At 41.5% G+C, this 288,358-nt stretch overlaps 4 protein-coding genes and 1 pseudogene across 9 annotated transcripts; all 5 read right to left on the bottom strand.

Moving 5' to 3' along the window:
• Window positions 1-55,651: 55,651 nt before the first annotated feature.
• CYP26A1 (cytochrome P450 family 26 subfamily A member 1) lies at window positions 55,652-59,351 on the bottom strand. 2 transcript variants are annotated; one of them, XM_079793001.1, is made up of 7 exons: window positions 58,924-59,351; window positions 58,521-58,745; window positions 57,985-58,275; window positions 57,740-57,898; window positions 57,112-57,246; window positions 56,387-56,539; window positions 55,652-56,121 (listed from the first exon to the last, which is right to left on the bottom strand). In XM_079793001.1, the coding sequence occupies exons 1-7, from the start codon at window positions 59,110-59,112 to the stop codon at window positions 55,780-55,782; spliced, it is 1,494 nt and encodes a 497-aa protein (XP_079649127.1). In that variant the 5' UTR covers window positions 59,113-59,351; the 3' UTR covers window positions 55,652-55,779. The 2 variants fall into 2 exon arrangements, with proteins under 2 accessions (XP_079649127.1, XP_079649128.1); XM_079793002.1 differs by having other exon boundaries at window positions 57,985-58,149.
• Window positions 59,352-64,087: 4,736 nt separating this feature from the next.
• Window positions 64,088-71,718, bottom strand: CYP26C1 (cytochrome P450 family 26 subfamily C member 1; the record flags this gene model as incomplete). The annotated part of the gene is made up of 6 exons (XM_079792985.1): window positions 64,088-64,465; window positions 66,522-66,851; window positions 68,501-68,656; window positions 70,007-70,282; window positions 70,782-71,006; window positions 71,515-71,718. 6 exons carry the CDS (start codon window positions 71,716-71,718, stop codon window positions 64,088-64,090), a joined length of 1,569 nt encoding a protein of 522 aa, XP_079649111.1.
• A 1,653-nt stretch (window positions 71,719-73,371) lies between these two features.
• On the bottom strand, window positions 73,372-207,302 carry EXOC6 (exocyst complex component 6). 4 transcript variants are annotated; one of them, XM_079793461.1, is made up of 22 exons: window positions 207,159-207,302; window positions 180,788-180,959; window positions 179,264-179,311; window positions 179,087-179,177; window positions 175,854-175,899; window positions 173,202-173,406; window positions 167,928-168,080; window positions 161,987-162,055; window positions 161,777-161,860; window positions 159,921-159,967; window positions 159,679-159,799; window positions 157,799-157,870; window positions 150,945-151,042; window positions 149,171-149,276; window positions 145,610-145,719; window positions 140,481-140,592; window positions 138,647-138,781; window positions 133,117-133,296; window positions 119,501-119,642; window positions 105,571-105,644; window positions 75,832-75,944; window positions 73,372-74,733 (listed from the first exon to the last, which is right to left on the bottom strand). In XM_079793461.1, the coding sequence occupies exons 1-22, from the start codon at window positions 207,257-207,259 to the stop codon at window positions 74,601-74,603; spliced, it is 2,412 nt and encodes an 803-aa protein (XP_079649587.1). In that variant the 5' UTR covers window positions 207,260-207,302; the 3' UTR covers window positions 73,372-74,600. The 4 variants fall into 4 exon arrangements, with proteins under 4 accessions (XP_079649587.1, XP_079649588.1, XP_079649590.1 ...); XM_079793462.1 differs by having other exon boundaries at window positions 145,610-145,716; XM_079793464.1 differs by lacking the exon at window positions 207,159-207,302 and adding an exon at window positions 182,142-182,789.
• On the bottom strand, window positions 144,157-145,599 carry LOC307112649 (COMM domain-containing protein 8-like; annotated as a pseudogene). Its single transcript has one exon. The product of its transcript is annotated as a COMM domain-containing protein 8-like (transcript).
• Window positions 207,303-239,820: 32,518 nt separating the features above from the next.
• On the bottom strand, window positions 239,821-277,067 carry LOC307112910 (large ribosomal subunit protein eL39-like). Its single transcript, XM_079794029.1, has 3 exons — window positions 276,974-277,067; window positions 260,389-260,480; window positions 239,821-240,095 (listed from the first exon to the last, which is right to left on the bottom strand). Exon 3 carries the CDS (start codon window positions 240,067-240,069, stop codon window positions 239,914-239,916), a length of 156 nt encoding a protein of 51 aa, XP_079650155.1. The 5' UTR covers window positions 240,070-240,095; window positions 260,389-260,480; window positions 276,974-277,067; the 3' UTR covers window positions 239,821-239,913.
• Between the last annotated feature and the right edge of the window lie 11,291 nt (window positions 277,068-288,358).

The following is a 288,358-nucleotide window of genomic DNA, read 5'->3' as shown; positions in this document are numbered from 1 at the left end:
TCACGGTCAGGGTTCAATTCACAGTCAGGGCACATGCCCGGATTGTGGGCTCCGTCCCCAGTAGAGGGTATGCAGGAGGCAGCTGATCAATGATTCTCTCTCATCATTGATGTTCCTATCTCTCTCCCTCTCCCTTCCTCCCTGAAATCAATAAAATACACATATTTTTTTTAAAGTAGAAGTTTAAAAAAAGAAGAAAAATTAGTAGAATCTCCACAGGAAGGGGACATCAGCAGGTGGGGAGGGAGACCAGCTGCCGTCATGGAGAAGTGAGGAGAGTAATCTTTCCGCTACTAGAACAGTTTGCAGGAAACCAAGCAAGGTTCATCCTAACATTTACTCCTGCACCAGATGCAAAGCACAGAGAAAGGTCAGGCTTTTTAGGAACACTGTTTCTGTCACCCCAGAACAAGCCCACAGCAGAGCCATCAGTCTGATACAGACAAATCGACCCTGTGTTTCATACACACCAGTGTCTTCTCTGGGCCCAGCCCCAGGATCAGAGGCCACGGGGAGCAAAGGGCTGGTGGGAGAGCTGGTGCGGAAGCAGGTCCTGTGTGCACATTGCTCGGATGCCCTTGCTGTAACCTTCCAGCGAGCCCAGTGGGTCACATTTATGGCCACACTCCAGACTGCCCAGTCTTTCCCCAGGCTTTCACTCCCAACCATTCCCTCCAGGAGTTCCACCCAGGAGACTGCTCTCCAACAAGAATGGCTAACAGTCACGGAGTGAGCATCTACTGTGTGCCAGGCACTGTGCCAAGCTCTCCACAATCTAGGTACTTTATGGAGAGGTGCAAACTCAGCTTTCATGAATCTAGCCTCTCACTCAGGGCTGTGTTGCCTCACTGCCCTGTGATTGCTGTGGCTGCTATTGTCCCAGCTCCCACAGGGCAGTGCCCGGGCTGCCACTGTGCTCCCCTGATCACCTGCCTCCAGGATCTTCTCCTGTTCCCTGGGGTCCCCACTGCAGAGATGTTGGGCTCAAGGGACAGTTCTCACCTTAGCACGCAGCCTTTATAGAGCACCCTTTGGAGAGACAGTGGGGGAGGGAGCCAATGCATACCTGGGACCCCTCCTTCCTCTTAGCCCCGCTGCTTAATCTGACTGCCTCTGCCAAACATCTTCGCTCCAGGTGACTTTCTCGCTGGGGACTCCATGGTCCTCCCTCAAGCCCGACCCCCTTTGGAGACTCCCCTCCCCGGGCTGTCAGACAGAACTTAACCTGTCCAAACGGTGAATGGTGAGCCAAGTTCAAGTCTCCCCTCCAGGTCCCAATCAATAAGCTGAACTTGGGCCTCTAGTTTAGTGTTCCTAAATGGCCCATGAAAGAAAACTTTCCATTACAGTCTATGATAAGAGACCTTTGTGCTGTGCGTCGCTGAAGGTTGCCCAGGACCAAACCAGAGACGGTCGGACCTGCATCACCACCATTTGTCCACCATCCAGAACTGAAATATCATTACTGACATGTACACATAAGAAACTGTTTGACATTGAAATTGGGACTCAAAAGAACTGTCGGGCCGAAACCGGTTTGGCTCAGTGGATAGAGCGTCGGCCTGCGGACTGAAGGGTCCTGGGTTCAATTCCGGTCAAGGGCACGTACATTGGTTGCGGGCACATCCCCAGTGGGGGGTGTGCAGGAGGCAGCTGGTCGATGTTTCTCTCTCATCGATGTTTCTGGCTCTCTATTCCTCTCCCTTCCTCTCTGTAAAAAATCAATTTTATATATATATATATATATATATATATATATATATATATATATATATATATATAAAAGAACTGTTGGCCCAGAAAGAAACTCACTACAGAATGATTCATTTGCCTCTCAGCATAACCATTATGGCTTGTCTCATTTTCGGTTCTTATAAGTGTATTTCTTGTATCACATGATCTCATGCATCTAGGGGAAATAATGAACAACATAGACTGATGAACAAAAACAGACCTGGAGACAAGGAAGCATCGATCAGACTGTCAAACCTCAGAGGGAAGGCAGGGGAAGGTGGGAGAAGGGGGAGAGATCAACCAAAGGACTTGTATGCATGCATATAAGCCTAACCAGTAGTCACGGACAACAGGGGGGTGGGGGCATATGTGGGGAGGGGTTTGGGATGGGAATGGAGGGATGAAGACAATTATGTGATACCATAATCAATAAAGAAATTTTAAAAAACTATCCAGATTATGTCAAAGGTCTAAGATACTTTTATCCCTATTCAATAATCCAAATAAAAAAGAAAAAGAAAAAAAAGAGAGAGACCTTTGTGCCCGGAGCATACAGAAGCCCTTTGGAGATGGTTTTCTCCACCCCAGTCCCAAACACCCTACTCCCTTGTGGAAATCGCCACAGACCTCTTATTCGGAAGTCTCCCTAGAGGCCTCAGTCTGTGCTGCCGTCTCTGGCAGGGGACAAAGTAAGCCCTGCCTCATTCCAGAGCAGAGCCTGTACCTCCTGCCGTCACCTATGCACGCACACCCAGGAGGCAGCTTTCACTCTGGAGCCTGGGCAAGGTGGCCCCGTGTGACCAGGAATTACTAACACATAAACACTAAACCAGTATGTTTGCTGATGCGTGCATGATGATTTAAAACTTAATATAATAATATCTGCCATTTATGTGGGGAGCACTTCCCAGGCCAAGCAGTTTATAGAATCTAACCCATGAATTCTCCCAATAACAATAAAAGTGGGTGCAATTATTCTATCCGTTTTTCAATCAGAAAATGAGGACGTTAGAGAGGAGAACGTTGCACAAGTAACATGTGGCATAACCAGAATTTAAACACGTGCCACTGACTCCGAGCTGGGTTCTTGTTCCGCATGCTCTAGACTCTGTCTTAACAGACCTGAAATGTACGGGCCTGGGTTTCCTCATGAGCTTCAGGCCTCCGTGGTAAATCCCGGGGCATGATTCCTAGTGAAACAACTCAATGTTTTATTTGTGTTTTCCTGGGTGTCACCCCACATGAGTGATAACATGTGCTTTTCTTCCCTGGGCCACACCCTCCAATGTCCATGTTCTCTGGTGACCTCCCAGCACCCCTCTCAGGCCCCCTCCCTTCCGGACTGCTTGGCACCACAGGCAACCTAGAAGATGCACACGCCTGCAGTGTTCTTCCTCCTTGGCTTACGAGATAGTGAAGAGCTCCTAATCCTTGTTCTCATTGTTATTATTGAATAAATTCAAGTTCTAGTTATTGTTTTAGTCCCATTTCCTGCTTCCTTTTCTTCTTTCACCCTAACTGGGTGGATGCTCCTTGCCTGTTCCAGGCTGGAGACATCTATTCTTCCCTAAGCCCGAGGTGTCAAGCCAGAAAGCCAATAGCTGGCAGGGTCTGAACAAGGGCCCAGGACAGTCTAACTCAGTGGTCGGCAAACTCATTAGTCAACAGAGCCAAATATCAACAGCACAACGATTGAAATTTCTTTTGAGAGCCACATTTTTTAAACTTAAGCTTCTTCTAACACCACTTCTTCAAAATAGACTCGCCCAGGCCGTGGTATTTTGTGGAAGAGTCCCACTCAAGGAGCCAAAGAGCTGCATGTGGCTCGTGAGCCACGGTTTACCGACCTAGGGTCTAACTCAAAGCCTGCAACCAAAGAAGAAGGCATCTTCTCCACAAGAAACCCTTCAGGAAAGACCATTCCGCTCTCCCTACGGAGACCAGGCGAAGCTTTGGGCCCATTGCAGTCCGCTCACCCACTCTGTGGAAAGGAGGCAGGCAGCAGGGCTAGGGACAGTGAGGGCTGCGTTTCAGGAACCCTCCACCCAGGTCAGCAGTCAGCCTGCAGACCCAAAATTCAGCCGTGGAAGTTCAAAGAGCTTCACAGGGCCCACCCATGTCAGCTTAGCCAAAGCCACTGAACTAGAGCGAAATGTTAACCTATAGCTGAAGTAACAGTTTGGGGGAAAGGCTCAGGAAAGAATGACATGACCAGCCTTTAGTAAAGTGTTATCTGAAATTGAACAGTAGGAGTGTGGCCTATTCCCATGGTGGCCACAGTGCCCTGGCCAGGGGACCTGCAAAAGCTTCTCCAATCACCCCCTTCCCAAACCCTCGAGATGCCAGCCCTCCAGTGATGGGGACTGAAAGAAAATGCTGAGGTCCCTCTCTGGATTCCCTTGCTTCCTCTCCAGTCTCCTTTCTTCCTCCCCCCTCATGAACACCTGGGTCTTTCCTACCACCTTGGTCCTCCCTCAGGGTATTAGTTCCATTTGGAAGAATAAAGCAGATTCTTGAGGTCCTCCATCCCCTATGGGTACCAGATCTTTTATTCTCTCCACAGTTGAAAACAGACAACTGCTTATGTTGGTGATAACTCTAATGTATTGTCCTCCTCACAAAGTCTCCTTTTCTATGCTGGAAATGGTGTAAGGGAAAGTAAAGAAGGAGATAAAGGGGGAAGAACAATCCAGTGTAGCATTCACTCATCACCCTAGTAACTACATAAAAGTGTCTCATCCTCCCAGAAAATGTACCTAACATGGAGCCTGACACGTAATAAACACTCAATGAATGTGTTGAATTGAATTAAAATTTATGCATTAAACATCTACGTTTAAAGCTCCCAGAACCTAAGAAGTGCCAACAAAGCAAGCACTCTGAATGCCCAGCTATCCATCTACACTAGGAACGTACATAGCAAGTGAACCACATGAACCATCGTGACAAGTCCATGTAATGGCCCAGAAACAAAGGTGGTAGATTTTCAAGAAAACAGCAAAGCTCATCATAATGGGCCTCTCTTGCAGCTCACTGTGATAGCTGGATTCCTGAGGATTTAACTCCAGCGTCAAAGTCAGATGCAAGTGGCTTTCCTTTCAGGAAAGCTCTTCTGGTTTGATTATATTCCAAGAACAAGCCTATGGTGGGACCTAGAAACAGACCCAAACCCAAAATATCTAGGGTGGGAAAGAGAGAGAGAGAAACACACACTAAACACAGCGAAGCTAGACTAGAACAGTGTGAATTTAAGTCTATGTTTTCGCACATACATATACAAACACTCACATAGACCGCACACACTTTTTGTAATGGCAGAGGGTGAGTGAATCCCAGCAATCTGAAAGTTCCCTCAAACAACCATAAGAAATAAAGAGATAGAAATGAAAATTGGTTGGGGGAAAAAGAAGACATATGTAAAACTTTAGACAATAAAAAAAAGAGAGAAAGAAAATTGGTATCCCAGTTAGTCTTCATTACTGATAAACCAGACATGGAAAGTTAAATGAAGCAAGAATTAAAAGATAATAGCACTTACTGAACACTTATGGGATGCCAGCCACTGCATTATCCCCTTTGCATACAACAACCATGTGAAGTAGACATTACTATTACTCAGCTTTACAGATGAGGGGACAGAGGCTGAGAGAGGCTAAAGAACTTACTCAAGGTCATGTGACTAGTAAATGGTAGAGCTGGAATTTGGACCTACATCTATCTGACACCAGAGCAGCAAATTCATTTTCTTCTTCTTTTGTGGCTCAAAGGTAGCTGTGTTGTTGTTGTTGTTTGGGGGTTTTTTTTTGGTGTGTGTGGTTTTTTTTCATTGTCTAAAGTTTTACATATGTCTCCTTCCCCCCCACATTGACCCTGCCCCCAGCCATTCCCACCCCTGAGGGCAAGCCCTCACCGCCCCAGTGTCTATGTCCATTGGCTATGCTAATATGCATGCACACAAGTCCTTTGGTTGATCTCTAACACCTCCCCTCACCTCCCCTGCCAGAGCAGCAAATTCTTAACTGCTAAACTGCATTACCTCCCAGGTACCATCATGGTTATTAGAGGCATCTGACAAGTCATATTTTATTTTACTCTAGGATAGTAGCCTCAAGAATGGAATAAGAAATGCATGTTGAAGGAAGTATTCAAATATCACAAAGGATTGTGGTTCCAGCCAATTGATAAAGAGTCTAAAAGGCCTCCTTAGACTAGGTAGGAACTACAGGATGAGGTGCATAGATGGGAATATGGAAGAACCTGGCTGGGGAAAGAAATAAAAGTTCCAGTAAGTAGGCATTTATGACTGGAGCAGAGAAAGTGAGACTTTGGGTCAGAAAGAGAAGGTAGAGCAGACAAACCAAGGAATCTTTCTGTAGACCATGTAGAGCCTTTGAAGGATCATGAGCAGGAACATGGCATAAAGGAAGCTGAGGAGGCACTGAATTGGGGAGGGGTAGGAGGCTGAGGGCAAACAATAACAGGGTGGATGGGACAGGCCAATGCCGGAGTTGGAGAAGGCTCTGAGTTTATAGTCCGGGATGGGGTGAGAAGACCTGAACAGCCTCCACAACACGTTCTACATAGGCTGATTGGATGAGGATGAAGGTCAAAGAGAAGACAGAGATCATTGACTCTAAGTTTAAGTCTGGATCTTGAACCTGGTGTTTCCATTAACAGAAAAAAAGAAGTGAGAAAGGAAAATTGAGTTTGCTAGTTGGGGGTGGTGCATGTTTGTTGGGGTTGGGGTGACAGAAGTAGAGATGAGTTTTATGTTTGGACACTTTACATTTAACATGATAGAACTTAATATTCCATGTAAGCCTGACGCCTCTAGAAGAGATATCAAGGTTGGAGTGTAAATTTGGGCATCACCTACTTCAAGAGGATCAAATTGTTCTCTGGGTCTAAAGCCAAAAAAAGGGGGAGGGGTAATAAAGGAAGAAAATAAAAAAGAAAGAACCTGCAGCCTTTTTGATTTGCCCCTTTTTTCAAAGTGAGATGGACCTCAAAGGGTAGAAGTAATTAGAACACCATCAGTCATTGATTGTCTTGTCCCTTTGACAAGTTTTGAACTTGACACTTTACAAACATTATCTTTTTATCCTCCTCCCCACCGTCCTGTGAAAAAGGGGTATGTACCCATTTTATAAGGCTTGAGGTTCACTCAGTTGTACATGGTCACACAGTTTGTACATAGCAGAACTAGGATTAGAAGTCAGATAGAATTCCAAAATCCAGAGTTGCTTGTTGTTGCAGTCACAGTGCTAGGTCAATGGCATTAGCTCACTGGTTGACTCAAAGGTCAAGGTTAGAATGGTCCTTTCAACCACTAGCCACCAAACACAGACTCACCCTGAAACCCTCTAATGTGGACACCAATTTTCCAGCTTGTAATGCTAGGCCATACATATCCCAAAATCCCTTGGGAAATTCTTCTGTAACAGATATTTGGTCCAGGGAAGATGCCCATGGCTCATTCAGCCCCTCAGATCTGATTACAACAATGTTAGCAGAAATGACTACCTTTGACAGTAATATTAAAGATTTTTTTAAATCCTAAAAAAAAGTTGTGCTCCTTTCAGCAGCACATATTCTAGAATCCTTTAAAAGTTGAATAAAAGTATCATTCAAAACACAAATTAGGCCGAAACCGGTTTGGCTCAGTGGATAGAGCGTCGGCCTTCGGACTGAAGGGTCCCAAGTTCGATTCCAGCCAAGGGCACATGCCTGGGTTGCGGGCTCGATCCCCAGTGGGGGGCATGCAGGAGGCGGCCGACCAATGATTCTCTCTCATCACTGATGTTTCTCTCTCTCTCTCTCTCTCTCTCTCTCTCTCTCTCTCTCTCTCTCTCTCCTTCTCCCTTCCTCTCTGAAATCAATAAAGAAATATTTTTTTAAAAAGACAAATTAATTAGAAAACCCCATTTATAAAAGCAGTGTTTGCAATTGCCCATGGGTCACTGTCCAAGAAGACTGGGTGCCAACGCAGCTCTGGAGGCATTCCCTGACACGTGTGGAGAGAATTCCTCCTTTCTTATACATGCACACAGCTTGTCAGAACCAAGAGTCTTTTATGTTAATTAAAAATGCCAAGTTTGATTCTACAAGACGGACTTCACTCAAAGACACTCACTCAAAGCTGCCAATAATTGGACCCTCCCACAACCTGGCACCCTCCTCTCCCCTTGGGAAGGAGCCGGCTCCTAGAAATGCAGACAGCTTGTCCCCAGACACAGGGAGTCGTCACCAGCCTCTAATAACTGCCTGTCTTGCCAGGAAGATGGGCAAGCCAGGGCAAGCCCACGGCCTGCAGCCTCTGCATCTGATTCACCCTCCTCAATAAGCAAACTCTCTTCCTACCCTCAGCGTGGGGCAGAGATCGGGCTGCACCGAGCACAGGTCCAGCTGGGATGCCACCCTCCAGGCATGAGGCAGAAGAGGTTCTTACTGCAGGAGAACCCTTCACCTCACCCCCTATTTCCTGTAGCCCATGGGTGTCCAAAGCCCACCCTCACACACACACACCCCACCCAGCCAGCCAATTCCCCACCCGCATCAGCTACTCGGTTCCTGCATTAGCTCTTTCAATGGACCTGCCCAGAAATCCTGCTTCCATGGTGGGAACTGGAAAGGAGATCAAAACCTAACTTTGAAGTGAAAAATGACCCTTGACAGTTTTTGAATGAGCTGAGTTATCTTTGGGAGCAGAATTGGATCCCCTTCATTCATGCAACAATGAGCGATGGCTTTCCCCTGCGGTGTCAAGGTATTTGTTGTTCTTGTTGTTTATTTGTGTTGGCTTCTACACTCAAGCGGGACTTAGTTTGGCAAAAGCTAGTTCCCAGCTTCAAGATATTTTAAGGCTGCGATGATTTCATTGCTCAGTGCAACTTCTAGGAAAGTGTCTGGCCCCCTAGTGGGCCAGACAGTAGCCTCCATGCGAGGAACGAGAGCGGAAGACAGCACTGGGACTCACAGGAAGACCGTTGATCTCTGCCAGTGCGAGCCAGGCTGCAGAAACATCAGTCCTAGCGAAATAGAGCCACACGGACTTCTTGGCATTATGGGTTAAGGGTGATTTCGGTGGTTGTTGTTCCTTAGGACATTGTGGAAATCCCTTTTCTGACTCTTTTTCACATGTTCTCAAAGGCAAGGACAGTGTCACTTAAGTGCTTAGTGCTCAGTAGTAGTAACGCCCATTCTACAAGAAGAGGAAACTGAGGCACTGAGCTAGTCTAACAGTTAATAGGCGGCAGTGGCAGGACTCAGATACAGGCCAGTGGTCAGTTCTCACTCATCTGTTTGTTTCCCTGCATCATGTTCCCAAGAATAAAGGCTGTGAGCGCAACCAATCCTACCCGTGCCCCACTGGCTTTATAACAGCCTTTCCTTTTCCATCACTCACCTCCCCACCAGCCATAGACCTTCTCACTTATATGTAAAATGTTGTAGCAAAACTTTGGGGTAGGAGTAAAGGGAGGGGGAAGAGAGATACTTATAAGCAGTTAAGGGTCTGTTTTTACATACAGGCAAATATGTGTGTATATTACCCATTTACCAAGTACCTCCCAGCATTCTAGGATCTGGCATAGAAAAGGTGTTCAATTAATGTTCAGTAAACAACAGTCTGAATGAATTCACAAGCAAGTTTTTTTAAAAAAATATAATAATGAGTTTCTGCATTAATCTCAGAAAGGAAAGTCCCGGGCACTGCCAAGCAGCCTGTGACCTTGAAGGAAATGCTCTTTCTGTCCACCAGTCCACTCATCTGAAAATGAGAAGCTAGTCAAGGAGAGGCTTTTTGTCCCTTCCGATCCAAGCATCATGGGGATCTACTAGTATAATGCTAGCTTGTGAATTTTGTACCAATTCGGAGGGGTGCCCTGTGTTTGCTAGATAGCTCTGCCATCACTTAGCAGTCCTGGGTGCTTGGTAAAAATACATGCCGAATGACTGCCATGTAAGCTAGTGAGAGTACAGAGTGGAAACCATCAAGTTTCCTAGAAAGTAAGTTTCCATGAAGGGAATTCCATTTTTCTCCTGGTTTCCATTGTCAGAAATTAATTGTGCTTGAGCTAGCAAAAAATAACAGCTACACGATGTAATAAAAGCACACTCAGAGTGTCAGCAGTCAGAAGACATGCACACAGGGTTCATCTGCAGTGGCCTGGCTGGCTTGAAACACTATGGCTACAAAGCAAGTTTAAAATGTTAGACAAAAATGTAGAAATCCCACTTTAAATAGAGAGATAAGCTTCCAGGTTTGAAGCAGGAGACCAGAGCTAAGTGACTATTGCCACCACGGCCTACACAGGGCCATCTGTGGATCTTCAGGTACCTCATATTGGGGGACCACCCTGCATAAGGCCAGGCTTCAAGTAGTCTGTGCCCTAAGAAAAAGGTGAACTAAAAGAAAACCCACCCAATTATGGCAGACAACAAAGAAAACCGTCTGTCTTAGCCCTGGCTCTCGGTGGGGCTAACAATTACAAAAATAACCATAAAATTTCCCTGAGATCTTGTAACTCAAATTTGGCTACACACATAGGTTTGGAGCCACAAATTGTATTTACCTGTATTGCCCAAGAAAAAGGCAAGGAAATTTTTATTTAAAATGAAGAGTTTTAGCTGGGGTGGCTCGGTTGGAGCATTGTCCATGCACTGAAGGGTCTCGGGTTTGATTCCTGGTCAGAGCACATGCCCAGGTTGCCGGTTCAAACCCCGGTCAGGGTGTGTACGGAGGTAGCCAATCCACTTTTCTCTCTCACACTGGTATTTCTTTCTTTCTCCATTTCCCTCATCTCTCCCTGAAATCAATTTTTAAAATAATAAAAATATAAAGTCAAATGAAGAGTTTCAGCAAATGAGTTCATAATAAAAAAAAAATTATATGACATAAAAGGAAACAAGCCCCCAAGTGTGAAAGTTAGCAGAAACAGCTAACAGAACCCGATTCATCAAGACTTTGGGATTAAAATTGCTGGATACAAAACACAAAATAAGAATGTCTAATATGTTGTTAAGAAATAAAATAATCAAGACCACAAATAAAAAACAGATCTGAAAATGAACCAACTATCACTTCTAGATATTAAAATTTAAAATTCAATAGAAGAGTTAAGATTCAATAGAAGAGTTAAGCCACAGGTAGGAAAAGATCACAACTAAAGAAATCAAATAAATGTGAAGAAATTACACAGGAGACAACACAGAAAGAAAATATGAAAGAGCGGGTAAGTAAACAAGAGGATAGTGAGAAGGTCCCATAGACAACTAGCTAATGATCCAGAAAAGGTAAAAGAGAATGCTGAGAATTTTCCCAAATTGATGTGACTCTAAACCTTTATTCAGAAATTCCAATGAAGTCAAAGCAGGATAAATTCTAGAAAAAGAAAAGATGTTCAAAGTATCCAGAAATCCTTCAAAGGCATGAAAATTAAGCTGACAGAAGACTTTTCTACAATGATTGAAGTCAGTAGACAGTTGAATAAAATCTCTGAAGTGCTGAGAGAAAATAACTTTCAGCCTGAAATTATCCACTTAGAGGAATATCTGAGATGCAAGAAGGGGACTGAAGCACATGGCATACATGTGAGTAACTCTAAATAGTTCTGACTGTATAAGTCACCACTGGCAATGTCAACAAAACGCACCTCCCTTCCTGAAAAATATAGCAAGGCTCCATGCTAAAATTTCTCTGAGTAACATTCATTCTTAAAAGAAATCGAAGAGAACAGACATCTCTAACAAATATTTTTACCACTCTTCACTCAAGCCTCCCTTCCTTCACTTTCTCTACCTTTTGGTACATAAAGTTAAAAGGTAAATTGGCCAAACCTTTCTGAAAGATGGAAGAAGTCATTGTAGTGTCAAACACCATAAAAAGATCAACTTGAAAGTGTGTGGTGGCCTGCGTAAGAGCACTTCGGGTGACTTGCCAGAGTTGGAAGCGAGATGGCAGCAAGAAGCGAGGGAGAGGTGAGGAATGAGTGAGCTATGACATGTGGGGTCAGTTCACCAGAGGATGTGGGCAGGGGCACCAGGACAGGCACAGAGACCCAAGAGCGCCTTGTGTGTCTGCAAAGAGCTCGTGTATGATGCCACTCGAAGTTTGGAGGTGATCATTCCCCCAGTAAACTGGGATTTACTTAGAAATTCAAACTTCAGATGTACATGAATTGTTTGTAATTCCAGAGAGCTAATATTCTTCTCTTTTAAGACTTATTTCTTCAAGGTTTGTTGTAAGCTTATATTAACTGAGTGCTGATGCTATACCAGTCATAGAGCACTTTATATAGACTACTGTTTAATCCTCCAATAAACTGTACAGTGTGATTACTCTCTTTATTCTCCCAAGGAAACCAAAGCTTAGAGAAGTTAATTTGCTCAAGGTCATGGAGCTAGCAGAGAATCAAGTCAGGACTTGAGCCCAAGTTAGTATGACTTCAAAGCTTATGCTCTCAATTACTACACTTTTTGCTTCCCTTAACTCTTTCTACTATAGGACCCTATTTACATTTTTTAAAATGTAGACCACTATATGATAGTAAAACAACTGTGTGTGTGTATCTTTATAGTTTACATAATATATTAATTAAAAAGTTATATTATGTCATATATGTATATATTATTTAATTTATATTATTTAATTTAATACAAGGTAATGACTTGAGGGTTTTCATTGATTCTGTGACCCACAGCCTGGCCCACTATTTGAAAACACTGCTTATGTTTTACTCATCATTGCCTTCCTTATATTCAGCACACAGCAGGTGCTCATCATATGCTTGTTGAAAAAAGTTCTATGAGTTTTCCAAAAGCCTATAAACACTTTAATGCTTTGGGGTGAAGATTGTTTAGAGATGTTTAATAGGTGTTAGGGTATGCCAGTAAGGTAAGGATTTTAAAAACACCAACACATGGTCCAAAAAGCCCTGATAGAGTCAGGAAAAATGGATTCCAACTCCAGTTCTGTCATAAACTACTTAGCTATTTCATTTCTCTACAGTGGTATAAATATTTAACAATGGTAAAACATGGCCCTAATTTGTATTACTTGCTTATTTCCATGGTGTAAATACTTCCACTGCAGCTGATTTCTAGGTAACATGACATCACTCTATCATCAATATCTGTGTTAACCTCATGTTGAACACAAACCTGGTAAGACGCATGTGATAACCCATCATTTGCTAGTATTCCCACCATACACATGCAATAGATACTAATAACCTCAAGAGCTTCAATAATAGTAAAATAATTGAGAAGCGATGAATTTTGAGTATTTGTGACATTTGTTTACTTACTAAATAGACAATTTATTTATAATTTAGTTATGTGCATGTAATTTTATTTTTAATAATGGCTGTGTTTAACAACCAGATTACAAAATTCTTGAAATTTTAGCAATCCACTCTCAGAAGCCAGTGGCCCCAGCACAACACTGCTGCTCTGGATCTCATTCTTCTCATCTACAAAATTTTAGGAATATCTGAGATGCAAGGGACTGAAAGCAGTACTTTTCCATCTGTGGTTGGGAATCCGCAGTTGGGAATGCAAAAATACAGTTGTAGATGCCTAGTTGGTAGAATCCTCAGATTGGAAGCCTGCCAATATGCTGGGTCAACTGCATTTTTTTTTAAAAAATCATCTATAAGTGGGCCCACGCACTTCAAACCTGGTTGGTTCAAGAGCCAGTTATCCTTGTTATAGTGCATGCTCTAATTAACTATTAGGTACAGCAAAGAAATAGGAATGATAAGAGAGAGTTCTTGTTTCTTTGAATCGCCTTTCAAAGTATTGGAAAGATTCAAGATGGAAAAAAACTTTCAAGTTTGTTGTGAGAGAAACAACTCAAAAGATAAGGAAATCAAATAATAATAAAAAGATTTTTTTAAATTAAAAAAATTTTAAAGATAAGAGAAATTATAGATATAAGACACTGTGTACTCAAGGTACAGACATATACAAAAAAATTTATTTGTTGTTTATCTGAAATTTAACCGAGTGTCCTGTAGTTCACTGGCCCCTCTACTGGTGACTCTTCATCCTAAGTAACCCCAAATACCAGCTGTATCACAGGAAGGTGTTTTATCCTTACAGTAACTTAGTGTCCCTGCAGAGGACTGACAGCAGAAAGAAAAGGCCTGCAATGGACCCTTCTCTAAAAGGTGGCTTGAGCAGCTGGCTCTGTGGGAGCCAGAGGTCCCCAGGAAATCCATGATGCTCATAAATGCTTGGGAGCAGTGAAAGGCAAGGTGTGGCCCAGAAGACGACCCTCACTTACTTGACACGTTTGCCCGGGACGAGCCTAGGTCTTAACTAGGGCTGGGAAGCCAACCCAAATTTCCCACGAGCCCTCCCACGCTCTCCTGAGCCATATCTCTTTATTGAGTAGCTCATCTCACACATCCAAATCTCTTTGAAATCCCCACTCCTGGATTAAACAACCTGTCTTCAACTTCAAATGAAGTCATGTCTATATCCTTCAAATGAGTCCAGATCCCAGTCAAACAGGAAAAGGCCTGACCCAGTCAATTCTGCCCAAGAATAGAAGGTGAGGCATTGTCTAAAGGCGCTAGAGCGTTGCACAGAACACACGTGTGTGAACTTTCCCCTTGTCTTAGGGACCTCCTATTTGGATGATGCATTTTGGCACCCCCATGAAAGAGGGGGTTGCTGCTGCAGTGAGGAAATTGCCCGTGATTAGGGGAAAAGGTGAGAGGGTGGGAAAGCCCCTTTGGAGCACCTCACACAAGTAATAGCTGTCGTGAAAATGACCCCAATTTTGCCTGGTCTCTCTGGGGAATGAGAGAGGAATTTAACTTCCCAACCTTTTGAAGGGGCATCCTTGGCGCTATTTGGGGATTTAGGGGATTTCCAACTTTCAGAAAAACCTAAAGGTTTAGGCAGAGGTGAAATGAAGGCCCATAGCTGGAAACCGCATCGTGGAATTCGGTGATTTGCAGTTTAACAATGATGTTATTCCATAGTGGGGAAATTAGAAAGGGTCTGAGTGTCCATAATAGCATTGCAAAAATAAATGAGGTGCCCCGTAGATAGAATTCTGTGTTGCCATTACACATGATATTGAAGACTAGTTAATGGTGTGAAAGACATTTGATATATAATTAGGTGAAAAGTCACAAAACATGTGTAATAATAATTCTCCCAAATGTGGACAGTGGTAATCTCTGATAGAATTACCCATCATGTTCATCTTTTACACTAATATTCATTTACTTTTTTTAAAAAACAAACGCAAATTGCTTTTGTAAAAAAGCAGAAAAGTTATTTCATACAACTACAAATCTTTAAGCACTCCAGAACCTAGAACTATGCTTTTAATGCAGGCAAAAAAGCAAGGAACCAGAGATCTGAAACCAAACCATTCCCTAGAAATAATATTTTTGAAACTTAGAGATGTACAGACTCTCCATGAAACCAATGAGAGCATGGGTGAGCTATAGAGATCACAGTGATACCACGATGAACAGGAAACATCTCCAGAACTCCAACTCCTCCTTACTCTGCGCCAGACTCCAGGCTGAGCCCTGGATGATCTCATTTAATCCTGTAACAAGTAAGATACTATCAATTAGTATTCCCAGGTGAGAAAACTGGAGCTTGGAGACTATAGTGACTTGCCTAAGGATGCACAACCAGCACAGACACAGCCCTGACCCCAAGTCCTGCAAATATGCAAATTCCCTCATTTGACTTCTCTGAGTGCCACACCCTAGACGGCTCCAAGAAATAGTGGTTCTCATAACAAGGCAACATTTTATTCTGAAAAAAACAAACAAACAAAAAAATAGTGGCTCTCATTCATGTTAGGGGGGAGTCCTGGCTTCCCTGTCAAAATCAAGCCCTTTTTATCTCTACTTTAATTATCAGAAATGAAAACCCTAAAAGCACCAAGAATCTGCGCGCTTCCTGCACCTAGAGTCACGTGCACCAGAACCAACACCAGCAAGCCTCAGAAGAGGTTGCGATGGGTCAACCAGCTGATTATTTGTAGAATAACCAGTTGGCTCACTGACTTAACCAGATTGCATTTTTTAATGTTATGATTGGTTGTTCGACTTCAGTTCCCCCTTTCTCCTGCACCCTCCCCTCCACCCTACACACACACACACACACACACACACACACACACACACACAGCCAGGGAGGAAGAAAATCAACGTGGGTATATAATAAATTCAGTCTGAACAACAGGCCAGGGAACCCAGCCCAACAACCAGGTGTCTCTCAATGTGACAAACAACCTTTTGATATTTGTTTTGGTTTTTAGCTGCTGCTCTGTCTTATTGAATGAAGTTGAGCCTTTTTGGGTATCTTGTCCTTGAAAAATATGTCAACATAGAAATACACCAGCGCACTCCCCTGGGGTCTGTGATTTCTCTTCCCCTTTACCTAGAAAGTAACGCAGACTCAACCTCTAAAAAGGAAGGGATTTACCACCAAGACTATCAAACACGCTACCTGTGATTTCTGATTCCTGGAGTGATCCCAGCCCAGATCTCACTGGCAACGCGACAGTGTGCTCTGTTTAGAAGGAGAATAAACAAGCTGAAGGCACGAGGCAGCTAGTGTCTCCTCCACGTTCATCAGGGAAAGGACATGTTTTAGGAAGCCAGCTTAAAGGGAATAAGAAGACCCAAGGCTTCATTCTATAATTCTCATTCGCTACTAAAGCCATGAGGCCAGGATGTGTGTTTAAAGCCTCTTTAATTCAAAGACCTGTTATCTTTACTTGACCTTATTTCCTGTCATTGGCAAGAATCAAGCTGCTCCCATTCCCCCTAATAGCCATATAGTATAACTCTTGCTGAGAACAGCCGCTGTGTGTGCCTTCCTTTGTGGCAGGCCGCAGTCTTGGGCAGTAATATGTCTGTTTTGAAAAGACTCCTTTACAGCCTGCTGTTTGACCTAAGGGATCCAGGAGCCCACCCTCTTCTGGCCTCACACACTGTATTTCCGTCCTGGGTTTTTCGCAGGTTTAATGCAGCGCAGGTGGCGGTGAGTTTCCAAACCAGGTGTCTGAGGCTAAAGACATTCGCTCAAATATTTGGCTTCGTATTTTTCTTCTGGGCTGGAATGTAGCACCAAGAACTACAGAGCCCTGGTGATGACTTCATTTTTTTATGAAGTCCTTTAGACAGCTTTTCCTCCCTGCAGTTTAACACTCTCTAGAGATGCTATAAAATCCCCAGAGTTTACTGACCAACACTTTTCAATGTCGCGTTGATGCCACACACACACACACACACACACACACACACACACACACACACGAACACACACACACACACACACACAATCTGGCTGCTCTTCAATTGATTGGCTGTGAGGCTGGGGCTGCAGCTACCTGATCCGGTCACAGAAGGGCTGGCCACAGAGGAGAAACACCTGGACAGGTGTGGGCTAGAGACAGAGCAGGTCACTGTGCCGGTCACATTGTCTAGAGATCCTCCTACACATATCACCATAAAGCATCCAAAGTCCAGATTTTTAAATATATATTTTTATTAATTTCAGAGAGAAAGGGAGAGGGAAAGAGAGATGGGAACATCAGTGATGAGAGAGAATCATTGATCCGCTGCCTTCTGCACGCCCAACACTGGGGACCAGGCATGAGGCCTGACCGGGAATCGAACCGTGACCCCCTGGTTCATAGGTCAACGCTCAACCACTGAGCCATGCCAACCCAGCTAGTTTCATCTTTTGAAGCTATTTCCCATCCTTCTGGTAACAGCACCTCAATGTTTCTTGAGGAATCCTCCTGCCCCATACAATTTAAGAAGCTCAAGGTGGCCAATCAATATTCTGAATTCTCCTGATTCAAAGCTGAGCATGAGGCCTACACTGGCCAATGAGGGTAGAAGGAGGTGGCCCTCTTTTCCCAGGAAGGTTTCTGGGCTGGTAGAGTGTAAGCCTAGAGTTGTTGGTGGCCACACCATGAGGAACGTGTGCCAGACAAGGAAGCAGCACAGACAATAGAACTGAGAAGTGGCAAGCATCCTCATAGTACTGCCTGGACCCCTGGCCTGAAGCCAGATATGTGCAGGGACTGCTTAGTTAAAGGTACCAATAATTTCCCTGTTTGCACAAGCTAGTTTGACTTGAGTTCTGTCACTTGCCACTGAAGGAGGGCTGACTACAAAGAAGTGGTTGGATTAGAGCATTTCAGCGCTGGCATGTCAGGCTCCCCTGGAGAAGTAAATTCACACATGCACACACGCACACACACAGAATTACATATTGCTCCAGCCCCGCTGAGGAAACCCAGGCATTGCTCACCCAGGTCTCCCATGGTTTGGCAATGCTTAGAAGAACATCAACCATTACCCAATCCAGTGGTTTCCTGACTGCTGCATGGAGACCTGGGTTCTAAAGATGTGTCTCAGTGTATGTCCTCAGCGGTGAGAGGGCAGGCATGGAAGTTAGGGATAGACAATGAGATGGGGGCAGGATCAACAGCTGCCCCCTGATTCACCCAGGGCAACTCCACCATTACCTGGCTTACATCGTAGAATTCGGCATGAGAGAGCATGTAAGGGACATAAAAGAATTCCGTTGCTCTAAGAAGATTTAAAAAGTACTTATTTCATCAAAGCCTATCATTTTAAAGATACCAGAGTCCAGAGATAGTAATGGACAGTCCCCCACCCTCCCATCTTTATCCCCCCCCCCTTTCCCCTTCAAGCCCACCCCCACACATGGTCACATATAATTGGTATGCTAGGGAAGACCTGAAGCTTGTCTGGTTCTCTTTGACATTGCAAATGGTTTCTTTGGTTTAATAGAAAACCTTTTACTTCACAATGTTATGAAGACCAAATAGAGTTGTATTTGTATCATAAGCAATACATACTTATATGTTATGTAAATATAATATAAGTAAAATTTCCTACGTGTTTGTTTGCTTGCTTAGTGTCTGGGCCCCTCACTAGATTCTAAGCTTGATATGTGATAGAAGCAGGTGGATGAGAACCCAGCCCCTTAAACACAGTAGAAGCTCTTAAAATGTTGTGTGTTTTTTTAAAGTAAATAACCACTTTACATATGCTAAAGAGCTGTGGGGAAGAAATAATCAAAATCCAGATTGCAGGAAATTCTACAGAAAAAAATATTAGTTTTTTTTTCAACAAATAAATCTCAAGAAAAAAAATGAAGAAGAAATTTACAGAATAAGAGAGATCCGAGGAATATACAAATCAGATGCAATGTGCAGATTTGATTCAAACCAACCAAATGTTAAAATTTTGAGACACTCGGGAAAATTGCAAAGACTGTATGAATGTTGATTCATTTTGTTGTTATCTTGTTTTAGGTGTAAGAGGGACTTATGTAAACACAACCACAATATCACTGTCTTTTATAAATACACACCAACATGTTTGTAGCTGAGATGATACAACACCAGGAATTTTGTGCAAATGATCTGCAGGTGGAGGGATGATTGGAGGTAGAGATGAAATAAGATTGGCCTCAAGTTGATTTTTTTCCCAAGTTGATTCTTTTTTGAAATTAAGAAAACCTATCTGGGGGGTTCATGAAAAAATAAATACACACACACACACACACACACACACACACACACACATATACTAGAGGCCCAGTGCATGAAATTTGTGCACTGCGGGGGGGTGGGGTTGTCCCTCAGCCAAGCCTGTGCCCTCTTGCAATCTGGGAGCCCTCAGGGGATGTCTGACTGATGACTTAGGCCTGCTCCCCGCAGTTGGACATTCTTAGCGCTGCCACAGAGACGGGAGAGGCTCTAGCCACTACCGCTGCACTCACCAGCCATGAGCCCAGCTTCTGGCTGAGCGGCGCTCCCCCTGTGAGCACACTAACCACCAGGGGGCAGCTCCTGCGTTGAGCATCTGCCCCCTGGTGGTCAGTGTGTGTTATAGCGACTGGTCGTTCTGCTGTTTGGTCAATTTGCATATTAGCCTTTTATTATATAGGATTTGAGATTTTTGTATAATAATTTCAAAAGAAGAAAGCAAAAGGAAAGGAAAGGAGAAAGAGTCTAGCCTTTGCAGTCAAACTGGGGTTCAAATCTTGGCTCTTCCACTTTCCAGCTGTGAGACTCAAGGTTACTACTTATCATAAGTTTCTTTATCTATGATGGGACTAAAAATAGCATTTGTCTTCTAGTGTGAGTTGTAAAAATCAAATAAAACCACATATGTAAAGTGTGTCTAATAAATGGTATGTAATAAATGGTAACTGTTAGTATGAGCAAATGTTAAACATGTTATCCAAGTATAATTGGTGCTAAAAAATTAAACTTTAATAACAATAATAACTAAAATTGCAGAGTACTGGTCTATATGCTTTACATGTAAAAACTCATTTAATTATCATACTTAAAGTGAATCCTCCTCTTTAAACATGATTTAAAAGTTCCTAGTAAATAATGACATAATAAAGAGTCACCAAAACTGATTTTAAAAATGAAACTATGGCCCTAGCTGGTTGGCTCAGTTGGTAGAGCAACAGCCTGTGAATTCAAGGGTCCTGAATTCGATTCCAGTCAGGGGCACATGCCTGGCTTGCGGACTCCATCCCCAGTAGGGAGTGTGCAGGAGGCAAGCTGATCAATGATTCTCTCTCATCATTGATGTTTCTATCTCTCTCCCCCTCTCCCTTCCTCTCTCAAATCAAACTAAAAGAAATGAAACTATGAACCACATTTGGAAAATAATGTGTGCTCGAATTCATAGAGCAAACAACAAATGACTAAGTTTCAGGGGGTTGGGTGCATTTTTCTGACAACACGACGTGATAGAATAGTAGTAATATCCCTCACATTTTATTTTGCAGCATAATCACTAAAAATAGTCATTCTCATCCAGCCAGTGTGGCTCAGTGGTTGAGCATTGACCCATGCCCCAAGAGATGGCCAGTTTGATTCTTGGTTAGGGTACATGCTGGGGTTGTGGGCTCAGTCCCCAGTAGGGGACATGCAGGAGGTAGCCCATCAATGTTTCTATCTCTCTATTCCTCTCCCTCCCTCTAAAATCAGTTTTAAACAATTAGACACAACCAAGCTGCATTGTGCCAGTGCTGCCAACTGGTGACGGGTATGAAGAACTGGTCCTCTCTTTCCCCTGCAGGGGCTCAAACCCACACAGCAATCTCCCCCTTTTTCCTGTAACCGTTTCTCCTTCTATTGCTGGGAATAGGCCTTGTCTTTCACATGAAACCTCTCACTTCTCTTTCCATTCTTTTATTCAGAAACCTCTGAAAACTCTTCCTCTTACCTCCCCCATCACTCTCCATCTGTGTTCCATCTTGGTGCCAAAACCAACCTCAATAGAGGCTGATGAGCATAAGGGTAACTCTAGGGGCTCTCCTAGCTGCAGCACAGAACAGAAAATCCATCTGTTCCAAAGTGAAATTGGAATAAAACACATTGCTATCAACCTGGGAAGTCTTGAAGGTGCCCAGAAGTTCTCTTCAGAATCGCTCCAGAAACTTTCTTAACCTTTAAGAAAAACTTTCTCAAATACCAACACTCATGATCAGTCACAAGCAATTTCTTTTTTCATTTTTTATTGCTGCTCTTGGAGAGAAAAAACCCTTGTCCAGGCTCACACTGGAATCCTTGAAGCCCACATATGGGAAGGTAGTGCTCTTTCCCCTCCTGCAAATTGCTTCTTGGCACCCCGTTGTGGTGCTCTCTTCACAGTGGAGAGAACCCTGCGGTTACTGGTTACTGGCCCCTTGCTCATACCCACATTGGGTTTCTCCCTTTTTTGTCTTTCTTTTCTCTCCTCCCAGTTATTGCTTTTCCTGCTCCCCAACTTAGCACCATCAGATGTGGATCGGAATTCTGACAGTACCACTAGGTGTGTGATGTGGGGCACACTACCCTTTTGGGTCTTGGTATCCTCATCTTTAAAATGGGAGTCAAGACAGTACCAACTTCATAAGATCACTGTGAGGATTAGATGCATCAACAAATTCAGGAGACGGGGGTGGGTGGTACACAACACCGTGGCCAGTACAGAGGAACACTCAATGTTAGCATTGCTTTTTCAGTCCCTTTGCGTCTTTCCCCTACGCTAGTGAGGGCTGGCCAGCAGGCCTGGGGGCATACTCCTTGGCTCTTCCGTGCAGACTCTCCCACTGCTGCCAGAAGATGTGTGAGTAGCAGCAGAGAAGGGAGGAACAAGCCTTCGTGGGGTTCAGAGCCTGCAGGATTTTTCCTGAGGGAGATTCACTTTTCCTCTTTCCTATTTTCCAAGCCTCAACAACTTCAGGTGAGGAACTAGCAGAGCAGTATAACCAGTGAACACACTTTTTAAAAAAACAACAACCCTAAAACCAGGAGAGAAACCAAGATGGCGGCATAGGTAAACACCTAAACTGATGCCTCGCACAACAATTTCAAAACTACAACTAAAAGACAGAACGGACATCATCCAGAACCACAGGAAAGCTGGCTGAGTGGAAATTCTACAACTAGAAGGAAAGAGGAAAGCACACTGAGACTCAGAGGAGCTGCAAAGGACTGAGGTACGGACACACGCATGCAGAGAGGAAGGGTGGCTGAGTGCCTGGCTGGCTTTCTCTGGCAGGAGAGGGAAGGAAGCCCTCGACTGCACTGAACCCCAGTTCCGGGCGAAACCCCGTGGACCCAGGCTCATACGGGGGGAGTCTGGACTGTCAAGTAGAGAGAAAGGCACACGGAGACTCGAGGAAGCCGCAGCGGGCAGGGGTCTGGAGGCGCGCACGCACAGAGAAGACTGACTGCGGAGGTTGCCGCTAGCTCTCCCTAGCGGAAGGGAGTCAGAAGCTCCTGAATGCACTGAACCCCAGTTCCGACTGCACTGAACCCCAGTTCCTGACGAGCCTGGGGGAATCTGGACTGTCAGGCAGAAACTCAGGGGAGCCACGGAAGGCAGAGGTCTGGAGGCGCGCACGCAAGGGCAGGGCTGACGGGAAGCCAAGACTGTCTGCTCGGCCCTGAGACTCCGCCCCATCCAAGCTGAGCACAGAGGCTTTTGCAATTTTGCAAGTCTGGTCCTATAAGGCTGTCTCCAGCACAGGTAGACACAGCTGATACACATAGCCAATAGGCCTGGAGGTCAATTTCTCCCAGTGATACCAACAACAATCAAGACTTAATTACAACAAGGCTGTACACACAGACCACAAAGGGGTGCACCAAGAGTGTCCACCTCAGGTGACTGGGGAGGCTGACCCACTAGGCCATATAGGAAACCTAGCACACAAAGCTACCCTACCAACTCAGGGAAGCAGCAAAAATGCGGAGACAAAGTAACAGATCACAAACGAAAGAAATGGAGGAAAACAAACGTCTGGATATAGAATTCAAAACCACGGTTATAAGGTTTTTCAAGAATTTCCTAGAAAAGGCCGATAAATTTAGCCAGACCCTTGAGAATATGAAAAAGGACCAACTAGAAATTAAACATACACTGACTGAAATAAAAAATATTATACAGAGACCCAACAGCAGACTAGAGGAACACAAGAATCAAGTCAAAGATTTGAAATTCAAAGAAGCAAAAAACACTCAACAGGAAAAGCAAAAAAAAAAAAAAGAATCCAAAAAGTTGAAGATAGTGTAAGAAGCCTCTGGGACAACTTCAAGCGTACCAGCATCAGAATTATGGGGGTGCCAGAAGAAGAGAGAGAGCAAGATATTGAAAACCTATTTGAAGAAATAATGACTGAAAACGTCCCCCACCTGGTGAAAGAAATAGACTTACAAGTCCAGGAAGTGCACAGAACCCCAAACAAAAGGAATCCAAAGAGGACCACACCAAGACACATCATAATTAAAATGCCAAGAGCAAAAGACAAAGAGAGAATATTAAAAGCAGCAAGAGAAAAACAGTTAATTACCTACAAGGGAGCACCCATACGATTGTCAGCTGATTTCTCAACAGAAACTATGCAGGCCAGACGGGAGTGGCAAGAAATATTCAAAGTGATGAATAGCAAGAACCTACAACCAAGATTACTCTACCCAGCAAAGTTATCATTCAGAATGGAAGGTCAGATAAAGAGCTTCACAGATAAGAAAAAGCTAAAGGAGTTCATCACCACCAAACCAGTATTATATGAAATGCTGAAAGGTATTCTTTAAGAAGAAGAAGAAGAGCTGAAACCGGTTTGGCTCAGTGGATAGAGCGTCGGCCTGCGGACTCAAGGGTCCCAGGTTCGATTCCGGTCAAGGGCATGTACCTTGGTTGCGGGCACATCCCCAGTAGGGGGTGTGCAAGAGGCAGCTGATCAATGTTTCTCTCTCATCGATGTTTCTAACTCTCTATCCCTCTCTCTTCCTCTCTGTAAAAAATCAATAAAATATATTTTTAAAAAGAAGAAGAAGAAGAAGAAGAAGAAGAAGAAAAAGGTAAAGATAAAAATTATGAACAACAAATACATATCTGTCAACAAGTGAACCCCAAAATCAAGTGAATTAAAAATCTGAGGAACAGAATAAACTGGTGAATATAATAGAATCAGGGGCATAGAAAGGGAGTGGGCTGATAATTCTCAGGGAGAAGGGGGTATGGGGGTGCAGGAAGAGACTGGACAAAAATTGTACACCTATGGATGAGGACAGTGCGTGGGGAGGTAAGGGCAGAGGGTGGGGTGGGAACCAGGTGGAGGGGAGAGCTATGGGGGGAAAAGGAGAAACAATTGTAATAATCTGAACAATAAAGATTTATTAAATTTAAAAAAAAGCAAATATAAATAAATAAATAAAACCTAAAACCAGGTTTTAAGTGTCTTTCTTCTAATTATAAATGAGGCATGACTATTAAGGATAATTTGGAAAAACACAAAAATGTTTAAAGAAGATGAAAATCACCTGACTCCCTCCTCCCAGAGAGAACCACTAATAACATTTGATCTTTTCCATAGGCATAGATCCCTGTTTGTTAAAAATACCATTTTTATTATTTTTATTATATTTTAATGTTTTGCTTTTGTAATTTAACTTATATAGTGAACATTTACCAGGATTCGATATACATAAAAAATGTACCATAGCCCACCAGCAAGCTCAGTGGTTGAGCGTTGACCTATGAACCAGGAGGTCACAGTTCAATTCCTGGTGAGGGCACATGACCAGCTTGCGGGATCGATGCCCAGTAGGGGGCGTGCAGGAGGCAGCCAATCAATGATTTTCTCTCATCATGGAGGTTTCTATCTCTCGCTCCCTCTCCCTTCCTCTATGAAATCAATAAAAATATTTGTATATTTTTAAATGTGCCACAATCCATCATGAAAATATACCATAATTGTTTACATAGCCCCCATTGTTTCCAATTTTATATCATTTAAACAATTCTGAAGTGAACATTTTTATCAGAAATCTTTTGTCCTCAATTCTGAGTTCTTGGGGGCATTATTATCCAGAGGGAGATTGCTGGGTTCAGAAAGGATTGCCCTTAGACTCCTGGTAGATATTGGGAAACTTTAGCAAAAAGGTTGCACCACTTTACAATCCCATCAGCAAAATCTGAGGCACCAAAGAGGCCCATTTGTATCTCAGGGTTCTGGTGAAACCACCCCTTTGGTTTCGCAGTAGAGGCTGTGAAGGGGTACTTACCAGAGCGCTGGAGGGATCAACACTGCTTCCTGCTGGTTACTTTCTTCAAGAGAAGCTCCAGTGTATTCAAGAGGCATCCTGCTTCAAATAATGCCTGTCCCCTGACACCACTCCGCCTTTCTCCATCTTGTTAGTAAAATCCCAAAGCCACAAGCACTGCAACTGGAGCAACAACCTGAAATCCACCATCACCACCCTCTTAGCTAACTGAGCTCTTCATGTGTTGCCTTTATAACTCTAATCACAAGTAACGACTCTTTGCTCACGTGTTTCTAGTTTGTGTCCTCCACAATAATGTAAGCTCCAAGAGGGACCATTCTGTCTTCTTCATCATTGTAAGCCTAGCCCCTGGCCCTCTGCCTGGCACAGAGAGGGTGCAATAAATACTTTTGAATGACTGAATGATTTGTGTTTGTCCTTCAAAGAGCTTTCCAGACTACACCTGTCCATAAACAGATATAAATTTTTAATAGTGGTTTACCATATAGCCACTTATATCACCAAGGAGGATGGAGTTTCTTGACTGATATAGCCAGCTTTGTCAACAAAGTCCACTGTTATTCACAACGTGACCAGTTTAGAAAGTCCCTCAGAGTGCCAACAGCATGGGGTGATAGCTTTATCGCTGCTTCCCTGGGCTGGAGTTCAATGCTGGCTTACAACGCTCATATTGGGCTAGGGGTCACCTCTGGGATTCCAACTCCTGTGGGATGTTTTGGCCCAAGCATGTCAAACCCACAGCAATGCTGGCCCAGGGGCCATTGGAGTGATTTACTCTGGACCACATGGGAAAGAGGGCAGAGCCTGAAACAGTCTTTCATGCTCGTTTTGTAAATTCAGATCATGGCTTCAAAGATGGTGCCGAAATGTTGGTCCCCCAAAGTCAAGGGGCCTAGGTTTTGTTTTCCAGGGCAAAGGGACACCATCAATGATGGGAGAGTTCTGTGGAGGTGACCCAAGGATGGGTTCCCAGCCATCTCTTCCCTTGTGTCCGTTGGCCTAGACTCTAGGCCCGTGGTCGGCAAACTGCGGCTCATGAGCCACATGTGGCTCTTTGGCCCCTTGAGTGTGGCTCTTCCACAAAATACCACGGCCTGGGCGAGTCTATTTTGAAGAAGTGGCGTTAGAAGAAGTTTAAGTTTAAAAAATTTGGCTCTCAAAAGAAATTTCAGTCGTTGTACCGTTGATATTTGACTCTGTTGACTAATGAGTTTGCCAACCACTGGCCTAGAGTACGGAACATAAAAGGTGTCAGTGGCGCCCTAACCGGTTTGGTTCAGTGGATAGAGCGTCGGCCTGCGGACTGAAGGGTCCCAGGTTCGATTCCGGTCAAGGGCATGTACCTTGGTTGTGGGCACATCCCCAGTAGGGAGTGTGCAGGAGGCAGCTGATCAATGTTTCTAACTCTCTATCCCTCTCCCGTCCTCTCTGTAAAAAAAATCAATAAAATATATTTAAAAAAAAAAAAAGAAAAGGTGTCAGTGGCCCCAATCACTGGGTGAAACCAGCTTGTCTGGGTGACTGCCTTCAGGGACACTTTCTCCTGGAGGCCAAGCCCAGCAGGCCCCACACTCAGTGCCCCATTGATGGGTCTCTAGGGGTGTGAGATCTGCTGGCCTGCTCAGTCACCAGAGGGGACCTTTTCCAGGGTGAGAAAGTGGTGACGGAGGAAGAGTCCTCATTCCCCCAAAGAAATGGCCTCAACTATCTCTTTGGGTGGAAACTGTGGTTGATAGAGCTCTTTTAAAAAAAAAAAAACACCACATGCTGATGCTGACAATTTAATAATCTCCAGTGCTTCCTGAGCTCAGGCTTTATGCCAGGAATAGTGCTACGAGGAAGGAAAGGAAAGGGAAGGGAAGGGAAGGGAAGGGAAGGGAAGGGAAGGGAAGGGAAGGGAAGGGAAGGGAAGGAAAGGGAAGGAAAGGAAGGAAGGAGAGAAAAGAGAGAGAGAGAGAGAAAGAAAGAAAGAAAGAAAGAAAGAAAGAAAGAAAGAAAGAAAGAAAGAAAGAAGAAAGAAAGAAAGAAAGAAAGAAAGAAAGAAAGAAAGAAAGAAGAAAGAAAGAAAGAAAGAAGAAAGAAAGAAGAAAGAAAGAAAGAAAGAAAGAAAGAAAGAAAGAAAGAAAGAAAGAAAGAAAGAAAGAAAGAAAGAAAGAAAGGGGAAAGAGAGAAAGAAAAGAGGAAGGAAGGAAGGAAGGAAGGAAGGAAGGAAGGAAGGAAGGAAGGAAGGAAGGAAGGAAGAAAACACTTATTTCAGATTCAAAAAGACCAATGGGGAGTGGAGGGGAGTGGAGACTGGATTTGAAACAAGCATTATAGTCATTCATCAACATCTCCCATCTATTAAGGGAATACTTGGTCCCATTATTTACATTGTGAGGTAAATATGATTAGAATTGCCATTTTACAGGAAAGCAAAGTCCAAAAATTCACCCACAATCTTACAACTAGCTGCACTTAGAGGTGTGCATACTCTTATATTACACTGCCACATTAGCTTATATTTTTATAAACTTAGAATCGGGGGTAGTGCATTTACACTGAGTGATCAGGCATTTTGAGCAAAAAGAACAAGTGTTTTAACCATTTTTATACATTTAAAGAAATAAATGTCTTTCTCTTTATTTTATTGGATGTAGTAGAGAAAAAAAGGTTGCCGTGACCTTCATCTTAAGCTAGGTACTTATTAAATGGGCAAAGTTACAAACCAGCTGGTGACTCCAGGAGGCCCAGGGGTGCAGGAGGCCTGGGGTCATGTCCCTGCTGGGTGACCTTAGTCAAGTCCCTTCCCCTTTCTGCAGGGATCTTCAGGTTCGTCTTCCTAAGGTGAGGAGGCTTCTCTCTCAGGCTCCCCTCACCCCAGCTCCAAAGTTTGAGTTTTCACTGGTGCACTGGGGAGGGTAGCCTGCCATGTGGACACCTCAACCAAGAGGGCAAAGTTGTCCGGGACCCTTTATGCTTTATCTTGCCTCACTGCCTGTGGAGCTAGGTTTGCGCTATATTGAGACCATAGAACAGCCTTAAGTTTTATGTAGCAGAAGCTTTGGTCGCCTACATGGCCCTAACGCTCCAGTCCAGGGATGCCACGTAGATTTTATTTTGTTTGCATTATACCCATCAGGCTCCAGTTCGGGGACGGAAATCATACCAGCTATTTTAATTGACAGAATTTCATATAAAGAATTGCTAACCGCCCGGCGGGTGTGGCTCAGTGGTTGAGTGTTGACTCATGAACCAGGAGGTTACCAGTTCGATTCCTGGTCTGGGCACATGCCCAGGTTGTGGGCTCGATCCCCAGTGTAGGGCATGCAGGAGGCAGCCAATCAATTATTCTCTCTCATCATTGATGTTTCTATCTCTCTCTCTCCTTCCCTCTCGAAAATCAATAAAATATATACTTTTAAAAAAGAATTGCTAACCAGGTAACCAAAAAGGTTAAAAAAAAAAAAAAAAAAAAGGACTCTAAGCTATCATGTAGGTAACAACTGCAGGAAGCAGCTACCTCTCCGACAGCCAGGGCCCAAAGGGAATGATTAAAACATGAAAGCTTAGTCAAGGGGCCCACGGAGGCAAGTCTCCGCCTATGTCTGAGCAAGGGGCTGGCAGGCTGGTGTCCTGTCTCTTAAGGGGCACGAAGATGCTGGGGTTACAGTGTGTTGGAAAAACTACAAACTGTGTTCAGCTTTTGCTACAGGAAGAAACAGCTGCTGCCCAAGTGAAGGCAGCTTTCCTGGGATGCTCACAACACAAGCAGCAGGAAGGAGCAAGTCCCTTCCTTGTCCTCCAGCCTGGCAGCCTCCCTCTGGCTCCCCCTGGTGGGCAGAGTCTCAGCCCCAGCATCACAAAGCGGGTGTGGAAGGGTGAGGCTGGAGGTGAGACAGGCATTTGAGCTTATTAAGTGGCCCCCATCACCTTCAATAAATTCAGTAATTGCTTCCTGGAAAGCAACATTGAGGTTTATGAGGCCTATTCTGGGCTCAGTAGAAAAAAAATCTTCTGATTAATTGGTGATATCAGCCATATGCCTACAGAAGAGAAATGGTGGCATGAATGCCACATATTTGGCCTTTCCCTGGCGATTAAATTACCTGCACAGTGACCATGAGAAGTGAGTGCTGCTTCCCAGTTTCCAAAAGCAAGGACAGCTGGGCAGGCAAAATGAGCTGCAGAGACAAGATGAGGACCCACAGAACCCCACCCACCCCCCTAGCCAGCAATCACTTACCTAATGTTCATAAATTAGGTGGTTGTGCCCAGAATCTGAAATGTTGATTAGAGCAAAGAGTGGGATGGTTGGAAAGGATGCCCGTCTGCTGCCTTACACCCAGCCAAGGATATTCTTCTCATAGAACCATGGAAGGGCAAGAGTGGGAGATGGGAGTAGAATCTCAGACAGCACAGGCCAAGCACCCCCACCCCCACCACCACCCACCCAGTGCCTCAGCCTAGAGAATAGAGTCCATCAGAAGGCTAGCAAAGCCAGGTAACCCTGGGTTCAAATCCCAGGTCAGACGTTTTCTTGGTGTTTAGATTAAGTAACAGATACAACTTTGTCCATAAATCAGGTGGGCAAGAAAAATAAATTAGAATGTGTTTTGAAGCACAATTTCTGGTCTTTCCAAGGGGATTTCAGGGGTGTATCAGAACCAGCTCAAAGGATGCACACAGATCCTCCCAACGCCGCCTTTGGTGAGGTGACCTCACCTTGCTTGCTTGAAAGCAGCCCAATGGGTGTAATTACACCACAGGGTCAGCAAGTGCTATGAATCAGGGCTTCTTTTTTCCTTTTCCTTTTTATTTTTTGCAGGCCACCTCAGCAGACACCACTGTTCCCTCTCCCTTCCCAGGGCCCATGTTGGAAGGAGAAGGAGATGGAAGGCAAATGTGGGAATGGAGTTGGGCCCATTAGTCTCAGTCGTGGCTCCACCCAGATCACCGGCTAATCCTTATTCTTGTCCACAAGATTATCTGCAGAATGCCTCCCCCTCCCCCTCCTGGGCCACCTTTGGAGCAGGGACCCGCAGCAAAGCCCTTGCTTTGTAGCTCTGGTGGGAAAGAGGGCACTCTGCTCCTCACCTGCTACTTCTAACCTTGGGAAGTTTGGTTCCCTTGTAGGGTTTGTTGTAGTTGTTTCTTTGTTTTTTGTTGAGGGTGTTTTTGGTTTATTTGTTTTTTTTGTGTGTTTTGTTTTGCTTTTTTGTTTGTTTGGTTTTTAGTATGAATAAAATCCTTCCTTCCTCAAATACTGTTCTTACTGTTTTCAAGCTTTCATAAACAAAAAACCAGAAAGCTCTGTCTCAAATCTACCTTAACCTCAGAAGCACACGGAAGAAAGAAGGAGGCAGAAATGCTAAAAAGGAGGTGGGTGGGGAAAGTTAATACAGCAAAGAATTTAGGCCACAAGCACATTCCCTTAGATTAATTTCATGTCCTCTCTGATGTACTTCTTGTAGGCTTCTTTCCTGTCCATGATGGCTCGTGACAACATCAACATCAGTGATGACTGTGATCTCACCCTGTGGGCCTTCAGTGGAGGCATTTTCACCAATGAGTCAGCAAGGCTACCCTCTGTCCTACTGACCATCTTCCCCTCTACCTCCAGAAATAGCCCATCTGCGATCTCCCGGATCTTGTAGATATCAGAGAACATCTCATCGTTGCTGATGAGGTCCTTGTAGATGACCACGATGGCGGCTAGAAGGAGACAGCCGCAGCCGCAGGAGCCTGGAGCCAGAAGCCAGCGTAGTGCAGCCCAGTGGCACTTGGGGGAAGAGAGGAACAGGCGGGAAAAGCTTTTATTTCTTAATAAATGGCTTAAAATCAAAATCCCAAAAAGCAAAACCTTTGGTCCCCTTCAGAATACGGTCTAAGATGACTTTAGGTCTCTAACGATGTCCGTTCTCCTCAGATTGATCTTCAGATTCAGCACAATCCCCCTCAAAATCTCAGTAGACTTCCTCAGAAATTGAGAAGTTAATTCTAAAAGACATATAGAAACACAAAGGGCTTAAAATAATCAAAGCAACTTTGAAAAATAAAAACAATATTAGAGTACTACACTACCTGATTTCAAGACTTATTCTAAAACTCCACCTATTAAGATAGTGTGGTATTGGTGTAAAAACAGACAAATCGATTAATGGAACAGAATAGAGAATCCAGAAATAGACTCACACATATATGGACAACTGATTTTTTTTTTTTTACAAAGGTGCAAAGGCAATTCAGGAAAGAAAAATGAAATTTGCCCCACACGTCATATCACAACCAGACATTAATTAAATGTAGAACCTAACACTACAAAAAAAAAAAACTAGAAGAAAATATAAAGAACACCTTATGACGAAGGGTTAAGCAAAGTTTGCATAGATAATGCACCAAAAGCATGATCCATTCAAGAAAAAAATTTATAATGTGGATGCCAACCAAATTAAAACTCCTCTCTTGCTCTTGTGCACCTGCTCTCTCTTGCTCTGTGATCCGCATGTGCCCATGTGTGTGTGCCTTCTCTCTCGATAGCCATATGGGTTTAAGCAGACCATGGCCCTGTGGACCACACACGCAAAGGACTACAGCTGGAAACACAATGAACTGGACTGGACTTTACTATGGAACAAAAATTCTGGGAAGTGGCCTTAATTCTGGCCCTGCTGAAGACAAGACTGGACTTCTTCCATGGCGAGATGGACAGACATGGGCCCTTGGAGGGAAACTCCCTTAATTTTACATCAATAAACCTTTCCACGAAACCCCATCCTCCCATGGGGACCTCAGGAAATTATTTTCTTCAAATCACCCCCAAGAACTCCACTTCCACTGATAACAATACCCCTGCACATCTATTAGAATGTCTAAAATCAAAAACAGTGACCATACCAAGTGTTGGAGAGGATGTGGAGCAAGTGGAATTCTCTCATACTTGCTGGTGGGAATGTAAAATGGAACACCACTTTGGAAGGTTTTCTTTTTTTTTTTTTAAGTTAAACATATGCTCGCTATATTAACACAGGAGAGGGGCATGAGAACTATATAAATTAACTAAAATCAAAGACAGGGGCCTGCTCCGTGCTGCCTGACAGGGAACCCAGCTGTCCAGAAATGCAAACAGACCACGAAGAGCCTCTGGACAAAGAAAATTCCTGCACAGATTGATCAGTAGCTGCTCAACCGCCCCTTATCATTTACCCACATCATAAAGGGAAATCACAGGGCCACAGAATATACCTTGTACATTTCCTGTAGAGGTTAAAGTTAATCTCAACCTTCTCCCACTCTCTATTTCCCCATACCAGCGATTTTCCATAGAAATTACAAACAGATATACGCTCAACTCTAGAGATGATTGGGATCTCTCTTCCTTTTCTTGAGTCTGCTACTCTGTCTGTGGAGTGGCTTTTCTTGCTTGTCCCCTCTGCTCAATGAAACCTGCTTTTCCACTTTAACCTCTTGTCTGGCTCAAATCTTGAATTCTTTTCCTGCCTCGGGGACTCACCCCTCGGGCATCAATATGACCCAGCTATTCCACTGAAGGGACCAAAAAGTTTTGCCTTTTGGGATATTGATTTTAAGTTGGTTATTAAGAAACAAAGACTCAGAAAGAACCTTTAATTCCTCTCCACCCCACCCCCCTTCCTGCCCAAGAGATGCAGATAGAAAAACAAGCTTCAGAAAGGAAATCTTAGGATGTTCCCCTTAGCCTAATTTGAATTAAGTATGGTAAACAAGAGGCTTCAGACTGGGCCATTAGCTGGATACCCCAAGTTCCATTGTTTCTGAGTCACCTAGCAAGAATTTGCCTGACATGATTCCCTCTTCCTCAACTACCTGTCAATCACCCATTCTCACTTCTGAAATCTAATATCCCCGTCCTCCACTTTCCCCTTGGTCTAAAATGTCTTATATAACCAGTTACCTCAATGGCTTTGGAATTTTTCATGCTTATGTGAATTCCCCATGTGCCTGCATTAAAACTTTTATTTTCTCCTATTAATCTTTCTCTGTTAATTGGATTATTAGTCCAGCCAGAATTTAGAAAGTGGGAGGAAAGGTATTAATTATTTTTAGCACCCACAGTATTTATCCAAGATATATGAAAGCATATGTTCATACAAAGACTTATACATGAATGTTCATAGCATTTTTATTTATAATGGCCCAAAACTGGAACCTAAATATCCATCAACAGATGATTAAGTAAACAAATGGTGGTATGTCCATATAATGGAGCACTACTCAGCAATAAAAAGGAACAAGCTATTACATAATAACACGACTGATCTCAAAATAATCATTAGACTGAAAGAAGCCAACAATAGAGAGCGTATACTGCATGATTCTATTTATAGAAAATTCTAGACAATGCAAAGTAATCTACAGTGACAGACTGGTGACCCCTGGGAATGAGAAGAACAAGGAGGAACAGAGACTGCAAAGGGTACAGGCAAACTTCTGTGGGTGACAGATCTGTTGTTCCCTCTCATGACTGTGGTGATGGTTTCCTGGGCGTATAAAAATTGCAGATTTTATGAAATCGTATATTTTAAATAGGTGCCATTTATTGTATGTGAATTATCCTTAAAGTGTCAAAATAGTCAATATATACATAATCTATTTCCAAAATCTGCCCAGAATCAGCATTTTTCCCTCAGAATTTCCTGCGGCACTGTTTCTGGGCACTTCCGCTCCCTGCTGCAGAGAGACTGGGACACAGCTGGAGCGGCTGTGGTCAGCAGCTAACCAGGCTCCACCCCAACCCCTGTCCCTTACCAATCCAGGCTCCAGCCCAATGCAGGCTCCGGGGCCTTTTCAGGTTCCTCCCCCACAGCCTGCCAGCAGATTCACGGGAAAGGAAAAGCTGGCCCCTCATCTCTACTTCTGCCCCTGCCCTCCTGCCCTTCTCAGTGTGTGGCTCCAACTGCCCTCCCCAGCTTATCAGCTGTCCCCAGCCAACCGCTGGAGGGCCTGCAGTGGGGACCCACCCGCTTCACCTACTCAAGGCCCTTCTCTCACCTTTCTATCTGAGGACAGCACCTCCAGGACCCTCTCTGTTCCCTCAAAGCCCCAACCCAGCCCCCTCTGTCAGTCACTTCTGGGCAAGTCCCCCGCGGTCACTCCAAAGAGGTTGAAACGCTTTGGTTCTGCTTAAAGCTTCTGTTTGCCTTGAGGAGTTTGTCACACATGCTAATGAATAATCAGGCTGCAGGAGCAGACACAAGGGCAGAAAAGGGGTGGGGTGGCCTGTAATGGCTTCTTCCTGGCTGCCAGGCTGATAAGATGCAGACAAACAAATGACTGGGGCCTCTCCTGTCTCCTGGATTTGGGTCAGTTGACTTCCCTGAGCAGCTAAGCTCCCAGGCCTGTGCCCGTCTGGGGCCCTCCTAGGGAGGATGGTTGGACCCTGCAAGTGTGGCCAGTGGGTGGGTCTGGGGGGCTGGCAGGGCCCAACTCCTGCCCATTCTCCCTACCCTGCCCAGTCTCAGGTGCTCCTCAGTCGAGACAGAGGAGTAACTAAGCAACTTATCTGAGGGCTTCAACAATCCAAAACAACTCTCTTCTCTCTCCCTTGTTCTCAATGACCTTTTTCCTATGAATTATAGAGCATTCTGAAAATAAGGAAAAAAGAAGAAAATTAAACCACGTGTGAACCCATCATACAGAGATAACCACTTTCATTTTGCTTTCATTTCTTCCTTGCCTTTCCAATGCATATTGTGGGGGCTAAAAAAAAAAAAAAAAAAAGGAATACTTTTCCTCCCACCTTCTAAATTCTTCTGGCTGGGCTAATAATCCAATTGACAGATTAACGGGAGAAAAATCAAATTTTAATACATGTGCATGGGCAATTCACATTAGCATGAAAATTCCAAAGACAGTGAGACAGCATTGGATAGAGAAGACATTTTGGACAAAGGTGTAAAGGGAGGGCGGGAATGGAATCTTAGATTTCGGAAGTGAGAATGGGCAATTGACAGGTAGTTGAGGAAGAAGAAACGCGTAGGGCAGGCAAATTCTTGCTAGGCAACTCAGAAACAATGGGACACAGGGGGCATCTAGCCAACAGGCCCTTCCTAAAGCCCTCCTGTTTACCATTCTTTATGCAAATTAGGCTAAGGCAACACCCTAAGATTCCCTTCCCAGAGGAAGTCTTTCCATCTGAGTTTTAGGCAGGAAGGGAAAGGGTCAAGGATTCTAAGTCTTTGGTTTTTTTAATCAACAGCTTCAAGTCAATATCCCAAAAGGCAGCTCCAGGTTAGCAAAACTTTGGTCCCTTCAATATGTCTTTAAAAGCAAAAGTGGTGTCAAAATAATAATAATGTTTAGTGAGCACGTGCTTACTCTTGTTCGGATCCACAGAGTGGCCCCAAGATGTATCTGTGTGGTACTAGGCAGTGCTAAGCTTCATGTGGATTATCTCATGTCATTTCCACAATAACTCCGAGAGATGATGTAACTACTATCCCCATTTAAGAAGTTAAGTAGCTCATCCAATGTCATCCAGCAAATGAACCAGTGGGGCTGGGATTCCAGCCCAGGAGATCTGATTCCAGAACCAACATTCTCCCAGCTTTGAAACTAAATGTCCTGTAAATATCTTTCCGAGCTTTTCACCTTCAGTGTCATTTTTAATTATCAGAGTGATTAAAGTACTCCATTGTTCGGAACTACCATCATTTCCTCATTCCCTATCAGGGGACATTAGGTTATTTTCAATGTTTTCTATAAGTCATTCTCCAATGAACATTCTTTTTTTTTTTTTAATATATATTTTATTGATCTTTTACAGAGAGGAAGGGAGAGGGATAGAGAGTTAGAAACATCGATGAGAGAGAAACATCGATCAGCTGCCTCCTGCACACCTCCTACCGGGCATGTGCCCACAACCAACGTACGTGCCCTTGACTGGAATAGAACCTGGGACCCTTCAGTCCGCAGGCCGACGCTCTATCCACTGAGCCAAACCGGTTTCGACTCCAATGAACATTCTTATAGTTAAATAGCTCAGAAACTAAAATTAAAACTCCTGGGTCAAGCATATTTCTAATTTAAGGCTTTTGATACATGTGGCCAAGATTATCCTCCAAAAATAATGGACCATATTATACTTCCTACATCCTTATCCACACCAGCCTACAAAGCATCCTTCATCCAAGTGACTAGATGCAGCTCAAGTTCTACCACATGAATAAAATTTAGATTAATTAGGGGCTCAGATTAGCCCAATCTTTTCCAGTGGAAATTCCATCCTCTCTTTAGCAGAAGAACAGCACCAGACATTGGACAAAAAAGAGCCTGAGGCAGAGGCGGAAGACCAACTTCTGATTGATTGAATCAGCTCACTAATTCTCCGTTTCTCAGAAACGCCTTGCTTTAATGATTGTCACGGAGTGGTCACTGTCAATGACCAAGAGACAGGACAGTACGTGCAAGGCCTCTAAGTCCTGTCGGCCGGGGAAACAGTCCCCTTACCCCTCTCAGTGCTTCTGGCTGGTCGAATAATCCAAACATCATACAGCAGGTTAACAGGACAAAATAAAAAAATTAATACGTGCACACAGGGAATTCACATAAGCATAAAAATTCCAAAGACAGTGAGGGAACATTGGGTATATCAGACATTTGGGGACAAAGGAGGTAAGTGGAGGTGGCGTTTTAGATTTCAGATGTGAGGATGGGCAATTTACAGGGAGTCAAGGAAGAGGGAACACACATGGCAGGCAAATTCTTGTTGGACAACTCAGAAACAGTGGGACCCCCAGGGGTGGGGGAGTCTAGCCCGGTGCTTGGAGTCTTCCCTACTAGCTAGGGTGTAAATTCTTAAGGTGATGACGCCCTGGTTCCCTTCTGAGAGTAGGTTTTTTATCTGAATCTCTTTTTTTAAAAGGAGGAAGTAAACAAACAAACAAGCCCTGACCAGTTTGGCTCAGTGGATAGAGCGTAGGCCTTCGGACTCAAGGGTCCTGGGTTCGATTCCGGTCAAGGGCATGTACCAACAAACAAAAAAACCTCTTCCTGAGTTGGTTGGGCTCCAATTGCTTTCAGTTGGAAATAACCTGCATGCCAGGGTGGCACATACTGGGGATGCTTGCTCCCGACCCCCACAGTCCCACCCCCACAGTCTCACCCTCACAGTCCCATGGCTACTGAGTCCAGCTGATGGCAGCTTGGAGCAGGGAGAGGCCAGAGACCAGGGCGTCAGGATTCACATTCTCGTCCTGGCCCTGGCATTCTTATAAGCACCAACAAGACACACCAAGCCTCATTTTCTTCATCTGCTGAGACTGAGGGTGGAATAAGGACCTGGGATTCCCACCCACTCCGATTCCGTATGTCCCAGAAGAGGATATTAATAAATACCAGCTAACCTTGTGCTCCTACTAGATACCAGGCACAAACTAAGCACTTGGCTGACGTTTTCCCATTTAATCCCCACCACCCCCACCCCAAGTCTTTGTAGAATATTTTGAAGCACAACTTTCCCCCTTGCTTGGCAGATGAGAAAACCGAAGCACAGGAAGCTTAAATCATTTGCCTAAGGTTGGACTGGGGGCAAAAGGCAGAGCCAGGATTTGAACCCAAGACAATCTGACTCCTGTCCAGTGGGCCTGCACTTCACACTGTGGGCACAGAAAACAAGCTCCCGGGCGGGGGGGGGGGGGCGGGGGGAGAGCCGCGCCTGCGCTGTCATCTGTCCCGGCTCCAAGCCCCATTCCACGGTGAGCAGTGAGGACTTGGGAGTGTATCCGTTGCCTATAGCTGCATAACAAATGATCAAAAACGTAGGGACTTGAAACAGCTCCCACATACTAGTTCACAGAAGTCCAGATGCAGTGAAGGGACCGAAGTTCTGCCACCCTAAAGCTACAGATACCGATTTTAAGCTGTTCCTTAAGAAACAAGACTCAAAGGGAGCCTTTGACCCTCCCCCCTTTGCAGAGATTCAGATGGAGAAACCTGCTTTAGAACCCAGGGGATCTTAGGAGGTCGCCTTAGCCTTAGCGTAGAGGAGGGTGAATAGAGGGCTTCAGGCAGGGGTCTGTTTACCAGATGACCCGCAGTGTCCCATTGTTTCTGAGTCACTCGGCAAGAATTTGCCTGACCTGTGCCTTCCCCTCTTCCTCAACTACCTGTAAATTACCCATTCTCACTTCTGAAATCTAATACCCACTCCCCCTCTTTTCTCCTTTGTCCAAAATGTCTTGTAGACCCAAGGTAGCCTCACTGGCTTTGGCGTTTTTCATGCCTGTGTGAATTCCCCATGGGCATGGGTTTTCTCCTGTTAATGGGTCCCTGTTAACTTGATTATTAGCCCAGCCGGAAGAACTTAGAAGGCGGGAGAAAAGTATTAATAGTTTTTAGCCGCCACAGCAGCATCACTAGGCGCTCTGCTCAGTATCTCACGAGGCTGAACTCGGGGTTCAGCTGGGCTGTGTGCTCATCTGGAGCTCAGGATCCTCATTCAGGATCACTCAGACTATTGACCGAACTCAGTTTCTTGCTCTAGTGTGACTGAGGTTCCCATCTTCTTACTGTCGACCAGAGCCCGCTCTCAGCTCCCAAGGGCTGCCCTCAAGTCCTCCCCAGGTGGCCCCCTCCATGTGCCCTCTCACACTGTCATCCACAACTCTCTTGTTGCAGGAAGGGTCCGGTCCCATGTAAGGGCCTGCCTGATCAGGCCAGACCCACCCAGGATAATCTTTCTTTTAATTAAATCGAAGTCGGCCATATAATGTAATATAATTGCAAGAGTGATGGCTCATCATAATCACAAGTCCCTGTCACATTTGTGCATGAAAAGGGGGCCACGTACTAAACCTGACAAGCTCAGAGGAGGCCTACATGATGGCCTCACAAACTCAGAGACCTAAAGTAACCACATAAAATGGTCTGAGATTAAGACCTCCTAACCAAAAGCAGTTCATAGCGGGTAGTCACGTCCTAGGAAAGTATTGTTCCCTAACGAAGGTCCATCTTCACCTTACTGGAGCCTGTCCATTGTCTTTCCCTACCCGATAACATACCTTTGGAAAATCCAAGTAATTTTCTCAGTCCGTTGAGATTTTGCTACCCAGCAACTTGTCGTCAGTTTGGCTCAAATAAACCCATAAAAATTCTTACAGGATTGGGTGTTTCTCACGTTGACACATTCAGAGGGTGGGGATTATAGAAAATGTGCACAACAAAAGTAGGAATCCTGGAACCTTTTTAGAATTCTGTTCACAAAATGGATGAGAAAATAAATGCTAAATGAATTAATGCATAAATAAATAAATGCATAATGAACGAAGTGCTCACCTGTGCAGAGGGAAGTGGAGAGTGGGATATACCCTAGACATCTTTGACAGGTCCCAGGCTCACTTCACTCTTTAAGAAGCAGGAACATACCTGGCCAGTGTGGCTCAGTGGTTGAGCATCAACCTAGGAACCAGGAGGTCATGGTTCCATTCCTGGTCAGGGCACATGCCAGGTTTGCAGGCTTGATCCCCAGTGCGGGGCATGCAGGAGGCAGCAGATTAATGACTCTCTCTCATCATGAATGTTCCTATCCCTCTTTTCCTCTCCCTTCCTCTCTCTCTCTGAAATCAAGAAAAATATTTTTTTAAAAAGAAAAAGGATAAGTTTATATAGAAGTTGAATGTATGAACTGTTCTCTGGAGCTTGGAGGAGGGATAAAAAATAATAATCCAGAAAACAGTAAAGACCAACAGGCCCTGCTTTCCCATTGGAGCAACAAACTTTCATTCCATTTCCCCTTCGCTTCCCATCTCTCACCTGTGGATGTTTACACCCTCCCCTCTGAAGCCCCCTCCTCACAGAGACCACTCAGCCTGCTCACCTGCTCTGAGAAGGTGGCCTGGGAAAGCTGAATACATTCACGAGTTATTAGTCTATCCAGGCAGCTGCCACCGCCGTGCCCCACATGAGCTGGGTCCATGAAGAAGGGCATGGACCTCAGCTCCATTTTCCCTGGTCTCCTCTTTCTAGCCCATAACATCCCCCTAATTCATGACCACATTACTCTTGAGTATCATAACGGCCCAGCGAGTTGAAGAGGGGCTGAGCTCTTCCCAGGGAAGAGAGACTAAGGCCATCTCCATCTTTCAGCCTGAATTGGTGAACTCTAAGTCCTCCAGGGTCTGGGGGTGACCATCTCAGGTTCCCCAGTATATATATATAACTCAGGACACTTTCTTCATCTGGGGGAGGAGGTAGATGGCCATCCGGCCTGCAACTGGCAAAAACTCCACCTCGCTGCCACTTTAAGCATCCTACCAGAGGCAAAGGACTTCTGCCTGTTTCTGGGGTGCCTTTTGGCTGAAATGCAGACTCATTCATTCATTCATTCAACAATGTTTTGAAGGCCTATAATGACGAGGGACTCTGTTCCAGGTGCCAAGGGTGCAGTGATATATTAAAAAATTCTTATCCTTAAGGATCTTACATTCAGTGAGGAAGATAGAGTGTATACAAGATAAATAAATAAATGATTTATTATGTTAGATGGTGAGAACGTGCTCTGGGGAAAAACAAGGCCAGGAAAGGAAGGCGGGAAGGCCCAGGGAGGAAGGAAGCAATGTTAGATAGGGTGGGTGGGAAAACCCACTGAGAAGGTGGCATGTGAACCTAATTAAGAGTTAGTTGTGATAAAGGGGTGGGTCAGCTGGGTATTTGAGAAGTTGCAAGTGCAAAAGCCTGGGGGCAGTCGTGTGACTCGTGTGTTTGTAGAACAGCAAGGGGGCCATGCAGAGAAGGAGCCAGAGGAAAAGAAATAGGAGATGAGGACCGAGGAGCAAGGAGGGCAGGGGCTGAGAATCATTCCAGCCGCCGTGTGGAGATGAAACTGTGGAGGTACATAGGGGTTGGCTGCCTCACTGGGCCAGAAACATCGAGTCAGGCCCAAGGGGCCTTGGATATAAAACACTGGCCTTCAACAAACATCTCTTGAGTAAGTGAATTGAATGTCTGGGACTCAGGCCAGCTGACGGTCTCTGAAAAGATAAGGCAGAACGGGGACAAGGGGACATGGTCCTCAGGAGTTGGGACTGCGGCTAATAGATCAGCCAGGTAGAAGGAAGAAGCGGGTGGGGTCGGGAATCTAGCTGGCGAGCAAGCCAGCAAAAACCATGCAGGCGCCTGCCTTCAGGCAGATGGTGTTTGCCCTCCTCCCAAACACTTTCCACTCACCAAATCCTTACTGAGCTCCTGTTGTGTAGCAGGGGCCTTGAACACAGGACAGCAAACAAGACAATCAAGAGCCTGCCACTTAGTGGAGCAGATGGTCAAGCAATTATATAAATAAGAAATAAAATAATCATGGGTTATGTAAGTGCTGTGAAGGGGAGTGTTAATATAAAATAATTGGAGCCCTGGCCGTTGTGGCTCAGTTGGTTGGATCGTCGTCTTGTATACGGAAAGGTCGTGGGTTTGAACTGAAAGGTCATGGGCTTGATTCCAGGTCAGGGCACATACTTAGGTTTTGGGTTCAGTCCCCAGTTGGGGCACATATGAGACATGAGAGGCAATGGATCAGTGTTTCTCTCTCTCTCTCTCTCCCTTCTCTCTCTCTCTCTCTCTCTCAAAAAAAAAAAATCAATGAACATATTCTCAGATGAGGAAAGGGAAAAATAAAAATTGATCGATTGATTGGAAAGGTCTCTAAGGAGATGATAGTTCAGGTGAACCTGACCAAAGATCCAACCACCTCAAAGCATGGCGGGAAGAGGAGTATTTCAGGCAGAGGAGGCAGCATGTGCAAAGGCCCAGAGTGGGGAAATCCACAGTGGGTCTAAGAACCAGAGGGAGAACCCCATGGGTTAGAAAGCTCATCAGGGACCTTAGCCTTCCTGCCCTGGTGGTCCAACTGTGAAGGAAGGAGCGGGAGTGCAGCTGCCAGGATGCTGTGCGTAGCAGCTACAGGTGGGTCCTGAGCTCAGGGGATGCTCACTCCCCAGAGAGACCCCAGGTAACCTGTGAGCACCAGTGGTTCCTGGACTCACTCATAACTTCAAAGAGCACCCATAAACATTGTTAAGCATTTAAATAAAGTTTATACCTGAAAATGTGATAGGAAGGCGGAGGGGCTTGCTCACTGTGTTAGTTCTTTATTCTGTGATAATTTCATTTCAGCTTAAATACAGAAAGAGAGAATAAAAATACTGTATTCCTTCCAGGTATCTCCCCCCAAAATAAAGAATGCTATGCCGCCGAAACCGGTTTGGCTCAGTGGATAGAGCGTTGGCCTGCGGACTCAAGGGTCCCAGGTTCGATTCCGGTCAAGGGCATATACCTTGGTTGCGGGCACATCCCCAGTAGGGGGTGTGCAGGACTGGGGGTGTGCAGGAGGCAGCTGATTGATGTTTCTCTCTCATCGATGTTTCTAACTCTCTATCCCTCTTCCTTCCTCTCTGTAAAAAAATCAATAAAATATATTTTTAAAAAAAGAATGCTATGCCCATATACCCATATTTTTAGCTCAATTCTTGGGTTAAAGTAGAAAGGAGAAAAACAAAATCCATGGAAATGCCAATTAAAAGTTGCTTTGCCATACATTTTTTTTAAAATTACACAACATGCCAGTTCAATTCCAGCTAGTATGAAAAATGTATAATTAAATTTATAATATCCCACTAAGGGAAAGATCCTACTTTTTCTTCTCAAAAATAATAGGAAAAACATGGTAGAACTCTTGTAGATAATAAACGCAGGCAATAAGGAAAATCAAATCCTCTCTTAAGTAATTCTGAAGTAACATCGGCAGTATCTGCCCAACTCCCAATACTTCTGGGGTTTCTCCTCTGGAAATCCCAGAAGCCCCACTCCTACCCTGTCTACAGGGGACACCTGACCCCAGCTGGACCAATGAAACTCTCACCCAGGAATCTGGATTTCAACTGACAGTTTATGAGTCTTGGTGGTGGGTGGAATGAGGGCTAGATCTACCCAGTAGCTCCCACGCAGCCATGTCCTGCCATATGCCCCTCAGTGTCTGTTGCTTTAATCACCTCGTCTGTGGTGTTTTGTTATAGCAGCCACGTTGACTAGAACACCACCTCTTCCTCAACACTGAGCAGAGGGGGCTCTTACATGATGCCAGGGCCCAGTAGCACCCCCTGAAAGCCTCCTGAACACACACAGCATACTGCAGAGGACAGTAGCCACCAGCATCGAAGAGGTATGAGCCGGAAGATTCTTTGGGACCTAAAACCTGACCAGCCCTCAACCCTCAGCCACCTCACTACCAGGATCCAGAAGCTGATGGAATTCATGCCAGTCACTCTGGGCATCCAGCCAGCCTCCTCTGGTGCATTCCTGCTGCTTTCTTGCTGGCCAGAGGAAGCCCCATTTGGCAAAAGGACAGCCTTGAATGCAGGAGGCACAGCCCAAGACTGAGAGGCCAAGGACAACTGGCCCCTCCTGACTTGTCCCCCAACGCTTTCCTGCTGGGATATGAGGAAAGTGCCAGACAGGCCCCCATGGGTTGTTGGGGACTGATGACCCCAGCCCCTTCCTCCAACCGGGCTGCAATCACCCAGGATAACACAGAGACTCCTCTCCTCTCTCTTCTCTTACTTCATCTCAGTTGACCCATTGCCTCCCTGAAGCTCACAAAATTCCATTGTGTTTCCATTCGTGCAGGAAGACCGCCATGATCACTAAGATGGAAGATAGAGACAGCAAAGCACGTTTTCATCTTGTTTGCTTGTTTTAATAATGAAAGCTTAGTTCCTCAAAATCCGATTTTTATGTCTTTTTAAAATAAAATTTTTAAATTGATTTCAGAGAGGAAGGGAAAAGGCAAAAGAGATAGAAACATCAATGGTGAGAGAGAATCATTGGTCAGCTGCCTCCTGCACACTGGGAATGGAGCCTGCAACCTGGGCATGTGCCCTGACCAAGAATCGAACCATGATCTCCTGGTTCATAGGTTGACACTCAACCACTGAGCCATGCCAGCTGGGCATATATATTTTTTAATGTCTGAACTTCCCTTTATAGTTCTCTCTCTCTCTTAAAAATACATTATGCTCTGTGCCCTCTGGAGTTACCTCCTGAAGAGCCTTTAAGAAACAACAACAAAAAAACACCCTGGCTGGTTTGCTCAGTGGTTAGAGAGTTGGTCCATGGATCAAGGGTTGCAGGTTTGGTTTCCAGAAAAGGGCATGTACCTCAGTTGCAGGTTTGGTCCCTGGCCTTGGTTGGGCATGTACGGGAGGCAACCAATCAATGTGTCTCTCTCACGTCGATGTCTCTCTCTCTCTCTCTCTCTCTCTCTCTCTCTCTCAACCTCTCACTCTCTCCAGTCTTCCTTTTATTCTCTCTAAAAATCAATGGAAAAAATATCCTCAGATGAGGATTGAAACACACACACACACACACAATCCTCTCTCTCTCCTCCTTGGCCTCCTAATTCCCTGGCCAGTCCATCTCTGACTCATCCCCCTCCTCCCAAATCCTTACCACCCTCCCATCCTACCCTCTGTGCCCAACTGACACCATTTTCTCTCTTCGCAAGCCAATCTCTCCTGAGAAGCAGATCTGGGACCAGCCTGGGGTCTCCACACCACAGACCCAACCATCCCTTGCCCAAACCAGTGCCTGCTCCTGGTCTCCTTCCCTCTCAGGAACCTCACATGTGGCTCCCAAGCTTGAGCTCTTCCTGCTCATCCCTCCTTGACGGAGAGCATCACTGAGCCCTATCACACCCACCTCCCCAATGTCTCTGGCTTCTGTCCCCTCCTTGACACACCCAATCATGTCTTCACTTCCTCTTGTCTGAACGTTTACATTAACCTTACAACTAATTACCAGCTGGGGAACTTGGGCCAAGTCACTTTACTTTCTTGAGCTTTAGTTATTCTCCCTGCAAAATGGGTATAATGATGCTCACTGCTATGGGAGGATGAACTGTAGAAACATATTTACATATTTATAAATCACTTAGCACACTCCTCAGCATGGACCAAATAAATTTGAATTCATCCCTCCTTCCCCCACTTCTTCAGCCCTGTTCTCCATCGTGTGGTTTATCCTCTCGAGACAAATCTGATTTCTAGAGCCATAGTTTGCCAAACACACCCTGCAATTTTCTGCTTCCAATCATCCAGCTGCAAGAGTATTGAGTGTCTTTGTTTCCATCTTAAACCAAGTTGATATTGTATAAAATTATCTGGTTATTTTGATTTATCTAAAATATGCCGATCAGGAGGATACCTGAATTTTTTAAAATAATTATGATTTCTTAAGGCTTGTCTCAGGAAGTTTTTATAAAACAAAGTAGAAAGAACTCATTCCCTTTAGGCATTTTCCTTCCTTCCCACTTTGCTTTTGCAAGGATTTGCAATTCAGATTGAGGATAAACTGTATTTTCACTTAGAAAAACACATTTCCTCTAGCAATAAAATTCTCCTTTGAATAAATTGCCCACAAAAGAGCTATATCTTTATACTTTATATGTGCAACAATTTAACAAGAAAATGCTATTGATCTCTTTTCCCTTTCTTATTATTTCCCATCATTTCTCTAGTGATGGGAATTAAGAACTGCACAATTACACACACACACACACACACACACACACACACACACACACACTCCTCCTTTGTCTTTTCAGACTTTCCCCCAACAAATCCTCACAAATGACAGTGGTCAGCTTTAATTTAAATTATTTTAGCTGACATCAGCTTGGGGCCAGATTCTCAGCATCAAGATGAAATGAAAAACTGAAATAAAACCCATGACTTCAGCTGAATTATCCTGAAGTTCTATATCCCCCAAGAGAACTGCTTTCAGATCAATCTAGAAGAAAAAGTGTGTTGGTGTGTTGATAAGTAGAAGGGACAGATGGTTCTGGAGTGTGGAGTTGAGTGTGTGGGCTCTGGAGACAGGCCCTCTGGGCTGGGACCCTGACTGGGCCCCTTCCCAGCTGAGGGACCCCGGGTGAACTGCTGATATCTCTGAGTTTCAGTTTTCTCATCTGGTGTTGTGAGAATTAAATCAATTATAGAAGTGTAGAAGTTAGGACAGTGCCTGGCACATACTAAGTGATCAGTGACAGTAGGTATCATTCTTATTCCAGATAAAATCAGTGCCACTTCCAGGTACTAAAATCCTGGAGGCAGTATGATGTAATGATCAGAACCTTTTACACAGCCAGCCTGGGTTCCAATCCTGACTCTACAGCTTGCCAGCTGTGTGACTCGGGGCAAGTCACATAACCATTCTGTTCCTCAGTGTCTCCATTTATAAAGCGGGTATTAGAACTTGTACCTGCCTCATAGAAATGTTGTCAGAATGAAAGAAACGATGCGAAGTACTTAGCACGTACAGTAAATGCTCAGTGAGCTTTGGCTGTTACTTTTCCTTGCACCCCACAAAAATACATGTAGTTAATCAACTCAGAACCGCTTCCCCAATCACTGGGAGGTTTTCAAAAGGCTGTAAGATTTTTCCACTTCAGTTGTTGATTAGGAGCTAAGTTGCATTACAACACACCTCCTATAAGGGGGCTTTCCCAGTAAGGTGGGTGGAAAGGCCCCTTAGACCAGTGGTCGGCAAACTCATTAATTAGTCAACAGAGCCAAATATCAACAGTACAACGACTGAAATTTCTTTTGAGAGCCGAAAACCGACTACTGCACATGGGCCACGAAGTTTCAATCGCACTGTACATGCGCGCCCGCACGTGGTATTTTGTGGAAGAGCCACACTCAAGGGGCCAAAGAGCCGCATGTGGCTCGCGAGCCACAGTTTGCCGACCACTGCCTTAGACCAAAGGAGATCAGATTTACCCTCTCCTTGAAATTGGCAGCCAGAGCACCGGCAACTGACCTGAGCTCAGCCAAACAGATGCTCACACTGGCAAGGGGGCCATTGTTTCCGAAGGCAGAGAAGGGGGAGGTTGGAGGTGGGAAGGGTTGGAAGAAAGGGGAGAGTGACCTGTGGGGGTCTCATTCACTTCAGCCACAGCACCTTCACTTTTTCCCTAAAATTCCTAATTACAAAATCAACACATCGTTTTAGAACTAGAAGAAGCATCCATAACTGCACTCAGAAAGTGGGATGAATCTCTGCAAAATATTCCCCTCAGTTCTCCTCCCCAATCAGCTAAGTCCTTCTGCAACTCATTCTCCCTGCTTAACAGTATACCAGAGCTATTTTCCAAGGTCGATGAATGTCTATTGCAGTCACACCATTATGGCTCCATCATTTGCCATAGTATAAATGCACTACTATTTCTTTTTCCCAAACACTCCTCTTTGGACAGACACCTTTTTGGATATCCATTACAATTTTAAATGCACATCCTTGCTGACGCAGCAACCTCACTTTTGAGAATCAATACAACAGAAATAAAGCACTCGTTTGTACGTATGGCTGCACATATGAGGATACGTGCTTAGCACACATTGCTTGGGGTATCTTGCAACTGGAAATAACCTAAATGCCCAGCAGTCCCCCCTGATTTGTGCTGTTTATAGCCTTTTGTTTGGGGAGTGGGAAAATTTCAACCGCAAAAGCGGTTTCTAGAAACCACCACTCAAGCCCAGGTGAGAATGGGACTTTTAGGTTCCTTCCAACAATGAAATTAGATAGGTGCATTTTATTTGGGGAATCGGGGGAGGCAGGGAGAAAAAAATAAGATGTGCATATCAAGGTCAGATTGCTGCAATAGAAGTGAGTAATTGTTACCCACATGGACAGCAAATCTGAAGCTTCAGCAAGCCCACGTTGAGGTTTTGCTCCAATCCAGAGACTCTCAGACCGCAATGTAGGTAAGGCTCACTTGGGACTCTCGTTAGACTGCAGGTTGATTCAGGTGGCCTGGGGTGGAGCCTGAGCTGTTGCATCTCTAACAGGTGATGCAGTTGCTGCTGGTTCATGGACCACACTTGGAGTTCTAAGGATCTCATCAATGCATATCTGCTGTCTGAACTGAATTCTCCTCATTTGTCAAATACTGTGGTTAATGAGGGTGACTGGGCATCTGAGTTTTCTCAGGACTGTCCCAGTTTTTCCACTGAAACCCCTGAGTCCCAGGGAGCCAGGACAGTTGGATTAGATTGGGGTCAGATACCTCAGAGGCCTGAAAAGTAATATAAATGGGTGAAGTGGGCTGGTTGGAGACTTGGGCAAACAGGAGAGTTTAAATACCCAGTCTATCCGGCTCCACCCAAACTTCTCCAACTTACAACCTTGGTCCAGATGACCCCTCAGACTCTATCCAGCCAAGAAATTCTGTAATAGATTTTTCTGATGGCAGCTGTAAATGCCCATAGGTGATAGGTCACAATGAAAATACTAGAAATTAGAAATTATTAATTTATTAGATAATATTATCTGATTATATTGTTACTAGAGGCCCCATGCATGAAATTCATGTAAGAGTAGGCCTTAATTCCCCTGGCTGCTGGCACCGGCTTCCTCTGGCACCCAGGACTGGGGCTTCCCTCGCAGCCCTGGCTTCATCCGGAGGATTGTCTGGAAGGACTCCTGGAAGGATGTCCCGTCTAATTAGCATATTATGCTTTTATTATCCTATATAATAAAAGGTTAATATGCAAATTGTCCCCTCAACCAGGAGTTTTATGGGGGGGAGGGGCGGCCAGCCAACTGCCTGCAGCTCCTCCCCCCAGCCAGCTCGGCCAGATGGTGGAGGGCCAGCAGGACCCCTCCTGTGCACGAATTCATGCACCGGGCCTCTAGTTATAGATATAATGTTAGATAATATCAAATTTATTACATGATATTAGATATACTTATTAGGTAATATTAGAAAATATTACACTGCCCAGAAAAGAGATAAAAATGTTTAAAGAGGGGGCAGGAAAAAAGTCTACTCATGTACTCAAGAACTGATGTGGCAGCCAGCCTCTGAGATAAGCCCAAATAATTCTTGCCTTCCAAGAATTCGCATCCTCATGTGGCTCTTCTTTACACTAGATAGTGTAACCTGTGTAATCAATGGGATATTGTGGGAATGATGGAGAACAACTTCCAAGGCCAGGTCATAAAAGAAATTGAGGCCCTGGCTGGTGTGGTTCAGTTGGTTGAGCGCTGTCCCATGCACCAAGAGGTCAGGGTTCAATTCCCAGTCAGGCCACATGCCTGGGTTGCAGGCTCCATCTCCAGTAAGGGGTGTGCAGGGGGCAGCCAATCGATGTTTCTCTCTCTCATCGATGTCCCCCCCCCCTCAAATCAATAAAAGCATGTTTTTTTAAAGGGAAGAAAATAAATTAAGGCCTCTGTCTTACTGGTTTTGCAGATCACCTGCTCTAGGGGAAGCCAGTTGCCACGTTGTGAGGACACCCAAGCAGTCCTAAGAAGAGATCTGTATAGCAAGGTCCTGAGGCTCCAGCCAACAGCTGGGTGAGGGAGCCAACCTGGAAGTGGATCCTCTAGCTTCAGTCAAGCCTTCAGATGATGCAGCCCCAGCCACCATCCTGACTGCAACTTGATGAGAGACTCGGAGAAGGAACCACCCAGCGAAGCCACCCTCAGTCAAGCACTCTGGAAACTCCCCAATGATCAAAGACCCAAGAAGTTGACAGCCAGCAGGCCACAAACAAGTGTGGGTGTTTTGTTTTGTTTTGTTTTTGTTTTGGCTGGGTAGTTTTTAAAAATGTGAATTAGTTTCCAACATCCAGAAAACAGGATATTTCCATGCAAATCTGAATTTCCAGCATCTTCTAAACATTGGTAGGGCTTTCATTCTACAGGACAAAGATAGGCAGGGGCCAACCAGCACCTGCCCCTTCAGATAGGCAGGGGCTGGTACGCCCTGCATCAGCACACCCAGCACCTCCAGACGTCTCTCTCCCTGGCGCAGGTCCCTTGTAACATTACCTGCTGGCCCTCCTGAGTCTGTGATCCTTGACTCAGAGATGGGAAGCCTTTCCACCCGCGGTCCTCACTATGGTCTCAGGACCAGCAGCATTAGCATCAGCATCACCTGGCAACGTGGTCTATCCAAAAACTCTGGAGTGGAACCCAGAGGATTCTGATACATATTAAAGTTTGAGAATCACTGTTTCTCACAAATAAGATTCCTTGCCTTTGGGAACTGTACTAGTTTCCTGTGGCTGCCATAAAAAAGTACCATAAACTGGGAACCAACAACAGAAATGTATTGTCTCACAGTTCTGAGAGGTTCTGGGGGCTAGAACAATCGAGGTGTTGGTTCCCTCTAAAACGTATAGTGGCATCTTCCTTGACTCTTCCTGGTTTCCAGTGGTTTGTGGGGAATCTTGGCCCTCCTTGAATTGTAAATACAGCCCTTCAGCCCTCCATCTTCACATGGCGTTCTTCTTGTACCATCTTATCATCTTCCCTCTGTGCTTGTCTGTCCCTGTGTCCAATTTCCTGTCAGATTGGATTAGGGCCCACCCTAAGAACTCATTTTGACTTGATTACCTCTGTGAAGACCCTATTTCAAAATAAGGTCACATTCTGATGTGCTGAGGGTTAGGACTTCAACATATTTAGAGGGGGGGGGTGGTGGTGAGGGAATACAATTGAACCCATAACAGAAATCATTTTTTCTGATGTTCAGCAGAAGGAGCTCAAAATGCCCAAGGGTCCAGCTCTACCAACATGCAGACCCAGCCCCAACCCCACCAGAAATGCCATCCGTCTGTACCTCTGTCAGGCTTTGTATCAAATCCTGTGGCGGCCACACAACTCACAGGCACAGCGGGGAGCAAGAACCTGGAAGCAATCTGGTCTCAAATAATCTGCTCATCTGCCCATATTCTCCTGACACACATATAAGTAAACAATATAGTGGGTTGTTGTTGTTGTTGTTGTTGTTTTAATTAAGGGCTAATCCTACAATGTATTGGACACCAGACAGCCAGTCCCGATGATTCTCCGTTGTGACCTTATATTTCTCTGAGCCTCAGATTTCTCAGGTGTAAACTACAGGGCATCGGCGATCTCTCTTCTAGTTCTAAAAGTCTGTGATTAATTGACATTAAACAAACTTTCCATTTCAGACTACGGAATCCCTCCTCTATCATTAAATCAGTCACTGTTACATTGGACTGGACTTAATGAATCAGTCAATGTGTTTAGTCAAATATCTATTATAAGCAAAACACCTTGTCCTCTTTTGAAATGTCTTTGAGTTAAGTGACCCCATTCGTGTCTTCAGGTAAAAATCTTGAAGCATCTATGGTCAGAAATGAGAATAGATTTCTAACCTCTCCATGGAGCAGGGAGGGGGTGGGCAGTGGTGAGAAATCGTGCAGTGTGGCTCAGCTCCTGTGTTGTGGGTAGGTGGTTATGAATATTGCAACACGATAACTCTCACCCAGAAAACCCACCGCGTAACGCAGGGCTAAGTTTCCACCCTGTCCCAGGGTTCTAACTCAAGTTGACTCTACTTCAAACGAAGGAAAGCTTGTTTGGCCAAATACCCATGGAGCGTTGGTTTCAGGAATGTGACATGCTGTTAAACCACAGCCGTGTAAGCTTGCGGCCACTGAGATTTTCCAAGGGTGAAAGTTTCACTTTTCAAAGAAAAATATGGCACCGCGAAGCTGGAGACACATTAGCTGAATGTGTGGCTCGGCCCAGGACTCTTTCTCTCTCAAAGAACACCTACTATGTGCAAGCCTGTCTGGGGAAAAGGCAGGGGGGCGTGTGAGAATAGGCTGTTACAAGATTCCAGTGATGAGATACAGTTCCTGCCTTTGAGTCTTTTCAGGAGGCGGAGAGAAAGGACAGTCGGGATAAGTCCAATGTCAATGCGTGGCATCTCAGAGACCAGGGAGCAGGAGCACTGGGAATGTTGCCAGGTGTTACCCCAGAAGCCAGGTCAAGTGGATGGTCAGTATGGCACAGCTGCGGGGGGGTGCAGAGGGGTGCTGGAGCAGATGCTGAAGCTGGAAGCCCCAGGGCACCAGGCAGGGAGAGGTTCCGGAGCAATTAACACAGGGACTCAGCGTCTGAGGTCATGGGTCAGGCCGCTGGGCTCTCACCACACATCGCCTGGGAGGTTCGGCAGAATGATCACCAAGGACTGCTGAACGCTGCCCAAAGAGGATGTGGGGATGTCCTGTCTCCCTAGATTGGAGTTCATTAGCATTTCAACGTAAAGGAGGTATGTGAGGAACCGAATTCATACAGAATCAGTTCCCAGAGAATCACTCTAATCATCCTAACCCAGCTCTCCCTCAGTGTCAGAGTCCTGCGGCGGCTCAGTTATCCAGCTCCAGTTCGGATGCCTCCAGTGACTGGGAGCTTGCTCTCTCACAGGCAGCCGTGTCATCACCGAAGGGCTCCAGTTGTCTCTAAATGCTTTCCTTACGTGGTGCTCACATCTCCTTCTCACTGACCCTCCTAAGTGCATGCTCTGTCCTTCAGAACAGGCCCGAACCCAGATTTTCTGCAACAGCCCTTTATTTGAAGGTCAGGCCATCAAAATATCTCTAAACACCCCTGATTCTTCACACCATGCTTTGGGGGATGACTCCTCTACCTGGTTAAGGTCAACTGAACACTGACTAGTGTGCTCATGTCCTCTGAAAAACATGCTTCCTGCTTCCCCCACACCGAGAGCTGTTTTCCAAGGGTAGTGAGAGCCACACAGGTCAGAGCATGGGCAGAGTGTGGGCAACCCTGGGAACAGGAGCCAGCTGACTTGGAGCCCCAGTGGACGGGGCTGAATGATGATCCAGATCGACCCAGCCTAGGGTGACCCTCCCGGAGAGGCCAGGCAGCCTTGAGCAGACCTGAGGCTGAGTATTCGCTAAGCCCTAAGTGGTCTGTAGCCTCTCACTGTCTGGGGTGAACGCAGGCCCCTGGGCCAGAATCTGTGGAAGTCGGATTTCGCGGACACTGGTGGGGAAAACCACTGGGACCTGTGCTTGGCATAGAAGGGAGAAGCCCGCCCCCTTGTGGACCTCTGGGGGGTGGCAAGGTGTGAAAAGCACCCTGAAACCTCTCAGGAGATTAGAGATCTGGGGGAGTAGCCACTCCCTGTCACTGCTCCCATTTCACCAGTTGTCTCTGAGGGCCTGTAAGAGAATTGATCTAGGCTGTCACAGGGCAGGGGCCCGGTGGCAGGGGATCGGAAGGGAAGTTAGGGGGTGGAGACCCCTGGGTGTAGATGTCCGCAGCAGAGAGCTGGAGAGAAATTAGGCAGGTGTTGTTAGCCGTTGAGAAAAAGAAAGGGTGGATGGGTGGGAAGCAGCAGGAGGCCTGTCCTTGCTCTGCCACTCCCTGGTGGCCCCAGGCAAATCACAGTCCCGCTCTGGGCCTCCAAGGGCTCAGTGAGGTGAAGACTACAATCCCTCTGAGTGCAAATTACAGACCCAGCTGAAGGCTTTCACGTGCCAGCCTGGACAATGGCCTGTCCCTGGTGGCACCACACCCCTGATTGAAGATCAGGGGATGAGAGGTGGCCAATGCAAAGGGCATGTGTGAAGGGGAGGCAGAGGGCATCAACCTCACCAGCTTGGCCGATCCACCCGTCCCTGCCATGTGCCCTTCCATCGTGTGCCATGCCCCTGGGAGCTCCTAAGAGTCCTTTTCCACAGTGGTCTCCCCGCCTTCCGCGACTTTGGGCAAGTCTAACTCTAGCACCATGGCCTCCTCCCAGAACACTTCTCCATGGGGCGGAGGTGCCTGTGCCATAAAACATGCTTGCCCCAGATAGCTGCGACCCAGGCCCATTTAATACACAATACGACAGCCCATGAGCATTGATTCTGCCTCACACGCTCAACTGCCTTGACTCAGCACTAAGCACATTAACAAAGATTCTATTTTTAACGTATTTTCAGGTGAATTCTGCAACGCTCTGTAATCAATGAGTGTAATTGGGCTTAATGTAGCCCTGAGAAATGCAAGCCAGAGCACTTTCCTCAAAGCTCTCCAGATAAAAAATAAAGCTGGATTTTAAAAATTGAATTATATGCTAAAATGGTTCAAATTTCTTTCTACTCTCTGCTTTTAAGAGACAGGCGGTCATGGAGTCACCAGAAACGTTTTGAAAGGCTGTTTTCTAGCAAACTAAAAAGTACTGAAACCCTTAACAACTGGCCTTGTATAAATTATCTGAGATAATGTCCTCCAGCCAGTGTGCTCCTGGCTGGAATGACCCATGGCGACTGCTATCGGGGGAGGGGTCACCTCTGCACAGCACCGTCTCTGCTTTTAAAATAAAGGTATTTTAAGGTTATTATGGGCACTATACGTTCTGTAAACACCCCTTAAAAATCAAAGGATTCCAACAGTAAATACAATAGAAGTTCTACCTAAAACACTAAAGTCAGGTAGAACATGTAACTCTAATTGTAGACAGACCCTTTTCAAACACCTATTTAGACCACCCAGTTTCTGCAGCATTGCCAAATCCTAAAATTGCAATGAAAACTTTAAAGTCCAAAACCTACAAGCCATCAGAGGTTCAGTAAGCAGAATGTGCCATTTCAAAACCGAAAATGTGCTTGCATAAGCAAGTCACCGGGGCTAACCTTTCTGGATGGAGTCTGGCCTTCCGCTCAGAACATGGCTGTGCCAGGGTCAGAAATGTGACAAAACTGTGCTCTGCCGGGGGTTAGCCAAGGTTCACAGGGTCAGGACTGGGCCATTTTATCAGTCATGTCAGGCTCACACCCTATGGCCCAGCACAGATAAAAACTTTATCTGTCAGTTTGCTAAATCTACTCCTCCTGCCTTATTTTCAATAAAGAAAACCTGGACTCACTTATCTGAACCAGAGACTGGCCTTTCCCAATACTTGCTTTTATGGCAACTTCTGAGTAAAGGAGACACACCAGTGATTTTTGGTCTCACTTTAGTCAGTAACTGGAGTGACTGGCTTTGTCTCACCTAAAACCTTGACTTCAGGAAACAGTTGTAGTGATGTGTCATAACATGGAAACGTTATTGAATATAGAATTTATGGCTGAAGGTGTTATATTAGAATATGGTTGTTCTCAAAAGTGTTATCTTTTCCAAGTCATCTTTCTCTAAAGTAAAACAACCCCCCCCCCCAATCTAAAATTATCTTTGATAGATAGGGAAAGTTATCTTTAGACTAACACGCACATCCACATATGTATTTTCTAATAACTGTTAAAAGAAAAAGCAGCTAAAGTGTCTTCCTCACAGAAAGTAGATATGCACAGATGACAAATAAAGCCATGTGTGTAGACATTTAGAAATCTGGTTAAATATAATAAATACAAATATTAAACCAGTGAGTTTTCCCGCACAAGAATCTTAAATACAAGAGCAAGCACCTTCAAATTTTACTTTATTTGGAAACTATACAAAATTCATTATTTTAATATTTAAAGACTGCGGTACTGTAGCAGAGACACATAAATATTATAATATACATTTAGAAATTAAATATAATAGAATCAACATGACACTATGTAAAAACTCATATGTACATTTCCAATGAGTCCGAGGCGTAGGCATTCCCGCCATCAGATTTCCCCCTGGAAACGGGTGAACCTTGCAGGGAGATTGTCCACAGGGTACACGGTGGGACTGGTTTTCATTGTAGGAGGTCCATTTAGAAGCCTCCAGTCACAATGCCTGGCCAGCTCCACTATAAATATTTTGAGAAGAATTTTTGCAAACTCCTTCCCTACACAGCTCCTAAGGCCTCCTCCGAATGGAATGAAGCTAAACCTGGATGCATCCTCGGGGTGTGGCAGCATAAACCGGTCAGGATTAAATTCCTCCTTGTTGGTGAAGATGTCTGCCACATCGTGAGTATCACAGATACTGTAGATAACATTCCAGCCCTTGGGAATCTGGTATCCCTGCAAAAGATGAAGAAGTCCTGAAGGCCGGCAAACTGAAATCTAACTTTCAACAACAAAAAGCTATCACCGATATCTTTGAAAGAGTTATGAGTTAAAAGGAAAGGTGGGAGGGAAGGACAGGCAGACATTCAGGTGGCTGAAATGTGTCCACTTGGGGCAGGACACTGTTATCAAAAGCATGAAGGAATTGAAGCCGATGTGCAGGGAAGCGAGGGGAGATGTAAAACCACAACAAAAGGGGAGGAGAGAACTTGTAACTTACATTTAATTCGAAAGTCTTAAGGGCAACCCGAAACCCCCCTGGAACTGGGGGGTTCAGTCGAAGGGTCTCTTTAATAACACACCCAATGTATTTAAGCTGTTCCAAAGTTTCTATGTCCAACTTGTTGTCTTGATTGCTCTTGCAAAGTAAATCCTATCAAAACAGCCATGCAGAGGTGAACGGTTATTTTGTGCTCCAGTAACATCAGCTCAACAGATGTAAACAGGGCTTAAGTGGAGACCAGACCCAAAGGGCCCCCTGATGGGAGAGGGGAGGGGGAAACACTGAGCAGCTAGTGACCGTGTGCCTCCACCCCTTGGCCCAAATCCACTGTCTATGTACAATTCCAAGAGAATGCGGCTCACCAGTTAGAACCACCAAGCTTCTTCCCCTCCCCCATCACCACCACCACCTGCTGCTACCTACCCAGAAGTCCCCTAATTCGTGCCCTTGAACACACAAATCCAAGAAAAGTGGAACCTATCTGAAAATCTCCAAGGTTCTGCAAGAGGTGGCGATAGGGTAGGAACACAAGGTTCAAACCCTGCCTGAGCGGGATCAGAGCTCAAGATTCCTCCCTTCTTATTCACAAAGAGAATTCTTTCCCCACGGGTTCACCCACCACCCCTGGGACCCACACTTTACAATACACACTTACTTGTTGGGAAGTTAGCTAGGGAGCAGCGGGATGTCTTAAAGTAGTAAGGTCCCCCCAGACCCCCTACCTTACTCTTCAGCTCCTCTCGCACTTTCTGGAGAACATGAGGGTAGAGCCCCAGGTAAGTGATCAGAGAAGTGGCTGCACTGGCGGTGGTTTCGTGTCCCCCAAAGAGGAGTTCCGTGGAAGATTGCTTTAGTGCCTGAACGTGGAGTAAGATGAACGTTTGTACAGGTCTGCGTGTTAATTGTACAGAGGGGCGAATTACTCAGAACCCAACTGAGGGTTCTGGAGGGAAGAGGAGAAGGGCTAAGTTTTGCTGACAGAAAATCAAGGAAAGCAACATTAAAAAAAAAATGCAACGTCCTATTAGTTTAGCTGAAACAGGAAGGCCAGTAAAATCCCACTCTACCGGGAACTCTTGCATTAAAGCCTTAATTGCATTAAGCTCGCCTAAGATTCTTTATTTACATTTGGCAAATTCCAACTTTCCCTTTCACACCTGGAAGAAGGGTTAGGGGATGCTCCCTGTTCCTCTCCTACCCGGCGTCTCAACTTCCCTATCGCGGAGGGGCGGGAAGGCTGCCCACTGCGGGAAGCTGGGCCCCAGGCCAGCGCTTTGGGGGTCCCAGGAGTCGCACTTGGAAAACCAGGAGCCCACACGCCGCAGGGCTCCTTCTGGGGCTGCCACTCACCTGCATGTCCAGCCTCTCTCCCCTCTCCCACGAGTGCTCGATCAACAGCTGCAGCGCATCTTTGTAGCCCGCGCCCGCCTCGGCCGCCCGCAGCCCGCAGATCTTGGCGCGAATGTTCTCCTCGATGCGCGCGTGGATGAGGTTCCGCGCCTTCAGGCCCTGAGCGCAGAGAGCGCACCGCGGTGAGCTAGGCCGGGCGCCCGCACCCCCTTCCCCTAGCTCCGTACCCTGCACGCCGCCATTACCCGGTACAGCCCGCTGAAGGGCACGTCGATGGGCAATGAGAAGAGGTTGCGGGTCATTTCCTCGAAGGCCTCCACGAGCTGCTGCTCGGCGTCCCCGCCGCTGGCCAGACGGGACTCGCAGCCCAGCAGAATGCGCATGGCGATGCGGAACATCAGGCGCTTCACCTGGGGGTAGACCAGGAGGCCCCGCTCGCCGCAGCTCAGCCATTGCTCCAAGCAGTTGCCCACTTCTTCGGCGATCACCGGCACGTAGCACTGGAGCGCCTCACGACTGAAGGCCCGCATAATTACCTGGGCCCCAAGGAGGGGAGAAGGTTAAAACCCGGTCCCATGCCTCTCATCTTCCGGGGACCCCTTCCAGACACCCCAGCTCCGCCAGACTCAAGGCACTTCGGGGCTGTGAAAGCTAAACTGGGCTGGAGAGGGTCCCAGCCGACGCCTCCTGCAGCTAGCGTTCGCCCGGCATCTCTCCGCACGAGCCCCTCCGGCGACTGGGGTCCCCTTTCCGGTCCAGGAGCCTTCACCTCCGCCCTCACCTTCTTGCGCTGCTTGTGCGAGGAGTCGTGTAGGTTGGAAAGGCAGCCGGAGCCCAGGATGGTGCGCACCGACGCGGGCCAGTGGACCGACACCAGCCGGTGCTCCCCCAGCAGGATGCGCCGCACGTTGTCCGCTCCCATCACCCGCACCGTGGGCCGCCCAAACAGATGCGTCTTGTAGATGAAGCCGTATTTCCTGCGCTTCATCTGCAGGAACTTCCTTCGCTGCGAAAAAGGAAAGCGGTGGAGAGGCGGGCGTGAGGGGGCGCCGGGGAGCTCCGCGCCTCGGGCTTGCCCAGGTCCTAGCCGCGGTCACGTCCTCCCGTGGGCGCTTGCCCGGGCTTCGGTGGAAGCCCGGAGCCGAGTCCAGAGAATCGTCCTGTCCCGCCCCAAGCTCCCTTACCTGTAGCACCATCTGCAGTGTTTCCCCAAAGAAGGGAAAGCCCATGGTTCCGGGGGGCAGAGGGAGGGCGCAGCTGCGGTCGCGGCTGCTCACGCAGTACAGGTCCCAGAGCTTGATCGCCGCCAGGAAGAGCAGCAGCGGCAGCACGAAGGTGCAGAGAGCACTAGCCAGGAGCGCCGGGAGCCCCATGGCGCGCCGCGACCGCCCGCGCCACCTGCCGCCGCCGCCAGCACTCCGAACCCAGCCACGCGCCCGCTTTATAGGCGGCCCAGGTTGCTGCCCACGTTACCTTGGTCAGACAAATTAGTTCACCCAAAGTTCATCTTTAATTGCGGATTGGGTCCCTGGCTCCTCCCCCACCGCGAGGCGCTGCCCAAAATCTTTAACCGTTTGTTCCGCGCGGAGGCAGAGGCGGCGCGGTGGCGGCTTCCCCCGGAGCGCGCCTCCTGGGGCGCGGACCTCGGAGCCGCCCGCCTCCCCCATCCAAGGTGTGCGGAGCTCCGAGGTGGCGACGGGCGCCGGCCGGAGCTCGGGGCGCGTGGACTCCAGCCCTGGGCTTCCCGGCAGTCTCTCTGGAATCCCTCCTTTCGGGTCCGACGGGCGGTCCCAGCACTGAGCTGCCTTCCCTGATTTTCCAATTACGGGCGCCGCGTGGGCTCCCCTTCCACCTGCCAGGGAAGCAAAGGGAAGTGCGTGCAGGGGTCGTCAAGCTGCTTCATCCCACTGATGGGGAAACTGAGGTCCAGAAGCCGAGCAAAACGGGGGAGGGGGGGCCTTCCCGACTCTTCGGAGAGATCCGGCCAGGACCCCCTGGGAGAGCCGCGGGGGGAATCAGGCAGGATCCTGGATCCCAGGTACCCAACCCCCTCAAGGGGAGTCATGGAGGTCCAATCGAAGGGTCCAAGCAGCCTCCAGGTCCCTCAGGTGCAAACCTGCACAACTCAGCCCCAACCCTGGAGACCGCAGGGGCGATTCCTCCATGGCCGGCGCCCTGCGACCTGGCCACAGCCGGGCGGATTCCGATAACCCGAGGCGTGCAGCCCCGGCTGGGCAGAGGGGGATGGGGGCTTTAGCTCCAGCAGAATAACGAGACGGGGACAGTGGAAGGAAAGCCCGGGGGTCTGGACCCGAGTCCTGGCTCCATCTCTCGTGGCATCACTTTGGGCAAGTCACCACACGTCCCTGCGCAGGCCCCTCCCCGGTCCTTTGGAAGCGGTCCTTCCCGACCGTTCCACACCTCGGGGTAGCGTGTGAGTTTCCAAGGGGGGCTTTGAGATGCAAATACTGTTTCCAGCTCCAGGCACGCTGGGCTACACCGGATCCCGGAGTGACCGGGGCGACCGTCCCTGGCGCCTTCCTGGGCTCTTCGGGCTCCTACCCTGCCTAAAGCCACCCGCCGCCGGGTGGGCTGGGTGCTCTGCAGGCCGCCAGTGGGGGTGTTGGCATCCCAACTGGGGAGCGAGTCTGCTGGCCTTGGCCCCCAATACATGGGTAACCAGCGCTGCAGACGCCGAGAACGCGGACCCCGCGGGGAGCGCACGTGCGGTCCCCTCTTCCCACGCGGCCCAGCCGCACAGCTTCCCGCCGGGCGGGGCCGCACGCCCCACTGGTTCGGGAGCGGAACGCACCCAGCCGGGCCGAAAACAAAACGGAACAACGTGCGTTTGTTTAAAAACTGGACACCGGCTCTCGCACGAGCCCACCTCACGCCTTGGAAAGCGTCCCGGGCAGATGAGAAACTTTATTCGTGAGGGCTGTTCAATACGCGCCCCGCCCGCGGTGGTCCCCGAGGCCAGTGGGATCGGAAACCACCTGCGGACTGAGGGGCCGCGCAGACCCCGCCACGCTCCAAGCGCACGGGTCGCCGCCACGTGTTTGGGAGAGTCGGGCGTTTCCCCATCACCCTACTGGGCATTTCAGAAGCTCCAGAAAGGCGCCTCTCACACTGTCATTGCTTCTAACGACCTGGCGGCTCTAACTGGGGCGCCAGCTAAGCTCTGGAACTCCTGCAGGAGCCGAGATTTCCAGAGGCGATGCGCAGATACCTCGGGGCCGCCCCTTTCTGAGCAGCGTCTGTGGCCGGGGAGCGACGCTGGCGAGCGGGGGCGTGACCAGGGGCCCAGTCCCAATCCTCAGGCCTGACCCGCCTGTGACCCCTGCAGGCCGGGCCGTGACATCCGAGTGAACCCTGCAGGGCCGCCTCGCCAAGTTCAGCGAGCGCCGGGTCACAAGATGAGCAGAGCCTCCGGGCTGGAAATTGCCACGGGGGTAGGGGAGTGTTTTCATCTATCTGCCCATCGAGAGCCCTGGGGGCGCCAGGCAGGGCGGCCGTCAGGCAGAAAGGACTCAATGGGAGAGTGAAGATCACTAAACAACATCTTGAAGGGGGGTAGGGGGGAGGAAGGGCTCAATAAATTACCAGCCCAATAAGAACTTTGATCTAGAAACCTTGCCAAGATTTCTTGGGTGGCAGCGGGCGGAGAGAGGGAGGGGGGAATGGTTCACTGGAAAACAAAATGTTTCCAAATTGTGTATAAAAGTCTCCCTGTGGCTGGGGGTTGGGGTGGGTGCGGGGAGTAGTTTTTGCTGGGGGAAGGGAGTCCGGTGAGCTAGGGCAGCTGAAGCACCCCTCTTCTCCCTTCAACCCCTGCTTCCCATCGTTGAACATTCTGTCCTGGCTCAGGGTTCTACACCTGCTGTCCCCTCTGCCTGGGGTGCCCTCTTCCAGGCCACCACTGGCTGGTTCCTTGCAAAGTCCAACCGCCTCTCCTGAGAGAAGCCTTCCTGGCCCACCCTGATGAGTGTAGCCCCCAGGCACTCAGCATTACAGGCCTGATTTTCTCGCCAGCACTTATCACCATGGGACATATTCTTGCTCTTTTGTTTGCTAGTTTATTCATGGTCCACTTCCTTCGTGAGCATATCTGTCCAGGAGGCTCAGGGACCATGTCTGCTCCTTCCTCGGGGAAACTGGAGCTACTGACAAAGGAGCTCAGGTATCCCGTGAAATTACTGAAAATAATGGGTCAATGGAAAACTAGAGTAAGAGTGGAGCTGCCCCCTACAGGGGCTTGAAGTTAGTACAGAATCCAGAGCAGGTAAACCAGGTCTCCTGGCACCGGCTACACGGTCAGGGCTCCTGAGAACGCCCTGCTTCATAGTTCTCTTCTCTCCCCAAATCAGAATCAACCCCCAAACCTGGTCCTCCTGCCACCACACCCTGGTGGGGCTTCTCAGGCCCCGCTGTTGTCTCTGCAGCCTCTGAGCGCCCTGAGGGCAGGCCTCAGTCCCTCCACCTTTGCTGGCTCTGGCGCCTGCGGAGCCCACGGCCTGATGCCCTGATGCCGGCCCTGTGGTCAGCAGTGGGTGATGAATTGCCCTGAATGGGGTTATGGTGGTGTCAGCCTGGCTCGGAAAGGCCCGCTGCGCTCTTGAGCTACTGGCCCTGCTCACGCCTGCTGCTTCCCCCTGTCCTCCTGGCCCAGGGATCCACCTTAAGCAGAAGGTCAGGAGGGCACCAGCTTCCTTCTGGTTCACTAAGGGGTCAGCTGGGGCCGCAGAGGCAACTTTCCTGCCTCACCCATCCCGTCCAGGTCCAGCGGCCCCCGCCAGTCTGAAGATGGGTGGCGGATGGAGGCTGCTGGGAATGAAGACACTGGAGGCTCTTGGCTTTGATTTAAACGCTGATAGGAATCTCTGTGTTGGAAAGGTCCAGAGAGAAAGTGCTTACGCCAACTAGGGATCACTATGAAAGGACCGAAGGGCTGAGTTCTACCTACATGGTGGCCTCAGGCTCAGAAGGTAGGAGGGAGAGCTGTGTGTGTGTGTGTGTGTGTGTGTGTGTGTGTGTGTGTGTGTGATGGGGGAAAGGAAAGCACTGGTCCGCAGTCCAGAGCCCATTGCTGGCTTCTTAAGGGGTCTATCACCTCAGTTTCTCCTCTGTAATAAAGGAGGTGGAGGTGGTTTGGCTCAGTGGATAGAGCGTTGGCCTGCGAACTGAAGGGTCTCAGGTTCCATTCTGGTCAAGGGCACATGCCTGGGTTGCAGGCTCCATCCCCAGTAGGATGGAGATTGGATGCAAGAGGCAGCCAATCAATGATTTCTCTCATCATTGATGTTTCTATCTCTCCTTCCCTCTCTGAAATCAATAAAAATATTTAAAAAACAAAAACCAAAAAGGAGGTGGAAGTATTGACCCTGCAGCCATCTATCATGGAGCTAATTGGCAGCCCAGCTCCTGGGGCGATCCTATGCTCTGTCTGCAGTCTTGGCCCCAGGCTGCCCCAGATCCAGGCCCCTCTCTGGGTGTATGCTGGGATGGGTCATTGGGGGGGGGGTCTTTCCTGGGTGTCTCCCACCCTCTACTCCATACCTTTCCACAGGGAGCAGCTAGCTGCCCAGCTAAGCCCTAGCCTCCTCACTCAACTGCTACCAGGAAACTATTTCTTGGCCTTCCTGTTTTGGGTACAAATATCCTAAACCTGAGTATGTCTCAACCTCCCGTGAAAATAATCCGGCCTTAGAGAATAGATGTGCCTATTCTCCCTTATAAATGGGGAGATTAAACAAGTTCTTGAAGAAGGAATTTTTCTTTTAAGAAGTCGCCAGCAGAATCCGGTGATGTTGAGCCGTTTAGAGCCCTGGAAACACCCGCAGCGTGGCCATGGCTGCCTGGGGGCCTGGCCCAACGCCAGGGATGTGCTCCCGGCGTCCCCGCTTCTGCCCCAGGGTCGCAGGTCCAGCCGTGAGCGCCCCGTCTCTGGCACGGTCCACGAGGCGGCCCCACGATCCAATCACCCTCCCAGGTGTGGCACAGAAAGGTGCGACCGCGTAGCTCCAATGGAAATCCGTTCCTTCCATCCCTGTTTCGGGGTCCTGGGAAGGGTTTAAGGAGCTTGGCCCACGACCTGTCCTTCCTAAGGGAGTGAGTGAGGTGGAAAGTGCCCAAGGTCTTGCAGAGATGGAGCGCGCAGGAGGCACCGCCTCACCTGCCCGGGCCTCCTCCGGTGCCGGGGCGGTGGCTCGCGCTCGCCCTCGCTCAGAGTCCCGCACAGAGCCTCATTCGGTGGCCGTTTGTTGAACGAGTCGAGAGCGCACGACCTGGCACCGGGGAAGCGCAGATGGGTGTCGCCAAGCCACTGACCATGTCCCACAGCGCAGCGGATCAGAGGCAGAGCCCATCTGGCGCTGCCGAAGGCGCGAGCGGGTGGAAAAAGAGGCGCAGCCCGTCCACCGGGTGCACGATGGGCACCGTCTGCATGGCGGGGAAGGCAGGCGTGGCCAGTTCCCAGCGCGCCGTGCGCACCAGCTCCACCGCGAGTAGCTGGAGCACCGCCTGCGCCAGCTCCTGGCCCAGGCAGCTGCGCGCACCGCCGCCGAAAGGGATGTAATGGAAGCGGCCCGATGCGCCCCGCGCCTCCTCGCCCGAGGCACCGAAGCGCTCGGGATCAAACCCCTCGGGCGGGCTGCGGTACACCGCGGCCGTCTCGTGCGTGTCCCGGATGCTGTACATCACGCTCCAGCCCTTGGGTATCTGGTAGCCCTGCGGGGAGATGAGACCTGCCTGACCATGAGGCACCAGGAAACCCGGCCTGAACCGCCCCTCCACCCCGGGGCATCACACAGAATTCTCCAAACTACCAGGAACTTGGTTCTAGCCCAGAAGCTAGGAGACCCCTCTGTGTTCCAGTCTCGGGTCCTTCTCCGGTGAGCTGTGACCTTGGGCTAGCTTTTCAATCTCTCTGAGCCTCAATTTCTTAATTGTAAAATAAGAACAAAAATGCCCATTTTGTTGTGAGGGTAAAATAAACGGGTCTGGCATATATGTTAGGGGTCAGTAAAAGTGATCTGTTGTTATGTTTCAATGTTTTGTTTTTGTTTTTTCTTCTGACGTTAGATCAGGAAATCTAAATTCTAGTCCTGTACCTCCCTGGGCTGGAACAATGCAAATGACAGGGACCCCCATTTCTCTGTGATCAGCTCAGTTATAGTGCTCTTCTCTGCACTGAACTACAAAGTGCCTGTCCGTCCTTCCATCCACCAGCTGTGCAATGATAATGTTCAGGTCTGGTAGTTACACTTTAGAAGGGTGCACAGGAGAATTAAACTGGAGAGTCCTTAAAATGTTGGAAACAGCTTTCCCATTCCCTCCGTGCACCTCTGGCCTTTACAACTGTTCCGCTTTCTGACATGCCTTTCTAGCATGGTATGTCCGACTCTCCTGCTTCCCTCGCCCCGGACTGGCTCCAGGTGTCTACGAGGAGGTGCTCAGACAGGCAGGGAGAACACCTTAGCATCATGGAGGGGCGCTCTTTCTCCTCCCTGGGACTGGGGGGATGGCTAAGACCCCTGAGCTCTGCTCACCCGGGGGGGGGGGCCTGTGTTCCTCTCCCCGCTTCCCTGTGGTCTTGTACGGCACCCCAACACCTGCAGAATGAAGTCTGAATTCCAAGATGCAGCATCCAAGATCCTTCTAACCCACCCCCTTTGTGGGGAGCTGTCCTCTCTCTGTGGTGTGCTGTCCCCATCCTAACCCTTTACTTCTCCAGCTCAAATCCCTACCCTCCAAAATGTTTTGCGGTCATCCAGGACTAAAGATCACTCTCTTCCTCACACCACATTTGGGATGGGGTGTCTGTCGGGACAGCTCCCTTTCTCTCCATGATAATCTCCTCCAGGGCAGAATCCCAGTCCCCACGGTGCCCTGGATTCCTGCTTTGCGATGCACCAGGGATGTCCGCAGTTTAAAGTAAGGGTCAGGAAAGGAGGTGCCCATTCTGCCTGCAGCCTCCCAGGGACTGAGCCGGGGAAAGGGGACTGCGGCCACAGCTGGATCCGGCCCGGCAGACACCCCGTTTGGCCAAGGAGGCTCCACTCCTGGATGCTGCCACTGTGCAGCACAGCCCTGCCCACCTGGGGTGTGGGAGCAGGAAGAGATCAAGACAGCTTCCTTCCAGAGAGGAACCGGAAGCCTGGAGTGAGGTGGAAAGTGCCCAAGGTCTTGCAGAGATGGAGCCAGGCCTAGACCTTAAACTTCTTGCCCAGCCCAGGCCAGCCTGATCAGACCATTAGGAGATGCCAACCCATATTTCCACTGTCCTGTTCTTCTGGAATCTGGCCTTAGCAGAGCCCTGGACAGGTAACAATGATGGTTCCTTAATCTTGTGAGGGAGTCAGAGGGGTGAGGTGGGGGACATTGTGGAGTGGGGTATGGGACATTGTGTGTGGGGGGGTGGGGGGGTGGGGAGTCTCTTTGTTCTCCACCCAGATCCACTGGCTAAGGGGGGAAGGGGGCGGGTGCTGAGCGGAGAAAATTTTTTTTTATTGTCAAACTTGGCTCTAATTTAGTTTGCAGACCCACACAGCTGCCAAAAGCAGAGTATATGGGGTCCCTAACCTGTGGCCTCGCCAGGCGCTAGGCTTGCGCCCCTCCAACGTGGATCTGGGGACATGGAACAGAGCTCAGCCCACGTTACAGGTAGGAACGTGGAAGGTCTGAGAGGGGAAGGGTAGACCTAGGCGGCCTAATCTCCCCACCACCCGCCCCAGCACCGAAGCAGCGGCAGGAGGCGGGGGAGGGAGGGAGGGGGCGCACTTACGTCCAGCTCGAAGGTGCGCAGTGCGGTGCGGTAGCCCCCGGACACGGGCGGCAGGAGGCGCAGCACCTCCTTGACCACGCAGTCCACGTAGGGCAGCCCGCCCAGCGCGGCGAGGCTGAGGTCTGGCGCGCAGCCACAGTCTGGCCAGCGCCCCGCGCCATCCCCTGCGGCCCCCGGCCCGCAGCCGCACGCGCGCCCCAGCCCCTGGGCCTCCAGCTCCTGCCGGATCTTGGCGATGGCCGCCGGGTGCTGCAGCAGCAGCAGGACCAGGGAGGTGCTGGCGCTGGCGGTGGTGAAGAAGGCGGCGAAGAGGAGCTCCACGGCCGACTCCTGCAAGACGACAGCCCGGCGGCGCCGAGTCTCCGTCAGCGGGCCCGCCCCGGCCTCGCGGATGAGGTGTGAAGCCCAAACTGGCCTCGGCGCCAAGGCCAGGGAGCTGGGAGGTGCCACTGTGGCCGCTACGTGCGAGGGTCGGGGAGTCGATCCCGTCCACCGCTGGGGCAAGCCACAGTAGCAACTGGCAAAACCAGGATCCATCCACTTGCCTTGGAGGGTTCCCCGAGATAATGCTAGGAACTTATTCCGTGCGCTGTTCTTAGTGCTTTGAGTGTATTAGCTCATCCCATTCTCCCCTCTCCCCCCACCCCCTCCCCACAGCCTGCCCTCGTCTTCCCGGGTTGGAAAGGTCCCTGCAGCCAGTAGTCCCAGTAGTAGGACTCGGAGCCCAGTGCTCTTAGCCGTGTGGGTGCTGCCTGCGGCCCAGCTGGGGCTCCGGCAAGGACTGCAGTGGAACTGGGGGAGGCGCCTGCAGCAGCAGCGCCAGCCCCGCACCAAAGCTGGCTGGCATGGTGGTGTCTTCCTCCCGCTGAGGGGAGCGGTCCCAAGGAGGGACTACCTCTCTTCCCGGTCTGCACTGCCCAGGAAAACAGGAGGGGCCTGCGGTTTCATCCTCCAAGTCTAGCCCTCGCTGCCTGCCTTCCCCTCCCAGCTCCCTGCCTTCCTTCCTGGCAGCACCCACAGAGTGCTGATACACTGATCTGTGTGATCGTAAGATGAAGGTGGACTCCACCCCTCCTGCACCTCAGGGGTCAGGGCTGTGTTTTGATCACTGCTAAATCCCCTGTCCCAGCAAAAGCCCGACACCCACTAGGTACATAATATTTGTGGAATGAATGACTCAGTCCGAGGCTCACTGTCTGCCCTGAACAGGATGGAGAGCCAGGACAGAGACCTTGAAGCCCCAACCTCTTCCCTGGACAGGCCTGGCCTGGCTCACCAGTCCTGAGTCCCAGACCAGAACGGAAGATCCTGGCAGAGGCCGCGGGTTTCTTCCAGAGAAGCTGGGACACTGCCTCCCCATCCCTGTCAAGGCAGTGGGACCATCACTCCTTTCCACACACTCCCCTTCACTGCCAGAACGGCCCCTACCCTCAGGCTCGGTCCCTACCCTCAGGGCTGAGGTGTTTCCATTTCTGTCTCCTGCTCTCCAACCTCCCCACTCTTTTTGGGGGGCTGTCAAGATGTCCTGGGGGCCATTCCCCCCACCTCCACCGCATGCGCTGTATGGGTACAGCCAATTCACACAGAGGCCATACAAAACAGGTAGAAGTGTCAGGTGCCAAGGTGCCTTATGGGAAGAGAGTACTGGTTTTGGGGAGGAGGGGTGCTTCCAGGAGGATGTGGAGTTTGACCCTGAGCCCTTGGGATTTGTAGAGAAAAGGAGTGAAGGGGGTTTCATGGTCAGGAGGACAGCAGAGGTAAAGGCAGGGAGTGACAGAGAAGGGGGAGGGAAGTGGAGCTGGTTGTGTCCAGAAGAGCCTAGGACTCAAGCCTTCAAGGCTCCCACGGAGAGTGGGTCTGGCTGAGCCACGGCCGGAAGCCTGGTCCTTTCCCCCTCGCCCTGAGGAGTAATTGAGGCTTAAAGTGGAGACATACCCTCTAGGACTGCAAGAGGGGAGGAGAGACCGCGCCCCACCTACCTTCAGCTCCTGCACGGAGAGCTCGTGGCCCAGCTCCCTAGTGCTGTGGATAATCATGGCCAGGGCATCGCCCGGCTCCCCGGCCGCGTCTTCATGGAGCTTCTCTGCAATGGCCTCCTCCAGGTGCCGATGTAGCTGGTCCCTTGCCCGGATGCCCTGATGGGCAGGGAGAGAGGGAGGTGGGGCAGGAAGGCTGAGGGGGCCAGGCCTGGGCACCTCCTCCCCACCCCCAAAATCTTCCCAAGGCTGCTCTGGCTCTGCTGAGTTCCTAATGTTAAGTGTCCCAGCTTAGTTTCATGCCTGGCACACAGAAGGTGCTTAATAAATGCTCAAAGTTTGTCCACTTTTCCAATACATCATTCTCTTGTTTATCACAGCTCTCTTTGAGGTAGGCAAACAGTTTCTTTGGTCCTTCTGGGAGGATGTCGAGGCTCAGAGGGGTCAAGCAATCGCCTAGAGTCACACAACGGTCAGTGCCCATTCCTGGCACAAAGTTGTGGTGGTGGAACTAGCCCATTGCCTTTCCCCTGCATGGGTAGGGACAGTGGGCACCAGTACAGAGAGCAAAGGACAGACACTTGATGCACCCAGAAAAGCTCTTGCTTAGAGGACAGGATGGATGTTTTAAGCATTAGCCTCTGTAAGGGGATAGGCAAGAGGGCCAGGGTGTCCCTTCAGAGTTCAGGGCGCAAGTACAGCAAAAGCATTTGAGCGCCTGAGTTTTGTAGTTAGACTAGATCAGGTTCAGATCCTGCCTCTCTGCCCCTCTACTAGCTGTGTGATCTTGGGTAAATTATTCAACCTGTCTGAGCTTCAATTTCTTCATCAGCAAAATGTGAAGAACACTTTGCAGGTTGAGAGGATTAAATCAGGAAATGTATCCAAGCTGATCAGCCAGTAGAATGCCCCTTTATACGTAACTATTATTTTTGTTCAGGTGACTGAAAACCGCTGCACTGGCACGGTAGAAGCCTCAGCTCAGAGAGAAGGGAAAGGCGGGATGGGGCTTCCTAGCTGCTCCCTGGGCCCGGCCCTTCGCTCTGAAGTCGGAAGAGGCCGCGGTTCTCTAATCCGGAAACTAGCGGGCCCGGGGCCGCGGGCGGGGAGCCGGCACCCACCCCTCTCCAACCCGGGCTGGCGCCGGGCTGGGCCAGGGGCGTGTCTGCGGCCCATCCGTTCCGCAGCCGTCGGGGCTTCTAAAGGGGGTTGGAGGCCCGGCCAGGAGGCGCCGCTCTGGGGAGGGGCTGGGCCGACTGGCCCGGCGCCTGCCACCGAGTATCCAAAGGGAGGCCCCGCGGCTGCTGGGACTGGAACACGGCCCATCTGGCATGGCTCAGAGAGGGTGTGTGGCCCGCCGCGGGTCACACAGCGAGTCAGGGCAGACAGAAGGCACCACCACGCCACGCTGCCTCCCCTTCCTGGGCTGTGCCTGTGCCCCTCAACAGAAGTGACCTGGGGGGGCGTCTAGGGAGCCTCAAGAGGAGGTCGGGGGCTGGGTGGCAGTACCTTGCGCAGGCCGCTGAAGGGCACATCCAAGGGCAGCGAGAAGAGGTTCTCCACAAACTGCTCGAAGGTTCGGGACAGCTCCGCGCATTGCGCCTCGTCCAGCCGCAGCCCCAAAAGGATGCGCGCGGCCATGCGGAAGGTGAGGGCTTTGGCAGCATCGTAGACCGCCACGGGCCGGCGGGCGGCGCACCAGGCGCGCACCTCGCGCCGCAGCGCCCCCTGCAGGCGTGGCACGTAGCGCTCCAGCGCCGCGCGGCTGAACACTCGAGCCAGAACCTGGAGGGAGCGCGAGGGGTGAGCCCTGGCCGCGGACCGGCCTCCTCTGCTCGGCAATTGCAGAGGAGCCAAAAGGCCAATTTGGGGACCTTCCTCTTCTAAGTGGCCCGGACCTATACGTGATGGCTTTTGCTCCCCATTCCCTCTAGTTCTTTTCTGATGTACAGTCCCCCCCCCCCTACATGCATCCAGGCTCCCTCCAGCTGCCTCCCCCTCGAGGACGTCGTCCCTAACTTCTCTCCGAGGCTGTTTCCAGCGCTTCTGGTATCTCAGTTACAGGAGATCGGAGACGAAAGGACCTTTAAGTCCCAGTACTGGCCTTAAAAACCGAAGTCGGAGAAGGTAAGGAACGGGTCCGAGGCCACCCACTGGTTGGCCAGGGGTTCCGGCCAGGTCCGTAGTGTACCCCTAACAATTAGTCCGGGCCTCGCCCACAGCAGGTGCCCGAGGAACCGCGGGGTCCGAGGTCCCGACGGCCCCTTCTCTGGTTTTGGCTCACCTTGCGCCGCTGTCGGTGTGGCTCGCCAACCGCGCCGAGCAGCGTGTGCGAGCCCAGGAGGATGTGCGCGCTCTGCGGCCACTGGCTGCGCACGAGGCGGTGCTCGCCCAGCAGGATGGTGCGCACGTTCTCGGCGCCGCTCACGCGGATCACCGGCCTGCCCAGCAGGTGCGTCTTGAAGACCGTCCCGTAGCGCTCCCGGCGGGAGCTGTGGAAGCGCGAGCCCTGCAGCAGGCGCAGCGAAGAGGGCTGGGGCCGCTGGGGACCTGGCCCAGACCTCCCAGCCGCCCCTGGGTAACAAATCCCTGCTCCAGGCTGGTGCGTTACTTTTTAAAAACTCTCAAATGGGCCTCGCGACTACCCTATAGGAGTGTAGATGCCGCTGCTCCCATTGGTGAAATGAGGAAAGAACTTAGACTGGGGACGGTCAACACCAAGGGCTCACGGCTGAGATGCCCCTGACTCCTGATTCTAAGCTTGCAGTCCATAGGTGGCATGTCCTTCCTAGAGCCCTTCTGTTCACCCCCACGATGTGTTGGGACGAGTTTAAGTGGCGTGATGGCAGTCCTTTCGAGGGAGCAGCTGGCCTGGCCGAAGGCGAGGGCGATGTATGCTCAGTGGGCAACGGGAAAGACAGGCTACGAACCCTGGGAGCACTGAGAGCGAGGAGGGTCCGGTGGGAGCCAGGGGAGAAGGGGCCATCTCGGGGTGTGGGGAAACGCCGACTGCTCACCTGAACTAACCAGTGCAGCGTCTCGCCGAAGAAGGGCCAGCCCATAGAGCCCTTGGGCAGGGGCAGGGCGGAGGCCCGGTCCCGGCTCAGCATCCAGCGGAGGGTCCAGAGGTGCTGGGCCAGGCTGAGCAGGAGGCCGGCGCACAGGAGAGCGGTGCCAGCCGCCCCCAGCACCGACAGGCAGCTCAGACCGCAGGGGAACATGGCGAGCATGCAGGGCGCCAGGCCGCTCTGAGCGCAGGGGCGCAAGAGCTGGGGGGCAGGCAGCGCGCAGTGCTCACCAGTTCTGTCCGGAAAGGTGCTGTCGCTTGGGGGCCAAGCCCGAGAGCTATAACCTCGGACAAGGATTTCTCTCAAAGCAGACCGGCAGCGTCAGGCGGCAGTGCCCGCACGCCTTAGGGAACGTGCCTTCCCCAAGGCCCGCACACTGGGGACTTTTCCTCTCGGGATGCTGGCTGCTTCGGACCGCTCACGCCTAGCATCTGCGGGCACCTCCCACCTCCTCCCGGGGCCAGTACTGCCCCCTCTGAGAGAAGCAGCAAGGGCGAGCAAAGAGGGGAGCACTCACCGGTGTTGCCAACCTGGGCTTCAGTCACCAGGGCTGTAGACCCCCGCCCCACCTCTCGCTCCCCCAGTCTGTTAACTCTTCTCCGCCCACCCCGACATTTATATAGACACCGGCTCCCTCCCTACGGACTGATCCAGAAACACCCGACGTGACGCTCTATGCATATTTAAAGCGCTCTACGCAGGGTACTGATTGGAGGCGGTGGGCTGCGGCGGGCTCGCCGAGGGGCACGGAGCAGGGCGTGGCAGCCGCAGCGGCACCGCGGAGGGACCGGCCGAAATACTCGGGCGGGGTCTCCGGGTTCGAGCCAGAACTTGCCGGCGGGAGCTCCGCGGTGGGCAAACCGCGCGCACTGAGCTACGGTGCGAGAGCTCTCTCTCTAGCGTCCGCACCCTCGAGCTTCTAAGAGCCCTGTCCCCTCCCAGTGCCCAAAGCTGAGGTCGGGGGTTTCTCCCATTTGCTGTTTCCCTTTCGGGGGAATTGCGGACTTCGACGCCCACCTAGGCTTCGCAAGCGCCTACAAAGATAGCCGGCGTCGAGATTCTCCGATATCCCCCACTCCTTCTGGTCTCTGATCTACCACTTCAGGAATCCTTCAAACGATGGTCACATTGCCAGGTGGTTAGAGCGCACGCCCGCGCACCCAAGGGTCTCAGGTTAGATTCCTGGTCAAGGGCACGTACCAGGGTTTTTAGGTTCGATCCCCAGCCAGGTCGGGGGCGTGTGGGAGGCAACCAACCGATGTGTCTGTTTGACATCGATGTTTCTCTTTCTCTCCCTTCCTCAATTTTTCGGGTGAGGATAAAAATTTTTTTAAAAAAGATTGTCATGTCATTGTTGCCCGAAGCCAAAGAGAAGCAGATTTCCCACGGCTCCTTTCGGGTCTCAGGGACCACATTCACCACCCCCTTCCCCTTCGGAGGCCCCGCCCCAGTCCACACAGTTGCTTTCTGCTTTGCATGACAGGGCTCCAAATGCCCCCAGCACTCGCGCGTCCCGGTCCCTACAGCAACCAGAGGGCGGAGGTCCAGCGCCGAGCTCCTGTGTTACCGAGAAGAGTGGGGTGAACGCCTCAAGGCCATTCCGGCTGTGCAGGGGCAGCCGCTCTCCGAATTTGGGACACCTCGCCCAAGCCGATGCCCTGGAGGGCTGGATAAGGCACACCAGCGACACCCACATTCCAGTCTTCAAAGAGAGCTGGCTAGCTGTTCACCCTCCTGTAGCAACTTCTAAGAATTACCATGTTTTCCATGCAAAGTTTTAAAAGTGTGAAAAACCTTAGGATAAGAGATGGTCAAAAGAACGTTTATTTTGTTTTAGTGACACCCTATTTCAATAACTAGGGAATAATACCCTTTCCAAACGAAGCATTTGTTTTAAATCAGGAAGCTCTGAATAGATGCTAGAGCAGCTCATTTTCAATAACTTGCTCAACCTCTTTTATATTTCATCACAAAATCAAGAAATGTACATATAATTCTTTACACTTATTTTACAGAGTCAAATAGAAGTTTCTTACAGGCATAAATCCTGAAAATGTAAAAGGAGCATTCGCATAAATACAATGACGAGAACGTAAGGATCAGCTGCTGTTTCCATGTGGACTGCAGTGATGTACACACAGGAAAACGGACGCTCGTTTCAGGTTTTCCAGAGTTCATTTGGTTTGGCTTGTGTCCAGTGAGGGTACGGTAGGGAGACCTGCTATTTGAAGGAAGTAACCTGACCCCTGTGGCACCGTGTGTGCAGGAACACAGCTACCGTCCACAAGCTGCACCTGAAGTGGTTACCCCACTTACTTCCTGTCCTCTCTTTTAACTTGACCCAAACCAAATAAATTCTAGAATGGGGTCAGCTACAAACAATATAGTTAGAAATATTACCCCTGCTGAACAGAAACATTGCATCTTTAGAAAATCCAAACACTTGTCTTCATATTCAGAATGATTATATTAAGCCACCCAAGGAGAACAAATAATTCACATTCTTACGGAGTTAAATCAAGGTTGATTTCAGGGACCTTTAAAGATTTACCTATTTCCCCCTCAGAATCAGCAGAATTAGAAAATTTTTGTCTACTTAAATTATATTTAGGTGAAAGTAAAAGCTGAAAGTCAGAAAATGACAGTGAAATATTCCCATATCAGACATGATTGCATTCCAAAACCAGATACCGATGGAAAAACAAAACAAAACCATCATTCAAGTCTGAATAAAAAAAGATATGTAGAGGCATAAGTTTTTCTAATGTATTTACAATCAGTTTCATATACAATTTTGACCTGATTTACATATATTTTTAAAAGTGAAAAATTAATGTCACATTTTCCATATATAAAATAGTATTCAATTATTTAAAAACCCATACAAATGATATTTATTACTGTGTCTCATTCCAGCTCTCATCAGCGTCTTTTCTTTTGTGTTCTTTAATTCTGCAAACTGCCGCTACCATAGCCAGTTAGAGATAACTATTCAGTCACGAATTTGGTGTCACTGAGTGCATGGGACGTGACGTCTATGTGTGCTGGGACATACCATTCACCAAACTTCGCAGCTGTTTCATGACTGTCTCTATCAACTTCTGTTTGTCTCGATCATTCTTCCTGAACTGAGCAAATATATTGTTCTTTTTGCTAGTATCCTTCATCCTAGGAACATATGTGAATGAAGAAGCTTAGTAAAAGAAATTATAAGCTATGCTGTCACAAGTATCCTCGGGGGCTCTGAATTATCTAACATTAAGCCTATGCTTGAAAAATATGTTTCAAAGAAAATAAGTACCAATAGAATTAGGGAAACAGGTACCACACACAAAAAAATTAGCAGCTTTATTCTATATTCTCTATAAAGGGGTATTTTTGCATTAGTATATAAATCTAAGGTATTTATTTTCTAATATTATACTATTTTCTAATATCATTCCATAAAGTATGCTAAAATACATACCCTCTATTAACTGCAAATTACACTCAGCAAGACAAGGTAAAAGGAAAAATAACATTAGAAAATTTAAAGCAGCAATTTTTTTTTTGGCCTCAGTGGTGTTTCATGGTATTGTAAAATAAATTTACATGTATTTTAAACAGTTCTTTTTCCTCCCAAGTAAAACACACCACAGACATTTTGAAATGTGGGGAAATAATATACACTTTTAATTCAACAATTAAATTTTAATAGTGATACTTAAAATAAAATATGATTGAGTAAAAAAAATATCTGCCACATAATTTGGCAGAAACCAACACCTAAATTTGTATTATTTTTAATTGGACAAGATACACCAGTAAGTGTCCTATTACTTTAGTTTTTACTGTATTACTTTTTAAATCACATGTTTCTCTGCTACAAAGAACCCAGGCCCATAACGGTGGGGTTTGATAGCACTCACTGGTGGCAGACATTCCAACTCCTAGCCACATTTTACAAAATAACTTTTTTCCTATGTTATAGCATAAAAAAATATAGTTCCAGTTCTCCCTGATCTCAAGTAAACACATTTCTAAGGACAATGAAGCCTGCTATTGAGGATACAGTAGGAAAAATGTTTTGTTCATATTAACATAAATAGCAATCTCATACACCAACACTAAAGGGCAAAAAAGAGGCTTATGTTTTGGTCATTAAAATGGACTGAGCCTTTAAGCTCCCTTTAGACATTTCTCTTTTGATGAAAATCTCTAGTTCTTTAATCACTGAATCACAAAATGCTAAAATATTATGTAAAAAAGTTTTCAGAATATACTCACTTCTCCAAAAGAGTAAGGGCTGTGTTTGGATTCACCCGGAGGTACTTAGAAGCTGGCTGTCCATAATCAGCTAGATAAGTAGACCAATCCCAAACCATAAACAGGTCAAGGAGCTGAGAAAGATGGGGAAATGTTAAACCAACTTTTAGCTACTTACCTACAGCTAATACATAAGTATATGCCACTCTAGTTCCACTGTAACATGACCTGCTTCTTAGATAAAAACAGAATAACGAAATTCCTTTTTGAAACTTCATTAACTGCACTTTATAATCAAAATAGTATTTACTATCTTTTTACTTTTGAAGTCATTCAAATTGTCAGGGGTTGCTTTTCAAATAAAATACTTGATTGCATTTTCAAATAAGTATAAAATGAAAACAGTTAATATTAACTATATTAGGTATAGAGATTTTAAACTTTACACATTATTCAGTTCATACTCAAATTTAATGAATAAGGTTTGGTGAAGAATGTTAAAAAACTTAAATTTAACCTTTTCTCTTAGAGGTTAAGTATGTTTACCTTTCTAAGAAGCCATTTGCATCTAGACTTTCCCAAAGTAATTTAAACCAAAAGCTCGGATAATCTCAATTAAGTGCATTAAACAACCTCTGCTGGATTCTCCCTGGTGATAGATCCTCAGTAGTCTTATGAAAGGAGGGCTTCAGGACTCAGCATGTTAACTCTAGGCAATCATTTTGTATAAACAAACAACAACAAAAAAGAAACCCTCTTGTTTTCTGTAATGTTTTAAAATCGACTATTTGCTTTATAATCTCCAGTTAGGACTGTTGTCAAATATGGAAGTAATCTTTTAAAAGCAATGCCATGCCTAAACCAAAGCACCAAACTCCTTATCCAACTTTAAAACCCTAATCCCCTTTAAGCCATTTAAAACCAACTTCCTATCCCCATTTGAATTGTTTCAGAAAGCTAAATGCTTTACTTACTATCTTCCTTCAGTTTTTATATTATTCCTTCTTTTTTGTTTTAACTCAGAAGTATACTGCTTTTGCTTTCAAATGAGTGAAGCATTTGCATTTACTCATATGCTATTCTATTCAAGCCAACCCACTAACTGTGAGAGGAATAAAACTTCTGGGGTGGTTCAAACCTACAGAAAGGTTACAAGAAACCAGCTCTTCCTTTGGTAGATAATGGACTTGTTTGACTCTTTCCCCATCCAACAGACAGCTATAAATAGAGAATTTCTTGTAAAAGGAGGAAAATTCTATCATGAAAATATTAAGTACCAATATTAAAAGCCACTCTATTTTTTTTTCAGACAACATTCTAGGCCATACCAAAATTTAAAACATAGGTACAGAAACTACACTGACACAAAGTTAAAAGAATGTACTATGTAAAAAATAAAAGGAAACTTATTTAAAGTTCTGTGTAATTTTTGACTGTTGCAGCAAGTATTTTTTTTCCTTCCTTTCACAAGGAGGAAAAGTTACTTTCATATTCTCCCATGGTGAAAATGTAAATTTGTGTCACTTTTCTGCAATATGATTTTGTTATATGTTTAAGAACCTTATAAAAATGGTCATTCTCTTTGACTCAGTAATCATACTTATAAGAATTTAACTCCAGAAAATAATAATAAAGATGGACAAAAAAAGTATGAGCAAAGATATTAATCTCAAAAATGTTATCTGTATTATCAAAAAACTGAAGAGAAAAAAATACCTGAAAACAGCCTAGATCTCAATATTAAGATAATGATTAAATAAGAAGATGTATCTATAAGACAATTATGCTGTTATTAAAATTGGTCTATACAGAATTTTAAGCAGCTTGGGAAGATGCTTATAATAAATATTCCTACTGAAATTACATAAAAACCCATCAAAAAAGACTGGAAGAAAATTTGAGAAAATGTTCGAATGGCTGTTATTCATGTGATGGGATTATGGGTAATGTATTGTCTTCTTTATTTTCATAATATTCACAATGGAAATGTATTAACTCTAGAGTTAGAAATAAGGTTTACATATTTATATATTAAATTTTGATAATGACTACTCCTCACAGAGTCGTTAACAAAAGCCTTATTTTGAAGGATTCCTCTTCAGGTTAGGTATGTGTTTGCACAAGTGTGTGTGGGCATGCACACAGTCAGCAGAAAGTAACACTTAATAACTGTATACTGGCTGTAATCTCCCTTTCTTTCCAAAAGGCATTAGCAACATGACCTTTGGGATTTGCAAGAGGAAGAGGCCTTAAAATAAGTCTGTTTTTCTCTTGTGCAGATCTACCCCCAGGTGGGAAAGGAGGAGCCCACTTAATTAAAAACCTACACCAACTCCAACTGTGAATATAGAACTGGTTCTTCTACGGCACCAAAACAGACTTTCCTAGATAAAGAAATATTATGCTTACACTTTTCACATATGGCCAGACAATCCTATGCAAATCTCTTACCCCTAGACATTACAGGAACCACAAAATTTAACCTGCCTGCCCACATGTAGACAAATCTAATCGACATGCTTTCAATTTTACACCAATACTTCATAGAACTACATATAGTACAAAGTTAACTTGAAGTAGCTATGGAAATCTGCATAAATCTGCACATTAATGGTGAAGGAATGCATTGCCAATGTGGATAAAAGGGCTAAGCACCTAGATAACATTCATTTATTCATTCAACCAATATTGACAGCTCACCTATAAGGAGGCAGCGAAGTAGCATCTGTGTTAGGCACCAGGATATAGTACTGAACAAGACAAAGTCCCTGACCTCAAAGAGTTTACATTATATGTGGAAAAGGTGGAGGGGCAGACAGTTAACAAGGAAACAAGTAATATTTTGATGTTAACATGAAGAAATTATTTTTTTTAAAAACTACTCACACAAAACCCTAGTATTCACACATAAGGAAGCTACTATCAATTTAATATTAAGTAAGATAGAAACTACTGATTTATGTAGGAGCCAGTGACTGCTTGCTCATTGTTCTCAGCCCATGAATCAGTGGCTGTAGACTTGAGCACCATTTCAGTGTCTATGTCCTAAAGTTTACATGGACGTGGGTGGAGAGGAGATATGGGGCCAGCAAGCATGCTGATCTCATATTCTGATTTCTCATTTTCATGTGTGTAAGGATTTTTCAAATGCACCACACTGCATCAGTAAGTAAATAGAAACAAACGAGGCAGGAAAACGCATAAGTGTCCAACAGAGTGTAACTACTCAGTAGATATTCAAGAAATAACTGGCTGATTGATGATGCCAGACCACTACACCAAGTTTACTTAGGCTTTTTTCTTAGGCTTCACGAGTACAAAAAATGAGCACCCTCCAGATCCCTTTGGCTATGCTGACAGCTCTCTGAAAAAGGCCGATGTTGGCCTGCAGGCAAACGAGGGCCAGTGAACACAGTCAACTATCTTCCCCCATCTTTCCCAGGATTTGACTGGAGCATTGGTAAAGCCAGATTCCCTCACAAGAAAGCACTGGGTCTAATATTGAATGTGTTAAATGTTCTCCCTAGAGAAAGAAGCACTAATATTTCTGAATGGTCTTCCCGTATCCCTTATCCATAATTATAAGGTCCTTTTTCATTTTTAAAAATTTTAAACTGAAGTGAAAGATGTAACACAAAATGAGAATGTTATGGAACAAACACTATACCAGGCCGATTGATGGACTGAACCCATTTCTGTAGGCTGCTACCCATGCCTGCTTTGACTAAGATGCATGATCTCTGATCTTTGGGATGGTTTAAAAGAGCATGACTGCTCTGGAGCCGGAGTGTGACAGGAGAGGATGAGGAAACTGGGGTGATGACAGGTACAACCACTGACACTCACCTTCACTCCACACAAACAGTCAGTGCCTTGGGACCTGCCTCTCATGTTCCGTCAGGTTTCATGAGATGCACTATGTCCTTAATAGTAAAACCTTACTATGGAAAACCTCATTTCTCTATCTTGAGTTTTGCTTCCTTTAGATGGCAATACACAAACAATTAATCACACCAAATCTCTCTCAGTCTTTTAAATAAACAGTAAGACATAGTCTCAACAGGTGAATTTATTATTTAACATATATACCTAAAATTCAAAGATGTAGATCAAATATGAACAAAAACAAAAATCTCCCCTAGATTATCCAAGAGCAATTTTACAATTACTTATTAAAGGATAAAGTCAGGCATATTATAATGAAAATCGGTATTAAGTTCTATAAATGGGTTTGTTCCAATAGTCAAGTAAAGTAATTCCACCTTAAATCCTTTTGGGAAGTAAGCAAAGTATGGATCATATAAAAATGAACAGCAAAATAATGTGCCTCAGTTCTATCTCCTGATTTATAAGATTACCTAAAATTAGTATCCTAACTTTTTTTTCACCAGGGATTCAAAAATACCCTTCATAACTAATCTGATAACATAAAGTGGATTTATGCCAATATTTGTAAGTGAGTTGTAAGTTTCACTTCCTCAGCGTTCCCTGTGTGTGTCCACCAAACAAAAAGATTCAGCTTACGGAAAGAAATGGTTGCATGGGTGGTCCCATTTATATGCTCAAATAGTTGAATCACTGAAGAATTCGTCTGTGTCATCACATTTAGCTTGCTGACAGTTTCCCATCCTAAGTCTCACCCTATATCTACACCCAAGAAACTTGGGGTCTCAGACCTGTTGAGATCACTTTGTGCAAATGACACAATGAATCTAGGCCGATTTAAAACCATTCTATGGAACTCGAAGTGACTTTTTGCCTTTGTAAAAGTGAACCCAGAGTGCAGGTCATTTTTTCCTTGAATCTGGTTTAGCTTTCTTTGTTTTGGGTCTTTTGGGTTTTGCTTTTGAAGCACCTCAGGGGCAGTGACCCAAGACAGAAGATAAATAAAGTTAAGCCAACCTCAAGAGAAAAGCAATTGGGGATACCAGGTTTGCTTTTGTAAATGTGAACAGTGACCTGGGGGCTCAGGGTCAACCTTAGTCCCCCAAAGTCCCTTTTCCCAAACACCAAATCCACCTGGGACCTCAGAGTTGCTTTGCAGATTCCAAAAGTAAACCAGGAGATCGTTTTTCCTTTGCCTCCAAAAAAGAAAACCAAAGCAAGGGTTCCTAGAGGGCTTCTGAGATTTAAACTACACAAAAATCCTAAACCGTAATACAGCTTTACGGAAGAAATATGAGTAATTGGGCACGGGGGATTCAAGAAAAATGGGTCTTACTAAGTTAGCCACAGTGGGGAAAATACAAGCCCTTTTTCTAAATAGAGGTTGAAATCAAATAATAAGCTATATGACTTTTAACGTACTTGGCTTTACCCACTTTCCAGCTCTCTGAAAACAGCACATTTGGAAAAATCCACATACAGCACGGAAGAGAATTTTAAGTAGCAGACAGAAAGGGCTAGGGCCGTGGTGGACAAACTGCGGCTCGCGAGCCACCTGCGGCTCTTTGGCCCCTTGAGCATGGCTCTTCCACAAAATACCACGGCCTGGGCGAGTCTATTTTGAAGAAGTGGCGTTAGAAGTTTAAGTTTAAAAAATTTGGCTCTCAAAAGAAATTTCAATCGTTGTACTGTTGATATTTGGCTCTGTTGACTAATGAGTTTGCCGACCACTGGGCTAGGGCAACACTAGGAAGAAGCAGTATTGTGCCTCCACCCCCTCACTCTTTGTCCTCCTGATGCCTTTTGGCTCCCTGATGCACCTGAGCCCTCGCCCACGCCGGCCTTTCTCAGCCGGCCTTTCCACTCCCCTCCGCGTGAGGACCAGGAGGAGCTTTGAGCAGAGGTTAAAAGGCACCGGTCTCTTCAAGTCACCTCACCCAGGTGGACTGCACACAGCAGAGGTCGACTGTTCCTAAAGTACTCTTGATGGTAAGCTATGTCGTAGTCCTAGATAACTGCTTTCCATCCCTACTATTACTACTACTGTCCTAGTTCCAATATAGGAATCACCCCCTGAGGCCTCTGGTCTTGCCCATCCCCTTGCCTCTCCCTTCTAATACGCCAGATCCATCAACCTTTACACACTGATGCCAGAGATCCAGCTAAAATACAAATTTGGTCACACCATTCATTTGCTTAAAACTTTCAATGGCTTCCCAAGTCTTACATGATAAAGTTTAAGTTCTTTAACATGACATGAAAAGTTATTTTGCACCTGATCCAGGTCAACCTTACAGCTTCTTCTCCTGACTTGTAACTTAAACTCCTAAACAAGAAATACTCGGAACTCTTATAAACCATGAAATGATAAACCTGTACGTTTATCACTTTCTTCTCTGTGTGGAGTCTCCTTCTCCTCTTCCTCCAGGTAACTTACTTATTCCATAAAGTTTAAGTTGGGATTCACTTCTCTCAGGAAGCCTTCCCAGACCAGGTGGTCTTGGTTGTGTTGGCTGTTCCTCTTTTCTAGCACCCTCCATACATCTCGAGTAGTTTTCACAACATATTGACATCATGGGTTAATTTCTGTCGATTCACTAAAGAATCAAGTATCAATTAATTCCTTTTGTAGTTGGGTGACTCATGGCTACCTCAGCCCTGTCTCTTTCCAATAACCCAATAGTTGAAGTGCCCTGTCTTCTTCCTAAAAATGACCTTTGTAAGTGCCTCAAAGCTGGTGCCTTATTTTGCTTAATATCTGTATCTTCACATTTGGCCCAGTTCCTGGTATAAATTAAATAAATGCATGTTGAGATGAAATTCACAGGTTACCTTTTGACACAGAATTTTAAGTCTACACTGAACCCACATCTTACATACTAAATAAGATGACTATGTTATCTTACGTTACATGTAAACTATTAATAATTAAGATACCTTTGAATTTTTAGTAATATCTTATAATTATTATGAAAGCCACACCAGTCCATTTTATTGACTGATTTATTTTGTTCTATAGAATATACTAAAATATTTTACAACCCAAGTTCTGCTCTTGAGATTACCTTTTGTCAACCAGTGATGACACCATCAAACATGTTAAACAAACATTCTTGGGTCATACATTTAATTTTCTGTCCAGATCCATTACAATATCTGCCACTCTTGTATAGCAGGTAGTTATGGAATGACTTCACCATTGGAGCTCAGACTTCCAATATTAAGGAAATCAAACCCTGAAACTCATGATTAGAGATGTTTACTAGACTTTCAATTTTCCCCAATGAGTCATTTTGCCTCACTGAAGCAATGAAGAAATAAGATCTGCTTGTATGATCTGACTTTGGAAGAATTTGAACAATGAAGGAAGACAATACGGATTAGCCAATGAAAAAAAATTGGATGCCAACGTATCTATACTCAAGGATATATTAGAGAGAGTAGCTGCTTGAATGAAGAAAGACTATCTGGGGTTTCTTTATGTACTCCTTCATAACACACTTGTTAAGAAGAAAAAGGGGGCTCTAGCCAGTTTGGCTCAATGGCCTGTGGACTGAAGAGTCCCAGGTTCAATTCCGAACAAGGGCACATGCCCGGGTTGCAGGCTCAATCCCCAGTAGGGGTCATATAGGAGGCAGCCAATCAATGGTTCTCTCTTATAACTGATGTTTCTATCTCTGTCTCCCTCTCTCTTCTTCCCTCCCTCCCTCCTTTTCACTCTCTCTAAAAATCAATGGAAAAAATATCCTCAGGTGAGGATTAACATCAACAAAACACAAAAAAAGGAATTTAAGGGGTTTTGTATCCTCACTCATTTTATTTCTTTCTAATCTTATAATAGATTTTATAATCTTTACTCGAACAATTTTTCCAGAAATATATTTCGGCCCTAGCAGGTTTGGCTCAGTGGATAGAGCGTTGGCCTGCAGACTGAAGGGTCCCAGATTCAATTCCAGTCAAGGGCATGTGCCCGTGTTGTGGGCTTGGTCTCCAGGGGGGAGTGTGCAGGAGGCAGCCAATCAATGACTCTCTCGCATCATTAATGTTTCTATCTCTCTCTCCCTTTCCCTTCCTCTCTGAAATCAGTAAAAATATATATTTAAAAAAATACATTTCATTTACTTTTCTAGAATCTAAAAGGCACTTCTCTTATGCTAGACAATTTATTAACCCTAGTCATCCAGTTAACTTGCGGACCTGATTGTACATGTAATTACATTTTGTCAGGTATAATAATTTGCTTAATAAACTTGTCAGAACACTTGCTGTATAGTTTGTTTCCATGATAAATTTAGTTTTCCTACAACCTCACGGCATAATTAAATATGAAAAAAGGGCGGTAATCAGACTATACCGAAGCTGATTCACTAAGGCGGGAGGACCTAGCATGCAGCCATGGCTTACTTTGGGGCCTGATGCTTTCCTGAGTGCTTAGTAACAGATTTCTGGGACAAGCTGATAGTGACAACACTGTGACATTCTGGCTATGCAGGTATCCACATGAACTTCAAAATGGGCAATAAACTTGAAGGTGCAGCTTAGCTAAGAAGCAGCTATTGGTAAAGAGCTTCAGCTATAGCTATACACTTTCACTATAGGTTATAACAGCAAAACACAAAAAGTAAAACCAAATAAAAACAACAGAGGAAGGACTTATTTTCTTAGGAAGATAAATGCAGCCTGCAGAATCAAGTGGCTTGTGAGCTAAGCTCTACAATGCTTGCATGATGTGAATCTGCACTACAGGAGTGCCAGGGCAAAAAGAAATCCCTACCTGACCTCTGGGTAACCTGAACAGGAAATGAGGACATTTCTAAGCAAAATAGGCTGTGTCATCCTGCTAAAATAATTGTTTCCATTGACACTTTGCATAAACATCTTACATGAGGTCACCAGAAAAAACTCAAGCCATAGCATCTCTTCTTTGTTTTTTGGTTAATCCTTACCTGAGGATATTTTTCCATTGAGTTTTAGAGAGTGGAAGGGAGGGGGAGAGACAGAGAGAAACATCAGAGACACATTGATTGGTTGCCTCCTACATGTGAGATGGGCCGGGGATTAAGCCAGCAACCAACGAGGTACGTGCCCTTGATTGGAATTGAACCCGGGACCCTTCAGTCCATAGGCTGATACTCTATCCACTGAGCCAAACTGGTTAGGGCAGCATCTCTTCTTTGTAACACATAAACCAGAGCCTGGCCCAGTACCTTCAACACAACTAAGGTAAAGCTTGTTGATAATTAGGAGGACAAAGAAGGGAGAGAGGATAACAGGTAAGAAAGTTGGAAGCATTCTTTAAGATACAGATTAGTTGAAAATCTGATATAATAAAAGCCCAACAACTAAAATGGTGGAACGACCAGAGACCAGAATGACCATGGCCCCTCGCCCTGGCTCGGCCCCACCCTCCAGTAGGGACCCTCACCCCAATCGGGGGCAGGGCCAGCCTACAAACTGCCCGTGGCCCCTCGGCCCGGCTGGCCCCACTCCCCAGTGGGGACTCCCGATCTGCGGGCCCCATCAGGGCAGGCTGGCTGGCTCCCACCCATGCACCAGGCCTCTATCCTATATAATAAAAGGGTAATATGCAAATTGAGTCTAATGGCGGAACGACCAGAATGACCGCTCGACCAGTCACTATGAGGCGCACTGACCACCTCTCTGTCCCTTTCCCTGGCCAGCAGGCTCCGATTGCCCGATGGCGAATGGGGAACTGGGGGTGGGTGGCGGGGGACATGGGTGGCGCCAGGCCAAGGCTCCCGCCCCACCAGTCACCCACAGAGGGCAACCCGCAGTGGGGGCGGGGCTGGTGAGCAGGCGGGATCGGCCTACCTCTCGGTCCCTTCCCCCAGCCATCAGGCTCCGATGGTCCGATGGCGAATGGAGAACCGGGGTGGGTGGCAGTGGGGGCGGGGGGGGGGCACGGCCAGCGAGCGGGCAGAACAGCTGACCTCTCAGTTCCTCCCCTCGGCCAGCAGGCTCCAATCACCCAATGGCGAATGGGGAACCAGGGGTGGGTGGCAGCGGGGGACAGGGCCAGCTGCAGATAGCCAGGGAAGATGGCCCTGATCACAGGCCAGGCCTAGGGACTGTACCTGTGCACGAATTTCGTGCACCAGGCCTCTAGTCAATTAATAAAAGATTTTTTTAAAAAGGAATTTAATTTTTATCAATAATTGAGTAATTAAGAGTAGTCAATCGTTTTGAACTACTCAACAAAAACTACAACTTAAAAATAAGTCACTTTTTTCAGAATAATTAAAAAATATCTGATATTTGGTTACGGTGCTTCAGAATGTTAGAGACTGACACCATTTGGTTGGGAACAATCAAGCTCCTCCAATGTCTCGCCTAATCAATATCCTATGGATATTATTTGTTTTCTAATTATAGTTCTCTTGGATAAAAAGTGCTATTTCATGACACCAATACTATATTTATTCACAGGCCCTATTAAATTCCCTTCCAATTCAGTTTTGAAAAATATCAAACTACTTTCATTTTGTATTAATCATTTAAGGGTGTTGTAAACTTTGGGTCTCAAAGTCCTCTTCTATTTGACATTAGCAATGAAATGATGATGCTAACCCAGTCTTTGGATACAAGTTCATAAGTATAATGAAAGAGATATTCACACAATTATGAACATGCTAATTACAGTGATAGAATTATGTATAGGTTATTATTATTAGAGCGTTCAATGTTATTTGGGGGGTGAAAAGTAAACACAAGACAGCAACTTAGGTAGAACCCAAACTGAGTCTTATAAAGGAGTTAATCAGTGAAGGGTAGTATTTTGAACTGATGGGACAGCATAAGAAAAGGTACAAAGAGGAGAAATAGCTGTGTTTTTGGGGAGTGTTATGTACTTTAGTATTGCTAAACTGAAATATAAGTTAAGGAGTAGTACAAGTCAGGCTGGAGAAGGTCGTGGGGAGCTGGGTCATTAAAGGGCATTTATGCCGGGTTTAGGAACTTGGGGAAGCTTTTAAACAAGGGGAGCTCCCATGGTCAGATTAATCACTTATAATTCCAACAGCTCTGTGCAGAATGGATTTGAGGAGAAGACATTAAAGGCAGGAAAAATAATTAGGAGACCACTGTGATGATCTTGAAATACACTAGGTCAGACAGGTAGTTGGGATAGAGAGAAGAGGATGGATGGATAGGTAGTAGACAAGATTTAGGATGGAAAGAAGAGGATGGGTTTGAAAATATTTAGGAGGAAAAAACTTCCTGGGACATGATGATTGACTGGATGGGGACATCGCAGAGCAATGCCATCAACCAAAATAAAGAACACAGAAAGATGATATGGTTTGAGAATGAGGGAAGATATGTGTTGACAGCTTTGGTCACATAGGATGTGAGACACACATCCCAGTGGAAATGTCTACCAAGCAACTGGTATGTATCTAGGGCATACAGCACTTATGCCAGAGAGAGAGAGATGTGAGTTAGGGGGTAGAAAAGGAATCCACAAAAGAGAAAACAAACGTTAGAGTACAGCTTTGAACAAAAGAGAATTTTAAAGAGGACATGATTAACATGATCAAATGCAGTGGAAAGAAGCAGTAAGATTAGGGCTAAAACAGCTACCAGCCTTCCCTAATGAGCTAAGTGAACAGTGTCTCAGCAGTGCGGCAAAGCAGAGAATAGTGGATGGAGGGATGGATGAGAGATGAGGAAATAAGGTTATAATCAATTATAAATCATTCTTTTAAGGAATCTGGGTACAAAGAAGAAAAGAGATTGAAAATGGCTAGAAGGAGACTAGAGAAGGTATTTCCCCTCCCGTCCACCTGTCCCCCTTCCCTCTCTCTCAGACAGGAAAGATTTGAACATGTTTTTAGGCTAAGGTAGTTAGGAAAATGATAAAGCAGAGGAAAGACAGATGAATAACAAAACAAAGTCCTATGAAAAGACGCAGTCAAGGGCATAGGAAGATGTGAGAGCCTTGACTAAAATGGATACCTGTTATCTGAGTGTGAAGGAAAGGAAATGAGGATGCATGTAAAAATAGATACACTGATTACAAAAGCAATGAGAGATCAATGGTCACTGAGATGAATGAGGAGGCTCAAAGGGGCTGGAGCTTTCACTCAGGTGAAAGAACAATGGTCTAATGATAGAAATTAGAAACTAGGAGAAAACCAAAGTCTCAATCACTCCGTGGAGCATATGAAAGAATGCATGGCTACCACTAGAGAGGGCTACACAGTTAGCAGTATCCTCAGAATTCTGTGACAAGGAGGTGAAGAAAAACATTCTGCCCAATAGTTAAAGCTGTAGGGCCATTTCCATTGGAATGAAGGTGTAAGAGGGTTAGAAGTGAACAGATAGTGTGAACAAACCAAGGAGCGACTAGACAGGAAAAAGGTTGGGAGGTGGGAAGGAATGCAGTAAGAAATACTGAGTGCCCTATCCAGTTTAGCTCAGTGGACAGAGCGTTGGTCTGTGGACTGAAGGGTCCCAGGTTCAATTCGGGTCAAGGGCATATGCCCAGGTTGTGTTTCGGGCTCGATCCCCAGTAGAGGGTGTGCAGGAGGCAGATCAGTGGTTCTCTCTCATCATTGATGTTTCTATCTCTCTCTCCCTCTCCCTTCCTCTCTGAAATCAATGAAAAAATATACATATTTTTTAAAAAGGTAGTGAGAAAAAAGAAAAGAAAGTACTGAGTAGGGAGAAAGCATTTTACTATATTGAGCAATCAAATATTTTAATCTTCTAGAATGAGGGACAGTGCATGAATTTCAGAAGGCTGTCATGAGGTTTTCAAAAGGGCAGAGAAGTCTCTATTTGAATGGGTGATCTCAAGTCATCTAGAGCAGCAGCAAGAGCCCTGGTTAAAGGGAGAGCTTCTAGGAGGTTTGGTTAGATTTTCTGAAGTCCCTTTCAATTCTCAAGTCTTAGGATTTCAGGACTATGAAAATCACGGAGACATAGACGAAGGTAATTGAACGATGATTTGACATTTAAGAAAAAACAAAAGAGGCAAAGGAAAAACAACAACAACTATGAATTGTAAAACACTCCAAGAATTAACCTGTCACTTAACATTAAGTACTAAGTAAGCACTGTAATGTATATCTAAGAAGGAAGTTCAGGCAAAAAATACCATGAATGTTTAATTTTCAAATAAAATAATCCCTTCAGCAATTTCATCCTCTTGATATGTTAGTAAAATTTTTCATAACTATATATCCATTTGGATCTTAACAGGTCATTATTGACCTAAAAGACACTAATCTAAATTTCTTTCAATGTATGGTCAATATGGCAGAATGCACCCCTTCTAAGTGCGAGCTGGATATTCGCAGTGTTTGGTTCTCTGAGCCGCCCAAATTTGAGGAAGGGTGGCTCTGTGGGCCACTGAGAACTTCCAAAAGTTTGGATTCTGTACACATACCTAGTTTATTGGATATGTTTGTTTTCACGTTTCCAACCAAGTTATGGGTCCTTCAAGGGCAGGGTACTAGCTCTTCCTTCTCCCTTAGGGCACTCAATAAAAGCTTGTTGAACGGAACTAAATTATATTACACACAACACTTTGAGAAGCAAAAGTTTAATTGTGTCTTTTCTGTGACAAAACACAGCCACAAAGGAAAAAGAGAGAGATTAATGCACAACAGAAAGCTTTAAATTTATACCACTGGAAAAGCTTTGTATAAATACAGTTTGAGGCTGTGAGTCTTTCTCACATAGATTACCTACAGCGGATCCTGATTAACCCACTGTTAATTTTTCTTTATCTCTATTTCAGATCATTAGTTGTATTTGTGTATAACTTAACTTGCAAAACTCATTCTACTGAAGTACAGGCTTTTCTATACTTTATAAAAGAAGATGAGTTTCAGAAAGATTAAGTGTCTTGTTCAAATTTATATGTAAAGTAGGGTTAGAACCTAACTTCCTCAATCTATAAATTAAGTGCTTGAGCAACTATATTAGGATGGCTAATTTACACAAGATTTCCTTTTATTGGTGTGTATAACCAATCTGCTTTCAAAAGAATGCATGGTAAGGGTTTTTTTGTTAATCGTCACCCGAGGACATTTTTCCATTGGTTTTTAAAGAGAGTGGAAGGGAAAGGAAGAGACAGAGAGAAACATGTATGTGAGTGAGACACATCGATTGGTTGCCTTCTTGCACATACCCGACCAGGGCTGGAGAACCTGTAACCAAAATACATGCCCTTGACCGGAACCGAACCCGGGACCCTTCAGTAAGAGGGCTGACGCTCTACTCACTGAGCCAAACTGGCTAGGGCATGTAAGGTTTTTTAAAACACTATGGTAAAATTCATACTGGATATGATAAATATAACATAGACAGTCTTGGGAATTTTGTTTTATATAGCAAAAAGATCGTAACAGTGAATATGATGCATTTGGTTATAATATTAATATATGAAACAGTGCATTATTGCTATTTTTCAGCCAAAGTATTTAAATATTTAAACTTCTCATAAACTATTCTCCCAATCCAAAATCTGTAATGGAAAAAAAAAAAGAGGAACTTTTGTAGTCAATAAAAAATAATTAGAGAAAAACATTATTTCTTGTAAGCAAATAATAGAAAGTTTGGCAAAAATGCAAATTAATGTTGAGAGGAAGGATAAAGTTACCTATTGGATAGTGCCAATATTGAGATTATATCCAATAATTAATTTAATAGGTGTATGATATTTATCAAAGGCCAGATTATCACTACCCGTTATTGCTGACAGGCTATTCTAAAAATTTTACCCTATCACTCTCAGTGAAAGAAATAGCAAGAATATTAATAATTAAAAACATTTAAGTTTGAGACTGCCTCTCTTTACATTATGCATTGGCTTATAATTCCCAGTCTCTGGAGACAAAGACTTACTCCTTGTGGAGCACATTTGAAAATTCACCTCAAAATTAATCACAGTAAGAAAATGCTTATACTATAAATAAGGAATATTCCATATTTTACTAAATGCACACTTACACGAATATTTTTTCCCATAAATCTGCTAATTTTTTTGTGTCATATAGCTAACTTACGCACTTCTCTTAAAAATAATTCTGGTTGGTTTATTTCTTTAAGCGTTATTTTGGCAATACCCAGTAAACTCTACTTCACAAAAAGCAGAGAGAAATATAATTGCTCAATATATAAGTCTAAGGATATTAACTGCAGCATTATTTAGATGTAGAAACACTGGAGACCCCATAATGTCCAAAAAAAGAGGACTTGTTTAATAAATTATGGTATATTTATTTTCCATAGGAAGAAATGAAAAATAAAGCAGATTCATATTTATGAATATGAAATTCATGCAGTGTTGCATGAAAAATGTAAATTATAGCATAAATGACCCATTTCCTCCCCAAAAGTCAAGACCTCTACATGTGTTCACACAAGCGGGTGCACGTCTGTGTTTAAATGCACCTTATGAAAGGTCTGCAGGGAAACACAGAGATGGCTCCGAGAAGCTGAAGCGGAGAGCTTTGTCTTTATACATTTCTACATGTTTGTTGGTTGGTTTGAAACAGTGAACATGCAATGTCAATTTCCCGATTTAATAATATAGTTATGTAAAAAATGCCATGGGGGAGCTGAGCAAAGTGTACAGAGGACCTCTCAACTATATTTGCAACATCTTGTGAGTCTCTAATTTTTATTACTTAAGAATAAAAAAATTTAAAAACCAGTGAGCATGTGTTATTTTTATGATTATTATGGTGTCTGTTTATCTGGTTTTCAAAAAATCCTTTTAGAAGTAATTTTCTAAACTACAAACCAGCTCTAACCTAACCTTTTTTAAAAAAAAGCCTTCATTTATTCTTTCTCTCATTTTCCTGTCTTTATGTAAATTAATTTTTCTGACCAATCTCATGTTCTTTCTCTCTGAAGAGCTTCTTTTAACATTTACTGGTGATAAATCCTTTCAGTTTTGTTAGTCTGAGCGTTATGGGTTAAATGGTGCCCCCCCGCCCAAATTCATATTTTGAAGCCCTAACTCCCAATGTATCTGTATTTGGAGATAGGGCCTCTCTAACCTGTACTCTTAAATGAATCACAAGAACCTATGAATTCCAAATTTATATCAATAACTGAAGGTTATGAGCATAAGTCACATACGTAGTTAAGCACATAAAGTGTAAAGTACCAGAATTATGACACTGGAACAAAAGAGGACAAAAAGGCTAAAGTCATTTAGGTTCAGACTAATCCTTTATAATCCAAGCTCTCCCAAAGGGCAGCATACTTTTCTAATATCTGGACCTTAAGGTAAACTTTGTGAGATGTCTGGTCTTGCTGTATTCAGGAGTAAACCCACATACATCTTCCTTTAATTCTTTGGCACTTCAAATGAATTGAGGATTGTCTAAGGGAAAAATGGTTGCTGGAGGAGCTGTGTGAACAAGCTTGTTGTCCTGCTACTATATCTAGTCAAGCATTCAGATACTACAACTTTGGCAAATCCCATTAATACTTTAAGAAGTCAAAGACTTTAAAACTTCTAAAGAAAGTTCCTGTGAAATAGTCACTGGGGCAAGTTTAAGCAAGCAGTGTGTGTATACAATATAGTAACAAATATAATGCAAACAAAAGAAGATTTGTTTAATTATAGTGGAAATAATTGTTATTTAAAAGTGCCTTCTTCCTCATCGTAAAAGAATAAACTGGACTAGTGGCAAAAGAATTGTATGTTATGATGCCTTAAGATTAGAAACAGAAGGCAGAAATTTCAAAGTAAAGTCTTGGCAGACGCCCAGTCTCCATAGCAAGAATTATGGCCAAACAATTCCTTCACAACATCCAAGGCTTGTTCATGTCCCTTTAGGTAGAATCCAAAGTTGTTCATTTTGAGTCAAATACAATCAGGCTCTCCTATCTTTTGATGGTGAAGCACATCTGAACTTCTTTCCTAAACTTTATCACCATGTGGGAGTATGGTAGAGAAGGATTATCAGACTGTAAAAAGGGCGGGAGAAGTAGGTGAAGGGTATAATGAGAGCAAGGAGATGGGTGCCAGAGTACTTCCCTCATGAAGCAATGCTTCTGGAAGGAACTATGCTTCTCATAGCTCGCCATGATATAGACCAGGCACACCAGCCTTGCCATCCTGATGAAGTACGGTAAGTACAGGCAGATGGCAGCTGCTGACTTAATTAATGACCTCTTCAATGCAAGCTTCACATAATTCACTAATTTTATTTTTATTTTTTAAATATATATTTTTATTGATTTCAGAGAGGAAAGCAGAGGGAGAGAAAGATAGAAACATCAATGATGAGAGAGAATCATGGATCGGCTGCCTCTTGCACGCCCCTTCCTGGGGATGGAGCCTATAACCCGGGCCTGTACCCTTGACAGGAATTGAACCCGGGACCCTTCAGTCCGCAGGCTGACACTCTACCCACTGAGACAAACCAGCTAGGGCACAATTCACTAATTTCAGTGATGAAGATTAGGCATACCATGGAAAAGACTTCTTCCAGAAATAAACTGTAAGCATTTTCCCTCAAACATTTCATTAAACCATTAATATATAGTTAAAATAGTTCAGGAAACAGTTTCGCAAGGTCGTATAAAAGTTATTGAAAAGCAGGACTTTTCCACCTTCTTTCCTGATTTCCTACACAATAGTGTCTTCCCAACATACCATTTCGATACTTCAGTGGCTTTCTTTTTACACACCTTAATTTCTATCCTTTAGCCAAGATATGTTTCTGAATCTAATAGTCTTTATCTTTATCTTCAGTGATTCTAACTCACTCATGTCTCAAACTGTCTACCTCTTATTTTATTGTCTATTGTTCCATTCTGTGTCCCCAGTGGCTGACTATGGTAGGCACTCAATAAACATTTGTCAAATGAATGAATAAGTGAAGAAACAAATGAAAATCCATTCACACATAATTCTTTTTATTGCAAGCAGCTTTAGGATTCCACTAACAAATGTTTATTTTATTTACACATTGCTAGTTCCAAAGGGATTTTAAAGCAACTTATAAAAATACATGCAAGACAAATTACACCTTCATAACTGAGAAAAGTTAAGGACAAGAAAAAGTAAAGGTGGCAGAGAAGATCTGTATACAAAATGCATGTGATGCTATCCTATACATCGAAGCTTTGTAGCTCCCAAATAAAGAAGACAATATAATTAGTTAGATAACTCACAGTATTCTTGAGATAAAACAACAACAACAACAACTAGTAATTGCTCAGGATAAATTCAACTATTTCTTTTTTAAAATATATATATTTTTATTGATTTCAGAGAGGAAGAGAGAGGGAGAGAGGAAAAGAGGGAGAGAGAATCATTGATCAGCTGCCCTCTGCACACCCCACACTGGGGGATCAAGCCCACAACCCGGGCATGTGCCCTGATTGGGAATTGAACCATGACCTCCTGGCTCATAGGTTGACGCTCAATCACTGAGCCACGCCGGCTGGGCTAAATTCAACTATTTCTAATATTAAAAAATAAACCAGAAACTTCCAAGTCCATACAAAGAAGTCACTGTGAAATGTGGTGAACCACATGATCAGTAATTAATAGTAATCAATCATCTGTAGCTTAGACTACCAAAATAATCACCTAACTGTTCTTCCTGATTATAATTTTGTTCCTTTTCAATCTATTCCCCTTAGAGCGGCCAGAACATTTTAAAAATAAAAATCAGAGCATGATACTAACTTGCTTAAAACCCTGGAATGCTAAACTCCTTAACAAGACCCTACATGATTTGGCTCTGATACTCTCCAATTTCCTCTGCACCTCTCTGCCCCTTGCTCACTGCACTGCAGCCACACTATTATCCATTCTCTTCCTTGATAGCACCTCAGGACTTTGACTTGCTCTTCCCTCAGCCAGGTGTGCTATCTCCCCATATCTTCCCATTTCATTCAGATGTCTGCTCACATGTTGCCTCCTTAAAGAGGTTTTCCTTGACAACCCAATCTGACGTGGTTCACCTCACCCCCAGTCACTATCACACTGACCTGCTATATTTTTCTCATAGGACCTAAAGCTATTTGAAATGATGACTGTTAGTTGTGGATCTCCCTCTAACAAAATGAGATATGACAGCAGGATCTTTGCTATCTTTGCTCACCATTGTATCCCCAGCACTCAAAGCAGTGCTCAGAGCAGGTGCTCAAATACTGGTCGAGTAAAGGAAGAAATATCTGAAAACGGGGCAGATCTGGCTTGCCTGACAGCCTTTAGCTTCCCTAGAACAATGGTGGTTAGAGGACTGCAGTTACGTCATATATGATGCCTCTGAAATCTTTTGAAAATGTTGGAGCCTCTTCTCAGAAAAACACACACACAAGCAAAATTTTGCATAAGTCTCTTAAAACCAACCCAAAGGCCCCCCCCTGCCCCCCAGGTGTAAGGCATGTAAGAACATTTGTGCAATGCAATGCAATCTATGTTATAACCAATTCCAGTCCACAGAGAGTTGAAGGCTCAGGGGGGGTGGGGAGGGGAGAATAAATAAAAAGCTGCAAAATCACTCCTAACAGATTTCTCTACAAAATGTAGAATATAAAAGTGGTCAAATGAGTAATAGCCATGGCTAATGGCTGCTTAGTCTCTTCACATAGCATATTGTATTGAGAAGCCCCGACTTGAAATTTTTCATGAAAGAAAATGGCACATGTGTTGATGGCATGCATGGTAAGAAAACAGATCTGAGAAGTTGCCTCTTTAAAAATGGCATAGCCCAGTGGCCGGCAAACCGCGGCTCGCGAGCCACATGCGGCTCTTCCACAAAATACCACGTGCGGTGCGATTGAAACTTCGTGGCCCATGAGCAGAAGTCGGTTTTCGGCTCTCAAAAGAAATTTCAATCGTTGTACTGTTGATATTTGGCTCTGTTGACTAATGAGTTTGCCGACCACTGGCATAGACTACACTGTACTCTTGTTCTAACTGAATGAGATTGTACGGGACCAGGAGATGAAGAGAGCAAGTCAAGTTCCAGAAATGGATACACACACACACACATACACACACACACACACATACACACACATACACACACACATACACACATACACACACACATACACACACATACACACACACATACACACACACACATACACACACACACACATACACACACACACACACACACTAAAAAAGATTGGCTTAATATTCCAAACAGTCCATGAACTCTCTAGAGGCAGAGAAACTTCCCTGGGTACCATTAATAACAAGATGCATGTGTAGGGTCACAAAATGACTTTCAAAATGTATTTTTTAAGTTATGTCAGATCAAAGAAATGATGGCAGAAAAAAAGAATAGATTCAGGTGTAAAAATCCTCCCTTGCCTGCTAGGGTGGACTTGGTGTCAGCTAAGACACCAACTGAACAAAGTCACTTTTGTTCCCCTTCCCCTTCTCTTTCAGTATCTGCAGGCGCATAGGCTAAGTTAAGGTACAAAGTAAACCACCTGGGCAAAAAAAAAGTCTGCAGGTTCTAAAGGACTTAGAACTTTCTCATCACATTTTTAGTACCACTAAATAGTAAGAGCCACTATTTTCTTTGTGGAAGTTTGGCTTTGTTTTAGGGTTCTTATTTTGGTATTAGATTTTTTTGTCTTAAGGTGCAATTATCTTGAAAAAAGTCACTTCAACTGTATTTCCTTTTTAATAGTAGGAGACCTCTTTACAACACAGAGAAAACATAGAACTTACCTTGATTGTTTTACCAAAATATCTCTCCTTCCAACTTTTCCCATCTCATTTACAGTGTATTAGTAAGGGGGTGGGGGTGGGGGGAGTAGCGAATATATTCTTTCTTTCTTTCAAAGTATGCAGACTGTGGCTCAATAACAAAAGCCTTGATGATTCACTAAGGAATCTGACAACTGTTAGGATCTGAACTCCACATAAGCTGGTATTTTAATTTCCCCCCTTAAGTCTTTTCATTCTTCACAAGCAATCCTGTGTTACTGTTTCATGCTTCTGAAAAACAAGTTATTCTGTATGACTGACTGCCTGGTTCCCTGCATCTAAGCAGCATTAATCTTCTAGTAATTATCATCTTTCACACAATCATCTAAAAAAGGAAGTTCAACAATTTTTTTTTGGAAAACTTAACTACTACTTTTCATCATTTTTGTATTATTTACATTTTAATATTTAAATTACACAGATCTACTGAAAGGCTTATCTATTTGCTGCCATAGTGCTCTGTTTTATCCGGTCCAGCCCTAGGAATCCACACACTAATGTAATGCAACAGTGGTCCAGGTACCTCAGTGTTTTCAAACTGTGTACTATATAACTGCTTTGTAGGATAGCCAGAGCTTTTCATTTGTGAAAAGTATTCAGTAATCAAACAGGTTTTTGGAGAAAGAGATACACCTTTACTCTAGGATTTCTCAGAGCCTTTAATGTGCTGATGAAATTGTAAACTTATAAGAGAGGGACACAATATGCAGGATTTCCTAAACTTATTTGACCACAGTTTACTTTCTTCATGACTCACTGTTTCAAAGAACAGGAAATGCTGCTTGAAGTTCTGCTTTATATCTAGTCATTGTTGATCACTTAAAGTGTATATTGCTTTTGTCTAAATTCCTAAAATGCCCCTGTCCAAAATATTTATTTATTGATAGAATATGAATTGGTTTTGGAGCAATGATAACATTTCTTAGAAATAACTTATAGCACTATTTTAGTATCCATAATGGTGAACAGGATAAATAAAAAAATATTTACATTTGTTACACTTTTTACTTGAGAAGGCAGAGAAATGTGTCATGTATTTTTAGAAATACTTTCATAAAAAATAATTGAAATAGAAAAAAAATTACCGCCTTTAAAGAATGTTTGTTTATATGGAACATAACTTAAGTAGAATATGTCAATACCTAATCAGGTAGTACAAAACAAAACAAACAAAACACAAACAACAGAAAAATAAACCCACAACAAAACACTTTTTAGTATAGCTAAAAAATCTGCATTCACTTATTCAACATTTGATGTTTATTCTGTGCCAGGAACAGTAGTAAGCAATGGATGTACAGCAGGGAACAAATAAAGGAGAGTCCTGTCCTCTTGGGCTTGTAGTTTAGCTTTTATATTGCTGATATTGTCATGAATACTTACTCTAGAATTGCTTTATATGTAAATGTACCTTTGTTGTAGTGAGATATAGTGAGGCTGGAATTTAAAAAACCTCAACCCTACAACTAATTTGTGAATGAGGGATGACATAAACCATAAAATATAAGCATACAGTTAATTGAAAGACATGGAAATAATTTTACTTTTACATTGGAGGCATATATCATTTATGTCTCACAGTTTTGTGTTTTACGATTATTTTACTTTAAAATACTAAGAGATTAAATTATTTTCAATAAATAATGCTGGGTCAACTGGATAACCATATAAAACAATATGAATCTTGAACCTTGCACTCCACACTATGTATAAAAATCAATTTCAGATAGATTATAAACTTAAGTGTGACTGGTAAAACAATAAAACTTTAGAAGAAAACATTGGAAAATATCTTTTAATTTTACGGGTAGGCAAAGACTTCTTAAACAGTACATTAAAAAGAACCATAAAGGGAAAATATGATAACCTGGATTTCATTAAAATTATGAACTTCTGCTCATTAAAAGACATCACTAAGAATGAACAGACAAGCCACAAAGCAGAACATATTTGTAATATATATATAATTGACAAAGGACTCATATTCAGAATATACAAAGAACTTACAAATCAGTAAAAGTAGAAATCCAATAGAAAAAAAATGGCAAAAAAAAACCCAACCCAAAACACACATACAAAAAAAACCCTGAACAGGTTATTCACAAAAGAAAATATTCAAATGGACAATAAATATATGAAACAAATTTCAATTTTATAAGTCATAAAGGAAATGTTGATTAAAACCACAATGTATGCATGCATATAAGCATAACCAATAGACACAGACACCAGGGGGGTGAGGGCATGAAGAAGGGGAGGAAGGTAACGAGGGGATAAGGACACATATGTAATACCTTAATCAATAAAGAAAAGTATTTTTTTTTAAAAAAAAAACACAATGTAAAACTACTATCTACCCACTGGAATGGCTAAAATGGAAGAGACAGATGGTATCAAGTGGTAACAAGGATGTAGAGCAAAAAAATTCTCCTACATTGCTGGCTGAAGTATGAACTAGCACTCTTGCTTTGGAAAACTGCTTCACAGTATCTATCCAAACTGATCACATACATATCACTCCCTGACTCAGCAATCCCACTCCTTGGTAAATACCTCAACAGAAATGTGAGCATATGTTCACCAAGACATGCAAAAGGATGTCATGTTAGCATAATTTGTAACAGTAAAACTAGAATCAACTTATATGTCCATCAATAGTAGAATGTATAAATTATGGTTTATTTGTGTAACAGCAAACTACCCAGCAAAGGGAATGAATGAACTACAACTACATTAACAACATGGATAAATCTCACGCACAAAATATTGAGTAAAAAAAGGCAGAACCAAAACGTTGATACTGCATGGTTTCATGTATACAAAGTTCAAAATCAGCTAAATTTATCAATTGTATTACAAGACATGATAGTGGTTATGCTTTAAGGGGAAGAAGGGTAACTAATGATTGTGAGAAGTGAAGTGAGGGGTGGGGTCTCTTTTGAGGTATCCATCAGTCAAGTTTCCTTTCTTGACCTGGGTGTTAGAGATATATTCAATTGGTGGAAAATCAGCAATAGTAGACCTATAATTTGCCTGAATGTAAGTTATCCTATCTAATAAAAGAGTAATATGCAAATTGACCATCACACCAAGACTAAGGTGACCAGATCGACCCGCTTTTGGCAGGACAAAACCAATTTTTAACAATTTGTCCCGCGTCCCATGGCGTTTTAAAAAAGTCCCTATTTTTGGAAATTCCTTAACCAAGACACAAGATGGCCACCCCCATGTGGTCAAAGATGGCTGCCCCCATGTGGACACAAGATGGCCGCCACAAGATGGCCACCACAAGGTGGCCTGCAGGGGAGGGAAGTTGTGGGAAGTTAGGGGTGACCAGGCCAGCAGAGGAGGGCAGTTGGGGGGGGGGGGAACAAGGCCTGCAGGGGAGGACATTTGGGGGGGACCAGGCCAGCAGGGGAGGGCAGTTGGGGGGGACCAGGCCTGCAGGGGAGGGCAGTTGGGGGAGATCAGACCAGCAGGGAGGGTAGTTAGGGGTGACCGAGCCAGCAGAGGAGGGCAGTTGAGGGAGACCAGGCCAGCAGGGGAGGGCCGTTGGGGGGGACCAGGCCTGCAGGGGAGGGCAGTTGGGGGGGGACCAGGCCAGGAGGGGAGGGCAGTTGGGGGGACCAGGCCTGCAGGGGAGGACAGATGGGAGGGGGCAGGCCTGCAGGGGAGAGCAGTTGGGGGGGACCAGGCCTGCAGGGGAGGGCAGTTGGGGGGGGGGGGGAGACAAGGCCTGCAGGGGAGGACAGTTGTGGGGGACCCAGGCCTGCAGGGGAGGGAAGTTGAGGGGGGGCAGGCCTGCAGGGGAGGGCAGTTGGGAGCCAACAGTCCTGGATTGTGAGAGAGATATCCGACCGCCCATTTAAGCGGTCGGACATCCCTCAAGGGGTCCCAGATTGGAGAGGGTGCAGGCTGGGCTGAGGGCACCCCCCCTCCCCTGTGCATGAATTTCATGCACTGGGCCTCTAGTACTTCAATAAAACATTTATTTGAAAAGTTTTTATGAGATACAGATATATTTTGCAAAATTCAAATTCTTTCTCAAATTGTCTACACATGGTTCAGAGGAATGATCATTCCTTTTTTCCCTAGTTTGCCTAAAATCAAATACCTGAAAACAGGACCTAATCCTGGATGGGGAAAGGAGAATTATAAGAAATTTTTATAACTTAGGATTTTAATAGAAAAAAGAAAATGGTATACTTGACTCATATCTAGTCTAATAAGAACCACTTATGAGTATACCTCTCTAAGGCTTTAGCCAAAATATTCCCAGATTTTTAAAAGGCACTTCTAGGTATCTGAGCCCTCACTAGTCTTGTAATTCTCTCACGTGCTCTCCAGTGTGTGTCCATATCATGCAATACTTGAGACACAGTCTTAGCCCCAAAGTGCAGTGGTCTAACCCAAATACCACACGTTCATTAATGCAATCTAAGAAGCCCCAGCACAATGTTGGTGCATTCAGAGGTTAACTAAAACTACTAGATCTTTTCCATATTATGAGTCAGACTTCTACAGCCTGTCTTTTTTTTAAACTTAATTTTTAAAAGTTAAATACAGCACTTACTATTTCCCTTGATAAATTTTACTTTGTTGGCTTTGGCTTATCACTCAATCGTACTGATGGCATTTTGATTCTTCTATCATCTTAGGTAACTCTCCTAGCTTTATGTAATCTATGCATATAATTCATATTTCTTCTATGTATTTATCCAAGTCACTATTTTAAAAATTTGTTGATCCCAAACTGTCAAAGATAGACATCTAGAGGAGGCTGCCAGAGTCTTGACTTGAAGCAACATTTCACAAAGTAAGTTTCATGTAATACAACCCAAAATGAGTGAGAGAAGTGTTGAGTATGGGAAATGCTGGGTTACTGCAAAATTTCTCAGCCCTTACAATTTGAATGTACATGGTAAGTCTCTAAGACGGAATCAGAGTTTCTTAAACATACCTGACTTGAAACCTTTTTGAAAAAAGAAATATTTTCTCATCTTGAGAAATCAGTATTCCTAGAAAAAACACTTTATGAAACACTGCTCGAGGGTGATAACAGTACATTAACCAACATTCTCTGGGTAAGATATTGTTTTATTAGCTTCAATCCCACCTGCATTATCAATCAACCTACCTAAGCTTTTTCATACTGCCTAAATGATAATCAAGATATTATCAAATGCAGCAATGATATATTACCAGTCTAACTTATCACAAAGTGAAATAGGACCAGGTAAAGAGGATTTAGTATTAAGATTAGTGAGCCATGGGTGCTCAATTTACCGTGAGAATTATGCTCAATAAGAAGCTATGAAGGCAAGAGATATATTTTAAAATTTCCTATTAAACTGGCTACATTTTAAAAGTTTTGGTGGAAAATTAATCTCAGTTATATAGGACACTTCATTTTCTAGTGGTATTTAGTGAAATATTTCTATGTATTAAAAATGAGTTATTAAATTATCACTAAGTACTATATATTATATAAAGTCTTATAATAAAAATAATTTTAAAATGTTAAGGTTCTCATACAATGTCAAAAGAAGTTTACATATTCATCTGCAATTTATTTGAGAGATTGTAGTTAACAAAATAGATGCTCTTTGTTAAAAATCAGACACACATAAGTATATCACAGTCCTTTATCATTTAGTGACTTAATTTCAGAACTGGGTGTAGGAGGATGATAGGTTTTACTTAGAAAAAGTTTACACATACTAATCATGTTCAAGCAGCACGCTGAAAATTGACTGAGGCAGTATATTCACATAAAGCAGTATCAGTACTGCGAATCCTCCCCATTGTCTTTTGGGGCAGTGGGCCTTAAGATATTGTTGAGATAACTGGCTTCCATTAGCAAGCATATGATTGGCAGGATGATAAAGTCTTTTCACTCACAGGTCAGCTATTTCCTTTTCTTGAGAAGAGGGCAATTCTGATGATCCATCTTTTAGCTACAGTCTCTCATTGAGTCCCAATTCTCTTGCCTTCAGCTTTGATATGGTTCTAACTTTCCTCTTGTATCAGCTCATACTTGTCATCAACTCCTCTATTCAGAACAGCAAATATCAGGAGTTTGACCTCAGGGCAAAGTCCGGGTGGGCAGGTAAAATTTGACCACTGGACCTACTTCCTAATCTTTCATACCCAGCAATTCACGAAGCAGTATCAAATTCAAACCAAAAAACAGAAGCATGACCCCTTATAAGTACTATGAAAAGGGCTCTTTTGCCTTTCTAAGTATACTTGAAAAGAACTGTCAGCCACCCTATTAAGACAGAAATGGATCACAGACTAGAAAAAAAAAAAAAAAGGAAAAGTGTAGAAACTCAACTGAAATGTAAATAAAAGTGTTAACACCCTCTTTATGTTTGGTGATAAGCTACTTCATATAAAAGTGTTAAAATAATATGCTATAAAATATCTTTATGAAGTCAGGAATGTAACACTATTGAAACTTGAAGGCATCCTTATTTAAATAATCACTGACATCTGATACAAAAGCTTGTATCCCCTCATATTAATTAGACTTCAGTTTTCAAGACTAATTTTATTTTTGGCCAATTCCCATACTTGACATTTCACCACTTAACTGTTTATAAATTAATTTGAAAAACAAATATAGGTGAAACATAACTTTCCATATCAAGTTATTAAATCCAGACCTCTGAAATCACGAAATTCAAGTTATGTCACAGTGGTCTAGCATCTAAAGACAAGACTTAACTGCATCCTCTTGTTTTAGAATACAAAAGAATAACAACAGAGTATGATTACATTTTAATATTAATAGTCAGGGGAAATAATTTAAGCCCCTTTTAAAAATAGAAAAATCAACACATAAAAAATTAGCTCATCAAAATTTTCTATCCACTAGTCACTTCCACTGCATATTAACTACCAATTATAATTACTAATATAAAATTGTGTTTTATATTAGTTATTTCTATATAAATCTTTTAAAAGTTCTACATGTGTCACAATAGATTCCAGAATTCTAAATGTTTCATAATAGATTTTTAAATTCACTTCAAAGTCTCTTAAAGAAATTACATTGATGAGGAAAAGTCAACCAGGACTTAATGCCTCTAAGTGCACACACTTGAAGAGTAAAATCAGCCAAAAAGACTTGAGATGTTTATTAATATTTATAAGTATGCCTTAATAATAATTCCCTAGGGAGCTATATGCTTGTAAAGAGGCTTTGCTGTCAAGTGATGATTGTCTTTGAAGGAAAAAAGTACCTGGGATCAGAGTTTTAATCTGCATTAAACCAACCACTTATCTGGACAAATCAAGGAACAGAAGCTTTATCAACTAGTTCAATAAATTTGTGGTCCTATTCACAATCTTACAGTGAGATTATAAACTAGTTAACTCCATACAAATTCATATAAAACTGAGAAAATGTCACAAAATAAATGTCAAGTTTCTGTAAACAGATTATTTGTATGTAATAGGAGCTATCTCCAAATCACATACTCTGCACTGGGGGACATTTCATGTTCTTGCAATAGGGAAGCATACCCCAGTAAGTGTCCATAACCTAACCGGGAAATGAATATACAACCAAACCTATTTCCAACTTGCAAAAGGACTTGGTTTCCTATATTAGATCATCAGCTTGTTCAGAGCAATAGGACTATTACAGAGAGAACTCCTTCCACAGAAAATGGATCTAGCTTCAATAGAAAGAACATATTCTGGTAAACTGGTGTGGAAATTCAGAGTTCGCCTTCTTCATTTTCTACTATCTTCCCCTATTAGTAAGGCTAATCACATACAGAGGTAGGTCATCCACAGTACTCTTTGTTTGCCATAATACATAAGCACTGATTGCAAACAGAAATAAATACAAATATATTTTATATGTTCAGGCTTCACAAACACAATAGAGAGACAGGAATTGCTTTTTCACTTTCCTTCTAAACCCTAACTGAAGCTATACCATTTATTTCTATATGATTCACTGTCTTATAAGTATTCCTAACAGTTCGTGGGTGTTTTGCTTCTCCAAAGGATTTTAAAGCTCCATAAGAATGAAACTGTGTCTTATATTACCGTTGTATCTATTTCAACCACATCTCCCCTCTCCAAATAACCAGTACATAATAGTTCATAAATACTTATTGAACACTGGTTTGGAATTAGAGCAAAAACAGCTCTACTCTTAAACACTTCCTTAAATCAGAGCTCCTTAACTGCTCCAATTGGCCCTGCTCTAAACATCACTGGGGTAGCATCTATTCATACCAGTGGTGGAGCCCCATCTCGTCATCTCCATGCCCCAAAGGGGATGGGACCATAAACAGACCAAGAGCACAGCGTCTTTGTTTTAACTGCAGCTCCACTTGGTTCTTCTGGCCAAGGGCAGCAGCCATGCCTGTTGTCAATTCTCCTGAGCCCTCTCACTTGGATCCACCCTCCTCCACACTCTTGTGCCTCCCAGCTTTATTAAGCTCCTTAATCCCAGGATTAAGAAAGAAAAAGAAAAAGGAGGAGGAGGAAAGAAGAAGAAAGGAATAAGAAAAAAAATATGGGGGGAAAGGAAAAAAGAGTAACAGGGAGAAAATAAAGAAAATGACAATAGAGTAGAGGTGTTCAAGAGTAGTAAAATGAATAGATCTAAAAATTGTCATATTTGTTACTACACTTTGAATTATGTACTAGAAAAGAATTATATAAATATATAATTACCTCTTTAATTTTAACCTTCTTTCTGGAGGCATACAGAAAATTTATGAAAATAGCATTCGTTACCACTGACAAAATTTTAAGCAAGAGGCTCCTACATAGAATGTAATAATTTACCTTTAACTTGGGTCCTGACACTCATGTTCTACACACCAATTTTCACATGTGATCATGACACAATTAAGAAATAACTTAAAATCCAAGTGTCACTAAGTCAAAGTATAAAATTGTTCTTTAGACATGTGCTTAGCGGGTAATGATTATGTTACCCGAAGAGAATTCTCCGTGGAGTTGAGACACTGAATAAAAACTGGGCCAAATACATAGTTATCAAAGAAGCACTTTTCTAAAGACAGGTTGTTTCAAGGCAAACACGCATTCCTATAGCATTAAAAAGGGGAAAAAAAAGCAATATTTTTTATGAGAAGGACATTATTACATCTTACTTGTCTGAGGTCAATGAATGCTAGCTGCAGGGTATCCCCCTGGAATCCTGGCACCGGCTCAGAGTTGGCAAACACTATTTAAAAAATAAAAAAAGGAGAAAAACAAGATTGCAAAATATACAAGGGTTTTTAACCGCTAAATTAATTTCTACTCATTATAAATGTATTATAATATTTACACATAGCCATTTCAAATGAAGACTATAACCTTCAATTTCCACTACTGAGAGCACTCGCCACACCCATTACCACAAATATTTTAATAATTTTAAACTTCTAATCTGCCATTTAATCACTATAATCCTTAATTACAATAAATTTAGAAGGGTTATTCTACATGAAGTTCAAGGTAGTAATATACTTCAATCAAGAGAAGTTTTCTGACTCTTTTTAGCCTTAGGTGAACGATTATAGAAGCATTTTGAAACTATACCAATTCCACGGCTGTCAGCATATTTCAAACATCTGCTTTGTTACAGAATATGCTTCATAAAAATCCTACCTCTAACTAACAGCAATAACAGGCAGACATGCAAGAAGTCAGCTTTACATGTAGACAGACGACAGGTAAAATGTTCTAAGGAGCAAAATGGGGATGATGCAGGAATGTTTGTTCTGATCTTTTAATATTTTTCCATAAAGGCATCATACCTTTTTAAGAATTAAAAGATATATTAACAAAAGATTGCAACCATATTTCAAAAGATTTTTTTCGACCTTTTTTTTGGTACTAAAAAAACTGTAATACGTAGCTTGCTTAGTTAAGTTGAAGACAAGCCCAATGCTAGTAATTTTGAAGACAAAAGACTTGGCTCATAAGAAAGACCCTATAGTTTTATACTCAAGCTTCTCGGATAAGAATGAGACTGCTTGCAACCATTCTCCCTACCCATTAATATCTGGGTTTTCTTAGAGAACATTATAGATTTTCCATTTGCGAATTTATCTCAGCCAGTGTTTTAGAAATTATTTAAAATTTCAGCCTCTATCGTTTTTGGAATAACAAAAATAAATCCACAATTAAAAATAATTGATATATATAAAAGCCTGTTCAACCATTAGCTATGTTGAGCACTGACCACCAGGGGGCAGACACTCAATGCACAGGCATGGAAACATGGAACAGACTGATGAATCTCAGAGAGAAAGAGGGGAGGGGGGAGTGAGGAGGGTGGGAAGAGTTTAACCAAAGATCTTATATGCATACTAGAGGCCCCATGCACCAGTGGGGTCCCTCGGCCTGGCCTCCAGGGATCGGGCTGAAACTGGCAGTCTGACATCCCCCAAGGTGCAAGAAGGTGCAGGCCAGGCCAAGAGACCCCACTGGTGCATGAATCTGTGCACCGGGCCTCTAGTAAATATATGAAAGCCTAGCACTGCTTCATTTGTCTGGCATTTTTAAGGCATGAAGAATTCAAAATGTTTTTGTTGCTGTTGTTTTTAAGATAATGATAATTTTTCATTTAAGCATCAAAACTCTTTTTTTAACCTTAAGCATATTTTATAAAATTTTAATCTATAACATAATACTTCCCTTTTTTGAAGTATACTAAATATTATTTGAACTTTTCTTAATTATCTGGATCATCATTAAAAATATTTTTATATAGATGATACAGAGGCAGAGAAGCATCGAACAGACTGTCAAATTACAGCAGGAAGGCTGGGGAGGGGGGAGGGAGGTAAGAGATCAACCGAAGGACTTGTATGCATGCATATAAGCATAACCAATGGACGCAAGACACTGGGTGGTGAGGGCATGTATGGTAGTGGGGTGGGGGGGCAATGGGGGGATATGGACACATGTAATCAATAAAAAAATTAAAAATATTTTTATATATTCAAATATCAAATCATCCTGAAACTAATATAATGTATGTCTAAAGTAAGAGCAAATACAGTCTGGGCAAGGACCCCTCCCACAAGTAAGGTTAATGGGTTTTATATATGCCTTTCAGGATACAATATGTACCTTTTGAGTATAAGTAACCTTTTGATTACTCAGAGGTACACCATTCCCCCCGCCCCCCTGCCATTACTTCTTCTTTTTTTTTTTAATACCGTATTTTCCAGCGTATAAGACGACTGGGTTTTGAGAAGATTTTCCTGAGTTAAAAAGTCGTCTTATACGCCGGAAAAATACGGTATATTTTATTGATTTTTTACAGAGAGGAAGGGAGAGGAATAGAGAGTTAGAAACATCGATCAGCTGCCTCCTGCACACCTCCTACTGGGGATGTGCCTGCAACCAAGGTACATGCCCTTGACCAGAATCAAACCTGGGACCCTTAAGTCCGCAGTCCGATGCTCTATCCACTGAGCCAAACCGGTCAGGGCCCGCCATTACTTCTTGGTTCTCTGCTAGGTTCTAAGGAGTTATGCCCATTAGATAAGTGACTGCACTCACCTTTCTCAGGCCCCCTATTTCCAGAAAATTAAGATTTATTAAGCAAATCTAGCCACACTTTTAATTATTTAGTATAATTTACTCATACCACTGTTTTTTCATACAATGAAAAGTGGCATAATTTCATACTGTGGCAATCCTATTACCCCCTACCATGTCCCAGATAACTGAGTTGCCTTTCTCTAGTACCATCAAATTTTAATGAAAAACAAAACAAAAAAAAATAAGCAAAATTATAACAGCCTATTAAAAGTAAAAGTGTTTTTTTTTAAATTTTAAAAAACCCTTTCTAAGTACCATTCAGCATATTGTTGGCTTTTTTGGCCACACGCCTAGGCTACTATTTCCAAATAATATCTATATATATAAAAGCCTAAGCGACTGAACAACCGGAATGACCAGAATGACCAGAAAGACTGGAACAGCCAGAACGACTGGAACGGCCAGAACGACTGGAATGACCGGTCACTATGATGCGGGCTGACCACCAGGGGGCAGACGCTCAATGCAGGAGCTGCCCCCTGGTGGTCAGTGCGCTCCCACAGTGGGAGCACCACTCAGCTGACAGGCCTGTCCTGGCGGCCCACCAGCCCGGTGGCAGCCACTCCCTCAATAGTCCTGCAGGTCCAATCGCCAGAGAACGGGCCAGGCACCGATGGACCAGCGCCACCAGCACAATCCTGACAGCATTGCCGGCCTCCTGGAAGTCGGCCTCACACATCGCAGAAGAAAGGATATAAAAGTGGCTGCCAGGTGGCTCTCGACAACTGGCACAAATGTCAGCGGGACAGACCCGGGTCCTGGGCCAGCAAGGGCATCCCAACACCCACCCGGAGGTCTGATCGCATCCTGGCTCCCCCACCCCCACCCCCTTGGGACCCTACCCATGCATGAATGCATGCACCGGGCCTCTAGTTTAACTATGAATCCCTAGTGGTTTCCAACCAAGACTGTAAATGTTATCTCAGCCTCTACCGTCACCACATATACATACACATTCACACAAAAATAAGGACTTCCTATAATGCAGGGAGACTTACTTTATCTAGCAGGCATAAAAATCAGCTTAATTTCAATTACATTTGCAATTATTATGTACTTATTCTCCCCAAATTTTTCTACGCTGAAAATAATCTGTCATTTTTCTCCTCCCTCAGTTCCTGTTTAAGATACTATAGTTTAAGCCCCATTGCTTGGCATTAAACCAAAGAGCTTAGTATCCAAATTATAAGTGCCATAAATTTATATAGCACTTTAAGTTTACAAAGCACTTTCTCACTCACAATCTGCTTTGATCATCACGATTACTTATTTTAGTGAACAGGGCATAAGCTCTTGCAGCTAGAAGAGACATCCCCTTTGAAATACCTCCCTCAGTTACCCCCACTAGATGATAGCTTTCAGGCTTTCTCTCTCTCTCTCTCTCTTTTTAGAATGGGAGGCTATTGAGCAGTCTGATAATCATCTAGCACAGAAGACATATGCTATTCAATTTATCAATGGCTTCATATTTTTTCCTTTTCAATGCAGGCAATCAATCTTGTTGCTTCTACCTTAAAAATGTCTTGAGTCTGAATCTGTGTCTACCTTATTCGAACTATCCTCATTTCTTGCTTGGATTATTATAAAACATACTTTGATCTTGTCTCCCTTTTCTTGTGTGCCATTTCTCCATCCATCCACTTTTCCTAGTGTGACTTATGTAAGATGTAAACGTGATTTGTGCCACTTCAGAGCTTAACATCTTTCAGTGGTTCCCCATCATCTTCACAATAAAAGAAGACAATGAAGATCCTTTATACTCTGACCTTTACCTATCCCCCAGCCTCATCTTTTACCACTGCCCTAGGGGCACCTGAAACTCCTTACCAAACTACCTGCATTTCCTTACATATGCCACTGTCTCTTTCCACATTACCTTCAATACTTCTGCTTCTTTTCCATGGAACTTTTACTTATCCTTCCACTCAAGCATCATATTCTAGGGAAGACTTCCAGTACCTTGCAGGATGGGTTAGATCCCTCCACTGTGCCTTCAGTGCAACTTCCTGTGCACTGCCTAACTACACCACCCATTCTGCTATCTTATACTTGTTTATCTATCTGGGGCTAGTACCAGACCATGAACTCACCCAGGGTAGGGAATGTACTTCCACTTTTATATCTCTGCCACCTAGCCCAATGCCTAATAGTAATGGTAGTCAATGAGAATTTCTTAAATGAATAAAGAAAAACTGAATAAACAAATGAATTCTAAGGGGGTGCCATCCTGTCCTGGAAACTGATACACACATCTGGCTTGTTGATTACATGTACAATGACACTGTCCAAGAGAACTTTCTGCAATAATGGTTTTATATCTGTGCTGAACTGAATTTGTAGTTTAATTAATTTAAATTTAATAGGCACATATGGCTATTGGACAGAGTAAATCTAGGACATTCTATGCATATTTAGTATATTTATTTCAAAATAATTGATGGTAGGTGAGAACACTCCTGATGTTTTCTTCAAAGAAAACTAAACTGTCACGCCCGGCTGGCATGGCTCAGTGATTGAGCGTCGACCTAAGAACCAGAAGGTCACAGTTCGATTCCCGGTCAGGGCACATGCCCAGGTTGTGGGCTCGATCCCTAGTTTGGGGCATGTAGGAGGCAGCCGACCGATGATTCTCTCTCATCATTGGTATTTCTATCTCTCTCTCCCTCTCCCTTCCTCTCTGAAATCACTAAAAATATCTTTAAAAAAAAAACAATAAACCTAAACTGTGAGTTCTTCTACTAAACAAGAAGCTTGTGGAAAAATTAGAGATAATTTCTTTTACCTCTATACCCAACCCCTGCTCAGTGTACAGAAAATATTCAATAAATGTGTTGAGCAAATTAATAATAATACAAATAATTCATTTCTAGTAATATTGTCCAATAGACCCAATAATTCTGAAGATAAGTTTCAACTTTCAAAGTTTTAAAAACTTGAATAATAATGTTTTAGAATCACTCTGAGAACTGTCTTCAGATTCCTTCTTGGCTCATTCAGATTCTCGGTTTGTATATTTGTTGTATTTTGGGGTTTCTTTGTTCTCTTCCCTTGATCATCTTTTATTATCATTTAATAAGCCTTCCCTCTTTTGATATCTCTTTGTCACTTAGCCATGCCATTAAGAATATTTTTTTGAAACACATTGATCCTAGTCTTCCAATAAAATATTTTAAAAGTTTCTAGGCTTTCTAAAGTTTGGGAGGTTTATTTGTCTTTTTTTTTTTCTAAGTGCATCTAAATCTTTAGGTTTTTTCTCTTAATGTCTCAAATTTGATAATTTTCTTATAAAAATAGATTAACTTCATAATGTATTCATTTCTTATTTTCTGCTAGAATATGGAACTTAATAACTGATTCTAAGTTTACAAATACTCTAAAAGAAGGACTAGAGAGCAAGATGTCAGATCTTACTGAGAGGTCTTTCATAGCAATAGAGTAAAACTTTGCAATACCAGCCTAACTGAGAAGAAGACAAGTCTGAGTTAATTTAGATGAAAATGAAAAATAACATATATATATGAACTATGATTGTAATGATCAAAAAATGTCTTCCAAACTGGCATTCTAAGAACTTTAAAAGAATAAATAAAGACTATCTGTGGGCAAAAACATGAGTTATTTGAACATATATCAATTACCCCCCTCCCCCTTCATTAAGTAGGAAAATGGGTCCTTTCTGTCCTCAGGAGCTATATACAGATGTACAGGGTAGGGTTTGGTATGAAGGGAACAAGGGAACAAAGATTGCTAAGAAGTCAAACTGTATAAGTACTTATCCTGGCATGAAAATATAAAACTTTCTCAAAATTAAATGCAGAGGGAATAAGTCCTTGGACAATTTATCCTAGGCAGATAGTTATCTTTACTGTAAGCTAAAGAATGTGTATTATTTGGAAAATATCTACACAGGGTGGGAAGAATTGTCAGGGGTGGGGGAAGGGGAAGAAAGAGAGTCCATGAAGTGAAAAAAAGATTGACAAAGGATTGAAAGGGAGGGTGAGATGGCTAGGCTAAAGTCTTAAGACTTCTTGTGGACAACAAGGCAGGAGCATATAAAATGGAATAATTTTGTAACTAAATAAATGACTGAATATAAATGCCAAATAGTCTGCATACTTAACAGATTTCTGATCATTCTTTCTTGCTACATCTTAAGACTTAAAGCTAGTTAGAACTCAGATTTTGGCTAGGCAAGAAAAGTATCTTATGTTTACAGGATGTGTCAGTACAATGGGTGACTAAGAGCACCATCTAGTGGTCTTTCTGGTGATGAAGAACTTATGCTGGGAATTAAGCAAGGGTCTTTGAGTTAGAATTCTTAGCTCTTAGACTTACATTCTGTTACATGTGTTGGCAGCAGTGAGATGAAAGCCTCTCGGACCAACTGCCCCTCTATATTCATCACCCTACTTTCATATAAAGTCGTATCTAGTCCTCTCCTTTCTTGGAGATAAACATGGGCAAAGTAGCCTCAATCTGATACCTTAAATGCCATTAAATTCAGATAGCCAAAAAGTCTAATACTAAAAGTAAGCAGCCAACTTACTTAAAAAAAAAAAAAAGACATTTAGGCACTAGCTGGTTTGGCTCAGTGGATAGAGCATCGGCCTGCGGACTGAAGGATCCAGGTTCAATTCCGGTCAAGGGCACATGCCCAGGTTGTGGGCTCGATCCCCAATAGGGGGCATGCAGGAGGCAGCCAATCAATGATTCTCTCTGATCATTGATGTTTCTAGCTCTTTTTCCCTCTCCCTTCTCTGAAATAAAATTATAATCCTATATAATAAAAGGCTAATATGCAAATTAACCAAATGGTGGAGCGACCGGTCACTGTGACGTGAGCTGCCCCCTGGTGGTCAGTGCACTCCCACAGGGGGAGCACTGCTCAGCAGAAGCTGGGCTCATGGCGAGCGCAGCAGCTATGGCAGGAGCCTCTTCCGCCTCCACGGCAGTACTAAAGATGTCCAACCGAGAGCTTAGGCCGTCCCATATGGAGCGGGCCTAAGCCATCAGTCAGACATCCCCCAAGGGGTCCTGGACTGTGAGAGGGTGCAGGCCGGGCTGAGGACCTCCCCCCCGCCCCCGGAGTGCATGAATTTCGTGCACCGGGCCTCTAGTAATAATAATAAAGAGACATTTAGGCCCAGGCCAGGTAGCTCAGTTGGTTAGAGCACCGTCCTGATACACCAAGGTTGTGGATTTGAACTCCAATCAGGGCACATACTAGAAACAACCAATGAATGCATAAATAAGTGGAGCAACAAGTCAATCGCTCTCTCTCAAATCAATTTTTAAAAGGCATTTAAATTTCTTCTTATGTCATTCACATGACTTTTCCTGAATCCTTTTATTTTGGGGTATGAATCTTTTTCAAGACTAGAATTAGAGGCCCAGTGGCTTACTGTCACACACACAAAATCTATAAACAGACTTCATCTTTTTTTTTTTTTTTGAGGTGGGTTGTCTTTAATCCAAAATGAATAAAGACCAAGGCCTTCACACCTAGAGATTCCTCAATTCCTCAATAACTCACCACTGAAACAAGTGCCTGTACTCTTTAATCTGGAGCTCTTCTAATGCCCATAGATTTAAGATATTAAACTCTTAGGAGCTGATTACCTCACTTAGGTATTTCTGTAGGATGCATGAAAAAGTACATTCTAGACTTATTCTGGATACTTCAAATCTTTCTGATTCCTGATGCTTTGAAAATATTTTGTACTTTATTAATGATGTGCAGCGTCTCTGAGATGCCTTTATAGGGACTTAAGATGACATTTTGATCTTTTATTCTATACCAGGGGGGACTGTCTGGCCCTTGGGCTAAATAAGGCCTGCAAATTCATTTGGTCTGGCCCTGCCAAGGCATTAGGGGTGAGTTAGTTAAATGTTTGACCAAATATAGCAGGCTAATTTTAAGTTGATAATTTTGTATGGCCCCAGAATGATGTTATAAATATCCAAATGGCCCTTGGCAGAAAAAGGTTCCCCACCCTTGCTCTATACAGTTGCATTTGTAAAGAAGGTACCTATATTGTGGCCCAATGCATAACAGGTATTTAATAAATATAAAACAAAACACATACACAGATTTAGAACATTATCTTCATGCCAACCTTTGCAAATGTTCCTCCATCTAGGAAGTGATTTCTCTTGAACTTACACAAAATCTGTAATAGGATCAAACTTTCAGAGTATTTGGAACACATACTTGCAATTCCAAAGTATATGTTCCTTGATGACTTCCTGACTTCTCCAACCATATAATTATAACTGTATCATGTTTATGGTCAAGTTAACCACAAGTATTCATTCATTCATTCATTCATTCATTCATCCATAGGCTCTACCTAATATTTTCAAACTATACAACTTTTTATCTAAATTAGATCTGCTACGTATACTTTCTCACAGTACCATATACTTTTCTTTTATAGACTTAACAATTTACCATTATATTTATTACTGCAATTATTTAATGACTGCCTCCCCACTGGGCTTAAGCCCCAAGAGGGTTAGGACCCTGAACAGCAAAGGTCCTAAGCACCAAACACATAGTATATATGAAGGAATTCATTAATGTATGACTCCACACTCTCCTTTGCCTTAAATTTTGCTGCACCTGAATCTTAGAACAAGGATTTATCTTGAAAATTACCAATTCCAACTACAATATTTCAAGGAAAAATTGAGGCCTCTAGATTGTTGAATGGTTTATCCAAAGCCACTTGCCCCAAATCTAGGCAGAGCCAGGACTGAAACCATGGTCTCAACTTCCTGACATGTGCTCAGACTATGTTAAGACTGATTTGAAAGCACTTTAAAGAAAAGTTCTATATAATTTCATATAATTCTACATTCCTGAACTCAGACATTTTTATCAAGTTTGACCTAGCATGGGTTAAAAAATAACAATTAAAAAAGATCCAAAGGAAAATGACAACTTCAGCCTAGATGTGCTATTTGTTTCTACCTGTGGACTGACATTCTGAGGCCTGAAAAATATATGTACAATGATTTTACAAAGTAAGAGGATGGAAAGATAAATATTCTGCTTTCTGTTCAAACCAAATACAAGGAAATATAACTCAGAATAAAGGTCATTCTTTTTTTAAAATATATTTTTATTGATATCAGAAAGGGAGATATAGAAACATTAATGATGAGAGAGAATCATTGATCAGCTGCCTCCTGCATGCCCCCTACTGGGGATTGAGCCCGCAACCCAGACATGTGCCCTTGACTGGAATTGAACCCAAGATCCTTCAGTCTGCAGGCCAGCACTCTATCCACTGAGCCAAACTGGCTAGGTAGGGCAATGTCATTTTTGATGCTTATATTTCATACTCACCCCATTGCTTAAATTCTTTGATTTAAACCTTTCTGAAGTTGCCCAGGATCTTGGTGGTTCATGGGCTTCAGTTCCTGATCCCTATGCTACCGGACTTCCTTGAACTCTGGATCTCTTGCTAGCGTAAAACAGACTAGTAGGATTTTATGTTAATCCCAAGAACCAGTCACAGACTTTTAAGTAATGGTTTCTAAGCCTCCTGAAAAGAAAGTAATTACTATGAGTCAATATGGATTTATGAAATAGAGTAGTATAATTTTCTTCTTTGAAAGACTAATTATACTGGTACATGAGGAAAATTCAATGGTCATTATTCCTATCTGCCACGAAGGTATCTGACAAAGTTGCTCATAACTAAGCAAAACTATTAGTTATATTCAATTAGGGAATTAGTAACTGGCTGACAAAATCTCAAGATACCCATAAAATTCTGAATAATGGATCTAAGTCAATATGAATGTAATGTGGTTCTCACACGTCATTGTGCATCAGAATTACATATGAAGGTGGGCCTATTCAAAGACAAATTGCTTGGATCCTGTGTCCAGAATTCCCAATTCAGCAGGTGGGGCCCCAGAATTTGCATTTCTTTTTTTTTAAAAAAATATGTTTTTATTGATATTTAGAGAGAGAGGAAAGGAGAGGGATAGCGAGATAGAAACATCAATGATGAAAGAGAGACATTGATTGGCTGCCTCCTACATGGCCCCCTACTGGGGATCCAGCCTGCAACCTAGGCAGTGCCCTGACTGGAAATCGAACAGGTGTTGGTTCCTGGTGATGCTCAGCCACTGAACCACACCGGCCAGGTGAGAATTTGCTTTTCTAACATGTTCCCAGATGATGCTGATGCTGCTCCTGGGGCCATGTTTTGAGGGCCACTCAGGTTCGTTCAACATTTTGCTAATGACCTTAAAGATGTAAAAAGCATGAGCACAAACCTGCAGATTATATTAAATTGTGATATAAAAAGATTTCAATTGGCCAGTTATGGGACAAATCTTAAAATAAAATTTAATAAGGATAATCTTAAAATCCTAAAACAAAAAGCAATATACAAGTATAGGATAAGAAAAACAGAGTTTAACAATAACAAAAGGAGCGAAAGATAAGAGATTTTAGAATGATTTGAGAATATGCTCTGGCAACCAAAAAAGATAACAGTTTGGGCTCTACTAATAAAGTCCAGAATATAGGACAATGTATTTGATAGTCCAATTTCATATTATACTGGTTCCCCCACACCTGAGTATTCATGTATTCAACTTTAGGTATCAGACTTTAAACAGAAGGTAGTCAAACCAATTTGTTCAAAGAGCTTTGTATCTAAAATCATATCACATGAGAACAGTAAGAGGAATTCTTGATTTCCTCTTAGAAGATTTAAAAGGCTATAGGAGATGTTTTCATATAATGGGCTTGTGATGAAGATTTGTGTTTTTCTGTATGACTCTAAACAGAACTGCCACAGATAGTTGTCAGACTGATTACTACACATGGTTGCCCAGCTACGGAGAAGAGAGGGAGAGGGAAGACTGAAATCCAGCTCACATTTCATTTGATAAGCCATGTGTCTTGGTTGGGCAAAAGGGTAAACTTTTTCTAATTCATATAAAGGGGAAAACTCTAGAGATTTTTTTCCTTTTCTAATTTGCACAAAGGCAAAATGTGGACTCACGGTGACTCTAGCCCTAAAGTAGAACTAGTTCCATCAATAGTTTAGAGAAAGTGATTTCGGCTCAATGTAAGAAATAATAAGAGTGATGTAGTATATGGAAACTCATTTTCTGAAAGTAGTTAACTCCTCAAATTGGATGTTCAAGAATATCTGAAGAAAAAAAAAAGAAAAAGTATCTGGACAACTACTTGGTAGGGCTATTTTAGAGAGGATTTCAAGGTAGGTAGAGGAGTGTGTGTGTGTGTGTGTGTGTGAGAGAGAGAGAGAGAGAGAGAGAGAGAGAGAGAGAGAGAGAGAGAGAGAGAAGAGAGAGAGAGAGAGAGAGAGAGAGAGAGAGAGAGAGAGAGAGAGAGAGAAAGAGAGAGAAAGAGAGAGAGAGAGAGAGAGAGAGAGAGAGAGAGAGAGAGAGAGAGAGAGATTAGTCCTTTAAGAAAACATAAGCATTTTAAAAGGAGCCCTCAGTAACTCCACCCAAAGTAACAAAAGGTAGAAGCTATCCTATGGCAGGACAGAGGCAAAGATTGATTTTTTATGTGCCTTTCTCTAAACATAGTTAGACTAGCCCTTCACAGAGGGAGATAAGAGAACAGAAAGAAGTTCTAGATAGCTAAAGTTGCCTAGCCAAACAGTAATTTCCATTTTTGGACAAAAACATCTACAGATGGTCCTCAGGTTACGTCAGACTCGACATACGTCGTTTCGTGGTTACGTCGCCATCTCCCATTTATTTATTAAAAAAAAAAAAGTTCCGTCATTTCGACATATGTACATGTGTGCTTTGTTTTTTTATTATTTATTTACCACAAGTAAAGGTCAGGAATTGTTATCTTTTAAATTTTTTTACTGTTTCACTTCATTACTGCTGTGTATGTGCTCCATGTGAGTGATGTAGGTGCTTATGCAGGTGGGTTCCGACTTAGGGCGAAAATTGCGGTACATCGCACCGCAGGAACGGATCTCCGACATAACCAAGGACCTACTATAACTGAGAAGACACAACCAAATGCCAATAAACGGTTCAACCACCTAATTATTCAAATCCACATTAAAGATGTAATAATACAAAATGCCTCAAGCAGTATTTCTATAAGATGTTTATATGAGCAATGTCATACAGGAATGATCTCATGGACAACTTTTAATGAACTTTGGGAAATTAGTTTTAAACCATTTGTAGAATAGAATAATAAAAATGGCTTGGAGCTTGGAAACTTGTCAAAAATGTTTTTTTTGTAAATGCAAAATAAATATCATTTTGTAAATAAGTTTTATTTTGAAAAATAAAGATGATAAAGGTTTTCTAATTACAAAAAATTATGAATGCTTTTTAGGAAAGGAAATGAATCCTCCCTATTCCCTAGTGAAAGACTACCTTTCTTTTGCTTTTTTATAAGGATCTCTCTCTCTCTCTTTTTTAAGAAAATAGGTTTTTAAAATCTTTGAATTTATTTGTGTGTGTATGTGTATGTGACAGATAAACAACTGATCTTGATCAAAGAGCTTACATACTTTTTCTTTTTAATATTATGGCTTTTTCTAGAAGAATGAGCAAATATTTTATATTTGTTTGAAAAAAATCTGTTACCTTTGTTTCAGTTGCAATCTGCTGACATTTAATTTTTTAATGTCTTTCACACAGAATATATTATTGCAAAGCTTGCCTCAGAGAAATAGTTTATAACCCTTCTTGTGCCCCACTGATTTTCAACTTATTAGCAATGGTGCCTGACTGAACCATCAACCAGGGATTTCCATCATTTGATCAGTGTACCATTCATTTGAAAGTGCTGCTTAAACACTGCTCTGTATGCTCATTCCCTGCATTTAATTTAATGTAGGTTTTATCACATCCAGAAGCATATATGTCAATGCTAATAACCAAATAGCACAACTGGTTAGGAAGCCAACTGGCTAATGTCAACATTAGATTATGGAATATGCCAACCTCATTACCTAAAGAAAACAAAGTGGAAAACAATGGCAATGGTAAAGGCTTGAGAAATTCTTTGGGGAAGAGAACAAAACATTCAGAATATAAAAGAAGCTTCATTTGCAACACAGAGTCCTAAAATCATACTTCGAGCAACTATCTAAAAAGTTACTTACAGAGAAAGTAAGAATGGCAAACTTAGAATAATTTTATTCATTTATGACAAACATTTGGAGAGTCCTGGCAAGAATGACCAGAAGAAGGAATAAGGGGGAAACAGAATCATCTATGTAATGATCCCTGTCTGGACTGCCATTCCAGTGCCTCTCTCTCTAGAGGCCCTAAAAGTGAAGCTGGAAGTTTTCTCTTCCTGGAAGGAAGCTGCGTCTAAGGCTGCTGAAGGTTTAGCTCAATCAGGCCTTGTCCCTCCTTTCTGAACTATCCTACTATAGGCCCTTGGTTTCATATAATTTAAATGTAGATTCCTAGAAATGCATGAGATTTAACCAACAAGGTACTTACATTCACATTGTATGACATCTAAGTTAAATTGCTGAATGGCTCCCATGCTTATCTGTTTTAACTCACTGTCCAGTAACATCTGCATTAAGGATGTTGACAGATGCTGGCAGGCTGACATGCAAGCGGTCTGGGCAACTTTCCCCTGTTTAAAACAAATATCCAAACCAAAAAATAAGCAAACAAAGAAACAAACAAATATCACATAAAGTATCAGAAATATTATGTACCTGGCATTCTTTTGTTCCTTTTTTGGGGGTACAAGAGCGACTACTGGTCTTTCTGTTTCTGCATTCGGAGTGGCTATGCCTTTTAGCATTGGAATTAAAATTAATATTCTTGTTCACCTGTCCTTCTCAGGACATAAATATCATTAAAACTCTTATTCCACATAGGAAAATTAAAATACAAGTAAAAAATTATTTCAGATCTCTTGAAATGTCTCAAGTATTTTAAACACATTAAAATATGATACTTATGACATAAAATTAACTTATATTGACAGACATTTTATTTATATCATGCTCTTTAAGCTCTTCTTTACCTAATTAACCATGCCAGAATAAAGGAAATTAATAAACAGTGTAATTTAAGTTATTAACATTTTAACTAAGTTAAAAATATACTTTGTCATAAGTTCTAATCACAACATTAGTTTGGACTATAGTTTCAATTATCGGGACTTCAAAATCATCTACAGATCCACATTTAGGTTTAAAAAGTAAGTTTCTAAATCATCTGATAATTTAGAAATATGTAGTTAAGTAAAACTACAAGTACTTGTGGTTTTCTTTCATTAAATATACAAAGCATTAGGAAAGTTTCTACTAAAATAAGTTGCTAAAACACTACATGAACTTTCATTGATAGCTTTAATTAAGGCTCTATTTTCTCAAAATGATTTTTAAAATGATAATTTTAAATGTTTAGCCTTTAGATTACATAGCTGAATCACAATACAATGTCACTTTTAGTATAAATTGTTTCTTTGAACAGGCTTTATATTTCAACTAGAAGCTTAAAATAATGTAAAGACTCAAAGTTTTCTAGTGTAATACTGCTCCTAAAATGGCTATCTTCAACCTACATTTATGTGATTTGGTGGTGGACCAATTCCCAAAATAAGATTCAAAGACTATAAATATGGTTGGAAATAATGACTTCTGGAAGATGTACCAAGTTTTGCTTCATTTGCATTAACTAATATTTACTCAGTGATATTTAATAATTATTTTTTCCTACTTATCACAAAAACTCTTTAGCTACAAAATATCTCCCAAACATATATGCTACAATATATTTGTACAAAAATATTTACATAGAGTTGATGTGTTAGAAAAGAAATAACATAAATATATCTTTGTGATATTTACTAGAACTACATTTGTTCAAGTTACACATTTAAAATTAGATGAGAAACAAGCAACTTTTATGAATGAGTATTTAGCATTTAGGCATTATGCACAGCGAAAAACTCCGTATCTGAAATGGAATGTCAATTTCTCAATCAAAAACTTTAGGGATTAAAGCCGACGCAAACAATATATTTGACAGATACTGATGAACCGTCAAAAAGGAATGTAACAAACAATGCAAAACCCAGCATGCTTCCAGATCCCTCAAACCCAAGAGGAATTAGTCTGGGAGACATGCAGCTCCATTCCCAAAGCAGAATAATATCAATATGAATGGGGGGTGGGGTGGGGGAGAGTAGAAAAGGAGAAATCAATGCCATGTAATTTAATTACAATGTAATAGGCTCAAGAATACTTAATGGAAATGTCATTTTGACATAATGGAACAACTAGTGCATTTTAGTTTAATGTACTTCTCTATTAAATCAGCTCCATGTCCTACTTATGTTGCTATTATAATATACTAACTACAAAAGCAGATTAATAAATTGCCAAAACAAAATTACTATTATATTCATCTCATAAGCAAACACACTGCACAATGTAAGTGGTATTATTTTAAGGTGATCTTTAAAATTTAACATGAGTTCAGATGCTACAAATGACTATAAAGCAATAGTACTAGAGCCAAAAATGATGGTAAAAGTACAGAAATACAGGCTACTCTATAAATCTAGTGGAAAGAGATAATGAAAACACAAACACACACATGCCCACACACGAATTTAGCCTTTGTTTAAATCACATATGCATTAATAAAATTCTATGTTAAATTTCTTTAATTATGCATATTAACTAGAGACATTGTTCTCAAATGAAATCAATTCATCCTTTGCATAGCTCAAAATGGAAGTTAATATCAAGGGCTCAGATTCTTAATTTTTTAACAGATTATGTATTATTTTTTAAAATAGCTACTTCCTAACTATAAAAGGTAAACAAAATTCTTACATTTCACCTAATACTTATTTTTTAGATATAGATAAGAAATTTTTAATTTTCCAAATATTTTGCACATCCAAAAAATATATTTGGTAATTCATTTCTGATGCCTGTAGCGCTTAGCATACTTTGATATAATCAAAACACCCCTTTCTGAACACTATTGTTGTTATTATTGTTGATGTTCTTACTAATATATCATTCTAGGACAAAAATAATCTAAATAGTCTTACAATTACCTTTAGAAATAGAGATGCTCTGTTTTTGGTTTTTAACATTATAACAAACAAAGCCAAAATAGTTAAGTGAAGTGACTGAGAAAATATAGCACATTTAACAAATTTCAAGTACCTAGAAATTTCTGCTGCCCTCATCTGAAAAATTAATTGCAACTATTACTAACATTTTCCTTCCCTTTAACAACACAAAGTTCAATAAATAAGTAAAAACACCTGCCAACTTTTAAAGGTAACTACTTTTTTTACCCAGCTCTAACATTTTGCTGAAAAACAACTTGCAAAGAGAGAACACCCTTAGACAAACTTCTTATATTTCAAAGGAACTTGTAAAAGAGAATCTGCTGACATATTAGAGCCTTTTTGCATTACCCAAAAGCTTTTCTTTTCAGAACAATTGTGGTAAAGAGACATTTGGCTCCTAGGAAATTCCCAGAGGGTCAACCATATGCATCCTTCCATGGCACCTTCACAGTGCTGCTTTCTAGATCCATGTCTCAAAAGCAGCTTTCATCATTTACTTGTGTGTCAGTCAATATGATTTATGGACTGCATTCAACAAAGTCAAAGCATATAGAATGAGAAATATGACTACAATCTGCTAATTTGTTTTGTATTGAGCCACTTAAGAGTCAAAGACCTGATGTCAGACTGAGACCAGCAACACAATTAACCAGTCGGTGACAGATTCATCCATCCTCCCTGCCAGGCTGTGCCAATCAAAGACAGCATGAGGCGACATTTGGTGAAATCAGTAAGAAAACTCATTCTCTAAGTAACCTATGTGAGACCTTGATTGACACTTTTTGAATTTAGTTTGTGGAACACAGCCACTCTTTACCCAATAGTCCCTCGCTGCAAGCTGTGAAATAAGGCTTTTAATGCCAATCACAGGAACAATAAACCACAAACCACCAACCTTCAGTTTAAAAGGAATCAAGAAAACACATCTGCTTGTATGTCAAGCCAAATTTCCAAAATAATTTACTATTATAGATTAGGCTAAAGATACTGTTTCCTTTGAAATATCATAAAATGACATGATAACAAAAATACAACACATTTTATTAATTATGACTCAACTGTTTTAGTTTCAAAGTAATGTTTTGATAGATCTACTCCAATATAATAGTAGGAGAAATGTAGAATGCTTAAAAACTAATTTGACACACTTAAATTTTCATTGAAGCTTTCATTTCTGTCTCACCATTCTCTTATTTCAAAGATCTAATAAAAAAGGTTTGATTTCAACAGTAATTATTTAAAAGCACTTTTCAATACTGCTTTCATTCTCTCAAGTACCTTTAAGATAAAAACATGCTCTTGAAACCACAAACCATTCTGTATTGTTCTACTTTCCTTAATGATCCCAAGAGAGCCCATTTTCCGTTATATCTCTATAAAAGGTCAACTTCGCACAATAAACTACTTTTTTATTTAAGTAAAAAGGAATATATAGACTTGGAAATATTCTGCTGTATTTATTATTCTTTAAATTGATAGCAGGTTTTGTTTTAAAAGGTTATGTAATTCTTGCCAGAAAATAGTGGGAAAACAAAATTAAATTGTGATCAATTTAAAAATTAAATCTAACGATGGTAAGTGAATTTATTAATTCTGATTTTGTATGGCTGTCTAAAGTTATTTAACTTAAAGCAATAAAATACTATAGTATTCAAACTCACTGCCTCTCAGTTTGCTATATAAATTTTGTTATGAGATTGTGAAATAGTCTTTCAGAAGGAAGGCAAAAGAGGAAGGAAAGTATTTTAACGAATCAGTCTCCTAAAGAGCTACAATTTATGTTCTTTGAAAACACATGGACTGAAAGAGTGAGGACTTTCATCAAATGTGGAGTAAACACTAAAATTAGAAACAAATTCTCAAATGAAATATGAAAAAAGATGCCCATTTAAAAAGTAGACATTAATTTTAAAAATTTATTATTCTTCCTTCTCTTTTATATAAGAACCACTAATCTAAAGTTTTACTGTATTAAACTACATTTTGCTCTAATGGAAAGAATGTTATTAAATCAGGGGGAAAAACATACCTATAAAATTAGTATAAAACATGAAAATTTCCCCATGATGATTTTAAAAATGCACAAAAATTCCTCTATATAGTAAGATAGATTTTAATCTATTTTCTGGCTGAACACTCTGTATAACACTGAAATGTATAACACTGAAATGTCTCAGATTCCCAATAATAGAGAATGGATGAGTTATAAGGTTTAAATATCAAGATGAATTCCTTTAGTGAGTTTTAATAATAACCTTAACACCATCTTGAAGACAGATTTTTGAAATTATGCCAAAAACATTCATAGGATTATCAAAATATACTCACTCTAACACCCCCAAAAATTCTCCAAAATATTTTTTGCACTTCTATTTTCCTCTCATGCTCTCAATTCTGTTCCTATCTAAATAGCTATAGCCCCAAAAGAACTGGTTACCACATGAGTTAACCACAATCCCCACAATTATGAATTCTCTCTTCTTAAGCTTTTCTCCTCCTAACAATTTCTAATCATAAGGACATGGAGACACACACACACACACACACACACACACACACACACACACACAGCTTACACAGAATTCAATTACTATCGTAAAGTTAGGAAATTCCACAAACTGGGAAAATCTCAGGACACCTGTAATTTATGGCATATTTTTATTTCACTCAAAACTTCCTTATCCCAATTAGAAGAGAAACCAAGATGGCAGCATAGGTAAACACCTGAACTTGCTGCCTTGCACAACCACTTCAAAACTACAACTAAAAGACAAAACAGACATCATCCAGAACCACAGGAAGGCTGGCTGAGTGGAAATTCTACAACTAGAAGGAAAGAGAAAAGCACACTGAGATTCTGAGGAGGTGCGGAAGTCAAGTGCGGAGGTTTGGAGGCGCGCGTGGAAAGGGCTGGCAACTGAGGACATGGGTGTCTTTCTCAGTCGGGAGGGAGACACAAGCTCCCAACTGCTCTGAACTCCAGTACCGGGCAAGACTCTGGGGACCCAGACTCATATGGGGGGGAAACTGGACTGTCTGGCATTGGGCCTGAACACGAAGGCGGCTTTTTCCCAGAGGTGCTTGCAGCGATTACCACGGGACACTGAGACCCTGGGGCCTCTTAGGGCAGGGCTGAAGGTCAGCCATTACTATTTGCTCCACTCTGTTGATTCCCTGAGACCCCGCCCCACCCAATTTACAACCGCACCCCAGCTGTGCACAGAGGCTTTTGCATATGAATGGCCTGGCCCTTGGCAATCTAAAATTACCTAACAAACTGCAACTTGGTCAGAGAGCCCCAGTACTTTCAAAAGAAGGTCCAAGGCTCAAAAGCAGCTTGCATTGCTTCAGAGCTGGGCCTCATCTGGGCACCTCTGAACTCCAAACAAAGAAGAGGAATCTGCAGATCTCTCCATAGCTCCTGCTGGGTGGCCTCAGGCAGAGATAAATTTGCACCTCCTTGGAGATCCAAGAGCCAGTGTACCCAGTGGTCAGAGTGAGACCATCCAGATTACAACTCCTCAGATCCATAAGGGACACACTCAGGGGGGCAGACTCAGTGAACACCAAAGCCTCACTAAAGCAAGTCCTGCCCCATAAGGGTGTCTCCAGCACAGAAGTTCTCCCATAGTAGACACAACTGATCCTCACAGCCAACTGGCCTGGAGGTCAATTCCTCCCAGTGATACCAAAAACAATTAAGGCTTAACTACAACAAGACTGTGTACACAGCCCACAAAGGGGTGCACCAAGAGTGTCCACATCAGGTAATTGGGGAGGCTGTGCCACTAGGCCCTATAGGACACCTAGCACACAAAGCCACTCTATCAACACAGGGAAGCAGCCAAAATGCGGAGACAAAGAAACAGGTCACAAATGACAGAAATGGAGGAAAACAAACTACTGGATATAGAGTTCAAAACCACGGTTATAAAGTTTTTCAAGAATTTTCTAGAAACCGCTGATAAATTTAGTGAGTCCCTCGAGGAAATGAAAAAGGACCAACTAGAAATTAAGCATACACTGACTGAAATAAAGAATAATATGCAGAGGTCCAACAGCAGACTAGAGGATCATAAGAATCAAGTCAAAGACTTGAAATACAAAGAAACAAAAAACACCCAACCAGAAAAGAAAAAAGAATCCACAAATATGAAGACAGTGTAAGAAGCCTCTGGGACAACTTCAAGCGTACCAACATCCAAATTGTGGGGGTGCCAGAAGAAGAGAGAGAGCAAGATATTGAAAACCTATTTGAAGAAATAATGACAGAAAACTTTCCCTACCTGGTGAAAGAAATAGACTTACAAGTCCAGGAAGCGCAGAGAACCCCAAACAAAAGGAATCCAAAGAGGACCACACCAAGACACATCATAATTAAAATGCCAAGAGCAAAAGACAAAGAGAATATTAAAAGCAGCAAGAGAAAAACAGTTAGTTACCTACAAGGGAGCACTCATACGATTGTCAGCTGATTTCTCAACAGAAACTATGCAGGCCAGAAGGGAGTGGCAAGAAATATTCAAAGTGATGAATAGCAAGAACCTACCACCAAGATTACTCTACCCAGCCAAGCTGACATTCAGGATTGAAGGTCAGATAAAGAGCTTCACAGATAAGAAAAAGTTAAAGGAGTTCATCACCACCAAACCAGTATTATATGAAATGCTAAAAGGTATTCTTTAAGAAGAGGAAGAAGAAGAAAAAGGTAAAGATAAAAATTATGAACAACAAATACGTATCTATCAACAAGTGAATCTAAAAATCAAGTGAATTAAAAATCTGATGAACAGAATAAACTGGTGAATATAATAGAATCAGGGGCATAGAAAGGGAGTGGACTGACAATTCTCGGGGTGAAGAGGGTGTGGGGGATGCGGGAAGAGACTGGACCTATGGATGAGGACAGTGCGGGAGGGGGGTAAGGGCAGAGGATAGGGTGGGAACCAGGTGGAGGGAAGCTATGGGGGGAAAAAAGAGGAACAACTGTAATAATCTGAACAATAAAGATTTATTTTTAAAAACAACAACAAAACTTCCTTATCCCAACCAAAGGCTCATCAAACTTTGATGGCCTTTTTCTGTTTTGTTTTGTTTTGTTTTAAGCAACCTTTTTAACATGGTCTTAGATGACAAGTTATGCCCAGATTCGTAGCTTTCTGCAAGTATTGTTGGTGTCACAGCAGTCCCATGATAGCATCAAACTAATTTTAATAGGCAGAAAGATAATGCAAGGACAAGCAGAGCAGTAAAAGTCTAGAAGAGGTCAAGGTTTTGAAGAAATGCCTCTGCTTCCAGGCTACTAATACTATCAGAAATGTAGATAGAATGGTGAAAGCTGCATGCACTGTGGCTGAGTAGGAGGAGGAGGAAGCTAGTCTGTGCTGACTGAGAGCTGACAGAGGTTATTCCTAACACTTAAATCTACTTGATTACAGCAAAGTGGAAGTCAGGCATCTGTTTCAGTAGGGAATTGTTAAAAATATGAAGGCCCTATAATTTCTCTCACTTGCAAATGTAAGAAAAGCAAGGGAAGTTAGAGAGGAGATGTAATTTCCCATGTGGTGACTGAGTAGATGGCCAAGCCACAGAATTCAGGTTGAAAAACTGAAACATTCCAGGAACTATTATTAAAGCAGCAGCTTTGTGATATAGCACAGTCATCTTCATTTCTTTACCTAAGAATCCAGCTCAGAGTATCAAGGTTATATCATCATTAAAATGTACTATTTTGCAATCCAAGCATGACTTAAAATTTGCAAATAAGTTCCCAGGTTAGATAATATAAGTGGTTTCCACATGGTTAGTAAAATGGACAAATGTCACCCAAGCCAAATGACTCTATCTTAATACATGTAGGTTTGTAGCTGATAGATTATAAACACAGCCACATATATAAATACTAGAGGCCCGGTGCACAAATTTGTGCACGGGTGGGGTCCCTTGGCCTGGCCAGTGATCGGAGCAAATTGGGCTGTCTTGTCCAGTCCCAGGGGTGGGACCACGGGAGGTTGGCTGGTCGTGGGAGATTGGCTGTGGGAGCGCACTGACCACCAAGGGGCAGCTCCTGCATTGAGTGTCCCCTGAAGGTCAGTGAGCATCATAGCGACCAGTCGACCTGTTGCAATGGTCACTTAGGCTTTTATATATATAAATAGAACAGAGTAGTAGGTCTTTGTCATTCAAGGATTTCAAACTTTTAAGATGACTCCAGAGTCCAGTAGGGCTTCATTTGGTTAGAGGCACACATATGATTAACATGCTCTGTGAAATGGGTATGCAGGGGGAGGCAGAAAATAATTTGGACTGGATGCAGAGTCTATTGTGAAACACAGGTTAAAGGGAAGATACCATTTGTTTTCCTAAAACTGTACTGTTCCTCTCTGCAAAAACTCAAGTAACTTTCTAAACATGAATTCTTTGTCACCATCTGGCCAAAAACTGCCAGATGGTACATTTTTGTTTGCTTTTTAGTACTCAAACTTCCTGTTCAAGATGGTATTTTGCTTGTAAAGCCTGCACTAAAGATCTGGTCTATTTAATCTATAGCTGTTAAAGAGTAAAGTTAAAGGATATTTGTAAGTGTGCGTATGTATGTATGTATGTATGTATGTATGTATGTATGTATCTACATGAATACTATACATATATTTAGTTTATAGGCTCAAAAGATACCATTTATTTTAATTGTTTCCATTTAACCTCCCTGGCATGGTGTGGTGATAATGGAAAGAGAGGCAGGGAAAGTGACATAACTTGTGGAATTCAGTGCAAAGTAAAAATGTGGGGTTTCTTGCTTAAGAATTATTAAGAATTTCAAGACAATAAGAATGAAGCACCAAGTCACCTGCAGGACCTTCCTAAACTGCACAGTAGCACCTCCATGAAGTAGGTCCCAAAGAGAGGAGACCACAATTCTGTGGCTAGCTCCACACTGCTCACCCTAGGCAAAATGCCCCCAAAATTTATATTAAAAATTCCCAGTCGGATTGCTACTCAAGGGAAAGTCTATTAAAAAAAAAAAAAAGAGTACTGCCCCGCTGGTGTGGCTCAATGGTTGAGTGTCGACCTATGAACCAGGAGATCATGGTTCGATTCCTGATCAGGGCACATGCCCGGGTTGTGGGCTCGATCCCCAGTGTGGGGCATGCAGGAGGCAGCTGATTAATGAGTCTCTCTCAGCATTGATGTTTCTATCTCTCTCTCTCTCCCTTCCTCTCTAAAATCAATAAAAATCTATATATTTTTAAAAATAGGGTATTTACACAGTAGCAGAATAAACCCATATAAGCTTTCAAGGACTTCCTTACTAAAAGAGAATGAGCAAAATAAAATTTTCAAAACCTATTTGAGCATAACAGAAATAATTCAAGAAACAGAAAATGTCTTTAAGAAACCTTTAATACTCAAGGATATCTGAAAGATAATATATCTATTTTCAAAAAGAAACAGTAGTCTATGAAAAAAATCCTTAAAAACAGAAGTAATTCCTTGGAAATTAAAAGTATAATTAATAATATAGTCTATAGAAGAACTGAAAAATAAAATTGAGAAAATCTCGCAAAATCTCAATAAAATTGAGAAAATCTCTTCCCTTCATAAGAAGAAGAAAAAATATAAATAAGAAATGAAGGGAAGCCCTGGCTGGTTTGGCTCAGTGGATGGAGTGTCGGCCTGCGAGCTGAAGGGTCCCAGGTTCGATTCCAGTCATGGGCACGTGCCCGGGTTGCAGGCTTGATCCCCAGTGGGGAGCGTGCAGGAGGCAGCCAATCGATGATTCTCTCTCATCATTGATGTTTCTATCTCTTTCTCCTTCTCCCTTCCTCTCTGAAATCAATAAAAAATATTAAAAAAGAAATGAAGGGAAGGATAAAAGACAGAGGACTAATCTGGGAACTTGAACATCTAACTAATGAGAGTTCAGGAAAGAGAGAACAGAAAAATGGAGGGAACAAAATTATCTTAAAAATAATAGAAGGGGATTCTCTGTACTGTATAAAGGATACAAAATTTTTTAAAGAAAGGGACCATTGAGTGAAGAGCTAAGTAAATGAAATAAAAGCTATCTCCCACATGTTCCTATGACACTTCAGAATGTTAAGGATTCAAAAACAGATCTTAAAATGTGGAGGCCAAAGACAATAGAGGAATACAAAGGAAATTACCAGAGTAAAAGCTCTTCAACCTAGAATTATATAACCAGCTAAACTATTTTTTCCCTGTCCACGTACTTATTTATTCATACCTGAGTTAAGTCAAACTATTAGAAATAAAGTGACATTTGTGAAATCTTATGCAGAACATAAAATCAAAGATAAGTGTGCATTGAGCTTTGATTCATACTTACAATATCTTTAAACCAGACAAGACATCATGAGACACATGTGAGCCTAACACCTGCTATCTGCAACATACTAACCAGCTAAAATATTAATCAAACATGAGGGTGTAAGAAGGTATTTTAGGATATGCAAGGACTTAAACAGTGAACTTCACTCTTTGGAGGAAGTTATTGAGGCAGTTCAACAAAACCAACCAGTGAGATAATAAAAACACAAAGAATCCAAGAAACAGTTCTCAACCCAGAGAGTAGAGAAGGAAAGTTCCAGGGTAACAGCTATGCATGATCTAAAATATCCAGAGAGCAACTGGTACACATTAGAGACAAAGGCCTCTGGAGCTGTCAGAAGACAGTAAACGAACAACTGAGAGAGCGTCTGTTTATTCCTGAAGATTGCTTTTGGATAGAAGCATGGAGATTTACACTGACAAAATGAATTCAAATTAATTCAACAATTACTTAATGCATATTTCATGAGGAACACTTTTTAGAAATTAGTTTATATAAAAATTAAATATATATAAAGGTTCCCCTTTTTAACTCAAGGACAGCAGTTAAAAATATGTCATCCCTGAGTAAGCTTCTCTAAGTTCTTTAGCACAGACCCACCATTATAATCTCCTTTAAGATATTCTTTTAGCCTGGCCGGCATGGCTCAGTGGTTGAACATCAACTTATGAACCAGGAGATCATGGTTTGATTCCCGGTCAGGGTACATGCACCTGTTGCAGGCTTGGCCCCCAGTAGGGTCATGCAGGAGGCAGCCAATCAATGATTCTCTTTCATTATTGATATTTCAATCTCTCTTTTTCCCTTCCTCTCTGAAATCAATAAACATATCCTATATAATAAAAGCCTAATATGCTAAGTGTCCAGTCATCCGTTCAAACAATCAAAGCGTAATATGCTAATGATATGCTAAGGACACTCAACCGCTTGCTATGATGTGCACTGACCACCAAGGGGCAGACAGTCGACTAGTCAATCAGTCGCTATGAGGGGTACTGACCACCAGGGGGCAGATGCTCCTACTAGTAGGTTAGCTTGCTGCTGGGGTCCGGCCGATCCAGACTGAGCAAGATGGGCCGGACCCGCCCTGGAGCCCTCCCGTGGCCCCTCCCTGGCTGGCAACCTCCTGCATCCCTCCCTGACCCTGATCGTGCACTGGTGGGGTCCCTCGGGGACCCCTCCAGGGATGTCAGAGAGCCGGTTTCAGCGATCCGGCAGGCCAGGCTGAGGGACCCCACTGGTGCACAAATTCATGCATCGGGTCTCTAGTATATATATATATTTTTAAAAGATATCCTTTAAAAATATTTTTTAGTAACACCTTTCTTAAACTAATCTAATTGGCCCTTGGAGCAACTCCTAATAAGGAAAGAGTAAAAGATGAGGAGAATAACTTTCCCCCCCTCCCCCACATTTTTAAACAAGGGAAACAGTTGGAAGCAGTTAGGTAGGTTTCAAATTAAATACTTTATTTTTGCATTCTGCTATATCTTTTTAAAAAATATATATTTTATTGATTTTTTACAGAGAGGAAGGGAGAGGGATAGAGAGTTAGAAACATCGATGAAAGAGAAACATTGATCAGCTGCCTCCTGCACATCTCCTACTGGGGATGTGCCCACAACCAAGGTACATGCCCTTGACCGGAATCAAACCTGGGACCTTTCAGTCCACAGGCCGACGCTCTATCCACTGAGCCAAACCGGTTAGGGCCATTCTGCTATATCTTATCATGAGATAAAAAGATCAATATAATTTTTTTCTATTTTTTTATTATTTTATTTTTATTCTTTTATTTGTACAAAAACTACTCCATTCACATTTTAACAGTTCTATTACTTTTGAATATACCTAAAGAGAGCATGCTCATTCCACAATAATCTCTGGTCTTTGTATTCCTCATCTGAAGAACCCAATGTTTCAGCTTATTCACATTCAAATGTCCCTGTTATATGTTTTTTTTGGGTTAATGTTTCATCAATAGATTGTTCAAGATTTAGATAAACTATGACTATATATCAGGATAGAGCAATGCTCCTATTTTACTTTTTCTTTATATTTTATTGATTTTCCACAGTGAGGAAGAGAGAGGGACAGAGAGCTAGAAACATCAATGAGAGAGAAACATCGATCAGCTGCCTCTTGCACACCCCCCACTGGGGATGTGCCCGCAACCAAGGTACATGCCCCCGACCGGAATCGAACCTGGGACCCTTGAATCCGCAGGCCGACGCTCTATCCACTGAGCCAAACCGGTTTCGGCTCCTATTTTACTTTTAATCTCTGGCCTAAAAATATCCAATAATTTCTTGGCCTTTTCTAACTGGAAAAGCCATTGATTACACTGACTTTTATGAAAACTACTTCTATTAGAGTTTATTTCTATTTAAGTCTACACTGTCAATTTCTCAGTTTTATTTTGATTTTGATGGGAAGAGAGTTATAGATATTTTGGTTAAAAAGTAAAACAAATTAAAACGTCAAACAATTGGATAAGTTAGGATTCTTCACATATTAATATATAATAATGGAAGAGGAAATATATTCTAGCTGGGAAGTTGATTTAAACAAATAAACATCAAACTAAAATTGAATTCTAAAATATACTTCAGTAAGCAAAATTATAAATTTTTGAAAAAATGTTATACTTACAGGCAAATGAGTAAACACTTGAAAGATGCTTCTCAAAAAATTAATAAGATCCATTAAATAGCCACTAGCTCTTCCATCTGGCTCAGACATTGTCCAGTCATAATCAGCAAGCTGAACAAATTCATCAATTTTTTGATTAAGTTTGGTATATATTTCTCCTTCTGCTGCATGTCGGGCATCCTGACAGGGGACAAAATAACAACAAACAAGAAATATTTGTAGAAGCAAATAATAAGTTTTCTTAAATTCTAAATTTTGTTTTATATTTTTCTTTGGTCTAATATTTTAGTCATTTATTCAGATACTAGAGGCCCAGTGCACGGATTCGTGCACCAGTGTGGTCCCTCGGACTGGCCTGTGGGATCAGGCCAAAACCAGCTCTCCGACATCCCCCGAGGGGTCCTGGATTGCTAGAAGGCGCAGGCCAGGCTGAAGGACCCCACCAGTGCAAAAGGACGCGGGAGGTTGGCCAGCCGGGGAGGGACCACGGGAGGGCTCCAGGGCATGTCCAACCCATCTTGCTCAGTCCCGATCCGCCGGACCCCAGCAGCAAGCTAACCTACCGGTTGGAGCATCTGCCTCCTAGTGGTCAGTGAATGTCATAGCAACTGGTTGACTGGTAGACCGTCTGCCCCCTGGTGGTCAGTGCACATCATAGTGAGCGGTTGAGTGTCCTTAGCACATCATTAGCATATTAGACTTTGGTTGAATGGCCGACTGGTTGACCGGACACTTAGCATATTAGGCTTTTATTATATAGGATTAGACCATTTACTAGTCTAATATTTTAGTCATTTATTCAAAGTACTGCTTGTTGGCTGGCAGTACTCTCTTGTGTTTTTTAACATATTCTTATTGATTTCAGGCATGTGCCCTTGACCAGAACCAAACCTGGGACCCTTCAGTCCGCAGGCCAACGCTCAATCCACTGAGCCAGTTAGGGCAACAAATAATTCTCTTGCAAATATTTTCCCCCAGTCTGTAGTTTGTTCTCTTATTCCCTGATGATGTCTTTTTGAAGAACAAGTTTGTAATTTTAACAAAATCCAACTGATAATTATGTCCCTCACGGATCATGCCTTTGGTGTGGTAGCTAAAAAGTCATTGCCACTCAAGGTCATCCAGATATTCTCTAATGTTAATTTCTTGGAATTTTATAATTTTGCACTTTACATCTAGGTTTATGATCCACTTTGACTTAATTTTTGTGAATGGTATAAGGTCTGTATCTAGATTCATTTCTTTGCATGTGAATACCCAGTTGCTCCAGCACCATTTGTTGAAAAGACTATCTTTGGTCCATTGTACTGCCTTTATTGCTTTGTCAAAGATCAGTTAAATATATTTATTTGGGTCTATTTTTGGGCTCTCTATCCAATCCCATTGATCTATGTGTCTGTTTTTTGGCCAGTACCACACTGTCTTTATAATAAATCTTAAAGTCAGGTAGTATCAGTCTTCCAACTTGGTTCTTCTTCAATACTGTGTTGGCTATTCTGGGGCTTTTGCCTCTCCATATAAACTTTAGAATTACTTTGTTGATATCCACAAAATAACTTGCTGAGATTCTGATGAGGATGCATTGAATCTGTGCTTTTATAAATTATACATGTTCATATGTATATATTACAGTTCAATGAAAAACATTTTTTTAAAGTACAGGTACTATGTCCCTACCTTCATAGGAAGAGAATTTCAAGTCCTTAAAGACAATTTACCACTGTCACTTTAGTCATAATCCTAAAAAAAACTTTGTTAATAGTAATCAATAGGTGTGAAAAAGGCAAACCAGAAAAAGAATCAGAAGCATATGCCTTCTTAGCTCCCACAGTTGTAATCACTGCCAGTACTCAAAGGCAAAGGACTCTTCAGAGTGGCAGGTTGGAAAAGCTCCCTGGAGCAAAGTTAAAGAGCTCTGATGCCAAAAAAGAAGAAGGGTTCATTGCTCTACTACACAGATTAAAAAGTGAATGGTATTTCTGTTCCCCTCCCCTCTATTCTGATGCAAATCTTTTCAGTTAGAAGTCTTATATTAGTCTCGAATAGCTCTCAGTGTGGGTCCAGATTAATTTTAAAAAGCTGCGGTACTGCTTGAGGGCAGAAACTACTTACTTTACCTCTTTTGTATCACTCATAGATTTAGCAACATGAAAAGGCAAATTTACAAGATAATCTATATATTTCATAAGATAAATATGATATAAATCAAGCACTCTGTGTGGGCACGTGTGCTTTTTGGAGGGGAAGCAAAAAGGAGGCAGAGGTAAAAGGATGCTGTAAGTGCTTATTCCCATAATCATTAAGCACCTAAATAAGAATATGTTTGGTAGAGTCACTAGACTGAAAAGCATTTGGCTAAGAGGTTAACTAAGCAATCCATGCTAATGTCTGCAATCAAGACTGTACTTTAATCTTCTCTGTGAATGAGGCAACAGACTGACTATTCACTATGAATGAAAATTCCCCCATCTCCCTCTGCAATTCACTTTAATATTGATTTAACAATTCTTGATGTTGAATTGCTTCCTCATATCATAGGTTATGACAAATTCCTCTTGAAATAGACCAAAGGTAGAACTGAAGAATACTTTCCCTTCATATACTGAGCTTGAAACAGTTCTTGTTCTCACAGAACAGAAAGGTTTCCTGAGTTCTATGAGAAAATAAAACAAACAACAAAAATAACTAGGATGCTCTACTATTTATAAAGGCTCAACTTGATTTCTGGATTTCCAAGAAAACCAAGAAATATTCTATGGCAGTTGTGGTTTCAACCAAATATCTACAACTTAAGAGAACACTGGGATGATGGACCAGAGCTAACATTCCTAAACATTCCCTCCCAATAGGAAGATTCTGAGAAGTATTGTTCCAAGATCCCTCAGTCTAAGATATCATGTTGCAGTATCTTTGGTTCTTTGAGTCATAACTGATAAGGAAATTGCTTGAAGAATCCTAGATACACCAGATGTCAAGGCAATTCATGTTTTAATCAGAGTACAGAGTAAACCTATTAAATTTAATGTTAACAGTTAAATATGCTTACAACTCTAGTCTTTAGTGAATTCTTTCTTGACAGCCTATGAGTAACACGTGGACATAAGGACGGCGATCAATAAAGAAAAAGAAAGATTGTATAAAATCTGATATAAAAGCAAAGAATCAGTTTGTCCTTGGATAAATAAGCATTCAAAACCTTGTGGAGTGTTCTCCTATTTATGGTACTTATCACACCATATTGTTAAGTATCTTTTTATAGTTTACTAGAGGCCCGATGCACGAATTCATGCACCAGTCGGGTCCCTCGGCAATCGGGCCGAAACTGGCTCTCCGACATCCCCCAAGGGGTCCTGGATTGCGAGAGGGCACAGGCCAGGCCAAGGGACCCCACAGGTGCACAATCAGGGCAGAGAGGGATACGGGAGGTTGGCCAGCTGGGAAGGGACCGCGGGAGGGCTCCAGGGAGTGTCCGGCCCATCTCGCTCAGTGCCGATCAGCCAGACCACAGCAGCAAGTTCACCTACCAGTTGGAGCGTCTGCCCCCTGGTGGTCAGTGCACGTCATAGCGACTGGTTGATTGGTCGACTGTCTGCCCTCTGGTGGTCAGTGCACATCATAGCAAGCAGTTGAGCGGCCTTAGCATATATCATTAGCGTATTACGCTTTGATTGGTTGGACGGCTGACAGGTCAGCCAGACACTTAGCATATTAGGCTTTTATTATATAGGCTTCTCCTATGAGCTCCTTGAAGGGCATGGATACATTTTTACATTCTCATTACTTAATAGTATGCTCAGAGCACAGACGATGTACAACAAGTGGAACTGTGCTAAGTAGCCCCTTTAATCCTCATAACAATTGGATGAGGTCGATAATACAGGATGTCCCAAAAAATGTATACACATATTTTAAATAGTTATAAAGGCAGTATTTATCAAAATACATTTCATTTTCAAAATTGAGCTATCAGCTGTTAAAGTATATATACATTTTTGGGTCACTCTGTATACTGTTACTCTAATTTTATAGATAACAAAACTAGGAATCATTAAAATTAAAAAATGTGCCCATGTCATATAGCTGTCTAACTCCAGAATAAAGGCCCTTAATCACTGTACTTATCCTATCTAGATAAATGAATGTCTGTTTTATCCAGCTTCTGTTTCACGTTTAATAACTAATTCTACAAAAGTGCTCACTCAGGTATTATCTGCATTTGTGCTTTCTGGATCAGGATGACAACATGAGCTCAAGAATCACCAAAGGAGGATAGGATTTGGGGGCCATGCAGATAATCTGAGGAACCAAGCATCATTTCTGAACTTTCAAAGTCTGGTTACTGTTAATTAGGTATTTCTAAATACAAGTAGACTGAATTTTCAAAGTGTAAGTGATTATACCATAATTTTAGGAGATAAATTGAGTAATTTATAATATAGCAAGAGTAGAAAGATAAGAGTTTTTTTTAACAGAAAACTTAGAAAGGGCTGTGAGGTTAAACTAGCAAGCACATTTTACAGATAAGGGATCAGTAAGTGGTTTATATTAGTTTAATAAAATACTCAGTGCAAAGAGATTTATATTTCAAGACTACTCCAGTGTCTACTCCATCTATATGACCCCAAACCAATACAATCTAAAACAGTTTGTAAAACAAATTTATGAAAGTATTTAATCTTCCATTCTGTTTAATACAACCATTAATTTATCTTTCAGTATATCCCATGGTATTATACAAACAGAAATCTTTTCATTCATATAAAAGCAGGACTTTAATAATATGTAATATACTTCTTTTTCTTCACATCAGAGCCAATTAAGGATGTAAAATAAATCTTATACCTGACTAATTCATCTTATATTTTTAATTTCTAAACAAATACATATACACATTACATTAAAAAATTATTTATTGGACTGTGAGACATTAATGGAAATCCAGTGAGACTAATATAGCACTACTAAAAGTCTTCAAAACATAAACAAAATCAATATACTTTTCTCCATATTAATAAGACTAGTGGCCCAGTGCACAAAATTCGTGCACTTGTGGGGGGGGGAGTGTCCCCCAGCCTGGCCTGTGCCCTGTCACAGTGTAGGAGCCCTACGATCCATCACCCCAAAGAGGTAGGCCTCTGCAAGCCTCACATCCTCAGGCCTGGCACTGGGGGCAGGGACGCGAGCCTCACATCCCCAGAGCCCAGCGCCAGGGATAGGGATGCAAGCCTCACACAAATCCCCGACACTGCAAGTCCCTGCCCACCCGCGCCTGCTGCGCACGAAGCCTTCTGCTGATCGGTGGTTACGCATGAGGGCGTCACAACCATTTGCATATTAGCTCTTTATTATTTAGATGTTTAAAACGCCAAAAGGGAACTGACATTAATCTGCTCACTGCTGACAATGATTACGTCTAATTTTCAAGTGTTAGGAATATAATCAAGTCATGTATATAATAAAAATTGTCTTTAATTTTTAAAAGTCTGCTTACAGTGATTGAAATAAAAACTCTGGTTAGATTTTCACATACCTTAAAAGTAGAAAGTCCATAAAGTCTTGTGGTATGAACAGTTTCTTGAGAAATATTTGTAATGTTAGTTATAAAGTCCTCAAGGTATTTGCAAGCTTGTTCCAGGTGTGTTGTGTTTATGATGATTTGCACTAGCTAGAAAATACAAAATACATCCGGTAAAATTATGTTACATGTACACAAAGCCATTTGATTTTTTAAACCAGGATTATTGCTTCCAGTAACTATACCATTTATGCATAATTATAGCATTACAGGATACAACTGATTATGTGAGTTCAAGTCTACTACAAATACTGCTTATGAATACTATCATTAAAAAAAAAAAGAGTCTAACTGTGAATTAATCCAAAATAATGTTTCAAAGTACTTTTTCAAACTTTAGGCATTTACCACGTAAAAAAGTATTTTCATTTTTCATGTAAGGTCTGGCAATGGAATCTGCATATACTAGTACATTCCAACATCTTCAACTACAGTAGCCACCCCTTATTTGCAGGGCATATGTTCCAATATCCTAGTGCCGTGGTCGGCAAACTGCGGCTCGCGAGCCACATGCGGCTCTTTGGCCCCTTGAGTGTGGCTCTTCCACAAAATACCACGGCCTGGGCGAGTCTATTTTGAAGAAGTGGCATTAGAAGTTGTTTAAGTTTAAAAAATTTGGCTCTCAAAAGAAATTTCAATCGTTGTACTGTAGATATTTGGCTCTGTTGACTAATGAGTTTGCTGACCACTGCCTTAGTGGATTCCTGAAACCATAAATAGTACTGAACCCTATACATACTATGTTTTTTCCTATACAAATATATATCTGTGATAAAGTTTAATTTATAAATTAGGCACAATAAGATATTAACATCAGTAATAATAAAATAGAACAATTATGCCCTAGCTGATTTGACTCAGTGGAAAGAGCATCGGCCTGCGGACTGAAGGGTCCTGGGTTCGAATGCGGTCAAGGGCATGTACCGCCTTGTAGGCTCGATCCCTGGCCCTGGTTGGGACATGTGCAGAGGCAACCAATCGATGTGTCTCTCTCACATCAATGTTTCTCTCTCTGTGTGTCTCTCTCTCCCTTCCACTCTCTCTAAAAATCAATGGAAAAGTATCTTCAGGTGAGGATTAACAAAATAAAAATAGAAAAATTGTAACAATATACTGTAATAAAAGTTATGTGAATGTGGTCATTCATTTTAGGGGATCCCTTGCTGAAGTCTTCTTATAGGTTCAATATTTTCTGGCACAAACCTTGCTGTAAATTGGAATGTGTTTTCTGTTCATGCTTCCCATCCACAAATTTAATGCCTTGTCTGTCTTAACTTATCAAGCATTGTGGCCTCAACTTTTGCAGTTTAAGGTGCAAAAGCAAAACTAGCACAGATTTCTTTCTCCTTCTTCACAATTTCACAGACAGAAGATTGGTTCTTACCTTAGAGCTTAGCAACCTCAGCATACAATTGTTTTTCTTTCCTCATTAATTCAAGCACTCTCTCCTTTTTATTTAAAGGAAGCACTTTATGGCTTTTCTTTGGCATATCTGAATTGCCAGCATCTCTACTCAAAACAGTGTGCAAAACTTAGGAATTGTTTATAGAGTTATTTTGGGAATTATTTATTTAATATTTTTGAACTGCAGTTGATCATAGGTAACTGAAATCGTGAATATGGAGAGACTACTGTTTCTATTCCCTGTGTAAAAATCCATTTTCTTCAGATTGCTTAAATTACATTGACATTTTTATTTTTAAACAAATCTACTTCATTAATAAATTTAAAATAGAAAGCTAGTTTTACAGGATGTTCCATGTAGTGAAACATTTGGATATAAACCTACCTCTGTCAAACCTATATGAGGTTTCCTAATAAGGTTCAGTAAACAGCTATTCAAAGTTCTGGTCAGCAGCAGATTTGTAGATTTTCTAAGCATATCATCTATTTCTGTTGAGCTAAAAACAAAATTTGATATTATTAAGCTTTCTGACAGGGTACATACAGTTCAGCACTATTGACATTTTAGGCCAGATAATTACTTGTTGTGGGCTGTCTTGTGCATTGCAGAATATTTAGCAGCATCCCTGGCCTTTACTCACTAACAGCATCCTTCCCCCTAGTTGGGACAATCCAAAATGCCTCTACACATTGCTAGATGCCTCCTAGGGAGCAGTTACCCCATTTGAGAACCACTGCCTTAAACATATGCTAACATTTTAGCACTACTTTACTTTTTATTTTATTAAAATATTACTCTTACAAATCTATAAAGCACAAATATTTACATTAGTTTATGTTTATTTTTAAAATGCAAATAGAGCAAGATTTGATAAAGCATAGCTACTTCTCACTACTACTGTAATTTTCTCCATTCTAATGCAAGCACTCTTTTCAATTTCTGCCAACCCAAATTCTGGCAGATCTGAGTATTTTCCTCTAATTCTTTATATCTAAAATCAAAGTGAATGTGCCACCAGAAGAGCTTCACGGTGATTTGGCATCAGACTCTCAGAAAATTCTAATATGTCAATGGTGTCCCTAAACAAGCAATGTACTCACCCTGATAAAAGAGGCGGCTGCCCTTTCCTCACACTCAAATTATACTTAAAGAAATCCCGTGTAACATTCTTCTCAGATAAAATATTTGTAAATGAAAGGGAGAAATAGTTCATCTATCATGATAGATAATGTCTTTCCTTTAATTTCCCTGAACTTCCTTGAATGCTAAGTCAGTGCATGCTTTTTCTTCCGTAAGTAAAAGCAGAGAAAGAAAACCTATCAGTATCTATTGTACTATTTGTGCCAGCAAGATTTACCTGACAATAACCAGTATTTCCCCTATGAGGTTTTTATCCTAATTGACCATTTTTCCCCTTAACCCCTTGTCCTTTGAGCCTATAAATTGTACTCCTCCTAATTTTTAAAGAATACTTCACAATAATGAAATCTTAATATGTAGTAAAACTCCTAAAATATTTTGCAGTTTAACCTTTTATGAAAACGGAAAATTTCTTAAAGATCATATTAGTTCCAGATGTTTCCTCTACAACTATTCATTGTATGTCTATTCATTAAGTCACTTCATTCTCTGGCCTGATTTTATTCATATATAGTACGTATATAGTACATTTGTACTATAAAAGCTCTGAAGTATCTTCTAGTTCTAAAAATCTAACTCCAAAATATGTTTAAACATAGTAAGAAAGCTTTAATCACAGAAAGTGATTTTTCCATAACCCTTTAATGACAAATAAAAAAGCAAACACAAAGCATCTCTAAGCTTTGTTGAATGAATAGCATTTTTATAGAGTTAACTAGACAACTGAATAGTGAATTAACAAAAGTGATTAATATTTTCATCAAAGACAGAAGGAAAAAGTTGACAGTCTTTTCTGTTATAGCATTAGTACACAACATTCACCATTTAGAATGTTAGGAGTTGGTAACAGATGAATGCATGAATCACTGTTTTCAAAGATGACTAACTATAACCAGAATCTATTTGAGAATATATAAGCAAATTCAAGCCTACCCATGTGTAAGTCTAGTTGTTCTCTACCCCTTAATTTCCTCATCTAATTCTTCCCAAGTACTCTAATTTCAAGCTCTTAAAACTTCTTGAATATGTTCCTTCCTCTTCATCATCACTGATCCTAATTATTTCAGGATCCTTTTCTTGAACCACTGCCTTCACTTTTTCAATGTGACTGACTATTGTTTTAATCCCCTCCAATCTATCATCCACATTGAGGCCAGAGTAAACTTTCTACAATAGAACGCTAATCATGTCATTCCTTAGTTAAAAAGTCTTCAACAGTTCCCCCATGCTTATAAAATAAAACACTCGCCCTAGCCGGTTTGGCTCAGTGGATAGAGAGTCGGCCTGTGGACTGAGGGGTCCCGGGTTCAATTCCAGCCAAGGGCAAATGCCCGGGTTGCAGCTTGATCCCCTCTAGGGGGCGTGCAGGAGACCGATCAGTGATTCTCTCTCATCATTGATGTTTCTATCTCTCCCTCTCCCTTCCTCTCTGAAATCAATAAAGAAATATATTTTTAAAAAATTAAAATAAAATAAATAAAACATCCCAAGCACCAGTTTTATATCTAATATTATAGAATCCCATCCTCTCCTAAGTCCAATGTTTCTAGCATGTACCAGGCACTCCACTGAGTGCTTTATACACATACAGTATATTACCCTCTGAATTATTTCCCTCATTTTACAGATGAGGAAACTGCAATTTAAACAGATTAAGTCACTTGCCCAAGGTCCTACTACAACTAGTGGGTATCAGCATCAAGACTCAAACTAAGAGAGATCAACCAAAGGACTTGTATGCATGCATATAAGCATAACCAATGGACACAGACAGTAGGGGGTGAGGACATGTGCTGGGGGGTGGGAGCAGCCAGGGAGAGGTCAATGGGGTAAAAAGGGGACATATGTGATACTTTAAACAATAAAGAATTTAATTTAAAAAAATAATAATAATAAGACTTAAACTAAGGTCTAACTCTGAAGGTTATGTTCTTAACCATTGCATTATACTGTCTCTGTCTCAGATCAGAACTTCATAATGTTAAAGGAAAAATAAGATAGGCATAATCAACTGGTGGCTCTCACAGTTCAAATCCACTATTGAAAACTACCACTGTAATAGCTTGTTATTCCTTTTCAGTTAAGACTCATTTGTGTCCACTATTTTTCAAATGCCAGATTCTACTGTGTGATTCTGCATGTTGTGCTGGATAGAGAATATATTGCCTCTGGTGAGTTTTATGACTGAAAATAAAAACTAATGTCTTTAAAATACATCTTTAGAGACTTTGGAATAAGTGGCTAGGTATGTGATGAAGCTTAAGGCAGTGGTTCTTCAACTTTCAAGTGCATCAGAATCACACTGAGAACTTGGCACAACCAAGGGCCCCACCCTCAGGGTCTCTAATTCAGTATGTCTGAGGCTGCATTTCTAACACTTTCCCATGTGACACTAATGCTATGGGTCTGGGATCCCGCTTTGAGAATCACTGGCTTGTAAGAAACACACAGAACAACATATGCTATGCACTAGGCATTTGTCTTCCTTTCTTCTTCTTTCCCCGCCAACTCATATTATTCAAGAACAAAAATTAAGCAATCCTTTTTTAAAGCCCTAGCCAGTTTTGCTCAGTGGATAGTGTCAGCCTGCAGACTAAATGATCCCAAGTTTGATTCTGGTCAAGGGCACATGCCTGGGTTTCGGTCTCGATGCCCAGTAGGTGTGTGTGCAGGAGGCAGCTGATCAATGATTCTCTCTCTTCATTGATGTTTCTATCTCTCTCTCCCCCTCTCTCTCTCTGAAATATATATATATATATATATATATATATATATATATATATATATATATATATATATGAAAGAAAGAAAGAAAGAAAGAAAGAAAGAAAGAAAGAAAGAAAGAAAGAAAGAAAGAAAGAAAGAAAGAAAGAAAGAAAAGAAATCCTTTAAAGAATCCCTACTTACAGGAAAAAGCAGTGTAAGACCTAAAACCAGATACCCTTTTACCCTGGCAGAATACACATTTTTTTTTTTTTTAGCAAGATTCAAGTTTATTTGTGCTTTGTATGTTAACATTACTTTAGAGCCTATTTTTAGTTTTCAGTAAAACTCGGTATCTATAAAGATCTGTCAAATATTTAATAAATGAAGCAGAACAGTCATTATGAAAATATAAACTGCTACTATAGCTTTTTATCTTTAATTTTTTAATGCATTTCCTGTCAACCATATAATTTCCTGTTCTTTAGGGAACTTGATAAATTTTTATCTTTGTCATCTCAACACGGCTGCTTTCTCAGCGTAGCATAATAGCATATTGCAGGTTTTCTGAGCATACAGTATTCACTGTCATATCAGTTGTAACAGTGGAATCTGATGATGCTGGTATTCATCATTTCCAGTTATTTGAACTGCAGGATGACCTTATTAGCTTCTTCCAAGGAACTTATTAGGTTCTGTAGCTCTTCTTGACTCATTTCGATAGAATATGGTTTGACTTCATTTTCTTTTACGTCTAGATGAAGGTTTAAAGTGGCATTTGTAATGTTAGAATCTTGTCACTGGAAAGTGCAAGCTTTAACTGCCAATTAAAATCCTGTAGCTGTGCAGAGGAAATATCAACTATTTCGTTTAAGAGTCTGCTTAATATCATCTTTTCTACTTTTCAAGCATTTCATGATAGCTTCTTGATGAGATGAATTCAACTGATTCAATTGCTGAGATATCTCTTTATCAGATAATTTTTTGCCCACTACAGCTTTGAAAAATTTGGTAATATCTTCCAGAACATGCATCCATTCTGTGGAATCCCAAACACTTTGATAATCCTGCGGGCCCCGCTCGACTGGAAGCTTCTGCAGCCGCCACAGCAGCGTCCCTTCTTCCGACTCCATCCCTGGGCAAGCTGGAGTCCGGGTCATGTGACAAGGCCAGGTCCTACACATTTCTTTTTTCCATTTATTTATATGTTGTTTAAATCCAAAACAATAATAATTACAATAAGAGACACAGGAACAACAAATTATAATTTTAAAACTGTCATTATTCTCACTGTTTCAACTTGAAAAATAAATAATTCATATCTGAACTGCCTTTATGGCTTTTTCTGACTTAAAATTCAAAAGCATTTAACACTGAAGGGTATTTCCTGCTATTCAGTATACAAATTCAAAAGAATGGATTTCAGAGAGGGAGACATTATGAAAGCCAGCATCACCACGCTCTCCTCCAGAGAGTATTCACGTTAGAAATATATCATATGTTCATTCCTTTTATGTCAGAAATTTTCACTGATATATCAGATTTATAACAACTTAATCCCATGTGTCAATGAGATAATAATCCACTAAAGAGTCATGGCCTGGAAATCAAGTGTTCATGTTTCACATAAGTAGCTATGATAAGGATACATTTCTTACTAGTAAACTTACCTCCGGTGCAGTGACTCTGAAAATTTAAGGCTGGCATAAATAAATTCTTTAACTTGAATGTAAATATGAGGCACTGACTGAGACATGGGGAATTTCTTTGGGAAAGACTGCTGTAGAAAGAAAAAATTAATGCTGTTTTCAAAATTTTAGAAAAAGGCATCTTAATCACCTAAAAACGCAAAAATTAAATTGACTGCACATTTGAATTAACAGTAAATACCTGCATCTTAGTCTACTGTTATATTTTTACATTACTTTTGACATTTTAAAGAAAACCAAACTATTTCTGAAGAAAACAATGTAGCAATTTACCTGTTTCTCAAATCATATTATCAGACTTCTATCAATCCCTCTCTGTTCTGATAAATATCCTGCAGAAGACGCCTACCTGTCAGCTGTCTGCTTCTCTACATCCATAATAAAGTACAAATAGTCAAGTTGGTCTTGAAAGTTACGGGCCAGCTTCCTGGCTCAGAGTCATCCAACAATTCTCAGACCCCTTCACACACCAATGCAGGAAGAAATCCACTTCATTCCCTAACTCCTAGAATACCTTCAACAGCTTTCTAGCTATTATTCCATCCAACACTGGTATGCAGCCAATGGTTTACAGTGTGCTTCTTGGCCAAACTGCTTTATCAGCCAACATCCATTAGCAAATTCTTAGTTTACAAAAGGTAAATCCTCTCCAAGATTTTTAACAAAAGCCACTTATCTATCTTCAAGAAGTCTAATCTACACTTCTGCCTCTATGTTCATTGCAACCTAGTTATATCAGTGAAAGTACCCTCACCATGGTCACTAATGACCTTGTGAATGTTAAATCCAATCCACGTTTCCAGCTCTCATGTTACTTGATTTATCTGAAGTATCTGACACAGTTGGCTCCCTCCAGCTTCTTAAATGATCTCTCCTTCCTTGGTATCCACTTCCTCTTATTTCTCTATCTTCTCTATATCTCTTCCTCTAGCCATCCCTTAATTATTGCTATGCCTTAGGGTCTATCCTACATCTTCTCCTTTTTCCATACATACGTCCTTAGATGATATTGTCTACTCTCATGACTTCAATCACCATGCAAGTGCCAATATCTCCCAAACCTATAAATTCAGGTCAAATCTTTCTCCTGAAGTCCAAATCCATATATCAAACCACCACTTGGACACTTACATTTGGCTGCAACACTTAAAATTTAACAGCTGTGTTTGATGTTATTTGAGACATACTCATAGATCCAAAAATGTAATTATCGTCCACTCATTCTAAATCTGCTCCTCTTGTGTTTCCTATCTTGGTCAATGTTACCACCATCCAAGGCAGAAACTTGGTTATCATACTTGACCCCTCTATCTTCATCATCTCTCATATGCAAACAATCACCAACTCCTATTGTTTCTACCCCCTAAACATCTCTAAATTCCATGGCCATTACTCTCACTCAAGTCACCGATTTCTTATCAATATTCCCTGCAATGAACCTCTTGCTGACCTCCCTGCCACCAGTCTAAGGCCTTCTCCAATCCATTCTCCATGCATTAGCCAGAGAGATCTATTTGGAAGGTATTTCAGCTTTAAGAATTTATTTTAATGACATTAAAGACAGAATATAAATATGTCCTTATGTTAGCCAAAGGGTTCTAATCAAATTATCAAAAGACTGATTTGTGCACATATGTTCAGTCTTACTCTTTTCTCACTCATAATTTACACTGAAAATAACTCAAGTCATTTGAGAGAGTTCACATCTTTCCTAATAGTTTTGATTAAAAAATATTTAAATTAGGAAAAGAATTAAATATATATATACACACAACCAAGAGATTATTACTAAATAATTTATGGGATTTCTTTATAAGCTGTCAAATTTAATTTTTCCACGTTTCCTTTACCTTAACAGTTCAACTTCTTTTTAATGATAATATATGGGCCAATAAATACAACTACTAACAAATTTAATCCTACTATATATTTTGGAAGCACCCAACAAGCTGTCAGAGATCCTTTTAACTAGAAACCTATTTAGAATACTTTAGTTTAATTAGAAGGAATATTAGAGATTATTTAGTTTAACCTCCTCACTTCACAGATGAGCCACAAATAGGGTAAGTCACTTGCCCATAATAAGCCACAGACAGAGCTGGTATATGAACCCAGACCATGGAGATACTACAGCCTGAATAAACTTTATTACCAATAACCAAAACTAAACAAAACCAAGCCATGAGATGGAGAATATTTTGTTCATTGTAAAGGGATAACATTGTAAAGAAACAACTTTGATTGGGACTTTAAAAATATCGATTGAGCCTGGCTGGCATGATCGTTGAGCTATGAACCAAGAGGTCACGGTTTGATTCTGGTCAGGGCACATGCCCAGGTTGTGGGCTCGATACCCAGTGTGGGGTGCAGGAAGCAGCCGACCAGTGATTCTCTCTCATCACTGAGGTTTCTATCTCTCTCTCCCTCTCCTTTCCTCTCTTGAAATCAATAAAAATGTTAAAAATAATAATAATAAAATAAAAATCAAATCTAAAAAATATATCGACTGAGAATAATTATTCTGGTCTTTTGTGTGCATTAGAATCTAGCTATTAGGCTTATGCAATGGCAGTGTTAGCTGTAATTTAAAGGCTATGCATTTAATTACTTGGTCCTATATTTAGTGACTATTACACATAATATGCTTAGTTTATATATATAAAAATATGACATAAAATTTACAATCACCATTCACACAGTTTACTCAGAATTCACATCTGTTCATTGTAAAGGGATAAGAACACAGAAAATAACTAAATTATAAAGAGCTGAAAAAAATAATAAAGAATGGTAAGGAGAAAAAAACAAGAATAAAGGGAATAAAAAGGTGACAATTATAGAAAATATGATACCCTTTTCCCATGGGTTCTGATCCTACCTAGAAATACTAGATAGGTACAAGTATGTGTGTTCATGTGTGTACACACACATGTGCAATAATATGTACAGTAGTCCCAGAATACTCTACATGCTGGTGTATTTCCTTTCTGTATCATCTTTTATTCACACATTTGATTACAAAAATACATATTCCTACTTAAGGAAAGAAATCGACATGTGGCTACTGCCTTCACTCTTACTAAACCAAGATAAATTTTTTGTAGAAGTACATTTCTAGAAGAAAAGCCACAAAAGATCTTCAACAGTGATAGACATTTCAAAGAAATACTCCTCTTTTTCCCTGGAATATACTTATTCCTATAATTTACTCAACATTTAGTATATCTAATTTGGAATCCACTCAACATTAGCAACACCTGCCCAGAGAAACCACCTAACATTTGGGACAACTGTTGCTAGTATCCCCAGTTAAGTCCCTTCTTAACTTCACCAAAACAGTAACAGTCATAGTAGTAACATAACATAACAAAACATAATTAATTTTTTAAATAGCACAACAACAAAAAAGCCTAAAAAAAAAACAAAAACATTCTCACTTACAGTGTCAAATTAATATTATGTAGCAATAAATACCCTAAGTTTATTTTCAAGAAAATTCTTGAATTAAAAACTAGCTTGTACCTTTTCAAGGTCTGGATCTTGAAAGGGAAATTTACTGATGACTATTTTATATTCTTCTTCATTCGTAATAGGGATGGGGCTATAATTATCTTCTTCAAAAATGTCCCTGTTAAGAAAGAAGAGGGAATTGAACTATCATTAGAGTGCTGAAGGACAATATTTTTTTTAATTCACAACTATTACCAAAGCATTTTTAAAATTGATTTCAGAGAGAGGAAAGGAGAAGGGGAGAGAGAGAAAAACATCAATGATGAGAGAGAATAATCAATCGGCTGCCTCCTGCATGACCTCTATTTCTAAAATACTAAATATAAAAAATTGTTGATACTTATACCTGATTCATCAAGCCTGTCATATCCATTTGGGACAACATTGTTCCAATATTGCTCCTAAGAAATGTTATTACTAAAAGCTTAAATGAGGGGTTTTTAGTGAGTGTTAATAGAAGTGCATCACCTTGTTCACTTAGATATTATAGAAGGAAAGACTTCTATCATAGTATTCATAAGGTCTGCCGTCTAGTTTTAAAAATTGATGGGGTAAATGCCAAGCTGGGGTAAATAGCTTAACATATTTTCTAGTTTAATTTCATCAAATATTATTGACACATAACTTCTATCATATTACGGATGACATAGATCTAAGATCTCATGATTGACTTTTTTTTCCAAATGAAGGAAGACAGAAAAGGAAGGAAGGAGAGAGGGAGAAAGGGTGGAGGGAAGTTTTTAGAATTTAAAAAGAAGGGAGATTTCTTTTTTTCATGGCAATAGAAAATTATATAGATATTAAAATAATTTGTCTATACCCTATAGGCAAGTGGTTAAAGCAAAAATAATTTTCCTTATTAGATGCTTTAAGATTTTAATCTAATTATGTTGTTTGTAAAAATGGCACTTTTCTCCCAAACAAAATTTAAAAGCATAAATTTCTAATACTAAATACCTTTGAATACCTACAGCCTTTTACCTAATCATTTACTGGGAAAACAAACTATAGAGATTAAAACTAAAAGTAGTACATTTAAAAATTAATTATAAGTGTTTCAGCTACTATGAAAAATAATATGGCAATTCCTCAAAATATTAAACATATATTTATATATAATTCAGCAATTCCATTTCTGGGTATATACCCAAAAGAAGTGAAAACCAGGATTCAAACAGATATTTGTACAACAATGTTCATAGCTTCATTATCCACAATAGCCAAAAGGTGGAAACAATTGAAATATCCAGAGATGGATCAATTGTAAATAAAATGTGGTATATACATACAGTAGAATATTATTCAGCCTTTTAAAAAATGAAATTTTGAAAGACACTGCAACATGGATGAACCTTAAAGACATTATTCCAAGTGAAATAATCCAGACACAAAAAAGTACAAATATGTATTTAAATATGTATTTAAATATGTATGATATCACATTTATGAAGTACTAAGAGTAGTCAAATTCATAGAGACAAATTAGAATGGTGATCGCCAGGGGCTAAAAGAAGGGAATGGGAGTTCTTGTTTAATTGGTATAGAGTTTAAGTTTGGGAAGATGAGAAAGTTCTGGAGAAAGATAGTGGTGATGGTTACAATGTAAATGTACTTTATGCCACTAAACTGTACATTTCTAAAAGGTTAAAATGGTAAATCTTATGTTATGTATATTTTACTACAATAAAAAATTATTATAAGCATTTTTATTGCTAAACACAAAATCAATTACTTTAGCATTTGATAAACTTTTTCACCACATTAAGGCACCGTGGCTCAGACTAACCTGAAAACTGTAGCCCATTTCTTAAGCAGTGTTTCATTGTATTGATCTCTTATTTCAAATAAAAGGTCAAAAAGTCGGTTCACTGGAAAACCATAACCCTAAAACACACACATAAAAAACAGATAAACATCCATTTTTAAAATGTTCATTTTTAAATGAAACTATTCATTTTTTTTAACTATTCATTTTTTTAAATATATTTTATTGATTTTCCACAGAGAGGAAGGGAGAGGGACAGAGAGCTAGAAACATCGATGAGAGAGAAACATCGACCAGCTGCCTCCTGCACACCCCCTATTGGGGATGTGCCCGCAACCAAGGTACATGCCCCTGACCAGAATCGAACCTGGGACCTTTCAGTCCGCAGACCGACGCTCTATCCATTGAGCCAAACTGGTTTCGGCGAAACTATTCATTTTTAAAATGTTGGAAATACTGGAGAATTATTTGAAAGTAACCATTTACTGTATCACATTATATGCCATTCCAACAGTATGAAAAAATATATATATATTCTTTTGACTTTCTATTAGGTTGCATTAAGTAAGAAAGAATCTAGACAGAGTTTTATGAAGCTGGAATAATTTTGCCATTTCTTCTCTTTCTCTCTTTACTCTGGATTTCTTGGTTAGCCTTAAAAAGTATCAGAAGTCAGACTGGTGAAAAAGTTCAAGATTATCTAAATAACTGTGTCTTGAGAAGTGGTCCCTAAATAGGATACAAGAAAAGGGAATATATGCTGTCTAAAACATGCTAGCTTCCTTTTGTACCTTCAATGTTAGAGTGACTTTGTTGCATAGGGAAATTTTATATCTTTTCCTCAAACATACACTCTCCAAAACTATTTCTTTCCAACTTCAAATTCATTAAAATCTTACCTATATCAGGATCAAACATTTGCACTCATCTCACAGAGCTGTCAAGATTTACCTCTTCATCTTAGTTCTTGATCCTATCTCATCCTTTCATTTGTAATGCTAACAGCTAGACACCCATGAAAAACACACATGGTGTCAAAACAAGCCAAAGGAAAAACGTTTGGGCAAAAAATGAAAAAGGATCCCAAGTCAAATTTATAGAAAGGATTCCTTTATTAACTTTTGGTCGAGAATATGTTTGTATATTTTCAGAAAACAACTCCAAGACCATGTGGATTCCTGCAACAGAGAGGAATTGACAGGACTGCTCCAGCCATGAAGACAGAAGAGAAACAGTCCAGAGATGGAAGATGCTGACGACGCCTTGCCATACTAGCAGTCAGCAGCAGTGCGTCACTGCAGGTTGCCCAGGACCAAACCAGAGAGGGTCAGACCTATATTACCACCATTTGTCCACCATCCAGAACTGAAATATCATTGCTGACATGTACACATAAGGAACTGTTTGACATTGAAATTGGGACTCAAAAGACCTATTGCCCCAGAAAGAAACTCACTACAGACTGATTCATTTGCCTCTCAGCATAACCATTATTGCTTGTCTCATTTTCGGTTCTTATAAGTGTATTTCTAGTATCATATGATCTCACTCATCTAGGGGAAATAATGAACAACATAAACTGATGAACAAAAACAGACCGGGAGACAGGGAAGCATCAATCAGATTGTCAAACCTCAGAGGGAAGGTAGAGGAGGGTGGGAGTAAGGGGGAGAGATAACCAAAGGACTTGTATGCATGCATATAGGCCTAACCAGTGGTCACGGACAACAGGGGGGTGGGGGCATGCGTGGGAGGGGTTTGGGATGGGAATGGGGGGATGAGGACAAATATGTGATACCTTAATCAATAAAGAAATTAAAGTGAAAAAAAAAAGAACCACGGATTATCTATTCACTCTATTATGTCTTTAACTTCCACAAGCAAGTAGTGCTCCTTTCTCTTGGCTAAATAAATATGCTAAATCACCTCTCATCTTTAAATCAAGAACAGAAGAAAAAAAGCCCTCCCTCAATTTTCTGTGCCCAGCCAGCTGCCTCCCTGTTACTCCTTTCATAGCCAAACCCTACAATAATCTAATTCCCATTCCCATTTCTGTATTAAAACTGCTCTCAACAATGACACAGATTACCTCCCAAATATAAAATTAAATTATTTCATTCTACCTTACCTCTTTTTCTTGAAACGCTGCTTTGATTCTACAATTCTCTCTCTCCTCGTTTTCTTAGCTATAAATAATGTAACCAGTTTCCTTTTTTTCTCCTATCTGCATTCCTCAATCTTTTCTTCTAACTTTCTAGGGCAATCTCAAGTCTACTGACTTCAAACACTAGTTTATTATTCTAAATCTGTATCTTTAGCTATACCTCTGTAAATTCTAATTATTTAATTCTAACACTTATTAGAAATCTCCAGTCAGTCTGCCAGAAAGTACATTAAAGTTAACGTATCTCCTCCCATTCCAACTAAACCAAGTGTTTTTCTTATTTCCTATCTCTGTTAATAATTCTATTATCAGTCCAGTTTATCAGGGGGGGAAAACTTGAAAAGAAACATTTCATCAGTCACCAAATTCTTTTGTTTTCACCTCCTTTACGAATCTCTTTCAAATCTATCATTCTTCTCCATCATTTATTACCTTTCTTTCATCCAGAAATATTCCCAGTGCCACTGCTTTATTTCATTTAACATCTCTTGCCTAGACCATTGTAAGAGCTTCCTAAACTGAAATTCCAACCTTGTGTCTCAACTCAATCTATTGCCCAAACTCTCCAAGTTATCATTTAAAAGTGTAAATCTGATCATGCCATTCCCCTGGTTAAAAACTATAGAAGGCTTACTGAAGTCCCACAAGATGTGCCACAGTCTGGGTCAAACTACTTTATCAGTTTCAGGACCACTATTTTGCCCTTCTTTGCTCATACCCATATGCTATATATAGTTTCTGACACCATCAAGCTGTTCAACCCACCTCATGCTTACCATATCATACCTCTATCTATAGCTTACACGTGCTATTTTCTCTGCCACTAATGCTCCTTCCTTCAAATCTACTTGTTGAACTCATCCTTCAAAATCCAGCCCACATATCAACATTCTGTATATAGCCTTTCCCAATTCATGAAATCAAAGTTAGTTATTCCATCTTCTGTGAGTCCAAAACTCTGTAATATATTGCTATAATAGTATATTATATTATACATATTTTTTTACAACTAAATTTCTTGAATCCAGGGATTTTTAAGTCCATACTATCTTACTAATTTTTATGTCTCTCTCATTATATGCACCATCTAGCTGCCAGCATTTAATGAGTGCTCAAAATGTTAGTGAATAAACCAGTAAATGTTTACTTTTGATCTGCTTAATAGGCAGAACTATTAATATGCTGGTATTACATTTTTACTTTATTGTTCAGTCAGCTTTGTTTTAAGTGATAAAATAATGACATTAAAAATAATGACATTTAAAAATTGCATAATAAACCAAATAATATACAATATTCTTTAATCAGTTTTTATGAAAAGACCCTCCCCAATTCTTCAACTAATGGATATAACTTGAAAAGCCAGTGTTTACTAATTCAGTAAAAGACCCACCTAATGCTCAGCTTGTCAATTTTCAATGAAATTAAAATACTGCAAGATTTCTGAATAAGTAAGGACTGGTGTGTCTTCCTCAATCTTATTTCAAAGCTGTAAGATTAGAAAGGTATACTTACGAGGGTTTATACACCCAGCACTGTGACTTTTTAGTGCCTCTATTACTTGAATGTTATCAATTACTCTTCTTTGATTCTCTGAAGAGTTCCTTGGAACCACATCAAATACTCTCTAGATTCAGCTGTACTCAAAGTGCCAGTCTAAGATCAGTTTGTTATGGTTTACAAAGAGATAAGGAGCTTGCACGAGCACATAAATCAATAGGGGAATGCAATGAGCTATCACCTCATGTCTGTAAAAATAGCAATTATAAAAAACACAAGATATAATAAATGCTGGAGTGGATGTGAAGAAAAGGGAACCCTTGTACACTGTTGATGGGATTGTAATTTGGTACAGCCACTATGGAAAACAGCATGGAGGTTCCTCAAAAAAACTAAAAATAGAACTACCATATGATCCAGCAATTCCACTGCCAGGAAATGAAAACACTTGAAAAGATATCTGCACCCCTGTGTTCATAGCAGCAGCATTTACAATAGCCAAAAAATGGAAACAACCTAAATGTCCATCAATGGATGAATGGATAATGAAGTTATGGTATACATATATACAATGGAATATTATTGAGCCATAAAATAATGATGAAATCCTACCATTTGCAACAAGATGGATCGACCTGAAAGTATTATGCTAAGTGAAATAAGATAGACAAAGACAAATACTGTATGACCTAACTTGTATGTGAATCTAAAAAACCACACACCACAAAATAAAACTCATAGAAAAAGAGATCAGACTTGTGGTTACCAGAAATGGAGGGTAGGATGAGGAGAAACTGGAGGAAGGTAGTCAAAAGTTACAAACTTCCAGTTATAAGTACAACATGATGACTATAACTAACAGTGCTGTATGATTTACAGATAAGAGAGTAAATCCTAGGAGTTCTCATCGCAAAAAAGAAAATATTTTCCTTTTTACTTTACTTTTTATTGTTTCTACATGAGAAGATGATGTTAGCTGGACCAACTGTTGTAATCATTTCACAACATATATGTAAATCCTATCATCATGGCTCTATTCCTTAACCTTTTGCACTCGGATGTCGAGTGTGACTCAACACGGTTAGCATAAAGGAATCGAGAAAAAAGCAAGCGAGTGCAAAGGGTTAAAATTATATAGTGATGTATGTCAATAATTTCTCAATAAAACTGGAAAAAATATAAATCAATGCTGCTACTACCTACATCAAGAAAGTCCTGCTACAAAAAATGCCAATTGAGCTGAACTTTGTACTTAGTGATGTGGTTGTATTTATATTCAGACTAAAAGTTCCTTTTTATTATGGATCCATAACAATTTGCAGTCTAGTAATGGTTTGCAGGTTGTGATCCCCTGACTAGACTTTGAATTGCAGAGCTTTAAGCATTAGGATAGTAAAACTCCCTGACGTTACTTAGAGATAGGCCTAAAAAATTAAGGCAGTCTCCAATAAAACTTACCAAAAGTTTTTTGTTTTTCCTCCCAGAGAGATCAGTATTACAGATATATTTGTCACAAAATTTATGAAAACAAAACCCCCCACATTATTTTGGCCTTTATTATTTATAAGCCATACAAATAATAAAGATATAAGGCAAATAAAATAATTTATTAAAGGAGCTTGTAGAATCTTCTTCTTAGGTTTAAGAATAAATGAGACAATTATAATTCTAGAATGGAAAGACTCTTGTGATAAAGCTAACTGTTTAAATTAGGATTTCCCAAATTATCCTATATAATAAAAGCCTAATATGCAAATTGTCCCCTGGACCGGGAGTTCAACTGGGAGTTCGACCAGGGGGCAGGGCCAGGCAGCCAACCACCTGCAGCTCCTCCCCCTGGCCAGCCTTGCTCCCAATCAACCCCCCACCCCCATCCCAATCGGCGCAGGCCGGCCAGACCCCACCGGTGCATGAATTCATGCACAGGGCCTCTAGTATTTTATAAAGCTCTAAACCTAATAGATGTTATAAGGGGAAAAAAGATTCAATGGTCAAATATATTGGGAAAATGCTGCATAATCACCTTCCTTTTGGAAATGCATGGTATAAATTTGCTGAGAAAAGCTTTTAATGTAAAAGTCTGTTTTATTTTACTTAGCATTTCCCAAACATTTTTGACCAGAGAAATCTTATCTAGGTAACATCTATTATCACACTTTGGAAAATGCTAGTCTATATTTCATAAAACATTATTTCAACCATTAAAAAGTCACATAAGGTTAAAGCCTGAAAACAACATGCAATAAATTCTTTATGATCAGTGACAAAGGAGGAGGGATGAGCTTAAAACTTTGATTTTTCAGATCAGTTTTAATCTTAGTTTTAAAAAAAGACTTAAAGAAGTAAAGTGATTTGCTCACAGTCATAGCGCATCTGAAATTAGGAAGGAAATGAGTGAATACAACTGTCAAACTATGCGTTTTCATAATTATCACATTTAAAACTCAAAACAATTCTGAAAACTAGTAATAAATCTATTTTCACAAATGAGGATATAAAGTTTAGAAAACTTGTAGATACACAATTATTCAACATCAGAGGCAGAAAATTAACTCAGTGTTTGGGTGACTTCCAGGGCCCATGATCACTGTCCTAAGGCAGAACTTGCATCTCCTAATTTCTAGTACAGAGTTCTTTCTACTGCACCATGTTTTTTTGTTTGTTTGTTTGTTTAGAAATAAAGTTGCTAGGTTGTTTTATTTTTTAAAGATTTTTAAGAGTGATTTTGAGAGAGAGAGGGAGGGAGAGGAAGGGAGGGAGAGAGAGAGAGAGAAACATCACTGTGAGAGCAAAACATTGATGGGCTGCCTCCAGTATGCCCCCTACTGGGGATCAAGCCTGCAACCCAGGCATGTGTCCTGACTGGGAATCGAACAGGTAAATTTTGCGTGCATGGGATGGCGCCCAACGAACTGAGACACACTGGCCAGGGCTGTACCATGTATTTTTTTTAACTACAAAAATAATTTTTCTATTCTAACTGACCAATATTTAAAAAGATGGTAATATTCCATGAGTTTTGTCCAACATTCATAATAAGGAAGGAAGCGGTATGAAAAGTCCTAGGTAAATACTAACATATAAGTAAACATTTGGTTACTACTATTTTGCTACCATTAATCCACAATAAATTAAATGAGCATGGCCTATTACTTTGTAAATCTTTAATTGCTTAAAATGGCCATTAATTGAATGTTAGAGTATCACCCACCTGCAAAGTATCTGCAAATATTACAATGAGATTCTTCAGCTCCAGAACAAGATCAGGATCAGTGCAATAAGACTGTGGCGGGGGTGGGAGGTAGGGTAGATGTAGGAGTGGAAACAAACAAATAAAAAAACCCAGAGTCATTAGGTTAAAAACTACGAATTAAAACCTGATATTTTTCCCTTTACTCTGCCAGACTTACAATAAATTTTGAATCTTGGTTATTAGTTAGATCCACAGCTGGATTACTCTAATTAGTAAAATTTCTTAGGGAAAGTTCATTAAAATAATGTATCTAAATATCTGTATTATATTAAAAGATTTTCCTAAAATGTGCACATAGTAAACTTTGGTTAAAGCAATGACACTAGTTATTTTAAAATGAAAAAATGGTTTTACATAAATATATTTATATGTACATATAAATATATGTAACTCATATTTTTAGTTCTCAAATATTTGCCTTATAAGAGACACAAATATATTACTTTTTTCTAACATAAGAATGACAATTTAAGTATTTTATTAATAATTTACCAAAAGAAAATAATTAATTTCAAAGGAATAGTGAAATTCACTGTCCTTTTAACAGTATTTAATAAAAATTTGAGTGTGATAGATTGCACTCAACATATTATAACCTTGTATTTGATGTCATGGAATTAATAGGAAGCATACTATAATTTTACATATTCAGAGCAGGTCTGAATATAAACCATAAAACATATTGTTTTTTATTAATATGTTAGGAAAATTAGTTCACTGGAAAATAGTGTATTAAGAATCTATATTACTGATAAATAAAAATGCAGTGTGTTTATAATATAAATATCATATAAGCTATTAATCCTCTTAAAATGTTTTCAATATTCTCAATAATCTACACTAATAAAAGAATAAGATGCAAATTGGCCATCCCTTCGTGACACCCACCAGCCAATCAGGAGTGGGTATGCAAATTAACCCAACAAAGATGGCAGGTTAATTTGCATACACAGGCCCCGAGCTGGGGGCAGGAAGCCTAGGCGACCACGCAGGCATTCCACACTGCCCCAGCCACTCTGGGCCTCTGGGCAGTGTGGGAAGGTGGAAAGGTGGTTCCAGGCCGGAGCGAAAAGGCAGTTCCAGCTGGAGCGAAGGCCGTGCTGAAGGAAGGCCCATTATTGCACAAATATTTGTGCACTGGGCCTCTAGTAAAATTATAAATAAGGTTATAAAATTTTAAGTATGAAGAGATTTTACTGAAGGTAAACTACTGAAATTGTCTTAAGAAAAAGTCTACACTGAGCAATCATTAATTTCAGTAGTCTTTATAATACTAACATATTTATTATTTCCACAAGAAGCATATTATAAAAATACTTAATAATTTTACTTTTATTCATTAAAAATATTTCATTACATAAAGTTCCTTTATTCAAATGAGTTCAAAATTTGACATTGCATATTTTTTTAAAAATTTATAATTGCATTACTGCAAACAAATTATGAACATTGAAGAACAAGTTCTATTGTGTTTTGGTGGTTTTTTTTAGTTTTAATGGTAGAATTTATTTTGGAAGCAAAGATTTGGAATGATAATTAAAAACCCTTCATTCATGGTGTTTTTCAGTGATGTAATGAAGAGTTCAGTTGAGATTAATAAGACCAGCTTAATTCTTCATTTTCTATAATACTAGACTAAAAATGTCTTAGGAAGCCCCAGTCAGTTGCAAAATCACAGCCCAATATTAGCAAATGAAAGCCTGACAGTACTATTTCCAAATCTGAGCAATTACTAAATATATGCAGAATGATGGAAGTACAGTTTTCTTCTGACAATATCTGTCTCAGAAGTTCTGAAAGTAAATTAAAAATTCAGTAACATAAACTGTCTGACTTACTGAATGAGCTCTAAGGACAGCAATTATCTTGGAGAGGGCCATGTTCCAAAGTTCATCAGTGTATGCCCTGGTTACTAATCCTTGGGTCACATGCAAAATATGATCTTCAACCACAAAGAACCTAAAAACAGTAATTACCGATATAACATGTGTTAAAAAAATTCAAAACCAAATACAAAATTATTAGTTCTGACATTTAACATAATATAAAAATAATATTTATTTCCATATTAGATACATACCCTACAATTTGAGTGAAATATCTTCTATAGCCATCAACTGTTTCATGCTTTAAATGAAAAATAAAAATCAATTTAAACCAATACATACCAGAACAAAAAAATCACTACATTTATTAACAAATATTTATTGAGAGCCTACTATATGCTGCATACATTTTTAAAGTACCAGGGGATACACTGATAAATAACAAAAAGTCCTTACCCTCATGAAACTTGCATTAAAAATAAGACAGACAATAAACAAGTTAAAAAGTAAATATGACTTCAGAACTGCCCACCCCCTCAGCATTTAATTCAAGCCACCATCATCTCTCACTTGGGACATTACATCATTCTCTTACCTAGTCTCCCTAGCTTTCAGGCTTGATCCTTAGTCTATTCTCCAGATACCTGCTAAAATGATACTTCCAAATAGTAATGAGATCACATATCTTCTGCTAAAAACCTTCCAATGACTTTTCATCTGATTCACAATAAATGTCAAACTCTTTACAAATGGTCTACAATTGCATATTGTTTATAATTATTTATATTTTTGAATATAGATAATGATCTTGTGGTCAGAAGACATACTCTGTATGATTTCAAGTCTTTTATATTTGTTGAGATGCATTTAATGGCTCAGAATATGATCTATCTTGGTGAACATTCCAATTCTAATTGAAAACCATGCGTAGTCTGCTGTTTTGGGTAAAGTATTCAGTCAACATCAATTAATCAAGTCACCTGATAATGTTTTTCAGGCTTTCTATTTTCTCTATCTTTGGTGTTCTGAAGTTTCATTGTAAGGTCTTTAAGAATAAATCCTCTTTATTTAAACCTACTTGGTATTCCTTAGGCTTGACTCTAAGGAATTTATTTTGGAAGCAAAATTTGGAATGATAATTAAATCTTTATCATTTATCTATAGGTTTCTATTTTTCATCTGTCCTGGCAAATTCTCAGCCATTATATCCTCAAATACTCCTCTGTCCCATTTGTTTTATCTTCTCTTTCTGAAACTCCAACTAGAAATATGTTAGACCTTCTCTCTGTATACCCTGGCTCTTATCTATTTTTATCATTTTGTCTTTCTGTGATGCTTTCTAGATAATTTCTTCAGATCAACTAAAGAGAATTCATCAACTGTTAAACCTATCATAAAATTTTAAATTTTGGTTAATATATCTTCAATATCTAGGTATTCTACCTGATTTTTCTTTACATTTTTTGGCCATTCTCTATATTTTCTTATTCCCTAATTATATCAGCAAGCTTATAAGTGCTTAAACTTATCTCAATTTCTGCCTTCATTTAGGTTTTCCTGTTTTCTTTGTTTTATAGTCAGATCTAATGAGGTATAAGTTATATACAATAAAACTCACTCTTTTTCATGCACTACAAGTTTTCACAAATATATCTGGTCATGTAACTATCACCAAAACCAACATATGAAACAGTTCCATATTCACTACATTTTTGTCCTGACTATACTTTTGTTCTATCCTCTCTCTAAAAAAATCAATTTTAACAAATACTTTTAAAATTAATTAAGATACAGAGTCCACCATGTTGTAAGAAACTAACGATCACTCCCAACACCTCATATATTTACTTGTTTATCCTTTTACTTATTCACTGTCTATTTTATTTGTTTACTGTCTACCTTCGCCAATAGAATGTAAGTTCATGAGAGAAGGGACTTATCTGTTTTGCTCACTGTTGTACCATCAGCACCTAAACCAATTATTGGAAATAGTAGGTGTTCAATAAATATTTATAGTTAAATGAATAGCGATGCAAGCTCTGAAGAAATTAAAGCAGGTAAGGAGATAAAAAGTGACAACATGACCGATTCAAAAATTTTATATACTTACCATATTTGACTGGGGCTGCAATACCAGTCTTGCTTGTTTCTTTCTTTGTTTTCGATAATAATTTTCAAATGTTTCCTCATCACCCTAAAATCAAACCAACAGAGTAATGAAAACACGTACACACACACACACACACACACACACACACACACACACACGCACACACACGCACACACGCACACACACGCACACACACACACAAATACTTACCAAAACAGAATAAATGTGCAAACATCTGTAAACTGGAGAAAAATCAACGAGTTCTTGAACAGTTAAGACCTGAAAAATAATACCATTTTTAAAAAATTAGAGGTCAAACTACTAGTCCACTCTTGGATAATGTAAAGTTAAAGATAGACAAGGAGATGCATTAACTTCATGCTATAACATTTATCACCTATAAAAAACATAGACTATCAATGTAATGCCCTTTTTACATTCTTTTGGCATTTGTTCAGTAGTTCATTCTGTGTATATTTATCATCACTGGCTATTTTAGATTATCCTATACTAGAGGCCCGATGCATGAATTCGTGCACTGGGAGAGGGGAGGGTCTGTGGGAGGTTGGCCGGCAGTCCCTGATCTAGTTGTGCAGATGTGTTGAGGTAGCAGCAAGCAAAGACCACAGACAGAGTGCCCCAAAACGCCTGAACACCAGCTACCCTCTGAGGTGGAAATACAGCTCTACTTCGCTGCCCGCGCTCCGGCCACCTCACTCCCGGGGGCGGAGTTGCTGACAGACAGATAGTCTCTCCTACCGCAGCCGCAGGAGCGCTAGCCAATCAGCGGTTGGGAGCCCGGAAAGGCATGGGGCCAAGCTAGAAGTGGCTGATGGGGGCAGAAGGGCGAGCGGCGCAGTGCAGTGACAGAGGTAAGATGGCGGTGGTGCTTACTTTACGTCTTTCCAGTTAGGCTGCTGCCTTGCCCCCTCAGAGCTGCTACTCTGTCTCAATCAGCCTTGGGGTTGCTCTCCTCCTACGGGCTTACCGGACCCAGATTCTCTGGTGCCCTGTGCCCGGAGCCTTAGCCAGGGTAGGGACCCGCCCCGGGGCAGGGGGAGGGCGGTAAGGGGCTGCGGGAGGTTGGCCAACCGCCTGCCATGGGAGGTTGGCTGTGGGAGCGCACTGACAACCAGGGGGCAGCTCCTGTGTTGAGCGTCTGCCCCCTGGTCATCAGTGCACATCATAGCAACCAGTCGTTCTAGTCATTACGGTTGTTCGGTCATAATGGTCACCTAGGCTTTTATAGATGATAGATAGATGATAGATAGATAGATAGATAGATAGATAGATAGATAATAAAAGCCTAACATACTAAGTGTCCGACCATTCGACCAGTCGCTATGACATGCACTGACCACCAGGGGGCAGATGCTCCAACTATAGGTTAGCTTGCTGCTGGGGTCTGGCTGATCGGGACATGCCCTGGAGCCCTCCCACGGTCCCTCCCCAGCCCTGATCGTGCACTGGTGGGGTCCCTCGGCTTGGCCTGCGCCCTCTCACAATCCGGGACCCCTTGGGGGATGTCGGAGAGCCGGTTTCAGCCCTATCCCCGCAGGCCAGGCCGAGAGACCCCACCAGCTCATGAATCCGTGCACCGGGCCTCTAGTAAGGTAATAAAGGAGAGAAACTTATGTCTTCAACATACTTGGTAGGGTGCCAGAAAAACTGTTACAGATAAGAGGCTACCTCATTATTGCTTTTGGTAAAGATGGATTTATGGTATAGCTATAGACAAAGTTCCTACTCTTATGCAGCTAAGTCATATGATTTACCATTATTTCATCAAATTGAAGACATAATCATTATCCTATCTATAAAACAGTAATATGCAAATCATCACTCCGCTACACTCAAGCCACGCCCACCGGCCACGCCCACCGGCCAATCAGAAAGGGAATATGCAAATACACCTAACCAAGATGGCTGCAGCCTCGGACAGCAGTTGTTGGAACTGGGATATTGGAGCCGAAGATCACAGGGGAATATCAGAGCCAGCAGGGGTCCCCCACAGGTGATCAGAGCCAGCTGGGGGGTCCCTGTCCAGGGCCCGAGCCTCAGCCAGAGGCTTGCAGCATTGGCTGGGGGTGGAGCTGGGCCACTGGAACCAGCTGGGGTCCCCTGCGGTGATTGGAGCCAGCTGGGGGTCCCTGACCAGGGCCCAAGCCTCAAACAGAAGCTTGAGGCCTTGGCCTTGGATGGAGCGGGGGATAGAGCCATCTGGGGGTCCCTGCCCAGGGGCCGAGCCTCAAACAGAGGCTTGCGGCATTGGATGGGGGCGGAGCGGGGAGATCAGAGCCAGCTGGGGGTCCTGCCCAGAGCCCAAGCCTTGGCCAGAGGCTTGCAGCCTTGGCCGTTGGGGCGGAGCCTGGTGATAGGAGCCTGGCGATCAGAGCCAGCTGGGGGTCCCTGCCCAGAGCCCAAGCCTCTGCCAGAGGCTTTAGGCCTTGGCTGGGGGTGGAGCCCACGAGCGGAGCCAGCTGGGGGTCCCTGCAGGTGATTGGAGCCAGCTGGGGGTCCCTGCCCAGGGCCCAAGCCTCAGCCAGAGGCTTTAGGCCTTGGCTGGGGGTGGAGCCCTCCAGCGGAGCCAGCTGGGGTCCCTTGCAGGTGATCCGAGCCAGCTGGGGGTCCCTGCCCAGAGCCCAAGCCTCTGCCAGAGGCTTGCGGCCTTGGCCGCTGGGGCGGAGCCTGGCAATCAGAGCAAGCTGGGGTCCCCTGTAGGCGATCGGAGCCAGCTGGGGGTCCCTGCCCAGAGCCCAAGCCTAGAGGCTTGCAGCCTTGGCCGTGGGTGGAGCCGGGCGATAGAGCCAGCTGTGGGTGTCTGTGGGCAATTGGAACCAGCTGGGGGTCCCTGCCCAGGGCCCGAGCCTCAAACAGAGGCTTGCGGCCTTGGCTGGGGGTAGAGCAGGGCGATCAGAGCCAGCTGGGGGTCCCTGCCCAGGGCTGGAGGCTTTAGGCCTTGGCAGGGGTGGAGCCGGAGATCACAGGAGATAGGTGAGAACTACAGAGGAAATACCTTTTCTGACCACTCACTGGCTAAGCTCCCTGTATGCCACTGGTAATATTCTTAGTAACTTGGGTATAAGAATCCAAAAAAGTGATCTAGGGCTTTTCCACCACACTCCTGGAGAAAAAAATGAAGGTCCGCTGCTGGAGGGCTAAGAAATGTCATAACCTGCCCTACACGGTTTGGCTCAGTGGATAATGTCTAGGTTTGCCAACCACAGAGTCCAGGTTAGATTCTGATCAAGGGCATGTACCTAAGTTGCAGGCTCCTCCCTGGCTGGGGCCCAGGTCAGGGCTCAGGAAGGAGGCAAGCAATCTAAGTATTCCTCTCACTTTGATGTTTCTCTCTGTCTTTCCCTTTCTCTTTCACATTCTCTAAAAGTCCATGGAAACATATACTCAGGTGAGGATAAAAAAAAAAGAAAGAAAGAAATGTCATCCTATCTAATAAAAGAGTACTATGCAGATTGATCATCACTGCAACACACAATATAGCTGCCCCCATGTGGTCAAAGATCCTGCCCCCATGTGGACACAAGATGGCAACCACAAGATGGCCAGCAGGAGAGGGCAGTTGGGAGGCACCCGGCCTGCAAGGGAGGGCAGTTGAGAAGGACCAGGCCTGCAAGGGAGGGCAGTTGGAGGTGATCAACCCTGCAGGAGAGGGCAGTTAGGGGTAACCAGGCCGGCAGAGGAGGGAAGTTGGGGGCAAACAGGCTGGCAGCAGAGTGGTTAGGGGGTGATCAGGCTGGCAGGCAGAAGCGGTTAGGGGCAATCAGGAAGGCAGGCAGGCAAGCAGTTGGGAGCCAGCAGTCCTGGATTGTGAGAGGGATGTCCGGCTGCCCTCAAGGCAGTCGGACATCCCTTGAGGGGTCCCAGATTGGAGAGGGTACAGGCTGGGCTGAGGGACAACCCCCCTCCGTGCACGAATTTCGTGCACCGGGCCTCTAGTTATTTTATAAAACACTAAGAAAGAAAAAAACACTAGCACTTGAAACTATGATATCAATTTAAGATGTATCCCAACTCTGAGAAGTTGCACCTCAGAATAGATGAAATAGAGTAGTATAAAGTTTCTCAAACTTGAGAAATAAATTATTTTTAAAGGAACGTATTCCTATGCTCATGAGTCCCCAGAGTAGACTTATTTTTATTATAATGTTACTTATTAGGGAAAATGATAGAAACAAATACAAGTAATAATAAAATAGATCTGTAAAAACAGGGAAACAACCAAGTTTTTCTTACAGTATGGATTTAGCAGTAGGGCACGATGGCAATACTCTCAACAGTTAAACATACAAAACATCCCTGGCCAGTGTTGCTCACTGTTTAGAGTATGCGCCCAAGCATCAAAGGGTCACAGATTCGATTGATGTTTCTCTCTCTCTCTCTCTCTCTCTCTCTCCCCCCCTCTCCCTCACCCTCTCCTTCTCTCTTTCTGTTCCTCTCTCTCTCTAAGTAAATAATCTTTTAAAATAATAATTTCAAGGTTTCTAAACTTATTAAAACTTTTTCAAGAAATAAAAACTTTTAAAAAAGAAATAAAAAACTTTAATCATATTAGAATTATTTTATAGTATCTCAGCACCAATTTTTTTTAAAGGCAGGCTATCCAGAATCAGTCTAAATTTTAAGGTCACGCCATCATGAAATTAAATGTTTACCACAGATAATTAAAATATAACCGATCACTTCAAAAAATTAGATTTACACTTTTGCTCCTCGTTGTGGCAGAACAACTAAGTTGAACTATCTCTGATTTACAAATATAAACTACAATATTTCGTGTTTATCATTTAATTATGCAATCTAATACTTCAGATCATTCTATTGCCCTACTATCACTAACTAGTCTACATAAATTTAATTTACACATGGTAAAAATAAGAATCACAGTCATACATTACAACTTAAAAGAAAAAAAATTCATGCAAAGGAAGAAAATATAAAAATATTAGAGGATTCCACAGGCAGCAAAACCTCAGACATATGCCGAAGCAATATCTTTACCGATACAGCTCCTAGGGCAATGGAAACTAAAGAGAAAATAAACAAATGGGACTACATCAAAATAAAAAGCTTCTGTACAGCAAAAGAAACCATCAACAAAACAACAAGAAAGCCCACTGTATGGGAGAACATATTTGCCAATGTTATCACCGATAAGGGTTTAATCTCCAACATTTACAGGGAACTCATACAACTTAACAAAAGGAAGATAAATAACCCAATCAAAAAATGGGCAACGGACATTTCTATAAATAGATACTTTTCAAAAGAGGACATAAGGAAGGCCAAGAGACATATGAAAACATGCTCAAAGTCACTAATCATCCAAGAGACACAAATCAAAAGGACAATGCGGTACCATCTCAAGCCTGTCAGAATGGCTATCATCAACAAATCAACAAATGACAAGTGCTGGCGAGGATGAGGAGAAAAAGGAACCCTCGTGCACTGCTGGTGGGAATGCAGACTGGTGCAGCCACTGTGGAGAACAGTATGGAGTTTCCTTAAAAAACTAAAAATGGAACTCCCATTTGACCCAGTGATCCCACTTCTAGGAATATATCCCAAGAAACTAGAAACACCAATCAGAAAGGATATATGCACCCATATGTTCATAGCAGCACAATTTACCATAGCTAAGATTTGGAAACAGCCTAAGTGCCCATCAGCAGATGAGTGGATTAGAAAACTGTGGTACATCTCCACAGTGGAATACTACATTGCGGTAAAAAAAAAGAAGGAATTCTTACCATTTGCAAAAGCATGGATGGAAGTGGAGAGCCAGTCAGAGAAAAATAAACATCACATGATCTCACTCATTTGTGGAATATAATGAACAACATAAACTGATGAACAAAAACAGATCCAGAGACAGAGAAGCATCAATCAGATCGTCAAACCTCAGAGGGAAGGTAGGGGGTGGGGAAGGGGGGGTGTTAGGGGGAGAGATCAACCAAAAGACTTCTTTTCAAGCATAAAAGCCTAACCAATGGACACAGACACCAGGGGGTGAGGGCATGAGTCGGGGGTGAGGGGACAATGGGGGAATAAGGAAACATATGTAATACCTTAATCAAAAAAGAAAATAAAAAAGGAAAGTAAAGAAAGACAGAGATAAAGTAACTCTAGTCACCTCCTCTTCATTCTCATCCTCTTCCTCAAATGTATGTTTCAACACAATTTCATTCCTTTCTTCTGTAATTCTATCATTTATATACATGTTCCTCCCAAATTTTACATTATTTTGCTTCTGCAGAGCAACACTGAAGGTTTTCTGCTGTTGTGCCTATTTGAGAAAAAAGAAAAATTCAGATTATTTCAAAATTTATTATGGCCAAAATTGACTCAAGAATTCATTCATATTTTCTTATATTTTTGTCTGCAGGTACAGGATGTGAAGTAATATCCCATTTTTAATTTATGGCCTGTGCCCTTTCTCTTCTTTTTTGAACAGTCCTGCAAGGGTTTATAATTTTATTTAAAAAGATTAAGACCCAACTTTTAACTCTGTTGATTCTCCCTACAGTATTTTGTTTTCTATTATATTGATTTCTATTCTTACCTTTATTATTTCCTTCTACTTACTTTACAAAAAATTGTATTTTATTGTGGTAAGCATACTTAAGATGAGATCCACCATAAATTTTTAAGTGTACATAGATTATTATATTATTATGTATATTAACATTAACATTATGTTAATATATTAATAATACATTATTTTTAACTATAAGTACAATGTTGTACAGCAGACCTCTAAAGCTTATCCATCTTGCTTAACTGCAACATTATACCTGTTGATTGGTAACACCTCTTTCCCCGCTCCTTCCAGCCCCTGGTAACCACCATCCCACTCTTTGATTCTATGAATGTGACTATTTTAGATTATTTTCCTTTTTATAGACTGGGTGTAGTATTCCCTTTTATGTACATACCACAATTTCTTAAATCATTCATCTGTCAACAACCATGTGGTTGGGGTTGATCCTTATAGTTAGCCAGCCTGAACAAACGGACCAATAGCAATCAACACTCAATTACAACAGGAGGGCCCACATAGCCCACACAGGAGTCGGTCATTCCTAGAGCACCCAGCTCTGCCTCCACCTACCGGCCGCCTATTAGGCTCACTCACTTCAGTGGAGCCTCTGGAGGTACTAAGGCACAGAGTTCTTTGCTCTCTTTGGTAACCCAATCACTGTTTAATAGCATGCCATTCAGCTTCCAAGTGTTTGAATTTTTTTATTGTTTTTATTGTAGTTTATTTCTAATATTATGCCACTGTGATCTGAGAAGATGCTTGATATGATTTCAATCTTCTTGAATTTGGAGAGACTTTGCCTGTGACCCAATATGTGGTCTATCTTTAAAAATGTCCCATGTGCACTTGAGAACGTATATTCCATGGGTTTGGGATGAAATGTTCTGAAGATGTCAATTAAGTCCATCTGATATAGTGAGTCATTTAGGATTGCTGTTTCTTTGCTGATTTTTCTGTCTAGAGGATTTATCCAGTGATGTCAGTGGGGTATTAAAGTCCCCTACTATGATTGTATTGTTGTTTATCTCTCCCTTGATATCTTCCAGGATTTTTTTTAATGTATTTGGGTGCTCCCACATTGGGTGCATATATGTTTACCAGGGTTATATCCTCTTGTTGTATCAATCCCTTTAGTATTATGATGTGGCCTTCCTTATCTCTTGTTATGGCCTTCACTTTGAGGTCTATTTTGTCAGATATGAGTATTGCTACCCCAGCTTTTTTTTTATTATTTTTTTTTTCATTTCCATTTGCCTGGAAGATATTTTTCCATCCCTTCACTTTCAGTCTGTGTGAGTGGTGGGTCTCTGAGGTGGGTCTCTTCTAGACAGCACATATATGGGTCATGTTTTGAGGTGGGTCTCTTCTAGACAGCACATATATGGGTCATGTTTTCTTATCCATTCAGCCACTCAATGTCTTTTGATTGGAGCATTTAGTCTGTTTATGTTTAAAGTTATTATTGATAGGTACTTGTTTGTAGCCATTTTTATTTTTTGTGCCTGTGTTCCTTCTTCCCTTTTTACTTCTTCTTTTTTTAAAAATATATTTTATTGATGTTTTACAGAGAGGAAGGGAGAGAGATAAAGAGTTAGAAACATCGATGAGAGAGAACATCCATCAGCTGCCTCCTGCACACCCCCTACTGGGGATGTACCCGCAACCAAGGTACATGCCCTTGACCGGAATCGAACCTGGGACCTTTCAGTCCGCAGGTCAACGCTCTATCCACTGAGCCAAACCGGTTTCGGCTATTTCTTCTTTTTACACCAGTCCCTTTAGCATTTCTTGCATTGCTGGCTTGGTGGTGATAAACTCCCTTAGCCTTTTTTGTCTGTGAAGCTCCTTATTCTTGGATTCAGTCCCTTGCTTTGCATCACTTTGTAAACTTCCTTCCATTCCTTTCTGGCCTGATGTGTTTCTGTTGAGAAATCATTTGATATTCTAATGGGAGATCCCTTGTACATAACTTTCTGTCTCTCTCTTGCAGCCTTTAAGATTCTCTCTTTGTCCTGAACAGTTGCCATTGTAATTACGACATGTCTTGGTGTGGGTCTTTTCGGGCTCATCTTGTTTGGGACTCTCGTGCTTGTGTGACTTTTTTCTTCCCCACATCAGGGAAGTTTTCCATTATTTCTTCAAATAGGTTTTCTAACCCTCGTTCCTCTTCCTGTCATTCTGGAACCCTTATTATTCATATGTTGCTTCGTTTCATGTTGTCCCAAAGCTCCCTTAGGCTCTCCTCCTGTCTTTTAATTTTTTTCTCCAATTGCAGTTCAGTTTGGGTGTGTTTTGCTTCCCTGTCTTCTAACTTGCTAATTCGGTCCTCCACTTCTCCTAGTCTACTGTTGAAACTTTCCACAATGTTTTTTATTGCAGCTATATCACTCTTCATTTCTTCTTGATTCTTACATAAGTTGTTGATTTTTTTCATCCATCTGGTTTATGTACTGTATGACCCTTATTCTGAATTCTTTTTCTGACATATTGCATGCCTCGGTTTCACTTAGCTCCTTTTCTGGCAATTCCTCTTCTCTTTCCTTTGGGGATTTCTTTGTTTTCCCATTTTTGCTCTCACTGAAGGATCTAGGTGTCGAGTCGTATCGGGGCTGCTCCTCGGGTGGCAGTAGCTCCTTGGGTGGCGGCTGCTCCTCGGGCGGTCACGGCAGCAGCTCCTCTGGTGGGCGCTGCTCGCAGCAGTAGTGGCTCCTCTGGCTGGTGGGGGCGGGCTGCTCGCACGGCTTCTGCTCCTTGGAAGGGGACGGACTGCTCGCGAGGCTGCTGCTCCTCGGATGGGGGCAGGCTGCATGTGGCTGCTGCTCAGAAGTCAGTTTATTGCTATGAGGATGTGTTCCACCCAAGAAAGATGATGTCTGGGGTGTGGGAGAGTGACTCAGCACAAGGATCCTGGCAGCTGTCCCTTCTGCTCTCTCCCCAGAGCCATAAAACCCAGTCTCTTCTCATGTGACTCTAGTCTGCTCCAGCTTCCCCTCTGCCAGAGCTCAGGGGGAATGGCTGCAAAAGAGTTTTTGTGCATTGACCCTTTAAGAGGGTGCCTGTGTCTCTAGCGAGTAGACTCCCATCTCTCCCTGGCATACATAATTGCTGATTTTCACAGCCAGGTGTTATGTGGTCACCTCTTCATGGCTCTGGTGCTCTGGGCTGGAGAGCCCAGCATGGGGTTGAGACCCCACACTCCTCAGGGAGAACCTTTGCAGCTGAGATATCCCACCGAGATCTCATCTACTGCCCTGGGGAGCTAGCCCTTTTCATGTCCCCACCCTTCCTACCAGTCTGCTGTGGCTTTTTCTGTAAATCCTTGACTATAAGATTTCTGTTCAGCTATTCTTCGATTGGTTATTAATTTGATTGGTTATTAAGTTGATTGTTCTATATTTTTAGCTGTAATTTCAGTTTGGTCCTTGGGAAGAGGTGAGTGTAGCGTCCACTTACTCCACCGCCACCTTGTATCTCTTGCCAATTTCTCCACATTCTTGCCAACACTTGTTTTCTTCCCCTCTCTCTCTCTCTCTCTTTTATAATAGCCATCCTTACAGGTGTGAGGTGATATCCCATCGTGATTTTGTTTTGCATTTCCCTAAGGTTAGTGATGCTAACATGTTCTCATATACCTGTTGGCCATTTGTATGTCTACTTTAAAAAAACAACAAAAAACATCAATTGCCCTGGTCAGTTTGGCTCAGTAGTTAGAACATCAGCCCAAGGACCAAAGTGTCACAGTTTTCGATTCCCTGTCAAGGGTATACACCTCAGCTGCAGATTCGATCTCTGGCCCCGGTTGAGGTGCAAGCAGGAGGCAAACAATTGATGTGTCTCTCTCATGTTGATGTTTCCCTCTCCCTCTCTTTCTCTCTCTCCCTCCTCTCTCCCTTTCACTCTGTCTAAAAATCAATGGAAAAAATATCCTCAGATGAAGATTTAAAAAAAAAAGTCTATTCAAGTCCTTAGACCATTTTTAAAATCAGATGATCAGATTTTTTACTATTGAGTTGTAAGAGTTCTTTACATATTTTGGAGATTAATCCCTAATGAAATATATAGGTTGCAAACATTTTCTTCCATTCTGTAGATGGCCTTTTCATTCTGATAATTGTTTCCTTTGCTGTACAGAAGCATAATGGCTGGGAGATATACATATGCTGTCACACATATCAGCAATGCATTCTTTTTTATTGCTAAGTAATATTCCATTTTATGAGTATAGCACAATTTGTTTATCCATTCTCCTTAGGCTGTTGCCAGTTTTTAGCCAACTGTGAACAAAACAACTATGAACATCATGAGAACATGTTTTTATTTATCATTGGTAAATAACTAGGAGAGGAAATGCTGACTCAAAGGTAGGTACATTAACTTTATAACTGCCAAATCTTTTCCCATTGCTTGCCTTTTTATTATTGAGCTATGGGAGTTAATTCCAGATAATACTTTCAATTTGTTTTAAAGAGAGAGCAATTTAGAACCTTAGCATAAAAAGGCTGCCACTTTTCAGCTAATTTTATACCAAATTTGACTAGTGGCAAAAGTTAATGTAATACCACATAGTTGGGGAACACTGCCAAAGAATCAGATAGTACGTCAAGTTAAATAAGGAATAACCACAATTCAAAAGAAGACTCTAGTGAAGTCCATTCTAAACAGGAACCAGGAAAAATGACAAAAGGGTAAAACTAAACAAAAATAAGCATTTTATGGACATAAAGAAAGTAAACTTTGAATGGTAAGATATGTACACATATAATACCTTAATAAAAAAAAATTGGGAAAAAAAAGAAAGTAAACTTTGAATATATTCTATAACCTACATTATTAAATAACATTAAATTTAAAAACATTTAACCTCACCTGTTTCATTGCTGCTTCACCTATTTTATTAGAATGTTTTCGAATGCTTTCCAAAAAGTCTTTGAGATCAGACATAGAGATTTCTTTAATATCCTCACGGAGTTTAGGAAGATTTTCTATCATTAGCTGACAAAACCGGTATTGACTAACCCGGGGAAAATATACATTCTCTAATTGTTCCATAGTTTTTAGAGCAGAGTAATACCTGTGAGAAGTTAAAAAGAAAGCTCTATAAAGTTTTTATTACATTAATTTTGCAAATAATCTAACACTCCCATCAAAAAAGTCAGGTATAAGTAAAACAAACATTTATTTTTATTTTCTAATAAGCACAAACTATAAACCATAAGAATAAGCAACAAGCTGAAAATTCATGGCTTATACACTAACATACAACTTCATTTCACTTCACCCAAATTATATAACATCACAAGCATTATAGTCATCACTATACCTAAATGTATAATAATTATAAATTTTTAAATTAGAATATTTAGTTGATAGGTGATTTCATTAATATCTCTCCCATCAACACACCATCACCATCCAAAAATACAAAGCATAGATTTAATTTAAAGTAAAATATATTTTAAGAAATTTTAAAAAATGTAACTAAGATCATTAGAAATAATATTGTGTCACAAAAAATAAAAAACCACTAGCAGAGCGATTTTTTTTCCATTTCAACAAATACTGAATGCCTATTACTTAGTAGGCACTGGTGACATGCTGGATATGCAGCAATTAGTAAAGTATAGCTTATGCCCTAGAAAAACTAATATATAATTTCATATACATACTTCAATTTTCTCTAGACTTCTATAAGACAGATGTCTATGGCAGATTATTACTATTAATCTATAGATGAGAAAACTGAAACACAGAAAAAGGTTATATAATTTGGTCAAGATACTAAAATTAATAGTAGGACTCAAACTTTCCAAAATTGTCAATATCCTGCAATAATAATCACCACCAAAATTCATTTAAGAGTAGGTAGAGGATTTTTAAGTTAATTAATTAATATTCTATGCCTTTCCAGTGATTTAGATATTAAAATGAGAAAAGGCACTATCGAAAAACAAACCAGAAAGTAATATATATGCAAACTAAAAAAACAAAAGGTTGAAAAGCTACTTAAAAATATTTATTGGTTTTCTAGCTTATATATTCTCAAAGGTAGAGTATATTTTGCAAATTGTCACAAAATTGTACCACTAATTTAAAAATTACACCTAAATTTTATTGTAATTTAAAATCACTAGAATTGTTATAATATAAATAATATTACTTAAAATATATATATATATATATATATTTGGCCCTAGCCAGTTTGGCTCAGTGGACAGAGCGTTGGCCTGTGGACCAAAGGATCCCAGGTTCAATTCCAGTCAAGGGCATGTACCTTGGTTGCAAGCTCCTCCCCAGTCTGGGCCCTGGTCAAAGCTTGCACAGGAGGCAACCATTGTGCAGGAGGCAACCAAATGATGTGTTTCTCTCACATCAATGTTTCTCTCTGTCCTTCCCTCTCTCTTCCACTCTCCCTAAAAATCAATGGAAATATATCCTTGGTTGAGGATTAACAACAACAAAAAAGAAACCAAACAAACATATATATATTAGAGGTATGGTGCACGAATTTGTGCACGGGTGGGTCCCTCGGCCTGGCCAGCGATCAGGGCCCATTGGGGCCATCTCGCCCAGTCCCAATTGGGGCCGGTGGCAGGGAGGGACCGCAGGAGGCTGGTCGGCCACAGGAGGTTGGCTGTGGAAGCACATTGACCACCAGGGGGCAGCTCCTGCGTTGAGCGTCTGCCCCCTGGTGGTCAGTGCACATCATAGCTACCAACCGGTCGTCCGGTCGAAACAGTCGCTTAGGCTTTTATGTATATAGATATATAGATATATTTGGTCAGAAATTAACACATTTAGGTGAAGGTATTAAGAAGTACAAATTGGTATGGGGATGTAAAATATACCACAGAGAATATAGTCAATAATATTATAATAACTATGTATGGTGTCAGATGGTGATTTATTAGGGTGATCACTCCATTAGTTAGATAAATGTCTAATCACTATGCTGTACACCTGAAATTAATATAATATTGCATGCCAACTATAATTTAAAAATAAAAAATATATTTAAAAATAAATTTTTCATCTTTAAAGCAGGTTAAACAATGTTTCTATGGCAATTAATAAACTACTTCAAATTATTTTTACTTTTCATTTGTCATTTATGCATTTGTGTTATAAAACAGAACATGAACTACACTAGCCCAGATTGTCAAAATATAACTACCCATACTTTACTTTCATCTGTGGACTTACAATACACACTTAGTCTTTGATCTTATGCAATGTCAATGTTGCATAAATTAATCAATATTTTTTCATTCCTGTTCAGTTGTCTATTTACCCCTCATCAATATGATCAATCTTCCATATCATTTACATAGGGTAAAGATCCACAAATAAATGGCTAAGAACTGCTATATTGAATGATTCTGATGAGCAAATTGGATGAACAAAGCATAGAAGCAAACTTCACATGATTCACTATAATTTACAGTAAGTCTAAACCTGCCTTCAAGTAATTTTTTAAAAAGGGAATCTTATTAAAAGCAATTAGGAAAGAAACCAACTCACCTTTTTGCACTCATCTGTTCTTTTAGCTTAGTGTACATTTCCAGCACTGCAGTTAAAAATATAACTCATTTTAGCTTTCAAATTAAAAATAATTTTTGAGAGATGAAAATAATAAAGGAAGGCATCAGCATATTATAAATTCATTAATTTTTTTCTATAGTTTGATTTAGGCTTACATTTTCAAATAAAATTTTATACTTAGAGTAAATAAGAACATTTTAATTTCTAGATATGTTAAACATTACATGTATTACTACATTTTATTAAACCTGGAACATTTGCATATGCTGACACCTATAATTAAGACATTAACCTACTAACAAATACCCTATTCAGAAACTTACTAATATAATATCTCTTCCCTGCAGGGGAACAGAAAGTTTGGACTTTAGTTATTTGAGAGAGAAAGTTGAATGACAGTGAGATTGATTTTCATTCAATATACCAAGTAAGATAGCACAACTGTGTTATAGCTCATTAAACAAAATTTTACAACAAATCCACAAAGGAAGAGACACCTCAAAAGCTTATAGCACACAATGAATTATGACAAAGGCATACATAAACATAAAGCATCTCCCTTTGTTTTATCATTTCTATCAAAGGTACAGAAATGCAGTTATTCAATAAAGCTGTTATAAGCTTCAGCAAGATGACATACCATTCATCCTTAATAGAATTTCAAAGTATAAAGTAAGTGAATATATTATTATTGGCTCATCAAGCCACCTCCAAATTTCCTAGACCAAAGAGATAGACATTTTTTTCCAGATTTTTCTATAGTTTTATGGCTACCCTCAGGGATCTTCAAGTTTATAAAAGATATTGTTTACCTCTCTGCAACCCATAAAAACTGCAAGGATGGCTATAGTGAACCTGTCCTAATTCTACAGACTCTATGTATATTACTATCAGAGCCCCTATACATAATGCAATATTTTTTACATTTCTAACCAAAACATATACCTGGGCAAGAGCCTAAAACTGCTACTACAAGTATAAACTTGCTTTGAAATCTGTTTTATCTAAACTATTTATGTAAATTTCATATCTACCTTCTAATATTTCTATATTATATTTTCATATAAAAATAATACTTTCCTCAAATATAATCAAGTAAAACTAGTGCACCAGAAAAATGCATTGTTTAACCTGTGACTTCTTATATCCTTTCATACTTCTAATCTAAGGAGGAGGTAAGCAATTGTACAGTAATTGATGGCTTGTCTTTATTCAGATAAATTATAGGGTCCTTTAGAGCTGAGACTATGTCACTTTCAACTTTATATTTCCAATATCTATCATAATTCCTGACACAAAAAAGTATTTGTTAGAAGATAATTAGACAGAAGAATAGATGGAGGAAAGGAAGTAATTCTAGACATGGTTATTAGGAATGCAATGTTTATACAACTCAGATTATACAACTCAGGAAAAGCACTGAAAGCAAAGACAGTAGCAGTAACAAAATTTTAATTTCCACTTCCCTTTATTTCCTATTTCAAATAGCCCACTAGGTGAATAAACTGAATTCAGCTCTTTTCCATTCCATCAGTACAAATTTTTTAGGCTTATTACAATTCAGAGACAAAGCATTCAAACTTAGAGGCTGTCTTCATGGCCATTTCAGTGTATCTGATGGTGACGAAGAGGTATTACTAAACATTACTATAAAGGAAATAGGTTTCTTAACCCTGAAACCTCACATAATGAGCAGACATTATATTTACTCAAAGTTAATGTGCACATAGCCCTGGTCCATCAGAGATTAAACTAATTAGAATTTCAGTGATTCTATTTTTTAAAAAGCTATTCTCACAAGTCAGAAAACAATAATTGTTTAGTTAATAAGATCTGCTGACAGTTTTAACATATAATTTGTATTCTAAGCTAACTTTATATTATATAGGGTGGAGCAAGAGTCTGTTTACAGTTGTTTATATGGAAAACCATACAATCCTATATAATAAAAGCCTAATATGCTAAGTGTCCGGTCAACCGGTTGGCAGTTCAACCAAAGTCTAATATGCTAATGATATGCTAAGGACGCTTAACCACTCACTATGATGTGCACTGACCACCAGGGGGCAGTCAACCAGTCGACCAGTTGCTATGACATTCACTGACCACTAGGGGGCAGATGCTCCGACCGGTAGGTTAGCTTGCGGCTGGGGTCCGGCGGATCGGGACTGAGCAAGATGGGCCGGACATGCCCTGGAGCCCTCCCGTGGTCCCTCCCCGGCTGGCCAAACTCCCGCGTCCCTTTACACTGGTGGGGTCCTTCAGCCTGGCATGTGCCTTCTCGCAATCCGAGACCCCTCAGGGGATGTCGGAGAGCTGGTTTCGGCCCGATCCCGCAGGCCAGTCCGAGGGACCACACTGGTGCACGAATTCGTGCACCGGGCCTCTAGTAATTAATAAATAAGAATAAATTCAGTGTTTTGCATACTCACTACTATAAACCTATTTTTTGCCCCACCCTGTATAATTATTATATACAAAGCATCTCATTCTATTCCCTAGGATATGAAGGTTCCAGTTCCTTCCTGAAAAAAAAATTAAAAATGCGACACTGTGTTGGATTTAACTTGCTATATTAATAAAAAGATGACATACACCTGCTTCCTTTTGTTTAAACAGGATACATCCAGGTTAAAAAAAAAAATACTGGTTAGTTTCTTTAAAAATTATTGATGTCCCAGTAATATCTGAGCCCTTACAGAGAGTTCAGAACCTCAGAAACCTAAAAAGTCAGTCTTTCCAAAATATAGGTAGAAAGGCAAGAATGAAGAAGGGAGAAGACCTAGCATTCTGGGATATTTTCTTACCTTATCAGCAAAATGAGATTGTGAGCAAAGCAAAACCAAGCTGCTTAAGTATCAAATGGAAAACTATAGGTAAAATTATAGGCAAATTAGGACAAGATAAGAAAATGTAATCTAAAGACACTCTCCCCATGGGAAAGTATTATGAAGAAACACAAAGTTGAGGAGAGGCAAGTGGGGCATAAAGGAAACGGAAAGGTTCTAGGAAACTGATGTGACAGATCACCAAACATGGCTTTACATTATAGGAAAACTCATGGAACAAAGTGGTTAAGAAAGATAACCATAGGCTTTTGGGGGGAACAACCACCAAATACCTGTAATTCCCATAATGAATAATGACTATATGTTATCATTAAATTATAATTTTACCAAGCCAACATTACATTATAGACAAATTTAACTCACCTGGAAGGCACAACTGCAATTTTTCTACTACAGTTGTAATATTCCTCTGCTGAATTCTACATCGAATAATATCTTCTGTTTGGACGACCACCTTAGGAAAAGAAATGTTCATATGTTTAAACGAACAGTTAAATCATATCCACATATTGGTATACAACAAATGTATCATTTTCTCACCTCTTTTCCAGCATCTTGAAATCTTCGGTTGGTATCAGTAACTTGTACCTTAAAAATAATTTCACCTTAGTTAGACAAACATGCATAAAACTGCCCTGATGTAACTGCTCACCCTTATAATCAGATCATGCTTCATGAGAAACTTGGAACAAAGAAATGCAAATTCAAATTAACTCTACAGCTTGAACTTGAACTTTTGATTGAAAAGGGCTTTTAAGTTCAATTACTTATGACAGTTCTTTTTAACAGATTCTGTGGCAAACTTCTCAAATTTACTCAAGATTTTTGAACTTTACTTGCTTCTCTAAGTCTGTCAAACAATTCAAATCACTGACCCAATTGACCACTGGTCCCTTTTTGATAACTTCAATGAGGTCTATGTGCCACTCATTGTCTGTAGGAAATGGTGATTGCATTTTACGGTAATTAAACATTCATACTTTGCTGAATGCAAACACTGGGTGGTTGATTAACATCAAACACAGAAATCTCAATCCACAGCAACATTTTAATGCTGCAGGTGCAGGCAAAGCTCAACCTCAAATTTTCCCACATATTAAGTGACTCATTAGGTCATCATAGTAAGGAAGCACATTCTGGTTTATTAAAAATCTCATTAATTTTTTAACAAAGATGCTCAGTGACCTCATTGATGCTGTATTTGGTCATTCGTTGTCTGAACATCCTTTATATAATGGTTTTCTAATCATAACCTTTGGTAAACCAGGGTCATTCTGTCTGCTAAGCTCTCCAAATGTAAAGAAAGATAAGTAGGACAATTCTTATAACTATATATTTGTATTCTGACTAAACAAATCCATGTCTCATTTAATAAATAATGTTTATCCTGTGTGGCCAAAAATGTAGACCAACTTTAAGAAAATTACACATTGCTATTAAACTAAAAAAAAGTTTCAATATCATTAAATAACTTTGAGAATATAATTACATATAGTAGTTTTTAAAGGTTTTTTATATTTGTACTAATTGTCATCTTAAAAATTCTAAAACTGTCAATGGGGCCTTTCATTGTATGAAGTTTTTTAGTTTATTTCCCTGCATGGAAAGAAATCCTGTTAAGTCAATGCATTACTTGCTTTACTAAAAAAGGGATTACTCCTGTCATTAGCATGACAACTGTGTTAACAAAGCATGAAGAGCATTCCCAATTATATACACTGATGCACTTCTTGAAAGTAGTACATTTAATAAAGGTTTGTACCATCCACTATAAACTAATACTTGAGTAATTTTTTAAAATATATTTTTATTGATTTCAGAGAGGAAGGGAGAGGGAGACAGAGACAGAAACATCAATGATGAGAGACAATTACCGACTGGCTGCCTCCCGCACACCCCTCACTGGGGATCGAGCTGGCAACCAGGGCAAGTGCCCTGACCAGGAATCAAACATTGACTACCTGGTTCACAGGTCGAAGCTCAACCACTGCGTCACGCTGGCAGGGCAACACTTGAGTAATTTAATGACAGCAAAGATAAACTGAATTTTAACCTATTTCTTACCTTCAGTTTTTCTGCATCAGTCCTTACTTTAAGGAGTTCTGTAATAGCATCTACAAAACCCTGATGATGAAAATTACACATCTTTTCAATTTCCTTGTCATGATTACGGATACAAGTATCTAACTTTTCCATAAACTTATTGTGTGCATTTGGTTGGTCATCATACACAGACCTGTATGTATATAAAAACAAAGCTAACATTAATTTCCCAATTCACCAAAATTTATTCTTTAAGCCCGATCTTTGAAACAGCTAGTATCTTAACATTTATCTAAATCTCTTAACAGATAAACTAGGTTGATAGTACTGCCACTAGTAGAAATAATTTGAGTGAAAAATATTTAATTTCTTTTTGAACATGTTAATAGTAAAAGAGCCACAGCCCTCTAGATATATCACTAGGCATCTGGAAATAAAAATATGAGGCTCAGGAGAGGAGTCTTTACATACTAATGTTCAAAAAAGAGTGAACGATTAAGGAATGAATGAACAAACTCCTTATTTCTACAGCATTTGCTATGTGTCATGACATATTCTAAATGCTTTATATGGTAACCCTCTAATCCTCACAACAAGCTTATAATGTAGGTATTATTACCCTTGCTGTGTATATATATAAAAGTGACAGATTATATAACTGCCACATATTCTACAACTAGCCAGTGACAGCTGGGATATGAATCGTGGTGGTCTGGCTCCAAGAGTTCATATTCTCAAGTACAAGGCCATATTGCAGTCACCACAATGTTCTCTAAATATGACATACACATTCCTACTGTATCTGAGCTCATGCTGTCTCTACATATAGGGCAGCCTGCCCTCAACCCCGCCATGCAAGAAAGGATTAACCTTGTCCAAAGAAAGGTTTGGCCCTTGCCCCCAGATCCTGGGAGGTAAGCCTTTGGAATGTCCTGCCTGATAGATGCCCTTTTTTCCTTGGGGGCCTTGAGCAATGCCAAACAGTCTATGTTAACAATGTGATTTACAGTGAGTAAGGACCATGGTATCTGCTCTGGAGGGGCTGGAGACTAAGGTCAGCAACACAGGCAGTGAGCCATGTCTATGTGACCAACCCCAGTAAAAATCCTGGATACCATGGCTGGGGTAAGCTTCCTTGGTTAGCAACACTCCATAAGTGTTGACACACATCACTGCCGGGAGATGTAAATGCTGTCCAGACTACTCCACTGGAACAAACAACTGGAAGCTCCTGCCTGGAGCTCTCCTAGACCCTGCCTTACAAGGCTTTTCTTGTGGTGGATTTTAGTCTGTATCCTTTTGCTGTTAACAAAGAGTAACTGTGAGTATAACAGCTTTGCTAAATTCTGTGAGTCCTCCTAGTGAATTATTGAACCCAAGAGTAGTCTTGGCACCCTCCCCAAAATGCACCCCCTGCCTCCAATCTGTTGCCCATTGTTTGAGGTTTAGTTCAAGTCCCACTTCCTCCAACAGGCTTTTGTCAATCATTTCAATGCCAAGTAATCTTTTCACGGGCAGGACAGCTAAACATATAGTCCTTTCCATTCATTCTGACATGTAATCATATATGACTTTGCATTGTAATTTAAATGTTTCAATTATATGTCATATATTTTGTTTCTCCACACAGAACATAAGCTTCTTGAGGGCAGCCTCCATGGCTTAGGTTTTCAATAAGTACCTATTATAATACTAGAGAGGACAATATAGGATAGCAATTGTAAGTACTTGGGCTGTTAAAGAGCTAAGCTAGAACTAGGCTCTCATCTTGGGCATTTCTTTTGTACCTATATTACTCTCTTTCTCTAATCTAGATTTGGAGCTTTAATTCCATAAACACAGTGACACCTTCCAGATGTATATTACTAACCCTGACCTCTCTTCTGAAATTAGTATCTCTCCAAGTGGATATCTGATAAGCATCTCAAATATGTCTAAAATAAATTACTTTCCTATTTTCTGAAACTTGCTCCTCTCACAGTTTTCTCCCATCTCAGCAATTGCTAGTTCTTCTAGTTGCTCAGGCAAAAAACTTTGAAATCATCACTGATTGTCCTCTTTCTCTTACCCCCACCAAAACAGTCCAGCAAATCAACCTTCACTACCTCCACTGGTACTTCCCTGGGACTAAATCATCAATATGCCTTGCCTTCAGTTTGTTCTCAACACAGTAGACAGAATGATCCCATCCTATCTAATAAAGATGGAATATGCAAATTGACCATAACTCCATGACAAAGATGGCGGCACCCACAACCAATAGGGGGGAATATGCAAATTGACATGACAAGGCGAGAGGCGGAAGGCGGCTCCAGGCCGGAGCAAAGGCGGTGCCAGCAGCCAGGGGAAGGAAGGCCTATTCTTGCACGAATCTTAGTGCATTGGGCCTCTAGTTAAAACATAATTCGGATCCCATTTCTCTCTTCTGTTCAAAACCCAATTTTTCTTACAACAGTCCATAAAGCTCTACATAATTTTTCCCCATGTTATCTCATTGACCTCATTTCCAACTATTTATTCTTCACTGTATTTGTTCCATGTTAGCAACACTGGCCTCCTTGTGGTTCCTGAAACACACCAGGCACATTCCTATCCTATGCTTTGCCCATAGTTTCCTCTACCTGGATCATATTTCTCATGTGTGGCTGCCTCCCTCTCCTCCTTCAGTCTGTTACCCCCTTCTTTTTTAAAAATATATATTTTTATTGATTTGAGAGAGGAAGGGAGAGGGAGAGAGAGACAGAAACATCAATGAGAGGGAATCATTGATTGGCTGCCTCCTGCTCGCTCCCTACTGAGGATCAAGCCCACCACCCAGGCATGTGCCCTGACCGGGAATCGAACTATATCATCCTGGTTCATAGGTCGACTCTCAATTAATGAGCCACTGTTACCCCTTTCTTGATAAGGCCCTTTCTGGCTACATTATACACACACACACACACACACACACACACACACACACACACACTCTCTCTCTCTCTCTCTCTCTCTCTCTCTCTTCCCTGCTTTATTTTCTCTCTTTTTTTATTTTCTAAAATAAAGGAGTTACTTTGTCACTGCATCATTTTTACTACTGGAGAAATACTCTCTATTTCACACTTTATTTTCCATCTTCCCCTACTAGAATGTAAGTTGCATGAGGGCACAGAATGTTTGTCTGTTTTGTTCTCTGTTGTATATCCAGCCCTAGAATACTGTCTATTATATAGCAGATGCCCAATAAAAAATAATAATTTATGAATAGATGGGTTCATGGATGGATGGATGATAAATAGAATCAGAAAGAATACTTACTAGCTGTTCAACCTCAGGTAAGCTACCTGACTTCTCTAAATCTTAATTCTTTCAACAATAAAATAGGGATAAAAAATGCTGTTATGAGGATTATTATCAGACTACTACATGGATTACAGTAAACACATGAAAAATTCTTAGCACAATAACTAACACATTGTATGTAAGTGCTCATATATACTGGCTACTAGCACAGTATGCACTTAAGAGACAAACAAATCCTTGTAAAATGAGTGAACCCTGCTGAATAATTGAGTACTAGCTACAAGTATCAAATATGGCCAACACTCAATTATCCATTGTTAAATGAGCTGACTACCACTATCACCTGATATCTGTATGGGGCCTTTTGCATTTTTTACATCTAATACTTCATTTCTTTCTTATACCACACCAGAGAAAGTATCACTGCCTCCTTTTCACAAATGAGGAAACAGGCCTAGAAATGGTAAATGACTAATGTAACCTAGCGAGTGACCAAGGCAGGACTAGAATTTCCACTTTTCCTACCATTAGTACATATAAAAAGAACTCTTAATTAAATAAACAATGTTGTTCCAAAGAAAAATCCATGTGCAAGAGGAAGTTTATCTAACTGACCTTGGCATGCCATAAAGAAATTTTTATTTCATAATTGTGAGCAAGTATAATATTTTTTAAGTAATAAATACATGCATTTCTGAGATTTTAAAAACATGTTTAATAAAGCAGTTTGGTAGTTATCTGGCTCTTAAAATACCAGGCAGTAAACAAACGTACCAAATAACTGGTTTTTCCCCCTTACAACAGTTTTAACATTGCAGCGAAATCTGGCAAGGGATATTTCAGGACTGCCCTACTACAGTGCCCCTCCAAAGAAGGTTTCACTCCGTTCTTGAGTGCAAAGGCAATACTGTTATCTCTTTTCAATTTAATAGTAACATATAAATAGACAGGAAGATAAATACTTATTTCCCAGAAGTCTATTTTATTTTACAAAGTTCTTTTTAAAATATACATATATATATATATATATATATATATATATATATATATATATATATATAATTGATTTTTTACAGAGAGGAAGGGAGAGGGATAGAGAGTTAGAAACATCAATCAGCTGCCTCCTGTACACCCCCTACTGGGGATGTGCCGCAACCAAGGTACATGCCCTTGACCAGAATTGAACCTAGGACCCTTGAGTCCGCAGGCCGACGCTCTATCCACTGAGCCAAACCAGTTAGGACTATTTTACAAAGTTCTTAAAAAGTCCATCCTTTGGTGTGTCTTTCCAATTTCTTCTCCAGAGTTTTAAAAAGAAAACTAGTATTGTTTTATAGTGATTCAGGACAATGCCAGTGGATCTATTATAGCATACAGGTGAACTCCTCTTTTCCTATTGATGCTATTAATATGGAGGAAAACAATATCAGAACTTAACACCCTCCATTCACAGAAAACCAGAGCCTGACATGGATGAACTATTTACATTCCATGCCTTCTGCCATTAAAGTAAAACTCTCAAGTCTCAATGAAGGAAATAAAAATAACATTAAGGAATTAGTACTGTAAATGAGAAAGATTAGGTTGTGATCTACCTAAGTCCTGACCCTTGATAATCATGAATAGAAGGTGCATTCCAAACTAATACAATCACTCGTCACCCACAGCCATATCAATGAGAGCATTCTGAGCAGAGTACACAGAAATAAACATGTTGAGGTGAAAAATCATTCTAAATTACAGAAAAAAATTGTATTTTTAAAAAGTACTGAAGGATCAGGCAAGTGCCAGAATCCAAAATTTATCAAAAGATAGAATGTTGGCCCTGGAAAGGACACTAGAAAGTTCCTAGTTCTGACTTTCTCAATTTAATAGATCTAGCAAAAATCTAAAATCCAGCACGCAGCCCAGCTAGTGTGGCCCAGTGGTTGAGCATTGACCTATGAACCAGGAGGTAATAGTTCAATTCCCAATCGAGGCACATGCCCTGGTTTCAGGCTCAATCCCCAGTGTGGGGCGTGCAGGAGGCAGCCGATCAATGATTCTCTCTGATCATTGATGTTTCTATCACTCCCTCTTCCTTCCTCTCTAAAATCAATAAAAAATATTTCTTAAAAAGTAAAATAAAATCCAGCACGCAAGCACTCAAAAATGAAACTAATCACTGCATGTGGCTGAGTTAATCCTCTACCTACTCTGATGAAAAGTAATATTAAAAGTAACTATTCATTCTAAAAATGTGCTTTAAAAGGCAATAATAAATATCTGACTGAATAGAGAGCAGCAAAAAAGGAGAAAGGGTGGATATGCATACGAACACTAGGAAAGGGAAGAAAGCAAAAGCAATTCTTATCCCAAGAATTTCTTGACACCATAAGCATAGCAGAATTTTCACTCTTTTCTCTGAAGGGCCCCATGTTTAATTATAGAGACAATTTGGAGAGATAGTGAAGGGAGGGGATACGGAGAAAAGCTGAGAAGATGGACACTCCCTGTCAACAATTCTCCACAGTGACTTAACTGACTAAAGAAGAGTCATACTGGGGGGTTGCAGGGCTGGGTGAAAAAGGTAAAGGGATTGAGCAAAAAGAATTAAATAAATAAACGCCAATAAAAGAGGAGTCATATCTGCTACTTCTGGCTTAATGTGGTGAAGTTTTTTTAAAAAGCAGTAACACAATTAAGTATTTAAGTTCATTACATTCATTATCTCATTAATATACACTACAGCTTTACGATGTACATTCTGTTAGCATCCCAATTTACAGATGTGGTATGGAAAGATTAAGATTTTAAATCCAAAGTCACACAATAGTAGGGCCAAGATTTAACCCCAGGCCGGCCTGACTCCAAAGCCACTGCTCCTAATCATTATGTTATACAGACTCTCCAATCAGAAATGGTGAGAAGCAGCAGGGAATGCAAAGAAGTTACCAGCACAGCAACTAACCAGATCACCTTTGAAGAGCAACAATTGAGAATGACTCAATAGGGAATCCCTGATGTGCACTGCTGCATCCATCAGGTGAAATCATCCGATGGACAGAGAAAAGGATGAGAACTGAGGCATAGCTAATTGTTAGGCAGCTGTAAATTACAAATGCAACAAAATAAGAAAGACCAAAATATGAAGCAGAGGAAAATGAGGGCACTGTACGCATCTGACCTCAGCTGAAGAAACTCTGAAAAATATACTTTTCTCTTTTCCTTTCTTTGGTCTTTGAATAATAATCATTATTCCTTAAATATTTAATTTGCAGGACAAGAAAGGAAATAGCATTCAGCAATATTCATTCTTTGAACCCTAGGCTGGTTAACAGTAGTATCCATCTAATTAATATACTAATGTGCCAGAAATACTATTATCCTAAATTTTCAACAAATATACAATTTTAGTAAAGTAATTTTTTCTTCTTTCAAAATGCCCTCCAGCATTTTATAATGTTTACTGGCAAATTAATCACATTCCTATAAATAAATACACACAGATAAATGACAAAACCAGAAAGCAAACATTAGAAACTAATATTCTAAAAAAACACACAAAATTTTCCACTATTCCACATACACTCAGATTGTTCCTTAATGCTTCATATACAGATAATGACTTCAATGTAAGAGTTTAGTCATCCCTTCTAAAAGTTTAGCACAATAAAATCATACTTCTTCTGGCAAAATGTATTGCTAATCAGACAAAAATGCAGATGCAAAATAAATTTTAAAAGAATAGCTAACTTTAAAATTTCATCTGAATAGAAAACAAAGATGTACTATGCTACACTAAAGATCTTATTTACATATTTTAATTTTGGCAACTAGGAACACATAAAAACAAAGTATATGTCTTTGTAGCTAAAAATTTTTAAGTATAAACAAGTTTTCTATCTTTACTATATAAAATCTTCCACATAAAAGCAAAGTGTTGAAATGTAAGATATCACACAGTATTTGATTATTTGATATATCAGGCTTATAGAATTTAAAATGATCTTTCAGAAAAGCCTTCTTGAAGTCTATGTATAGGTCGCCACCTAGTGGACATAAATATAAGAAAACTAAGATGTCATTAAGATGTTAAAATTGGTTCATTGAAAATTAATGCTTTGATCACCAAATCAAATGCCTTAGGAATTCAGGCTGCTTCAACTTTTGAACACATGCTATATTTTGCTAAGGTAATTGATTTATTAGTCATATTCCACTGTTTTTTTTTTAAGGGAAACATCTTTTTCTGATGGAAAACAAACAACATTCACAAGATACTATGTAAGAAAGGACCCTTTTTTTAATTACTGGTAACATATTAGGATTTTTTTTTGTCAAAAAGCACTATTTTCAGCATTTTTCACTGAAAAAAGCACTATTTTGTCAAAAAGCACTATTTTCAGTATTTTTCACTCAAAAAGCACTATTTTCAATATACTATTTTCAGTATTTTTTCACTGTATCTTCATTGTTTTAAAAAAAAATTCCATCACAATAACTATGGAGAAAATAACATGTTTCCTACGAAAGATTTTTTAACTTCTACTAAAATAATGTGTACACTTTGAGAAAAGCTGATATAATCTCAAAGTACCCAATCTCAATTTCTTCAAATTGCCCATATTTGCTAGAGTACTATAGTTCCTTTTCTAAACAAAATAAAATGGCCTTTCTTTATCACAGAATCTGTTGTTCTCCAATAGAATGGATATACTGTTGCATAACCATAAAAGAGCAAAGCTAAGGCCCAGGTAGAATACTGTGAAAAGATATTCACCTACAATAGACTGCCATTACAATACTAGCCATTAGCAGACTTTCCTATAAATTTTATGAAATGTCAATCAGCTGCTTTTAAGAAAAAGCAATGACTCTAGCAAGGATATGGACTTTCAAAATACTGGAAAACTAAAGGCAGAAATACTGTCCAGGAATGCCTGGGCACTGACACTGTTTTACCTTCTGGTGTCAATACTTCCTACAAACCTTTATCAGAAAACAAAATTTCACTGTTTTATCTGACGAAATTGTATCAGCTACATCTGACTTCCACTGGATGCTTTTTAATATCATTTTTTACTTTTTCAAACACTAACCACATTTTTTTGTCAGATCCTAAAATGAGACATTAGTCTTAATTCTGGTTTTCTAGTATAAAAAATTGCTTTTGTATCCTTTTGAGCATTTTTTATTCTTCCAGTCTATAGGCATTTTTACTATTCTTTCACCAATGTTTCAAATGACATATAAAGCTTAATTTTGTATTTCTTATTAATAATTAAGATTTGGTATTTCATATTAAAGAGACTGCTTATATTCTTCAGCAATTTCATTTTTACACTGAATGCTTTCCAGATTCCAGGTACTTATCTTATTGATTAGTACTGATATTTTGGTTACTAATTATAAAATATATTTTGCTGAATATTAAATATATCTATAAGACAATTAACTACCCTATCATTATCAGCTTTTGACAAATTAAACATTTCTAAAAACAATACTATGAAGACAATGTTAAAAGTAATCACACACAAAAACTGGTCAGAAATTTTCAAAACTATTAAAACCATCCTATCCAATATAAATTGTTTGCTATTAACCTCAAAAATAGTTTTAAAAAGTTTTTGGTTTATTAGTAAATTTGGTAAATTCACCAAGTTGGTCATGCAACAAATTAGTCATTTTGGCAATTAAACTAAAGCCAAGATTTTAAACATGCCCTTTACATAAAAGCACATGAATTGTTAGTTTATGTTCTTTCAGAATGGGGCATACATAAGCCCCAAATATAAAAGGGCAGTACACAGAAAAAAATTAAGCTTCTGGGATCCAGTAGGACCCCATTTTGCCCAGGTCAGTGGTCGGCAAACTGCGGCCCGCAAGGCACATGCGGCTCTTTGGCCCCTTGAGTGTGGCTCTTCCACAAAACACCACATGCAGGCACGCACATACAGTGCAATTGAAACTTCGTGGCCCATGCGCAGAAGTTGGTTTTCGGCTCTCAAAAGAAATTTCAGTCGTTGTACTGTTGATATTTGGCTTTGTTGACTAATGAGTTTGCCGACCACTGACCCAGGTAAAGTCATTAGCAATTCTCTGTGCCCCCCATATGAGTCCTGGAAGCTACAGGAAGCTACACTGAGATGTTCTATCTGTTCTATCAGAGTGACCACTTGGTGTTTGTACTGTTGGCTATGTAAATTGAAATTTTAATCTAATCTTTCAGTGGAACAGTCTCTTCAATACCAGTTTTTAACCCACTTGAAACCCTGCAACTAGAGTCAGAAGTAGGAGTCTCTTCTTTAGATATACTTAAGGAGCCCAAAATTTCAGTAATATCCATCCAGTGAGCTAAAAATATTATTCAAAGATAGTGAATAAGTTATGATTATTTGGGAGAAGGGCTTCTTTTCCCATAAAGTCACATGATTTAAAAATCTTTCTTTATTCCAGAAGTATAACTACCCTAAGAATTTTGTGAGATTCCCCAGTAACCTTCCACTAGTTTTTTTCATTTTTCCTTAACTTGAGTTGAAGTGGTACCTAAAATTAAAACCAAAAAATAAAATTAAAATTAAAAAATCCTTGACTAAAACACACACGCATACACAAACCCACATACACATTTGTTACAATAATACGGGGTTTACAAATCACCTTATCTAACCAATACATTACAGCACATCTTCCCAACTGAATAGGTTACAGGCATACCACCATAATGATCTCAGCCTTCAATCTAACTTTGTGCCAAGACATAAAACATGCTGGGAAGCACTACTACAAAATAATCCAGAAATAAGGGTCTAACGGTATAGTTTAAGTGAATAGAATTCTGAGGAAAAGAGCATGTCAAACAGGCCTCTAGAAAAATCCTATATAATAAAAGGCTAATATGCAAATCGACCGAATGGTGGACCAACGTTCTATGGGGAGTGGGCCTAAGCCGTCAGTCGGACATCCCCCAAGGGATCCCAGACTGCAAGAGGGTACAGGCCAGGCTGAGGGTACCCCCCCACACACGAGTGCACAAATTTCATGTACCAGGTCTTTATATATATATATATAAAACACTAAATGACCATTACGACCAGACAACCGGAATGACTGATCAACCAGTTGCTATGATGAGCACTGACCAACAGGGGGCAGACGCTCAACGCAGGAACTGCCTCCTGGTGGTCAGTGCATTCCCACAGCCAACTTCCCATGGCTGGCCAGTGGCGTCAGCGTCCATTCCTTCCGCACCTGGCCCGGCAACCATCCCCTCCTCTCCTGACCCCGCCAGGGCCTTCGGGCCCTGGGCTAGGATGGGGAACTGGGGGTGGGTGGCAGCAGACATGGCACCTTTCCCAGCGGGACTGAGGGCCAGCTTCCTCCTTGGGGCTGGTGGCCAACCTCCCGCACCCCGTCCCTCCCCCTAGCTGGCAGGCCCCGACTGGCCCGCGGTCCCTCTGCCTGTGCCTCCTCCTGGCCGGTAGGCCCCAATCGGCCCAGCTCTGATTGGCCCTGATCTCCAGCCAGGCCTAGGGACCCCACCTGTGCATGAATTCGTGCACTGGGCCTCTAGTAATAATATAATTCCATCTAGCTTTTATACAACACTTTTTTGTTTTTTTAAATACCCACAATATTGTACAGCTAAGTAAAGAATACAGGATAAGGTAAGTGTCCTAAATTACCAGTGTGGGGTATCTAAACCAAGTAGGTATCCTGTAGTTACAGAGGAATTGGGAGTTCCTAGCAACACCAAGAAGAAAAAAAACATATACACAGAGAATCCAATCTCTCTCATCACAGACTACTGGAAAAGATTATTTATAAAATATTCACCTTATGTGTGTTTTCCCATGAAATATTTCTTCTAGTTAGCCACATGCACTCTTAGAATGTTTTATAAAATAATGCCCAGGTGCTTCCTTTAATCCAACTGAAGACATTCTGCCAAACAATCCTATATAATAAAAGGCTAATATGCAAATCGATCAAATGGCGGAACAACCAGTCGCTATGATGCGCACTGACCACCAGGGGGCAGACGCTCAATGCAGGAGCTGCCCCCTGGTAGTCAGTGCACTCCGCAGGGGGAGCGCCACTCAGCCAGAAGCCCTGAGCTGGACTCACCACTGGTGAGCACAGCAGCAGTGGCGGGAGCCTCTCCCACCTCCGCCGCAGTGCTAAGGATGTCCAACTGCAAGCCTAAGCCGTCAGTCGGACATTCCCCCAAGGGCTCCCGGACTACAAGAGGGCTCAGGCCGGACTGAGGGACCCCCCAAGTGCATGAATTTCATGCACTGGGCCTCTAGTCTACACTAATAAAAGAGAAAGATGCAAATTGACCGTACCTCCATGACGCCTACCAGCCAATCAGGAGTGAGCATGCAAATTAACATGACAAAGATGGCGGCAGCCCCACCCCCCAGCCGCTCTGGGCCTGTGGGAATCGGAGAAGTCGGGCGCCAGTGCCTGAGGTTGGCTGCAGCCAGGGAGACCAAGAAGCCACCTGCCCAGTGATCCCAGGCCACAGCCAGCCGAAGAAGCCGCCCACCCCACATCCTGGGGGAGATGGAGAAACTGGGTGCCAGTGCCTGAGGCTGGCGCAGCCCGGGAGATGAAGAAGCCATGCAGCCCAGGAGATGAAGAAGCCGCCTGCCCCATGATCCCAGGCCACAGCCAGCTGGAGAAGTCACCCACACTGTATCCCAGGGAAGACAGAGAAGCCGCCCGCCTGCGGTCTAGGCACCAGCACCTGCGGCTGGCTACAGCCTGGTAGACAGAGAAGCCACCCACCCCACAGTCCCAGGCACCAGTACCTGCAGCTGGCTGTGGCCCAGGAGATGGAGAAGCCACCCACCCCGCAGTCCCCAGCACCAGCACTTGTGGCTGCAGCCCAGGTGAAGCCACCTGCCCACCATTCCCTGTGGCTGCAGCCAGCCTGGGTGCCTATGGCTGACCAGAGGGAGGAGGAAATCCTGAGTCCCGGGTGCGGGGCTGAGGCAGAGGTGGTTAGGGGCAATCAAGCCAGCAGGGGAGCAGTTAGGGATGATCAGGCTGGCAGGCAGAAGCAGATAGGGGAAATCAGGCAGGCAGGCGAGTGGTTAGGAGCCAGCAGTTCTGGATTGTGAGAGGGATTTCCGACTGCCAGTTATCCCCCAGATTGGAGAGGGTGCAGGCCGGGCTGAGAGACATCCCTCCCACTCCCCCCACCCCTGTGCACAAATTTCGTGCACCAGGCCACTAGTTTTTTAAATAATAGAGTTGACATATCCTAATTTTTTTAACAACTGGTACAATTATATCTTTTTTGTAAATCATTTTAGTTTATCTTTATTTTTAGTTTCTTAAATATGTTTTTATTGATTTCAGAGACAGGAAGGGAGAGGGAGAGAGGGATAAAAACATCAATGATGAGAGAGAACCATTGATCGGCTGCCTCCTGCATGCCCTCCACCAGGACGGAGCCCGCAACCCAGGAATGAGCCCCACCCGGAATCAAATCGTGACCTCAGGGTTCATAGGTCAATGCTCAACCACTGAGCCACAGCAGATGGGCAGGTACAATCATATCTTAAAAGATTATACATTCTGTCAAAGCATCAAGATCAAGCAAAGCCCAAAAAGAAAGGATGATTTTCCTTATGTTTCTGATGCTGAATTTTACTTGCCTTGTTTTCCTCTATGTGCAAATTCTGTGACTTGTTCTCACTAATAGTATCCTGTTTCCAAGTATAGGAAAGTGCAGTTTGTTAGTTAACATTAATTACTTCCTATAACTAAGGTTGATATTCCGTAATATTGACATTAACACTCACTGTAATTCTGGATAACAACACAGTACAATGATAATAGTCAATGGACATCCACTATGGTGAAACTTGAATTGACAATCAGCTAACACAGATTTGCAATTGACTTCCTCCTTCCTGTTTTTACACTCCTAACCAAGGAGACAATGCTTCCTGTTGACTTTGTGCTACTTGTTAAAATGTAAAATATGACAAATGGAAACATCCAATAAATAAAAGTGTATCTGTTTTCTAGGATAACAAACTGAATTGCTAAATAAAATTTAATTTTAAAAACAAACCATTAAACAGATTAATGAATGCAGATATAGACTGATTCCCCAGATTTTAGAAAATTAAACAAAAATATTAAATTGTCTAAAGTAGATCAAATGTGCAGTTTGCATAGTAGCTTAAGAGATGATCTATATATTCTACCAAAGTCCTTTATAGGAGTATTAATCTACAATTAAGGAGAAATTCCCTTAAGAATTGACTTTTCAGCAAAACAACAGTTAAAAACAAACAAACAAAAAATCACTATTCACCATGGAAAATAAAACAGAAAATAAATCAATATTTATATACTCATTACTTTAGCAACAAACTTTCACAAAACAGAAATTACAGCCGAAACCGGTTTGGCTCAGTGGATAGAGCATCGGCCTGCGGACTGAAAGGTCCCAGGTTTGATTCCGGTCAAGGGCATGTACCTTGGTTGCGGGCACATCCCCAGTAGGGGGTGTGCAGGAGGCAGCTGATTGATGTTTCTCTCTCATTGATGTTTCTAACTCTCTATCCCTCTCCCTTCCTCTCTGTAAAAAATCAATATATATTTTTAAAAACACACAGAAACTACAAATTAATATAAAAGGACTTCAAAACACCATTCAGTCCAAGAAAGAGCAGGTGAAAAACAATATAGGCCTTAGAAGATATAACCAACTTCATAAAGAAAGAGAAATGAATACAACTGAGTCCTAATAAAAAAGAATCTGCTTTTTTAGGGTGAAAACTAATCCTATCTAATAAAGATGTAATATGCTAATTGACCATCATGCCCTCGCAAAGATGGCAGCACCCACAGCCAATAAGGAGGGAATATGCTAATTAACTGCCACGCCTGCAAAGATGGCGGCGCCCAGTCCCCTCAGCCCCGCTGGGGCGGCAGGCACACGGCACAGCCGGACCCACCCCCAGGCAGGTCCGGCTGCTCCGTACACCTGCCTCCGGAATCCCCTAGTCTCATCAACCCCCCAGCCGCCCAGAGCCAGCCTGAAGCGCAGGCAAGCCTCGGATGGCAGCTGCCCAGCCGCCCAGGGCCAGCCCAAGGCGCAGGCAAGCCTCCGATGGCAGTTTCCCAGCCGCCCAGGGCTGCCCAATGCTCAGGTAACCAGGGCCAGCCAAGGCTTGTGCTGCCAGCAGTGACAGCAGCAGAGGTGTGATGGGGGTATCTCCTTCCCCTGATTGCCAGGTTGCCTTCTGCCCCTGAGGGCTCCCGGACTGTGAGAGGGGGCAGGCAAAGGCTGAGGGACCTCCTTCCAGTGCATGAATTTTCATGCACTGGGCCTCTAGTCATATATAAAGCCACAAATAAAACCTCAATGAATTCCAAAGAATATAAATAATACAGATTAATCTAGCTATAATGTAATAAAACTAAAAATTATTAATAAAATTTTAAAAATAAAAATACCCTCCACATCTGGAATTTTTTTAAAAGCCTATTTTAAAAGCCTATGTTGGATCCCCTGGCCAGAGTCATTCAATTGGTTGGAGCATCATCCCGTGCACCAAAAGGTTGCCAGTTTAACTCCAAGTTAAGGCACATACCTGGGTTGCAGGTTGGATTTCCAATCGAGGTGGGTACAGAAGGCAACTTATTGATGTTTCTCTGTCTCTGTCTCTCTCTCTCCCCTCCTTCCCTTCCTCCCTCCCTCCCTCTCTCCTCTTTCTTCTCTCTAAGCATGTCCTCAGGTGAGGATTTCTTTTTTAAAACTGTTGGATCAAAAGAAAAATACAAAAATAAAATAGAATTTCTTTAAATTAAAAGAACAAATTAAATTAAAAAACATGTCAGAATATGTGAAATAAAGCTAGCGTAATCATCAGAGGAAAACTTATAGCATTAAATAATTACATCAATAAAATAATCAAATACAAAATACAAAAAAGCTAGAAAAGAATAAAATAAATCATTAAAGATAAATGCAGTAAGGAATGTCTTAGAAAACAGAAAATTAATGGAATAAATAAATTTTAAAAATCAACAAAACAGACAAACCACCAGCTAATCTAAATCAAAGGAAGGAAAATGAGTGAAATCACAAATACCCAACATCAAAACTAACAAGGGGGATGAAGCAATTATAACATAAGACTATACTTGCATACTGTAATATGAAAGTCTAGAAGAGAACATTATCACAGAAGAACTAGAGAAAAGTTACAAGACACTCCCACACAAAGAAAAAGCATAGGCCCAACTGATTTCATGGGGTAATTCTAACAAACCTTTAAATATCAGATAAGCCCTGGCAGGTGTTGCTCAGTGATTAGAGTGTCAGACCACACACCCAAGGGCCTTAGCTTTGATTCCCAGTCAAGAGCACATACCTGGGTTTTGGAATCGTTTCCTGTCCCCTGGTTGGGGCATGTGAGGGAGGCAAACAATCATGTGTCTGTTTCACATGGATGTTTCTCTCACTCTCCCCCTCCTTCCTCCCTTTCACTATCTCTGAAAAGCAATGGAAAAAATAGACTCTGGTGAGGATTAACAAAAGAAATAAAAATACAAATCAATAATACAGTGCTAATTATAGTATTCCCAGGGTAGTAAAAGAGAACTTCTGTTTCCTTTCATGAAACGAACATAACATTTATTTGAAGACCTGAAAAAGACTGCACCGAAAAAGAAAACTACAAACCAATCTCACTTACATCAACGCAAAAAAAATATTTAAAAGCAAATTCCCTATCAGAGTCCAACAGCACACTAAAAAAGCAATTCATCATTACCAAGTGGGATTTATCCTATGAATACAGAAACGATTCAATAATAGGAAATGCATTAATAAACTCAATCACAGAAGGCAAAGAAGAAAAACTGTATGACCATCTCCATAGATGCAGAAAATACGTCTGAAAAAAATTCAGTAGTCTTTCATGTTAAAAACACTAAATAAAATAGGTATTAATAGATATTTCCTCAGCAAAACAAAATATAAATACCTCAGCCCAAAAGCCAGAGTTCTCTTTAATGAGGAAACACACTAACGGCTTTCCTGCTAAAGTCAGGAAAAAGATAAAGATGCTGCCGTCTCAACTATTGTGTTGCAATTAAGCTATGAAGTTAAATTAGACAAAGCAATCTACAGTTTAAAAAGTGGAAAGGAAGAAATAAAGTTATTTCTAAATACAGATTATACAATTACATTTCTGGAGACCCATAGGAATCAATGGGAAAAAATTACTACAGATAAGAAAATTTAATAAAGTAAAAGGCTAAAAAAATAAGCAAAGATAATCAACATGCATACATATAAGCAAAAAAACAATTAGAAGACATAATGTAAGAAAAGATCCAATTAAAAATAACAGCAAAAAATACACAAAATCTTATGAAATTCTAAAATTTATTTGTGGAAAATTAACTCTCCTGAAAGACATAACATGCTCTTAGATATGAAGATTCTGCATCATCAAGAGGTCTATTCCCCCAAATTATTTATAAATTTAACTCAATACAATAAAATATTATGAGAATTTGTCTAGACTCTAGAGCAAAACAAATTTATTAAGTTCATTTGGAAGAACAAGGAAGGTCATCAAGAAACCACTGACAAAAAGATGAGCAATGGGGTGAGTTACATGTGCCTATTACAAATCTATTACAAATGAGTTACATGTGCCTATTACAAATCTATTTCAGCATTCCCTACTAGATATAGGGTATAATACAATAAAACCTCTATAATTAAAAGCATGGTATAGCATGCAAATAGACATATAGGCAATGAACAGAATAGAAAAACCAGAGATAGACCCACTGAATATGAAAATTTAATAAACAATAATGACAGCATTTCAAATCAATATGAAAGTAACCTACTTTTTAATGTGTTAGGATAGCTGGCTTGACATATTTAAAAAAAAAAAAAATGGGAGCCATTCATCACCACCATACCCCAGGAAAATTCAAAAAGGTACAGAAATATAAAAGTAAAAAAATAAAACCATACAAGTACCAAAAGAAAACGTGGGTAGGTTCCCCTATAACCTGGTAATATGGAAGACTTTCCTATGACTCGAAATCCAGAAGCAAAAAGGGGATGACTGATGAATTTTATTTTGATAAAAATGAAAAAGTTTTGCATGGCCAAAAAAAAAAGGGTGGGGTGGGTGTAAGCAAATAAAAGATAAAGTAAAAAAAAAAAGTTTGCAACAAGAAAAATTGTGAAAATCTTTCTAGGTTATCTGTGCCTTTCATTATCTTTTGGCTATTTTACAACTCTATAAATTATAGAAAACTGATATATTCTTTTCTATAAAAATACAAACATTTTGGCCTATGGAATGAAATTGATTATTACCCTGGGGATACTGACCAATCATATGCCTATTACAAATCTATTTCAGCATTCCCAAATATCTATATTGTTTTTGCCATTACCTTTGAAAGAGTTGTAACATCTTATGGGTTACCTAATTAATAAGTTAAATAAAATCTTTGGCATGCAATAATTTTATATTTGTATAAGCGTCATGATTTTATATTTTTTGAAAATTATCTTTTAATAGTTTTGTAGGTTTCACTAAGATGCCCAGCAGATTCACCTGACAGAGCCAGGAAACTGCACTGCTAGAGAATTGCACCTCACGGACTACTTAAGCTTAGGAACTTGGCTCCCAGAAGTAAAACCCAAGTGGCAGTATACATTTAACTTTACTGACTCTCTATTTCTCTGAGGGTTTTTTCCCCTCTCTACAGATTGTATGTTTTGGCTTGGTTTCTAAGAATGTGGTTTTATGGTTTGACCATTTATTTAATGATCCCTCTACATCAGGGGTGGGGAACCTTTTTTCTGCCAAGGGCCATTTTGGATATTTATGACATCATTCGTGGGCCATACAAAATTATCAACTTAAAAATTAGCCTGCCATATTTGGTCAAACATTTAATTAACTCATCCCTAATGCCTTGGCAGGGCCAGACCAAATGATTTCTTGGGCCTTACATGGCCTGCGGGCCAGATGTTCCCCACCCCTGCTCGATGTTGATGACAGAGATCTCTTGGATAAAAGATAAAAGACACTTTGGTTTGTTAATCTTTTTTGTCTTTTTGTCTATCTTGAGATCAAATCAGTTAAGAATTTCATAACCACCAAGAACAGGTCTTTGATATCTGAACAAATGAGGTTATTTTTTTAAAAATCTTTACAACTCATGTCTCTTGACCTGTGGGTGAAATGATAGGAACAAAGCTATAATGTTCTATATCAGTAACTCAGAAAGGCTTTTACTTCTTATTGTGTGTGACAAATCAAATAACTTATCTCCAGAGGGTATTAGTAATTTAGATGTTAAGTCTCTTAGTTAAAAGAATTGTTCTGACTGGCTTATTGGTTAAAAAAAAGTATGCATATGATTGGCCGGAGGTCAATTCCTGGTCAGGGCACTTGTCCAAGGTTACCGGCTCCATCCCCAGTGTGGGGCATACAGGAGGCAGCTAGTCAATGATTCTCTTTCATCACTAATGTTTCTATCTCTCTCTCCCTCTACTTTCCTCTCTGAGATCAACATATATATATATTAGAGGCCCGGTGCACAATATTTGTGCACGGGGAGGGGGGTGGGTGTCCCTCAACCTGGCCTGCACCCTCTACAATCTGGGACCCCTTGGGGGATGTCCAACTGCCAGTTTAGGCCCAATCCCACTGGCTCCTAACCTCTCGCCTACCTGCCTGACTGATTAACCCTAACCGCTTCTGCCTGCCAGCCTGATCGCCCCCTATCCACTCCCCTGCAGGCCTGATTGATGCCTAACTGCTCCCCTGCTGGCCTGATCGCCCACAACTGCCCTCCCCTGCCGGCCTGATTGCCCACAACGGCCCTCCCCTGCTGGCCTGATTGCCCACAACTGCCCTCCCCTGCCGTGACCCGCCTCCTCGGCCGGGACCCACCTCCTCTGTGTGAGGCGGCTGAGATGCCGGGACCAGCCTCCTCCGCACCGCACAGAGCCTCGGGACCCCCAGGCCTCACCCAGGCCTCACCGCACGGAGCAGCCACTGGGCCCCGCCTCTGCTGTGTGCGCAGCCATCTTGTGGTGGCCATCGTGTGGCGACGTCACCATGCGAGGGCGCCGCACAAGGGTGCCGCACGAGGGCATCACATGAGGGCATGATGCCACCTAGGCTTTTATTACATAGGATTTTAAGTATGCATATAAATGGAATATTTATAAAATTCCAAGAAAATTGAACTTCTAATACCTTAAATATGCTAGACTTTTTAAAAAATATATTCTTCTTATAGGAATTAATTCAGAAATATTTTTTAAATCCCACTTCACATAACTAATGATGATTAAAAATGTAAATTTGTGTTCAACTAAGTTGAATCATTATTCTGACAAACTTTTTATTTGAACAGGTATCAAAGACAATTTCCAAGATTATTAGGTAACTTAAAACCTTGACATTAAATTAATAGATAATCTTAGAAGGCTGATTACTAAGCATAATTAAGTTTATATACTTTTGCTTCATATTTTTATACTAGAGGCCTGATGCATGAAATTCGTTCAAAGGGCTGGGCCCTCGCCACCACAGCGGCTGCCTCTGCCTCGGCCCCTGCTGCTGCAGCTTTGTCCAGAAGGTCATCGGAAGGATGTCCAGAAGGACATCAGTCTAATTAGCATATTACACTTTTATTACTATAGATACTATAGAGAAGCTATAGTTTGGGATATGTTAATGAGAGAGTTCATATTTGCCACTTTAAGAACATGTAAATGGGATGTTTGTGTTTATAGAAAGTTGTATTATGTATGCTCATGAGTTTTGCTAGTCTGATAAAATGTTTGTGTACAACAGACATTTCTCAATATTCAACCTCAGTGTTTCAATGTGAGTATAAATGAGTTACTTTGGTTAAAAGTTTAAATCATTACTAGTGGTTAAAATTACACTAGGAAAAATAGTGACAAAGACAATTGTGTGCTTTTGTTTTTCAAGGAAAAAGAGTAGTTCTGTCCTAAAACGGTCATTCTCAATTTTTAAAATCTCTTTTACACTCTCAAAACTTATTAAGAATTCCTAAAAGCTTTTTGTTCATGTGGATTATAACTATCAATATTTACATTAAAAACTAAAACTGAGATTTTTTAAAATTATTGATTCATTCATTTGAAAGCATTATTTGAAAATACTTCCCATCTCACAGATCCCTAAGAAAGAGCCAGTGATCTAAAGCAAACTGTTTATTTCAGAATATGAAAGAACACAATAAAGGACAAAATATGGAAAATGAATTGTATTTGCCTTGGTTTACAATACCAGAGTCATTTCAATAGCTCCAGAAAAAGGATCTAACAAAATTCAACACTCTTTCATAATAAAAATACTCAACAAACTAGAAGAGAAGGGAACTTCCTCAACCTGATAAATAGCATCTATGAAATCCCCACAGCAGTGTATAAGAGTGCCAGATGTTCCACATTCCAACCAAACAGTCCAATATCAAGGTAGTTTAATGTTGTAGTTTTAATTTGCATTTTTCTAACAACTAGTGATGTTAAGCATTTTTTCATATGCTTATTTGCCTTCTGTGTACCTTTTATTGTGACATATCTATTCAAATCAGTTTCCTATTTTTAATAAGACTTTTTTATGTCTTAAAGACTTCTTTTATACATTCTGGACTCCATTTTTTTTTAATCAGATATGTGATTTGCAAACATTTTTCTCGCCACTTGTGGCCTGTCTTTTCATTCCCTTAGGAGTCCCTTTGAAAACCAGATATTCTCAATTTTGATGAAATCCAATTTATTAATTTTTCTTTTATGTATTATGCTTTTGGAATAGTATCTAAGAAATCTTTGCCCAACCCAGATTTTCTCCTATGGTTTCTAAGAGTTTTATAGTTTTGCATTTTATATTTGAAATGCATTTTGAGTTTATTTTTAAATATGGTGCAAAGTTCATTATTTTTTATATGGATTCCACCACCATTATTATTCCACCACCATTATTTTAAAAAACTATCTTTTTCTAATTAATTACCTTTGCATCTTTGACAAAAATTAACTGACCAGCCCTAGCCGGTTTGGCTCAGTTGATAGAGCATCCACTTGTGGACTGAAGGGTCCCAGGTTCAATATGGTAAAGGGCAGGTACCTCGTATCTTGGTTGCAGACCCCTCCCTGGCCCAGGCCTTGGTCAGGGCACGTGCAGAAGGCAACAAATTGATGTGTTTCTCTCGCCTTGATGTTTCTCTCTGTCTTTCCCTTTCTCTTCCACTCTCTCTAAAAATCAATAGAAAAAAGCCCTAACTGGTTTGGCTCAGTGGATAGAGCGTCAGCCTGCGGACTGAAAGGTCCCAGGATCGATTCCGGTTAAGGGCATGTGCCTTGGTTGCGGGCACATCCCTGGTGGGAGGCCTGCAGGAGGCAGCTGATCAATGTTTCTCTCTCATTGATGTTTCTAGCTCTCTGTCCCTCTCCCTTCCTCTCTGTAAAAAATCAATAAAATATATTTTTTTTTAATAAAAATCAATAGAAAAAATATCCTCAGATGAGGATTTTAAAAAAAAAATTAACTGATCAATTGTATGAATCTATTTATGGAGTCTCTATTGTTTCTACTTGTCTATCTTGATGCTAGTACTATATACTGCCTTGATTACTCTAGCTTTATAATAAGTCTTTAAATCAGGCAGTACACGTCTTCCAACTCTGTTAGGGTTTTGTTTTGTTTTTTCCATGTTACTTAGGCTATTCTAGATCCTTCACATTTCCCTGTGAACTTTTGAATCAGCTTGTCAATTTGTATACACACATATAAAAAAATTCTCCTGGGATTTGTATTGCAATTTCCTTAAATCTAAAGACCAATTTGGAGAAAACTGACATCTTAACAATATTGAGTCTTCTGATCCATAAATACAGCATATGTGTGCATTTATGTATTTAGGTCCTCTTTAGTGTCTACCAGCAACATTTTATAGTTTTCATGTACAAGTCTTTCACATCTTTTGTCACATTTACCTTATAAGTATTTCATATTTTTATTGTATCAATTTTGAATTTCAATTTCATTGTTCCTTGCGAGCATATAGAAATACAGCTGGTTTTTGCACATTAATATTGTATCCTACATCCTTGCTAAATTCACTTATCAATTTCATGCTTTTCTAGATTGTATATGATTTTCTCTATAAATGATCACATTGTCTAATCCACTTTTTGTCTTATTATACTGGCAACGACCTTCAGCACAGTGCTAAATTGAAGTGGTGCAAATGAACATCCTTGCTTTAGTCCAGTCCTCCACCATTAAGTACAATGTTAGTTATAAGTTTTTTCATAGATGCCCTTTTTCAGGCTGAGAATTTCCAACCCTAATTTCCAATAGGTTTTATCAGAAATGAATGTTAGATTTCTAGATGCTTTCTCTGCTTCTACAAATTTTCTTTTTTAGCTTTGATATGGTGAATTACATTGATTGGTTTTTCAAATGTTAAGCCAACATGCTTTCTTGAAATAAATTCCATTTGATCACAATGTATTATTCTTTCTATATACTGCTGGATTTAACTTGCTAAAATTTTGTTTGGAGTATTTTCATCTGTGTTTATATTGGTCTATAGTTTCCTTTTCTAGAACTGTCTCTCTTTAGTTTTGGTATCAGGTTAATGTTGACCTCAAAATGAATTGAGAAATAGTCCCTCCTCTTCAATTTTTCTGGAAGTATTTTAATAGAATTGGTATCAATTTTTCCTTAAATGTTGTAAAATTCACCAGTAAAGCCATTTGGGCCCAGATGGCTTTTGGGGAAAGTTTTATACAGCAAATTCAACTTATTTCATTGATATAGGTCTATTCGGTTATTTATTCTTAAGTGAGCTTTGTTTTTTAAATGTTTTTATTGACTTTTAGAGAGAGAGGAAGGGAGAGGGAGAAAGAGAGAAACAGAAACATCGATGTGATAGAATATCAGTCGGTTGCCTCTCATACACACCCTGACCAGGGAGTGAACCCACAACCTGGACATGTGCCCTGAGTGGGGATCAAACCGGCAACCTTTCAATGCATGGGACATGCTCAACCAACTGAGCCACACCAGCCAGGGCTTAAGTGAACTTTGATGGTTTGCATCTATCAAGGAATTTCTTCCAAGTTATCAAATGTAGTTGTTCATAATATTCCTTTATTATCTTTTTTAATATCTGTAGAATCTGTAGTGATGTAATCTCTCTCATTCCTGACATTCCTATTGAGAATTTGTAATTCTTGATCACTGGTATCTTCACATTGTCTTCCCTAAAGTTTCATCAGTTTTACTGATCTCAAAGATCCAGGTTTTAGTTTCAATGATTTTTCTCAAATGTTTTTTCTAATTCCTGTTTCAATGATTTCCACTCTAATGTTTATCATCTCCTTTCTTTGGCTTTTTTGGATTTCATTTGCTCTTCTTTTTTTAGGACAGCTGTTTAGTGCTTAAATTTCTCTCTAAGTATTACTTTAGTTGTATCACACAAATTCCAATATGTTGCATTTTCATTTTATTCAATTCAAAATACTTTCTAATTCCTCTTCTGATTTCTTCTTTCACCCATGGGTTATTTAGATTGTTATTCAGTGTCCAAATATTTGAGGATTTTCCAGAGTTTTCTATGATTGACTTCTAATTTAATTCCATTGTGGTCAAATAATCATATTATATGCAAGGCACTGTGAAGAGTGTATACATGCTTAGCATTTAATCATCTGGCTTCCCCTACAAAGCCAGATCTGATAAAAAACAATGAATAAAGAAAAGGTCAGGCTAAAAAAGTCTGCCACATAGAAAAATATGAACAACATAAGCCTACAGGCCAGATAGAAGATAACTGGGAAATAACAAAAATTAATCTTAATGCTGAAATATTTATGAATTAATTGATGTCTAGGATTTGCTTCAAAATAAGCCAGAGTAAGGGAGAATGGATAGGGGAAAAGTTCAAAGGAGATTAGCCACAAACCTGGCTGGTGTGGCTCAGCGATTGAGCATCGACCCAGGAACCGAGAGGTCACTGGTTCGATCCCCAGTCATGGTACATGCCCGGGTTGCAGGCTCGATCCCAGTGGGAGCCATGCAGGAGGCAGCCGATGGATGATTTCTTCTCATTGATGTTTCTATCTCCTTATCCTTATCCCTTTATCTCTCTCTAAAAATCAATAAAAATGTATTTTAAAAAACAAGAGACTGACCACTTGAATTGAAGCAAGATGATGGGTTCATGGTGCTTCATTACACTATTTTACTTTTAAAACATTTCAGTTTTACTATAACAAAAGATTTGTTATAATTTAATATTTGTACTTCACTCAGAAAAACCTAGGAGAAAACAGTAGTAGCTTAAATGCTGTTCAAGAAAAAGAACTGGTAGCAGTGGCTTCTATGTGTGTGGAGAGAGCTTATAAATGAGAGATGACAAGTGTATAAATAGAATAAGTATGAGTCACTGGAGTTAGTCAAAGAAAAGAGCGTAGGCTTCAACAAAGTGAGCAGGTGACACAATTGTCCGGCAAAACAGAACAGAACAACACATAAATATTCTATTTGTGACACAAAAGTTTCCCAATATATTTCAAAATTTCCTTCTAATTTCATCTTTTTTTCACGGATACTGCCTAGCACATTTCCCCAAGATGAAGTATCTCCTTCATAACCAAAACTGTTTTCAAACATGGACTGTTCTGATAACCATACCACAGAACGTATTCTTTCAAGTTTCACCAGGCAATAAGGAAAACAAAGCTTCCTTTTCATTTACGATTTCTTCTTTCCTTACCAAATGTAGTTTTAGGAGAAGAATTAAGTTGGAAAGTGAAGGAAATGCACTAAGCATGCTTATCCTATCATAGGAAAAACATCATGAGAACAAAATGTACCGGGTGCCTGCCGTCTATGCTTGGTGTTGGGGATACAGCAGTGAATAAACAAGTCCTCGGTGTCCTGGCCTTTCTGGGCATCTAAACCTCCACCCCCTACCCAGGCTGTGAATGAGGAAAAACTGAGGTCCAGCAAGGTGACATGGTTCTTGCCCGTGACTGCACACTTCGTGACAGGATTAGGGCACAACCCAGGTCTCCGGACTCTCTCGGGGCAAGGTGGGTTTGCACGGTGACTTGAACTGGTTTCACGTTACATTTACACCCACAGGTCCACAAATCACAGGCCCACTACCCCATTTCTAGGAAGCGTGTATCCTGAAGAAAACCATCATGATAAAGGCACCATCAGCCCTAAGTTCCCTAAGTGAACCCTAATCTCGCTGTCATCCCTGCAAAAGACGAAGCCTTGTATTGCAAAGGCACTTATTCTTGGAGAGAGTGCCTCAGCTCATCGACTACATCAGTGCAGGGTCCGGCTAGTATTCCTACTGTTAGGGCAGCAGGTAGTCAGTCCGGGATACTCCCTACCTGGTACTATTTCTAAAAGGTATCTATCCTTTTGTAAAGTACACGGGAAATGTAATGCAAAATTAATGGAACTTCCGTAAATAAGTCAAAGCCTGGCCGGGTGAGCCCACGGTCACGGTCACGGTCACGGCGGCGCGTCCCTACGCACCAGCTCCTCCTGTCTAGCCCACGCTCCCTCCTCGCCCGCTCCGGGATGAGGGTGCCGGCGGCGGCGTCTCCCGCTCCATTTCGGTTCTCCCACGCCCCGCGGCAGCCGGGCCCGGCGGGGTTCCCACCAGCGCGCGCGCCTCCGCACACCGGTCACGCCCGCCAGCCGAGGTCAGCCTTCGCTCCTGGCCCGCCCGCAGCCAGCCGGGCAGGCCCGAGACCGGGAGGCAAACGCAGGACGGCACCGCGGCTCGCAGGGTCAGAGGCACCGCGGCGGCCACACCCACCGCCTGCGCGGGCACCGCTCCCGCCCGGCGGAGGCCTGCCGTGCCTACAGGTGCAGCCGCCAGTTCGGCCCCGCCCCAGCCGGGCCGGGGTCCCAGACCTCCGCCGCCGCCGCCGCCGCCGCCGCCGCCGCGCGCACCACCTGTCGGGCCATCCGCCCCGCTCCTGAGGAGAGGCCGGCGGGGGCCATGCGGGGTCCCGCGGGGAGGAGGGCTTTACCGGAGAGTGGGCCCCACGCAGGCGGTGTCGGTGCTCTCGATCTCCTGCAAGATCCGCTCATGCTCCGGGACGTTGCCTATACCCTCGCCGCTTTCCGCCATCTTGGCTGGAAGCTGGGGAGCCGGCGAGGCGCGCCCCCGGGCGGGCGGACGGCGGGAGCTAGCAGCGCGAGCGGCCCGAGCGCAAGGGGCGGGGCGGGCGGGCGCGGGGGCGCGCATGCGCGCCGCCCAGCCTGGGATGCGCGCGCTGGCTTGTTCCCAAGGCCAAGGTGCTGCGTGGACGGCGTGGACGGCGAGGACGGGAGACGGGTCCCCTCCCGCTCAGCCCCACCACGTGCCAACAGTTGCGGTCTGTGACTAGCCCGCCTTTAACATATTCAACGTATATCCTTGTTCTCTGTGTGCCAGACCCTCTGCTGCGGCAAATAATCACCCTCAACCTGCAGTAAAAGCTACGGAAAAGTTTAACCAGGAGACCTGATGGACTCTGGGTGGTGGAGAGTCAGAGAAAAGGAAAACGTGCCCTCGTGAAAAGCAAACCTGTGTTCGGGCATAATATTTATTTTAGGAATGAACCCGGGAAAATCCCAGCGGAGACCATGACGGCCGTTCCGGGTGGATTTACGTCCCTGCCCACAGGAAGTTCGCAGAGGCCGCTCAACTTGGAAGTAACCTAGAAGCGCCAGAAAAATGAAGTGACGAAGGACTGTGACACTTGGTAGCAAAGATGCCAGAGAGGCCCGGGGGCAATGCTGGATTTCATGCGAAAGTCCTTGAATCCGGTGCCCCCACGTCGCTGTAGCTGGGATGAGGACGGTGGAAGTTTTTGACAGGAGAGGTCATCAGAGACAGGAGAAAAAAGAGGCGGGGTGGCTTGCACGAAGGTACTGGTGTCGAAGAGTCCTGTTTAATGCGGTTTATGGGACGCTGAGTAAACCAGTTTGTCGTGACTAAAGCAGAGACTGAGGAAGCTTACTCAGGAAGAGTGCAAACCTAGCCCTGAAGGACAACTATCTTCTGGCCTCCATTAATCCAGGGCTCTGAACTTGCCTTTGAGTCAAGGAAGCCCTTTACTATCCAGCGGTGTAACTCACCCCCTTCAGTGAGCTTTTGCTAGAAGCCTATCTCATCCTCCTCCTGACAAAAATCCTGGGAGGTGGTATACTGGTATTGCATAATAGTTAAAAGCATGAGCTCTGAAAACAGGCATCCTCAATGTAATTCCCTGCACCTTCACCCCACTTCACAGCGGGGTGACCTTGGGCAAGAACCTAATCTCTTTACATTTCAGTCTCCCCATCTGTAAATGACCCTAGATTCAATGTAGCACATTTATCCATTCCACCAACAACTGTTTTAATAATTTGCACTTGTTTTGATTGGTTCCTTTTCCTACATTTGGGGATTTTATTTGTTTTTGTACACTTGGCCCCCAGGGAACCAAAATACCACTGATTCAGCACATGTAGGCTTGGAAGACCAAGGAAGCTCTACTATTTCCAACTGCTCGTTGTACCAGAAACCCCATCGCAAGCCTGTTTCCATGGTCTGGATGGCACAGAAGAATTCAGATCATCTCTGAGAAATCCCACTCTTTTGAGCTGCAAGAATATGCAGACACAAACAAAAATCTCTTCCCACGTTCACCAACAGTCACACCATGTTAAGGTCCTTAAGTTCAGAGAGACTTTTTTTTTTTTTAATTTTGCAATTCCTTATAGTTCCTCATAGAGTTCTGCACATAGCTAAGAGAAAGCTGGAAGGGTTTTGAAATCAGACAATACTGAAGCTCTGAAGCCATTGGAAAGAGGTCAGGATGGGTTGGAAAGGAGCATTCCAAATAGGCCTGAGCATAAGGCAAGAGTTTGACTAACCTGTAATTGGTAACCATTAGAAAGCAGGACAACATCAAATTGTAAAAAGTTAATTCCCTCAAACTTGCTCTTTACACATTGACATTAAATATAATATCATATAATGTGGCTGTGTTCAGTTACCTTAATAGAAATCTGTAGCACTAATAGAAAATATTGCCTCAGATTCCCTGATGCCCACTTTTATAAAGAGCTTCAATGCAAGAAACAATATTTAAAGACTTTTGTCAGAAGATATCAACTTCATCCATTCCTCAGCTTATTTAAAATTTTACCCTTGGGTCAAGCCAAATCCCTCTATCCCAGTGTTTTGACCCTTCCTGCCATTGATTTTTATTTAGTAAACACCCAATTTTTTTCTTAGCTGATTGCCTTTCCAATTACTGGGGCACCATCGCCTGGTGTTAGCACATCTGAATTGCAAGTTCAGCTCTTGAGAGAGCAAAATAAACTTTTTGAAAATTGAAACTGAAACACAAGAAATGAAGACAAATTTCGTGCCTTGCTATAAAGAGAACAGAAAGCCAGTTGCCTCTGCAGGAAATGGCAGGCTATCCTAGCTAAGTCGATGTGCCTGGCCAAAGTTCATGGCTCTGAAGAGGAAAGTAAGGTGAGAAGAGTGGGGCATATGGCACCTGTCTCCTGACGGGGCATTCCTTTCCTGGGCATTCATTACCCAGACCACTCCCCCTTCTCTTCACCAATCCTGCCACCATCTATCCAGCTCCAGAGGCCCCTGTCGTGGGAAGCCGGCCCTGCTCATGCACTCCTCACTCCTAGCCTGTTTCAACACCTACCCGTGGAGATTGCCTCACCATAAGCAGCAGTATTTTCCCTGCAATTCAAGAAGGGAGGAAGTCCATATACCACTTCTCCTTCTGAAACAGCTTTTGCTGGTTCCCTTTGTGACTTCGGACAGTTTCGTTAGTACCTGAAGATTTTTGCTAAGATTAAGGCTGAATATCCTAAATAACTATGTAAATTTTAACCATGGACATAGATATAACAAATGTGTCCCCCAAAAAAAAGCCTATTCTAAAGTGATACATTTCTAAAGGCTCTGAAATTAAGAATTTCAGCTATAGGCCAAAATAAAAGCCATACTAGCTATTTATTGAGCACTATTTGCTAAGCCTTCAGACCTTTATATTATCTAATTTAGCCTTTGCTAATTGAATTAGTACTTTAATTGGTAATTAAGTTAGTACTAGTTTTACTAAAATCTAATTTCAATCCTGTGGTGTTGGTACTTTTACTATCTCCAATTCAATCTGAAGTAACTGAGACTTACAGAAATTAAGTCACTTGTCCAAAGCCACACAGCAGCGAGTTGGAGAAGATGGACCTATTAGCCAGTTCCTGTTTTTCTCTTTAGTTAAAAAGTCAGCCAAGAAGAATGTTCCGAAGTTGTTTTTCCCGAGGGATAGGTGACTTAATCAGTCTGGTCTGAGGAGGTTGGACAGTAGTAGGGCACACACGGGCAGATTGCACCTGCATGTTGAGTTCTTTTTCAGGCAATGCATGCTGACTTCCAGAGATCCACCCCAAATCTCTCCTCGGGACTCTGGCAGGGGAAAGACACACCACCAAGACTGGCAGGGCAGGAGCCGCATTCTGTGTCCAGTATGAAACTAACCAGTGAATTAGAGCTTTCACCTGTCAATTAACTCTTAGTCATGAAGTCGCTTGTCTTCAGACTAATAACCAACCTTGGGGGAGCCCTTCCCTGAGGAGGCGGCTGTAGAAGGCAGCTGCCCTGGTCTGGCATTTAACTGCTTGGGTTGGAATTCCAACTCATCTTTTACTAGATGTTGGGCCTTTGGAGAGTTACCTTAACTCATGTAAGCCTCAGTTTCTTCAAATATGAATTAGGGACAATAATAGTTCTTAGTTCACCGAGCTGTGTAGTGATTAAAGGGGGTAATATATGTGTAATGTTTAGCCCAGAGCTCAATCAACATTAGCATTGAAGACTAGGATTATCGGGCATTTATTATTAAACCAGGAAGCCCAGAATTTAGCTTCCTCTTGATAAAATTAAAATAAAACCAACACATAAATGTTCTTTTTTTTTTTAATCATTAACAAAATATCCTAACTTTGTGTCAGGGTTTTCTGAACCTGAACCTCATTTTTTTCTGCATGCTCAGCTGGTAGAAACTGCCTGAAATTTGTTTTCTATTGTGGAGGAGGAAATGGGTCCATGTCTTTGGGCTTAGACTCTTGGTTCCTGATCCACTTTAGTGAACCTCCCAGATCTTGCTTCTAAGTCAAGCACCTCTTTGTTGTCCTTGGAGGTAGTGCTTGTCCTTTGAGGCACATGTGGTGGTAAATTAAATCACGGGTCTGTCTCCACATCCAGGCACAAAAACAGCGTCTGTATTGTTTACTGCCCAGCCCAGCTAATAGCTGTTAAATGAATGATCTACATGCAGATACTTCTGACGTTAAGCTTAATGTTGCAAACGCATGTTTCATGAGGTAGGGTGCAACTCGACAGAAAGGTTCCCTTCCCCTTTCCTGGAAACCCTGTAGCTGACTTCCTGATCTTCAGCTTCTCAAGACTGCTAATATCATTCAGGTGTTTCCTAAATGGTTTCAGGGTCCTCGTTATATAATTGTAAAACTGTGCCAAAATGTAAAGCACAGGCAGTCTTTATACACGGACGCTAATAAGCTAACCCTCTCTGTGGCCTTTTAGCCACTCTTGGGGGATGTCTGGACAGCAGCACGCCTTAGCTTCTGCCTTGTTGGTGCAGTGACACCAAGTGGCCACACTCTGCAAGTGCAAGAGAGTATCAGCAGAGTCAGAGGCAGGCCTGGGAGGACTCCTGCTGTAAAACTATGTCCAGGAATCTGTTGTCCCATAAAGATCTGGATCCCACGGTGGAGAACAATAAAAGGAAATTTGAAATTGAAGCCAAATAAATTCAGTTTTTCTTAAATATGATCTAATCTCAGAGGAGTTCAAATATAATTTGCCCCGGATCTGTTTATTCAACAACTATTTCCTTGAATCATTGCTTTGTGGCAGGCTCTGTGCTAAGCTCAGACAGGGCTGGCTCATCTCTGTGGGACCTATGCAGTTGCACTTGGCTTAATGCTGTGAGTGCTTGTCTACATCAATATTCTAAAGTACCTATTTATTAAAGTATACTGGAATATATTTCCCAGATGTAAATTAGGCATAATAACGAGAGTTAATATTTATTAAGCATTTACAATATACTAGGCAGGCGTTGTGCTAAGCATTTCATATACATTAACCATCTGAGATAAGTTTTATTATAACCCCCATTTCAGAGTTTCAGAAACTAAGGACCAAATCAAACAACTTAATAAAACCTAGGCCTTTGATCTTAACCAATATACTTAATGAAATATGATTTAATAGAAATCTTACATGTTTGAAGATATAAAGAGCAAGAGCATTTTAGAACATCAACAGTTGAATTTGACCAGTCGTATTTTTTAGTATGTCATCCTAAAATTTTATTGGGTATACAGTTTAGATTGTGAGTTGCTTTTTTCTTTTTTAAATAAATGTTTTCTGTCATTTCCTAAAGGTATGTTATCTTCATTCCTGAAAACATTAAAGTCAAAGTAATAACAATATCCTGTTTTGCCCTTAAACTGCTAAAACTTCATGGTCAGCTTTTGGAAAAGTGCCCGAGAGAGTCTGTGAATACAAGTGTAAAACAATCATGTTATCATAAAACAATTACCAAAATTTCTTCTGGTACGTCATCTGTACAATTCCCTTTTCCTCCTATTTTCCCCACCATCTGCAGGGCTTTCTTTGGATATGTCCCCTTTCTCTACCTCCTACTAGCTTCACATGCCCTTCAATGTGTCCATGATTTGCTTATCTTGGGCCCAGCTAGAGCAACAAGACATACACTGCAACTTTTGAACCCAAATTTGTTTAGATATGCTGTAGTTTTGGAACATGCTGTAACGAAGAAGCTAACAATACCCCTGCAGGACCCCAAGAGGCATAATGGCTACATCCAGGTTGGAGTCTGGATTCATTGGAGAGCAGGTCAAATGGGTGAAGCCTGGCAGCAGGAAGTTCTAGGGTAAATCTGATAAATATTATGAAATAAACACTGCTACTGCCCTATCCTAATACCATAGCTGCCATGACTGATTTACCAGAATCACTCTCAGCATGGGATTCAGACAACCATTACCAATGCATTGGAACTGATGTGCTAGGTGAGACCTATTGACCATCCTTACTCAAAGAAGTTGGTAATGTTAAATGAAACTGGTACTAACAGTTTTCTTTAGTGTAGTTCCAAACGGCCATGAAGCTTACCAGGGACAGCCCCGTAAAGGGAGGGCCTGATAAGGAGCTGAATGTATCTAGGCCAAATGGAGGAACTGGAGTGAAAAATTAGAAAACCTAAAGAAAATGAGAAAATCCAATGGAAATTAGCATACCGTGTTAATGCTGTGAAAACAGTGATGCCCAGGGCAAAAGGATTAGGGCAGCAAAACTAACTCCAGACCTCACCCGCTAGTGAGTTTCAGCCTACCAACAATCTGACAGCCAGAAGATTTTGAATGACCAAAGCAAAGCCATGCTAGTACAATGCAAGCACAAGTAGTAGGCCTTTCTTTATATTTCTCCCTTTTAAATTCATTCACCATCTGCATGGCTAATATCCAATTCCACTGTCCACCCTGGAATGGTATTCCTCAATTCAATTGCTATAGCTGCCTGCGATGTCTTTAATGGGTATTTTATTGGCAATACAAATAAACCATGGAAAAATCCTGGTGCCTCAGATCACCCCTAAAACTATCCTCGAAACATAATATTATGGGCAGTGGTCCCATTTCAACCATAGAATGAAAACAAACACAGGACTTCAGCATCATCTGAGTCTTCACTTTTCCACCAAAACAAAAAGGCCAAAGAGGCTTTCCCTGAGAATGTTTGCCTCCAAGGACCCACTGGGGGAGTCGGGCAGGAGACAGGCTGGGAGAAGCTTACTCGGGAGTAGTCAAGTGTGAAGAGTTAGGGGGAATGCAGCCTGGGCAGGGTGAAAGAGACTGTGGGCCATTGACTATCCCCGACATGACTCCTGGTCTCAGCAAACCCCTCACGACTCCTCAGGTGGAGGAGACCCACTCTCCCAGGTGATCTGTGCGGGTGAGTGTGCCAGGAAGGCGTGCACACTCTGTGAAAAAAGGGCTGTTGGGCCACCCTGACATGACATTGGTAGGAACCGTGAGTCACTGAGCTCTCTGAGCTTCCCTTGTTAGAAAAGCAGACCCCACCTGACCCTCGTCTGAACACTGATCTTGAGCAGGGCACCTCAGATTTCCTACCTGAAAAACAAGGGGTGCAGGAAGAGGAAACTAATGGAGTTTAGGATTTTACAGTAGAAAATGTTTGGTGAAGCAGTGCCTTTCTTCTGTGACACAGAAAAACAAACAGAACTATTGTATGTTCTCTCGACCTCAATTCCAAGGTGCAGGGCTTTCCCTGAAACAGTTTCTCTCCTGTATTCCCAGACCCATCCTCTCAGTGTCCTAACCCCTCCCTCACTGACAAGCGCCTCGTGACAAGGCCAGCCAATCTCCCTCCAGCCAAACCCTTTCTCCAACCTCTCTGCCTAGCTACTATGTGCCAGGCACAGTAGATGTTTCTGCGGAGGATACTAAGACATAAGACCCAGGTGCTGCCCTCAGGAATCTCTTCTCTGATAATGGTTATAATACAAAATCACACACACAGCCAAGTGAGTCAAAATGCCCTGGATTCTTTGGGGCTTCAAAGGATGGAATGTTCACATCAGGTGGGGGAATCGGGAGAGGCTTCATAGAAGAAAGACATTTGAGCTGGCCTTGCAAGATGGGCTGGATTTTGGCAGGCAGGCAGGAAGAGTGAAGAATAATAAAGGAAGGGAACCAGTGAGCACCTGGAGGAAGAAAATCTCAGAGCATATGTCAAACAGGAAACACTCCAGTTTGGCCAAAATGGAAGGCCTGTCTTTATTTTCCAACCCTCCTACTATTTGGCCACATGAGCTCATGTGTTCCATACGACCAGTGGAACAGAATAGTCGACATTGGACTACTGATGCCGTGCATAGGTGTGTGTAGAAAGGCACTGAATGCCAACCTAAGAAGTCTTTATCTAATTAATAATTTTAGCAACAGTTTTGGAAAACCGATTTTGGCTAACAGTGTCCCAGATAAAGCTTGTTAGGAGCTCTGTGTCTATCCTCCAAAATAGCATTGAGATGTTTTCACAGTGGGCTTTGGAAAAGCATGCTCCACTCATTTTATAACCTAAACACGAAGCTAACCGTGGGCCCCCCAGGTCCACTGGTGGTGGTGACAGGGCAGCACCTGGGGAACATATGTGAGCTGTCTCCACCCTTGAGGGTGATGCTGGGACAGTGTTGCGACTGCAGATCTACACTGATTTTTTTCTCTAGGAAAACCAAGTAAAGATTGGGGATATTTGCCCTAAGAACAGAGGGTAGAGCAGATCCAAGAACCTTCTAGGAAGTCAGGTCCAATGCCAGAGAAAGGCTGAGATGGTTCCAGGGATGGAAAAAGTCTGTAGATTCTGGCCAGAGTGTGAGACCAGGGGAGAGATGGAGAGGGTCAGGGGTTGAGGCCAAGGCTCTGAAGCAGCCATGGCAGCAGAGACCAAAGTAACTAACACACGTCCAGGCTCCCTTCAGCCCCTGCTCTTGTTTCTCTTTAGACCTCTGACCTAGCCATCAGGCAAATGCACACGTTTTAGAAGGTGCTGCTGGTATAGTAGAAAGTATGTTTCATGTGGAAAAAAAAATGAGTTTCCCATTAGTAAAAAGATCTGGTTTCTTCTACTGTTGAATCAGGATATTAAAATTACTTGCCCTTCTCCACACCATGCTCAAAAATAAATAAAAATGAAGGTATAAAGAATAGTTATAATGAAGTTGTAAGGATTTTGCAACTGACCTACATATTGATAATCCAAGAGACAACCAATATATATCAAAACTTCCCATGCCTACACTACCCTAGGCCTTTGGAAGAGATTCAAAATATACTTAATGCAAAATCAAATTTGAATACTTGATAGAAATATATTAGGATTTAAACTGTAGTGAATTTCAAAGCACCTGGCCCTGGGACCTTTCTGAGAATGAAGAGACAACACTCCCCCCCCCCAAAAAAAAAAAAAATCTTTTCACTTAATCTATAAATATTAGTCAACAAATATTTATTGACTGTCACTATCACATTCAGTGACTGCCATCCCATTCCCACACTGATTGTCAGATATAGGCAGACAGTCGGAAAGAATTAAATGTTAAAAGGTGCCCTTCTAGCACAAAGAAACATTGTCTATTATTTCAATCCTGTTCTTGAACTCTGCAAATTAATCCCCATATTACCAAAGAAGCTATTTTTAAGTCTTAAGTGTAAATTAAAAAATACATATCTGTGAGGTCACCAGATACTTGATCAGAAACAATACAAATAAATAGTCTGCATTTTTTTCTACAACTCACATCCACCAAACATAAATTGGTTTCATTGACAGGTCTAATTTTTTTCCATCCTTTTCACTAAGAAATATTTTAGAGAAAACAATGGCAACTTCATATAAATGAGATGGAATATCTATTTGGAGATGGCATGAGGCCCTTTTTGATCACTTGAAAGTCACTTCTATTTTTTAAACTTGTAGCGAATCAGGAAACAATATAATGCCAAAATAAGTGGATTACTTATTTATTATAATTTATCTAAGGTTAAGGAAACTTTGAGATTAGGTATACACAGAATTGTAACTATTTCTTAAAACTATTTTTATTCTGTTATAGAGAAAAGTGTAAAAAGAAGTGAATGAGACTACCTTATTGCCACTAAGGAAGAAACAATAAATTATATAGGAGCCCTACCTTAAAGTAGCTTCAATGGGTAGCTCAAAGGACTGAATCTCAGCCAGGACGTTCTCGTAGGTTTGATCTGAGTCTTCTTCCAACATTGCTCCACATGCCCCTGATTTTCCAGTTGCAGACATCAGATTTCAAGTGCAATACAGTTGTAATTTATAAAAGAAAGGTAGTTTTCCTTATAATTATCATAAGGGTTCTCTGCTCAGCCAGAGTAGCTGCAAAACTGAGCTCACTGTCTGACTTCATGCTATCAAAATCCCTGCTTCCAAGAATGTTGCACAGCTGTTGCTGTCCTGTCTCTACTTATAACATTTTACTTATTATTAACCTTGACACAGTTCAGAAAGTTCCTGCCTGATGCTTGCTATATTTACTCACTTGTTTTTCAAAGATAGTAACTACACACTTGGTAGGAATTAAAACCATTATATTATAAAGTTATTAAATGCAGTGGACTCGTTAGGGCATATATTTTAATACTAGAGGCCCAGTGCATGAAATTTGTGCACTTGGCGGGGGGCAGGGGGAGGGTGGGGGGTCACTCATCCTGGCCTGCACCCTCTCACAGTCCGGGAGCCCTCGGGGAGCCTAAGCCAGCAGTCGGACATTCTTAGCGCTGCCACCACTACACTCGTCAGATGTGAGCCCAGCTTCTGGCTGAGCAGTGCTCCCCCTGTGGGAGCGCACTGACCACCAGGAAGCAGCTCCTGCATTGAGCATATGCCCCCTGGTGGTCAGTGCACGTCATGGCGACCGGTCGTTCTGCCATTGGTCAATTTGCATATTAGCCTTTTATTATATAGGATCATTTATGCTACTTATATAATTAAAGCCATGCTCCCAGTTATTCCTGAAACTATACCATTGCCCACAAACACAAGCATGAGGCCTGTCCAGGAAAAATGTAGCATCCAATAGGATAGGATTTTGAGATCACTGGGCTACTTCCTTGGTTACCCCTCTCCTTCGCTTCTCCACCCTTAATGTTTCTCCACTGCTTAATGTTTCTCCATTATAGAACTTTCCCTTCTTTGTCCCCTGTCCAAAAGGAAATGCTCCTGGAAGCGGTTAGATTTTAGTAACTTATGCCTCACTGTGAATGAGTTTGCCAGATCCTTTCTGCAGACTAGGTTTTGATGGAGAGGGAGAGGATGCCAGGATATAAAAGGAGACTGGTTGCCCCTGAGAGGAAGAAAGAATGCAGGAAGTAGAGACCTGGAATATCAAGGGAAAGTGTGTGGCCTGCAGCCAGCTCTAAGTACACCTAAAAAATTAGATGGGCACATATTTCCCATTGCCATTTGCCCTAGATCTTCCTCAGCTCTGAGTTTAACCTTGGGGGGGGGGGGCATTTAAAGAGATGAGTAGTGACATTCTTACATATTAACCTGTTTTTTTACAGTTTTTATAAGATTTTTAAATACTGCTCTAAAAAAAATGAAGTTCTTTCTCTTAAAAATGTAGCATTCATATAAGGCATAGAAGGCATATGTCATAAATTCACTTCTCCCTGTATCAGACCCTTGCTAGTGCCTCACTGAGGCACATCCTGCCTCTGTGCCCCCTGACTTTGGTCTTAGCCATGTGACTTCTACTGCCCACTGACTTGTGAGAAAATGTTGGTCCAAATTAGGCAAAAATCTGACAATTCCAGATTGAGTTTATCAGAATCTGAGAATACATAAATGAAAGATGACAAATTACTCTGCTCAGAAGAGAGCTTTGGTCTCATATGCTACATCATAGAGGACAAATTCATATGTAATGCCACATACCCCTGAACACATTGTAATAGGGATGACCCAACCTTACATATCACATAGTTAAAAAGCAACAACTGATTCTTCTCCATACATACCCCAAATTTTTATTTTTTTAATTTTCAAACTTACAGAAGAGTTACAAGATGAATCCAATGCACGGCCATATACCAGTTGTTAAAAATCTGATTCACCAGTTGTTAAAAAAATTTGCCATGTTTACTTTCTCTTTTTCTCTCTGCTTATTCAAGGGGATTGTGTAAAGTAGGCATATGCTTATAATATATAGTGAGAAATTTGCATTAATTCAAATAGAGTATGTTTAGAATAATATAACACTATACTACAAAGTAGTATAATAAGCAGATCACAATAGCTTTGACTCCTGGTTCCTACAGAACCCTGTTCTTATGACGCAGCCCTTCATCCTTTTCCCGGACAGTAGTCCCACCAGGAGATTCAAGGCTCTCCAGGCTGTTGGCCTGATAGCCTCATCTGTTCCTCAGCTCTTCCCACCCCTCCTCTACTCCTATGCTTCGCTCTCTGCTCCTCCCACTTCCATTAAGTGAATTTTCTCTCTGCCTCCTACTTTCTTCTAAGCCGCAGAAGACACAGGCAACAACTTCCTGTTTCCACTGCCTAACCAGCATCTTCCTTTTATTCAAAACTTTCCTGGAGTGCCATTTCCTGCCGGAAGTCCACACAGATTGAACGAACAGGAGATGATCTCCTCCCGAAAGTAACATTTAAGAAAAACAACCTTCCCTATCCCGTAATGCTGACAACAAACTCGCCAAATAAGGAAAAGAAAAGGAGGAAATGGAAAATTTTTTAAACAGCCATTATTCCAAGATGCCCATAAAAGTGAATGGTGTGTGTGATTAGAATGTCCCTTCTGTTCCTCCCAGCTGCAGCTCAGAATGATTGACTGCTTCCTAGAGCAAAGCTGACTGTCAGATGGTTAAGTGGCCCTAGGCCAGTGGTTCTTGTCCCTCCCCAACCCCAGGGCAACGTCCAGGGACATTTTTTATTGCTACCACTGAAGGTGAGTGGTACTGACATCTAGTGGGCAGAGGAGGGAGATGCTGCTGAATGACCTACGATGCACAGCACAATCCCCCGCGATTATCCAGCCCAGAGTGCAAATAGCGCCAAGGTTGGGAATTCCTGCTCTGAGCTGATCTTTGGCACGCAGACTCAGGCTATGTGTGGTATTGATAAGGCCCTGTTCCTGGGGCCCCTTTCTGGGCCTCTTTTTCCCTTCTGCATAGCTGCGTCTATGTCTTACTACTCGGCTAGGAATCTTAGTCCCTCTAGAGTTAGAAACCAACGTCTGCGTTTTTAAGTGTTAACAGTTTCTTTGAGCCAAACTGATGACATATGCCGGGGAGCAAGATTTCAAATATGCCCCAGCTTCCTTTTTAAGTTTATTAATCGGATAAAACTCGGTCAGTCTTTTACCTTCCTTCCTCACCAAGACTAGAATCCCAGCCTCCTCACTCTGCACTGGAACCACCAGTAGAAGCGTTATGTGCTTGTGTTTCCCTGGCACAGGTGCCCCCTCTGCTGTTTGAGGTCTCTAGGCAACATAGAGCCTGGGGGCAAGGCAGGGGTGGCGGGAAGGTAGGAGGAGGGTACCAAAAGGAGAGGAGGCCCAACCTGACAATTATAACCTGGTGTTCACTTATGGTCAGAGCCCTGGTTATAGTCTGAGTTTCACCCGCCTACCACTACCTCATACCTTCCTGTGGGAGTAATTCTCTCACATTTAAAGGTAGTTCTCATATTTCTATATGTTTCAACGTGTCACTAAAAAAAAAAAAAAATCAGTAACCTAGGAATAGAAGAGAATTTCCTAATATAATAAAGGAAATCTGCTCCCCGCCCTATCCCCCCCCCCCCGCAAAAAAACAAACAAACATGCTAACATCTCACTAGTTGAAAAAAAATGTCATTGGCCTCCTTAGCTCAGGAAAACATCACTAACTCTATTTGAATATGACCTGGAAGGCCTAGCCAAGGCAATAAGGCAAGATAAAGAAATAAAACATGTGAAGAACAGTAAGAGAAAAGTATTTTTGGATCAACAAACAGAATTAATGAGTGAATTTAGCAAGGTCTCTAGATGAAAAAAAAATAAATATAAGTCTATATATTAGTAACAATTAAGAAATGAAATCCAAAATCAATACCATATATCACAGCATCAAAATACATCAAATATCTAGGAATTTTCTAAAAAGCATGCCAGGCATGCTCCACCTCGTGCTCGCCCCTCTTTCGGAAATACTCTTGTTCTGATATCCACTTGGCTCACTCCATCACTTCCTTCAGGATTTTAATCAAAAGCTACCACCTCAAATAAAGTAAAACCTAAACCTTATATTTAAAGATGCAAATGCTAATGAATTATAATAAAAACTTTAAAAATATATTACTGCAATAGCAACTCAACAAAAAAGTCATCACCTCAGTGATGCCTTCACTGGAAACAAAATCTAATATTTTAAATCTGATCTGGAATTTTGTATCCCCACCCCACTCCTTTATTTTTATCCCTTAATACTTCTCACCTTCAGCATACTGTTCACTTATTTACCTTGTGTATTATTTGTCTCTCCTCTTAGGATGCAAGGTTAATGAGGACAGGAAATTTTTTCTGGTTTGTTCACTGATGTATCTCCAGTGCCCAGAACTGTGCCTGGCAAATAGGGAACACACAATAAATATTTGTTGGATGGATGGATGGATGGATGAAAAAGAAACATAAAAATGAGAAAGCAGAAAAACAAATACCTGAATAATTTTAATATAAGAGAGAGAAAAAATAGTACTAGAAAAGAAGGAGTAAAAATGCCAGGAAGGGCATCCCAACTATGTATTGAATGATGAATGGGTAAAAAACATGTAGCACAAACATGCAGTGGAATATTATTCAGCCTTTAAAAGAAAGGACATCCTGTCTCACGTTCCAACATGGATGAAGCTTGAGGACAATATATTAAGAAAAATAAGTCAGTCACACACACACTCACACACACACAGTATGATTCCACTTATATGAAGTATCTACAGTAGTCAAATTCATAGAAACAAAAAGTAGAATGTTGGTTGTCAGGGGTTGAGGGTAGAGCGGAACAGGGAGTTGTTTAATGGGTATAGAGTTTTATAGGTTTTTTTCCTTTATTCTTGAATTTATTGGGACCTCGATTAATAAAATTATATAGGTGTACAATTCTATAGTACATCAGCTGTGTTCACCACCCCAAGTCAAGTCTCCTTCCATCACTATTTATCCCCCTATACATACCTCTTCTACCTGCCCAGAGTATAGAGTTTTAATTTGCAAGACGAAAAACTTCTGGAGATTTATTTCACAACCATGTAAATAGGTAAATATACCTAACACCACTGAACTGCACACTTAAAAATGGTTAACACAGTTTAAAAAAAATACAAGAAAGGCTCAGAAGAGAACAAAACATCAGTGTAGGAAGAGCACTGGGACTGAGAATGAAGAATGGATATTTGGCACCCATGGCTAATTCATATGCACAGAAGGTGGGAACAGGGACCCCTAATGTAGAAAGAGGCCATGGCCAGGGAAGTGAGTGTGACTGGGGTGGTGAACAAGGGTTGCCGCTGGAGACAAGTATGGAGATACAGAGGTAGCAGAGATTGGGCCCTTACTGTTGTTTTGCGGCTACTGTTACTATACCCACAGCTACTAGCATAATGGCTGGCACAAGTTAAGTGCTCAATAAATATTTGTTCAATAAATAATCTTGACACAGCAGTGCAGTGCTTTGTAAGTAACGGACAACCAATAAATATTTAATCATGATATCACAGAGTTTGACTTGCAAAGGCTATCTAAAATAAAATAGTTAAAAGTTGTTTTAGTTATATTAGTAGTAGTATTTCAACATTAGACATGGATATTCAGTTAAATTTTAAAATTATAGCATTATTATTTTCAGGAGACGCACAACGATATGGTTTCTTAGTTGAAAGTTCGTTTTTAAAAAAATATCCATGTTATTCAAAATTGTGATCCAACAGGGCCATTCTATATTTTTTTCTTACCATCTTCAAAATTTAGGATGTAATATTTTATTGTAGAAAGCATTTTTGTCTTTCAATGGATCTGTGTTTCCTCAATAAACTATATTCCTACTGTTCTTTGAGTCATTAAGAAAAGTTTTAAGTGATTAAGAAAATGGTTTATAAAAATCTGTTCTAAATTTCTGATATAACTCATCACATTTTTCTGTTTATAAAGTCATAGAGGATATGGTGTTTTTGTGAATATCATAATATCACTACTGTTACCTGAGCTCTATTCCCCGGAACAGGCTATACATCTCTGAACCCTATACATTCCTTCCTCAAACTTGTTTTCTTATCTGTAACATGGGGATAATAATAGCATCACCTACCTCATGTGGTCGTTGTGAAGATTACATGACTTTTAAGCATTTATTAGGCACAGCACTCTGGAGAGTATTCAGCACATGAAGAGCATAAGTAGGAGTTAGCTGTTATAAATACTCATCTTTTAAGGCCATGTTCAAATGCCACCTCCTTGTGGGGAGTGATTTGCTTCTAGCTCCCATAACTCTTTTGAACACATCTTTAGCGAAGATCTATCCCTTGATATTATTGTTTCTGTTATACATTTATCTACCTCCCTGGACAATGAGCAACGAATCTGCCTTATGTTTCTCTAGACTCAAAGCAACCAGCATAATGTTAGGCGCACAGTGGGTGTATATGAATGATTGCTGAATGAATGAAAGACTTACATAGGAATGATGGAAGCAATAATGACCCTCTGAAACAAGTATCAGTGCTGTTGACGCTTAATTAAATTGGCATTTTCCCAATTCGACAAGAAAATTCTGGACTAGTTGTTTTGTGATTATTTCTTTTATCTTTGTGCAAATCTGTGGTTTCACTAAGACAGGGTAAAATCTCTCCAACCACCTACATTGTCTGTTTTTCTGAGTTCTCGAACATAATTGCTATAGCAGAAATACCTTCACCAAGTAAATACTTGAATCTTATACCTCTTTTATTTGTTACTAGAGGCCCGATGCATGAAATTCATGCAAAGGGCTCAGCCCTCGCAGCCTCAGCGGTTGCCCTCGGCTGTCGCAGCCACGGCAGTTGCCTCAGCCATCGCAGCCCCGCTTCATTCGGAAGGTCGTTTGGCTGTCCAGTGTAATTAGCATATTATGCTTTTATTATTCTAGATATTAGGGTCCATTGACTGAAAAATTTTAGGGCGCCCTTGTTGATCTTTTCCCAGGTGTAAATCTTAAACATTTTCATCCTGGCCGACACAGAATCAAGTCAACCCTATTGTCAGAGAGCTAGATTATGGTGCTACCTAGTGGTCAGCTTTTGCCACATATTTTATTGAAAGTGGCTCATGCCCTTCTAGGTTTTCATTTTATCTTCTCTATTGGCAGTTTGTAAAATGTCATTAGAAATCACCAAATACCTTGCTCTTTTTTTTTTTTTCCTAGAATGTTTGGCAACTGTTCTATGTGTAATTTATCCTCTGTTCATCTAGTTCAGATCTCTTCAGCAGAACTGAGAATTTCAAGATATGCTACAAGGCCTATTATCAAGAAGCCAAAGATATCCTTTACTCTCACAGGAAGATCAGCATCTTTACCATCAGAATGCAGGACACTAACTTTTGGGGGCCATGCTATGAAAAGGTAGGCTACCGGGTGCCCCATTTGAATCCACACATGTCTGGCAGGCTGCCCACAGCAAGTGCACCCCTCCTTGGCACACATTCCTCTAAACAATCATTCTCTTTTGCCTCTTTTGAAACCAAACAATTCCCTCCAAAATATGGTTTCAGGCATCAAATAGGAAATAGTACTAAACAAACGGAAATGTTTTGCTTTAAATACCCAAGCCATTTGTTTACATTAAGAAATAGTTTGCATTCAAAGCCCATAACTGAAAAGAAACATGAATCATCAATCAAAGAGGACTTTATAGATAAGAAATAAGCACTGGCCTGAACAATTGCATTAAACACATAGAACTCTTCTTGGGAGCTTTTGCTGAGTCATTTTTCAGGAAGTGGGCTGTCCAGGGAGATTTCCCCGGGAGGAACAATTGACAATATTTTCATATTAATAGCCTCCAGTTAGTTTATTGTTCTCAAAACTTTTGTTAATGAGTATTTTCCTGCTCGGTGAAAAAAGACATTAATCAAAAGACAAAGCCTAATCTGATTTATTTTTATGTATTTTTCTTCTGTAAGTGATATTAAATATATTTAAGAAGTTGTAAAATGTCCTCATTGAGCAAAATATTGAAAAATATTTTGTTCCCAATTGTTTTCTTAAAAGATATGTGTTGTAGTATATGTTGGATACATTCATTAGAGTGGTTCCAAATGTTCATTTTATAGTCAATTCCCAACAAGGCAGCAGAAATGTTTCTACTTGATGGTTTGGAGCCTCTTCTGCCCAACTCCTTCCGAGATTTCTCTCAGTTGCCCCTCAGATAAGGAAGGGACCATCAGTGTGAGCTCCTGGAGACCAACTGAAAGATTAGGCCCTTCACACAAGGGCCCCTGAGAAAACGCTTCTTCAGGATCTCAGAGGAAAGCCAGGGTCAGTGTGTTCCCTGGAGGCTCCCTACCACACACACTTTGGGCCCTGTCCTGTCCACAAGCACTGAGCCTCTCTCTCTCTTAGCTTAGGAATCAGGGTTTGTCACAAGGGGCTGAAGTCACCTGCCAATGGTACTGAAGGAGGTAAATTGTGAAATAAGATCATTGTGTGATGATGATTGTAATTAGTATAAATAATTATCATGCTTGTTGTCTTGATTTAACACAAATATATCTCTCATCACCTACCGGCACCCCACCCTACCCCTTATACCCTCATCGTCCCTGCGCCAATTGAAGCCCTGGTGAGAAAGCCTCACTTTGCATGCCCAATGTAGCTTTCCTTCTGTACTAGTGATAAACAATAGTGGTCTCAGATAAACAGTCAGGTACCGAAGCTAAAGTGTCCTTCTGAGTAATGTAGCAGTTGCATGCAGACCCTGGATTTGGACTGCCTAGGTTCAAATCCTACCTCTGCTACTTATTAGCTACTAGAGGCCTGGTGCACGAAATTCGTGCACGGTGTGTGTGTGTATGTGTGTGTGTGTGTGTGTGTCCCTCAGCCCAGCCTGCACCCCCTCCAATCTGGGACCCCTTGAGGGATGTCCGACCGCCCGTTTAGGCCCGATCCTAAACGGGCAGTTGGACATCCCTCTCACAATCCAGGACTGCTGGCTCCCAACTGCTCACCTGCCTCTGCCTGATTGGCCCTAACCGCTTCTGCCTGCCAGCCTGATCACCCCTAACCACTCCCCTGCCAGCCTGATCGATGCCTAACTGCTCCCCGGCCAGCCCGATTGCCCCTAACTACCCTCCCCTGTCGGCCTGGTCACCCCTAACTGTCCTCCCCTGCAGGCCTGGTCGCCTCCAACTGCCCTCCCCTGCAGTCCTGGTGTCCCCCAACTGCCCCCCCTGCTTACCTGGGTCCCCCGCCAACTGCCCTCCCTTCTGCCCTCCCCTGCAGGCCTGGGTCCCCCGCCAACTGCCCTCCCTTCCTGGCCTGGTCTCCCACAACTGCCCTCCTCTGCTGGCCTGGTCTCCCACAACTGCCCACAACTGCCCTCCCCTGCAGGCCATCTTGTAGCGGCCATCTTGTGTGCACATGGGGGCAGCCATCTTGTGTCTTGGAGTGACGGTTAATTTGCATATTACTCTTTTATTAGATAGGATGTGACCCTGGGCACTTTTCTGTGCCTGGAGTTTTCTAATCTACATAATAGACAAGCTTCTATCTCATAGATTTGTTGGGGATATTTAATTAATGCAAATAAGGTCTTCAGAACAGTGCCAAGAAATAAAAGGCACTATAGATTAATTTATGACCTTGTTTAATAAGGAACAAGGTTATGAACCACTGAGGATAATATTTTTAAAAATCAACTGCTTTATAATTTTGTTAAGGTAAGATTGTCCTTCTATTTCTTTTTAAATGGACACATATAGATGTGTCTCTCATGCTCAATGGTGAGAGTTTTGAAAATGTCAGTGACCCATAAAAATGTTATAAGATTATAGTGCTCATATCCTACCTAATAGTAGAGTAATATGCAAATTGACCATACCTTCGCTACACCCACAAGCCACGCCCACAAGCCACGCCCACAAGCCACGCCCACCAGGAAACCTTCGCAGGGACGTTGGGGTGCAGCGGAGCCGAAGGCCGGGAAAGCCTCGGGCGGAGGCTTTCCCGGCCTTGGGCACCAGCGGGGAGCCTGCATGGATCGCAGGCAATGACCAGGGGTTCGGCTCCTAAGATCTGTAGCAGGGACGCTGGGTGCGGCCAAGCCCAAGGCCGGGAAAGCCTCAGGCGGAGGCTTTCCCGGCCTTGGGCACCAGCGGGGAGCCTACACGGATAGCAGGCAACCACCGGGGGTTGGCTCCTAAGATCCTTAGCAGGGACGCTGGGGTGCAGCAGAGCCCAAGGCCGCCGCCCGGGGCCAAGCCCCAACCCTGAAAGAAGGCAGAAGGCGGTGGCCACAGCCAAGGCCTGGGTCCCCGGTGCCGGCAGAAAACTGGTGCAGGCAGCCAGGTGAGTGAAGGTCTATTGCACGAATCTTCGTGCAAACGGGCTGCTAGTACTCATTATAAAGTTATTTCCTGTGTACTGATTTTTATGTTTTGTTAATTTACTCATCCATGTTTTAAAAGAAATCAATATATGTAAGAGCTTCATATGTACCAAGCCCTTGAAAAGTCCACAGGTCAGAGGAGAAATTTCTCTTTTATCCCAACTGGACTGAGAGTGGGTGGGATCTGGGAACGAGGTACCTGCAGTCCACACCCAGGATGGCACATGCCTGCTGGGAAAATTCACCTCTACACTTGAAGGCCAGGCTTTGAATGCAGATCAGTCTAATGCTAGAGTTCATAACCACTGTGTGATACTGCCTTCCTGGCTCCATGGAGCTTCATAACTCAGGGCCATTGCTTTTCACATGAGTCCTAGAACCTTCCATTCTCCAGGCTGTACACTCCTGGAGTTCATTTTTGGGTGAGAAGAAAAGAATATTTAAAAAAAGAATCTCAAATCCCTAGGAAAGAACCTCAAAAGAAAAAAAAAAGGATCTGATTAAATGCACCTTTAGTGGGTATGTTTTTTTTCTGCTTTGACATTCCCCAACCATCATTAAAAAGGGACTCTACTGAAGGTGGAAGCTAAAGTTTTCTTGTGGTTTTTCATCAGATCTCCTTGACTTCTCCTTCTCAGCCTCCTGTCCCTTTAATGTAGTTTTTTCCCAGCAATCTGTCCTCAATTTTTTCTTCTTGTGTTAGACTCTTATGAGTTCATCCTCCACTTGTGTGTTGATGGGTCCCAAATCTAAGCTCCAAACTTTATTTCTAACAATCTACAATAACATCTCCACCAGAATATCCTGTCCCACTGACATTCAACATGTCCAAAACCTAATTCATTAACTTTCTTCTCTGTCTTAGTCCATTTGAGCTGATCTTACGGATTGCCATACACTGGGTGCTTAACAGCGAACATTTATTTTTCACAGGATGGGAAGTCCAAGATCAAAGCATCAGCAGATTCAGTGTCTGGTGAGAGTCTGCATCCTGGTCCAGTAATGGCCATCTTCTCACTGTGTCCTCACATGGTAGAAGGGGCAATGGAGCTTTCTGGGGTCTCTTTTTATAAGGACACAAATTTCAATCATGAGGGCTCCTCCCTCAGGACCTAATCACCTCTCAAAGGCCCCACCTCCAAATACAATCACACTGGGGATTAGGTTTGAGGGTACTCCAACATTCAGTCTATAGCATTCCCTCCCCACTTTAAGCCTGTCTCTATACCAAACACCCACTTACTAATAATGCTATCCCCAACATAGACATTCTTAATCTGCTCTTATTCTCCAGATCAATCTCTGCCTATCTCTGATCCATTAACTCTGAGCCTGGTTACCTCTGGGCCTTTGTAGATGCTGTTCCTTTTGTCTACCTGGTAAACTAATTTCTATGTATTTTTTAAAATGTCTCAACACAGACATCTCCCTTCTCAAAGCCACCTTAGGTCCTGAATTTTACTTCACATAGGACATAATTTAGGTAGAGGACATATATGTTTTATTTCCAATACTAAGCTATGAATTCTTTGAAGACCACCTCTGGCCCTGATTCACCTTCAGAGTTTTCAGAGCACTTAGTACAAGATGTCATATATAGAACTCCTCAATAAATGTTTGCTAAAATAATCAATTAATCAGTGTAGTAAAAAGGAGCCAGTGTGTTTTAGAGTGGTGACTTATTTCTTCCTCCACTCATTCTTTACCTTCAAATTTCCCATTACCTACAATCACTTTTCTAGATTGGCCACCACTCAGAAATTTTGATGTTGTAAAAACACTCTATCTCACAAAACATTTTGGGGTATATTAGGTTCACAAGGCCTGACACAATCTGTCCCCTTACAAGGACATCTATCATAGACTAAAAACTGAGCGAATGACTAATGTGAATTCCTTCACTTCAAACACACTATGATAAAAAGAAAAGTTTCCATTTATATCAGGTTTTACAGGGTTATGGTTCAATAGGTGATCTGTATGCTTCCTTTTTACTTCTAAACACATGTGTTCCTTTGTTTCTCAGGAAGCAATTATCATGTAGCCATGGAAATCAACAAGTGCAAAGGAAATGTTGCAGGGGAATAGTGAAGCCAACTAACTCAACTCCACAAAAGTTGGTCACATCCTAAAGTAATTAAAATACAACCATCCAAAAGCTCTTAGATGAAGTGTAATTGGTGCTTGGTGTTTTGACAGTAACTGTATAGAATGTGAACATATTTTTAAAATTCTAAAGCATTTATAAAATGTAATATATTATCAAGACGAATGAACAAATATTTATTGAATGATTACTATGAACTAGGCCCTTTCACATACATTTTATTATCTCTAATAGCCCTATGGAATAGCTATTTTTAGTATCTGTTCTACAGATAAAAATAATAACTTGTCCAGACACTAGTGAAAGATAGCGCTTGAAGGACATGCTCTCTCCATCAGTCAAAATTCATCTTAGAGATAAATGATATCTGGATCCTATGGCCTGAATTTCAAGAGGGACTCCACACAGAACCACCTCCCAACCAACTTTCCACATTTGTAAGATTCAACTGCTTCTCTGCTTAAATAGGCCTACAATTCATAGCCTTGAGGTAGACTTGTGATTTGGAGATTTAAGATAATCTCAATAACAGGAAAGATCAAGACTATAAATTGTTTTCTTTTATAAGTCATAAACATTACATAAGTAAAATTCTGACACAATGGACAATCTTATTATTATCTTCTTATCATAGATTTTTGTAATGTCAAAATTGTTGTAGGTCTGTAAAAGATCCAGAAGAAATATGTAACAAGGTAAATTAACAGGAATTATGTTAAGCTTTAAGTCACAGAGAAGAGACTACAGTGGCCTTTGTTTGTCCATGTGAAAGAGTCCAGATATGGACCAGCACAGTCTAGGGCTGATGTGGCAACTCCATAAAGTCATGAGACACCAAGACTGCTTCTATATGTCTGCTTTTTAGCGAGTGGCTTCCATACATACTCAAGGTCATCTCCGGAAACAAAAACACTGCTGGAGCTCCAGCCACCAAGTCCTCAATTCAGGCAGCAAAAAGGGTGTGGACCAGCTGTGTGTTTCCCTTACTTAGTAATTATTCTGGAAGTTCCACCAAGCAACATCTGCTTTTATCTCATTGGTCAGGACTTAGTCACATGGCCAATCTATCTGTACATGAAGCTGAGAAGGATAGTCTTTATTTGGTCACAGTGTCATTTTGAATGTAGTAAGATTCCATTACTAAGGAGGAATGGAAAGAATGGGAAAGGATATAAGGGAGATTCCTACATTTGCAGCCACCAAGGTAAAGAGGCAGAGAGACAGCAGAGCCCAGACAAAAGACCAAGGTCTTCAAAATGGAATAACTGGGTTTGAATCTCAGCTTTGATATTTACCAGATACAGCAGAAGTGGGATCAGCTACAAGGTAGTTTGGATCAGGGTGGTAATAATGGAGATGATGAGAAGTGGTCATATTTTTAAGATATTTTGAAAGATTTATTAATGAATTAGAATGTGAGGTGTTAAAGAGTTAGGGTGATGCCAAGATTTGTTTGTTTGTTTGAGCAATTGAAAGAATGAAGCTGCCACCAACTAAGAAGGGCAACATTATGGGAATTTCTCTGGATGAAGGTGGGCAATCAGATTCTCAGATATTTGCTTAGATATCCAAGTGGAGATATTACCTTGGAAGTTGGGTGTATGGTCTGGAACACAGGGAACTGGCACAGACTGAAGATATAAATTTAGAATATATAACATTTAAAGCCCTGAGATTGGGTGAGATTGAGGTAGTAAATATAAATGGAAAAGAGAAGAGATCCTAGGACTGAATGAATCCTAGAGCACTCCAACAGAGAGAGATCAAGGAAAGTAAAAGAACCAAGCAAGAAGGATGAGAAGCAATGAGGTGGATGAAAAATCAGGAGTTCATGGGAACCAGGTAAGGGAAATATTTATAACAGAAGAGAGTGACTGTTTCAGATGCTACTGAGAGGTCAAGCAAGATGAGGACTGAAAATCAACCACTGGATTAGCTGTGGTTGCCTTGTAAGAGTAGTTTCAGTGAATAGTGGTAGTTAAAGAAAAAGAAATGAGAGAACTGGAGACAGCAAGAAGATACAACTTTTTTGAGGAATTTTGCTATAAAGGAAAGGAGAGAAACATGAGGAAGGGTAAATTGCAATAAGAAGAGGGATCAGAAGAGATTTGGGTTTGGGGGGGCAGGATTATGTTGTTGTTTTTTATGATGAGAGAATGCTTATCTGGTACCGGGAAAGAGAGGGGGAAATTCATGATGTAGTAGAGAGAGCACCTGCAGCACTACACTTGACTGATCGGGCGGGTGGAGATGTTGGCCTTTGTAAAGAGTGTGGCGAGTTCACCTAGAAGAACAGGAGGGAAGGCAGAGTCTATGAGCCCAGATGCTGGTAGGTGGGCAGATGTGGTTGTGGGAGCACGTGGAAGTTTTCTTCTGATGGCTTCCATTTTCTCAGTATATAGGAAGCAAAGTCTTCCAGTAGAGTGAACAAATGCATGGCCTAGGGAAATATAGTATGATTGCTGAGCAGCTTGAAGGTTCCACTAGAGATGAGTAATCAGAAATGTAAAACAAGACCAGTCAGCTTGGTAGAATGCTTTTTTTTTTTTTTTCCAGCTTAGTTCAACCATGTAAATGAAGTAGGGGAAAGTTGAGTTTAACAAAGGTTATAGTGTAGCCAAGTCAGTCAGCAAAATGAGAGAGGCACAAGGGAGGTATGAGTATATTCAACAGCATTATTAAAAGGTTTGACCACAGATTTAAACTGAGTTAGGAAGGAAGGACATGACAGGAGTGAGGGGCAATAAAAATATACTTGAAATCAATGGATTTTAGGTTCCAATGGAGTTAAAGGATCGTTGGACCTTGTCGACATAAGAATGTCCAAACTGTAGAGAATTTTTATAAAAATGTATTTAGCCAAACAGAGGATACACCTGGAAGCAAAACCTCAACAGACTGAGGTAGATACTCCCAAGAACAACAGTTTGCAGTTTCTTTTATGTATTTTAAATTAGGAAGTGAACCTAAGAAAGATTACATGAAGGTGGGAGAAAGCCAGACAATGATTGGATTATAGGATAATTAAGATTGTGTACTCTCTTGCATGCTTTAGAATGAGGGGTTTGAAAGCAGAGCAGTTCGAAGGTATATTAACCCAGAGTCACAAAAACAATGGACAGGGCTTGCTTAAAGCAAAGATAAGACTTTTAGTAAAGAAGTTATGTTCCTGGGACATGACTACCTACCATGACCTGCCCAGTTAGGAATTCATGATCAGACAGATCCCCCTGTTAGGTTACTTTCCATAGAAATCTCCTTTTTTTTCATCCACAAGTTCACAGAGTATTTGTATGTCCACTAACAAAAAAGCCTGAAATTCTTAAATCTAAGCCTTGATGGTGACCAAAGATGCTAGAATTAGGGGCTTGCCCATGTGAGTTCCCCCACTCCCCCACCCCAAAGTAAACAAACCAGCCTCCTCCCTCTCAATCACTGACCTGATACAGAGAGGGTGACCTCATAATGTGGCATGATTCAATCCTGTTCCTGGATTCCAGATTTTCATAGACTTCCAGCCATTTCCTGCAAATAACAAAGTCGAGATTCCAGTGGGCTCTCTGACATGGCAGAATGCCAGGTCAGCCAAACAATCCCTCGTTTCTACAGCCTGAAGAGAATTGAACATCAGACCTCAGGCACTCTATTGTGTTAGACAATTTCCAAGGCAAGGCCACATCTGTTTTGAAAGTGGCTCATCAAAGCTGTTCCACCAGCAGCAACAGTACTCTTTCTCAGTCCCACTCTTGTCCCTGGTGTGGAATAGAGCAATAAATCAGAACCTCTCTGACCAGACTCTTTAAACAGGAACACACAGAATGGTGTACAAGAAAAAAATATAGTGCACAATTAAACACCTCAGGAAAACCACTCTTTCTGAGTGGAATGCCAGGGCTCACTTTTTCCAGCCAGTAACTAACAAATGCACTCCCAAGTATCATCATATGATTGACTAACAACACAAAAACATCATCAAGCCCAGCTGGTGTGGCTCAGTGGTTGAGCGTCCACCAAGAGGTCACCAGTTCAATTCCTGGTCAGGGCACATAACCGGGTTGTGGGCTCGATCCCCAGTAGGGGGGTGCAGAAGGCAACCAATTGATGTTGCTGTTCCTCTCTCATCGACATTTCTATCTCTCTCTCCTTTCCCTTTTTCTCTCTCTAAAAATCACTAAAAATGTTTTTTTAATCTATTCGGAAGGGTATTTATACAAGTCATGCTAAAATTCTTCTTTCTTCTTCTCTCTCTCTGGCACTGAAAACCCAAAGTTTCTTTTAGTATCCAAATTAATGACCGGATAGTCAGGAATTCTCAACTTCCCTTATGCAAACCTCTTATTAGGATTTTACGTAGAATTTTCAAACCTTTATCTTCATTGGGTAACACATGCCTAGAAGAGAGAAAATGGGTAATTAATAGAACTTTTTTTTTTCTTTCAGCATCTTTTTAAAAAGACAGCAGCAATAAATATAGCACCAACTATCCAGGAGTTCTGAGTTAATGTGAGTTTACTTGGTGATAGCAAACAAAACCAGCAAGTAATGTGTTTTCCTTTCTTGAAATCTAAAAAAAAAAAAAAAAAAAAAATGAGAGAGAGCATTTTAAAGGTTTAAAATAAGTGTCAAATACTACTCCTCTTTCCCATTTTAGTCAAGTCCTACAATACTTAAAATACATGTCACCGTTCACAAATCACAGATGTTGAACTTAGATTATAAACTAAAGATCTGCCATCAGAAAATGGAACTGGAATCAGAATGTCCCTCTTCTGTGAGTTTAAGAGAAAGCCTTAATGGTCCTTTTTAGTGTGGGGTTTGGGGTTGAGTAGTATTTAAAGCACTAAACTGTCTCTCCAGTATTTGAGAGGATTAGGTTTAGAGTTCATTGTGTTGACTGACTTTTGAAAGATTAGATAGTTTAGTTAGGCTCCTACTGACCATGTAAATGTCTCAGTGTTTATTGACTGTCTGCAGTCATTATCAAAGGCTCTGAACACCTTGTAAACAGAAATGCCATTATTTTTGTGGTACTGATAAGATTTACCGAGGATTTAATTTTTGTATGATTGACTGGCCAGTTAAAGATATTAATACATACAGGAAAACGTGATAAATGAGCATGAAGTCAGTCAACAAACACCCTTTTATTTAGTTTGGAAACTACAATCTCATTTTTGCTTTGTAGGTAGTAGAAACAATATCTGTACAGTGCTCCGTTTAAAAATACTTCTCAAGTACATTTGAATGTGTTATATACATTTCTACTAATCCTCAGTTATCTACAAAGAGATTTACTTTTTTAGAAAGATGTCTTAAATCTTTCAGGATATAGAAAGAGAATTTTCATAAAGAGTGTACTAATTTCATTGGGGAACATTATAAAGATTTATTTGTTGGGTGGTTTGAACCTACATTTGAAAATGCTTTAATCAAAATAAAATCTGGAAAAGCATGCAACAGACATGTTGCATTTGCCCACAGATAAAAATCTGCGGGATCAACATGATTTTGATTCTGAATTTGGTGCTCTCTGCCAGGGGTTTCTATCAAGCTTCCCTCCCTGCCTTCCATTAAGATGTGTGAAGGGAGGCCTTCCCTGAGGACCTATATGGCATGGCTTCAAGAGATGATGGCTTGACAGCATTCAGAGTTTAATGCAAGTAAGAAAGAGCCCGTGCTTCAGAAGGTATTGGGACGAGGCTAATGTTCAAGAGACAGCAGAAAGATAGAACTGAGATTAGATGGTTTTGCCTAAGACAAGTGGAAAGGGTGGCCCACCCTTGGATTGCCTTAACGCAAAACACAAAGCCTTCACAGTGAAGCCCCAACACACCTTAACAGCCTCAGCTCCCAGCCTTGGATCCCGGCCTTCACGACCCTGGCCTTTGCTTTTGCGGTACCCTGCCTCCTCACCTCTTCCTGACTTGGAACATCACCTGCTTCCTCGCCTCTTTCACTCTAAACGTCCAAAGGTCAGTTTTTCTGTGATGTGTTTTTTGTTGTTGTTGTTGTTGTTTAATTATTTTATTGATTTTTTACAGAGAGGAAGGGAGAGGGATAGAGAGTTAGAAACATCGATGAGAGAGAAACATCGATCAGCTGCCTCTTGCACACCCCCTCCTGGGGATGTGCCCGCAACCAAGGTACATGCCCTTGACTGGAATCGAACCTGGGACCCTTGAGTCCGCAGGCCGACGCTCTATCCACTGAGCCAAACCGGTTTCGGCTGTGATGTCTTTACAAACTCAGAAAAGTATCTTATTTGCTCTTCTAAATTCATGGATTTCTTGTCATTTCTTTGTGAGTCCAGCTTCCCCACACCACTAAGCTCCTAGAGGGCAGGACTCAATCTTACTCTTTTTATAAGCCCAAGGTCTAGCATATAATGTGTGCCTGATAAATTTATTGGGCAGGAAGAGAAAGGGAAGAAGAAAGACACATATCTGTGCCTTTGAGTAAAGGGATAGATACCCCATTCTCTCTTCCGATATGAAGCCTACCCAATTAAAAACCAACTGCTTTTTTAAGACTTCCCTGATCAATGATCTCCCACTTCTTTAAACTTCCGTAGCACCTATGTGAGAATTACACAATTGATACTTAACAGACATGTGTTGTCATCTCAGTTGTGTTTTTATATCTTTGTGGTATTTCCCCAACCACAGTCAAAGAGCCCTTTGCACCACCCACAATGCCTAGTGGTGCTCTGTGTAAGGCTGTTACCTATCAAGTGTTTGCTGATTAAGGAGGAGAGCGGGGAGGTCTGAAAGGTAGACCAGGAAGGTGATTGTGAAGGAGGGCACATTCAGGGGAGCCCCGGCCACCACAGAAGTCAAGCAATAAGGAACAGCAGGCGGACTGCCCCCGAATCCTAAAGTGCCTGTAAGGGAGACAAAGTCAGTCCACCAGGTGTTTAACCAGGGCGAAGAGAGAGCCTGTAGTTAAGTTAATGAAAAGCCAGGGCATTACAAGTAGGAGCAAATGTTCACAATCAATTGCTGGAGTCAAACCAGGCAAAGAGGAAAAAGTCAGAACAGTGAGAAGTTATTGAGTACCAATGATGTGCTAAACCTTTGACATACATTAAAAAAAATCTTTGGGCAGTGCCCTTGGCGGTCCTGGATCTGTCTCTGCTTTAACAGTGTTTGGACGGAACAGACCCCGGGACGCCCCTTCTTCCTGCCTCTGACCACCTTCCAGCGTCTTATCCAGTCACCACCTTCAGAACCACCTCCGGGACCAGCCGACAGCGGGGGTTTTTCTACCGTAACTCCTATTGCCGAACAACAATGAGCTCCCAAACCCGTCAGAATTATTCCACTGAAGGGGAGGCTGCCGCCAACCGCCGGGCCTGCATCTGCAGGCTCCCACCTACCTCTCTCTGGGCTTCTTTCTCGAACACAACGATGTGGCCCTCCAGGGCAGGAGTGGGCAGAGAAGAAGCGCGAGGGCGCTGAGTGGCTCCTAAAGTTGCAATTCTCTCCAGTACTTGCTGAAGCCTCCCCAAGACGAGTGGGTAAAACTCAGGACGCCATGGAGGCCGCCCTGGCCTTGGAGAGGAACCTGACCAGGCCCTTTGGGAGCTGTAGGCCCTGGTTCTACCCCCTCAGCTCATGACTTCCGGGAGAACCACTTCCCGGGCGAGGAGGTGAAACTCATCAAGAAGATGGGCGACACCTGGCTCACCTCCGCAGCTGGCCGGCCCCCAGCTGAGCTGGACAAGTGTGTTTTGGAAAGGCTCACCCTCCAGCACGACTAGGAGCCTTTGGAGCCCTGAGGCCTTTGAGGGGCCCCTCTGCATTCCCCTGGTGTCTGGCTTTTACTTGAACCTTACCCCGAAACTACTAGCCATTTTTTAAACCACCCTGAAGCCCTCTCCCATGCATTGGACCAAATGAAACAATAAAGCTTTTTGCAGGAAAAAAAAAAAATATTTGATGAGCTATCATTCACATACCAAATAATTTACCCATTTAAAGTGTTTGATTCAATGTTTTTTTTTTTAATGCATCCACAGAGTTGTGCACAATCAGTTTTAGAATATTCTCACTCCTCCACAAAGAAATGCTGTACCTATTAGCAGTCACTGTAATTCCCCTCACAGCATTACTTCTCCCACATCACCTCCAGCCCCAGGCAACCACTATCCAACTTTCTGTGTCTACAGATTTGCCTATTCTGGATATTTCATATACATGGAATCATACAACATGTGGTCTTTTATCTTTCACTTAGCATAATGATTGCAAGTTTCATCCATGTTGTAGAGTGCATCAGAACACCATTGCTTTTAGTTGCCAAATGGTATTTTCAGTCAGTTTGGGGAATTTTGAGTATGCAGAGAGCTGGCTAGGAGATATATGAAAATTTTCAACCTTCTGAGTGTCCACACCCCTATCCCCCTATCAAGGGTCAACTGTATTCTGTTATGTGAATACTAGAGACCCAGTGCACGAATTCGTGCACCAGTGGGGTCCCTCAGCCTGGCCTGCGGGATCAGGCCGAAACCAGCTCTCCAACATCCCCCAAGGGGTCCCGGATTGCGAGAGGGTGCAGGCCAGGACGAGGGACCCCACCAGTGCATGATAGGGGCTGGGGAGGGACGCGGGAGGTTGGCCAGCTGGGGAGGGACAGCAGGATGGCTCCAGGGCATGTCCAGCCCGTCTCGCTCAGTCCAGATCGGCAGGACCCCAGCAGCAAGCTAATCTACTGGTAGGAGTGTCTGCCCCCTGGTGGTCAGTGCACGTCATAGCAAGCAGTTGAGTGGTCTTAGCATATCATTAGCAGATTACGCTTTGATTGGTTGAACGGACAACCAGACAACCGGACACTTAGCATATTAGGCTTTTATTATATAGGATATAACATTTTGTTTATCCATTCATCACTTGATGGACATTCCAATTGATTCTAGATGTGTTCTTCCCAATATTCCTGGAAGATAGCTGTTAATGTCCTTATTTCACAGATGAGTAAACTGAGCCTTAGAAAGGTTAACTACACTGCCCTCTCATCTAAATAATGGCACTGAGATTGAACCCAGGTCTGTCTGAGTCCAAAGGCACTGAGATTGAACCCATATCTGCCCTCTATGTTTAATCACCATCTGTTATTTGGCAAACATTGTGAATAGAGGGATGTGTAGATCATGCCAAAATCCAAGGACTCATGGAAATCATTGATGTTCCCACCTTTCAAGGAATTTAGCTATTAATTTTCAAATGTTACAGTTGTGTGACATAGCAGAAGGAACTTGAGCTTTGGGATTCAATCTTGAATTTCAATCTCACATAACTAGCTTTGTTATTTGGGACAGATTAACTTCTCTGAGACTGTTCTTTACCTATGCAAAGGCAGATAAGTCTGACCTTACAGGGTTGTTACGAGGATTAAATAACCTGATGGATAATAGGTAATAAGAATATGGTCACTATTATTATTATTTTATTATTACTGTTTGCAGTGGTACCAAAGCAAGTAAAATATACCCTCCACATACACACATACATTTACCCCATAGGGAAAATGTAATCTGAAGAGGTTGGTTTGGGATACATGGTAGTGGGAAATCCAAGCAGAAGTCTCCAATAGTAAGCAGACAGAGATAACAGGCCAGAGCTCAGGTGATAGGTCAGGGCTAGAGATATAGATTTAGGGGTTATCAGCATGGTGGTGAGGGTTGAAGCTGTGACAACTATTCAGGTAGAACCAGGCAGAAAATAATGAGCCCAGTGTCTGAGCCTTGGGATGTCCACAGTTAAAAAGCCAGGAGAAGAAATAAGAACCAGTAAAGGATGTAGAATTAAGTATTTGGTGGTGTTGTGATTGTGCCAGAATAGCATTTTATTTTGAAAGCCAAATAAGAAAATATATTTAAGAAATAGATAAGAGGCAGGGGAGAAAGTTGAGAAGGTTATGTTGCAGAAAGGTTTGCAATAATGAGAACTGAGAATAGGTCATTACATGTGGCAGTCAAGAAGTCAAGGGTGATCTTAAGTGCTGGCCATCTATCCTTGCATGCATGCATTCATCCATGCACCCATTCATTCGTTCAATGGCTCATGTAACATTCATTGAACACCTATAGTGCCTCAGTACTGTGCTTTGGCTGAGAAACACATGGGAAAAAATGCAATTCCTTGCCACACTGAGAAGGACATATTGCAGAAGGAAAGTTCAGTGTTGTTTTTCTTAAAGGTCTCACACATTTATTACTGAGCCAGCCCACTACTGCAGACAGAAAATCGACAGAGCAAAAGCATGAGTCCAATCATTTCCCAATTAAAATGCCCAACTGTCCAGACAGTAGTGATCGTTTCAATCATTGAAAGATGCAGGAAACCTGGATACCGCATAAATATGCAAGCCATCTCTCATGTGTGCTTCCTCATAGGCCCAGTTTGGTTCTTCTCCAATGTCTCCCCTTCAGGTTGTACCTGACTTCATTACCAGTTTTCATCTGAAACCACTGGGGAATGGGCCGATTCTGCTGTTGTTCCTCGGCCAGGAACCTCTTGATCCTGAAAGTCTTGTGGGAAGACATGGTGAAGGAGATTCAAATGCACGCACCTTGATGGCAGAGAAAGAGAGAAGGAATGAAAGTTCAGTGTTTTAAGACCCATACTTTTGTCTATGAGCTGGGCCCAGGAGGAGAAACTGATGTTTCATGGGACAACTGTGATGAAAAGACAGAAAATTAGCAAATCAGGAGGAAACTGAAGGGATTGTCAAAGGCAAACCTGAATGAGAGAGGGCCTTTTTAATCTTAAAGGCGGTATTAAAAAGGGGAAAGAGAAGGCAGAAGCCTTTGGGTTAACATATTTGACACAAATATCATCTGGACACTTCTCACTGGTTTACAAGTGAGATGTTGCTACATTGAGTCTATCAATTTTTAAAGCTTGGGGTGAATTTTTTTAAATATATTTCAGAGAGGAAGGGTGAGGGAGAGATAGAAACATCAATGATGAGAGATAATCATTGACCGGCTGCCTCCTGCACGCCCCCTACTGGGGATCAAGCCTGCAACCCAGGCATGTGCCCTTGATGGGAATCAAACCTGGGACCCTTCAGTCTGCAGGCAGATGCTCTATCCATTGAGCCACACCAGCTAGGGCTTGGGGTGAATTTTTTAACGTTGACAGCACTTTTCAAGTGTACATATTGATAATTTCTCTCCAAGGATCTGAATTTTTTTTCCCCTCCCAGAACTTTGAGTAAAATGGATCCTTCAAGAAAATGCACCATATTCATCCTTTAGCTCCAGCTCCTTTGACCTACTAAAGAAACTACAGGCTCCTCCCCTTCTCCCAGCCCCCAACCTCTAATCAAGGTACTCCTAAGTCAGAGAAGCACATTAGGTAATGGAAGCCAGGATACCTTGGAGTCACACATGTGGCCATATTTCCACATTAAAGCAAATAGATGAAGAGCAGTGAATACAAATCAATTCAGATGTTTAGATAGAAAACAAAACATAGGCATAAGTAATAAAATCAGAAATCCAAAAATCAAAAGAAGAAAATTATGACATATTGACTATTAAAGGGTAAAACAAGTTAACACTGAAAAAGTTAAATAAAAAATTTTAAGAATGAACTTCAGAAAAACTTAAAACTTAAGCAAACTTAACATAAATAAACTTAAAAAATGGAACAAACTAAAACCACAAGAATAAAAAAAGAATAGTGACAAGCTAAATTAATGATAAAACTTTTAAAAGAAGTAGGTTTTAAAAACCTAATCACAAGATTAAAGGTTATAGCCCTAGCCAGTTTGGCTCAGTGGATAGAGCATCAGCCTGTGGACTGAAGGGTCCCAGGTCAAGGACACATGCTTGGTTGGCGGGATCGATCCACAGTGGGGGACATGCAGGAGACAGTTGATCAATGATTCTCTCTCATCATTGATGTTTCTATCTGTCCCTCTCTCTTCCTCTCTGTAATCAATAAAAATATATATGAGGCCAGTCTTCAACCAAAACAACATATCTCAACAGATTCAATGTAGAAAAGAGAATTCATACATCCTTAACTAAAGCTAGATATTAAAGAGATTTGAAAAAATATAAAATAATACCACTCTTCTCACAAAAGTATTAGTTGTTTTGGAAAATATAATTATTTTTCATGAGATATGTATGTTAGCATGTAATGCTTTTATTTTTGTTATTTTAAAATACATTGATAAATATTTAAACATTTTAAACAAAAATATCAGAATCCAATCCTTCCCACCCCCCCACCCCACCCCACCCCACCCCCACACACACACACACTCCTGCCACCACTACCACCACCACCACCATCACAAAGGTTTCTGGCTCAGTAGGAATGAGGTTGGGCCTAGGAGTGTTCATTCATGGTAATTCCCTCAAGTTGATTCTGATACAAGTGGTCCTCCCATACTATGGATGATACCTCTTTATAAGCCCTTCCCATCCCTAACTGGACATGGGAAAGAAGGGAAGAGAAGTACATTATTATAGGGACAATGGAGAGAATTCCAAATGGTACTTTGGTTCCTCTGGGTCAGTTTCAGGGCCAGTCTTGTAACCTCACCAAAGGCAAGTTTTTTGAGTTAATGCCTCAAAGTGTCATGGCTTCCTCACCTGTCCTTAAACCTGCCCTTCTGGCCAGTGCATTTAGCTGTGTTTGAACTCAAGTTTCCTTTGGTAAAGCTTTTCCCCATTATAGTCATTTCTCAAAGGATTTATAACCTTCAAAATAAAGGTCCCTGCAACAGGACTGGAAGGATGATCGCTACCATAGGTCATTAAGAGCACTTCAGGTACATTAATGTCCTTGGCCCCTGGATTTATTGCAACATGCTCAAGCCTCTTTTCAGAAAGCGTACTCTGAGTTCCATTTATCCAGCAGGCTTTTCCAGAAAGAGATTAGAAGTAAATGATTTGAGATAGAATCAAAGAATTCCATCTTTTTAATTAGTGTGTTAAACACAGGAACACCTAATACAAATATTTGACTATGTGGTCGAGCGTTGGCTCTGAGGTCACCAGGGGAAATTTATAGGAAACTCTAAAGGCCCTCACCATAATTGTCTTGGGTTATGGCTTCTCGAATTGCTCTTCATTGCCAATAGCACTGCATTGGGACCTAAATAAAATTCGCTGAATTAGGGCACTGTTCTTGTTAAAATGTTTAATCTTCACTTTAAATGAGTTGTGGTCATGCAGGCCTCTTTGTTTCATGGAAGAGGGGGGGTACCTTTTGCACAAGGTAAGCTCTTTTGACACGGCCTCGCTAATTTAAAATCCTTTTTGGGTCGATGCCAGGCCTATTTGGTCAACATGGGGGAGTGGAGGAAGCAAAAACCTATTTTAAACATCTTTTAGGTTAGTATAATTCTACAATGCGTAATTTACTATTAAACATAGTAAGTTAATGATTTCATTAAGAACTGCAGTGGGGAAGAAGTTACTAATCGCGTACTTAAGCAGTATGTGCTTGGCATGGACATCTGCCTCACAAAGGAGATTTAATAGTGCATCACAGGATGCCTTGGCACCATGGGCTCTTGGACTGCTCAGAGGTGCCAGATTTGTTCCTTACCTGAAGTGAGAGGCAGCGGTGCTGTGGCGAGAGAAGCAAAGGAACGTCCACAGCCAGGACCTGGGGACCAAGGAGAGAGAGGGGGAAAAACCCTAGGGACCGTGTGGGGTGGAAGAGTGTATGGTCCATTTTAGAACACCTTTTCAAGGAGTTTTATCTCTCTACTATCTTTAAATACTGTGTTGGGCAGAACCTTGAAATGGCTCCCTTTTATAACACTCTCCTCCCAGGCCGCCCCAACGATTACTGCCCCCACTGACAGTATACGGAAGTCCTTACTTCATCTTTGCATCTCTGGGGCCTAAACCAGTGCTTTGTACTCGGTAGATAGTCATTAAATGTTTGTTGAATGAATGAATAGATGGATAAAGAGATAGAAAAATCATCAGTTTAACACATCTTTTAAAGTATGGGTCTCCTTATGAAGGTTAGAGGAGACTTGGTAATTGTTATTAATGTGTATGGATTAAATATTAAATTAATTAATTTAATCCCTCGGGAGGATTACAGTGATGAAGAATGTTGGAACAGGGGGCACTAGCGGGGAAGAGAGGAGAAGGCAGGCCTGCGTCAGGACATCGGAGAGCAGCCAGAAGCAATGTGAGGGCTTTGAGGACCTGGAGGACAGAGGTCAGGATGTGAAGAATCCCAGTGAATTTTCTAAACTGGAATCACACTGTTGTTCTGACTGGAGACTTTACCTATTCTGGGCTTTAATTATTTTGTTTCTATTCATTCTCTATCCCAGTTCCAAAACCCTAAAAAATGGAGGTATCCTCTAGCAAAGAAATACTTGCAATAACTTATTTTGAACATCTGAGGGAAATGGTGTAGCTTTAAGAGAGGGCTTGGGGAAGTCAGAGAGGCAGTGTCCCTCAATCATACAGTTTGAACAATTTGTTTAATTTCTCAATCTCTACAGATTTGTCGTCCTCCTCTCTGAAAATGATGCTATTTTCACCATCAAAGAGAGGCCACTATATCCATTGTTGTTCTAATAACAACAATAGTAAATTAGGAAGAGCCTATCCATTGCTGAGGAAATGGTTAAATAAATTATAGACTACTATGCAACAGTTTAAAAGAAAGAGGTTGATAAATCTACCAACATGAAGAGTTCTCAAAGTCATTTTGCTAAATGAGAAAAGCAAATTGGGAAACAACACGTGCTATTTCACCAATTTTTTAAAAACAATCATGTCAATAAAATATCTCTAAATTGCCCTAACCGGTTTGACTCAGTGGCTAGAGCATCGGCCTGGGGACTCAAGGGTCCCAGGTTCGATTCCAGTCAAGGGCATGTATCTTGGTTGCGGGCACATACCCAGCAGGGAGTGTGCAGGAAACAGCTGATCGATGTTTCTCTCTCATCGATGTTTCTAGTTCTCTATCCCTCTCCCTTCCTCTCTGTGGAAAATCAATAATATATATATATTTTTAAAAAATCTCTGAATGTATGCATGTATGTAAATGCATACAAATATATCTAGAAGCATGACACTGCTAACAATAGCTGCTCCACAGGGGGATTAGGACCAGTCAGAGGACATTGGATCAAACATGATTTTTGCTTTATATGTATCAGTGCTGGGGACTAAATAAATAAATAAATAAATAAATAAATAAATAAGTTAAGAAATAAATAAATAATCAGATTATGGCCTTTCCTCTGGAAAAGCAAAAAAGGGGGTATTCATCATTCACCCATTCACATTCTGATGGGCCTCTCATACTTGTGGCCTCCTGGGTCATTTATTTCAAAAAGCTAGAACCAGTGTACTCGTACTTCACATATTCTGATATGTCTCTTGTCCAATAAGGTTGCTCCATGTGGCTACTGAACCCTTGAAAGGTGGCTAATCCAAACTGAAATAGTCTATAAGTCTAACAGCAGAATTCAAAGACTTAATATAAAAAAGTAAAATAGCTCATTAATAATTTTGTATACTACTTACATGTTGAAATTATATATTAAATAAAATATATTATTTAAATTGTTCCTTTTGCTTTTAAAAATGTGACTACTAGAAGATTTTAAATCATATTATGTGTCTCACATTACATTTCTATTGGGCAGTGCTGGTCTAGGTGATGAAAATTTTAAACATGCCAATTACCTGAATACTCTACTTAAACAGTAAACACATTTTTTCTATATAAGGAAATTTAGATAATTGCTTGAACAACTTTGGATCCATTTGACTTAGAGTAAAAAATCATTCTGAGTAGATATCTCTAGGACTTCATACTGAGCTTCAGTTTCTCTGTCTGTAATATCACCCACCTTGTAGGATTATAGTGAGGATTAAAAGGGATCACCTATTACATGTGGACTCTAATGAACAAAATAAACTGATGAACAAAATAAATCCAGAGACATGGAAGCATGAAACAGACTGATGAATCTCAGAAGAAAGTTGCGGGGGCGGTGGAGGGCTGAGGGTAGGAAGAGATTAATCAAAGAACTTATATACGTATATGCATAACCCATGGACACAGACAACTGTGGTGAAGTCTGAGGGTTGGAGGGTGGAGGAGGTCAATGGGGGGGGGGGGGGTAGGGAATATCTGTAATACTTTCAATAATAAAGATAATTTTTTAAGGGGATGGATCGCCTATTTAATTAAGGTCCTTAGTCTGGAACTGTTTAAATGTGAAGTCGTCTTTGGGCTGGAGGCCTAAACCAAGTTATCCTTTTACTCTTCCCAGCCATTCAATGACCCTAGTAAGTCCCAATAAATCTTCGTGCCTTCCTCCTCCTTCCTCAATTCAGTACTAAAAAGGCACTCATTCAACTATCGATTGCTCCGCACAGATTTTTTTTAATGATTTTTTTCCAAGTTAACTCCACTTAATATATTATCTATTTCAGTTTCTTTTCTTCCTTCTGGATTTGTTCAAGCCTTTTCATCATATTCTTTCCCAAAGCTCATTCCCCCAAGCAACCTCCCCCAGGTGCCCACCTCCTCCCCTTTGCCCTCCCATTGTGTTCCCTGCAAATGCAGACTTCCTAGGAAACCATTTAATCTAGTTTTAGTGATTTGGACACAGCTGTTTAGTTGAATCAACCATTTCCTTATATGTTCTCATTTCACTTTCAAGTTCCATTTTCTTGGCTATTTGATTCTTGGAGTACAGATCACTTTTTCCAGAACGTAGGTGAACATAATTTTAGCATATATCGTGGCATTGAAGCATTTCCCCCAGTCCTTTAAGCTCAACTACTTGTATGATAACATTAAAGTAGTTGAGCTTTAAACTATACATTTAAGATCTGTTCAATTTCCTGCAGGCAAATTAGGCTTCAGTTTTGTTGTGTTTTTAAGTAATTGAGCCAGACATTTTTCTTTCTCTAAAGAAAACAAAAGTTTCCCACTGGTCCTCAGTTGATAGTCCTAACAGAAGACCTTCATAGACAAAAAGAGTAACAATAGTTAAAGTCCTTCTTATAAGCCAAGCACTGTTCCATGCATTTGACACTTAATGTTTTTCACAATGATTCCTCAGCCTGCTCGAGAGAAAACTGCTAGGTAAAAGTAGCAGTTCATTACCTTGCCTTCTATTTGTTCTTTTTCTGTTGTGTACCCAGGAAAACCTCTGGTCCCAGATTTCACAATCCCTGGTTTTGAATATTCACACCCAAAGTCACTAATCTTTCTTGTTAACACCTTGTAGTTTGGCCCTTGATTAATTCAATCAGTGATTAGCACTTTTACAATAAGTGTTAATCTCTCTTTTAAAATAGCTCACAGCTCAGCCCTTTATTGAGGTTTTTCTGCCCCAATCACAGTCCACAGGAGAGGATTTCCCTATTGTGAGCCGTATCTACAAGGCATTTCCCATGCACGCCACCAGCCTGGGAAAGGCCTGCTTCAAAGTCCTGTTGCACAATTGAAGCGTGGAATTGCAGGCTCGGGTTTGCACCCACCACATGCTAGACTCCAACTGTGTACAGCTACTAATTCTGTTAAAAGCAGGGGCCAGATGTTTCAAAAGTGAATAAACCTCCAGAGGGCACCCTCGGCAGTTGGGTCTGGGAGGAGAGAATTCCAGGCCGGACAGAGCCGTGCTAGGCACCACTTTCCGGTTCCCAGCGGCCCAGATGCTACGTGCTCAATGTAAGAAACGGGCCTTCTCAGAAGTAGCCTGAGCAGCCTCAAGGCTGGCAGCTGTGAAGGCCTCCAGTTCCCCCAAGAACAGTTTTCTCCCCGACACTAACAAATAATTTGGGGGATCCTTTCAATTTCACAAGCAAGAATGTTGGCTTTTATCTTAAAGGCATTGGCTTCCACTCTCAAAGTAGCAAGCCCTGAGAAGGCACCCCACGTGAAGGAAGACAAACATAACAAGTTATCTTTTCTTTTTTCATTTAAAAGAGAACAGCTTTGATCTTGGCTTCATGGTAGGTTGTCAGCTTTCCTAGGAGCCCTTTTAAAAGTTTTGTAAAAAGGCAAACTTCTCCGTGCTCCCCACTACTTATAGACCCCCCGTGGGGGTTAGGTTCTCTCAACATAAAAGAATGTTCTAAAAGACGATTCCAATTTGAATATTTTCTTTTATAGCACAACAGTAATGTCACAACCTTCCCCTTTGGATGCATCATTGGCCCATTCTTTCCACTCATTAACTCCTTGACATACGTGTAGCAAATATCCTCATTCTATTTTACAAATAAGAAAGTGGAGGCCCAAAGAGATCTGGTATCTGACTAAATCACATAAACCATGTTACTGAGTGGGGTTGAGATTTAAAGTCAGGTCCCCCCAATGTGCATTGACAGGAGCATAATGTGCTATTGGGTTAAAAAAGCATCATGTGCTATTGGGTTCCTGTGCTATTGGGTTCCTCCCAACCAGTGGGGTCAGAACTTGGTGTGAGCTAATTATTAGCAGTGAAGCAAGGGCTAGAAAAAAATGATAAACATCACAGCTACACCGGGATAAAGTGAATATGTAGGCCAAGGGGCTGGGAGAGCCCTAAAGCCAGGCATCATGTTAGCAGCCAGTTATGCAAAGACCCATGGAACTGGGGTAGAGAGGGAAATGAGAATTCCAAAGGAGGAGTCACGGGCAACCAGGAGTCAGGGTGTGCTTTCATTGCGCTTTATCCTCACACTCTCCTAGACCAGATGGGCCTGCACCAATGAATGGTTCTTGGGATTTTTTTTTTCTGCAAAAAAATTTGTATTTTATATATCACTAGCCATGTGTGTTTGTCATTAGTTACTACGTAAGGGCTGCCTGATGCCATTATCCAAGTGGCATGATTATTTTATGTCCACAATTCACTTTGTATTTACTGAGTTCTCATGATCTACGTAAGTACATCTATCAGTGCAGGTTTAATATTGACATGCAATCTAGCATCCATAATATCTGATGTTTTGCAGATAGCAATGTGGAAGAGATGTATTTTTAATCGCCTTTTCATTTGAGTTACCGTATGTAAAAAATAAATCAATGGATGTTGTAAGTCTCTAAAGGAGATTGTCCAATGCACTCATGGAAATGGTGAAACAGTGATATTGTCAGAAACAACTTCCATGTCCAGATCCTCTTGTAGTTTTGTACCATTTTGTCTTCCATCTGCTTGCCTTTGCATGCAAAAGGGGCCCGGATAAGGTAAACGTTTTGCTTGACTTCTCTGATGTCCTGAGCTTTCTGTAGTTCTTTATTTTTCTTCAACCTGTTCATTATAAATTTAGCTTGATGTTTCTGTTTGATCTCTTGGACTCTCTTCATTGCATCAATCGTTTTATCCCACAGCTCTCGCTGGTCTTCGACAGGTTCATTTCTACATTCCTCAAATTCAGGTGAATTACCCACTGTAAGCTCTTTACCAGCTGCTTTATGGAATGCGTTAGTCCACCTGACCTTGTGAGGATTGCGCTTCTTTTTAATGTTTTTAATGACACTTGGATTTACAGAACCTGAACACCTTGTAATCGTTGCAGATGAACATCATGCCATGGCTGGGGTTTATCTGGTTCTTGGAATTTAAAGTAAGATCTCTGGTCCAGCCAGTGTGGCTCAGCGTTTGAGTGTCGACCTATGAACCAGAAGGTTGCTAGTTCTATTCTGATCAGGGCACATGCCCAGGCTGCGGGCTTGATCCCCAATGGGTGGCATGCAGGAGGGAGCCGATCAATGTTTCTATCTCTCTCCCTTCCCCTTTCTCTAAAAATCAATAAGAACATATTTAAAGTAAGATCTCTGAGGGAGAAGGGGTATTAAAAGACAGATTCCTTATTCCACCTATTCCTATGAATCAAAATCCATGAAAGTGATAACAGGGAATGCTCATTTAAACAAGCTACCCGGGGATTCTGACCACACTTGGAGAGCAAGGGCCAGATTACAGGGGCACATCTGCAGGTGTCTGTGGCTTCCTGCAGCAAAGGCCATGTGGCTTGCTCTTGCATTGAATGCGAGCAGATGAGCACGAGAAAGCTTTTCCGTGAGCTCAAACAGGAAAAGACGGTTATTATAAGAAGTGTGAGAGCACGAGGAGAGGAGCGAATGTCCTGACCTTTCCCACAGAGGGCTCCAGCACTGCGGAGGTGCAGGCGAGGTGAGGTCAAAGGGAGGGGTTGGTTACCTGGGCATCTGCTACCAAAGCCAGGCTGCAGGCTAACCAATAGCATCCTCCCATAGTGGGGAGGGGAAGTGGAGAGAGAGCAATGCCAGGAAGACTTTTTATACACTATACCTCAGCTTTTACGCTAACTGCTACTTACACAGATACATAAAACATTTTTTTAAAAATTTCAATAGGGGCAAAAGAAGCTTTCAGAGTGTAGAAAAGAACAAGCAAACTTAAAGAAAGGATATACATGTTTTTTCATTTATTGAGACAAGTAAGCAGTGACAGGGCTTAGCCTTAGGCACTAAAGCAGTGATTCTCAACCTTTCTAATGCCACGACCCTTTAATACGGTTCCTCATGTTGTGGTGACCCCCAACCACAAAATTATTTTCGTTGCTACTTCATAACTGTAATTCTGCTACTGTTAATGAATCGTAATGTAAATATCTGTGTTTTCCGATGGTCTTAGGCTCTACAGCAGCGGTTCTCAACCTGTGGGTCACGACTGTGGGTTCTCAACCACTGCTGTAGAGCCTAAGACCATTCATTGGAAAACACAGATATTTACATTATGATTCATTAACAGTAGGAAAATTACAGTTATGAAGTAGCAACGAAAATAATTTTATGGTTGGGGTCACCACAACATGAGGAACTGTATTAAAGGGTCGCGGCATTAGAAAGGTTGAGAACCACTGCACTAAAGGAAGATGTTTGTCAAAGGCAGTGTGGGGACACTAGGGGTTGTTTTGGAAAATTAACAGGAAAACAAGACTACAGTTGATACATTACATGCTCTTACTAAGCCTCAGATCAATCATCTGTAAAGTGGGGATAACAACATTATCTTTAACATAGGGTTGTTGAGAGAATTAAATAAAATAATGTATATAATAATGTTTGTGAGGAGTTTAACAGGTATATAGTAAGTGCTACTTATTATAACTCTTATCATAGAATTATTAAATGGACTAAGATAATAAATGCAACACTCTTGGCACAGCACCTGCACATACTCAATAAATTGTAAATATAAACAATATTATGATATTTAAAATAACATTAGATAGCCTGGCTGGTTTTGCTCAGTGGTTGAGCGTTGATCTATGAACCAGGAGGTCATGTTTCAATTCCCAGTCAGGGCACATGCCCAGGTTGGGGGTGTGCAGGAGGCAGCTGATTAATGATTCTCTCTCATCATTGATGTTTCTATTTTTTTTCTCCCTCTCCCTTCCTCTCTGAAATCAATAAAAATATTTTAAAAAATAACATTAGATAGTGGAACATCATGCTGTGGCTGGGGTTTATCTGGTTCTTGGAATTTAGAACAAAGAACAAGGGCAACCAATAGAAAACTAGCAAATAAAGTATTCCAACTATATCAATAATAATTTTAAACAGCAATAGTATAAAGAGACCAATGAAAAGAAAGAGATTGTCAGAGTAGATAAAAAACAAGACCCAACTTTATGTTGTCTACAAGAAACCCACTTTAAATATAAAGACACAGCCGAAACCGGTTTGGCTCAGTGGATAGAGCGTCGGCCTGCGGACTGGAAGGTCCCAGGTTCGATTCCGGTCAAGGGCATATATCTTGGTTGCGGGCACATCCCCAGTAGGGAGTGTGCAGGAGGCAGCTGGTCGATGTTTCTCTCTCATCGACGTTTCTAGCTCTCTATCCCTCTCCCTTCCTCCCTGTAAAAATCAATAAAATATATTTAAAAATATATATAAGGACACAAACAGATTTAAGGTAAATAGATGGAGAAAAAAACGTATACCAGACTCCTAGCAAGATGGCAGGGTAGGTAATACAATTCTCACATCCTCTCTCAACCACATCAAAATTACAACTAAACTATAGGACTACCATCATTCAGAATCACCTGAAATCTAGCGGAATGGAAGTCCTACAACTAAGGATTTCAGAAGGAGCTTCTTCATCAAGACTGGTAGGAGGGGTAGAGACGGGGCATGGACCTGTCCCACACCCACATGTAGTGGGGGAAAATTGGGAGGAATACCTTGACTGGGGAGGTCCCCCTTAAGATGCAAGGGGTCCCAGCCCCATATCAGGCTCCCCAGCCAAGGGTTCTAGTGCCAGGAAGAGAATTACCACCCAACCACCTCCACAAGCAACACACTCAAGTGGCAAACTCAGCAGGTACCAGAGCCCCACTGAAGTAAGTCCTGCTCTGTGGGGTGGGCCCCAGCACAGCTGATCCTCCATGATTGTTGGTGATCAGATCCAGTCCTTGCAGCCAATCAGCATGGGGGTAAATCAGCATGGGAGTAAACCTCTCCCATTGACATTACAACAACAATCAAGGCTCAACTACAACAGAAAGGAGTACACAACCTATACAGGGGAGAGGGGGGGGTCACACCTGGAGTGCCCAGCTTGGGTGATCAGGGAGGCTGTGCCTGCACCCTACAGAACATCTACTATATAAGGCCACTCTACCAAGCTTGGGAGACATAGCAGCTGTACCTAATACATAGAAACAAACACAGGGTGGCTGCCAAAATGAGGAGACAAAGAAACATGTCCCAAATGAAAGAACAGAACACAACTCAAGAAAGGTAACTAAAAAAAAATGGAAACAATCTATTAGATGCAGAGTTCAAAACACTGATTATAAGGATGCTCAATGAACTTAGAATTTCAACAGCATAAAAAAATGAGATGGAAACCATAAAAAAGAACCAGTCAGAAATGAAGGATGCATTAATTGAAATGAAGAATAATTTACAGGGAATCGATAGTAGAGTACATGAAACCAAGAATCATATCAGTGATTTGGAATATATGGAAGAAAAAAAAACATCCAATTAGAACAGAAATAAAAAGAAGAAAAAAAAAATGAGGCTAGTGTAAAGAGCTTTTGGGACAACTTCAAGCATACCAACATTTGCATCATAAGGGTGCCAGAAGGAGAAGAAAGAGAGCAAGAAATTTAAAACCTATTTTTAAAAAATAATGACAGACAACTTCCCTAACTTGGTGAAGGAAATAGACATACAAGTCTATTAAGTATAGAGAGTCCCAAACAAGATGAACCCAAAGAGACTCTCACAAAGACAAATCATAATTAAAATGCAAAAGGTTAAAGACAAAGAATCTTAAAAGCAGCAAGAGAAAAGCAGTTCATTACCTCTTATGGGAGTTCCCATAAGACTGTCAGCTGATTTCTCAACAGAAACTTTGCAGGCCAGAAGGGAGTGGCAAGAAATATTCAAAGTGATGAATAGCAAGCGCCTACAACCAAGATTACTCTACCCAGCAAAGCTATCATTTAGAATCGAAGGACATATAAAGAGCTTCTCAGACAAGAAAAGGCTAAAGGAGATTATCACCACCAAACCAGCAGTGCATGAAATGTTAAAGAATCTTCTTTATGAAGGAGAAAATAAGATAAAAAATATGAATAATAAAATGGCAATAAATACATATCTATCAACAATTGAATCACAAAAACAAAATGGTTGAACAGGTAGAATGAAAGCAGACTCATAGATGCAGAGAAGATTTTAACAGATGCTGGATGGGAGTAGGGTTTTTGAGATGGGGGGCTGACTTTCTGATGTTTTTCCTCAGAGTAAATGACTTCCAAGTTTAGGAATGATGTGTTTTTTTCTGGGAAAACACAAAGCAATGGCAGCATCTTCTAACCTGGTCTCAAAACATTCCAATGTGATACTGAATCTAGTGACTTTGGGAAGAGGTGGGAAGATTGGTATATATATATATATATATATATATATATATATATATATATATATATATAAACAAGTGTGCCCCAACTCATAAGAAAGATGATTTGGAAAAATTTTTGAGGTTAGAGATTTAGGGGTGCAGAAGTGATGAAACTATCAAAGTTGAGCATGTAGTATACATGTTCATTTCTTTTATTGATTTCTGAAAGAGGAAGGGAGAGGGAAAGATAGAAACATCAATGTTGAGAGAGAATCATTGATCGGCTGCCTCCTGCATGCCCCCTACTGGGGATTGAGCCTGCCACCCTGGCTTGTGCCCTGACCAGGAATCAAACCGTGACCTCCTCATTCATGGGTTGATCACTGATCCACAATGGCTGGGCACATGTTCATTTTTTATCAGGCGTTTGGGATCATCTTTAATGGTACTCCTCTACTCCTTTACAAATTAAATGAACAATGTGATACCACTACACACCTATCCAAATGGTCAAACTCCAAAACAATACCAAATGCCAGTGAGGAGGTAGAGCAACAGGGACTCTCATTCATTGCTTCTGGGAATACAAAATGGTATAGCTACTTGGGAGGACAGTTTGGCAGTTTCTTACAAAATTCAACATATTTTTACCATATGATCCAGCAATTGTGTTCCTGGATGTTTGTTCAAGTTGAAAACATATGTCTGCACAAAAACCTGTGCACAAATGTTTGTAGCAACTTTCTTCATAATTGCCCAAACTTGGAAGCAACCAAAATTTCCTTCATAATTGAATGAATAACTTCATAACAGTAATGCAGACAATGAAAAAGTATTCCACACTAAAAAGAAATGAGCAATTGAGGAGACTATGACTGTGGGAGCAGGAGGTATAAGAAATCTCTGCACTTTAAATTTTGTTATGAAACTAAAGTGCTCTAAAAACTAAAGTTTATTTTTTAAAAGGAATGACATTAGATAAATAAAATGTCATACTTATTATACCACACTTGGTTTTCAAATTCATACTAAAGATTTTAAAAGATTCATGTGGTGACTATGTTATAAAAGAGAAATAAAAAATACCAGTAATCTTAACCTTAGTGCCCAAGGAAATACTGGGGGGGAAATTAATACAACCAATGTTCAAACCTCACAGGAGAACAGAGTACATGATACTGATTTTATTAAGAAAACGCTGGTCAGGCTAAGAAGACAGGTTGTACAGCGCAACAGCAGCCGAGCAGAATCGATCTGGCTAATTATAGTGTGACTTTTGTCCCACATCCTTGAGTTTTCTGAAAGGTCAGGAAACAGGAGTTCGGTGACATTGTTCTTGGTTGGAAAGGCAAAGATTCTCATTAATTAAGGGACTGAGGAAAACTTTAAGAGGTCAGTCCTAGGTCCAGTGGTATTTAAACCCACTGAGGAAGAGTCTTCAACAAGGAAAAAAGGAGGGCGCTGCCAAGGTTGTGGAGAGGTCATTAGGGAAGAAGTTAAACTAAAAGGCACCCCACCTTGGCAGGTCTTATCCCAGCTCCCTCAGAACTTCCCGTGGAAGGCCCTCTCCCAGCTGGAGTAACATTGGTCTGGAATGTTCCCATCTTGTTGAACTAAGAGCCATGTGAAGCAGAAACAAAGACCAGATATGTACTTTTCCCCTTGCCTCCCTGAATATTCATCCATTCAGTCTTTCCCTCATATATATATATATATATATATATATATATATATATATATATATATATATAAATTTATACATATATAAATTTATCTAAATTTATCTTTATTGTTGAAAGTATTACACATGCTCCCCTGTTTTCCCCATTGAGCCCCCCTCATCAATATATATAGTGTCTTTCATATGCTCAGCTGTGTGCTAAGTATCAGGGATATAGCAGTAAACAAAGTCCTTGCAGACAATATAGTAAAAAGATCTGTAATAAACCTGTCAGATATGAGAGATGCTATGAGGAAAAATATGTCAGGTAAGGAATTACATAGGAATGGAGTATTGGGGTACTATTTTAAATGAAGGAGGGCTTCTCTGAGGGGGCAAAGTTTGAGCAGAGATCTAACTGAAGGGATTTTTTAAAAAGTAGATTCAGCTGAAACCCAAGTTGTATGAGTGATACACTCCTTTAAAAAGAAATGAAAAAACTATGCAATCTGAGCCTATGTAACTGAACAAGATTTAGAATGAACAAAATATTACAATGAAATTTACAAACTTATCAAAGACTAATATATATCAACCATTCATCCTTTAATGCATCTCTTTCTACAGAGGAAGCACCAACCTGAAGTTAACTTCTACCATTGCCTGTATGCTTTTCTACTTTCACTATGTACATTAAATATTCATAACCAAATTTTCCTGCATATTTTCAAACTCTATATAAATGGAATTAAGCTATAAGAATACTTATGCATCTTAGGTTTTTTTGTTGTTGTTGTTGTTCATCTTTTCTTTGAGATTTATCTATGTAAATGAATAATTTTAACTGTAATACAGTATTCAATTTTCTGAACATATTTTAAATAACTAAAGAATATTTATGAAAACTAAGAAATTAATCTTGATATAATTCTATTAACTAAAAAACAGAATTTATTCAGATTTTACCAATTTTTTTCCACTTCTTAAGGACAAATGTATTTATCAACCATAGTATGACAACAAAGTAGTCTCAGAGTTCCTAACCCATATCCCTGAGAAACAAATTTGCCAACTACAGCTCAGTGTTTGTATACAGATCATTTGTCGTTAGCCTTACAGTATTTCAGTCAAAACACTGTTTCCTACAGTTACTTCCATCAGCTCCTTGCCTTCCATTCCCTTCAGTTTTGTTTTGTTTGTTTTTTATGTGCTGTATTCCATTGGTTAGAAGCAAGTTGCTGTTCCAACCCTTAGGGAATAAGGTGCATCCTCCCCACAAAAAATGTTAAGAATATACAATTCATTCATTTTCTTTTTTTGGTAGATGGACATTTAGGTACTTTCTAATTGTTTACTATTAATATCTAACATTTCTTTGTGCACATTTGCTAGAACTTCTCTAAAATATATACTCGGAAGTAGCATTAGGTCATCGGGTAGGCATTTGTCAGGCAGGAAAGCTAGTTTTTGCTGCAGTACAAACAACCATAGAATGTCGGTAGTTTAAAAGGCTTCTTTTAGTCCATTGTGGGTGTAGGTGACTCTCCAGGGCAGCTGGCCTCCACCTGCTAGGTCTTGTTTCTAGACCGCTTCAGTCTATGACATCTCCATGCACGCATTCCCAAGATGATAGCAGTCGGAAAATGACAGCATAGACCAAGCACACCAGCTGCTAGAGCTGCCCAGGAGTGACGCACATTACTCACACTCACATTTCATTGGTTAAAGCAAATGGCATGGCCATTTCAAGGAATTGGGGAGAAGTCTTCCTGTGCTCCTGGAAGGGGAGAAAATTCAGGAATACTGAAGAACAAAACTTACCATAGGCATTTTCCATTTTCCTAAAAACTGCTGGCAGGTATGAGGTGCAAGGAAACAGCAACGCTAATATTTCTCTCCATAGTGATTTCACCGGGTTTCCCTCTCATCAAAGTACTAAAAAAGTTCATTGCTATACACCTGTTTGGGCTGCTAAACAAAATACTACAGACTGGGTGGCATATAAAAACAGAAATTTATTTCTCACAGTTTTGGAGGCTGGAAGTCCAAGATCAGGGCACCAGCATGGTTGGGTTCTGGTAAGAGGCCTCTTCCAGGTTGCAGACCTCTCACTGTATCCTCGCAAGGTGGACGGGGTGAGGGATCTCTTCGGAGCCTCTTTTCTAAGACACCTACAGTTGAACCTTGAACACAGGTTTGGACTGCTCTGGTCCACTTAACTCAGACTTTTTTCAATAAATACAGTTGGCCCTTTGAATCCACAGGTTTCACATCCAGGGATTCAACCAAACACGCGTGGAAAACAGTATCTCTGCATTCCCAACAGTGGATTCCCAGTCGTGGATGGGAAATACTATTTTCCATCACAGTCGTTGAATCGGCAGATGCGAAGGGCCAACTGTAGAGTCAAAAGTTATATGTAGATTTTCGGCTGTGTGGGGGATTGGCACCCCTAACCTCTGTGTGGTTCAAGGGTCAACTGCAATTCCACTCATGAGGGCTCCCCTCTCATAACTTAAGCACGTCCCAAAGGTCTCACCTCCTAATACCATCACCTGTGATGAATTTTATGGGGATGTAAACATTCAGACCACAGCATACTTTAATCAACATCTGGATTTGTAGAGTTTTTGAAGTTTTGCCAGTTTTAAATGTGTGAAAAACTACTTGTTGATTTCATTTGATTTCCTGATTACAGGTGAGATTTAGCATCTTCGAATTTGTTTAATAGCTGTTTGTATTTCCTCTTCTGCCTGTATAGATTCTCTGTCAATTTTCTACTGGGTCATTTGTATTTTTCTTACTCGTTTATAGGAGTTCTACAAATATTTTCACTATCAATCACTGAGCATTTATTGTGCTGCAAATATCTTTGTCCAATGTGCACCTTTTTTTCACTTTATAGTATTCTTTTGACAAACAAGTTTTACATTTTAATATAGTCAGATTTGTCCACTTTTTTCTTTATTGCCCAGCTGGTGTGGCTCAGCGGTTGAGCATTGACCCAGGAACCAAGAGGCCACAGGTTCAATTCCCAGGCAAGGCACATGCCTGAGTTGCAGGCTCGACCCCCAGTGGGGGGCATGCAGGAGACAGCTGACGGATGATTCTCTCTCATCATTGATGTTTCTATCTTTCTCTCCCTCTCCCTTCCTTTCTCTGAAATGAACAAAAACTTTTTTTAAAAAAGAAAAAAAAAATTTTTTCTTTATTGTTGGTGCTTTTAGTTTCACATCCAGATCTTTAATCCACACGGAATTTATTTTTGTTTATGATATGTGGTTGAAGTAAAAGAAATTTTTCTGTATGAATAAATAGTTGGTTCAGCTACATCTATTGACTGGTCCATTCTTTCCCCACTGATTATACTGTCTCTTTTATCCTATATCACATTTTTTATGTGCATGGGTCTATTTCTGGGTTCTCAGTCCTATTCCATTTGTCGGTCTCTGGGCAAACAAAATATCATCTTAATTTCTATAGCTTTATAATAAGTCTTCACATCTAATAAGACAAGTCCCTCTATGTTATTTTTCAATACTGTCTTGGTGAATCTTAGATATTTGTTCTTTCATATAAATTTTTTAACTACTCAAGATCTATGAAAAGCCCTGCTTTAAATTTAAAGATTAAATTAGAAAGAATTAATATCTTTATTATACTCATTCCTCCCATTTATGAGTATGACGTATCTCTTATTTTATTTAGGTCTACTTTGATATATTTTGAGAAGATTACACATTTTCTGTACATTTTTATTCCTAGATACTTTTTATTTCCTCCTTCTTTTGTGTGAAAAGTAGTAAGTTACACCATTCCCTTACTGATTCATATTTTCTCATGTATTATTCCAATAGATAATAAGAAGGCCTAAAGTTTGAGTAATATCTTTCATAATGAGAATATTAAATATGCTTGATAGGAAAGGGAAAGGGTGTTACCTGGCTGTCGTCTAAACATAAAATGAATCACAATGGGAATTAGAATGCTGAATAAAAAGATGATGTAAAATGTGTACCCATGAACCAGTGTAACCTGAACCTTTATACCTAGAAACCACACTCTTTTTCTGAGTTTCACTATCCTTTCAATCATTCATATTTATTTACTCATGCCTCATTAATTTTACCTCTCCTATGATATTTTATATCCTCATGAGCAATTTGATCACTGGTTTAATCACAGGAAACTTACCATATGTTTTCTAACCACTTGTATACTCAGTAAATGTCACCTACTAAATGCATAGTGTCAATGCCCCACATAAATGTAACTTTCATTCCAAGCCTAGCATTTGGTCAGTTTTGTCCACCACTATATCCCCAACATATAGAACAGTGCTTGGCATATATTGGGCACTCAATAAATATTTTTTGATTTGTTGAATAAATGAATGAATCTTTACCTCTGTTGAATTTCTATGATAGGTAGATTTTCTTCTGATTTGAACCTTCCTACTTCCCTAAGTATGTTGAAATCTGTTCATTTCCTGAGGTTCATTCACATGAGGCTTAAAATTGCAAAAAAGGGAAGGATGCCTGCTGACTTCAGTCACCTTAAGAGAAGTGGTAACACACAAAAGAGATGACACAAATGACAGTTCGGCCTAGGTTATATATATCAGATGGACACAGACCAAAGATTTAGTCATTCTGAATTGCCACATCTTTTCAAGACAGCAAAATAATAATGGTCAGGCACTGTGCTAAATGCATTACATATATGATCTCATTTGCTCCTGCTAACAACTGTAAAAGACAGGTGTCATTACCTCATTTTACAGATGAAGAAACTGGGACATAGAAAAGGTCATTTATTTAAGATCAGTCACTCACATAATATGTAGTGGAGCCAGGATTCAAACTCAGGTCTGTCTAACTTCTAGAAAATGCTCTCAACCACTTTGCTTCATTGCTTTATCTGCAAGCCAAAGCCCCGGAATAGGAAATAGACGTGTACGGATGGGTCATGAGATGCAGGACCAACCAAATCTTCTAATTGTGGAGTAATCTTGATTCATGTGTCAGAGGATGTCCAAGGCCTGAAGCTTTAGATTATTATTTATAGGCATCCACCTTTACTGGTCTCTGTCCAAATTTCTTCTTCTAATGGCACCAGTCTTATTGAATTAGGGACCTTCCTAATGACCTAATTTTAACTTAATTACCCCTTACAGGTCCTCTCTCCAAATACAGTCACTTCCAAGGTACTGAGGGTTAGGACGCAACATTGAGTTTGAGGGGACACAACTCAGAATTCAGCCTATAACAGTAAGTAATAGACAATTGTAATGTAAATAAACCCCATTCATACATAACATGTAAGATAATGAGAGCTTAGTGTACTTACCCAAAGAGGAAGAAAGATAGGAGTAATGCACTTCTTGGAATCATCTTACACTCAACCTGCATTTAAAAATAGGCTATGGCATAGAAAGCCACCTGTGGAAGAAAAAAAGGTTAAATGTGAAAAGAGTACATGTATGGAACAGACTGAAGAGTTGTTGATGGCGCTAATCTTCATCTCTCTCTCTCTCTCTTGCAAAGCAGACTGGTTTGGGTTCATCCAAACAAGGCAGGCAATTCAAATTTGTCCCATCTGATATTCTCTGACTAGAAAGTGTTACTGAGTAAATGGGCGTGTCTTGACCTAAAACCATAATGTTGAATAGCACTTCTGAAGGTGTATTTATTTAGTGTGTTAGAATGAAAAGTCATTATACCACAAGAAAGGGAGTCATTGCCCAAAAGTGGGATAACTTCTCAAGAGCCACGATGGTGAAAGGTCATCAATTGAGTTGTTATATATAAGTCTGTCCAATGAGCTTTCGTGCTTCAAGTCACCCAGTTTCAATTATAAACCATGGCCAATTATGTCCCATCTATTCCCTCACCCAGTTTCTCCTGCCCCCAAGAATATTTTAATTTTTTTTTTTAATCCTCACCCAAGGACATGTTTTTATTGATTTTAGAGAGAGGGGAAGGGAGTGGGAGAGAGAAAAAGAGAAAAAGAGAGCGGAAGCCGAAACCGGTTTGGCTCAGTGGATAGAGCGTCGGCCTGCGGACTCAAGGGTCCCAGGTTCGGTTCTGGTCAGGGGCATGTACCTTGGTTGCGGGCACATCCCCAGTGGGGGGTGTGCAAGAGGCAGCTGATCGATGTTTCTCTCTCATCGATGTTTCTAACTCTCTATCCCTCTCTCTTCCTCTCTGTAAAAAATCAATAAAATATATTTTTTTTAAAAAAAGAAAAAGAGAGCGGAATATAGATGTGAGAAATATCTTTTCTGAGGATATGTTCTGTCTTGGGCATGAGTGTGGCTTTTTTAAATCCTCAGTATACATGGGCTTTTTTGAATGGCCTAATTCCTCAAAGAAAGTCTCTCCCAGCTTTTCCATCCAGGGTTTGGGCAGTCTGGTGTATGTCTCAACTATGATTTTTTGCCCAGGCAGCTGCAGAGCTGTTGCTGTTGCTGTTGCTTTGTTCACCTTATAATATTTCAAGCAGTATTCACCACTTTTCTGCCCTGAATATGTTTAGAGTAGGTGAAACAGAGACATACCTGGTGTTAGTCCTTCAGGTAACCTCCAGACAGGTTAGAACAAACACAATGATTTATGAATAAAGTCTGCTCTACTCCCTCTGGAATGAGGGCCAGGGTCCCACACTGGGAATGCAGGCTGCTGTCTTCAAGACTGCTACTCTGCCAAGGAGGGGGCGAGTCAAGGGCAAGTAAAAATAGCATAAAAAGGTCCTGCCTTTTCTGAGTTGCCCTTTTCTTGATTCAGCATTTCCTTGGTTGGTCTAAATATTTTACTATTTTTCAGATCTCTGACAAAGTTTGTTTTGACAATTATTAATTTTTTTAATGTTTCTATGGAGGGGTAAGTGTTTGGAGCTGCCTACACCATTTTGATGATGTCACCTTTTAGTATGTGTTTTGATTTTATATTTTGAAATCATTTCAGACTTTTTTTAAAGTTGCAAAAATAGTAGAAAGAATTCCTGTATACTTTCCTATAGCTTCTCCAAATCTTAACATATTTTATGACCACAGAACAATTATTAAAACCAGGAAATTGATATTGATACAATACTACTAGCAAATCTATAGTTCTTATTCAAATGGTTCCAATTACCTCACTAATGGTCTTTTTTGGGGGTCTAGGATGGAATCCAGGATCACACATTGCATTTAGTTTTCATGTCTCCTAAGTTTCCCAAATCTGAAAGAGGTCCTGTCTTTCTTTGTCCATTACAACGTTGACATTTTTGAAGGACATCATCTAGTCATTAATAGAATGTCTCTCAGTATTTCCTCATGGTTAAAGACAGGTATATATTTTTTTTAAATGTTGTGCCCATCTCATTGAAGCATATCTGGAAGCATACAATGTTGATATTGCAAAGATAGTTTAGGGAATTCTCACCCAGCTTCCCTTACTGTTATCATTGTCAACTGATGGTCAGTGGCGCTTATTCAACACCAACAGGAATCCCCAATTTGGGGTGGGGGGCGAAGGAAACTTTATTCAGTGCAAACAGTGATACAGCATGGCTGTGAAAACATCACTGCTGTGGAACAGCTCAGTAGTGCTACAACGCAGCTGTGAAAACAGCATGGCTCTGGAACAGGGAGGCCTATTCTTTGGTCTTGGTGGAAAGGGCACTCCCCAAGCCAGATGGAAGCTGGCTTATGTGAACAGAAGTCCCTGCCCATGGTCCCTGATTGGTTCCTCCTCATGCAAATGAGGAGGCCAAATCCTTAAAGTCTGACTGGCCCAAAAGTCACTGTCCTGATTTGGTCAGAATAGAGCTGCTCTATTGGTCAGAGCTGCACAGCTCTGATTGGCTGGGGAAACCTCTATAAGGGCTGGCTCAGATGGCAGACACACAGTGCAGAGGTAGGCGGTTCAGCACAGAAACAGGCAGGTTACACAGAGGCTTCTTGGGGGAAGTGCAGTTTGGTGAGAGGCCCCTGTGCAGAAATGGCCTCTAGGCTCTGTGGTGTGTGTGTGTGTGTGTGTGTGTGTGTGTGTGTGTGTGTGTGTTTCTTAACCCAGTTAGCCACCAGGAACCCTTCTTAGTCCTCAGGGTTCATATCATGTACATAGCCATGACATCCTTGTTAACAGTAAAAAATTAACATTGTCATATACTATTACCTAACTACAGACTTTACTAGTACATGGATTACCAGTTTTTCCACTGTCCTTCTTCTGTTCTGGAATACAATCTAGGATACCACATTGCACTTAGAGGTCACTCCTTTTTTATGTGATTACTCCACCATTAACCCATAGCACAGGAGTCCTGCCCTTGCCCTCTCTGTATTAGAATCTCAATACGCTGATAATATGGTTACCAATGGCTACCAAGTTTCACTTCTCACATCTCCTAACCACAAGAGAGGAACTGCCCATACTTTCTGTGGTTCGTATTCAAAAATCTTAAAGAATTGTTTTAATTGGATTGGCTTGTGACAATAATTCAGATATAGCTGAGATAGGAGGGTCACATCACATATGGTTACTGGGGGCCTATCCTAATGAAGCAGAGCTATTCCCGCAGAAGGGAAATCATTGTAACTTGGGCAGTGACCTCAGTTGAAGTCACTATATTAATGACTAACTAATTGAAGTCATCATATTAGTGATTAACTAGCTCATTCACCTCATTTCACAGATGAGGAAACTGAAGTCTGAAGAGGTAAGTAACTTTTCAAAGGCTCAGAGCTAGTCCTTAGCGAAATGAAGGAGAAACCCAGGCCTTCTAACTCCCGGACCTAGACATTTGCCTCTATGTCCCTATCACTACCATGATTTTGGCATTAATCCCAAGAATCAAAGAATCTAGAAACAATCTCAAAGCTTATCTATGTCTTACTTATGCATGAATTCCCCAGTGCATCCAAGCTGATCCCGGGGAAACAGAAGCCATTCCTGTCTGTTTGTTTCCAATACTGGGATTTCAAAATAATTCACATTCAGCAGGTTATTTTACTTAGCAAGGAATTGGGTGGAGTGGGGTGAGGGGAAGAAGGATGTTCATCAGCAGATTTGTTAAGCAACCTAGACTAAAATCATGTGATGAAACACCAGACAATCAATAAAAGAGAATGAAGAGATCTGTATGTGTCAATCCAGGAAGCTGTTTCAATCATAGTGTTAAGTGAAAAAACAAACTCGAGTAAAAGATGTGAATAGTGTAAACTTATTTCTGCGGAAGACAGGGGGAACCGCAACTATCACCACATTGTTAGTAGTCGTCTTCAATGGCAGGTGGGATTACAGAACATTTTTTATTTTCTTCATTATACTGTCTATAATGTTTGAATTTTTAAACAATGAGCATGAACTGAAAATATTGATAGTGAAATGAGATCACATAGTGTGTGATTCCATTTGTATGAAATATCTATAATAGACAACTCCATAAAGACGGAAAGCAGATTAGTGATCACCAGGTGTGAGGGAGCATGGGAAGTGACTACTTTAATGAATACAAGGTGGTAAAACTGTTTTGGGACTAGATAAAGGTCATGGATGTACATAACTGCCACTGAATTGTACATTTTTAAATGGTTCATTTATGTTATATGAATTTTGCCTCAAAAAAATTATTTTCCTAAAATGAGGAAATCTCAATATCTACATATACTTTCTTATGGGTTTGGGGCAAATTATTTATCTTTGCTACATCAGTTAGTTCATCTGTAAATAAAGAGTTGAAGCAGCGGGCCTCTAACATCCATTCAGGTTCTAATACTATGGTTCAGGACACACTCAACTTATGTTCATTCCCTTGTAATTCAGGCTAAGATGGCACAAGTTATATTTTTGGGCAGATTCATCACACTGTTGACCTAATATTAAGGGGAAATAAGAGGTAAACTACTGCTTTCAAGGATCATAAATATATAGATTCATTCACGCCCAATAATGAATGACAAGTGACTACAGAAAGAGTATGGGTGTAATAAACTCAAAATGGATACAGGACTTAAACATAAGACGGGAAACCATAAAAATACTAGAGGAATCCACAGGCAACAAAATCTCAGACATATGCCAAAAGAACTTCTTCACTGACACTGCCCCTAGGGCAATGGAAGCTAAAGAGAAAATTAACAAATGGGACTACATCAAAATAAAAAGCTTTTTTACAGCAAAAGAAACTATCAACAAAACAACAAGAAAGCCCACTCTATGGGAGAACATATTTGCAAATGCTATCACTGATAAAGGTTTAATCTCCAACATCTACAGGCAGCTAATGCAACTTAATAAAAGGAAGATAAATGATCCAATAAAAAAATGGGCAACGGACCTAAACAGAATATTTTCAAAAGAAGACAGAAGGAAGGCCAAGAGACACATGAAAACATGCTCAAAGTCACTTATTATCTGAGAGATGCAAATCAATACAACAATGCGGTACCATCTCACACCTGTCAGAATGCTATCATCAACAAATCAACAAACGACAAGTGTTGGCGAGGATGCGGAGAAAAAGGAACCCTCGTGCACTGCTGGTGGGAATGCAGACTGGTGCAGCCACTGTGGAGAACAGTATGGAGTTTCCTCAAAAAACTGAAAATGGAACTCCCATTTGACCCAGTAATCCCACTCCTGGGAATATATCCGAAGAAACTAGAAACACCAATCAGAAAGGATATATGCACCCCTATGTTCATAGCAGCACAATTTACAATAGCTAAGATTTGGAAACAGCCTAGGTGCCCGTCAGCAGATGACTGGATCAGAAAACTGTGGTACATCTACACAATGGAATACTATGCTGCCATAAAAAAGAAGGAATTCTCATCATTTGCAGCAACCTGGATGGAATTGGAGAACATTATGCTAAGTGAAATAAGCCAGTCAATGAAAGAAAAATACCACATGATCTCACTCATTTATGGATAATAAAGAACATTATAAACTGATGAACAAAAAGATAGATACAGAGACAGTAAAGCATCAAACAGACTGTCAAATTACAGGGGGAAGGTTAGGGAGAGGTGGGGGAGATAAGAAATCAAACGAAGGACTTATATGCATGCATATAAGCATAACCAATGGACGCAAAACTCTGGGGGGTGAGGGGATGTATGGGTGTGGGGTGGGAGGGGCAATGGTAAGATATGTACACATAAATACCTCAATAAAAATAAATAAAAAAGAGTATGGGTGTAAGAAAGTCAGAGGCAAAAAGGTAATAATTATAGGTAATATGTACTGAGTATCTGCCATATACTATGCTAGATGCCTAATGAATGTTATTTATATTTTTAAAGGCAATCTTTAGAAGAAAAAAAACGAAGCTCAGAAAGGGTAAGTAACTTGTCCAAGGACCCACAACTAGTAAGAGGCAGAAGTGATGTTGAAACTCAGGTCTATTTATACTCTAAAGTCCACATTCCTTCCACTTACTCATGCTGTTTTCCAATTTAAAAAAAAAAAAAGGATTCAAGGAAACTGACGTGGTGCTAGAGACAGGAAATGCAAAAGGAAATGAAAAAGAAGTGAAAAGGGAACAATCAATAAAAATCCAGGTTTATTGCTGTGCTGGAGAGTGGACCCTCCCTGGGTCAATTTCTATCCTGATCTTCTGGTAAGCCTTCTATACAGCTATGACAGATTGTGTTTTTTCATCATAATCTGCTAAAAATAAAGTTCCACTGATTTTAAGGTATCGTATACCTACACTTCCATGAAGGAAATCTAAAAATTATTGCATTGGGTATTATTGACTAAATATTATGACTTAATGAGTGTGGTCAGATATTAAGGGGCTGGACTGCCCATGCTCAAGTCACACATTGAGCCTTTAAAGATATGTTATTGAGAGCCAAGGACAGTCTTATATTTCAGGTATAGCATTTGACCCTACATTCAAATTGTTGCATTATAATCAAGTTGCATTTCCCTGCTTCAGTGAATTCAGGAGACAACATGGAGACTAATAGGGGAAAATCTCATTAAAAATGGCAGCACTCCCTAAGTGGTTTGGCTTAGTGGATAGAACATTGGCCTGTAGACTAAACGGTCCCAGATTGGATTCCGGTCAAGGCACATGCCCAGGTTTCAGGCTCCAACCCCAGTAGAGGGTATGCGGGAGGCAGCCAATCAGTGATTCTCTCTCATCATTGATAAAGAAAAAAATGGCAGCAATGTGGGCAGCTCAGCCTGGAAAGGGACATGTGACCCAATCCTGGCCAATGGGACCTGGGTTGTGGGGAGATGCCTGTCGCTGAGCTGCCAGGAGGAGTTTTTCTCTATGATCAAAAGGGAAGCTTGAAGATTTGGGCTAGGAGAGCTTTGGGGGGGGCTTTGAAGACGTTGTCTAGAATGTAATGACTGGAACTATGGCAGCCATCAGGAAACCCCAAGAGGACAAGTTGAGAACAACACAGCAGAAAAAAAGAGTCTGTGCCAAGATTCCTAAGCCACTGCCCAACGCTGGAATGCCCTGCCTCCAGGTTGTATTATAGAATATAGTAAATAATAGATGTAAGCCACATATTACTAAGCAATCTGTAATTATAGCCCCAAACATTCCAACTGATGCACAGGTCAATAAAAAAAAAAAAGATGACTGGACAGAAAACCGAATAAAGGATACAAACAGAAAACTCACATAGGAGGAAATGCAGAGAGCCAAAAACCATCTTAAAAGATATTCAACTTCACTAGTAATAAGAGAAACACAAATGAATAAGATTCCTATTGCCCATTAGATTTATAAAATTTGGTAATACTACACTTGATAAGTATTTAAGGAAACAGGACTTCTCAGTGTTTGGGTAGATTGCAGACTGGTACACTGGTATGCAATTTAGTAATGTTTATTAAAATTTTAAATGTGCATACCCTTTAACCCAAAAATTCTAAACAAACACTCACATGATCACAAAGCTATTTACAGAAGGATGTTCAGTACTACACTGTTTGTTAAGCCAAAAAACAAACAAAAAAATCTAAAATAGTCCAAGGTCCACCAGTAAGGAACTGAGTAAATAAATTATAGTCTGCTCTACTGTGGAATAGCTACAGTCATACAAAATAATGGGGTAAATGTGTGCCTACTGACCATTGAATCTATCTAAGATATAGTGTTAAGGATAACATGTAAGTTTCAGAAGAATATACATTGTCCTAGCTGGTTTGGCTCAGTGGATAGAGTGTTGGCCTGCGGACTGAAAGGTCCCAGGTCCAATTCTAGTCAAGGGCACATGCCTGAGTTGCAGACTCGATCCCCAGTGTGGGGCTTGCAGGAGGCAGCCAATAAATGACTCTCTCTCATCATTGATGTTTCTATCTCTCCCTCTCCCTTCCTCTCTGAAATCAATAAAAATGTATTAAAAAAAAGAATATACATTATATTCTCTTTTGTTTTTTTTATGTAAAATACTTTTATATGCACTGAAATAACTCTAGAATACTCTATAACAAAGAATAATCTCGAGGAGGTTGATACGAGGGCCTTCAATGTTTAGGAGTATGTGTGTGCACAATTAGAAAAAAAGGAATTGATTTTTAATCTTATCAACCTACAGAAAGAGCTGGTCTTCCCTTAGTATTCACAACTCTCCTAAGAGGATTGTAGCCAAATATCTTAACTCTTCCCAGATAACATGGAGCCCAAGATGCTGATCTTGCTTGGGAATATGTCTCCTATGTAGGGCTTGAAGGTGAGGTGAGACCGACCCTGTGGCCATTAAGGGGCGTTCTGAGACACAGCATCCAGGGACAAAAGCTAAAGAGAGAGCCAAAGAACCCCACCCCAGGGGCCAGGCAGAGAGGCAAACTTCACTGGATAGGAAACTCCGACACCAACACAGAGCCAGGTGGCACTGAATGCAGGGTGGCTGGTGGCTCTGAAGTGACTCTCTGAACAGCTGAGGCAAAGTGGCTCTCAGGGCATCAGCCACCTCAGAGGCTAGAAAGGAGGAAGCAATGAAGACAGGGAACCATCCGTGAATAACCCGGGTATAAAGAAGCAATAAAGCACTAGGCTTGTTTCCATTTCCTATTTAAAATTGTTTCAGTTTTTTTTAAAAGAAAAAGAAACAGCATGTACCTTCTTAAAGCATACAGTTTTTTAGGTGTAACTTAATGTCTTTCCGGTCATAGTCCTGTGAGAATTTGCATTCTGCCTTAATGCAAATAATTTTTTAAAAAGAGTGCCTCATTATATTCCATTGGCTCAAAAGGATTTTTATAGAATCAAGCCCCAGCCCTCTTCCTCTGACATCTGATTTTGGTAAATGAGCATCGTATGGGACAGTGGCTGCAAGATGGTACCCCCCAAACTCCTGAAGCACTGAGCTGGGCGGAAGTTCCTTCGCCACCTCTATCCCCCGAAAGCTGTTGCTGTTCCGCAGCCTCTGGGGCAGTCAGCCATTTCCCTGGGCCGTAGAGCTGGGTGATAAGTCCTTTTTAGGCGAGGCATTAAAAGGAGTTGGCTGAGCTGATTGAACGAAGCAAAAAAAAAACACAAAAAAAAACCTTGGTCAACAGGGCGGAGCCAGCCCCGGGGCAGAAGTATTACTTCACAGTTGCATTGGCTTCCTGTGGCTGCCAATAGAGAGAGGCACCATCTGGCTGCCAGCCCACCGCCGAGAAGAGGGAACTCCAGGGAGAAGAAAATAGCCACGAGGCCCCAGAGGTGGAAGTGCAGCCTGAGAAACTTCAGCCGGGCTGGGTCCCTGCCAGCTGGTCCTGCCACTCTGCAGAGTGTGGCTTGCAGTACTGCCTTCCCTCCTAGGGTGAGCACAGTGTGTTCCCTAAGCTCTTTTCACATATTATTCCGTTCATACCACCTATTCCCTATCATAAGGCGATGGGGCAGGTGTCATTGTTTTCTCCATGATCAGATGGGGAAAGTGAAGCTCAGAGAGGTGAAGTCACTTGCCCCACAGGACACGCAACCAGGGAACAGAGGGAGGAGCCCAGAGTCAAACCCCCTGCGTGGCCAGCTCCAAGGGCCAGACGGTGACAGCAGCAACTGGAATTCTCAAGTGAAAAAATCAAGAGGGTGAGGGGAAGGTAAGGGCTGCCTCCAACTGACACTGTGGATTAGAGCAGTCTTGTCTACTCCCTTGTAGGTCGTATTTGGGGTCTTCCTTCCTTGCACACAACTAGGCAAATGACTGCAATTCTAAAAAGAGATAAATATAAAAACAAGAAGTGAAACACTGCAGACACCTGAAACCGGACCATTTCTGCAAGCTCGAGCTAACGAAGCTGCCGCACAACAGAAATAGTTCTGTCCTGTTTAGATAGGCTTTGTTTTGCTACATGGCTGCATATGCAGTGAAGTGATATGAAGTCCTGAGGGTCCACTCCTTTGATGAGTTAAACACACAAAGGCCTGCATTTTGATGTAATCTGATAGCATGTAGTTAAGTCCTAGACAAACTGCGACTGTGAGGAAGTGATAAACCCAACTTCCTGCACAAAGCTGCCTGAGATAACACTTTCCATGGACTGGAAGAAGAAAAAAAAAAGAGAGAGAGAGAGAGACATGACTGCTACAGAATTAAAAGGAACTATTCCGTTCTTAATAAATAACCCCGTTTTCATGTGGTCCCAACAACAGCTAAGCAAATCTGATTGCAGTCAGCAGTCAGCTGGCTGAGTAGTGTAGTAATTCTACACAGGACTTAATCCTGACTTTTATTCATGGACAAAATCACTCACTTGAGAGTCACTTGATTTTTCTCTCTTAAGGATATTTTAGCTCAAACTCAAAATCTCAGGTATCTTCTTGGCCAGGAGAACTTCCCTGCAGTTTACCAAGAACTCAGATTGAGAGAACGGAGGTTGCATTAACTGGCTCAATGGTGTTCCCATTGAGTCATTAAAGAGGTCCATTAATTCTAAATAAACACACATCAGAATAGTTGCCAATTTACAGAAGGACCAATAGGGATTTCCACAATCAAAACAGGGTCAGAGTGACAATTTCACTAAGTGTTCTCATAAATTGTGTCATAATTAAACAACCAATAAGAGCTGACTGTGCTGGGAATTTCCTGTGAATGCATTCATTCATTCACTAATTTAGCACATATGTATTGAGTGCCTACTATGTGCTAGGAAGTACAACAGTGAACAAAGAAAAAGATAGCCCCTACTTTCTCTTTCCAGTCTAGTTCAGGAGGGCAAACATTGAAGTAAGCATGCAAATATATGTAAATCACAAATTATATTGGGTGCTGTGAGGAGAAAAGCACAGGGTGGCTGATTTCAGTTTAGATGGAGTGGTCAGGGAAGACTTCCCTGATGATGTGATATTTAGGCCAGGATCATCCAAGCAGACCAAGAGTGAGGGCAGGGAGCTCCAGCAGAGAAAACAGCCTAGATCAAGGTCCTGAGTTGGGGAAGAGCTCAGTGCCTTCAAGGAACTAACCCAAGGCCTGTGTGGCCAGAATAAATTAAATCAGAAGAGAGAGGGCCCAGCTGGCGTGGCTCAGTGGTTGAGCATCAACCTATGAACCAGGAGGTCATGGTTTGATTCCCTGTCAGGCCATATGCCCAGATAATGGGCTCAATCCCCAGTGTGGGCCGTACAGGAGACAGCCAACCAATGATTCTCTCTCATCATTGATGTTTCTATCTCTCTCTCCCTTTCTGAAACCAATAAAAAAATATTTTTAAAAGAAGAAGAAGAAGAAGAGAGAGGGTATGATATAAGCCTGGAAAGTACAGAGGAGCCAGATCAGGCGAGGCCTTGAGTTTGGATTTATTCTGAGCACATTGGGGAACATTCCACAAACACTTCTGATTTCTAATAGTGCTTTGCTTCCAGAGGGTTTGCTGGTCAAGGATCTCAAAGAGAATGCAGCAGCCCTAACATTCTTTGGGGAAAATTGTGAGATAATATATGCATAACCCATGGACATAGATAATAGTGTGGTGAAGGCCCGGGATAGGGGGGAAGGGAGTAGACTAGAAGAAGTCAATGGGGGAAAAGGGGTATATCTGTATAACTTTCAACAATAAAGATAAAAATTTTTTTAATCTGAGATAAAATTCTTACAAGTAATTTGGAGCATAAGGTATTCATTCCCCTAAATTCAGTCAGGTCAGCCAAGCCACAAACTAGCATGCTTTAAGAAGGTACAGGGTGATGACAAATTAACAAGCAATTGAATCACATGTCATTTTATTATTTTAATCTATACTAATAAAAGGGCAATATGCTAATTAGACTGGGAGACCTTCCAGGAGACCTTCCGGATGTTCTTCTGGACAAAGCCATGGTGGCGGGGCCGAGGTAGAGGGGGTTAGAGGCCAAGAGGGGAGAGCAGTTGTGGGTGATCAGGCCAGGATGGGATGGCAGTTGTGGGTGATCAGGCTGATGGGGGGCGGGACCGTTGGGGGTAAGCAGACCAGCAGGGGGGCCAGTTGAGGGCGAGCAGGCCGTCAGTGGGGGTCAGTTGGAGGTGATCAGGTCAGTGGGGGGGCAGTTTGGAGTGAGCAGGCCAGCAGGGGAGGCAGTTGGGGGTGAGCACACTGGCACGGGGGGCAGTTGGGGGTGATCAGGCTGGCGGGGGGGGGCATTTGGGGGCAAGCAGGCCAGCAGGCAGAGTGGTTAGGGGCAATCAGGCAGGCAGGCAGGCAGGCAGGTGAACGGTTAGGAGCCAGCAGTCCCGGATTGTGAGAGGTATGTCCGACTGCCGGTTTAGGCCCAATCCCTGTAAACAGGCAGTAGGACATCCTTCGAGGAGTCCCAGATTGGAGAGGGTGCAGACCGGCTGAGGGACAGCCCCTCCCGCCCCCCCCCCCCCGCCCCCTGCACGAATTTCGTGCACTGGGCCTCTAGTATGATTATAATCACATGGTTCTTACATATAGATATGGACCAATTCTTTTGTTTTACCAGAGAAGAAATTAAGGCCCAGAAATGGACTTTGGAGGTTCCTTTGCCGCAGTCACTCAAATGGAAAAATCGATGTCCAGGTGTTCAGAACCTCACCAGCCTGTCACTGAGGATGGTGGGTCTGGAAACCTTGGCTTCCAAAGTACAAAACCAGTTTCAAGTTTTCCCTCTTTAAGTCTTATTAGTCTTGGTCTTATTCCACAATCAAGTGGCTTCAAAGAGTTTTAAGGCCCAGGTTAATAAAATTTGATTCCTCCTCTTGTACGTATTTCCAGGTCCTGACCCCTTGTGTCTCTGACAACCTATTCTGTATAAGCACCACTGGCTCTCTGACCCTCAACTCCAGGGATTCTGAAGTGCAGAATATGATTATAAATTTGCTTTTCATCCTGAGGCTCCTGGTAATGGATCCTGACCTCCTTCAAGTGAAGCTGGAGAACTTGCTGGTTTGAGATTGAATTAAGTTATTAAAAAAGGTTGGCACCTCCAGAGCCAGTCAGCCAGTGCCTTTGCTATTCTGATGGCTTTGCACTTGGGGTTGATTGCACTCCTGCTATGTGGTAGCCTTCTGACCTGGGTGTGATTTCATTTAGCTGACCGCAGATAAAATCCTCAGCCTCTCTCGGCCTCCATGTCTCTTCAGAGGATGCCTAAGGCCCTTGCATTTCCAACATCCTACATGTCCAAGACAAATAAAAAAGAGTACGGTATCTCAGCAGAAAATGGCTTTAACACCTGACTTTCTAGAATAGGAAGGATGGGAGGAAGGAAGGAAAGAAGGGAGGGAAGAAATCATTAGTGAGCAAACTAAGGAAGGATAAGAGGAAAAAAGCTATGCTTTTCAAACCTCTCTGCAGCCTTCATAGAAATATATTGGGCTTCAGTTGTGAATAAGTCATTGCTTATTTAACTATCCAAACACAGCCAGTGGCGTATACCTAGGCATCCTTTGCAGACCTGACTCTAGAGATGGAGAATGGCTTGTGCGTCAGCAACTTCTGTTTAAGAAAACAAATAGAAGCTTCAAGAAAAAAAATTGTCAGAGAAGAGTGATGATTTTTTTTTTGTCTTAAATTTGAAATACTTTATATTGCAAGGGTTTTGTGAACTGTTGACATTTATGAAAAGCACTTAGCCCAGAGCCTAGCACTTAGCAAGTGCTCAGTAAATTATAACGCTGTAATTCATACTATTGGTCCAGGCGTCAGAAAGCCTGAAATCTAGACCTCTGAAATAGCTATGGTTTAAGCAAGTGTCTCTGCCTCTCTGAGTCTTTTTTTTTTTTTTTTGTAAGGGGAATGAATTGGGTGGAATTAGGTGGCATATGGGCTGTTCCAGTTAGCATTCTCCAAGTCGGTTTCTAATGTGTTAGTGCCTGCAGGTTTGAGTTGAACACTAATATCATTATGATGGAAGGAATTTCTCACATCATATTATAAAGCACTTACATAACTTCACAGAACACTTCTCTTTCCTTCCATAATTTGGTAGATTTTGGAGTATTAAAGTTAAAGAGAAGTAAATGGGATTAACAATTACCTAAAGGGCCAATTGTGGGGGCAAATTTTGAGAAAATAATTAAAATGTAAATCCTCTTTTAAAATGCCAAGTTAGGGAGTTTCTTCCTAATACTGCATTGTGATTCGTGGAGGACTGTCAGAGTTTGCCCAGGCTTTGCTGACTCCTGATCCAATCCCAAAGTTCGCTGAAGGCTCATGATTTCCTAAAACTGGATCTCAAACACCACTGGGAGACTGTCATTTCTCTGAGGGTTTCTCTTCAAGTAGAATTGTTTTTACCTTCTCAAACTGAGTCAACACATCTGTTCTTACCTATCTTAAAAGCTTCATTCACTCAACAATTGTCCAAAAGGAAGAGGGAGGGAAAAGCTATTGTGCGATGAAAAATTTTGGCAAATCTTATGAAAACACATTCTTCAAACATCTCTCATTTCTGAGAAACAAAGTAAAATGTATGAATTGTTTTTTGTCTCATGACTAACAAAATAATTCATTGCTACAATGAGGTATTTTGACCATATCTACATTAAGCAAGTACATTCAATTGAAAAAATAAAATAATTCAATTGGAAAAATAAACTTTGAGTACCTTCTCTCTAAGAGGCATTGAACTTGGCCTCCAAAAACTAGGCAGGCTATCAAGTGCAATTTTAAGCTATTGGGGTGTTAGTTGTAGCTTCTACTCACTGGGAAGTTTCTTTTTTTCTTTTAAATATATTTTATTGATTTTTTACAGAGAAGAAGAGAGAGGGATAGAGAGTTAGAAACATCGATGAGAGAGAAACATCAATCAGCTGCCTCCTGCACACCCCCCACTGGGGACGTGCCCACAACAAAGGTACATGCCCTTGACCGGAATAGAACCTGGGACCCTTCAGTCCGCAGGCCGATGCTCTATCCACTGAGCCAAACCAGTTTTGGCACGCACTGGGAAGTTTCTTTACACCTACTAATCTGTGCTGCTCAATACAGTAGCTATTAACCATATGTGGCAATTGAGCACTTGAAATGTGGCTAGTCAAATTGAGATGTGCTGTGAGTATAACATACACACTGGACTTAGAAGACTTAGAACAAAAAGAGAATGTAAAATGTCTCATTAATAATTTTATATTGATTATATATTGAAAAAATACTATTTCAACACTATTGGGTTAAAATATATTACTGAATTAAATTTATCTGTTTCTTTTCACTTTTTTAATGTGGCTGTTAGAAAATCTAAAATTACATATATATCTTGCATCTATGGTTCGCATTATATTTTTTTAGCTTTGACACTTGGCTTCTTGTTTATTCTAGGGCTGAGAATCCACCTAAGAATTCTGTCAGAAACACCTTAATTTTATTTTAAAAAATATTCTGGCCCTAACTGGTTTGGCTCAGTGGATAGAGCATCGACCTGCGGACTCAAAGGTCCCAGGTTCCATTCTGGTCAAGGGCACATACCCAGTAGGGGGCGTGCAGGAGGCAGCTGATTGATGTTTCTCTCTCATCAATGTATCTAACTCTCCCTCTCCCTTCCTCTCTGTAAAAAATCAATAAAATATATATTTTTAAAAAATATTCTGTCTGATCATAGTGTGGTATTACAGGTTTGTAACTAGAAATAAACCTCCCAAAGGTACATCTGGAATAATGAATATTTATTTAAATGAAAAGATGTTCATGTTAAACTCAGTGGGAGGGGGGAGGGGGAAAAATACATTTAAGATAAAATACAGCGAATTCTTAGAAGTTTTATAATACCCGCTGTTGGTGCTGATGAGGGTAAACAGGCATTTTCATATTTGTGGGAGTACAGGCTCTTTGGAGGGCAACTTAGCAATAGCTATCAAAATTTAAAATGTACATACCCTTTGATCTGGGATTTCCATTTCAGGGATTTACCCAACAGTTATACTGGAACAGTTATGCAAAGATGTATCACAAAGATTTTGTAATAGCAAAAGACTGCGAATGATCTGAAGTTTCATAAATAGGGAACTAGTGGCTAAAATATGTGATACATTCATATATTGAAATACTATGCTGCCAAGAAAAATGATGATGATGGTCTCAATAGCAGCAGCTGTAGTAGCAGCAGCAACAGCAATAGTAGTACTAAGAATTATGTTAAGAAATTATAAATGAAAAAGCACAGTGTAGGAATTATTTACTCAGAATTATCTGAGATTATGTTTTCTGCCATTAAATGAAATGAAAGCTTAAAATAATCATTACATTGAATTATAGAGGAAAAAAATATATTATTCCTGATCATATGAATTTTAGGAACTAAATACTTATACCTGCTACATTTGTATTTATAAAGGTCATTCTGGAATCAGGATGGATTAGAGCAATAAGACTAGAAAGGATCTTATGGAAGGGCCTGGCACACCGTAAGCACAATAAATGCTTGTTATTGTCATTATTATTTATTTCTTTTGGATTTTTAATGACTGAAACAAACAAACAAAAAGATCTAAAAACATAGCTTCTGGAGAAACCATTTGTTCTTGTGGCCTCACATCAGGCCTTACCTTTCAGAGCAGGGTCTTTGAAGATAGATGTCTTTGTTGATTATAGTTTTGTCCAAGGAGCTATCCACAGAGCAATTTGTGGGAATGAGGTGACTGTAGTTGTAGACTTTCACAAAAGACTTGACCTTTGACCTCTTGGCAATTTTCTTCTTGCCTATGGTGGCTGTCAATTCCAGGCACCAGAGCATAACTATAGTGGGGGTCTGAGGTGCCATCATCCATGTTCTTCATGATGACCGTTTTGTGTCTGGAGTAGTGTCCAGCCTGGACCAGGACCACCTTCCCAGGTTTCATAAACTTGCCCATTTCAACAGCAGAAAGGTTATTGTCATTATTAATCATAGTAATTCAAGTTAAAAGAGATGTAAACTAAGCCAAGGAAATGGTATGGGGCGGGGAGAGGAGGAGAAGAGAAACAAGCTATGCAATAGCTATGGAAGGAGTAGAATTGACAGGCCTTGGTGATTGAAAGGGGGTAGGAGATGGTAAGCTAGAGATGGTAAGCTAGATGGTAAGCCAGGGTAATTTCCAGGGTGGATTAGAGGAGCCAGATGAATGCCAGAGCCCGTCTCTGAGACAGAAAACTCAGGGAGAAGGAGCAGCTTTGAGGAAAAGATAAATTTAATTTGAGACACTATAAATTTAACAAGACCTGTGAATCTCCAAATATGTCCAATGGGCAATTGGATCCATCCCTCCAGAATTCAGTGGGAAAGGATTGGCTTAGAGCAGTGATTTTCAACCTTTTTTTATCTCACAGCATATATAAACTAATTACTAAAATTCTGTGGCACACCAAAAAAATATATACTATATTTTTTGTTGATCTGACAAAAAAATAGGTACTATTTTAATTCATTCAAACCTTTTGTGAAGTCATTCTTCATTCTCTTCATCTGATAGTCCATTCCTCCCCTCATCTACCTCACTTTATTCTAGCTCCCTAACAAAGATGTTCTTGAATGTTTCTCCATGAAACAGTTTCTGATCCCTTTGACTGGTTAGTATTCCTTTCTCTGAAGGCCTCATTTATGGCACTGGTAGGATACAAGTCCTTTTCTGTCTATACTGTAATTGCATATGTGTGTAGCTCATCACCTCTACCGAGTCATGAGCTTCCTGAGATTGGGAACTAGGTTATTCAACTTTATATCAACTTGGTCCCAATGCCCTTCTCTTTCCCCTCTGTCCTCTCTCCTTATATAATCTCATGAGCTATAACTTCATTCACCATCCAAAGGCTGATGCCTGCAGTCCAGACCTTTCCTTTGAGTGTCAGACCTCTACTCACACTTGCCTATGTGACATACCATATGGATGTCTCAAGTTTCCTCACACTCAACGTGTTCCATGGAAACTCACCGTTAATGACCCTCACCCAACTTAGGCCTCCTCTAAGTTTCCGTTTTTGGTAAATGCTACCATCACAATCCCATCTGACCCCACCTCCACCAAACAGCCATCCCAATTCTGGTAGTCCTGCTTGCACTCTCTCACCCATCAACCTCTGGGTCTAATCCATCACCAGGATTTGCTGATTTTACCTTCTAAATCTTATTCAAACTCCACAACTTGCTTCCATCTCCACTGCCCCCCCTCCCCCCCAATCCAGACTATCATCATCTCTCACCTTGCATTCTATCTGGTATTCCAACTAGGCTTCCCACATCAACTCAAGCCTCATATCTCCTATGCAGTCTATGAATCCCTTGCATTCTTAATTATTCTTACATAGTCTTCTGAGTTCCTAGTTCTTAGCTACAGCTGAGTTGGCCACATGCATATTTTACATTTTTAGAACTAGCTAAAGTTTGTGTGTATGTGGAGGAGAGGGTGACATGATACAGCAGTGATTGAAGAAGACTTCTCTGGTTTCCCATTTAGGGTTCACTGGAGAGGACAGATGCTGGAGGCAGGGAGACCCCAGGATAGAATAGCATTTGGGTTTTTAAACTCAAATATGGCCAGGTCATTACTTAAGATGTAGGATCTTCAAGGACTTTTAGGATGAAGACCCAAACCCTTACTATAAACTGACTACAGGTCTCTACAGCATCTGGCCCATTTATCTCTCCAGCCTAATTTTGCGCTAGTCTTTATTCTCAGTATTTTAGTCACAGGTGACTACTTTCAGTTCCTCAAAAGTGCCAGGCTCTCTACAGCTTTGGGGCCTTTACACACGCTGTTTCTTCTTCTCACTCCATCTACCCCCTTTGCCTCATAGATTCCTGTTCATATTGGCCAGCTGGCTTGGTTCAGTGGTAGAGCATCGATCTATGAATCAGGATGTCATGGCTCGATTCCCGGTCAGGGCACATGCCTGGGTTACAGGCTCAATCTCTAGTGTGGGGTGTGCAGGCGATAGCCGATCAATGATTCTCTTCATTGATGTTTCTATCTCTCTCTCCCTCTCGCTTCCTCTCTGAAATCAATAAATATATATATATATATATATATATATATATATATATATATATATATATATATATATTTTTTTTTTTTTTTTAAATTCCTGTTCATCCTTCTAGTCTCAGCTCAGAACTCAGCTCCTCAGACAAACCTCCCTAGACCAGATCTGTTTATTTGCTTTTTTTCATTTTTATGTTCACATTCTTCCCTATATTTCTTTTCATTGTATTTGTATTGTTTTATAATTATACTAGAGGCCCAGTGCACGAAATTCGTGCACGGAGGGGGGTTGTCCCTCAGCCCAACCTGTACCCTCTCCAATATGGGATCCCTCTCACAATCCAGGACTGCTGGCTCCCAACTGCTTGCCTGCCTGCCTTCCTGATTGCCCCTAACCGCTTCTGCCTGCCAGCCTGATCACCCCCTAACCACTCTGCTGCCAGCCTGTTTGCCCCCAACTTCCCTCCTCTGCCAGCCTGGTCATCCCTAACTGCCCTCTCCTGCAGGGTTGATCACCTCCAACTGCCCTCCCTTGCAGGCTTGGTCCTTCTCAACTGCCCTCCCATGCAGGCCAGGTGCCTCCCAACTGCCCTCTCCTGCTGGCCATCTTGTGGTAACCATCTTGTGTCCACATGGGGGCAGGATCTTTGACCACCTGGGGGCAGCTATATTGTGTGTTACAGTGATGATCAATCTGTATATTACTCTTTTATTAGATAAGATAGAGGCCTGGTACAGGGGTGGAGGCCAGCTGGTTTGCCCTGAAGGGTGTCCCGGATCAGGTGGGGGTCCCCTTGGGGCATGGGGCGGCCTGAGCGAGGGGCCTGTGGTGGTTTGCAGGCCGGCCACGCCCCCTGGCAACCCAAGCAGAGGCCCTGGTATCTGGAATTTATTTTCCTTCTACAATTGAAACTTTGTAGCCTGGAGTGGAGCCAAGCCTGGGGCTCCCTCCGAGGCCGGCAGCCATTTGTGTTGGGGTTATAATTGAAACTTTGTTGCCTTAAGTGGGTGGGCCCGGCCAGGGTGTGTGGAAAGCTTTGCTTCCCCTGTTGCCGGCGGCAACCCTGGCCTGCTCTCTCAAGCTCCATTCTGCCACCATTTGTTTGAATTTGTTTACCTTCTATAATTGAAACTTTGTAGCTTGAGTGGAGGCTTAGGCCTGGCAAGGGCAGGCAGAAAGCTTGGCTTCCTCTGTTACCTAGGAAACCTTGCTCTCTGTGGCTGTAGCCATCTTGGTTTGGGTTAATTTGCATGCTCGCTCTGATTGGATGGTGGGCGTGGCTTGTGGATGTGTCGGAGGTATGGTCAATTTGCATATTTGTCTATTATTAGGTAGGATACTTGCATGGTTATTCAAGGGCAGAAAACATGCCTGTTTTGCTCACCATTTTATCTCCAGCACATAGATAGCATAGGAGCTGCTCAACAAAATCTGTTTTACTAGTGAAAGGGAAGGAAGAAGCAAAACAAATAAGGAAAAAGGGAGGAAGGAAGGAAGATGAGAAGGAAGGAAGAAGGAAAGGAGGGAGAGACAGAGGGAGGGAGAGAGGGCGGAAAGAAGAGAAAAGGGGAAGGAAAAGATTCAAGCAATCACTGACAAGATATGGATAGACCAAAGTTCAGCAAAATATATTTATGGCCTAGTGCATTTGATTGCCAATTTCTTCAGGATATGTAAAGTTTTTCTGGAAGTCTAATATTTTCATATTTTTCTTTATTTTACACTTGTATCAGTTAGGATTTCACTTGGCTGAAAGTAACTGACCATAGAGCTTAACCAAACGGAGGTGTGTTTTTTCTCTGAAGACAGAATTTTGAGGTAGGGCTGAGGCAGCTGTTTAAGGTAGTCAACAAGATCCCAGGCTCCTTCTAACGTCTTTCTCTGCCACGCCTAGTGCCTAACTTTCTTCCTCAGAATTGAAAAGTTGGGCTGTCGCCCCTCCAACATGGTATCCATACTCCAGGCAGAGAGAAGGAAAAGAGTAAAGGGCAGAATGCATGTGCCAATTGGACTCGTCTTTTTTTTTTTTTTTTAATCAAGAAAACAATGGTTTTCCTGGAAGCCCCATAAGGGAAACATCTATATCTCTTTGGTCAGATCTGGGTTGTGGCCACTCTCGCTTCCAGGGAAGCTAGAAAGGTGCGTGCTCTTAAATGGGCACACTGCTGCCCTCCACACAACTGGAGCTCTGTTAGTGAGAAATAACAGGAGGTTGGAGGTCAGGAGGCCAACCAGGAGTGTCTGCCACAATACTGCCCAAACAACCAGATCAACTGGATTCCAGGGTTCTGACTCAATCTCAGAAGCCTGGATGGAAGTGATCTATTTCAAGTTGGAATTTTAAGCAGACAGATTCAGGCTTTGCTTACACAGTGTGAAGCCATGTGGATGAAAAGTAAAAAATTCCATCAAAAACATGGTTGTTTTATCTACATAATGCTAAATATATCTGCTTAAAACAGATATTGGGAGAATCTTTCCTCCTTGAAATGGTATTCTTATCACTTGTATTTACTTAATTTTAAATATCAACCTCAAAATTTGAGCCTGCAATTAAAGCATGCTGCCATTTGGTGACGCTCTTTCAACCATGTGGTTTTATTCACATTCTCATACACATATTTGTTCAGCTGCCAAAGAAGCAAATGATACTCTCCACACATCCACTGCATGAAAATGTAGAATAAGCATGTAGCCAATTCCGCAGAAGCTAAGAACTAGATCAGTGATGGTGAACCTATGACACGCGTGTCAGCACTAACACGCGTAGCCATTTCTGATGACATGCGGCCGAGGTGGCCGCATGACGAGGATGAAACATTTGCTGCTCCTGAGGATGAAACATTTGTGAAATAATGTTTTTTCCTCAAAGTGACACACTACCCGAGTTATGCTCAGTTTTTTGGCGAAGTTTGACACACCAAGCTCAAAAGGTTGCCCATCACTGAACTAGATAATCAGGTGACAATCTACACTAATAAAAGAGAAACATGCAAATTGACCATCAATCCACTATGCCCACCAGCCAATCAGGAGGGAATATGCAAATTAGAAGGACAAAGATGGCAGCCTCCCAGCTGCTCCAGGCATGGAGTGGCCACAGGACGTCTGCTATGAGAGGGAGGTGAGGGGGAAGGGTGAGAAGGGATCTACAGGAGCAGCACTCCTGCTGCAGCGAAGACGAAGACTGCAGACTCCTGAGTCTGTAGCGAAGACGAAGGCAGCAGACTCCGGCCAGAGTGAAGGTGCCGGAGGAAAACCGGTGCTGGAAGCCAAGGGAAGGAAGGCCTATCCTATCTAATAATAGACAAATATGCAAATTGACCATACCTCCGAAGCGCCCACAAGCCACGCCCACCATCCAATCAGAGTGAGCATGCAAATTAACCCAAACCAAGATGGCTACAGCCACAGAGAGCAAGGTTTCCTAGGTAACAGAGGAAGCCAAGCTTTCTGCCTGCCCTGGCCAGGCCTAAGCCTCCACTCAAGCTACAAAGTTTCAATTATAGAAGGTAAACAAATTCAAACAAATGGCGGCAGAATGGAGCTTGAGAGAGCAGGCCAGGGTTGCCGCCAGCAACAGGGGAAGCAAAGTTTTCTGCACACCCTGGCGGGGCCCACCCGCTTAAGGCAACAAAGTTTCAATTATAACCCCAACACAAATGGCTGCCGGCCTCCTCGGAGGGAGCCCCAGGCTTGGCTCTGCTCCAGGCTACAAAGTTTCAATTGTAGAATGTAAATAAATTCCAGATACCAGGGCCTCCACTTGGGTTGCCAGGGGGCGTGGCCGGCCTGCAAACCACCACAGGCCCCTCGCTCAGGCCGCCCCACACCTCAAGGGAACCCCCACCTGATCCGGGACACCCTTCAGGGCAAACCAGCTGGCCCCCACCCGTGCACCAGGCCTCTATCCTATCTAATAAAAGAGTAATATGCAGATTGATCATCACTGCAACACACAATATAGCTGCCCACATGTGGTCAAAGATCCTGCCCCCATGTGGACACAAGATGGCCAGCAGGAGAGGGCAGTTGGGAGGCACCCGGCCTGCATGGGAGGGCAGTTGAGAGGGACCAAGCCTGCAAGGGAGGGCAGTTGGAGGTGATCAACCCTGCAGGAGAGGGCAGTTAGGGGTGACCAGGCCGGCAGAGGAGGGAAGTTGGGGGCAAACAGGCTGGCAGCAGAGTGGTTAGGGGGTGATCAGGCTGGCAGGCAGAAGTGGTTAGGGGCAATCAGGAAGGCAGGCAGGCAAGCAGTTGGGAGCCAGCAGTCCTGGATTGTGAGAGGGATGTCCCATATTGGCAAGGGTACAGGCTGGGCTGAGGGACAACCCCCCTCCATGCACAAATTTCGTGCACCGGGCCTCTAGTTGTAAGAATAATTAAGAATGCAAGGGATTCACACAGTAATTGATCCCATTCTAGACGCAGTTTAGAATGAGAGAAGCAGAATGGTTTGTGGGAAGAAATTTCCTCAACAAGGAAATGACAAGTTTGGTAGCTCAGAGGCAAGGACAGATGAAGTATAAAATATAAGTAACAAAACTATAGCAAACGGGACATGCCTACTATGTGGAGGGATCTGTTTTACAATTAGTATAATTGTCTTTAATTAGTTCAGTTCAACAAAAATTTATTGACCATCATCTATGTGCCAGACATGCTGGGAAAGACTGGTAGTCTCCCTTGCCCTGCAGTGGAGGAAAAAAAAATATTATTGCTAGGAGGAACTCTGGAGGGCACATATTCTACTTCCTCATTTTAGAGATAAGAATATTAAGGTCCAGAAAAATTAAATGACTCCCCATTGTCGTCGGTTGGTTAACAGAAAGCCATGGGGAGATTCAGGGTCTTCAGAGTCTTGAATGCATGGATCACTCAAACAAAATCCTCAAGACCTGGATGGAGCCCATCACCTTGCCACAGCAGTTTTCACTTTCAGAGGGGTGGGCTTTTGTTTATTTTTTACAACTGACCTACCATGTGTAAAAACATGCCCTTCAAAAATTATCTCCGATTCTCAAACTTGCCATCTTATTTTTCTTCACCCTCGTCAATCATGTATCAGCTGAAACCTCGCTGAAAATTTTTCTCCATGAAGCTTGGGGGAACCTACCCAATGCTGATCACTCTGCCACTCCTTTCTCACCTATACCTCTTCCTCTAGCCTCCCCCGCCGCACATCAGCACAACCATGCACACCCACCAGGTTTATCTACACTTGTTAATTAATGGTTTCAAGGTACTCTGATGTCATATCAGAGGCTATATCTCTCAATTACCTTTGTAAACTCCAGAAAAACAAAGGCAGTACTTCTCAGGAGCTAAAGGTTTGGCATGAGAAGAACCTGGATTACAACTGGCACTCTGCCACTTATTCTGTGGCCTTGGAAAATAATTTAGCATTATTGAACCTCAGGCTCTTTGTGTGTGTAATGAAGAAATGATACCTGCTTTATAAGGGTGATGCAAGGATTTAATGAGGTAATGCACAAAGCACTGAATGGTGTAAAGTTTCACATTGGTATAAAATCAGGGATCAGTACGTATTTATTATCACTTTTGTATTTGTTCCCATTCTTCCTTCTCTCCAAGAATGACTAATCTGTGGCATTGGCCAGATCTGCATTCACTTTCTAGTTCTTCCGCTGACCAGCTATGCAACCTTGAGCAATTCGCATTATCTTGCTGAGCCTCCTGGAGCAAAGCCTGGACTGTGGGCCACACCCAGTATCTATTGAGTGAGTAAATACAGTTTCCTTATGAATAACACCAGGATAATAAATCCCACCGCACCTGAACGTTACAGGAGCTAAATGAAAGCATGTAAGCAAGGTACCTGCTAGGTTTCCATTCTTTAGCTTAATTGATGAACTGGTTCTCTTGGAAGAGGATGGGTTTATTGGATATTAGACCAAGAATCTTTAATTCATGTGATATTAGTGTCTATCTTTATTTCCCTCAATAGCACTTGGAAGAGGGGGCAGTGAGGATGCATAACACCCTATTCTCCATCTCAGTTCTAGATCAACTGAGAAAGAAGACCAATAATCAAATAGGGGGCCAAAGTATCCCCTTTAGGAAGCTGACTTGGAGATTGTGGCTTAGATGGAGCAAGGAGTCTCCATACCAAACCTCATATATAGGCAGACTTACATACTCTGGATCACTGGACCACCAAAGGCCTGCCCACCCCCACCCACATGGCAGCCCTACCCCTGGAGGAACAGATTAAAATGTGCCTAGTTTCCATCCTAAGGAGGGAATGAGAGAAAGAAGAAAGGCCATGCAGGTCTCTTTTCTCTTCCACTCAGGTAATTTATTCAATCTTCCTAGAAGAGGAGTGAAAGGGTGGGACAGAAGCCAAGAGCATTCTGGAGGGAAGCCTATTATCCCATATAATAAAACCCTAATATGCAAATCAACCAAATGGCTGAACGACCGGACGCTATAATGCGCACTGACCACCAGGGGGCAGTCGCTCAACGCAGGAGCTGTGCTCAGCCAGAAGCCGGGCTCACGGCTGGAGAGAGCAGCGGCGGTGGCAGGAGCCTCTCCTGCCTCCACAGCAGCACTAAGCCCTCAGGCGGACATCCCCCCAAGGGGTCCTGGTCTGCGAGAGGGCACAGGCTGGGCTGAGGGACCGCCCCCCACCCAGTGCATGAATGTCATGCACCAGGCCTCTAGTCTATAATAGTAAAAGTATAATATGCTAATTAGACCGACATCCTTCCAGACAACCTTCAGGACGAAGCCGGGGCTGCGAGGGAAGCCCAGGTCCCAGGTGCCAGAGGGAAGCTGGTGCCAGCAGCCAGGGGAAGGAAGGCCTACTCTTGCACGAATTTCGTGTGTTGGGCCTCTAGTTAGAAATAAAAAGTAAGCAAGAAGTATTCTAAGCATTTGCTGCCTAACAAACTCTATACACAAAATGGATTATATAAGCATTCTTAATTTCTCCACAAGAATTTAGAGGGTACATCAAACAGTGGTTAAGAGCCCTGCCTGCAGGAAGGCTGCTTGGTTTTGCATCCAGGCTCTGCAACTTTCTGGCTCTGTAACCTTGAGCAGGTTATTTACCCTTCCTGGGCCTCCTTCTTGTCATCTGTAAAACACAGTAATGATAGTACCCCCCTCACAGGATGACTATAAGGATTAAATGAAAGAAGATCTAAAAAGTGCCTAAGACAGTCAAGGGTAAAGGCAAAACAAATATGAGTTATTATTACTGGTGATTTTGTCTTTTAAAAAGCTATGGACCCGCCGAAACCGGTTTGGCTCAGTGGATAGAGCGTCGGCCTGCGGACTGAAGGGTCCCAGGTTCGATTCCGGTCGGGGGCATGTGCCTTGGTTGCGGGCACATCCCCAGTGGGGGGTGTGCAGGAGGCAGCTGATCGATGTTTCTCTCTCATCGATGTTTCCGACTCTCTATCCCTCTCTCTTCCTCTCTGTAAAAAATCAATAAAATATATTTAAAAAAAAAAAAAAAAAGCTATGGACCCTTAGATTCAAAAATGAAATATAATACTATGCTGACCAAGAATTCCAAACCAATTATCTCACTTGAATCCAAAGCAAAAAATAATTAAAATCAACTCCTGATCATACTTGTGATCTTAAGACCAAGAAAACCATCTCTCACTACACCATCTCTTGCGCCATCTTCCTACAGAATTACATTCTTCGTCCTGTTAAACTGAAATATCTTTGATCCCCCTAAATTCCATTATATACAATTTTCTTGTCTTAGTCCTCTCTTATGAACAACTGTGAGAAGGTTGTCAAACACAAAAATTCTTATGAGCTTTTGTATATTTTTTTAATAATTCTTTATTGTTGAAAGTATTACATATGTCAGCTTTTGTATATTCTTATACCAGCTGTTCAGCTGAGCAATGAGGTTGGCAGAGATAAAAGACTGTGGTTGGTTTGGGGCTTGTGACAGAGTGTGAACTGTGGTTATACTAAGAAAGAATGGTCAGTTGGCCACACTACCCAAGAAGGATTCCTGATTGTCGGTTATACATGAGGGCAACCAGTATTAACAAAAGGAAAGCTGAGAAACATTCCAACTTGGAGGAGATTGGAAGTATTTTTATTTTATTTTTTGAGACTGGAAGTATTTTATGGAAGTCTGCAATGTGTACAATGGATGCCCACATCAGGATAGAGACCTCAAAACTAAACAGACTCCTCCTCCCAAAACATAAGACAGTGGTTTTATGTGTAGGTTCTAGAAACAAATAGAGCAGGGTTCAAGCCCCACTTTTACCACTTCTTTGTTATATAATCTTGGGTAAGTCCAATAAATGTCAATGTCCCTATGTAAAAACCTGATATAATAATACCTACTTTATAGGACTATGAAGAGAATTAAATAAAACAACATGGGAGAAATTCTCAGTACAATGTCCTGCACACAGGTGTGCTCACTAAATTAAATTTATTAATACTATTATACATGATAAACTCAGATAAGGGGTTGTTATCCAAAATACATATAGAACCCATACAGCTCAATAACAAAACAATAGCAACCTCATTTAAAAAATGAGCAAACGAACTAAATAGATACTTTTCCCCATAAAAACCAAATGGCCAACAAGTACATAAAAAAAAAAAAGAAGCTCAACCTCACTAATCATTAGGAAAATGCAAATTAAAACCACAATGAGATAGCACCTCACACCTGTTAGAATGGTTATAATCAAGAAGACAAGAGATAAGTGTTGACGTGGATGGGGCGAAAAGGGAAGTTTTGTGCACTGTTCCTGGGAATGTAAATTGGTTGGGCCGCTATGGAAAGCAGTACGTGGGCTCCTCAAAAACTTAAAAAGAACTATCATGTGATCCAGCAATTCCGCTTCTAGGTATGTATCCAAAGGAAATGAAAACAGGATATGGAAGAGACACATGCACTCCCATGCTTACTGCAGCATTACCCGTGATAGCCAAGATATGGAAACAAGTGTCCATCA

This window comes from Cnephaeus nilssonii, assembly GCF_951640355.1.
Source record: "Cnephaeus nilssonii genome assembly, chromosome: 16".
Lineage (NCBI taxonomy): Eukaryota > Metazoa > Chordata > Mammalia > Chiroptera > Vespertilionidae > Cnephaeus > Cnephaeus nilssonii.
The sequence above is the reverse complement of the archived record's forward strand: the minus strand, read 5'-3'. Positions and strand labels throughout refer to the sequence as shown.

Bases quoted from the DNA above. Each gene is read 5' to 3' on its own strand.
- LOC307112910 (XM_079794029.1), bottom strand. From the start codon at position 240,069: ATGTCTTCCCACAAGACTTTCAGGATCAAGAGGTTCCTGGCCGAGGAA.
- EXOC6 (XM_079793464.1), bottom strand. From the start codon at position 182,311: ATGGAAAGGACTATATGTTTAGCTGTCCTGCCCGTGAAAAGATTACTT. The intron at 168,081-173,201 runs GTGAGGTTAAAT...TTTCTCAAATAG, and splicing joins GTGAAGCAGCAATGAAACAG to GCACAACAGCAGAAAACCTT. The intron at 138,782-140,480 runs GTAGGTTTATAT...TGTATTTTCTAG, and splicing joins CTCATATAGGTTTGACAGAG to CTAGTGCAAATCATCATAAA.
- CYP26A1 (XM_079793001.1), bottom strand. From the start codon at position 59,112: ATGGGGCTCCCGGCGCTCCTGGCTAGTGCTCTCTGCACCTTCGTGCTG. The intron at 58,746-58,923 runs GTAAGGGAGCTT...CCTTTTTCGCAG, and splicing joins CACTGCAGATGGTGCTACAG to CGAAGGAAGTTCCTGCAGAT. The intron at 58,276-58,520 runs GTGAGGGCGGAG...CTTGGGGCCCAG, and splicing joins CGCACAAGCAGCGCAAGAAG to GTAATTATGCGGGCCTTCAG.